The following is a 233,339-nucleotide window of genomic DNA, read 5'->3' on the forward strand; positions in this document are numbered from 1 at the left end:
CAAGGCAGCGGGCATGTTGCTTTGGAGTAATGGTGGAACCGCACACGGAGATGGCAATGTCAGGCAAAGGTAGGTTAGTTGTGCTGCTCAGTTTATTATGATAGACTTTCAGCCATACATGGACATTATGTATTGCTAATAAGCCTGGTTCTATCATTTGTTATACTTTGCTGCCATCTACTGGCCGTTTGCTATATCACTGTAATATCTGTTATGGAATTTTCCCACAACACCTTTCTGTCTTTAGCTCCTCCTATCTTTTTCCTTCTCTTCCTGTTTTTGTACTCCGTGCCATCTTGGATCCCACATGTGCTGCAGAGCTGGAGAAAGGATTCTCTTGTTACCTCTAACCTGAAGCTTCTATTATCTCTATCTGGTGATTCTGTAACAGCTCTAACCTACAGTCCTCACTCTCACCAAGGTACTGTAAATAAACCTGTTGAATGTATCACTGCATCATCCTTCCGGATCACCACGCACAGCTGATAAGGACTAGGAGCACAGTTAGTGAGTAACGCTACCTGCCATTGTTTATATAGCGATTTGTGATCACATCCCTCAGACACATCTCATCCACGTATATCGGTGGCAGAATAGTAACAAGAGACCTAAGTCTACAGTGTCTGTGTGCATATGCATTGTCTGCTAGCAAGTCTTAACCGTCCGCCATCTTATCTAAAACATGTCCACAAAGGGCACCATGGACCCATCTGCAAGTGAAGCACATCATGTTCCCGACACCATAGATGCTGCAGGAGCAGAACCCACACTTACTGCAGAGCAGGACGTACGACCCAAACGTGTAACCAAGCCGACACAAAAGGCCAGAGAGAACTTTGAGACTACTAGAGACGAGTTCCATGATAACCTAGAACATTTATGGGGCAGAGTTGATCACTATTTAGCAGCTCTTCCACACTATCACAGTGACGCTGCAGGTTTAACCGCCACATTGAAGAGTTTATCTGCCGCCTATGATCGCTACCAGAGACTGTCTGCAAAGTACATCACATTCCTGAGTAACTGTGACATGGAAGATGCCCCAGCAGAAGTAACTGAAAGGGAAACTCTTCTCCAAGAAAAGACCTCATTAGTGCGAGATGCCCAGGATAAAGCAGAACTCCGCATTGCTCACCTCCAAGAGGTTAGGTCACATCGCACAACATCGACCAAAATCACAGCTCGGTCTTCCAGATCATCTCACTCCAGGAAATCAACATTGTCCGACAAGCTACTGGAGATCCGTGCAGCTGCAGAGGAAGCTAGAGTAAAAAGCTCCTTTGCTAAGAAGGAGGCTGAAGTCGAAGTAGAAGCCCAAATGGAAGCTCAAAGAAATGAGATGGAAGCTCAAAGAAACAAAATGGAAGCTCAAAGGAAATTAAAAATACTCCAAGCAGAAAAGGAAGAAGCAACAGCCCTTGCTAAACTGAAGGTCCTTGAACAAGCACTGGGACAAGATGATAATCCGGACTGTCTTATTCCAGAAGAAATGGAAGACGCAGCTGATCGAACTTCAGACTACGTGTTAAGACATGCAACATCTGCACCAGCACCACCTCCAGTTTCTAACACGGATGCGCCCGCAAGTCAAGAAATGTCGCCACCTACTGCGGACAAGGTAACTTCCAGCACTAACTTACAATTTAGGCCACAGCCAGCAGAACCTATAGAGACTAAACCGCAGTTTAACCCTTATGCCGCATCATTTCGTCCTGATTTGTCGCAGTCATATAAGCCAGAGAACTTACATTCCCTACGGATACCACAAGTTCATCCTGCAACAATGACCGAGAGATCGGACATGTCTGACTTCGCCAGATACATGATTCGCCGGGAGTTAATAAACATTAGTCTCTCAAAGTTTGATGATCATGCTGAGAATTATAGAGCCTGGAAATCCACCTTTCAAGCAGTGATCCAAGACCTTAATATCACCGGCAAGGAACAACTGGATTTGCTTGTTAAGAGCGCATAAAGACAATAAGGGCAGTTCATGTGGACTATTCAGATGCAGGTCTTATTGCAGCCTGGGAGAGACTGGAACAAACCTATGGCAGCTCAGAAGCTATAGAATGTGCCTTATTTAAAAGACTGCAAACCTTCCCAAAGATAACTAACAAGGACAATAGAAAACTTCAAGATCTGAGCGACCTGCTAAAGGAAATAGAATTGGCAAAATTAGACCCACGTCTCTCTGGACTGAGCTACCTAGATACTGCTCATGGCGTTATTCCAACAGTGTCCAAGTTGCCACACGGCATGCAGGATAAATGGGCAGACCACGGCTCACGGTATAAAAGGCAGTATAATGTGTCCTTTCCCCCCTTTTCATATTTTTCCAGGTTCATCAGTGACCAAGCTCGGAAGAAGAATGATCCCAGCTTCGACTTCACTGAGCCTACTCCACCAGCATCATCATCATCTACAAGGTATGATAACATTGCCAAACGTAGAGATTCAAGAAACACAGTATCTGTGAGAAAGACTGACGTTCCACTTACTACACCTGCCTTCACTAAGACAAATAATGTTGCTCCTAAAGTCATGGACAGTAACCGTATGTGCCCTATCCACAAAAGGCCTCACCCACTTAAAGAATGCCGTGGATTCAGAGCAAGGACTTTGCAGGAGCGTAAAGATACCCTCAAGGAGCTTGGGATATGTTATAAGTGTTGCACCTCCTCAGACCACCTCGCTAAGGAGTGTAAGGCCGCCATTAAGTGCACTGAATGCAGCAGTGATAAACACGTCACAGCCATGCATCCCACGCCAGCTCCATACAACTCACAACCTTCTGCAGCATCTAACCCTGCTCAAAAGCATGGCGGGGAGCCACAGGTCCCTGACCCAACTGCAACCGCTGTTTCCTCCTCATGTACTGAGGTATGTGGAGAAGGGACTGATCCTAAATGCTGTGCCAAGGTATGTCTGATTAAGGTCTATCCAGAAGGACAACCCGACAAGGCCTCCAAAATGTATGCCATAATAGATGAGCAAAGTAACCGATCTCTAGCAAGGCCCAAATTCTTTGAGATCTTCAACATAAAGGGACAAACGACTCCATACACCCTCAACACCTGCTCTGGTCGTATTGAGACTTCTGGCAGGAGAGCCTCTGGGTACATAGTCTCTTCAATCAAGGGAAACGTGCATATACCTTTGCCAACCCTAATTGAATGTGACCAGATACCTGATAACAGGGAGGAGATTCCCACTCCGGAAGCCGCACTTTATCATCGCCACTTGAGGCACCTGACTAATGAAATTCCTCCTCTGGACATGAATGCTGATATTCTAATCCTACTCGGAAGGGACATTCTGAAGGTCCACAAGGTACGCCAGCAATGCAATGGCCCAGATGATGCTCCATACGCCCAAAGACTCGACCTAGGCTGGGTAATCGTGGGCGATGTATGTCTGGATAGGAGTCACAAGGCATCCGAAGTCAACGCCTGTAAAACGTATCTGCTCCAAAATGGTCGCGCAACTCACTTTAAGCCATGCCTTCATCACTACGAAGTGAAAGAGAGGTTCTCTGATTCCATCCAGGAGCCTGACATCATTCCCACTCCCTACGGTGATGACTTAGGGAGAACAGTGTTTCACACAACAAAAGATGACAACAAAGTTGCCTTATCCATAGAAGACAAGGAGTTTCTTAAAATCATGGACAGTGGATTCTTCAAAAATGAATCTGACCGCTGGGTTGCTCCCTTACCCTTCAAGGCTTCAAGGACCAGGCTTCCTAACAACAGAGAACAGGCCTTATCTAGATTCATCTCACTGCAGAGAACATTAAGGAACAAGCCTGAAATGAAGGAACATTTCATAGCTTTTATGGACAAGATATTTCGCAATGATCACGCAGAGCCAGCTCCACCATTGCAAGCTGATGAAGAATGCTGGTATCTACCTTCCTTTGGAGTGTATCATCCAAGAAAGCCGAAACAAATCAGGGTGGTGTTCGATTCAAGCGCCAAACATGACGGCGTATCTCTGAATGACCTTCTCCTCACTGGTCCGAACCTGACTAATAACCTGGTGGGAGTGCTCATGAGATTCAGAAAGGAACCGGTCGCCATTACCGCCGACATCGAACAAATGTTCCATTGTTTCATCGTGCAACAAGATCACAGAAATTATCTCCGTTTTCTATGGCACCGAGACAACGACACCAACAAGGAAATGATCGAATACCGCATGAAGGTGCACGTTTTCGGAAACAGTCCTTCTCCTGCAGTCGCCACCTACGGCCTACGTAGGACCGCCTCCGATGGTGCAGCAGAGTTCGGGAAGGATGCTCAACAGTTCGTTGAAAAGGACTTCTACGTGGACGACGGTCTTAAATCCCTGCCCACGGCGGAAGAAGCCACAGATCTGCTCAAACGGACACAAGGTATGCTTTCTAAAGCTCATTTAAGATTGCATAAAATTGCCTCCAATAGTGCTGTTGTCATGAAGGCCTTTCACCCTAATGATCATGCCGCAGAATTTAGGGACTTGAACCTAGGCTCAGACAATCCACCAGTACAGAGAAGTCTAGGCCTGAGGTGGAACTTGCTAAATGACTCCTTCAGCTTTCAGGTTAGTGGTGCAGAAAAATCATTTACTAAGCGTGGGGTTCTGTCAGTGGTGAACAGTCTATATGATCCACTTGGGTTTGTCGCACCCCTGACTATACAAGGCAAGCTCCTGCTGAGACAACTCTCAGAGTACATTAAGGACTGGGATATACCACTCCCTGCAGACAAACAACTAAAGTGGAAGTCATGGAGAGAATCTCTTTGCGCCTTGGATAAGATCCACATACCACGTTGTTACACTCCAGCATCCCTAACTACAAGTCAAAGGAAGGAGATTCATGTATTCGCTGATGCCTCCACTGAAGCTATTGCCGCTGTCGCTTACTTGAAGGTTGTAGACTCTAACAATTAAGCCCATGTTGGATTTCTGTTTGGAAAGGCTAAACTGGCTCCTAAACCCGAGCACACCATACCCAGACTCGAGCTCTGTGGGGCTGTACTAGCCATAGAGATTGCAGACTTCATACAGAGCGAACTAGCTATTCACGTGGATGACACAAGATTCTACACAGACAGTAAGGTAGTTCTGGGCTACATATACAACCAGACGAAACGCTTCTACGTCTATGTCAGTAACCGAGTGGAAAGGATCAGGAAATCCTCCAAACCCCAGCAATGGCAGCACGTCCCATCCCATCTTAACCCTGCGGACCTTGCTACTAGACCAGTGTCTATTGGTGCCTTCGCAAGCTCTTCTTGGTTGACAGGACCGGAGTTCCTTCACGAACAGTGCAAAGAGACTGCCGTTGAAGACAGCTTCAGCCTTGAGGATCCAGATGTCGACCCAGAGATCCGTCCTGATGTCAGCACCTTCATCACCAAACTCAAGGAGGAGGTTGGCTTGGACTGTCGGCGTTTTGATCGCTTCTCAAGATGGACGAGGCTGGTTCGTGCCATTGCAAGGTTAGTACACATTGTAAAATGCTATCGCAATAAGGACAGTAACACTGATTGTCATGGTTGGCATATCTGCCATAAGCCTCTCTCTGCAGAAGACATTGCTCTGAGTGAACTCATTGTGATACGCAATGTGCAGCAGAATGTTTTTCACAAGGAACTGGAATGTATACGTAAAAAACAAGACGTTCCTAAAAACAGCCCCATTGTCAACTTAAACCCAGTAATAGACGAAAGGTGTTTATTGAGAGTTGGTGGTCGTTTAAACAAAGCTAAATTGGATGAGGCGGAAAAGAATCCTCTAATTATTCCTGGTCATCACCATATCACCACTCTACTTATACGACATTACCATGAAAAAAATCAAACATCAAGGCAGACACTTCACTGAAGGTGCCTTAAGAGCTGCAGGCCTCTGGATTGTGGGAGCAAAGAGACCGATTTCCCATTTAATTCATGATTGTGTTCAGTGTCGTAAGACAAGAGGAAAACTGCAACAACAACAACAGATGTCTGATTTGCCTGCTGATAGGACAAGCACAGAGCCCCCATTTACCTATGTTGGCTTGGACGTTTTTGGCCCATGGGCAGTCGCTGCATGTCGGACCAGAGGCGGGCATGCGGAAAGTAAACGTTGGGCAGTGTTGTTCACGTGCATGAGTGTACGAGCAATACACATAGAAGTGATAGAGTCCATGGATTCTTCCAGTTTCATTAATGCCCTAAGACGATTCTTCTCCATCAGAGGACCAGTAAAACAACTAAGATCTGATTGTGGAACAAACTTTGTAGGTGCCTGTCGAGAACTACAACTGAATTCAACACCAGTCCAGAACTTCTTGACAACCAATGACTGTTCCTGGGTCTTCAATCCTCCTCATGCTTCCCATATGGGCGGATCATGGGAAAGAATGATAGGCATTACTCGTCAGATACTGGAATCTATGCTGATGGACTCAAATCTTTCAAGGCTCACTCACGAGACCTTGACCACTTTCTTAGCAGAAGTCTCTGCTATAGTAAACTCAAGACCTCTTGTACCCATATCTACGGATCCAGAATCTCCTACAATTCTCACTCCGGCAACTCTCCTCACCCAGAAACTTGGAACTGTTCCTAACCCGCCTGAAGACTCTGTGTCCGGTAACAAATATCAGAGACGGTGGAAATATGTGCAACATCTGGCTAATTGTTTCTGGAATAGATGGAAGAAGGAGTACCTGACACTTCTCCAAAAACGAAGAAAATGGCAACACGTTAAGCCAAATTTACAAGTAGGAGATATTATCCTCATGAAAGACCAGAAGGAGGAAAGAAGCACATGGCCTATGGGACTTATCTCTAAAACCTTTCCAAGTGACGATGGCAAGGTACGCAAGGTAGAAGTGACAGTTACTAAGCAAGGTGACCCCAAAACTTTCATTAGGCCTATATCAGAGATTATTTTACTCATACCGGTTGAGGATTGATTATCCATCCAATCAGTAGGAACTCTTCCAAGGAACTTCAACCTTTGGATTACAAATGGGTTGGAGACAGTTTGGCCTAGCGCGGCTTCTCCAATCCGAAGATGGGTTATCCTTTGGATTACTTCAAGAAATCGTTCTAGACTTGTTATTCAATATGTTATTGTTGCATTGCATGCGTTGTTTTTATCTTACAGGTTGAGGTATCCCTCCATGCACTTCTGGTGAACACTCCCAATTCGAGACTTATGGTATAGTGAAATCCAAGGATTTCAGACGGGGAGTGTGCTGCTCAGTTTATTATTATAGACTTTCAGCCATACATGGACCTTTATGTAGTGCTAATAAGCCTGGTTCTATCATTTGTTATACTTTGCTGCCATCTACTGGCCGTTTGCTATATCACTGTAATATTTGTTATGGAATTTTCCCACAACACCTTTCTGTTTTTAGCTCCTCCTATCTTTTTCCTTCTCTTCCTGTTTTTGTACTCCGTGCCATCTTGGATCCCACATGTGCTGCAGAGCTGGAGAAAGGATTCTCTTGTTACCTCTAACCTGAAGCTTCTATTATCTCTATCTGGTGATTCTGTAACAGCTCTAACCTACAGTCCTCACTCTCACCAAGGTACTGTAAATAAACCTGTTCAATGTATCACTGCATCATCCTTCCGGATCACCACGCGCGGCTGATAGAGACTGGTGGCACAGTTAGTGAGTAACGCTACCTGTCATTGTTTATATAGCGATTTGTGATCACATCCCTCAGACACATCTCATCCACGTATATAGGTGGCAGAATATTAGTAGAGGGAGAGAACACGAGGAGTTCAGTTTTTGACAGGTTTAGTTTCAGATAGAGGGAGGACATGATGTTAGAGACAGCGGTAAGACAATCACTGGTGTTTTCTAAAATGGTCGGCGTGACAACAGGAGAAGAGGTGTATAATTGGGTGTCGTCAGCATAGAGATGGTACTGGAAACCAAATCTACTGATTGTTTGTCCAATAGGGGCAGTATACAACGAGAAGAGGAGGGGGCCTAGGACTGATCCTTGAGGAACCCCAACAGTAAGGTGAAGGTGAGAGGAGGAGGAACCAGCAAAACATACAGTGAAGGATCGGTCAGAGAGATAGGAGGAGAACCAGGAGAGTCCTTGAGGCCGATGGAGCGGAGCATAGTGAGGAGGAGCTGATGATCCACAGTATCGAATGCTGCAGAGAGATCCAAGAGAATTGGCATGGAGTAGTGACCATTAGATTTAGCTGTTAGTAGGTCATTAGAGACTTTAGTGAGGGCAGTTTCAGTAGAGTGTAAAGAGCGGAAGCCAGATTGAAGATGGTCGAGAAGAGAGTTAACTGAGAGATAGCGGGTAAGATGGGAGTGGACCAGGCGTTCGAGGAGTTTAGAGATGAAGGGAAGATTAGAGACAGGTCTATAATTAGCGGCACAGTTTTGATCGAGGGATGGTTTTTTAAGTAATGGATGTATGATGGCATGCTTAAATGAGGAGGGAAAAATACCAGAAGTGAGGGAAAGGTTGAATATTTTTGTTAGGTGAGAGGTGACAGCCGGGGAAAGGGACTGGAGGAGATGTGACGGAATGGGGTCACTGGTGCAAGTGGTCGGGCGAGAAGATGCAAGGAGCCTGATTACTTCTTCTTCTGTAACTGCTTCAAAGTCAGAGAGTGAACTAGATGCAGTGGGGGAGGGAGGATAGTGCATGGTATGAAGAGATTGAGATGATTTCCATTGTATTACCTATACACTGACACTATATACAGAGCTCCTGTGTATAATGTCACTGGTGATCACTGTATTACCTGTACACTAACACTGCATACAGAGCTCCTGTGTATAATATCACTGGTGATCCCTGTATTACCTGTACACTAACACTACTTACAGAGCTCCTGTGTATAATGTCACTGGTGATCACTGTATTACCTGTACACTGTATAATGTCACTAGCGATCACTGTATTACCTATACACTGACACTATGTACAGAGCTCCTGTGTATAATGTCACTGGTGATCACTTTATTACCTGTACACTAACACTACATACAGTGCTCCTGTGTATAATGTCACTGGTGATCACTGTATTAGCTAAAGTAGGAATTAAAACATAACCTTTAATGTGTGTAGGGTAAAAAATATATAAACAACAACAAGAAAATAGTGTCACCCCAAAAAAATATAATGGTACTAAATGATGTGGCCTATATGGAAAAACACCATTTATGGGTGGTACAAATAAAATATTAGTATGGACAACCATTGCACATACAAAGTGTGCTGTCCCACACTCCCAAGATACCTCTAGTTTATAACTTTAGCTATGTTCTTCTAATATTGGTGGGATTTGTTGGATATTTCCAATTAGATTTATTCGGATTTGCTTTTTTCATGATCACTGCATTACCTTTACACTGACACTATATACAGAGCTCCTGTGTATAATGTCACTGGTGATCACTGTATTACCTGTGCACTGACACTATGTACAGAGCTCCTGTGTATAATGTCACTGGTGATCACTGTATTACCTGTACACTATACACTATATACAGAGCTCCTGTGTATAATGTCACTGGTGGTCACTGTATTACCTGTGCACTGACACTATGCACAGAGAAGCACCACCAACAGCACTGGCACCTGCCGTCCCAGAAGGCATTTGTTGCCTTTGGCAAGTGTATTAGTTGGGAGGAAGTGGAGGGCTTTATGGAACATATATCAAATCACATGTGTCTCCAACAGCAGGATAAAATTACCTCTGACAGCAACACCATCATTTGGGGTCACATAAAATAATCATAAAATGTCAGCGTCACACTGCAGCACTGCAGGTAAATGCAAACACCACTAGATGCCAGCTGAGTGGAGAGACGGCTGAAATCCTGCTCAGAGCAGACCAGCAGAACTGCAGCCAGGCTACCACCAGGTGGCAGCAGAATAGTCAAACAAGCTGGGTCAATACCACAGAGTAGCATAGTGCTAAGGGGAAATCCAAACACAGAGTCAGAGGAGTGCCAAAAGGTCAGTACCGGTCTGTAGCAGAAGTACCAAAAGGAAGAGATAGAGTCAGGTCAGAGCCAAAGCAGAGTCGAGTATCGGGGAATCCAACACACAGAGACACACAGAGATGGGGCTGGGAGAGAGGAATGCACACACGGGCAAAAACAGCTAAATGCAGCAGGACAAATCAGCCAGCTACACACGCTGAAGGCAGGAAATATAACTGGCACTGCCTGCAGGACGCAGCGCAGAGAAATAGCAGAGCCGAAACCGGAATGAGGCAGAGAAAGTTAACCCCTGACATGACCAAACCAGGAAAGGAGAGACAAGACCCAAAACCCGGTCTGGATCATGACAGTCATCAGCGCAATGTGTTATTATAATCTGTTGGTCATCACCACATTTCCAGACCACCTTCACATTACTAAGGCTGTGTTTATGTTAAGGGGTTTGAAACGGGTTTGATTGAGTCCCAGGAGACCAGAGAATGCTACACATGGCTACTTTGAAAAAAGTTGACAAACTCTACCAGTGACTGAATTATATAGCTAACGGAATAATAACGCTATACAATGACTAGAAAAAAGTAATTCAATCCTGGTCCTCAAAGGTAATGTCTTGTCTGATCCGGATTTGTCTGTTTTGGCCTCCATGACAGCTTCCTCTGCCCACGATTTCTCAGGGTGCTTTCACATTGCGTTTCTGCACCCATTCAGTGGCCCCGTCTGGGTTTATGTCAGAGCCCCCTGCAAAACGGGATTTGGACATATGGGCCGACAAGGCCATAGATTATAATGGTACCGGGAGAGCGAGCGTGCACTTGGACGTGCATCATTTTCGTGAGTGTACACCTACAGGAGATGGACACCCAGATGCAGTCTAGTAGGTCCGAGTACCCACCTCCAGTAAATGGTGCATGTCAGAGAGCACGCTCCCTCTCCCGGCACCATTATAGTCTATGGCCCCATCTGTCACGTATGCCTTAATCCCATTTTGCGGGGGGTTCAGACGTAAACCTTGACGGAGCCAGTGAATGGGAGCAGAAACGCAATGTGAAAGCATCCTAAAAAAAAACTGTGCATGGGCTATCTTCTAAAACGTCAGGGTCACATGAAAAAATACCCCAATAATTATAGCACCGAGACGCGTTCCCAAAAATCAAAGTGCGAAAAATGAGTGTGGCGCAAAGTCCTAACAACAATAGTGCACTGAATAATAGTGACCTAAACCAGCACATATGAAGCTGAAGTCCTGTCGCCTGCAGGCGAGCGGCGGGGTCAAGGCCGGGGAAGGTGCCGCTATGGCCGCACGGCGGCTTTTATGATAATTGCAGCACTTGTAGCCTCTGTTTTGTGTTTGCCTTTCTGCTCCGCTCGTCCTGTCCGGTGGGATGCCATCATGTGTCTCCTCCGGGACCATCATCTTACCTGATAGAAGTATCATGGCCACATGGAACGGTGCTGCACCCAGCTAGGAACTGAGGGGGCCCCAAAGTCACATATGACCCCAACATGAAAACCAAATGTCTACGGGACCCTAGAGAAGTCACTGACATCCCCCAAATCGCCAATCGGGGGCTTCTGAAGCCGCTTAGACACTAGATTCTGACAGATGTCAATCATCATAAAAGGATGACGAGACGCTGATGGCGGGTCGCGACCTCCCAGTGAGACGCTGCCCGCGGGGGCCGGTCACTGCTATTAGCTGTAAACACTTCACTATAAGGGCAGATATGGGGGGACGGGAGCGTAATAAGGTATAAATGTCCAACTCTGAGGCCGCGCCGCTCACACAGACTGCAGCATCACGTGAGTACTTAGAAGGTCTCCATCATTCATGGTCACAGGAGCTTCATCTCTATCTAGTATATGGGCACTGGCGAGCTATTATCCTCTGTTATCAGTCACTCTAGACCGGGGACATGATAACATTAGACCAGATGGATGCAGACTATTGCTCCCTGTTATCAGCCGGAGGGGCTAACTGTAAGATGGGGTCACAGGCCGAGCACATTGGAGGGTTCAGACTTTTCTCTCATTAGTTTCTTGCTGTTTTCAGTCCATAAATCTGATGTAACAGATGAAATCTCCGTACAGGGGCGGACACTGAGAGCTTGGGGCCCCTGTGATCAGTGCGCTCCCCCAGGGGCGGACACTGACAGCTTGGGGCCCCTGTGATCAGGGCGCTCCCCCAGGGGTGGACACTGACAGCTTGGGGCCCCTGTGATCAGTGCGCTCCCCCAGGGGCGGACACTGAGAGCTTGGGGCCCCTGTGATCAGTGCGCTCCCCCAGGGGCGGACACTGACAGCTTGGGGCCCCTGTGATCAGTGCGCTCCCCCAGGGGCGGACACTGAGAGCTTGGGGCCCCTGTGATCAGTGCGCTCCCCCAGGGGTGGACACTGAGAGCTTGGGGCCCCTGTGATCAGTGCGCTCCCCCAGGGGCGGACACTGACAGCTGGGGCCCCTGTGATCAGTGCGCTCCCCCAGGGGCGGACACTGAGAGCTTGGGGCCCCTGTGATCAGTGCGCTCCCCCAGGGGTGGACACTGAGAGCTTGGGGCCCCTGTGATCAGTGCGCTCCCCCAGGGGCGGACACTGACAGCTGGGGCCCCTGTGATCAGTGCGCTCCCCCAGGGGCGGACACTGAGAGCTTGGGGCCCCTGTGATCAGTGCGCTCCCCCAGGGGTGGACACTGACAGCTTGGGGCCTCTGTGATCAGTGCGCTCCCCCAGGGGCGGACACTGAGAGCTTGGGGCCTCTGTGATCAGTGCGCTCCCCCAGGGGCGGACACTGACAGCTTGGGGCCCCTGTGATCAGTGCGCTCCCCCAGGGGCGGACACTGAGAGCTTGGGGCCCCTGTGATCAGTGCGCTCCCCCAGGGACAGACACTGACAGCTTGGGGCCCCTGTGATCAGTGCGCTCCCCCAGGGGTGGACACTGACAGCTTGGGGCCCCTGTGATCAGTGCGCTCCCCCAGGGGCAGACACTGACAGCTTGGGGCCCCTGTGATCAGTGCGCTCCCCCAGGGGCGGACACTGACAGCTTGGGGCCCCTGTGATCAGTGCGCTCCCCCAGGGGCGGACACTGAGAGCTTGGGGCCTCTGTGATCAGTGCGCTCCCCCAGGGGCGGACACTGACAGCTTGGGGCCTCTGTGATCAGTGCGCTCCCCCAGGGGCGGACACTGACAGCTTGGGGCCCCTGTGATCAGTGCGCTCCCCCAGGGGCGGACACTGACAGCTTGGGGCCCCTGTGATCAGTGCGCTCCCCCAGGGGCGGACACTGACAGCTTGGGGCCCCTGTGATCAGTGCGCTCCCCCAGGGGCGGACACTGAGAGCTTGGGGCCCCTGTGATCAGTGCGCTCCCCCAGGGGTGGACACTGAGAGCTTGGGGCCCCTGTGATCAGTGCGCTCCCCCAGGGGCGGACACTGACAGCTGGGGCCCCTGTGATCAGTGCGCTCCCCCAGGGGCGGACACTGAGAGCTTGGGGCCCCTGTGATCAGTGCGCTCCCCCAGGGGTGGACACTGACAGCTTGGGGCCTCTGTGATCAGTGCGCTCCCCCAGGGGCGGACACTGAGAGCTTGGGGCCTCTGTGATCAGTGCGCTCCCCCAGGGGCGGACACTGACAGCTTGGGGCCCCTGTGATCAGTGCGCTCCCCCAGGGGCGGACACTGAGAGCTTGGGGCCCCTGTGATCAGTGCGCTCCCCCAGGGACAGACACTGACAGCTTGGGGCCCCTGTGATCAGTGCACAGCTTGGGGCCCCTGTGATCAGTGCGCTCCCCCAGGGGCAGACACTGACAGCTTGGGGCCCCTGTGATCAGTGCGCTCCCCCAGGGGCGGACACTGACAGCTTGGGGCCCCTGTGATCAGTGCGCTCCCCCAGGGGCAGACACTGACAGCTTGGGGCCCCTGTGATCAGTGCGCTCCCCCAGGGGTGGACACTGAGAGCTTGGGGCCTCTGTGATCAGTGCGCTCCCCCAGGGGCGGACACTGACAGCTTGGGGCCCCTGTGATCAGTGCGCTCCCCCAGGGGCGGACACTGACAGCTTGGGGCCCCTGTGATCAGTGCGCTCCCCCAGGGGCGGACACTGACAGCTTGGGGCCCCTGTGATCAGTGCGCTCCCTCCAGTATGACGCTGAGTAACAAGGAGACTTTTCAACTTGCCTATTACTAGAGCAGAGATAATAAGGGACAGCAGAGATAATAGAGGACAGCAGACATATTTGGGGACAGCAGAGATAATAAGGGACAGCAGAGATAATAGAGGACAGCAGAGATAATAGAGGACAGCAGACATATTTGGGGACAGCAGAGATAATAAGGGACAGCAGAGATAATAAGGGACAGCAGAGATAATAGAGGACAGCAGACATATTTGGGGACAGCAGAGATAATAAGGGACAGCAGAGATAATAGAGGACAGCAGAGATAATAGAGGACAGCAGAGATAATAGAGGACAGCAGAGATAATAGAGGACAGCAGACATATTTGGGGACAGCAGAGATAATAAGGGACAGCAGAGATAATAAGGGACAGCAGAGATAATAGAGGACAGCAGAGATAATAAGGGACAGCAGAGATTATAGAGGACAGCAGAGATAACATGGGACAGCAGAGATAATAAGTGACAGCAGAGATTATAGAGGACAGCAGAGATAATAGGGGACAGCAGAGATAATAGAGGACAGCAGACACATTTGGGGACAGCAGAGAAAATAGGGGACAGCAGAGATAATAGAGGACAGCAGAGATAATAGAGGACAGCAGACATATTTGGGGACAGCAGAGATAATAAGGGACAGCAGAGATAATAGGGGACAGCAGAGATAATAGGGGACAGCAGAGATAATAGAGGACAGCAGAGATAATAGAGGACAGCAGACATATTTGGGAACAGCAGAGATAATAAGGGACAGCAGAGATAATAGAGGACAGCAGAGATAATAGAGGACAGCAGAGATAATAGGGGACAGCAGAGATAATAAAGGACAGCAGACATATTTGGGGACAGCAGAGATAATAAGGGACAGCAGAGATAATAGAGGACAGCAGAGATAATAGAGGACAGCAGAGATAATAAAGGACAGCAGACATATTTGGGAACAGCAGAGATAATAAGGGACAGCAGAGATAATAGAGGACAGCAGAGATAATAGAGGACAGCAGAGATAATAGGGGACAGCAGAGATAATAAAGGACAGCAGACATATTTGGGGACAGCAGAGATAATAAGGGACAGCAGAGATAATAGAGGACAGCAGAGATAATAGGGGACAGCAGAGATAATAGAGGACAGCAGACATATTTGGGGACAGCAGAGATAATAGGGGACAGCAGAGATAATAGAGGACAGCAGAAATAATAGGGGACAGCAGAGATAATAGGAGACAGCAGGGATAAGAGGGGACAGGAGAGATAATAGGGGACAGCAGAGATAATAGGGGACAGCAGAGATAATAGGGCACAGCAGAAATAATAGAGGACAGCAGACATTTGGGGACAGCAGAGATAATAGGGGACAGCAGAGATAATAGAGGACAGCAGAGATAATAGGGGACAGCAGAGATAATAAAGGACAGCAGACATATTTGGGGACAGCAGAGATAATAAGGGACAGCAGAGATAATAGAGGACAGCAGAGATAATAGGGGACAGCAGAGATAATAGAGGACAGCAGACATATTTGGGGACAGCAGAGATAATAGGGGACAGCAGAGATAATAGAGGACAGCAGAAATAATAGGGGACAGCAGAGATAATAGGAGACAGCAGAGATAAGAGGGGACAGGAGAGATAATAGGGGACAGCAGAGATAATAGGGGACAGCAGAGATAATAGGGCACAGCAGGGATAATAGAGGACAGCAGACATATTTGGGGACAGCAGAGATAATAGGGGACAGCAGAGATAATAGGGGACAGCAGAGATAATAAAGGACAGCAGACATATTTGGGGACAGCAGAGATAATAAGGGACAGCAGAGATAATAGAGGACAGCAGAGATAATAGAGGACAGCAGAAATAATAAGGGACAGCAGAGATAATAGAGGACAGCAGAGATAATAGAGGACAGCAGAGATAATAGAGGACAGCAGCGATAATAAAGGACAGCAGACATATTTGGGGACAGCAGAGATAATAAGGGACAGCAGAGATAATAGAGGACAGCAGAGATAATAGGGGACAGCAGAGATAATAGAGGACAGCAGACATATTTGGGGACAGCAGAGATAATAGGGGACAGCAGAGATAATAGAGGACAGCAGAAATAATAGGGGACAGCAGAGATAATAGGAGACAGCAGAGATAAGAGGGGACAGGAGAGATAATAGGGGACAGCAGAGATAATAGGGGACAGCAGAGATAATAGGGGACAGCAGAGATAATAGGGCACAGCAGAGATAATAGGGCACAGCAGAGATAATAGAGGACAGCAGACATATTTGGGGACAGCAGAGATAATAGGGGACAGCAGAGATAATAGGGGACAGCAGAGATAGTAGAGGATAGCAGAGATAATAGAGGACAGCAGACATATTTGGGGACATCAGAGATAATAGAGGACAGCAGAGATAATAGGGCACAGTAGAGATAATAGGGGACAGCAGAGATAATAGAGGACAGCAGAGATAATAGGGCACAGTAGAGATAATAGGGGACAGCAGAGATAATAGGGGACAGGAGAGATAATAGGGGATCGCAGAGATAATAGAGGACAGCAGAGATAATAGAGGACAACAGAGATAATAGAGAACGGCAGAGATAAGAGAGGACAACAAAGATAAGCGTGGACAACAGAGATTTGAGGGGATCACAGAGATAAGAGAGGACAGTAAAGATAATGGAAAACAGCAAAGCAGGGGCATGAACTGACAGCTTGGGGTCCCTGTGCAAGAAATGTGTCTGGGGCCTTTCCCTTTTATTATATTATATTATATTATTATTATATTATATAGCAAAGATTCATAGTATACATTATTTCATTCCCTGTGTGGATTGGATTGGTTGTTGTTGTTTCAGACATTTGCAGAGAATTTCATGTCAATAGCAGCTTTACAAATAGATTAGAAAACTGGTGTTGAATACTTATTTCACCCGCTGCATGTACTGTCTGTGTTTATATACGGTTTATTATACCTTCCATAGTCTACTGTCAATATGTATATTACCGACCCTTCTTACTTACTGCCCTCATTTGTCATGTACAGTACTGTCCCTTACATATCGGATTCTCTTGTTATCTCTGTTATTTATAGCGCCCTTTTCTTTATTTTATAGCATCCTCTCTTGTTAGATATAAAATGAAATAACTGTAAAACATAATGCTATATATAACAACAAAGGATGTATATAATAAAGAATAGCCTTATACATAACTAGAAAGGATTCTACATAATAAGGGAAGGTGTTATAAATAATAAGTGGAAACTATGTAATAAAGAACAGTGCTATATATAACAAGAAAGTACACTATATACTAAGGGACAGTGCTATAAATAACAAGATAGTATACTATATACTGAGGGACATAAAAATATATATAACAAGGAATTATACTATATACTAAGGGACAGCACTATATATATCAAGGAAGTATGCTATATGCTAAGGGACAGCTCTATAAGTAACAAGAAAGTACACTATAAACAAAGGGACAGCGCTATATATAGCAAGAAAGTACACTATATACAGTTGAAACCAGAAGTTTCCATACACATCTTTATGTTTTTCTCAATATCTGACATGAAATCAGAATAAACCTTTCCCGTTTAGGACAATTAGGATTACCATAATTATTAATATTTGCCAAATGCCAGAATAATGAGAGAGAGAAAATGTTTTAAGACATTTTTATTACTTACGGCAAAGTCAAAAGTTTCCATCCATTTCATTAGTATTTGGAGCCATTGCCCTCACACTGAATGACTTGCGTCAGACATTTGGGATTTCCTTCCACAAGCTTCTCACAATAGTTGGTCAGAATCCTATATAGCATTCCTTCTAGCACAGTTTAATGGACAAGGGGAGGAGGGTTTGCTGAGGAATATTATCCCTGTGACACAATTTATTAAGAGTACTTATCTTCCTGCTCCTGATAGACTTTCTCGACTAGCTGTCCAGGGGTTAGCCCAGCTCCACTCTGTAATGGAATCCTGTGTCCCTATTGTTCACTTGCCTGAACTTCTGTGAGAGAGATCACAGAAACACACCACTCATTCCTTTGGCTGCTGCCAGAATCCTAAACAAGTTTCCCACAATCCCCCTGGGGCTCTGTTAACCACTCCCTGTTTCCCGTGACTGTGTTAACCTCTCTAGTTGCTGGATGCCTTTTAAAGCAACAACAGTTAGCACTATTTCTGCATGTCACACTCTTCCCTGCTTTTTGAATGTCGTCCTCGATATTTGGCTCAATTGATCGATCTGACCAATTCTAGGACAGTGGGAGTGATGTTATTTGATATATATATTGGCATAACATTTATAGACATTAATAACAACCTATTATTGTGACCTTTTACTTGTAGGACATCTGTAAGAAATAAAAAATTAAAACAAGCAGCATCTTTTCAGCTGGAGCTTTTCATACATAGTAACATAGTAACATAGTTAGTAAGGCCGAAAAAAGACATTTGTCCATCCAGTTCAGCCTAACATAGTAACATAGTAACATAGTTAGTAAGGCCGAAAAAAGACATTTGTCCATCCAGTTCAGCCTATATTCCATCATAATAAATACCCAGATCTACGTCCTTCTACAGAACCTAATAATTGTATGATACAATATTGTTCTGCTCCAGGAAGACATCCAGGCCTCTCTTGAACCCCTCGACTGAGTTCGCCATCACCACCTCCTCAGGCAAGCAATTCCAGATTCTCACTGCCCTAACAGTAAAGAATCCTCTTCTATGTTGGTGGAAAAACCTTCTCTTCTCCAGACGCAAAGAATGCCCCCTTGTGCCCGTCACCTTCCTTGGTATAAACAGATCCTCAGCGAGATATTTGTATTGTCCCCTTATATACTTATACATGGTTATTAGATCACCCCTCAGTCGTCTTTTTTCTAGACTAAATAATCCTAATTTCGCTAATCTATCTGGGTATTGTAGTTCTCCCATCCCCTTTATTAATTTTGTTGCCCTCCTTTGTACTCTCTCTAGTTCCATTATATCCTTCCTGAGCACCGGTGCCCAATACTGGACACAGTACTCCATGTGCGGTCTAACTAGGGATTTGTACAGAGGCAGTATAATGCTCTCATCATGTGTATCCAGACCTCTTTTAATGCACCCCATGATCCTGTTTGCCTTGGCAGCTGCTGCCTGGCACTGGCTGCTCCAGGTAAGTTTATCATTAACTAGGATCCCCAAGTCCTTCTCCCTGTCAGATTTACCCAGTGGTTTCCCGTTCAGTGTGTAATGGTGATATTGATTCCCTCTTCCCATGTGTATAACCTTACATTTATCATTGTTAAACCTCATCTGCCACCTTTCAGCCCAAGTTTCCAACTTATCCAGATCCATCTGTAGCAGAATACTATCTTCTCTTGTATTAACTGCTTTACATAGTTTTGTATCATCTGCAAATATCGATATTTTACTGTGTAAACCTTCTACCAGATCATTAATGAATATGTTGAAGAGAACAGGTCCCAATACTGACCCCTGCGGTACCCCACTGGTCACAGCGACCCAGTTAGAGACTATACCATTTATAACCACCCTCTGCTTTCTATCACTAAGCCAGTTACTAACCCATTTACACACATTTTCCCCCAGACCAAGCATTCTCATTTTGTGTACCAACCTCTTGTGCGGCACGGTATCAAACGCTTTGGAAAAATCGAGATATACCACGTCCAATGACTCACCGTGGTCCAGCCTATAGCTTACCTCTTCATAAAAACTGATTAGATTGGTTTGACAGGAGCGATTTCTCATAAACCCATGCTGATATGGAGTTAAACAGTTATTCTCATTGAGATAATCCAGAATAACATCCCTCAGAAACCCTTCAAATATTTTACCAACAATAGAGGTTAGACTTACTGGCCTATAATTTCCAGGTTCACTTTTAGAGCCCTTTTTGAATATTGGCACCACATTTGCTATGCGCCAGTCCTGCGGAACAGACCCCGTCGCTATAGAGTCCCTAAAAATAAGAAATAATGGTTTATCTATTACATTACTTAGTTCTCTTAGTACTCGTGGGTGTATGCCATCCGGACCCGGAGATTTATCTATTTTAATCTTATTTAGCCGGTTTCGCACCTCTTCTTGGGTTATATTGGTGACCCTTAATATAGGGTTTTCATTGTTTCTTGGGATTTCACCTAGCATTTCATTTTCCACCGTGAATACCGTGGAGAAGACGGTGTTTAATATGTTAGCTTTTTCCTCGTCATCTACAACCATTCTTTCCTCACTATTTTTTAAGGGGCCTACATTTTCAGTTTTTATTCTTTTACTATTGATATAGTTGAAGAACAGTTTGGGATTAGTTTTACTCTCCTTAGCAATGTGCTTCTCTGTTTCCTTTTTGGCAGCTTTAATTAGTTTTTTAGATAAAGTATTTTTCTCCCTATAGTTTTTTAGAGCTTCAATGGTGCCATCCTGCTTTAGTAGTGCAAATGCTTTCTTTTTACTGTTAATTGCCTGTCTTACTTCTTTGTTTAGCCACATTGGGTTTTTCCTATTTCTAGTCCTTTTATTCCCACAAGGTATAAACCGCTTACACTGCCTATTTAGGATGTTCTTAAACATTTCCCATTTATTATCTGTATTCTTATTTCTGAGGATATTGTCCCAGTCTACCAGATTAAGGGCATCTCTAAACTGGTCAAACTTTGCCTTCCTAAAGTTCAGTGTTTTTGTGACTCCCTGACAAGTACCCCTAGTGAAAGACAGGTGAAACTGTACAATATTGTGGTCGCTATTTCCTAGATGCCCGACCACCTGCAGATTTGTTATTCTGTCAGGTCTATTAGATAGTATTAGGTCTAAAAGTGCTGCTCCTCTGGTTGGATTCTGCACCAATTGTGAAAGATAATTTTTCTTGGTTATTAGCAGAAACCTGTTGCCTTTATGGGTTTCACAGGTTTCTGTTTCCCAGTTAATATCCGGGTAATTAAAGTCCCCCATAACCAGGACCTCATTATGGGTTGCAGCTTCATCTATCTGCTTTAGAAGTAGACTTTCCATGGTTTCTGTTATATTTGGGGGTTTGTAACAGACCTCAATGAGAATTTTGTTACCATTTCTCCCTCCATGAATTTCGACCCATATGGACTCGACATCTTCATTCCCTTCGCTAATATCCTCCCTTAAAGTGGACTTTAGACAAGACTTTACATAGAGACAAACCCCTCCTCCTCTCCGATTTTTACGATCCTTTCTAAACAGACTGTAACCCTGTAAGTTAACTGCCCAGTCATAGCTTTCATCTAACCATGTCTCGGTTATTCCCACTATGTCAAAGTTACTTGTAGATATTTCTGCTTCTAGTTCTTCCATCTTGTTTGTCAGGCTTCTGGCGCTTGCGAGCATGCAGTTTAGAGGATTTTGTTTTGTTCCATACGTCTTCAACTAGCTCTCCCTTTCACTAGGGTTTAAACAGTTCTTTGTTTCTACAAAATCTTTTAAGGAAAATCACAGCGTGAAAGCAAGTCTTTCCAACAGGTAACATCTTCCATACTGCCTCTCGTTGGTGAATACCACTCAAGTGGGCTTACCTGGTCTGTAGGTAGGGATACCTGTTTCCAATCGACAATCCTTGGCACTTGACTAGGTTCACCAAGTGTCTCACACATCAGCATCACGGGCCTCCTCACTTCTCGAGTTGACAGCCTCCTGATGGGTTGTTCCTCAGATACCCCGGGTTCTTCAGTTGCAGGAGTCTCTTCCGCCGCACTCATTTCTCGTACTTCCTCATATGCTCTTGGAAATGCCTGTAAGTTCCTGTACTTCTGAATCATCTGGTTCTGCACAGTCTGGTAATACCACTCCTCCTGAGTGTCGATTGGTTGCTGAAGTGATCAGTGTTCGATCATCAGAAGTGAATTGGACTTCATCTGTACTCCTTGGTACAAACTCTAGAGCATCTGGACTAAGTTCACTCTCCTGAGGATAGTACATCCCTCTCCTTACCAGTCCAAGAGGTACAACAATCTGCTCGTCTTCATCGGAACTTTCAAGGTCACTATCCACCTCCGGAGCTTCAGTCTCTGGTATTCCCCTAGACGATTTCGATCGATGTTGGTCTACTTCTGGGGAGACTTGTTGTGGTGGGAGATAATCACAGAGTAGTAGTTAATTCAGATGGACTATTCTGGTTTTCTTGTCCCCCGTTTCCAATTGATTTCATACACTGGACTGTCATCGGCTTTCCTCCTTGCGACCACATACACCTTGTCTTCCCAGTATGAACAAAGTTTTCCTGGGCCACCTTTTTCATGTACGTTCTTGACTAGCACCCGACTTCCCGGTGTTAATTCTGCTCCATAACATTTTTGATGATAGTACAACTTAATCTTGCTCAGCCCTTGGGAAGCCACTTTGGAGACTATGATGTATGCCTCTCATCCGTTCCTTCCATTTCCGAACATACTCCGGATATGTTTCGTAAGTCTCTGACACCGGAGTGTCGAACGTGATGTCAATTGGCAGTCTTGGCGATCGTCTATTCAACAGAAAGAAAGGTGAGTAACCCGTTGCCTTGGTAGTTATATGCATGTACCTCTTTTGACAGAGAACTCTTCCAATCTTTCTTCTCATCAGCTGTTAAAGTGTGCAGCATTGACAATAATGTCCGGTTAAAACGTTCCACTTGTCCATTACCCTCTGGGTGATAGGGTGTTGTATGGGATCTCTGAATTCTACAGTACTTTCCTAATTTGGCAAAGAGCTGGTTCTCAAATTCTCTTCCTTGTTCCTTGTGTAACCTCATAGGGAACCCAAACTTCAAAGCAAAATCATTGAAGATCTTCTCTGCCGCTGTTCGACCAGATTTATTAGTGGTGGCATATGTTTGAGCAAATCAAGTAAAATGGTCCATCACCACCAAGATGTATTCGTAATCTCCCTTGCATGCCTCGAGATATAAAAAGTCTAATGAGACCATCTCAAACGGATACATATGGAGCCCCCCCAGACGCAGGGCCACGGGGTACTCGGTACCGGGCCTCTCAGTCTCGGTCCTGGGGTTGTCATGGTGGCTAGACCCGGTCCGTGACCCTGCTAAGGGGCGTCCAATGAAAGGTGATGAAAGTTTGTCAAGTGTTTGTGTCGCCACCTGTGGTATTCGGTCAGGGTGACCGACGCTGCTTGGGGGTCCACTGGGGTGATGGGATGGCAGCTAGATGGAATACCTTCCCACAGGTGAAGTGTTTCCCCAGGGCTTCCCGGTAATGTAGATGGTGATGATGTGAGGCATGGTTAATAACGAGGACACAAAGGGTGCAGTCTCTTTACCTTTTTACTGAAGACTTCGGGATCCGCAATCCAGAGCACTGCTAACAGGGATGGCTGAGACCGGCCGGTCCGAAGGCACATCCAGAGTTCCCTTTGCAGGTGGAAATCAGTGCCTACCAACTAGCGCCTGTGTGTCCTTCCCTGCTGAGCACCACGAGATAGTCCTCACAACTGTCGTATCTGTTCTCTCTCTTCTCCGTCCCCCAGTTTATCTGGCTAGGACGCACCCGTTTGACGGGAAGGCCTGGAGTTATTCTGGGACCCTAGAGACGCCCCTCTCCCACAATTGCCCCCTATGTCTGCTTAGGTGATGTAAGGTAGACAGCCAACCTATAATCAACTGTCCTGCCGCTGTTTGAAGTAATGCTTGAAGTCTGTTACTTCCTCGGCGTTCCGGCCACCGGCTACGCTCCTCAGTAGGATGTTGCCGATCTCGGGGCACGACTCCTACTGGTCTATCTCCTTGTGCTGTGATCTCGTTTCTCACTTCTCCACAATATACTTCGCTTCGTGTCCTTCCTTAAGATGCCGCCGCAAGGTAGTGCAGGCGCGGCTCCGTAACGATCTGTCCTTTTTGCTAGGTCCCTGCCAGGATCCCACCCCTGACAGGTCCTCCCTGGAACTCTCCCAGGCTGCTTTCTAACTCACTTCCTGTCCAACCCCCAGTTTTACCCAAGTGTGAGGAGTGGCCTAATACATAGAGCCTTTTGCTCCCCCTGGTGGCCAGAGTGTGAAGTGTAGTGTGTGACTATGATACCTGGTCAGGTGAACTCCTTTAGTGCAATCAGATGTAACATCACTCCCCTTAGTGGCAGAGCGACATCACTGCAATGACCAGGACTCTGGGGCGCTGCACATAGTCTGCATGTTGCCCATAGGTGCACGGGTTGATGTGTTGGGATGGTTATCTTTCAGACACCCACACTCCCTGGTCACGTATGCATCGCCCCCAAGGGCTGTGGGGTACTCGGAGCCGGGTCCCTCGGTTCGGGGAATGGGATGTCACGGTGGCCTGACCCGATCTGTGGCCCTAGGGGAACGTCCGTTATATAATTGGGGAAAGATCTTTAAAGGGATAATGTTCGTGACACCACATGTGGTATTCAGTCAGGGTGACCGACGCTGCTTAGGGGTCCGCTGGGGTGATGTTATGGCAGCTAGATGGTATACCTTCCCACAGGTGAAGTATGTCCCCAGGGCTTCCCAGAGTGTAGATGATGGATGATGTGAGTCGCAGTGAATAACGAGGACACAGGGTTGCAGTCTCTTTACCTTTTACTGAAGGTTCAGCATCCACAGTCCAGAGTAGGGACCACACGGTAGGCAGAGTCCAGCCGGTCTGAAGGCAAATCAAGAGTCCCCTTGTCCAGGAGGAATTCAATAGCCTTCCCCTTGCGCACAGTAACGTAGTAGGTCCCTACTTGCATAACCTACCATAAGGTCCTCACTGTTGTTACTTCTCTCTCTGTCCCCCAGATGGTACGGATAGGACAAAACCCGTATGACTGATGGCCTGAGGCTTGTTTATAGGGACACTAGAGACGCCCTGATCCCCACAAGTTGCCACTGTGTCTTCTTAGGTATAAAGGTCGGACAGCCAACTTGGAATCAACTGCCCTGCCAGTCTCTGAAGTAACGGCATAGAGCTCTTTACTCCCTCTGTATTCTGGCCACCGGATCTGCGCTTCAGATGGAGGCAGCCTGCTTCTAGCTGGTCTCCCACTGATGTTTCACTCCTGTTGCTATGACTTCTTTTCTCACTCACTACAGCACAATTCCTTTCTTGTCCTTTCTTAGGATGCTGCTGCATGGGTTGCAGGCGCAGCTCCGTGTCCTTCTTTCCTTCCTCCTCAGACTTCAGTCTGGATCTGGCCAGGGATTACCCCAGCCAGCTCGACCGGGAGACCTTTCCTCGTTGGTCCCCAGCCAGGAACGCTCCTCTCCTCCTTCCGATACTGACTAACTTCCTAACCAACCCTCCAGTTTTACCCTTTGTGAGGAGTGGCCTAATAGATAGAACCCTTAGCTCCCCCTGGTGGACTGATGGGTGAAGTGTGTGTGTGGCTGTGATACCTGGACAGCAGATCTCCTTCATTGCCTTCAGACGTAACATCACTCCCCCTGGTGGAAGAACAACATTACTGCAACGAACCAGGACTCTGGGGCGCTGCACATACATCTCAATATCTCTCTGCATGTCCGGCAAGAAAAAACGTTCACGGATCAAGTTTGTTGTTCTTTCCACTCCCAGGTGTCCCATGTTTTCATGGAGTTCTTTGAAGACCAACCTACGGACACTCTGGGTAGCACCTACTGCTGTTTTTGCCCTCCTTTACGATACAGGATACCGTCTTCACTTAGGTGGAGCTTCATCCATTCTTTAACTAAAACCGATATTGCTGGTGACTTATTATCTCTCTCTCGTTTATTTGAAAAACTATTTTGGTCCACATAAGGAAGTATTCTGCCAATTATCTGATCTTCCTGTTGTGCTCCACGGTTTTTTCTTTTTGGTAGTTGTTGAATGGACAGGGGGGATCTTGTTTCGCTTTTACGGTGGTTTCCACCGTCAACAGACACCACAATGGTGTATCCTCCTGTTGATGAGCTTGTACTGCGTGGGTAGTGTTCTCAATGGCTTCCAGACTGACTTCCTCTGAACATTCTTGCATTAACTCCTCAGGCTCTAGTGGCATTCTCGACAGTCCGTCAGCATCCACATTGCATTTCCCTGGCCTGTACTTAATGCTGAAATTAAAGTCAGCTAGTTCGGCTGTCCATCTCTGACCTGTTGCATTCAGTTTGGCTGTAGTGAGAACATAGGTCAAGGGGTTGTTGTCCGTGTAAACCTCAAACTCTTTGTTGTAATAGAGATAATCTCTAAATCGTTCACAGATAGTCCATTTCAATGCCAGGAACTCAAGTTCATATAAGACAGTTTCTCTTTCTGCTCACACTCTCCAATCTGTCCCAGGTTCTTGAGCTCTTTCCTTGTGGTGATTTGTGGTGTTGGAGAGCACTGTTTTAAAGGTTCTGTCAGAGTCTGCCTCACGTTCAGAGGGTTGGGGAGATTTCTTCAGGGCTCTTGTTAAGGCTTTCAATTGTTCTTGCAATTCCTGTAGTTCTGTCTGCGGACGGAGTTTCCCGCTCTTGGTAATTGGTTCCGCTCCTCCATCTTCCAACTTCAACTCAGTTGTAAATTGTGTTAGCTCCTGGAGGAATGTCCTCATGACATATTTACTGCTGGTCTTCTCGCTCCTTTTCTACATGAGATATCCGCATTTATCTACCCGATCCTTGCTTTAATAATGACTTTGTATTGATATATGTTTCTGTCTCTATATATGGAGTTTTTACTCCATGTTTATTATATTTGCTCTAGCAATTAAGTTATCGTATATACTCGAGTATAAGTCGAGATTTTCAGCCCATTTTTTTAGGGTGAAAGTCCCCCTCTCGGCTTATACTCGAGTCATTGTCGGCGGGGGGGGGGGGGGAGGTCGGAGGAGGAGCGGCGGCTGTCACATACTCACCTGCTCCCGGCGCAGTCCCTGAATGTCCGATGGTCTCCGGGCAGCTCTTTCTGTGTTCAGCGGTCACGTGGTACCGCTCATTAATGAATATGGACGCATATTCATTACTTTAATGAGTGGTACATGACCGCTGAACATATGAAGATGCCACCGGCTCTGACAGTGAGACGCTGCTAGGGACCGCGCCAGGAGCAGGTGAGTATAACGGGGGAGGGTGAGCATTGCGCGATATTCACCTGACCCCGTTCCATCGCCAGGCGCCGCTCCGTCTTCCACGACCTTTGCCTGTGACTGTCCAGGTCAGAGGGTGCGATGACGTGTTTAGTGTGTGCCGCCATCTGCCTGAACAATCAGAGCTGGAAGACAGAGCAGCGCACAGCGGTGGAACGGGACAGGTGAATATCGCAAGGGCAGGGGGCCTGAGCGACGAGAGATGAGTATGTGATTTTTTTATTTTAAACCCTTCATGACCCAGCCTATTTTGACCTTAAAGACCTTGCCGTTTTTTGCAATTCTGACCAGTGTCCCTTTATGAGGTAATAACTCAGGAACGCTTCAACGGATCCTAGCGGTTCTGAGATTGTTTTTTCGTGACATATTGGGCTTCATGTTAGTGGTAAATTTAGGTCAATAAATTCTGCGTTTATTTGTGATAAAAACGGAAATTTGGCGAAAATTTTGAAAATTTCGCAATTTTCACATTTTGAATTTTTATTCTGTTAAACCAGAGAGATATGTGACACAAAATAGTTAATAAATAACATTTCCCACATGTTTACTTTACATCAGCACAATTTTGGAAACAAAATTTTTTTTTGTTAGGAAGTTATAAGGGTTAAAATTTGACCAGCGATTTGTCATTTTTACAACGAAATTTACAAAACCATTTTTTTTAGGGACCACCTCACATTTGAAGTCAGTTTGAGGGGTCTATATGGCTGAAAATACCCAAAAGTGACACCATTCTAAAAACTGCACCCCTCAAGGTACTCAAAACCACATTCAAGAAGTTTATTAACCCTTCAGTTGCTTCACAGCAGCAGAAGCAACATGGAAGGAAAAAATGAACATTTAACTTTTTAGTCACAAAAATTATCTTTTAGCAACAATTTTTTTATTTTCCCAATGGTAAAAGGAGAAACTGAACCACGAAAGTTGTTGTCCAATTTGTCCTGAGTACGCTGATACCTCATATGTGGGGGTAAACCACTGTTTGGGCGCACGGCAGGGCTTGGAAGGGAAGGAGCGCCATTTGACTTTTTGAATCAAAAATTGGCTTCACTCTTTAGCGGACACCATGTCACGTTTGGAGAGCCCCCGTGTGCCTAAAAATTGGAGCTCCCCCACAAGTGACCCCATTTTGGAAACTAGACGCCCCAAGAAACTTATCTAGATGCATAGTGAGCACTTTGAACCCCCAGGTGCTTCACAAATTGATCCGTAAAAATGAAAAAGTACTTTTTTTTCACAAAAAAATTCTTTTAGCCTCAATTTTTTCATTTTCACATGGGTAACAGGATAAAATGGATCCTAAAATGTGTTGGGCAATTTCTCCTGAGTACACCGATACCTCACATGTGGGGGTAAACCACTGTTTGGGCACATGGTAAGGCTCGGAAGGGAAGGAGCGCCATTTGACTTTTTGAATGAAAAATTATTTCCATCGTTAGCGGACACCATGTCGCGTTTGGAGAGCTCCTGTGTGCCTAAACATTGGCGCTCCCCCACAAGTGACCCCATTTTGGAAACTAGACCCCCCAAGGAACTTATTTAGATGCCTAGTGAGCACTTTAAACCCTCAGGTGCTTCACAAATTGATCTGTAAAAATGAAAAAGTACTTTTTTTTCACAAAAAAATTCTTTTCGCCTCAATTTTTTCATTTTCACATGGGCAGTAGGATAAAATGGATCATAAAATTTGTTGGGCAATTTCTCCCGAGTACGCCGATACCTCATATGTGGGGGTAAACCACTGTTTGGGCACACGGCAGGGCTCGGAAGGGAAGGCGCGCCATTTGACTTTTTGAATGGAAAATTAGCTCCAATTGTTAGCGGACACCATGTCGCGTTTGGAGAGCCCCTGTGTGCCTATGCATTGGAGCTCCCCCACAAGTGACCCCATTTTGGAAACTAGACCCCCCAAGGAACTTATCTAGATGCATATTGAGCACTTTAAACCCCCAGGTGCTTCACAGAAGTTTATAACGCAGAGCCATGAAAATAAAAAATAATTTTTCTTTCCTCAAAAATGATTTTTTAGCCTGGAATTTCCTATTTTGCCAAGGATAATAGGAGAAATTGGACCCCAAATATTGTTGTCCAGTTTGTCCTGAGTACGCTGATACCCCATATGTGGGGGTAAACCACTGTTTGGGCGCACGGCAGGGCTCGGAAGGGATGGCACGCCATTTGGCTTTTTAAATGGAAAATTAGCTCCAATCATTAGCGGACACCATGTCACGTTTGGAGAGCTCCTGTGTGCCTAAACATTGGAGATCCCCCAGAAATGACCCCATTTTGGAAACTAGACCCCCAAAGGAACTAATCTAGATGTGTGGTGAGGACTTTGAACCCCCAAGTGCTTCACAGAAGTTTATAACGCAGAGCCATGAAAATAAAAAAAAAAAAATATTTTCTCAAAAATGATCTTTTAGCCTGCAATTTTTTATTTTACAAAGGGTAACAGGAGAAATTTGACCCCAAAAGTTGTTGTCCAGTTTCTCCTGAGTACGCTGATACCCCATATTTGGGGGTAAACCACTGTTTGGGCACATGCCGGGGCTCGGAAGTGAAGTAGTGACATTTTGAAATGCAGACTTTGATGGAATGCTCTGTGGGGGTCACGTTGCGTTTGCAGAGCCCCTGATGTGGCTTAACAGTAGAAACCCCCCACAAGTGACCCCATTTTGGAAACTAGACCCCGAAAGGAACTTATCTAGATGTGTGGTGAGCACTTTGAACCCCCAAGTGCTTCATAGAAGTTTATAATGCAGAGCCGTGAAAATAATAAATCATTTTTCTTTCCTCAAAAATGATGTTTTAGCAAGCATTTCTTTATTTTCACAAGGGTAACAGGAGAAATTAGACCCCAGTAATTGTTGCGCAGTTTGTCCTGAGTATGCTGGTACCCCATATGTGGGGGTAAACCACTGTTTGGGTGCACGTCGGGGCTCGGAAGTGAGGGAGCACCATTTGACTTTTTGAATACAAGATTGGCTGGAATCAATGGTGGCGCCATGTTGCGTTTGGAGACCCCCTGATGTGCCTAAACAGTGGAAACCCCTCAATTCTAACTCCAACACTAACCCCAACACACCCCTAACCCTTATCCCAACTGTAGCCGTAACCCTAATCACAACCCTAACCCCAACACACCCGTAACCCCAACACACCCCTAACCCTAACCACAACCCTAATTCCAACCCAACCCTAGCCCTAAGGCTATGTGCCAACGTTGCGGATTCGTATGAGATTTTTCAGCATCATTTTTGAAAAATCCGCGGGTAAAAGGCACTGCGTTTTACCTGCGGATTTACCGCGGATTGCCAGTGTTTTTTGTCCGGATTTCACCTGCGGATTCCTATTGAGGAACAGGTGTAAAACGCTGCGGAATCCGCACAAAGAATTGACATGCTGCGGAAAATACAACGCAGCGTTCCCGTGCGGTATTTTCCGCACCATGAGCACAGCGGATTTGGCTTTCCATATGTTTACATGGTACTGTAAACCTGATGGAACACTGCTGCGGATCCGCAGCCAAATCCGCACCGTGTGCACATAGCCTAATTCTAAAGGTATGTGCACACGCTGCGGAAAACGCTGCGGATCCGCAGCAGTTTCCCATGAGTTTACAGTTCAATGCAAACCTATGTAAAACAAAAATCGCTGTACACATGCTGCAGAAAAACTGCACGGAAACGCAGCGGTTTACATTCCGCAGCATGTCACTTCTTTCTGCGGATTCCGCAGCGGTTTTACAACTGCTCAAATAGAAAATCGCTGTTGTAAAACCGCATTGAAATGCGCAGAAAAAACATGGTAAATCTGCGATAAATCCGCAGCGGTTTAGCACTGCGGATTTATCAAATCCGCAGCGGAAAAATCCGCAGAGGACCAGAATATGTGTGCACATTCCTAACCCTACCCCTAACCCTACCCCTAACCCTAACCCTAACCCTAACCCTACCCATAACCCTAACCCTAACCCTACCCCTAACCCTAACCCTAGTTCTTACCCCAACCTTAGTGGAAAAAAAAAAATATATATTTTTTTTATTGTCCCTACCTATGGGGGTGACAAAGGGGGGGGGGGGTCATTTACTTTTTTTTTTTATTTTGATCACTGAGATAAGTTATATCTCAGTGATCAAAATTCACTCTGGAACGAATCTGCCGGCCGGCAGATTCGGCGGGCGCACTACACATGCGCCCGCCATTTTGGAAGATGGCGGCGCCCAGGAAAGAAGACGGATGGTCCCCGGGAGGCCAGATAAGTATAAGGGGGGGGAGATCAGGGCACGGGGGGGGGGCGTCGGAGCACCGGGGGGGTGGATCGGAACACGGGGGGGTGGATTGGAGCACGGAGTGGGGGATCGCTGTGCGGGCGGGTGGATCGGAGCACGGGGGGGGATCGCTGTGCGGGGGGGGATCGCTTTGCGGGGGGTGGGATCGGAGTGCGGGGGGGTTTGTTTGGAGCACGGGGGGTGTGATTGGAGCACGGGGGGAGCGGGCAGGAGGACGGGGGAGCGGAGCACAGGACCGAGGGGAGCGGACCACAGTTCGGGGGGCTGGGGGGGCAATCGGAGGGGTGGGGTGGGTGCACATTAGTGTGTCCAGCCATGGCCGATGATATTGCAGCATCGGCCATGGCTGGATTGTAATATTTCACCATTTTTTTAGGTGAAATATTACAAATCGCTCTGATTGGCAGTTTCACTTTCAACAGCCAATCAGAGCGATCGTAGCCACGAGGGGGTGAAGCCACCCCCCCTGGGCTAAACTACCACTCCCCCTGTCCCTGCAGGCCGGGTGAAATGGGAGTTAACCCTTTCACCCGGCCTGCAGGGACGCGATCTTTCCATGACGCATATGCTGCGTCATGGGTCGGAATGGCACCGACTTTCATGACGCAGCGTATGCGTCAAAGGTCGGGAAGGGGTTAATCACAGCATATGGGGCATAATCTATGGAGCATTTTATGGGACCCATCATAAACTTTATGGAGCATTGTATTGGGCATATTTTATTATGGAGCATCTTATGGGGCCCATTATAAACTTTATGGAGCATTATATGGGGTGTATTTTGTATGGAGCATTATATGGGGCTCCTGATTCAATATGGATATTCAAAATCACTTAACCTACCGATGTCTCAATTAATTTTACTTTTATTGGTATCTATTTTTATCTATTTTTATTTTTGAAATTTACCCGTAGCTGCTGCATTTCACACCCTAGGCTTATACTCGAGTCAGTTTTTTGTGGCTAAATTAGGGGTCTCGGCTTATACTCGGGTCGGCTTATACTCGAGTATATACGGTATATCATGCGCAGTGTTTGGCGTAACTAACTACTGTCATTGCAGAACGGACAGTGAGGCTATGTGCACATGTATTCTAGGTCCACTGCGGATTTTAGCAGATTTGATAAATCTGCAGTGGAAAACCGCTGCGGATTTATCGCGGATATACCGCGGATTTATCGCGGTTTTTCTGCGGTTTTCACTGCGGTTTTCCAACTGCGGTTTTCCATAAGGGCAGTTGTAAAACCGCTGCGGAATCCGCAGAAAGAAGTGGCATGCTGCGGAATGTAAACCGCTGCGTTTCCGCGCGTTTTTTTCCGCAGCATGTGCACAGCGTTTTTGGTTTCCCATAGGTTTACATTGAACTGTAAATGCATGGGAAACTGCTGCGGATCTGCAGCTGCGGAAACACTGTGGATCCGCAGCAAAATCCGCATCGTGTGCACATAGCCTTATATAGCGTAGCAATGCTCCTGCTCTGGCTCCGGCTCCGGCTCCGGCATTATAACTGCAATCAGGCTGTAGAAAGTGAAACTCCCATAGCGGGACTAAGTAAAAAGGTGTAAAAAAAAAAGTTAAAAAGAAGTTGTAAAAATATATTTTGTTAAATCACAAAATAATAAAGACAAAAATTTAAATATATTGTAGCCATAAATAGAAATTTTTTAAAGCAAAAAAAATACTTCCATTTAGTATCACTGCGTCCGGAACGACCCACCCTATAAAAGCATCACACTAGTTAACCCCTTCAGAGTCATTACAGTGGTAACATATTCCAAGAATCACTTATCAGCCAAGTGAATGCTGCCCAGGTTGTGATCAAGATCAGCAAAATAAATGATTTACAAAGCTTCTCTTCTATGGATATTTTGTAATTTTTTTTTCCATCTCTGTTCCTCTTGTTTCCTCAGGATGAATCTTCTGTCGTCTCTGATTCTGCTGGGATCTGTGGTTCTGACTCTGGGATGTGATCCTGCACCTAGAGGTGAGATCCTGTCCACACCGCGGACTGCAGGGCGGTCATATATCTGTACCATAGAGCAGTAATATACACAGGGTGGTTATATCATGGGCAGAGAGGTCAGAGGTTCTGGAGCCGCTGCTACTGAGATCTCCATCACATGCACCAACTATGGATAAACTTTGTAATAAAATGGTAATTCTACATCCTTAGTATTTGGTAGCTTTGAACTAGTTGTCTCCTGTATGATACTGTTATGCTGATACAATATCGTTTACTCCTTTGGTTTTTGGTAGAGCAGCAGAAGGCACCTTGTCGTCCTGGATCCAACACCTCCACCTATATCATCCACTTCTCGGTCTATATTCCTTGTTGTGACGCTGTGGGCTAGTCCAACCCCCCTCTCTTCGCTTCTGCTGCTGTGTGTGTGTGTGAATTCCAAACCTCTCATTCCCTCCCACCAAAAGAATGTTTACTGCCCCTGTAGACAATTCTCCCATCTAGTACCAGCTAAAACTGGTATAGTCTCTCTCAAAAGACATGAGGTTCTTTGTTCTATTATAGTAAAATATTGGGCCACCGATTTGGGCTAGAAAAATAAGGAGTACATATTGCGAATTTCCATCAGTAGATCTGTCAACCACTGTAAGTGCTAGCAGCTAAACGCAGCGAGTACAAAGTGCGGATTTCTCCTGAACTGTGTTGAACAACTAGTACGAATAGGTATCATTAGAAAGCTAATTTCAAAATAAGATGAGTGAGGTGGTGTGTGCGTTATTCTGCTAGATTCACAAGCCAAGTTATGAGAATTATAAGTATTGCTGGTAAAATCTGTAACTTTGAGGAGAGGGGAGGATGCAAGTAAACCAATTGGAAAAAAAGCTGTGCTAATGGTGCGGAAAAATCCGCATGAAAACCGCTGCAGAACAAATGAAGTAGCATGCTATTCCTTTGCACGGAACTGCAGCGTTTCTGACCCCTTCCATAATAGAAATCCGTAGGGGTAAAAAATGCAGAAAATCTGCACAAAATCTGCATCAATTCCACATCAAAACCGCACAAAATCCGCGGCAAATCCGCACCTGCGGTTTCTGCCAGGAGATGCGGATTTTGTGTGGAAAATTCTGCACCCCAATCCGCAACATGTGCACATAGCCTAAGGCACGGCACTCAACCCAACCTTCATTCTTGCCTGGGACTTCACACTATCAAGACTCCCTGATGAACTGGGATATTTGGCTCCGCCCACCAGCATGGTTAGCTGAAATGATCTGAGCACATGTGAGTGTTACTTTCTGTTTTAATTCCTGTTTTTTTATAATTGCTGTACATACTTTAAATTGTCTCACATTGTAAAATCTTGATATACCTTTTATAAACACTGCCTAATCTTTTTATGGAGTAAAAGTTATAATATTTTCTAGCTTTGTTCCCTTGCTCTAAAACGTACCCTAAGTCTCCTGAAGTTAATTACGCTACTAATTTGGGTTGGCTCTGAACCTCTCTGTGGAGAAATGTGAGCTGGTGGCAGCGAAGTGTGTTCTCGGCTAGGCAGGTGAGCTGTCAGCGACAAGATGGGGTTATCTAAGCTATTGTCTGGCTGCGGCCTGAGCATTTATAATTCCCTCGCTGCAGCGCGCCTGCTAGCCAGTCCATAGTGAAGTGGCCCATCCGGCGACCAATTATCCTAGATGTAGTTCCCTGGCTGAACTGAGGGTAAGGGGGGCGCCAGAGAGCTGCAAGTTCCGAAGCAGAACTGGAAAGCGGGATATACATAAATCCTTGCAGTTTGTGTTATGTTGTAGCAGCAGTGGGATAACTAAAATAAGCCCCTGCGGTAAATTGGTAGGTCAATAGCCTTGTTTGTGTTTTCATCACATTGTAGCAGTGGTGGGATAACTAAGATAAGCCCCCTGCACATGTGATAGCTGTGTGCTGGCCAAAGGTCACCCTCCGATTTGTGACATATTGGTGGAAGCACGGTGGGATTCGTGACACTTGTCCTTCTGACTTTTCTGGGTTTGAATAAGTGGTGGGACTATGGACTATGGACTCACATAAAAGTTCCATATAATGAAACAATTTTCTGGTCTTATTTCCTCAGGCCCCAATATAGCAAGAAATGGAATAGCCTCTCAAGTGTCTGTTCAACAACCTCGGAAAATGGGAAATGCCAAGAATGCCATCGATGGTATCAAAGATGTCAATTACGACAACGGCTCCTGCATCCTCACCACGAATAAAAAAAATCCCTGGTGGAAGCTGGACCTGATACAGAGCTACAAGATATGGAATGTTGTCCTGACAAATAGGATGGACTGTTGTCCGGAGCGACTGATGGGGGCCGAGGTCCGAATCGGGAAATCCCCCAACAACAACAACCCGGTGTAAGTTCGTATCTGCTGCCAATAATTTACTGTCTCCTGACTTTGCCATCAAACATCCACAATTGCCATCTTGCCTTTCCCCATTTTGTTTCTCCTTAAACCTCATCTTGTATTTTTATATAAAGTTCTTTCTCGTCTTCCTCTAGATTGGACTTCTCATGTATCTCCAGAACATTTCTAGAATGTTTGTGCACACTCTTCCCTCTTGGTTCCTCTACATTGTCCTTTCTTTGTTGCAGTTTCTTGTCTGTTTTTTATATATAGATCTTGATTATTTTACATGAGAATTAATAGGCAAAGATTGGTGTTTCTAAGTGATCTTGAGTTCGCATGACGGATCAACCTGCACTTCACAGAGTGCACCATGAACAGACAATGGTCAAGCAGGACATCATGCAGCGGCAATGTGAGAGTCTCAGGGGTGAATTTACAGGAGGTCAGATTCATGACAACTTCATAGGAAATATATGTAAGAGATGAGCAGAGAACCTCGGCCGAAGATATTGCAAGTGTCTGGGTAAGAAACCAACTGAAAGGTTTATCAGTTAGCCCAGTGCAGTGGAGGAACAGTAAGGGTCAGAGATGATATTATCTACAGCATTACAGAATGCATTACAGAATGCTGGAGATAAGCCCCTGATGACGGTGAGCTTACCTCACCATCGATTTTGGGAGTGACAGGTTCCCTTTAAGGACAATTGATGAGTTGAACATTAGCCATGCCACTAAGGAGGGAGCCCAGGAGCTCAGTATGTCTGGTATGGAGGCCAGTAGAGCTTTATAGATCAGGCTATGAACTGAAGTTTTTCGGTTGGTGGAAAAATGTTGATACTCAGAAACTTGATAGAATCAAAGTGCCGCGGAAGGAGAAGTTTCTTTCTCTGTGTTTTAAGTCGCGATAAAAGGGTAATATTGAGCGCCTGAGACTTAGTTTGGTTCATTTCTAAATGATCTCTCTGAATGCAAATAATGTATGGAAGATTGCAAATAACGCTGTTCCTCTGAGATGGAGGCATCTGGCTGGGGATGAGGTATTCAACCATTGAGGCCTGTCACTATTGCAGAGAACGCTGTTCCTCTGAGATGGAGGCATCTAGCGGGGGATGAGGTATTCCGTCATCAGTAGCTCGGAGTCGATCATGCTTTTATTCTCTATGGTGCTGTCCTAGTTTGGACGTTGCCTGACTCTCTGGCTGTTTTGATAATGAGCTCCTTCTAGTAGCGGAATTAGGAACTTGCCGTCACCATCTGTGGGTGTCATATGGTTTCATAATCAATAATTAGCGGGTCCAAATATCCGGAGTCCGGCTCATTATTCTGCTTTCCACGGTTACTTTGGTCTTGGATGCAGTCATAGAAGTGAATTAGGTGTTGTTGGTCGCTCTGTAAATGATCTGTGGCGGCATTACGGAAGGTTCGCAGCTCTCCATGAGTCATTGGGGCCTTCATTGTTGCCAATTTAGTGGACATTTCTTTTTATCTTTGCCAGGTCTACTATGACGAGGTGAAGGACCCTGTAAGACATATTATCTGGAGATTGGAAGGTTGTTCGTAAGCCCCCAAAACACATTTATTCATTATGCTTACTTACAGAGCGCCATCATATCCTGCAGCGCTTTAGTTATTGTCATCACTGTCCCCATTGGAGCTCAAAATCTATATTCCCTATCAGTATATCTTTGCAATGTAGGAGGAAACCCACGGAAACACGAGGAGAACATACAAACTCCTTGCAGATGTTTCCTTAGAAGGATTTGAACCCAGGACCCCCGTGCTGCAAAGCAACAATGCTAACCACTGAGCCACAATACAGTACTAACCACTGAGCCACAATACAGTGCTAACCACTGAGCCACAATACAGTGCTAACCACTGAGCCACAATACAGTGCTAACCACTGAGCCACAATACAGTGCTAACCACTGAGCCACAATACAGTGCTAACCACTGAGCCACAATACAGTGCTATCCACTGAGCCACTATACAGTGCTAACCACTGAGCCACAATACAGTGCTAACCACTGAGCCGCTATACAGTGCTAACTGTTGTGGATTCTGTTTTTGGGCTCCCTCTGGTGGTTACAGATGGTACTGGGTGACTTGTGTTTTCTGCGGTCTCTGGTGTCCACCTGTTCTATCAGGATATGGGAGTTTCCTATTTAACCTGGCTTTCTTGTCATTTCCTCGCCGGCTATCAATGTAATCAGTGTGTCTTGTTACCTCTGCTTCCCGCTTCTGTAATCTTCAGGACAAGCTAAGTTTTTTATTTTCCTGTTCCACGTTTTGCTTAATTTTTGTCTTAGTCCAGCTTGCAGATATGTGATTCCTTTTTGCTGGTTGCTCTAGTGGGCTGATATTACTCCTCATGTTCCATGAGTTGGCACATGAGTTCAAGTAATTTCAGGATGGTTTTTTTTGTAGGGTTTTTCGCTGACCGCGCAGTTCACTTTTGTATCCTCTGCTATCTAGCTTTAGCGGGCCTCATTTTGCTGAATCTGTTTTCATAACTACGTATGTGCTTTCCTCTCATTTCACCGTCATTACATGTGGGGGGCTGCTATTTCTGTGGGGTGTTTCTCTGGAGGCAAGAGAGGTCTGTGTTTCTTCTAATAGGGGAAGTTAGTCCTTCGGCTGGCGCGAGACGTCTAGGAACCATCGTAGGCACGTTCCCCGGCTACAGCTAGTTGTGTGTTAGGTTCAGGATCGCGGTCAGCTCAGTTTCCATCACCCTAGAGCTTGTTTTGTTTTTTGTGCTTGTCCTTTTGTGATCCCCTGCCATTGGGATCATGACAGCTAACCACTGAGCCACAATACAGTGCTAGACACTGAGCCACAATACAGTGCTAACCACTGAGCCACCATACACTGCTAACCACTGAGCCACAATACAGTGCTAACCACTGAGCCACAATACAGTGCTAACCACTGAGCCACAATACAGTGCTAACCACTGAGCCACAATACAGTGCTAACCACTGAGCCACAATACAGTGCTAACCACTGAGCCACCATACAGTGCTAACCACTGAGCCACAATACAGTGCTAACCACTGAGCCACAATACAGTGCTATCCACTGAGCCACCATACAGTGCTAACCAGTGAGCCACAATACAGTGCTAACCACTGAGCCACCATACAGTGCTAACCACTGAGCCACAATACAGTGCTAACCACTGAGCCACCATACAGTGCTAACCACTGAGCCACAATACAGTGCTAACCACTGAGCCACAATACAGTGCTAACCACTGAGCCACAATACAGTGCTAACCACTGAGCCACAAAACAGTGCTAACCTCTGAGCCACAATACAGTGCTAACCACTGAGCCACAATACAGTGCTAACCACTGAGCCACAATACAGTGCTAACCACTTAGCCACAATACAGTGCTAACCACTGAGCCACCATACAGTGCTAACCACTGAGCCACAATACAGTGCTAACCACTGAGCCACCATACAGTGCTAACCACTGAGCCACAATACAGTGCTAACCACAGAGCCACCATACAGTGCTAACCACTGAGCCACAATACAGTGCTAACCACTGAGCCACAATACAGTGCTACCACTGAGCCACAATACAGTGCTAACCACTGAGCCACCATACAGTGCTAACCACTGAGCCACAATACAGTGCTAACCTCTGAGCCACAATACAGTGCTAACCACTGAGCCACAATACAGTGCTAACCACTGAGCCACAATACAGTGCTAACCACTGAGCCACAATACAGTGCTAACCACTGAGCCACCATACAGTGCTAACCACTGAGCCACCATACAGTGCTAACCACTGAGCCACAATACAGTGCTAACCACTGAGCCACCATACAGTGCTAACCACTGAGCCACAATACAGTGCTAACCACTGAGCCACAATACAGTGCTACCACTGAGCCACAATACAGTGCTAACCACTGAGCCACCATACAGTGCTAACCACTGAGCCACAATACAGTGCTAACCTCTGAGCCACAATACAGTGCTAACCACTGAGCCACAATACAGTGCTAACCACTGAGCCACAATACAGTGCTAACCACTGAGCCACAATACAGTGCTAACCACTGAGCCACCATACAGTGCTAACCACTGAGCCACCATACAGTGCTAACCACTGAGCCACAATACAGTGCTAACCACTGAGCCACAATACAGTGCTAACCACTGAGCCACAATACAGTGCTAACCACTGAGCCACCATACAGTGCCAACCACTGAGCCACCATACAGTGCTAACCACTGAGCCACAATACAGTGCTAACCACTGAGCCACCATACAGTGCCAACCACTGAGCCACCATACAGTGCTAACCACTGAGCCACAATACAGTGCTAACCACTGAGCCACCATACAGTGCTAACCACTGAGCCACAATACAGTGCTAACCACTGAGCCACCATACAGTGCTAGCCACTGAGCCACCATACAGTGCTAACCACTGAGCCACAATACAGTGCTAACCACTGAGCCACTGTGCTGCCCAAGACATATTACAGAGCTAACAACTGAGCCACGAGTTGCCCAATACATAGTACTGTGCTAATTACTTAGCCACCATGCTTCCCATAACACATTACAGTAATGTCTTTGATGATAACCCTGGACAATTTATTGTTGGGGAATTATCAGTCTGGCAGGTCTGGTTTATTGCCTTCCACAGATAAGCTATCAAGAGACTTGATACAACGGCTTTCTCATAGAGAACTCAGTAGTGCTTAGCCAGCTCCTGTATATGTGAGAGCTGGCCAAGATGGCTGCTGGTTGAATGACCGGTTGACTAAAGGTACCGTCACACTAAGCGACGCTGCAGCGATACCGACAACGATCCGGATCGCTGCAGCATCGCTGTTTGGTCGCTGGAGAGCTGTCACACAGACCGCTCTCCAGCGACCAACGATCCCGAGGTCCCCGGTAACCAGGGTAAACATCGGGTAACTAAGCGCAGGGCCGCGCTTAGTAACCCGATGTTTACCTTGGTTACCATCGTAAAAGTAAAAAAAACAACCACTACATACTTACCTACCGCTGTCTGTCCCCGGCGCTGTGCTTCTCTGGTCTGGCTGTGAGCGCCGGTCAGCCGGAAAGCAGAGCGGTGACGTCACTGCTCTGCTTTCCGGCCGCTGTGCTCACAGCAAGAGCAGAGAAGCAGAGCGCCGAGCACAGACAGCGGTAGGTAAGTATGTAGTGGTTGTTTTTTTACTTTAACGATGGTAACCAGGGTAAACATCGGGTTACTATGTAACCGGCCCTGCGCTTAGTTCCCCGATGTTTACCCTGGTTACCAGCGAAGACATCGCTGAATCGGTGTCACACACGCCGATTCAGCGATGTCAGCGGGAGATCCAGCGACGAAATAAAGTTCTGGACTTTCTTCCCCGACCAGCGACAGCACAGCAGGGGCCTGATCGCTGCTGCCTGTCACACTGGACGATATCGCTATCCAGGATGCTGCAACGTCACGGATCGCTAGCGATATCGTCTAGTGTGACGGTACCTTAACAATCATCTAGTGTCTTTGATCGGCTTTTGATGTGATTTCTTATTTGATTTCCATATCAGCTTCGATGGAACAAAGGTAATAATGTTGTTTTTTGATGTGAAGGTGCAAAGAAAGAAGTTGGAAGACACTTTTTTAAGAATTTATTTCGGCCACCTTCAGAGAGAGAAGGTTTTGAGACTCTGGCGTGATCCTGGCTGAGTTTATGTTGGGCTGCCGTTCCCGTGACCATCGCGTTGTACTCATTTTGGCCAACACTAATTACTGGTTGGTCATCCTTCTAGGCCCAAGCTTCACAGAGAACTTTCCATAGGTCTAATAAAATGTTGCAGTACCAGAAATTCCCATCTGACAACGTTGGTGGCAGAAGTCACGGATCCTTGGACAACCAAGGTGTGAAGATAAGAAAGACAGACACCAGATGCTGAGGCAGGAGAACCCTCTCAAAGGTCTGGGACAGTTTTCTCAGACCCTCCCAGTGCTTACGTTCTGTTGCAAGAGGTACTTTGACAAGGAAGGAAAAGTTTTGGAAGATGCTGAAGGAGTACCTACCCAACAGTACCAGCATCCTGCCAGACACGTGGCATGAACTGTCTTTCTATGCCTTGGAGGTCCTGGCCTGCCCTACAGTTAGCGTTTTGTCAGAGCGGATTTTTAGTGCCGCTGAGGGTATTATAACTGATAGGCGCATCGTTCTGTCAACTGAAAATGCTGACTGGCTGACTCATATCAAAATGAACAAGGCCTGGATTGGGCCACACTTCTCAACCCCACCAGATGACAGCAGCAGAACAAAAACTCAAATCCTGTGCTTTTTTTCTGGTCTATTCTCATGCACCCCTTACCACCAAACTATAGGTATACGTTTCAAGATTTCATCTTTTTTGTGTCGTCCTTCTCCTCCTCCTCCACAAATAGGTTGATCACGCGACGTTAATTTTTACGGGTGTTTATGATGCCCACATTAACAATTTTTAGAGGCCTTCCTCTAGCATTCTTTTATATATATATACTCCAAGGGTAAATGTTTTTCAGCCCATGCACTTAGTGTATGGGCATTACCAGTTTAGGATACCCACTACTTATTAATGGGAAAAAAATGTTTTCTGAGGCCCTCAACTACGTCTCTTCAAAGGGGTATTGCCGTGACTCCTTCTAATTTTTGGCATCCCTTGCTCTTAGTGAATATGCTTTACCAGTGTAGTAGACCCATTACTTAGTAATGGGAAAAATGCTTTTTGGAGTATCCACCTTCTAGTTGAGAGAACATTTTTGGAAACCAAAAGAGCCGGTGGGTTCTATTAGTATATGACCCAGTGCCTTGTTGTGGGCTGTCAGGTGGTCATCACATAGGGAGTTCCACACTGCATACAGGATTTCACATCGGAGACAGCAAAGTTAGTACAGTAAGTACAGAAGACCCTGGTATCCTCCATATCAGGCTGATAAGATGCAAAACACTCCACTATATTCCCCAACAGGGCTAATGAAACAACAGTCCTTGATGCTGCTACATTAAACTAATCATATTTTTCAGGGCAATTCAAATAGATTCTATTCTCTAATAATACCGCTCTTATCTGCAATTCATGTAGGGTGAGCTGTCACAGGAGGAATAGCGTATTATAGGCATCTATTCAGGGATAATTGCCTTATAATTCCTGCTGCTGCAACCTAAAAAAATATAAAGTTAACATCTATTCTATTCCCTATTAATACCGCTGTTAGCTGCAACTAGTCAGGCATTGTTGCCTTCTAAATTATAATTCTTGCTGCAGCTTTTTTACATACACTAATTGAAGATTCATGTTTTTTTATGGTGATCTATACTCAGAAATTCATCGAAGCTGGCAGTGTGGCTTGAGTTCCTCCTGAGTTTGTTGCTGCCACGTACAAGAAAATATCTTTTCAGGGCCAGTTCAAGTCCCTTTTATATTCTACAATAATACCTCCCTTATCTGCAATTAATCTAGTGTGAGATGTGCCAGTAGAGATAACGTATTACAATCATGTAGCCAGGGATTATTGCCTTATAAATTATAATCCTATAAATTCAGCAAAGCAGGAAAAATTAACTATTTTAATGTGTCCGTTTGCAGGTTCTCTGTAGCATCTGTATGTAAGAGGTAGTGGTGGGAAACTTTATGCTACTAGAGCTGAAATTACCACTTGTGAACACTCTCTCCTGTGCTTTATTCCCATCCATTTCAGGGTGCTTCTTAATTAAAGTATGTTTGGAGTCATTGTCCAGCTGTAACACCCATGAGCTAGGATGAAAAGCCAGCTTTCTGACCCTGGACACTACAATGCGATCCCAAAATCCTTCTTGAATCTTCACATTTCATGACACCTTGCATATAGTCAAGGCACCCAGGGCCAAAGGCAGCAAAACAACCTAAACATATATTTGAACCTCCACCATATTTGACTTTAACAACTGTGTTCTTTTATTTGTAGACCAAAAAGCTCTGTATCGGTGTCATCTGTCCACATGAGGCCTGCTGGCCCTCTATAAATTGCGAGGGCTCCCTACTGGCCCTCCAAGTTTCAAACTTTACAGTATTAATACGAAAAATAAACTTTGCTCACCTCAGATGGAAAAATTATATTGCAGTAGCAATGCTGGCCGTGCAAAAATGCTTAGTGAGGGCCGGCTGCTGGCCCTCTAAAATTAGAGTGAGGGCCAGCTGCTGGCCCTCTAAAATTAGAGTGAGGGTCGGCTGCTGAGCTATGAAAAAGTCACTATTTACCAGTAATTCCCTGAGCATGCTGTTGGCATGTGTCATAAAGGCGATATATAAAAAAACAAAAAAAAAGATATTGGTTAAATAAATAGCGTATCTTTATCTTTAGCAGTTGTGCAACTTCTGCAAAGCAATAAGCAAACATCACAATTTACCAGTGCCAATAATTTTCCTTATTCTGGTGTTGCCGTGTGTCATAAAGGCGATATAAAAGAAATACAAATTTTCTATTTGTTAAATAAATAGTGTATCTTTATCTAGCAGTTGTGCGACTGGCACAAAGCCTGCTGAGATACACAAACGTGAAAAAAATAGCCACACATTGCTAGATTTAGGGAATTTGTACTTAACACGTCTGTGAGGGTACCTGTGAAAAATAAACCCAGGAAATTTTTTTTCATAAGGTATTCAATATGGGAAAGGTTGAAGTTAAGGAACGTGGACATGGATGTGGTGGTGCCCGCCAAGGCCGTGTGACTGATTAGAAAGTGACTGTGTCTCGTTTTAGCTTCCTATCAAAATTCAGTCAGTGCTCTACACCATTGTCGAACCTAGACAACTGTGAGGATGTTGTGGGTTGGATGGCAGACAAAGACTCCAGTGTGTTGACAAGTAGCACTACCAAGTCTTCCACATGGTCCAGTCTCAGTGGAGGCTGGGCCTCACAATCCTCAACCTGGTCCTTCTTCCTCCCCCCACCTAGAGTCCCTGGAGACATACAGTGGGGCAAAAAAGTATTTAGTCAGTCAGCAATAGTGCAAGTTCCACCACTTAAAAAGATGAGAGGCGTCTGTAATTTACATCATAGGTAGACCTCAACTATGGGAGACAAACTGAGAAAAAAAAATCCAGAAAATCACATTGTCTGGTTATTTTATCATTTTATTTGCATATTATGGTGGAAAATAAGTATTTGGTCAGAAACAAAATTTCATCTCAATACTTTGTAATATATCCTTTGCTGGCAATGACAGAGGTCAAACGTTTTCTGTAAGTCTTCACAAGGTTGCCACACACTGTTGTTGGTATGTTGGCCCATTCCTCCATGCAGATCTCCTCTAGAGCAGTGATGTTTTTGGCTTTTCGCTTGGCAACACGGACTTTCAACTCCCTCCAAAGGTTTTCTATAGGGTTGAGATCTGGAGACTGGCTAGGCCACTCCAGGACCTTGAAATGCTTCTTATGAAGCCACTCCTTCGTTGCCCTGGCGGTGTGCTTTGGATCATTGTCATGTTGAAAGACCCAGCCACGTTTCATCTTCAATGCCCTTGCTGATGGAAGGAGGTTTGCACTCAAAATCTCACGATACATGGCCCCATTCATTCTTTCATGTACCCGGATCAGTCGTCCTGGCCCCTTTGCAGAGAAACAGCCCCAAAGCATGATGTTTCCACCACCATGCTTTACAGTAGGTATGGTGTTTGATGGATGCAACTCAGTATTCTTTTTCCTCCAAACACAACAAGTTGTGTTTCTACCAAACAGTTCCAGTTTGGTTTCATCAGACCATAGGACATTCTCCCAAAACTCCTCTGGATCATCCAAATGCTCTCTAGCAAACTTCAGACGGGCCCGGACATGTACTGGCTTAAGCAGTGGGACACGTCTGGCACTGCAGGATCTGAGTCCATGGTGGCGTAGTGTGTTACTTATGGTAGGCCTTGTTACATTGGTCCCAGCTCTCTGCAGTTCATTCAATAGGTCCCCCCGCGTGGTTCTGGGATTTTTGCTCACCGTTCTTGTGATCATTCTGACCCCACGGGGTGGGATTTTGTGTGGAGCCCCAGATCGAGGGAGATTATCAGTGGTCTTGTATGTCTTCCATTTTCTAATTATTGCTCCCACTGTTGATTTCTTCACTCCAAGCTGGTTGGCTATTGCAGATTCAGTCTTCCCAGCCTGGTGCAGGGCTACAATTTTGTTTCTGGTGTCCTTTGACAGCTCTTTGGTCTTCACCATAGTGGAGTTTGGAGTCAGACTGTTTGAGGGTGTGCACAGGTGTCTTTTTATACTGATAACAAGTTTAAACAGGTGCCATTACTACAGGTAATGAGTGGAGGAAAGAGGAGACTCTTAAAGAAGAAGTTACAGGTCTGTGAGAGCCAGAAATCTTGATTGTTTGTTTCTGACCAAATACTTATTTTCCACCATAATATGCAAATAAATTGTTAAAAAAACAGACAATGTGATTTTCTGGATTTTTTTTTCTCAGTTTGTCTCCCATAGTTGAGGTCTACCTATGATGTAAATTACAGACGCCTCTCATCTTTTTAAGTGGTGGAACTTGCACTATTGCTGACTGACTAAATACTTTTTTGCCCCACTGTATACCAAAGCTGGCCACACTGAGGAACTGTAATTCTTCAGGCCTGACAACGTGCACCATTAAAGAGGGGCTTGAGGAGGTGGAGTGCAGTGACGCCAAAACATCTGAGTACCCACGGCTAAGAGAAAGCCACGTTGGGGAAGGTCTATCCATGCCTGAAGAGGTGGAAGATAATCATGAGGCACAGTTGCCATCAGGTCAGCCTAAAATCGCAACTCAGGAGGATCAGATTGATGAATTGGAAGATGTCTTGGTTTATGATAAGGCCACTGATCCAACCTGGCACGGTGGCAAGCATAACGAGAACAGATTTACAGAGAAGGGTGGATCTGTAGCATGAAAACAGGCAAGAAGAGGTAGTGGTTTGACCAGAAGGAGAATTAGTCAACTGTTCCACTGAGCCCCCCACTCGGCTAGATAACAGGCCAAGTGTGCGTTGTTCCCCTGCATGGCAGTTTTTTCTGAAATTCTTTCAAACAAATCAACTATGATTTGTAGAATCTGCCATACCAAGCTGAGAAGAGGCAAGAACACTGCCAACCTGATCACCACTAGCATGCAGAAGCACATGGCAGCCAAGCACCCCAGTAGGTGAGCAGAATGCCTTGGTACAATATCTTTGTCTGAAGGTGAAACCACTGCCCCTTCCCCTGCGCTACCGACTTTCCAATCTGCTGTCCAGGAAGCAGGCGCTGATGCCTCCTGCCCACAACCTGCGGTTGCACAGACACAACAGTCAGCAATCACATCCAGTTCGTTGTCCCACTGCAACGTTCAAATGTCCCTTCCCCAGACGTTTCACAGGAAGCAGAACTATCCACCCACCCACAGGCCTAAACGCAAAACACCCACATTGCCAGATTGCTAGCACTGGAAATTTTGTCATTTCGACTTGTGGGAACGGAGTCTTTCTGAAAACTTTTGACGGTGGCAGCCCCACAGTACCCGATTCCCAGCCGTCACTATTTTTCCTGATGTGCCGTCCCCCCGCTTTACAGAAGCACGTGTAAGACAACATAAGCCAGGCTTTGGCCTATACCATTTCGCCCCAGTTCTAAGGACTGCAGCCCAGGCAAAGATCTGCCACATCTCGTGTGTAGTGACCGTGCTGACCTGTCTTCTTGCTCCATAGGGACAGATTTCCTTCAGCTGCATCTGCAGCACTTCTGTTCTCTTTTCCTCCTAGAGAAATTCTTTCTTTGTAACCGTTCTATGCTGGGCCCCTTCTTAAACATTGCGGGGCACAGCAACTTCTGGCTGGGCAGCCCAGTGAGCTGCATGGGTGCTCAGGCCCTGACTCCAACTAACCAAGACTACGTACACATTAGCGTTGCGTCGGGCGCAGCCGCGGCGACGCATGCGTCATGCGCCCCTATATTTAACATGGGGGCGCATGGACATGCGTTGTCTTGCGTTTTGTGATGCATGCGTCATTTTTGGCGCAAGTGTCCGGGCGCATAGGACGCAGCAAGTTGCATTTTTTTTTGCGTCCAAAAGCAAGCCAAATATGGACGCATGCGTCACAAAACTATGCATTTTGCATGCGTTTTGCATGCGTTGTGCATTGTGTCGCCGACGCAACACACAACAACGCAAATGTGAACGTAGCCTAAAAGATGGAATCTCTCACTAACTTTTGCACTGTTCCCCTCCAACTCTAAATACATACTACAGTGCACACCTCTAGGGGCCATTTAGGAACACTACACTCCTGACACTAAACTGGGCCCGGGGACAAACTTTCCCTAACAACTGTGTAGATATGGCATACACATTATGCATGGAGTAATACACAGGAGGTGTAGCAATACTCTGGTACACGGTGATAATACACTTTTTGTGCAGCAGTAACACAGTGTACGAACACAATAGTCATATTTACATTCTTAAAAGGGTTGGGGAGAAAAGGGAACATCATGCATTTCACATCCCTGCCTTGGAGGTGCTGCCATGCCCTGCCGCAAGTGTGTTGTCTGAGCGGGTTTTTAGTTCGGCAGGTGAAATCATAATGGATAGGAGCACACGCCTGTCAGTGGCTGACTCTTCTACAATTGAACAAGGGTTGGATTTCCTCTGACTTTGTTAGCCCTACGGATGACAGCAACGTAATGTAAGTGCAGCCTAAATGTTCTTTTTTGTAATTTGTCTTAACGTCCGTCCTTCACCATCCAAAACCATTTTGTTTAGGAAATCATCTCCTCCTCCTCCTCCTCCTGCTTCTGCAACAAGTACTTAGTGGTCACCTGTGTATACCCCACGTGGGTAATGTCTTTGTTTTTGGAAACCTTTGTACATAGTGCAATGATGAACCTTGTACTCTCTATCTCTACCTATTCTAATAACTGTAAAATGTATTGTGAGGTCCCCGTCATGGTCTCTTTCAGCGTGCATGATACAGATACCTTGGGTAATTTTTGGAAACCTTTGCACATTGTGCTCTCTCTATATTTTTCTTTAATGTGTTGCCCTTCTCACGGTCTCTTTCAGCTTGTATCTGGGAGACTGATGTTGATTTTTGGGTCTGCACTTGGACATTGTGGAACATCAATACATTAAAATGCTCCACACAATTATTCAGGTTTCAGCCTTACACAGAATAATAATACAAGCCCTGGCAAAAATGATGGAATCACCGGCCTTGGAGGATGTTCATTCTTTTGTTTAATTTTGTAGAAAAAAAGCCGATCACAGACATGGCACAAAACTAAAGTCATTTCAAAATGGCAACTTTCTGGCTTTACGAAACACTAAAAGAAATCAAGAACAAACAATGTGGTAGTCAGTAATGGTTACTTTTTTTTAACCACGCAAAGGGGAAAAAATATGGAATCATGAAAAACAAACAAATCCTCCAACACATCACTAGTATTTTGTTGCACCACCTCTGGCTTTTCTAACAGCTTGCCGTCTCTGAGGCCTGGACTTAATGATTGTCACACAGGACTCTTCATCAATCTGCCTCCAACTTTCCCTGATTGCTGTCCCCAGATCAGCTTTGCAGGTTGGATTCTTGTCATCGACCATTTTCTTCAACTTCCACCAAAGATTCTCAATTGGATTGAGATCCGGACTATTTGCAGCCCATGACATTGACCTTATGTGTCTTTTTTCCAGGAATGTTTGCACAGTGTTTGCTCTATGGCAGGATGCATTATCATCTTGAGAAATGATTTCATCATCCCCAAACATCCTTTCAATTGATGGGATAAGAAAAGTGTCCAAAATATCAACATAAACTTGTGCATTTATTGAAGATGTAATGACAGCCGTCTCCCCAGTGCCTTTACCTGACATGCAGCCCCATATCATCAATGACTGTGGAAATTTGCATGTTCTCTTCAGGCAGTCATCTTTATAAATCTCATTGGAACGGCACCAAACAGAAGTTCCATCATCATCACCTTGCCCAATGCAGATTCGTGATTCATCACTGAATATGACTTTCATCCACAGTCCACGATTGCTTTTCCTTAGCCCATTGTAACCTTGTTTTTTTCTGTTTAGGTGTTAATGATGGCTTTCGTTTAGCTTTTCTGTATGTAAATCCCATTTCCTTTAGGCGGTTTCTTACAGTTCGGTCACAGACGTTGACTCCAGTTTCCACCCACTCTTTCCTCATTTGTTTTGTTGTGAATTTCCTGTTTTGGAGACATATTGCTTTAAGTTTCCAGTCTTGACGCTTTGATGTCTTCCTTGGTCTACCAGTATGTTTGCCTTTAACAACCTTCCCATGTTGTTTGTATTTGGTCCAGATTTTAGACACAGCTGACTGTGAACAACCAACATCTTTTGCAACATTGCGTGATGATTTACCCTCTTTTAAGAGTTTGATAATCCTCTCCTTTGTTTCAATTGACATCTCTCCTGTTGGAGCCATGATTCATGTCCGTCCACTTGGTGCAGCAGCTCTCCAAGGTGTGATCACTCGTTTTTAGATGCAGACTAACGAGCAGATCTAATTTGATGCAGGTGTTATTTTTGAGTATGAAAATTTACAGGGTGATTCCATAATTTTTTCCTCAGAATTGAGTGATTCCATAAATTTTTCCCTATGCTTGGTTAAAAAAAAAAGTAACCATTACTGACTACCACATATTTTGTTCCGGATTTCTTTTAGTGTTTCTTAAAGCCAGAAAGTTGCCATTTGAAATGACTTTAGTTTTGTGTCATGTCTGTGATCGGCTTTTCTTCTACAAAATTAAACAACTGAATGAACATCGTCCAATGCCGGTGATTCCATAATTTTTGCCAGGGGTTGTATGAGTAATGAAACATGCTCTCTATACAGTATATGCTGCTAGTTGTAAAATCTGACCCACACATCCCTTTATAAAGGGAAATTGGTTTAATACCTCTGTTAGCATACGCCTTATAATGCTCATATACGCAGCACCCCAGTAAGTGGGCTGAACGTCTGGGTACAGAATCCGTGTCTGACGGTGAAACCACTGGCAATTCCCGTGTGTTGCATCATTCCCAATCTGCTGTCCAGGAAGGAGATGCTGAGGCCGCCTGCCCACAACCTGCAGATGCACAGACACAACAGTCAGCAACCACGTCCAGTTCATTGTCCCAGCGCAGCGTTCAGTTGTCCCTTGTCAGCATACATGTCTGCTCACAAATTGTTAGATAGGGCATACATATTCGTTAGTAATTTACAATTTCCGGTGCTGGACAAAGACCGATGCTGACTTTTCCAGGCTCCTAAATGAGACTTCTATCTCATATCAAACTGGCGCTTCCCTTACATTTTCTAAATTTGGGTCCTTATAAAAAATGGTGGTGGGGTATTGGCCAGTGTCTGTACATTTTAGGCACATCTAAGAGTCTCGGTTAATACGCTCCACAGACCTATTCAGGCCGCCACCCATATTGGAACATGGTCATTGCCGCACTAAGGCCTTTACCTGAGCTCTGTAGCACTGCCTGTCACCTGAGTAATGGTGTAAGGAGGTGATGGGGACCCTTGGCTGCTCCCTCTCTCCTTCCCTGATGTGGTCCCCCATGCGGTACTCTGGCAGGTGGGTATGACTTTGTGTATTGCTGTTATGTATGTGCTGTGTTTGTCGTTGTCTTAATGTTTCATTACTCTACTAGGTTATGTATGTATAAGTTAGAGGTTAAGAAAAAGAGGCTGGGTCAGCAGCCTCAAAGCAGACAGGAAGTCCCTGTCTTCAGCTCAGTGCCCAGGCAGGCTGGCCTGTGGCAGGTTGTGCTCCCCTGTTGGGAGCGTACCATACCCCTGCAGGGGACAAAAGTTGCCAATGAACAGGCACAGGGACTGGATATGTGCCCCACTAAAGACTTTTGGCTCCATAGAGCCTACTGGGATTTATTGCCTGGTCTGCTACAGTCGTTGCTGGACATAGGGACAGCTTAGGAATTGTACCTCTTTCTCTTACATAGTAACATAGTTAGTAAGGCCGAAAAAAGACATTTGTCCATCCAGTTCAGCCTATATTCCATCATAATAAATCCCCAGATCTACGTCCTTCTACAGAACCTAATAATTGTATGATACAATATTGTTCTGCTCCAGGAAGACATCCAGGCCTCTCTTGAACCCCTCGACTGAGTTCGCCATCACCACCTCCTCAGGCAAGCAATTCCAGATTCTCACTGCCCTAACAGTAAAGAATCCTCTTCTATGTTGGTGGAAAAACCTTCTCTCCTCCAGACGCAAAGAATGCCCCCTTGTGCCCGTCACCTTCCTTGGTATAAACAGATCCTCAGCGAGATATTTGTATTGTCCCCTTATATACTTATACATGGTTATTAGATCGCCCCTCAGTCGTCTTTTTTCTAGACTAAATAATCCTAATTTCGCTAATCTATCTGGGTATTGTAGTTCTCCCATCCCCTTTATTAATTTTGTTGCCCTCCTTTGTACTCTCTCTAGTTCCATTATATCCTTCCTGAGCACCGGTGCCCAAAACTGGACACAGTACTCCATGTGCGGTCTAACTAGGGATTTGTACAGAGGCAGTATAATGCTCTCATCATGTGTATCCAGACCTCTTTTAATGCACCCCATGATCCTGTTTGCCTTGGCAGCTGCTGCCTGGCACTGGCTGCTCCAGGTAAGTTTATCATTAACTAGGATCCCCAAGTCCTTCTCCCTGTCAGATTTACCCAGTGGTTTCCCGTTCAGTGTGTAATGGTGATATTGATTCCCTCTTCCCATGTGTATAACCTTACATTTATCATTGTTAAACCTCATCTGCCACCTTTCAGCCCAAGTTTCCAACTTATCCAGATCCATCTGTAGCAGAATACTATCTTCTCTTGTATTAACTGCTTTACATAGTTTTGTATCATCTGCAAATATCGATATTTTACTGTGTAAACCTTCTACCAGATCATTAATGAATATGTTGAAGAGAACAGGTCCCAATACTGACCCCTGCGGTACCCCACTGGTCACAGCGACCCAGTTAGAGACTATACCATTTATAACCACCCTCTGCTTTCTATCACTAAGCCAGTTACTAACCCATTTACACACATTTTCCCCCAGACCAAGCATTCTCATTTTGTGTACCAACCTCTTGTGCGGCATGGTATCAAACGCTTTGGAAAAATCGAGATATACCACGTCCAATGACTCACCGTGGTCCAGTCTATAGCTTACCTCTTCATCACCTTTATTAAGTATAAGTTGCCACTGTTGGGCCCTAAACGTGTGACGTGTGGTGCATCCTTTCCAGCATGGAGAGGAGTCAGATGTCTGAGGTAGCCCACTGTGACCTGGGACTGGGACTAGAACTGTCTTTTCATGTGCAGGGGGCCAGGGCGCTCACTGACTGTGACATAGTGGACTCGGCTATGACTACCACCCCGTGCCACGCTGTTACAATACACTCCACGGACCTCGACACTCTCTGGGACATATCCTGGAATTACTTCATTGTTGCTCAAAACCATGAAAGATCCATTCTGCCTGGTTGGGTCGTTTCCAGAAGAAGTGCTCGGTCTTGTGCAGATTGGTCAATGGCGCTCCTGTCTCTTTCCCATGAAGAGGCTGCTTCCAAATAAAATGAGGCTTGTACGTGTTCCTGACATGGGTTTCCGGCCTGACAGACTGGGCACAATACCGGCCCTCGCTTGTTACACTGGATTCAGAATGTAATTCTAATGCGTTTGGTGTCGGGTAGAATCCATTTCTCTCCCCAACTCCTGGATTATATTCACCGTACAGCGGCTTCACCCGCTATGACAGCGGCTCCACTGGGATCTGGTGGCAAAAATGAACCGTGGACCTTACAAATCTCAGGTTTCACAGAACCTACTGGCCGTCTGAAAATGTGAAGCGAGCGCCACATAATGATATGGCGGTGGACGACGTGGTGGTGGCGGGTGAAGCCCAAATTTCAAATGGGCATGTTTATCTGGCATTGTAAAGGGATGGGGAATATGTATTCCACTATTTGGATGTTTGTCATGAGGGAGGGACCTCCCGAATATAGGAGTGTGAGCCATCACTATGGAAACGCTAAAGCCAAAATGCTACGTGTGAACATACGCTAAATGGGAGGTATCATTTTTTTTTTATTATTTTTATTTTGCGTTACATACATGTAATTATGAAGGAAATAATGTTTCTTAACATTCCTCTCCTTAAAATTTTTTTGGGGGGTTTGGTTTAGTAGGCCTTTTTAAAAATCCGTAAAACCAGCGTAATAATCTGACAATAGTCTCTTTCCCATCCATTTCAGCCTTTTTCTCCGGCCCTCAGACCTGTGTGTTGGGTCCAGCAGAAAAATATTCGGCTTTCCCATTGACTTGCATTGGATTCGTTATCCGGTACGAATACACGGATATTAGAAATTATTTGTGCCGATTTTCCCGAATCCGAATATTTCACTATTCACTCATCACTAATTGATAGTTATCTTGTGTTTCTTCCATTTTCTAATAATTGTGCCAACAGTTGTTGTCTTCTCTTTATTTGGTTAAAGCTTTCCAACACATATATGCAACAGAAGGGGAACTAGAGTTAGCGGTATTAAAGTTAGATGAAGTGACGCCTCCTTATGAAAAATTAACAAAACGTGCGTTGGGGCGGTGGGAACGCTGCAGGCAGCTGGTGACAGTCTTGTGTAAATTTAATACCGTTATTCTAGTTCCCCTTCTGTTGCATATATGTGTTGGAAAGCTTTAACTAAATAATCACAGTTTACATGGGGGAACTATGCTATACTGCTAGATTTTACCACGCACTGGCAGCGTGAGCAGAACCTAGTTTGTTTCAAAAGACCAGAACAAAAACCGTTTGGCGTGGCTGAAGAAAGGTCTGGATGTTTACGCCTTGCAGCCCACCCAACGCCTACGATGAGGGTTTAGATCGGGTCCTCCGCTTCATTACAGTTTGTGAACAAGGACACCCTGGTATAAGATGCTAAAATGTTCGTACTTTTGTAAATAATGTTTTGTAATTTTCAAGGAAAGAAACCTCTGATAAAGAGATGAAAAAGTTTATTTAGCCTGTTGCAATGCATTTCAAAAAAGTTTGCACTTCCTAACCTGTTATTGTTTGTGTTTTCCCAGTCTGGGAGTACTGGATTTAACGGGGGGGATGTAGCACTGCAGGAGTTCGGGTATAACAGTGGTATTGCCTTCCTCTCGGGGAGGGTGATGCCATGCCTGGAAGCGAGGAAGATCCCTTTGACAGGTAGCACATACATGCAACATGTTCTGACTCCAGCCAAGAAGGAGGAGCTCTAGACCCGATTTCAGGGGAAATTCCTTATATATGTTCTGGCTTGGAGGAGGTAGTTTAGTCTGTAGAGAGTGTGAAGGAGGAAGGAGCACAGGAAAAGTGAGGAGCTGGAGGGGAGCTGCGACTGGGCTCCCTCCACGCTGAAGCGCAGGAACCAGACACTAGGAGTCTGAGGCTGTGTGGGACTGTATGCCCCACAGCAGAAAATGAAGGACAGGAGATTAAAAGTAGCTTGTCTACAATTACACCCGAAAGGCACAGCAGCATATAGAGCCCAGACTGTCCTAGGACAGAGAGAGAGAGAGCGAGGACCTTGTGAGAATCCTCAAGCAGCAAGGGACGCACACTACAGCACAGCAAGGAAGGCTCCCAATCCCACCTGGCTAATTGGATTCCTAATAGTTTCCATGCTGTCAGGAACTCACCATCACCTGTGATCTGTACCCAGGGCTGGTTTTAGACAAAGTGGGGCCCTAGGCAAAAATTTAAAGTGGGGGCCCTGTTATGAACTGGTGGTTTAGGAGCAACATGGGACGAGCTCTGAAGGAGGTGGTACCTGTACTGACCGCAGTCCCTAAGCGCAACACAACACTAGAAGTAGCCGTGGGATGCTCCTGTCACTCCCTAGGCACCTCGTCACAGCCTGAGAACTAACTACCCCTAAAGATAGAAACAGGAAAACTATCTTGCCTCAGAGAAAATCCCCAAAGGATAGATAGCCCCCCACAAGTAATGACTGTGAGGGGAGAGGGAAAAGACATACACAGAATGAAACCAGGATGTAGCACAGGAGGCCAGTCTAGCTAGATAGAAAGGACAGGATAGAATACTGTGCGGTCAGTATTAAAAACTACAAAAATCCACACAGAGTTTACAAAAGTCTCCACACCTGACTAAAGGTGTGGAGGGTAAATCTGCTTCCCAGAGCTTCCAGCTTAACTGAAAAAATCCATACTGACAAGCTGGACAAAACATAGAATGCACAGAACGAATAAGTCCACAACATGTGGACAGAAAAGAGCAAAGCAAGGACTTATCTTTGCAGAACTGGTCAGGATATCAGGGAAATCCAAGAGAGATGTGAATCCAACCAGGAACCATTGACAAGTGGCACTGGCTGAAGAAAGAGCCAGGCATAAATAGCCGAGCAGAAAGACAATCAGTGGAAGCAGCTGCAGACAGCTAAATCCAAGGAGCAGCCATTCCACTTAAAACCACCGGAGGGAACCCAAGAGCAGAACACACACAAGTGCCACTTACAACCACCGGAGGGAGCCCAAGAGCGGAATTCACAACAGGGCCCCAAATGATAACATTGCACTGTGGCCCCCATACTTAGGGGCCTTATATCGGCCAACGGGTCTGCCACAATTAGCTGTACGCAGGGGTGTTGCTAGGGTCAGAAAAGATTGGGGGCCCAAGAAAAAGTTGCCCCCAACACCGTCTTAATTTTTTTTAACTCTTCAGCTAAAACAGTGATAACTCTCTGAGAACAGATAATGTAGTAGATGTCACCTGCAGTCCTATGTAACACAACAGATAGACATAGCGTTTCAGACTAAGACTATGTTCACATGCAGCATTTTTTTCAGTAGCCAAAACCTTTACTATTAGCAGTAAAAATGTTGACCTGTTTTTCAGCTTGTTTTGTGGTGTTCTTCACACTTTTTTCAGCTTTTTTTTGGAGTGAGGATGTTTGTTTTGTCTACAGTATGTTGAAGGCCACGTTCACATGTTGAGTGTTTGGTCAGTATTTCACATCAGCATATGTAAGCCAAAACCAGGAGGGTGAGAACTACAGAAGTGGTGACGTGTTTCTCAGGCTATGTGAACACGTTGCGGATTTAGCTGTGGATCTGCAGCAGTTTTCCATGCGTTGTACAGCACCATGTAAACGTATGGAAAACAAAATCCGCAGTACACATTCCATGCGGAAACGCTGCGTTGTATTTTCTGCAGCATGTCAATTCTTTGTGCGTTTTACACCTGCTCCATAATAGGAATCCGCAGGTGTAAAAATGCTGTTGAAAACCGCACAAAAACCGCGGTAATTCCACGATAAATCCGCGGTAAATCGCCCTGCGTTTTACCTGCAGATTTTTAGGAATTTGCATGGAAAAATCCGCAGCAGATTCCGCAAGGTGTGCACATAGCCTCATTCCACTGCTGTTTCTGCATTACAAATACTGATGTGAACGAGACCTAATAGTTTAATTCACCAAAACCACTTAAAAAATTGCAGTGAAAAATGCCGTTGCAATAGCTGCAGCTTTTTCATTCTTTCATTGCTTTCGGAAATCTCCTATGTTTCGCTGGCACTTTATAAAGCAGCTTTTCGCCATGTTCATATGCAGAATTTTTGCATCTCTTTCTTCTGCAAATAAGAAGTTTACCGCATTTTACAGCACAAGCAAAAACTGAGGTTTTCAGAAATCTCCTGCGCACCCTTTTATTTTCTCCCGACTGAATTTCACAACTAAAGCGTTTTTTAAATCTGCAGCGTGTCACTTCTTTCAGCAATTTTTTTCACCCATAGAAAGCAATGAAAAAGCTTAAAAAATCCTGCAAATGTTGCAATGTTGTTTTTCGCTGTGTTTTTTTGTGAATAACACTAACTTTATTAAACATGTACTGTAGACAAAATGCATAGTGTAAAAAACAGACAGCAAAAGCTCTAAGGGTGTGTGCCCATAATCGGTAAACGCTGCGGGTCGGCTGCTGTGTACTTGTATAGCATCCAACCCGCAGCGGCCACATGTTACAGTATAGTGCATGGGACTCCAAGAAATTCCATCTCTACTATGAGTGCACTGACACCGGCTCCTCACCCGCAGAGACGGACATGCGGCGCGTCTCTCCAGACCTCAGCATGCCAATTTATATGGCGTAGACGCGAATCTCCGCAAGAGAAATCTCACCCCTGCAATGTATAGGACGCAGGGATTCCGCACAGATCAATGAACACACGCGGAATCACCTGTGTTCAAAAGATGGCGGCACTTTGGATGGAGCACATGTCCGCTGCGTCCAAAGGGCTGCCATTTCCGGATCCTCTGCACATACCCTAAAAAATGGGTGTTTTGAAAGCAGTGTTTTTACTGCCAAGAGAGCAGGCTTTGGCTGCAAAAAAAAAATGCACCAAACATGCTGATTCCTATGCACACTTGTACTATATATGTGTATGGTTTATCCTTATTGTTTCACGTGGGAATTCATTTATCTCTATATAATAAATATCCTGATTCAGCAGACAATATTCCTGCCTTGTATCACCCAGACATTAGTGACAGCAGGTCGCCCTGTCAGATTAAAGCAGTGATTTAGTGACTGTGGTCAGAGCCCATGCTGATCCCTGCTGTATGTGACTGTGAAACCTGATCCTACAGCAAACAGCACAGAGCTCCGGACCACATGAGTAAATCACAGCACTGAGGGGGTCTCAAGGGGGGTTTGGGAGAGACATTCCGGAACAACAAAGCAATGCACAGCATTATTCACTGCTGTAGACCCTCTGGGCACTTCATACAGGGGCTTCACAGGCAGGGGGCCCCCTTTCTAGGTGGGGGCCCCAAGGCGTCTGCCTGGTCTGCCTGTGCCAAATGCCAGCCCTGTCTGTACCCTGGACTGTGGCTGTATACCACCAGTGAAAGGTAAAGAGACTGCAAGACTTTACACGTGCTGCGCCGATTCTTTGGAATGCACTACCTAGGTTAATACGATTAATCCCCAATCCCCACAGTTTTAAGCGTACCCTAAAAACTCATTTGTTCAGACTGGCCTACCGCCTCAATGCATTAACCTAACGATCCCTGTGTGGCCTATTTATATAAAAAAAAAAAACAATCAGGTTCCTCGCATCATGTTCTCATACACTTTATGCAGTTAATAGCCCTCTGTGTCTGTACTGCTACATACTTAGGCAGTTAACTGGTTCATGCAGCTTTACATGAACACCCGAGCCTTACACTATGGCCGGTCCGAATAACTAAAGCAATTGTCACCATCCACCTCTCGTGTCTCCCCTTCTCCCCATAGTTTGTAAGCTTGCGAGCAGGGCCCTCATTCCTCCTGGTATCTGTTTTGAACTGTATTTCTGTTATGCTGTAATGTCTATTGTCTGTACAAGTCCCCTCTATAATTTGTAAAGCGCTGCGGAAGATGTTGGCGCTATATAAATAAAAATTATTATTATTATTATTATTAACCTTGTGTCCTCTAATTCTTTCTGGCACTACACCGTCTGTCATCTTTATCCACTACACCCTGGGAATCAAGCTTCACCTGTGGGAAGCCATACCATCCCTGCTGCAGTGCCAACATTCCCAGTGGACCCCTTTAAGCAGCATTGGTCACCCCTGATCGCATACCACAGGTGGCAACATGAACATTCTTTTCAAAACAACCCCTTTAAAGACTTTCCCTTTAACTTGGACGCCCAGAGCCATGGACTGGGTCACTGCCACCGTGACTACCCCTTTAACAACCACCGGACACGGTACCGAGCCTTGGGGATTCCAAGACATGTGGAGCAGCCACTTCCACACCTGCCTCCACAGCTACCAGAGTCACCCAGTGCAGTCACCGAGATGTAATGCCCCTGTCCATGTTGCTCCTCCTGGTGTCAGTGATAAAATGCACCCTGGTAGACATAGATTTTTTCAAGGAACTGGTGATGTTGTCTGTGACATGCTAGTGTCACACATTCACAGCTTTCTTAGAGAACTAATGGCGATTGGGCAGCTAGTACTCGGGGACTGCAACTGCCATCAGCTTTTGGAAAGCATCTGTATACATCAGGCGGAAATGCAGCATTTCCTTGGACAACAGATTGGAGTTGGTGAAATGCAAGCTCTTAGCTTTGACATATGTAGGAGGAAACAATCTTTTATGTGACCACAACTGCGAAACTGAGGTCTGGCTGCTGTGCTGGAAGAGAGTAAAGTAGGGTGAACACGACAAACTGCTGGAGTGTGAATGAGGTGCAGGCGGAGATGTTATCGTGGATTGAGAAATATGTGATATGCTTGGTGTATGAGATCATTAGAAAACAGGAGGCACGTCCACTTCCGCAACTGCTGGTGGGCTCTCACTAACCCCAACTGTAGTGGCTAAGCAAGTGGAGGCTCTGTGGCCGGAGACATGTTGATGGAGGAGGAAGAAGCAGCAGATGCGGTTGATGGGGCAGCTGGTAGTTGGTGAGGCCCACTAGGCCGCATTTTAGCGCAGTAAGATTCATAGACTTATGCATGTTGATCGCACATGTGCTTGTTAACGCATATAGTAGTCAAATTATTGGAATTTTTGCCTCCTACAGAGTCTTATTTTTCAAAATTGGCAGATAACCTGAGTTGAGTCATCCTTTGCGGTCTCAAAAAGGCACAAACTAGGCAACTCTTGCCGCCCCTGCGAACTGCAGACCCACGACTGCTACTTGCCACAGCTAGAGTTGGGGCTGAGGATGCAGTGTGTGTCATGGTTGCATCACTCCGTGTCTGAACAGAAAGCCACAACATAACCTTCTTGTCTTCTCCACCTCCTCTGTTGAGCTACTCAGCTGCATGCCTCTGGGTTCACAACAAGTGGGATCTACAACATCATCATCAGTCTCTATGTTCTCCCACTTCTCACCCCAAGAGTCATCCTCCGCTTTCTGCCCTGAAAGTACAGTACAGTCCTCCTGCGCTTCAGTTATCTGAGTCTTATCAGGATCACCTCCCCCTGAAGGTTAATGTCTGGTGACAAGGGTCTGGATTCTGCTCGGACTCTACTTCATCCAGCTCCTAATCCAACTGAAAAAAATTTTGGCCATCAATGCAGATGCTTTTCTCCTCTTGAGTCTGTGAATCTTTGGGGCAAACCTCAGATGCCCATGGAATAGATGGTGTGAACAGCTCTGCAGAATGGCCCATCTGTGGTTCCCCACAGTCAGTCAGGTAGTTGGAGAGTTGTGACACAGGGGTGTAGGGGGTGGTGCCGTTATGGACAGTAAGGAACATGCTGCCAATTTAAGAGACAGTACCCCCTTGTCTGCTGTGATGGAATGTTCTGCTCCCCCCTGCAATAGACTGTGTGAATGAACTGGACTGTGCTAAGAGGAGGGGTTGAGCCTGGACAGAGTGTGTGTGAGCTGAAACTGCTGCAGAGCCAGAGAACTTTGTGCTGATAGCTGCAAAAGAGGACCCACAGCCTGGGACAGAGAGGACTCGTGAAATTGTACAGACTTCGGATGCAGCAAGGGTGGCTGTCCTGTGCTAGTTCGAGAAGCCACGAAGATACAGAGAAAGGAATTTATAGTTTCCAGGAGCACCTCCTGGATCCAAAAGCAAGGAGAAGACCATGTTTCACGGAGCTGGCAGAGAGCCATACGCACCACCGTACTGGACTGTTGGGGGCCCCCCGGGACTGGATCTGAGTCCCCAACATCACCGTGAGTTTGTTCCTGTTTTATGCACATGTCAGGACCCAGTGTAGGCTTCAACAGACAGAACACAGCAGCCGTGAGGCCTGCTTAGTAATGGCCAGGGAGGTTATACATAGAGTAGCATCATTCTTTGCTTATTGTTTGCATTTGCTTGTGTGACGCATATTGATTCTGTAATAGTTGGAGCACTGTGCTATTTGACGGCCCAGCTAAACAATGCAACTCTTGTAAATGATCTTTTGCCATTGCATACCCCTGTTTGCACCTTCCTCATCTACTTCATTCTTTGCCTTCCAATAAATTTACCCTTTGCTGTTTGCACCTCATCTTGTGTATGATAGTCTCCCTGCACACTGGTAGTTCCCCGGCCTTCACTTCATGGGGAGTCAAGGGTAATTGGGATGCCATCTCTGAGGACTGTACTGTGTGTGATGTGAAGGAAGAGGAGGAGAGGCACGGTGGAGGAAAAGAGGCCACTTGATGCAGCGCTTGCCATCCACTGGAGCACTTGCTCTTTCTGGCCCTCATCTACAATGCGTAGATGAGGGTGTCCTGCAAACTCACTGGACTCATTCTCATTTCTCATTCAAAACATATATCCATGCCCTTTCCACTTCCTGCCATCTACAACTCAAAAATGTTGCCTAGATCCGTACATTCTTTAGTTAAGAATATGCTAAACCTCTAGATCATGCCCTCATCATCTCCCGCCTCTACTACTGCAACATCCTGTTTGTGGCCTCCCTTCTAACAGTCTCGCACTCTACAAGCTATCCTAAAGTCTGCTGCCCGACTAATCCACCTTTCCTCCCGCTGTTACCCAGTCTTTACTCTCTGTCAATCCCTGCACTGGCTCCCCATTACCCAGAGACTCCAGTTCAAAACCATAACCATGACATACAAAGCCATCCACAACCTGTCTCCTCCATACATCTGTGACCTCGTCTTCCGCTACGTACAATTTCCCATCCTCACAAGATCTCCTTCTATACACCTCTCTTATCTCTGATGGTAACATAGGCCTACATATCGGTTTTTCGTAGGTAGCCACCTGAGCTGCATCGCGCTGTTATGTGAAACAGCTGGTTCGTGCCTCCAGGTTGTGATGAGTAATTTTTGTTAACCCTGACAAATGTGATATCATTTACTTCACCATGATCTAATGAGTTGGTGTGAGCTGCTGTAGTAGGTGCTCACCACTTTTGTTTGTGGAATTTGCCATTTTTCTGGTTTTATTTAACTACTTGAACTAAGCGTGATAAATGTGATGGAAAGTACAGTTAATTATCACAATCTTTTGCTGGTTTTCTCCTCCAGGTGCGGCAGAGTCACAAATATTACCTCTGCCACCTTGTCCTTCTGCTGTAATGGGATGGAAGGCTGGTTCGTCAGTGTGGTGATCCCCGGACGCTCAGAGAACCTGTCGGTGTGTGAGGTTGAGGTTTATGGAGATCTGGTCTCTACTCCAACAGGTCTGAATTTTGTATTAAAACAGTAACTAATAATACTGTTATTATTTACCTTCCTTTGGCTTGCTCTCGAGCCACAGCATCTTGATGGCTGAACAATCTGTAGGAAGATCGATCTTGTGCAAGCCTAGATTAGTCCACCAGGGCCATCTCCGAAGTTATCTTGAGTGTATTAAGCCATTCGGTTGGTCTTCCTCTTCGCCTCATATTTATGCCTCACTCAACTGAAAGCTCTTCTGGTTTTATTTCTTCAGGCTCCAATATAGTAAAATATGGAGAAGCCTCTCAGGTGTCTGTTTATCCGCATAAGATAAAGGGATACGCCATGAAGGCCATAGATGGTGGTAAAACCACAAATTTCTACAACGGCTCCTGTACTCACACCAACCTGGCAAAAGATCCTTGGTGGAAGCTGGACCTCAAGCAGACCTACAAGATATCAAATGTCATCCTGACGAACAGGATGGACTGTTGTGAGAGACGTCTGCTTGGAGCCGAGGTCCGAATTGGGAATTCTCCCGACAACAACAACCCGGTGTAAGTTGTGTTTAGGTGCAAATAATTCACTTTTCCACTGTCATACATAAAACAACCACACAGTCTCATTGTGTGTATTTCCAAGGTGTCCTCTGCATTCTTTTTTTGTGTTTCTCCAGAAAGTCATCACTTGTTTCCCTACAATTTCTCATCTTACATTTCTCCAGAATCTGCCATGTTCTGTTTCTCCACAATGTCTCATCTTGTGTTTCTGCGGGACACCTCCAGGACATGTGTACACATTCCTGAGTGTGTATTCTTGTAATATGTCCACTATGTTGGGGCATTGGGTGTTTTACATTTGTTAATGTAATTGGCATTTTTAGGGGGTTAATATTAAAATTTGACCTAATGGAACCTTGGAACCTGCAGTTGATCATCACAAGGCTTTGCTGGTTTTCTCTTCCAGGTGCGGCACAGTCACGAATGTTACCTCTGCCACCTTGTCCTTCTGCTGTAACGGGATGGAGGGTCAGTATATCAGCGTGGTGATCCCAGGACGCTACGAGTACCTGACACTGTGCGAGGTCGAGGTTTATGGAGACCTGGTCTGCACCCCAACAGGTCTGAATTTTGTATTAAAATAGTAAATATTATTACTATTATTATTTAACGGCCTCTGTTGTGAATTCTGTGGTCAAGCTCCCTCCTGTGGTCATGAGTGGTACTTAGGCTGGTTCTGTCTATGAGCTTCCTCTGGTGGATGTGAGTGGGGCTGCGGCTTCTGAGTTTCCTTCCTCAGGTGACGAGGTTAAGTCGTTAGGTGCTGCTCTATTTAACTCCACCTAGTTCTTTGTTCCTGGCCTCCAGTCAATGTTCCAGTATTGGTCTTGCTTCCTCCTGGATCATTCTTGTGGCCTGACTGCCCTGCATAAGCTAAGTTCTGCTTGTGTTACTTTTGTTTGCTATTTTTTCTGTCCAGCTTGCTATATTGGTCTTTCTTGCTTGCTAGAAGCTCTGAGACGCAGAGGGAGCACCTCCGTACCGTTAGTCGGTGCGGAGGGTCTTTTTGCCCCCTCTGCGTGGTTGTTTGTAGGTTTTTGTGCTGACCGCAAAGCTATCTTTCCTATCCTCGGTCTATTCAGTAAGTCGGGCCTCACTTTGCTAAAATCTATTTCATCCCTGTGTTTGTATTTTCATCTTAACTCACAGTCATTATATGTGGGGGGCTGCCTTTTCCTTTGGGGAATTTCTCTGAGGCAAGGTAGGCTTATTTTTCTATCTTCAGGGCTAGCTAGTTTCTCAGGCTGTGCCCGAGGCATCTAGGTCTGGTCAGGAACGCTCCATGGCTACCTTTAGTGTGGTATGATAGGATTAGGAATTGCGGTCAGCAGAGTTCCCACGTCTCAGAGCTCGTCCTATGTGATTAGCAACTATCAGGTCATTTTCTGTGCTCGTAACCACCAGGTCCATTGTGGTTCTGAATCACCTGTTCATAACAGGCCTCCAGCTTGCTATCGAGTCATAGCATCTTGATGGCTGAACAATTTGTAGGAAGATCCATCTTGTGCAAGCATAGGTAGGTCCACCAGGGCCTTCTCTGGCAATATCTTGATTCTCTCAAGTCATCGGGTTGCTGGTCTTCCTCTTCTCCTTGTTCCTTCTATTCTTCCAACCATGATGTCCTTCTCTAGTGATTGATCTCTTCGCATGATGTGTCCACACAAGGCAAGTCTTAGCTTGGTAAGCCTTGCTTCCAGTGACATATCTGGCGTGATTTGTTCTTCTTGTCATTATTATTATTATTATACATTTATATAGCACCATTTATTCCATGGCGCTTTACACGTGAAAGGGGCAAATATAGACAATCACAATAAACATGAGCAATACAAGGCAAACACAAGTACAGAAGGAGAGAGGACCTTGCCCGCGAGGGCTCATTGTCTACAGGGGATGGGTGAGGATACAGGAGGAGAGAGGACCCTGCCCGCGAGGGCTCATTGTCTACAGGGGATGGGTGAGGATACAGGAGGAGAGAGGACCCTGCCCGCGAGGGCTCATTGTCTACAGGGGATGGGTGAGGATACTCTAGGAGAGGGTAGAGCTGGTCATGTGACGGTTCAGCAGACTAAGGATCACTGCAGGTTGTAGGCTTGTCGGAAAAGGTGGGTCTTCAGGTTCTTTTTGAAGGTTTCGATGGTAGGCGAGAGTCTGATGTGTTGGGGTAGAGAGTTCCAGAGTATGGGGTAAGCACGGGAGAAGTCTTGGATGCAGCTGTGGGAAGAAGAGATAAGAGGGGAGTAGAGAAGGAGATCTTGTGAGGATCGGAGGTTGCGTGCAGGAAAGTACCGGGAGACCAGGTCACAGATGTATGGAGGAGACAGGTTGTGGATGGCTTTGCATGTCATAGTTAGAGTTTTGAACTGGAGCCTCTGGACAATAGGAAGCCAGTGAAGGCCTTGGCAGAGAGGAGAGGCTGGGGAATGACGTGGAGACAGGTGGATTAGAGGGGCAGCGGAGTGTAGGATGGTTCGGAGTGGTGCCAGAGTTCTAGAGGAGAGGCCAGAGAGTAGGAGGTTGCAGTAATCGCGGCAGGAGATGATAAGGGCATGCACTAGCGTTTTTTGTGGTTTCGTTGTTGAGGAATGCGCGGATCCGGGAAATATTTTTGAGTTTGAGTCGGCAGGAAGAGGCAGGGGCGTGGATATGGAGCTTGAAAGAGAGGGCAGTGTCGATGATCACCCCGAGGCACCGAGCGTGCGGGACTTGGGAAAGTGAACAGCCATTGACATTGATGGATAGGTCTCGTGGAGGGGTAGAGTGAGATGGGGGAAAGATGACGAATTCTGTTTTGTCCATGTTCAGTTTTAGAAAGTGTGCAGAAAAGAAAGCTGAAATAACAGACAGTGTGGGATTTTGGTCAGTAAGGACGTGAGGTTGGGTCCACATAGGTAGATCTGCGTGTCATCGGCGTAGAGATGATACTGCAAACCGTGGGATTCTGTGAGCTGTCCCAGGCTGTGGGTGTAGATGGAGAAGAGCAGGGACCCTAGAACAGAGCCTTGAGGAACACCGACAGACAAGGGGCGAGGTGAGGAGGTGGTGTGGGAGAGGGAGACACTGAATGTTCTGTCTGTTAGATATGACAACATCCAGGATAGGGCCAAGTCTGTGATGCCAAGAGATGAGAGAATCTGTAGTAGGAGGTAATGGTCGACAGTGTCGAAGGCAGAAGACAGGTCCAGGAGGACGACAGAGTAGTGTTGCTTGCTCTTGGCAGTTAGTAGGTCATTGGTTACTTTAGTTAGGGCAGTTTCAGTTGAGTGATGCGGTCGGAAGCCAGATTGTAACCGGTCAAAGAGGGAGCAGGAGGAGAGGTAGGAGGACAGTTCAAGATGGACATGCTGTTCCAGTAGTTTTGAGGCATAAAAAAGAAGAGATATTGGGTGATAGCTGGACACAGAGAATGGGTTGAGGGAGGGCTTTTAGAGGATGGTTGTGATCTTGGCATGCTTGAAGGATGAGGGGAAGACACCAGTTGTGAGTGAGAGGTTGAAGAGGTGTGTTAGGGTTGGGATGAAGACTGTGTCGAGGTTAGGGATGAGGTGGGATGGGAGCCGGTCAAGAGTGCAAGTGGTGAGATGTGATTTTGACAGAAGGGTGGAGAGCTGATCTTCTGTCAAGGTGGAGAAGCTGGTTTTGGAGGAACAGGGTTGAGCAGCTATGAGGGGCATTGTGGGCTGGGGGCCAAAGCTTTCACAGATCGTATCAATCTTCAGCTTAAAGAAAGTGGCAAAGTCTTCAGGAGAAATTAGAGGAGAGAGGGGAGGTGCTGGAGGACGGAACAGAGAATTGAAAGTGTTGAAAAGCTAATTGGGGTTGTGAGCAGGGAGGATATGTGAGATAGGAGGTAAGTTTATTTTGCGGCAGTGAGTGTGGACTTGAAGCTGGCGAGGGACTGCTTGTATGCGATGAAGTAGAGTGGGATCGCTTCCATCTGAAAGGGAATATGTTTTATGTTAAAACTACTGCAGCATTTTACATCAATGTCTCAGCTCATTTGCCTTCTCAAAATATTTTGGATTTAAAAGAAAAATTGGAAAATAAGGGACGTCAGGATATTCATGCCTCACTCAACTGAAAGCTCTTCTGGTTTTATTTCCTCAGGCCCCAATATAGTAAAATATGGAGAAGCCTCTCAGGTGTCTGTTTATCCGCATAAGATAAAGGGATACGCCATGAAGGCCATAGATGGTGGTAAAGCCACAAGTTTCTACAGCGGCACCTGTACTCACACCAACCTGGCGAAAGATCCTTGGTGGAAACTGGACCTCAAGCAGAAATACAAGATATCAAATGTCATCCTGACAAACAGGATGGACTGTTGTGAGAGACGTCTGCTTGGAGCCGAGGTCCGAATCGGAAACTCCCCGGACAACAACAACCCGGTGTAAGTTGTGTTAAGGTGCAAATAATTCACTTTCCACTCTCATATATAAAACAACCACACAGTCTCATTGTGCGTATTTCCAAGGTGTCCTCTACATTCTTGATTTGTGTTTCTCCAGAAAGTCCTCACTCATTTCCCTACAATTTCTCATCTTACATTTCTTCAGAATCTGCCATCTTCTGTTTTTCCACAATGTCTCATCTTGTTTTTCTGCTGGACACCTCCAGGACATATGTCCACAGTCCTGAGTGTGTATTCTTGCAATATGTGCACTATGTCGGGGCGTTGGGTGTTTATTTTCGTTAATGTACTTGCCATTTTTACAGAGGTTTATATTAAAATTTGACTTAATGGAACCTGCAGTTGATCATCAGAAGGCTTTGCTGGTTTTCTCCTCCAGGTGCGGCACAGTCATGAATGTTACCTCTGCCACCTTGTCCTTCTGCTGTAACGGGATGGAGGGTCGGTACGTCAGCGTGGTGATCCCCGGTCGCTACGAGTACCTGACACTGTGCGAGGTCGAGGTTTATGGACTCCCATTAATGATAATGACTGATACAGTCTCTGGGTAGCTGCCAAGTTCTAACAATTTCAAAAGTCTCAGATCTTTCCTTTATTATTGTCCGGTTCTCCTGCATTTTCTGCTCTTTATTTTATCGGGGCTTTCCACTGTGTAAAAATGAACACTGTACTTTAGAAAAAAACTCAAAAATAAACACATTTCACATATCCTTTATGTCTGAATTTTCTAATCGGCAACCAAAGAGAAGAGTAAAATCTGCCTAAACGTCTGTCTCAACTAGGTCAATATATCTCTAAAGTGTAACAGATCAGTCACAAGGTGCTCACACTAAAGTCGTCACATATATGTAACGTGTGTTGGTGGCACTTTATCTACACAAACTGCACCTAAAAGTCGCCATTGTGACATTGTAGGACCTGAGCTGCTAGCGATCAGAAGCCTATCTGTGCAGCAGTGGGAAAGTGAGATCCCGGTACTCTACTGACCTCTAGTGCCCTATATTGTGTACACTATATACAGTTAAGTCCATATATATTTGGACAGAGACAACATTTTTCTAATTTTGGTTATAGACATTACCACAATGAATTTTAAACAAAACAATTCAGATGCAGTTGAAGTTCAGACTTTCAGCTTTCATTTGAGGGGATCCACATTAAAATTGGATGAAGGGTTTAGGAGTTTCAGCTCCTTAACATGTGCCACCCTGTTTTTAAAGGGACCAAAAGTAATTGGACAATTGACTCCAAGGCTATTTCATGGACAGGTGTGGGCAATCCCTTCGTTATGTCATTCTCAATTAAGCAGATAAAAGGCCTGGAGTTGATTTGAGGTGCGGTGCTGCATTTGGAAGGTTTTGCTGTGAAGTAAACATGTGGTCAAAGGAGCTCTCCATACAGGTGAAACAAGCCATCCTTAAGCTGCGAAAACAGAAAAAAAACATCTGAGAAATTGCTACAATATTAGGAGTGGCAAAATCTACAGTTTGGTACATCCTGAGAAAGAAAGAAAGTAAGAAAGCACTGGTGAACTCATCACTGCAAAAAGACCTGGGCGCCCACGGAAGATAACAGTGGTGGATGATCGCAGAATAATCTCCATGGTGAAGAGAAACCCCTTCACAACAGCCGACCAAGTGACCAACACTCTCCAGGAGGTCGGCGTATCAATATCCAAATCTACCATAAAGAGAAGACTGCATGAAAGTAACTACAGAGGGTTCACTGCACGGTGCAGCCACTCATAAGCATCAAGAAGAAAAAGGCTAAAAAACATCTAAAAAAGCCGCACAGTTCTGGAAGAACATTCTATGGAGAGATGAAACCAAGATCAACCTCTACCAGAATGATGGAAAGAGAAAAGTATGGTGAAGGCGAGGTCCAGCTCATGATCCAAAGCATACCACATCATCTGTAACACCCGGCGGAGGCAGTGTGATGGTGCGGGCATGCATAAACCCGGCGGAGGCAGTGTGATGGCGCGGGCATGCATGGCTGCCGGTGGCACTGGGTCACTAGTGTTTATTGATGATGTGACACAGGACAGGAGCAGCCGAATTAATTCTGAGGTCTTCAGAGCCGCCATACTGTGTGCTCAGATCCAGCCAAATGCAGCAAAACTGATTGGTCGTCGTTTCATACTACAGATGGACAATGACCCAAAACATAAAGCCAAAGCAACCTAGGAGTTTATTAAAGCAAAGAAGTGGAATATTCTGGAATGGCCAAGTCAGTCACCTGATCTCAACCCAATTGAGCAGCATTTCACTTGTTAAAGACTAAACTTCAGACAGAAAGGCCCACAAACAAACAGTAACTGAAAACTACCACAGTGTAGGCCTGGCCGAGCATCAAAAAGGAGGAAACACAGCGTCTGGTGATGTCCATGAGTTCAAGACTTCAGGCAGTCATTGCCAACAAAGGGTTTTCAACCAAGTACTAAAAAGAACATTTTATTTAAAATTATTGAATCTGTCCAATTACTTTCGATCCCTTTAAAAACAGGGTGGCACATGTTAAGGAGCTGAAACTCCTAAACCCTTCATCCAATTTTAATGTGGATACCCTCAAATGAAAGCTGAAAGTCTGAACTTCAACTACATCTGACTTGTTTTGTTTAAAATTCATTGTGGTAATGTCTATAACCAAAATTAGAAAAATGTTGTCTCTGTCCAAATATATATGGACCTAACTGTACATCAGGACATTGATATTCATCTACATCTGTTGAAGGTCGTCTAAAACCTAACAAGACAGTGTCAGGGCACACATAAGTAGAACACATTTTGACTGTAAAGGTAATTTTTCACACTTTTGAAATGCCAGATATTTAAATCTAAAAATGAAAGAATTCATCATTTCCCCCCATGTTCATATGTTTCATTATAGTAGAGTCCAGAATCTGAAAATAAGCCACCTTCATGCAATTGTGCAATGTGACATTTCAGCCTACAATCCAACACTCAGACGCACCGGACCTACCCTGGACCCAGGGGTCCTTTTTGCGAGCAGAATATCCTTTATTCCTTTCGGTGAACCGGCCAACAGCGACTATATGAATAAGACTCTACGAGGGCCGAAGCATTTTGTTCTTGTCGCCGCACCATTTTCTCTATCCCTGCACCAATGCCTTATTCATGAATTGTGTTATTGCTACATCTATATCTGTGCAATAAAATCCTCTCAAGCATCTATCAAGAGTGTGCGGTGATTGAACATTACCCTCATTATCATTATAATGCAGGAATTTCTGGATGGTCTGAAAACGCGCCCGGGCCATGACCATTCGGGACACTGTAGTGTTGTATAAAACATCAACACTCCAATATTGCTGAAGTTCTGGCTTCTTAACTAACCCCGTATGAAGGACCAGGCCCCAAAATTTCATTATTTCAACTGTCTCTATAGGAGACCAGTTAGAAAATGATAAATCTGCGTTTTGTGCCAAAAATTGCTGAGCGTACAAATTAGTTTGGCCCACCATGAGGTTAACAAAATCCTCAGAGAAAAAGACTTTGAAAAAGTCTAGTTCTGCGATGGTGTCAAACTAAATTATTGACTGCGCCACAAAATCAGGAATCAATGGCTCATAATTTTCGGGGGTCGAGGTCCGTACGGGGTCAGTAATGAGGGGTGCTGGTTCATCTTTTGTAATGGGGGCATTGGTTCACCTTCTGTCCCGGGACATCTTTGTGGCGGTCCAGCAGCAACTGAGGAGGAAGAGGAGGAGGATGATGAGTCAGAGTCTGAAAAATAAAGAAAGTTGGGATCCTCTCCCTCTCTCTTTGTGTTAGAGGTAAGGAAAGCGTATGTCTCCTCCATTGAATAGTGCTTGGTGTAAACTTATTTTTTTCAAAATAAAAGAAGAAAAATTAGCAACTTGGAAGAAAAAAATGTTGGTGAAAAAAAAAGTAAAACAGCGAGCATGAGTGCTGATCAGTGAACTGTGTCACTAATCAACGCTCCACGGCTGCTGGATGTGCGCACGAAGGTGGTGGAGGGTGCATGTGGCAGGAGGGGATTGGAGTTGATGAGGAGAGATCAGGCAGGGATAAAAACACAGTTGTCTTCTCTCTTCTTTCTTCTCTCTTCCTTCTTCTGTGTTCTTCCGGATCAGCGATGGTGGTGTCACAGGCTTCTGTGGCAACACGACGCCCAGCACGGTCCACGATTGGATAGCGTGACTGCAGAACAGGGAATGATGACACTGTCTACCCTTAGATAGGATGGTGTCGGAACTTTAATGTGATCACCACAACTTCGGTCACAGTGTTGCATTAAAAAAATGGCATAATAATCCGTCCCGCGTCAATAAGGCCCAGGGTGCAGGGATGTATTATTACGTATTATGTGAGAAAGTCGTTAAAGCAGAAAATGTAAAAAAGTAAAACTTTAAGAATCTCACAAATTACGCATGTAACATACGCTTCAAAGAAGACAACCTCTTATACCAGCACTCTTCCTGTGCTGGTGACAGCCAGGTCCACCGTCATGCAACTTTAAGTCAAACAGAAATGTAAAGAAAACAAATTAGCACCTAAAGCGGTTGTACAGGACTTTCATATTCCCTACTCATCCACTATAGAATGCAATATAAACTTATCAAACGCACCAACAAAGCTCTCCCCAGTGCCTTCCATCTCCTTCTCATCTCAGTCTACCTCTCTACTCACTGGCTTTGCAGAGGAAGGGAGGTACGTGTCATTGCCGTACGTGTCAAAAATATTTCACAAATCCGTACATTCCTAAACCAAGAATCTGCAAAAACCCTAGTTCATGCCCTCATCATCTCCCGTCTCGACTACTGCAACCTCCTGCTCTGTGTCCTCCCCTCGAACACTCTCGCACCCCTCCAATCTATTCTAAACTCTGCTGCCCGACTAATCCACCTGTCCCCCCGCTATTTCCCGGCCTCTCCCCTCTGTCAATCGCTTCACTGGCTCCCCATTACCCAGAGACTCCAGTACAAAACCCTAACCATGACATACAAAGCCATCCACAACCTGTCTCCTCCATACATCTGTGACCTAGTCTCCCGGCACTTACCTACACGCAACCTCCGATCCTCACAAGATCTCCTTCTCTACTCCCCTCTTATCTCCTCTTCCCACAATCGTATACAAGATTTCTCTCGGACATCACCCCTACTCTGGAACCCTCTACCACAACACATCAGACTCTCGCCTACCATCGAAACCTTCAAAAAGAACCTGAAGACCCACCTCTTCCGACAAGCCTGCAACCTGCAGTAACCACCGATCGACCAAACAGCTGCATGACCAGCTCTACCCTCACCTACTGTATCCTCACCCATCCCTTGTAGATTGTGAGCCCTCGCGGGCAGGGTCCTCTCTCCTCCTGTATCCTCACCCATCCCTTGTAGATTGTGAGCCCTCGCAGGCAGGGTCCTCTCTCCTCCTGTATTCTCACCCATCCCTTGTAGATTGTGAGCCTTCGCGGGCAGGGTCCTCTCTCCTCCTGTACCAGTTATGACTTGTATTGCTTAAGATTACTGTACTTATTTTTATTATGTATACCCCTCCTCACATGTACAGCGCCATGGAATAAATGGCGCTATAATAATAAATAATAATAATAATAATTGCGCATGTGCAGCGCCCCAGAGACCTGGTCGTTGCAGTAACGTCGCTCTGCCACTAAGGGGAGTGATGGTACGTCTGATGGCACTAAAGGAGTTCACCTGACCAGGTATCACAGTCACACACTACACTTCACACTCCGGCCACTAGAGGGAGCAAAAGGTTCTATTTATTAGGCCACTCCTCACACTTTGGTAAAACTGGGGGTTGGATAGGAAGTTAGTCAGAAGCTGGCTGGGTTTTGTCCAGGCAACATCACGTGGCAGGGGGTGTTGCGGTGAAGATTCAGAGGGGTCCTTGTCGGGCGTGGGAACCTGGCAGTGACTTAGCGACAAGGACAGATTGTTACAGAGCCGCGCCTGCACTACCTTGCGGCGGTATCTAAAGAAAGGACACGAAGCAAAGTATATTGTGGAGAAGTGAGAAACGAGATCAAAGCACAAAGGAGAACCATTAGGAGTCGTGCCCCGTGATCGGCAACATCTGACTGAGGCGCGTAGCCAGTGGCCAGAACGCCGAGGAAGTAACTGACTTCAAGCATTACTTCAAACAGAGGCAGGACAGTTGATTATAGGTTCCCTGTCTAACATACATCACCTAAGAAGACATATGGGGCAAGCGTGGAGAGGGGCGTCTCTAGGGTCCCAGAATAGCTCCGAGCCTTCCCGTCAAACAGGTGCGTCCTAACCATTGTCACGCCCTACAGACGTGTCTATAATAATAATAATCTTTATTTTTTTTTTATATAGCGCTAACATATTCCGCAGCGCTTTACAGTTTGCACACATTATTATCGCTGTCCCAGATGGGGCTCACAATCTAAATTTCCTATCAGTATGTCTTTGGAATGTGGGAGGAAACCGGAGTGCCCGGAGGAAACCCATGCATACACGGAGAGAACATACAAACTCTTTGCAGATGTTGTCCTTAGTGGGGCTTGAACCCAGGACTCCAGCGCTGCAAGGCTGCAGTGCTAACCACTGCGCCACCGTGCCGCCCGTCTATCAGGTGGACCCACTGGACCGCAAATACAGCGGTTACTGATACCAGGAAGGGAGAACCAGACCAGGAAAGCAGGTTCAAACGCTTTATTGTACAGTAATACAAACACTAGGGGAGACACCCCAAAGGAAGGCCACAGGGCCACAACACCAGAAAGCCTCTAAGGAGACCAAGGCTTGGAGTGACCCCTATACAGGGATTTCCCCTAGACCACCAATAGAGGGTCCGATGAGGCAGACACCTGTGTTAAACCAACCTAGGAGGTAGGAAGAAATTAATAAACAAAATAGGGCTGAATGTGGAACTTGGAAGCAGGAAGAAGACTGCAGGGAACCACACAGGATACTGGACTCCGGATGCTGTGGAGACCAGACTCGATCCTAGGGAAAAAAGGAACACAGAGTAAGACAGGCAAATTGGACTGATAAGCCTAGCAGGATAAGACCTGGAGCAGCAACTTCAGGATAATAGAAGTTGCCCAGGCGGCGTCCAGGAGTGACTGAGATCCTTATATACCTCCAGCCTCCAGGTGATAGGCCGGGAGGAAGGGCAGTGAGTAGGAGGGGCTGACCCTTTAAGAAGCCAGAGAGCTCGCCTGCCCGCCCCCTATGCACTCCCTAGGAGAGGGAGAGAAAGGAGGAAGTGCAGCAGACATGGGAGCAAGGACCCGGGCAGCATGTCTGCAGGGACGGACCCCGGAGCGCTGGCGGACGACCGGAGCGTGACCCTGCTGACTAAGGACAGGACCAGAAGAGGTAAGAGCAGGCGGGAAAGAGAAAGAAGGCGCCCCGGACTGCGAGGTGGTGACAGCCATATTATCTGGGGGACGAAGCAGAACATCAGAATAGAAACGACAGTTCTGAGGACTATCCCGAATGCTCAGCAGGGAAGGACTGCAACACACAGGCGCTAGTTGGTAGGCAACGATTTCCACCTGTAAAGGGAACTCTGGATGTGCCCATCGGACCGGCCGGTCTCAGAAAGCTCTGTTAACAGTGCTCTGGATTGAGGATCACCAGTAAAGAGGTAAAGAGACTGCAACCCTGTGTCCTCGTTATTAACTGCGCCTCACACCATCGCAACCTACACTACTGGGAAGCCCTGGGGACATACTTCACCTGTGGGAAGGTATACCATCTAGCTGCCATCACATCACCCCAGCGGACCCCAAGCAGCGTCGGTCACCCTGACCGAATACCACAGGTGGCATCACGAACCCTTGACAAACTACCATCAACTCTTTCATTGGACGCCCCTTAGCAGGGTCACGGACCGGGTCCCGCCACCGTGACAACTCCAGAACTGAGACAGAGAGGACCGGTACCGAGTAACCTGTGGCCCTGTGTCTGGGGGCGCTCCACATGCAGCGGTCAGTGATGTGAAACCGGAGGGTTTTTGTGTTTCCAGCACACTACACTGTGTTCCAAATTATTATGCAAATTATATTTTTCTCGGATTTTCCTAAATGGTCAGTGCAAATGACAGTCGGTCTAATAAAAGTCATCACCCGTTAGATTATAAATCGAATTTTATTGAAGAAACCTCCCAATGATAACAGTATAATCTCCAAAATAAATAAAACCCCACAATGCACTGTTTCAAATTATTAGGCCCAGTAGAATTTCTATACATTTGATCTGTTTTAAAGAACTGAAAAGTCTCATTTGTGGAATTTGCAGCATTAGGAGTCACATTCCCTGAACAAAAAAGCTATTTAACCCCAAAACCTCCTACCAGCCAAGTTACATGTAACATCGGAGCCTTCTTTGATATCACCTTCACAATTCTTGCCTCCATTGAACTTGTGAGTTTTCGGAGAGTTTCTTCTTGTATTTCTTCCCTCCCAGAGCCGCTGTTTTGATGTGAACGGCCTCCCACCCTCATAGATCTTTGGCTTGATGATCCTCCAAAGGTTCCCCGTACAGTTGAGGTCAGGGGAAGATGGTGGCCGCACCATGAGTTTATCTCCTTTTATGCCCATAGCAACCAATGACTCACTATTCTTTGCAACATGAGATGGGGCATTGTCAGCATGAAGATGATTTTGCTCCTGAAGGCACGTTTCTGCTTTTTATACCTTGGAAGAAAGTTGTCAGTCAGAAACGCTATATACTTTGCAGGGGTCATTTTCCCACCTTCAGGAACCTTAAAGCATCCTACCAGCTGTTTCCCATTGATTCTGGCCAAAAACATGACTCCTCCACCTCCTTGCTGATGTCGCAGCCTTGTTGGGACATGGTGGCCATCCACCATCCATCCGGACCATCCAGGGTTGCTCAACACTCATCAGTAAACAAGACTATTTGGAAATTAGTATTCATGTATGTCTGGGCCCACTGCAACCATTTCTGCTTGTGAACACTGTTTAGGGGTGGCTGAATATTAGGTTTATGCACCACAGCAAGCCTTTGAAGGATCCTACACCTTGAGGTTCGAGGGACTCCAGAGGCACCAGAAGCTTCAAATAACTGTTTGCTGCTTTGTAATGGTATTTTGGCAGCTGCTCTCTTAATCCCATGAATTTGTCTGGCAGAAACCTTCCTCATTATGCCTTTATCTGCATGAACTCTGTCTGTGCTCTGTTTCAGTCCCAAATCTCTTCACAGTATGATGACCACTCTTAAGTTTTCGTGGAATATCTAATGTTTTCATACCTTGTCCAAGGCATTGCACTATTTAATGCTTTTCAGCAGCAGAGAGATCCTTTTTAGTTCTCATATTACTTGAAACCTGTGGCTGCTTAATAATGTGGAACATAATTTGTAAGCAGTTTTCCTTTAATTAGAATCACCTGGAAAACTAATTATCACATGTGTTTAAGATTGATTTCAGTGATCCATTGAGCCCTGAGATACAATACCATCCACGAGTTTATCTGAAAAACAAAACAATGAAATCTTTATGACACTTAAATCCAATTTGCATAATAATTTGGAACACAGTGTAGGTGCTGAGAGGCCATGTACAGAGAATAATGGGTTGGTGTCATGTGAACACCTGCAGTGTGGTTGGCAGGGTGCTCACCGTACCCCTTTCCCTGCAGGATCTACATCTCCTCATCTCTGTCTATCCCCCTACCTGTCCTCTCCACAGTGCTGCACCATCCTACATCTCCTCCTTATCTCTATCTACCACCTACTTGTCCTCATCACAGTGCTGCACCGCCCTACATCTCCTCATCTCTGTCTATCCCCCTACCTGTCCTCTCCACAGTGCCGCACCATCCTACATCTCCTCCTTATCTCTGTCTACCACCTACCTGTCCTCTCCACAGTGCTACACCACCCTACATCTCCTCATCTGTCTATCTGCCCACCTGTCCTCTCCACAGTGCTGCTCCGCCCTACTTCTCCTCCTCATCTCTGACTACCACCTACCCGTCCTCTCCACAGTGCTACACCATCCTACATCTCCTCCTTATCTCTGTCTACCACCAATCTGTCCTCTCCTCAGTGCTGCACTGCCCTATATCTCCTCCTTATCTCTGCCTACTGGCACGGATGTTTCAGAGGCTGCAGACCATTGCACTGCATCTGTCTGCAGAAGGTCTCAGCAGTTTGCTTTGCAGAGTTCTGCCTGGTCCTTCTGACTCTAGGACCCGGAGGCCACCTCCCCCAACCCTAATTGTGTCACCTGGATCTGGATGTTTATAACTCCCAACTTCCTGTTGGGAGTTGCGGGTGATATTTTTCTACGTAGTATATAACAGCTATGTAGTATATAGTACTGCCCATGTAGTATATAGCAGCCATGTAGTATATAATACTGTCCACGTAGTATATACAGTAGCAGCCAAGTAGTATATAGTACTGCCCACCTTGTATATAGCAGCCATGTAGTATATAGTACTGCCCACGTAGTATACAGCAGCCATGTAGTATATAGTACTGCCCACGTAGTATATAGCAGCCATGTAGTATATAGTACTGTCCACGTAGTATATAGCAGCCATGTAGTATATAGTACTGCCCACGTAGTATATAGCAGCCATGTAGTATATAGTACTGCCCACGTAGTATACAGCAGCCATGTAGTATATAGTAGTGCCCACGTAGTATATAGCAGCCATGTAGTATATAGAAGACACAAAAGAGAATGGTAAAACCAAAAACACTCAGTTTGAAAAAATGTTTGCAGTAATCCGCAAGTGCTAGTAAAAGATGTAAATAACAGGGTATTTAGTTGATACGTTTTTTTGCAAAAAATGTATACTAAGCTGCTCTACCAATCTTCACGGTATACCCATATCAGAGCAGTCCTAACTAATGTATGCAATCCCTATCTGATGTATTTAAAAACCTGATCATCTGTACATTACCTGTGTGAACAGGGTTCAGAGAGGAAAAATCCATGTGTGCATACAGGGTAGAACCGCTTTTGTGCAGCTAGCCCAAGAGGAGTGGTGGAACTCCCCAGTCTTGTAGACACAAGAGAACAATTATGGAAACAGGAACACATGGGCTACCTGCACAGAGAACAAGTCTGTAAGAACATGTTCACACACCACCAAGAAACCTGAAGACACAAAAGAGAATGGTAAAACCAAAAACACTCAGTTTGAAAAAATGTTTGCAGTAATCCGCAAGTGCTAGTAAAAGATGTAAATAACAGGGTATTTAGTTGATACGTTTTTTTGCAAAAAATGTATACTAAGCTGCTCTACCAATCTTCACGGTATACCCATATCAGAGCAGTCCTAACTAATGTATGCAATCCCTATCTGATGTATTTAAAAACCTGATCATCTGTACATTACCTGTGTGAACAGGGTTCAGAGAGGAAAAATCCATGTGTGCATACAGGGTAGAACCGCTTTTGTGCAGCTAGCCCAAGAGGAGTGGTGGAACTCCCCAGTCTTGTAGACACAAGAGAACAATTATGGAAACAGGAACACATGGGCTACCTGCACAGAGAACAAGTCTGTAAGAACATGTTCACACACCACCAAGAAACCTGAAGACACAAAAGAGAATGGTAAAACCAAAAACACTCAGTTTGAAAAAATGTTTGCAGTAATCCGCAAGTGCTAGTAAAAGATGTAAATAACAGGGTATTTAGTTGATACGTTTTTTTGCAAAAAATGTATACTAAGCTGCTCTACCAATCTTCACGGTATACCCATATCAGAGCAGTCCTAACTAATGTATGCAATCCCTATCTGATGTATTTAAAAACCTGATCATCTGTACATTACCTGTGTGAACAGGGTTCAGAGAGGAAAAATCCATGTGTGCATACAGGGTAGAACCGCTTTTGTGCAGCTAGCCCAAGAGGAGTGGTGGAACTCCCCAGTCTTGTAGACACAAGAGAACAATTATGGAAACAGGAACACATGGGCTACCTGCACAGAGAACAAGTCTGTAAGAACATGTTCACACACCACCAAGAAACCTGAAGACACAAAAGAGAATGGTAAAACCAAAAACACTCAGTTTGAAAAAATGTTTGCAGTAATCCGCAAGTGCTAGTAAAAGATGTAAATAACAGGGTATTTAGTTGATACGTTTTTTTGCAAAAAATGTATACTAAGCTGCTCTACCAATCTTCACGGTATACCCATATCAGAGCAGTCCTAACTAATGTATGCAATCCCTATCTGATGTATTTAAAAACCTGATCATCTGTACATTACCTGTGTGAACAGGGTTCAGAGAGGAAAAATCCATGTGTGCATACAGGGTAGAACCGCTTTTGTGCAGCTAGCCCAAGAGGAGTGGTGGAACTCCCCAGTCTTGTAGACACAAGAGAACAATTATGGAAACAGGAACACATGGGCTACCTGCACAGAGAACAAGTCTGTAAGAACATGTTCACACACCACCAAGAAACCTGAAGACACAAAAGAGAATGGTAAAACCAAAAACACTCAGTTTGAAAAAATGTTTGCAGTAATCCGCAAGTGCTAGTAAAAGATGTAAATAACAGGGTATTTAGTTGATACGTTTTTTTGCAAAAAATGTATACTAAGCTGCTCTACCAATCTTCACGGTATACCCATATCAGAGCAGTCCTAACTAATGTATGCAATCCCTATCTGATGTATTTAAAAACCTGATCATCTGTACATTACCTGTGTGAACAGGGTTCAGAGAGGAAAAATCCATGTGTGCATACAGGGTAGAACCGCTTTTGTGCAGCTAGCCCAAGAGGAGTGGTGGAACTCCCCAGTCTTGTAGACACAAGAGAACAATTATGGAAACAGGAACACATGGGCTACCTGCACAGAGAACAAGTCTGTAAGAACATGTTCACACACCACCAAGAAACCTGAAGTATATATGTAGTATATAGTACTGCCCACGTAGTATACAGCAGCCATGTAGTATATAGTAGTGCCCACGTAGTATATAGCAGCCATGTAGTATATAGTACTGTCCACGTAGTATATAGCAGCCATGTAGTATATAGTACTGCCCACGTAGTATATAGCAGCCATGTAGTATATAGTACTGCCTACGTAGTATATAGCAGCCATGTAGTATAGAGTACTGCCCACGTAGTATATAGCAGCCATGTAGTATATAGTACTGCCCACGTAGTATATAGCAGCCATGTAGTATATAGTACTGCCCACGTAGTATATAGCAGCCATGTAGTATATAGTACTGCCTACGTAGCATATAGCAGCCATGTAGTATATAGTACTGCCCATGTAGTATATAGCAGCCATGTAGTATATAGTACTGCCTACGTAGTATATAGCAGCCATGTAGTATAGAGTACTGCCCACGTAGTATATAGCAGCCATGTAATAATAATAATAATAATTTTTATTTATATAGCGCCAACATATTCCGCAGCGCTTTACAAATTATAGAGGGGACTTGTACATACAATAGACATTACAGCATAACAGAAATACAGTTCAAAACAGATACCAAGAGGAGTGAGGGCCCTGCTCGTAAGCTTACAAACTATGAGGAAAAGGGGAGACACGAGAGGTGGATGGTAACAATTGCTATAGTTATTCGGACCAGCCATAGTGTAAGGCTTGGGTGTTCATGTAAAGCTGCATGAACCAGTTAATTAATTTTTTTTTTTTTTTTTTTTTTTTTTTTTTAATATAGGCCACACAGGGATCGTTAGGTTAATGCATTGAGGCGGTAGGCCAGTCTGAACAAATGAGTTTTTAGGGCACGCTTAAAACTGTGGGGATTGGGGATTAATCGTATTATCCTAGGTAGTGCATTCCAAAGAATCGGCGCAGCACGTGTAAAGTCTTGGAGACGGGAGTGGGAGGTTCTGATTATTGAGGATGCTAACCTGAGGTCATCAGCGGAGCGGAGGGCACGGGTAGGGTGGTAGACTGAGACCAGAGATGTAGTATATAGTACTGCCCACGTAGTATATAGCAGCCATGTAGTATATAGTACTGCCTACGTAGTATATAGCAGCCGTGTAGCCCACGCAGTATTTAGTAGTGTGGTCACCATATCCCTGTTAAAAAAAATTAAAATAAAAAATTGTTACATACTCACCCCTGGGATCCAACGGCGCTGTGGCGATGGGCGTGCGGCGGCCGCCATCTTCCGTTCCCAGGATGCATTGCGAAATTACCCAGAAGACTTAGCCGTCTTCCAGGCGCGGGCGGCTCGGCGGACTACGGAGGGTGAGTATAGCAGGTTTTTTGTTTTTTTTATTATTTTTAACATTACATTTTTTTACTATTGATGCCGCATAGGCAGCATCAATAGTAAAAAGTTGGGGACACACAGGGTTAATAGCAGCGGTAACGGAGTGCGTTACCCGTGTCATAACACGGTCCGTTACCGCCAACATTAACCCTGTGTGAGCGGTGACTGGAGGGGAGTATGCGGGCGCCAGGCACTGACTTCGGGGAGTAAGGAGCGGCCATTTTCTTCCGGACTGTACATGTCGCTGATTGCTCGTGGCTGTTTTGCCGCGACCAATCAGGGACTTGGATTCCATGACAGACAGAGGCCGTGACCAATGAATATCCATGACAGACAGACAGACAGAAGGACAGAAAGACAGAAGTGACCCTTAGACAATTATATAGATTTCCCCTGACCAAATTTTTATTTATCACAGGACATGTGTAATGATATAGGTCCAGGGCCGGCGTCAGCACCCGGCGTACCGGGGCAAATGCCGGGGCCCTGAACAAATGGGGGGGGCCCACTCTTGGCCGGGATACTAGGGGACCCGGGCCGCTCCCCCAGCAGCTTCGCCACTACTTGAGCTCAGCCGTCACTTAAATAAACATGGCCGCGCACAGTGCACTCTGCAGGGATGTCTCTGCTTCTGCTAGTAATGACGCGGCCGGGCGGACACACAAGCAAAGTTAAAGGCACAGTGTCTGCCTGACCGCATCATTAGTAACAGACACAGCTGCAGCGTGCACTGTGGGTGGCCATGTCTGTTTAAGTGACTGCCATCGATCAAGCAGCGCTCCCTCCATATCCACATGCCAGAGGAGCCTGATGGGTGACAAGCCTGGGGGAGGTGAGTGAGGCTTGTGTGTTGTGTCTGTCTGTATGTCTGTGTATGCCTGTATTGTGTGTGTGTGTGTGCGCACACATGTTTGCGTATTGTGTGTGTGCATGTCTGAGTGCTGCATGTGTGTGTGCATGTCTGAGTACTGTATGTGTGTGTGTGCAGCATGTCTGCGTACTGTATGTGTATGTCTGCGTATTGTGTGTGTGTGTGCATGTCTGCGTATTGTGTGTGTGTGTATGTCTGCGTATTGTGTGAGTGTGTGTATGTCTGCGTATTGTGTGAGTGTGTGTATGTCTGCGTATTGTGTGTGTGTGTGCATGTCTGCATATTTGTGTGTGTGCATGTCTGCGTATTGTGTGTGTGTGAGTGCGCATGTCTGCGTACTGTAGATGTGTGTGTATGTCTGCGTATTGTGTGTGTGCATATCTGCCTATGTGAAGGATGAGGGGGAAGGCTAGGCCCTATGTAGTATATCTTTATTTCTCCTCCGTATCTGTGCATCATGAATCGTGGTATGTGGGCCCACTGAGACTCTTTTGCCCGGGGCCCACAAAATCCTGGAGCCGGCCCTGTATACATCTCTATAGGTTATGTGCCAATTTGCAACTCAGAACTGATAACGGTCTTGATTTTACAGGTGCTGAAGTGATGTGAGGTTTGATAATGGCCCCAGTGGATACAAAGCCGTCATCAAGTTCCTTTACTTGAAAGGTCGCACAACAAAGGAGACCTTCAATAAGATGAAAGAGGTTTATGGTGATGGTTCCCCATCATATGATTTAGTCAAGAACTGGCATCGTCAATTTAACTATCGTTGGACTTCGGAACAAACAGCTCCAATTCCAGAGCAACCCCACTCTGATATTGATGAACACACCATCCAGCAAGTGGAGGTCGCCATTTAGGAAAATCACCACGTAACCATTCACCATTCGCCACCTAGCCCAACATGTCAAGACTAGTGTGGGGTCCATGCATAAAATCATCCAAGACGATCTTCACATGCTTAATGTATATGCTTGTGGGGTTCCCCGACTACAAACACCTTTCTAGGAGAAGGAACAAGTTGAATGCTCTCAGGCTCTATTGAGGATGAGCCATGGAAACCAAGAGGACTTTTTCTACAGAATGATCACACAGGATGAAAGCTGGGTCTATCACTATGATCCTGAGACTAAAGTGCAGTCGATGCAATGTAAGCATCATGACTCACCACCTACAAAGAAGACCATGCACCAACTCACAACTCACATGTTGGCCAAATGGAAGCATGCTCCTGTGGCTTTGAAATTCTACCACATCCCCTTTATTCACCCGACCTCACACCATCGAACTTCCACCTCTTTTCAACAATGAAGTTATTTTTGAAGGGCAGGCATTTTACAGATGATGAGACTCTGATTTCCGATGTCACAACGTGGCTTTTGGAGCAACCTGTAGGCTACTACAAGCAAGGTGTTTACAGTTGCTTAAAGAGATGGGAGAAGTGTGTGTCCCTAGGTGGCACCTATGCAGAGAAGGACTAATGACTGTGCCAAGTTTCATTGCTCTCAGTCCACAGGAAGTGGGTCAGGGGAAATCTTTAATGAACACCCCTCTTAGGTTTCCTAGTGTCAGCAGCAGGTTTCTGCATGGATCCTGATAAGGTTCATGAGGTTCTTCAATGGGACCTCTCAGAAAATCTAAATTTGGGGTTTGTGGACTATTATCGAAAGTTTATCCGAAACTTCTCACCTATAGTCAAAGCCCTCACTGATGTGACTAGGAAAAGTGCGGATTTCTCGAGGTGGTCCAACTGCACTTGTTAGGCATTTTCTTCTCTGAAGAAATGTTTTTCTACTGCACCAGTACTCATCCAACCCGATGCTCCTCAACCATTTGTCGAGGTTGATGCTTCTGAGGTGGGGTCGGGTCTGTGTTGTCTCAAGGTCATCCCCTAGAAAGTGGCATCTACTGTATGTGCCTCCTTCTCCAAAAAGTTGTCAATCGACCAAAAGAAACTATGATGTAAGCAATAAGGAACTTTTGGCCACTACGTTGGCATTTGAGGAGTGCAGTCATTTTTTGTAGGGGGCAGTTCACCCAGTCACAGTCATTACTGATCACAAAAACTTGATGTACGTAGAATTAGCTAAACATCTTAAACCCAGGCAAGCTAGATGGTCTTTATTTTTCACCAGGTATAAATTTGTGGTCACTTACCATCCTGGGATTAAGAACTGTAACAACTCTGCTGGCATCACGTCATGGCCTCTCATCTCTCGTACTATCTTACCCACTGCTCCAGGTCATGTTGTGGTTTCTGTTTCTTGCCAGCTCCACATTCTGTGCATCTGCTCTCTGCATGCTTCCTTGCTGTGTGCATAGGGGGGCGGCGCTTGAACTCTCTGGTTCTTATAGGAATCAGATGCACCTGTCTAGTCTGTTCCTGACCAATTACCAAGAGGCCTCCTGTATTTAGAGCAGCTCCACCCAGTGGACTGGGCCTGTGCAATGTGTTAACTCAGTTAGTGTTTTGTTTCTGAGCTGCCAGGCCTTTCTCCTTCTCTGTAGGCTCTACTCCTTAGCTTTGTATTGTTCTTCTTGGTCTGCCCTCCAGGAGGCTGTATATCCTGGTCTCAGTGTCTGTGTCCTTGCTTGCCTTGTTTTGGTCTGTCAGCCCTCCAGGAGGCAGAATATCCTGGTCCTTATGTCTTTGTTCTTGTACCTTGCCTTGTTCCATTACCTTGTCTGAACTTTGTCCTATCTCTGTCTCCTTGTCTGTGGTTTCTTTCCTTGCAGTGCCTCTCTGCTCTGCTCTCGGGTCCACTCTCTGTGAACTTGCTTTGCTCTTGGCTCTGCACTCTGTGCCTTCATTCTTCTCTTGGCTCTGCACTCTGCGCCTTTGCTTTGCTCTTGGCTCTGCTCTGCACTCTGTGCCTTCACTCTGCTCATGGCTCTTGGCTCTGCACTCTGTGCCTTCACTCTGCTCTTGGCTCTGCACTTTGTGGTTCTACCCTTGTCTCTCTGCGACTTTGTCTCTGCTCCGCACTCCTGTGGTTCTGCTCCGTTCCGCTCTGCTTAGCTTCTGCTGCTGCAGTAATCTCTTGCTGCAGCTCCTCTCCGCATTCCTGGCGGTTCCGCTCTGCTTAGCTTTTGTTGCTGCACTATGTCTTGCTGCTCTACCGCTCCTATTCGCAGCCTTGCGGTTCTCTTTCTGTGTGAACAGGTCACAACCTGTTCCTTCATTCTCCTTTCCTTATGGCTTGTTTCCGTACCTCCTGTGTGAACAGGACCCTACCTGTTCCATCATACACCACACCAAATACCTGCCTTGTGTCTCTGCCATACCTGCCGGCCCTGTGTCTCTGCCGTACCTGCCAGCCCTGTGTCTCTGCCGTACCTGCCAGCCCTGTCTCTGCCGTATCTGCCAGCTGTGTCTCTGCCGTACCTGCCAGCCCTGTGTCTCTGCCAGCCCTGTGTCTCAGTCGTGCCAGTCTACTCGTCTGAGTTTCAGCCATGCTCTTCTGCCAGTCCTGCCTGATGCCCGCACCTGTCATAGTGTTCCTGTCTCCCAAGTGGGATCAGCAGCCACAGCCAGACACCAACCTCTCATGAAAAATTACTCAGATCCCTCCATCCAAAAATATATAGGCACCAACAGAGAAATATGAAGAGACTGGATCTCAAATGTGTTTTCAATAAAACCAATTATTTTATTACAAAAATATATTAAAACCAATCTTCAACATACAATAACATGGTGAGATTCAATCTGTAAATAGTACGGGGTCGTAACAGAGCCAGAGACTGACGTGACTCCCCACCTAGTCAATATATATGGAACAAAAATGTGTAACCACATATTTATATATATGCATTATAGTACATAAATCATGCCGGTGATAAGGCTGTCCTAAAGGATTTACTTGAGATATATGGCAGTGTACACCTTGCTGTATAAAAGAAATGGTATAACCTTAAGTTGCCATGTGGCTAGCAAGGCTGTAACAAGTGATCATATGTAATAATTATTTACCTGAGGTCATCTTTAGGACTAAGGAGGAGGGTCACCCAGTCAAGGCACACCTTGAGGCGCGTTTCGCCGTATCCACAGCTTCGTCAGGAGGTCAGCCAGATACCACAGTGGAGTAGCACCTGGCAGCTGCCTGCCGCACAAGCCTGACCTCACCATCAGAGGCTCCAGTGAAAACCCAGGCAGCTGTCATAGTCATGCCCCTTCCAGGGTAGTCTGGTTTGTGGCACAGTGGGGCCACAAACCCCCGGAGCTCACGCCCACCAGTCAGGGCGTGAGCATGACAAGAACGTCAAAGCGGATGTTTTGTCTCAGAGTTTGCCTGGAGGTGGAAGTTCTGATAATACTGTCCATATTTTACAAGAAGTGGTGGTCATCTCCGCAGTGTGTTCTGAGCTTGAGGATGAGGTATTGAAGGCTCAGGGGGATGCCCCTGCTGGTCCTTCAGGGAAATTGTTTGTACCTGTACAGCTATATCTCAAAACTATAGGGGTACATCATAACTCTGCTCTTGCTCATCATCCAGGTGAACCTGGACCTCCTTTCTCATCATTTTTGGTGGCCCAGATTGCGTAAGAATGGAGTTGACTTTGTGTCTTCGTGTTGTGTCTGTGCACGTTCCCAGACCCCACATACTCGTCTATCTGGGGCTCTTTTCACATTAACCATTCCTGACCCACCATGGACTCATTTATCCACGGATTTCATTACAGATCTTTCTTAGTCCTCTGGTAGAATGGTTATCTTAGTTGTGGTGGAAAGGATAGCGGAAAAGCGCACTTTATTGCTTTACTTTTTAATCCCTAATGCCAAGACATCGGCTCAAGTGTTTGTCACTGAGATCGTGAAGCTTCATTGGGTTCCCTCCACTATTATGTCATATCGGGGGACCCAGTTTGTATCTAAATTTTGAAGGGCATTTTGTTCCCATTTAGGGATGCGTTTGTCCTTTACCTCAACGTTCCATCCTCAAACTAACGGCCAGACTGAATGCCTAAACCAAAGTTTTGAGACATACCTTAGATGTTTTGTGTCCAATAACCAGGAGGATTGATCTTTTCTGCCACTGGCTGAGTTTGCTTTAAACAATCGTCTTAGTGAGTCCACTGCTAAGTCGTCATTTTTTGTCGCATATTGCTTTCATCCACAATTCTGTACCTTCAGTAAAGATGAGTCTTCAGGGGTTTCTAGGGAGGAATCATTTTCTTCTTGGCCCTCATCGGTATAAGAAGGAGTTCAGAATAATTTAATTTTAATTTTCCCGAAGTCAGTCATACTGGAACTAACTCCGGGAAAATGGCCGCCGGAATCTCGAGAGATGAGATCTCAGTGCTGAGATCTCATCTCTCGAGATTCCGGCGGCCATTTTCCCAAAGTCAGTCATACAGGAACGCATGGACGAACTGCCTGGGGGCTCTGGTCTTTCACAAACAAAATGTCACCAGAGCCCCCCGCAGCACCGCAGTTTCCAGGATCTCCCAGGACAGCAGCGGGCAGCAGCGGACAACCGCGGCAGCGGTGGCGGGCGATAGCGGTGGCGGGCGGCGGGCGGCAGCAGCGGACACCCCCTCATCCAAGCCTGTAACGGTAAGCGGTATATCCGCTTTGTAAGACGCACCCCCATTTCCCCCCCCCCAAATTTGGGGGAAATAAAGTGCGTCTTACAAAGCGGAAAATACGGTATATGTACTGTATATATATATATATATATATATACAGTACATATACCGTATTTTCCGCTTTGAGATGAGATAAAGCTGAATATGTGTATGTATGTGTGTATGTCCGGGATTGGTATCTGCACCGTCGCAGCTACAGCCACAAAATTTTGCACAGTCACATGTCTGGACCCCGAGAGCGTCATAGGCTATGTTGTGAGGTGAAATTTTAACCCCGCGGGTTCCAATTCACCAAATAATTTTGCCCCTATCTACATAATGGGGAAAAAGTGAAAGCAAAAGTGTTGGAGGCAAATTGACAGCTGCCAGATGTGAAGAAGGGGGACTTAAAGAGTGAGAGCGATGGCGCCAAAGAGTATATACCGTACAGTTACTAAGGTGGGGCCCCGACATGGGATACTCACCACATTACCATGTGCTTGAACACATATATCACCCTCAGCACACATTTCACCACACATACATCAACCTCGCCACATAAAAGTCAAAACACAAAAGTCGCCGCTCAAAACTCGCCACGCGCAAAACTAGGCTCACGCAAAACTCGCCACACATGCAAAACTCACCTCATGGAAAACTCGCCACACGCAAAACTTGCACACGCGGAAAAATTGCCACATGCACAAAAGTTGCAACACATGCAAAAGTTGCCTCACACAAAACTTGCACATACTCAAAACGCACCACACATAAAACTCGCCACTTGCAAAACTCGCCATGCGCAAAACTTGCTGCACACAACTTGCTACACTAACCTGTCACATGCAACTGGACACACAAAAAGTTGCTACACGCATGTCGCCACACAAAACTCATCTAACAAAAGTTGCTACATGCATGTCACCACATGCAACTCTACACACAACTTGACACATGAAACTCGCCCTAAAACACACAAGTCTGGTATTATCCTTCAAAAATAAAAATCTGATTAATAAGCAGACAAACTACAAGAGCAACAAATGTACCATATAAGAAATACGGCAGCTGTCAGTCACATGACCTGTCTATTATGTGTATGTGTGAGCTAATATATACTGCCAGGGGGGAGGGCTTCCTGTTGGCTGGGGATTTATCAGGCTGCCAATTCAGCTTACAAATACTGAGGTAAAAATACTGACCAAATAACGTGTGAACGCGGTCTAATACAGGAGGAGATGACACACAGATATACACTATATACAGGAGATGACATACAGGTATATACTATATACAGGGGAGATGACACACATATATACTATATACAGGGGAGATGGCACACAGGTATATACTATACACAGGAGGAGATGACACACTGGTATATTGTTATGATCTGGTGGTTTAGGAGAAACATGGGACGAGCTCTAAAGTAAGTGGTACCTGTACTGACCGCAGTCCCTAAGCTCAACACAACACTAGAAGTAGCCGTGGGATGCTCCTGACACTCCCTAGGCACCTCGTCACAGCCTAAGATCTAACTACCCCTAAAGATAGAAACAGGAAAACTATCTTGCCTCAGAGAAAATCCCCAAAGGATAGACAGCCCCCCACAAGTAATGACTGTGAGTGGAGAGGGAAAAGACATACACAGAATGAAACCAGGATGAGCACAGGAGGCCAGTCTAGCTAGATAGATAGGACAGGATGGAATACTGTGCGGTCAGTATAAAACACTACAAAAAATCCACACAGAGTTTACAAAAATCTCCACACCTGACTAAAGGTGTGGAGGGTAAATCTGCTTCCCAGAGCTTCAGCTACACTGAATTAATTCATACTGACAAGCTGGACAAACATAGAAAGCACAGAATGGATTAGTCCACAACCTGTGGACAGAAAAGAGCAAGCAAGGACTTAACTTTGCTGAACTGGTCAGGAAAACAGGGAAATCCAAAGAGATGTGAATCCAACCAGGAACCATTGACAAGTGGCACAAGTTGAAGGAAAGAGCCAGGCTAAATAGCCGAGCAGAATAGACAATCAGTGGAAGCAGCTGCTGACTGCTAAATCCAAGGAGCAGCCATTCCACTTAAAACCACCGGAGGGAGCCTAAGAGCAGAACTCACAAAAGTGCCACTTACAACCACCGGAGGGAGCCCAAGAGCGGAATTCACAACAGTACCCCCCCTTGAGGAGGGGTCACCGAACCCTCACCAGAGCCCCCAGGCCGATCAGGACGAGCCAAGTGAAAAGCACGAACCAAATCGGCGGCATGGACATCGGAGGCAACAACCCAAGAATTATCCTCCTGGCCATAACCCTTCCACTTGACAAGATACTGAAGCCTCCGCCTCGAAAAATGAGAATCCAAAATTTTCTCAACCTCATATTCCAACTGTCCCTCAACCAACACCGGGGCAGGAGGATCAACCGAGGGAACAACGGGCACCACATATCTCCGCAACAAAGATCTATGGAAAACATTATGAATGGCAAAAGAGGCTGGAAGAGCCAAACGAAAAGACACCGGATTGATAATTTCAGAAATCTTATAAACCAATAAACCGAGGCTTAAACTTAGGGGAAGAAACCTTCATAGGAACATGACGAGAAGACAACCAAACCAAATCCCCCACACGAAGCCGGGGACCAACACACTGACGGCGGTTAGCAAAACGTTGAGCCCTTTCCTGAGACAACGTCAAATTGTCCACCACATGAGTCCAAATCTGCTGCAGCCTGTCCACCACAGAATCCACACCAGGACAATCAGAAGGCTCAACCTGCCCAGAAGAATAACGAGGATGAAAACCAAAATTACAAAAGAAAGGTGAAACCAAAGTAGCCGAACTAGCCCGATTATTAAGGGCAAACTCGGCCAACGGCAAGAAAGCCACCCAATCATCCTGATCAGCAGACACAAAGCATCTCAAATAGGTCTCCAAGGTCTGATTAGTTCGCTCAGTTTGGCCATTAGTCTGAGGATGAAACGCCGAAGAAAAAGACAAATCAATGCCCATCCTAGCACAAAAGGCCCGCCAAAACCTAGAGACAAACTGAGAACCTCTGTCAGACACAATATTTTCCGGAATGCCATGCAAACGAACCACATGCTGAAAAAACAATGGAAACAAATCTGAGGAGGAAGGCAACTTAGGCAAAGGTACCAGATGGACCATTTTAGAGAACCGGTCACAAACAACCCAGATAACAGACATCTTCTGGGAAACAGGAAGATCCGAAATAAAATCCATGGAAATATGCGTCCAGGGCCTCTCAGGGACCGGCAAAGGCAAAAGCAACCCACTAGCGCGGGAACAGCAAGGCTTGGCCCGGGCGCAAGTCCCACAGGACTGCACAAAAGCACGCACATCGCGCGACAAGGAAGGCCACCAAAAGGACCTAGCAACCAAATCTCTGGTACCAAAAATCCCAGGATGACCAGCCAACACAGAACAATGAACCTCAGAAATCACCTTACTTGTCCATCCATCAGGAACAAACAGCTTCCCCACTGGACAGCGGTCAGGCCTATCAGCCTGAAATTCCTGAAGCACCCGCCGCAAATCAGGGGAGATGGCAGAAAGAATCACCCCTTCCTTAAGAATGCCAACTGGCTCAAGGACTCCAGGAGAATCAGGCGAAAAACTCCTAGAGAGGGCATCAGCCTTAACATTCTTAGATCCCGGAAGATACGAGACCACAAAATCAAAACGGGAGAAAAACAGGGACCATCGAGCCTGTCTAGGATTCAGCCGCTTGGCCGACTCGAGGTAAATCAGATTCTTATGATCAGTCAAAACCACAACGCGGTGCTTAGCTCCCTCAAGCCAATGTCTCCACTCCTCAAACGCCCACTTCATAGCCAACAACTCCCGATTGCCGACATCATAATTGCGTTCCGCAGACGAAAACTTTCTGGGAAAAAAAGCACACGGTTTCATCAAAGAACCATCAGAATCCCTCTGAGACAAAACGGCCCCTGCCCCAATCTCAGAAGCGTCAACCTCAACCTGAAAAGGAAGAGAAACATCCGGCTGACGCAACACAGGGGCAGAAGTAAATCGGCGTTTAAGCTCCCGAAAGGCCTCAACAGCCGCAGAGGACCAATTTGTCACATCAGCGCCTTTCTTCGTCAAATCAGTAAGGGGCTTAACCACACTGGAAAAGTTCGCAATGAAACGGCGATAGAAATTAGCAAAGCCCAAACATTTTTGAAGGCCCTTCACAGATGTGGGTTGGATCCAGTCATGAATAGCTTGGACCTTAACAGGATCCATTTCTATAGACGAGGGAGAAAAAATAAAACCCAAAAAAGAGACCTTCTGAACTCCGATTAGGCACTTAGACCCCTTCACAAATAAAGCATTATCACGAAGGATCTGGAATACCATCCTGACCTGCTTCACATGAGACTCCCAATCATTGGAAAAAAATCAAAATATCATCCAAATATACAACCATGAATTTATCAAGATAATTGCGGAAAATATCATGCATGAAAGGCTGGAACACAGATGGAGCATTAGAGAGCCCAAATGGCATCACAAGGTATTCAAAATGGCCTTCGGGCGTATTAAATGCAGTTTTCCATTCGTCACCCTGTTTAATACGAACAAGATTATATGCCCCTCGGAGGTCAATCTTAGTAAACCAACTAGCCCCCTTAATCTGAGCAAACAAATCAGAAAGCAAAGGCAAGGAGTATTGGAATTTGACCGTGATCTTATTAAGAAGACGATAATCTATACAGGGTCTCAAGGAGCCATCCTTCTTAGCAACAAAAAAGAAACCCGCTCCCAACGGTGACGAAGAGGGCCGAATATGCCCCTTCTCTAAAGACTCCTTAACATAGCTCCGCATGGCGGCATGCTCTGGCACAGACAGATTGAAAAGTCGGCCCTTAGGGAACTTACAACCAGGAATCAAGTTAATAGCACAATCACAGTCCCTGTGTGGAGGAAGGGAACTGGACTTGGGCTCATCAAATACATCCTGGAAATCCGACAAAAACTCAGGGACCTCAGAAGAGGGGGAAGAGGAAATTGACATCAAAGGAACGCCACTATGTACTCCTCGACAACCCCAACTAGTCACAGACATAGTTTTCCAATCCAGCACCGGATTATGTTCCTGTAACCATGGAAAACCCAGTACAACAACATCATGCAGCTTGTGCAACACCAGAAAACGGTAATTTTCCTGATGTGCTGGAGCCATGTACATGGTCATCTGTGTCCAGTATTGAGGTTTATCCTTGGCCAATGGTGTAGCATCAATGCCCCTCAAAGGAATAGGGCTCTGCAAAGGCTGCAAGGAAAAACCACAGCGCCTGGCGAATTCAAAGTCCATTAAGTTCAGGGCAGCGCCTGAATCCACAAATGCCATGACAGAAAAGGACGGCAATGAGCAAATCAGGGTCACAGATAAAATAAATTTAGGCTGTATTGTACTAATGGTAACAGACCTAGCGACCCTCCTAGTACGTTTAGGGCAATCAGAAATAACATGAGCAGAATCACCACAGTAAAAACACAGCCTGTTCTGACGTCTGAATTCCTGCCGTTCTCTTCTAGTCAAAATCCTATCACATTGCATAGGTTCAGGACTATGCTCAGAGGACACTGCCATATGGTGCATAGCTTTGCGCTCGCGCAGACGCCGATAAATCTGAATGGCTAGAGACATAGATTCGCTCAAACCAGTAGGCGTAGGGAAGCCCACCATAACATCTTTAAGGGCGTCAGAAAGACCTTTTCTGAAAATAGCAGCCAGAGCATCCTCATTCCATTTAGTGAGCACAGACCATTTCCTAAATTTCTGGCAGTATAATTTTGCCGCTTCCTGACCTTGACACAGGGCCAACAGGGTTTTTTCTGCATGATCCACAGAATTAGGTTCGTCATACAATAATCCGAGCTCTTGAAAAAATGCGTCTACATTCAGCAATGCCGGATCCCCTGATTCAAGGGAGAATGCCCAGTCCTGAGGGTCACCACGCAGCAAGGATATGATGATTTTAACTTGCTGAATGGGATCACCAGAAGAACGGGGTTTCAAAGCTAAAAACAATTTGCAGTTATTTTTAAAGTTCAAAAACTTGGATCTGTCCCCAAAAAACAAATCAGGAGTAGGAATTCTAGGCTCCAAAGCCGGAGTCTGGACAACATAATCTTGGATACTCTGTACTCTTGCAGCAAGTTGATCCACACGAGAAAACAAACCCTGAACATCCATGCCAGAGCATAAATCCTGAACCACCCAGAGATCAAGAGGAAAACAAAAAGACAAAATAGAGCACAGAAAAAAAAATGGCTCAGAATTTTTTCCTTCTTTTGAGATGCATTTAATTCATTTTTGGCCACTTGTACTCTTATGATCTGGTGGTTTAGGAGCAACATGGGACGAGCTCTAAAGGAAGTGGTACCTGTACTGACCGCAGTCCCTAAGCGCAACACAACACTAGAAGTAGCCGTGGAATGCTCCTGACAATCCCTAGGCACCTCGTCACAGCCTAAGATCTAACTACCCCTAAAGATAGAAACAGGAAAACTATCTTGCCTCAGAGAAAATCGCCAAAGGATAGATAGCCCCCCACAAGTAATGACTGTGAGTGGAGAGGGAAAAGACATACACAGAATGAAACCAGGATGAGCACAGGAGGCCAGTCTAGCTAGATAGATAGGACAGGATGGAATATTGTGCGGTCAGTATAAAACACTACAAAAAATCCACACAGAGTTTACAAAAATCTCCACACCTGACTAAAGGTGTGGAGGGTAAATCTGCTTCCCAGAGCTTCAGCTACACAATTAATTCATACTGACAAGCTGGACAAACATAGAAAGCACAGAACGGATTAGTCCACAACCTGTGGACAGAAAAGAGCAAGCAAGGACTTAACTTTCCTGAACTGGTCAGGAAAACAGGGAAATCTAAAGAGATGTGAATCCAACCAGGAACCATTGACAAGTGGCACAAGCTGAAGGAAAGAGCTAGGCTAAATAGCCGAGCAGAATAGACAATCAGTGGAAGCAGCTGCTGACTGCTAAATCCAAGGAGCAGCCATTCCACTTAAAACCACCGGAGGGAGCCCAAGAGCAGAACTCACAAAAGTGCCACTTACAACCACCGGAGGGAGCCCAAGAGCGGAATTCACAACAGTATATACTATATACAGGGGAGATGACAGACAGGTATATACTATATACAGGAGGAGATGACACACACATATATACTATATACAGGGGAGATGACATACAGGTATATACTATATACAGGGGAGATGACATGCAGGTATATACTATATACAGGAGAGATGACACACAGGTATATACTATATACAGTGTTATGAACTGGTGATTTAGAACCACAATGGACCTGGTGGTTAAGAGCACACAAAATGACCTGAAAGTTACTAATAACATGAATAGACTGAGGATAGGAAAGATAGCTTTGCGGTCAGCACAAAAACCTACAAACAACCACGCAGAGGGCGCAAAAAGACCCTCCGCACCGACTAACGGTACGGAGGTGCTCCCTCTGCGTCCCAGAGCTTCCAGCAAGCAAGACAAACCAATATAGCAAGCTGGACAGAAAAAATAGCAAACAAAAGTAACACAAGCAGAACTTAGCTTATGCAGGGAAGACAGGTCACAAGAACGATCCAGGAGAGAGCAAGACCAATACTGGAACATTGACTGGAGGCAAGGAACAAAGAACTAGGTAGAGTTAAATAGAGCAGCACCTAACGACTTAACCTCGTCACCTGAGGAAGGAAACTCAGAAGCCGCAGCCCCACTCACATCCACCAGAGGAAGACCATGGACAGAACCAGCCGAAGTACCACTCATGACCACAGGAGGGAGCCCGACCACAGAATTCACAACAATACAGGAGGAGATGACACACAGGTATATACTATATACAGGAGAAGATGACACACAGGTATATACTATATACAGGAGGAGATGACATACAGGTACATACTATATACAGGAGGAGATGACACACAGGTATATACTATATACAGGGGAGATGACAAACAGGTATATACTATATATAGGGGAGATGACACACAGGTATATACTATATACAGGACGAGATGACACACAGGTATATACTATATACAGGACGAGATGACACACAGGTATATACTATATACAGGAGAGATGACACAGGCATATATTATATACAGTAGAGATGACCCACAGGTATATACTATATACAGGAGGAGATGACTTACAGGTACATACTATATACAGATGACACACAGATATATACTATATACAGGAGGAGATTACACACAGGTATATACTATATACAGGAGGAGATGACACACAGGTATATACTATATACAGGGGAGATGACACACGTACTGTATATACTATATACAGGAGGAGATGACACACAGATATATACCATATACAGGAGCAGATGACACACATGTATATACTATATACAGGAGGAGATGACACATAGGTATATACTATATACAGGAGGAGATGACATACATGTACATACTATATACATGAGGAGATGACACACAGGTATATACTATATACAGGAGGAGATGACATACAGCAGGTATATACTATTTGCAGGGGAGATGACATACAGGTATATACTATATACAGGATATGACATACAGGTGTATACTATATATAAGGGAGATGACAAATATGTGTATATTGAGGGGAAAATTACAGGTGTGAGGTGAAAATGAAAAGGTGTGAGTGAAAAATGAGAGGAGTGAGGGAAAATAGTGGAGTGATTGGAAAATGACAGATGTGAGATCGAAATGACAAGTGTTAGGGGGGAATGAGAGTAGTGAGGTGGAAAATAAGAGGAGTGAGGGGGAAAATGAGAGGTTTAAGGGAGAAAATGAGAGATGTGAGGGGGAAAATGAGAGGCGTGATGGTGAAATAAGAGAAACCAGGGATTCAAGCTTCAGGAGGCTAATTTGCATATTCCAGGTGCCTTCTGGGAGAAGCGAAGTCTCCCTAAGCTAGAAGATCGTTGGGTACAGCCGGGACCAGCTGCTTCGAAAGCTTCACCAAACCAGGGATTCAAGCTTCAGGAGGCTAATTTGCATATTCCAGGTGCCTTCTGGGAGAAGCGAAGTCTCCCTAAGATAGAAGATCGTTGGGTACAGCCGGGACCAGCTGCTTCGAAAGCATCACCAAACCAGGGATTCAAGCTTCAGGAGGCTAATTTGCATATTCCAGGTGCCTTCTGGGAGAAGCGAAGTCTCCCTAAGCTAGAAGATCGTTGGGTACAGCCGGGACCAGCTGCTTCGAAAGCATCACCAAACCAGGGATTCAAGCTTCAGGAGGCTAATTTGCATATTCCAGGTGCCTTCTGGGAGAAGCGAAGTCTCCCTAAGCTAGAAGATCGTTGGGTACAGCCGGGACCAGCTGCTTCGAAAGCTTCACCAAACCAGGGATTCAAGCTTCAGGAGGCTAATTTGCATATTCCAGGTGCCTTCTGGGAGAAGCGAAGTCTCCCTAAGCTAGAAGATCGTTGGGTACAGCCGGGACCAGCTGCTTCAAAAGCTTCACCAAATCAGGGATTCAAGCTTCAGGAGGCTAATTTGCATATTCCAGGTGCCTTCTGGGAGAAGCGAAGTCTCCCTAAGCTAGAAGATCGTTGGGTACAGCCGGGACCAGCTGCTTCGAAAGCATCACCAAACCGCGCGCCGTAAATTTGCCTGTAGGACATTATTGCAAGAGAGCTTGGCTGAGTAGATTACACAAGAAGGAAAACACACAGCAAGTCAGCAGGATCTAGGAGCAACATGGCAGATGTGACAACCTACATGGTGAGCTGCAGCATGTGCTACATGTTCACAGATCGACCAGAAGAAGAATCCAATTTCACCTGTCAGAAGTGTAGACTAGTGGCCCTTTTAGAAGAAAAGGTGCGGGGTCTGGAAGAAAGAATAGCAACTTTGAAACTCATCAAAGAGAATGAAGACTTTCTAGACAGAACAGAAGCATCTCTACTGGTCACAGAAGGTGCAAAAAGTGTCAGAGAACCTCCAAAAGCAGATGAGTGGAAGCATGTGACCAAAAGAAGCAAGAAGACCATGGAGAAATCACCAACCACACAACTGAAGAACCGATATCAAATCTTTGTAGAGGATGAAGATGGCACACCTAAGGATGAAGCAATACCAGCAAGCAAAAAAGAAAAGGGCACACAGCAACAAGTGACAGCAAAAAGTACAGCCAAGAAGCAACGAAGAGTGGTGGTGGTGGGAGACTCACTACTGAGAGGCACCGAAGCAGCCATCTGCAGACCGGACATAACTGCAAGAGAAGTATGCTGCCTTCCAGGTGCGATGATCAAGGATGTGACCGATAGGATACCAAAGCTCTTCAGCTCCAAGGACGTCCACCCATTTCTTCTGATACATGTTGGCACCAATGACACGGCAAGGAAGGACCTACCGACAATCTGCAAGGACTTTGAAGAGTTGGGGAAGAAAGTAAAGGAACTGGATGCACAGGTAGTTTTTTCTTCTATCCTTCCAGTAGACGGGCATGGCACCAGGAGATGGAACAGGATCCTTGATGCAAACAACTGGCTAAGACGATGGTGCAGACAACAAGGATTTGGATTCCTGGACCACGGTGTGAATTACTGGTATGATGGACTCCTCGCCAGAGACGGACTACACCTCAACAAACCTGGGAAACACACATTCGCCAGAAGACTCGCTACACTCATCAGGAGGGCGTTAAACTAGAAGAAGAGGGGACGGGAAGAAAAACATTAGACTCGAACAAAGACGACCCAGGAAAACATACTCAGAAGGGAGGTAAGAACATTTCTAAAACAATCCACAGTGAGGAGATTGGAACAAAACAAAATCCTCTAAACTGCATGCTCGCAAACGCCAGAAGCCTGACAAACAAGATGGAAGAACTAGAAGCAGAAATATCTACAGGTAACTTTGACATAGTGGGAATAACCGAGACATGGTTAGATGAAAGCTATGACTGGGCAGTTAACTTACAGGGTTACAGTCTGTTTAGAAAGGATCGTAAAAATCGGAGAGGAGGAGGGGTTTGTCTCTATGTAAAGTCTTGTCTAAAGTCCACTTTAAGGGAGGATATTAGCGAAGGGAATGAGGATGTCGAGTCCATATGGGTTGAAATTCATGGAGGGAAAAATGGTAACAAAATTCTCATTGGGGTCTGTTACAAACCCCCAAATATAACAGAAACCATGGAAAGTCTACTTCTAAAGCAGATAGATGAAGCTGCAACCCATAATGAGGTCCTGGTTATGGGGGACTTTAACTACCCGGATATTAACTGGGAAACAGAAACCTGTGAAACCCATAAAGGCAACAGGTTTCTGCTAATAACCAAGAAAAATTATCTTTCACAATTGGTGCAGAATCCAACCAGAGGAGCAGCACTTTTAGACCTAATACTATCTAATAGACCTGACAGAATAACAAATCTGCAGGTGGTTGGGCATTTAGGAAATAGCGACCACAATATTGTGCAGTTTCACCTGTCTTTCACTAGGGGGACTTGTCAGGGAGTCACAAAAACATTGAACTTTAGGAAGGCAAAGTTTGAACAGCTTAGAGATGCCCTTAATCTGGTAGACTGGGACAATATCCTCAGAAATGAGAATACAGATAATAAATGGGAAATGTTTAAGAACATCCTAAGTAGGCAGTGTAAGCGGTTTATACCTTGTGGGAATAAAAGGACTAGAAATAGGAAAAACCCAATGTGGCTAAACAAAGAAGTAAGACAGGCAATTAACAGTAAAAAGAAAGCATTTGCACTACTAAAGCAGGATGGCACCATTGAAGCTCTAAAAAACTATAGGGAGAAAAATACTTTATCTAAAAAACTAATTAAAGCTGCCAAAAAGGAAACAGAGAAGCACATTGCTAAGGAGAGTAAAACTAATCCCAAACTGTTCTTCAACTATATCAATAGTAAAAGAATAAAAACTGAAAATGTAGGCCCCTTAAAAAATAGTGAGGAAAGAATGGTTGTAGATGACGAGGAAAAAGCTAACATATTAAACACCTTCTTCTCCACGGTATTCACGGTGGAAAATGAAATGCTAGGTGAAATCCCAAGAAACAATGAAAACCCTATATTAACCCCTTCCCGACCTTTGACGCATACGCTGCGTCATGAAAGTCGGTGCCATTCCGACCCATGACGCAGCATATGCGTCATGGAAAGATCGCGTCCCTGCAGGCCGGGTGAAAGGGTTAACTCCCATTTCACCCGATCTGCAGGGACAGGGGGAGTGGTAGTTTAGCCCAGGGGGGGTGGCTTCACCCCCTCGTGGCTACGATCGCTCTGATTGGCTGTTGAAAGTGAAACTGCCAATCAGAGCGATTTGTAATATTTCACCTAAAAAACTGGTGAAATATTACAATCCAGCCATGGCCGATGCTGCAATATCATCGGCCATGGCTGGAAACACTTATGTGCACCCACCCCACCCCTCCGATCGCCCCCCCAGCCCCCCGATCTGTGGTCCGCTCCCCTCCGTCCTGTGCTCCGCTCCCCCGTCCTCCTGTCCGCTTCCCCGTGCACCAATCACACCCCCCGCGCTCCAATCAAACCCCCCCGCACTCCGATCCCCCCCCCCCGCACACAGCGACCCCCCCGTGCTCCGATCCACCCCCCCCGCACAGCGATCCCTCACCCCGTGCTCCAATCCTTCCCCGTGCTCCAATCCTCCCTCCCGTGTTCCGATCCACCCCCCCCATGATCCGATCCACCCCCCCGTGCTCCGACGCCCCCCCCCCGTGCCCTGATCTCCCCCCCTTATACTTACCTGGCCGCCCGAGGTCCGTCCGTCTTCTTTCCTGGGCGCCGCCATCTTCCAAAATGGCGGGCGCATGTGCAGTGCGCCCGCCGAATCTGCCGGCCGGCAGATTCGTTCCAGAGTGAATTTTGATCACTGAGATATAACCTATCTCAGTGATCAAAATAAAAAAAATAGTAAATGACCCCCCCCCCTTTGTCACCCCCATAGATAGGGACAATAAAAAAAATAAAGAATTTTTTTTTTTTCACTAAGGTTGGGGTAAGAACTAGGGTTAGGGTTAGGGGTAGGGTTAGGGTTAGGGGTAGGGTTAGGGTTAGGGGTAGGGTTAGGGTTAGGGTTAGGGGTAGGGTTAGGGGTAGGGTTAGGGTTAGGGCTAGAGTTAGGGTTAGGGGTAGGGTTAGGGGTAGGGGTAGGGTTAGGGTTTCGGTATGTGCACACGTATTCTGGTCCTATGCGGATTTTTCCGCAGCGGATTTGAAAAATCCACAGTGCTAAACCGCTGCCGATTTATCGTGGATTTACCGCGGTTTTTCTGCGCATTTCACTGCGGTTTTACAACTGCGATTTTCTATTGGAGCAGTTGTAAAACCGCTGCGGAATCCGCAGAAAGAAGTGACATGCTGCGGAATGTAAACCGCTGCGTTTCCGTGCAGTTTTTCCGCAGCATGTGTACAGCGATTTTTGGTTCCCATAGGTTCACATTGAACTGTAAACTCATGGGAAACTGCTGCGGATCCGCAGCGTTTTCCGCAGCGTGTGCACATACCTTTAGAATTAGGCTATGTGCACACGGTGCGGATTGGCCGCTGCGGATCCGCAGCAGTGTTCCATCAGGTTTACAGTACCATGTAAACATATGGAAAACCAAATCCGCTGTGCCCATGGTGCAGAAAATACCGCGCGGGAACGCTGCGTTGTATTTTCCGCAGCATGCCAATTCTTTGTGCGGATTCCGCAGCGTTTTACACCTGTTCCTCAATAGGAATCCACAGGTGAAATCCGCACAAAAAACACTGGAAATCCACGGTAAATCCACAGGTAAAACGCAGTGCCTTTTACCCGCGGATTTTTCAAAAATGATGCTGAAAAATCTCATACGAATCCGCAACGTTGGCACATAGCCTTAGAGTTGGGTTGGAATTAGGGTTGTGGTTAGGGTTAGGGGTGTTTTGGGGTTAGGGTTGTGGTTAGGGGTGTGTTGGGGTTAGGGTTGTGATTAGGGTTACGGCTACAGTTGGGATAAGGGTTAGGGGTGTGTTGGAGGTAGAATTGAGGGGTTTCCACTGTTTAGGCACTTCAGGGGGTCTCCAAACGCAACATGGCGCCACCATTGATTCCAGCCAATCTTGTATTCAAAAATTCAAATGGTGCTCCCTCACTTCCGAACCCCGACGTGTGCCCAAACAGTGGTTTACCCCCACATATGGGGTACCAGCATACTCAGGACAAACTGCGCAACAATTACTGGGGTCCAATTTCTCCTGTTACCCTTGAGAAAATAAAAAATTGCTTGCTAAAACATCATTTTTGAGGAAAGAAAAATGATTTTTTATTTTCACGGCTCTGCGTTGTAAACGTCTGTGAAGCACTTGGGGGTTCAAAGTGCTCACCACATATCTAGATAAGTTCCTTGGGGGGTCTAGTTTCCAAAATGGGGTCACTTGTGGGGGGTTTCTACTGTTTAGGCACACCAGGGGCTCTGCAAACGCAACGTGACGCCCGCAGACCATTCCATCAAAGTCTGCATTTCAAAAGTCACTACTTCCCTTCTGAGCCCCCACGTGTGCCCAAACAGTGGTTTACCCCCACACATGGGGCATCAGCGTACTCAGGAGAAACTGGACAACAACTTTTGTGGTCCAATTTCTCCTGTAACCCTTGGGAAAATAAAAAATTCTGGGCTAAAAAATTATTTTTGAGGAAAGAAAACGTATTTATTATTTTCACGGCTCTGCGTTATAAACTTCTGTAAAGCACTTGGGGGTTGAAAGTGCTCACCACACATCTAGATAAGTTCCTTTGGGGGTCTAGTTTCCAAAATTGGGTCACTTGTGGGGGGTTTCTACTGTTTAGGCACACCAGGGGCTCTGCAAACGCAATGTGACGCCCGCAGACCATTCCATCAAGGTCTGCATTTCAAAAGTCACTACTTCCCTTCTGAGCCCCCACGTGTGCCCAAACAGTGGTTTACCCCCACACATGGGGTATCAGCGTACTCAGGAGAAACTGGACAACAACTTTTGTGGTCCAATTTCTCCTGTAACCCTTGGGAAAATAAAAAATTCTGGGCTAAAAAATTATTTTTGAGGAAAGAAAACGTATTTATTATTTTCACTGCTCTGTGTTATGAACTTCTGTGAAGCACTTGGGGGTTCAAAGTGCTCACCTCACATCTAGATAAGTTCCTTTCGGGGTCTAGTTTCCAAAATGGGGTCACTTGTGGGGGTTTCTACTGTTTAGCCACATCAGGGGCTCTGCAAACGCAACGTGACGCCCACAGAGCATTACATCAAAGTCTGCATTTCAAAACGTCACTACTTCACTTCCGAGCCCCAGCATGTGCCTAAACAGTGGTTTACCCCCACATATGGGGTATCAGCATACTCAGGAGAAACTGGACAACAACTTTTGGGGTCAAATTTCTCCTGTTACCCTTGGGAAAATAAAAAATTGCGGGCTAAAATTCATTTTTGAGAAAATATTTTTTTTTTTTTATTTTCATGGCTCTGCGTTATAAACTTCTGTGAAGCACTTGAGGGTTCAAAGTGCTCACTACACATCTAGATTAGTTCCTTTGGGGGTCTAGTTTCCAAAATGGGGTAATTTGTGGGGGATCTCCAATGTTTAGGCACACAGGGGCTCTCCAAACGCGACATGGTGTCCGCTAATGATTGGAGATAATTTTCCATTTAAAAAGCCAAATGGCGTGCCTTCCCTTCTGAGCCCTGCCGTGCGCCCAAACAGTGGTTTACCCCCACATATGGGGTATCTGCATACTCAGGACAAACTGGACAACAACATTTGTGGTCCAATTTCTCCTATTACCATTGGAAAAATAGGAAATTCCAGGCTAAAAAATCATTTTTGAGAAAAGAAAAATTATTTTTTATTTTCATGGCTCTGCATTATAAACTTCTGTGAAGCACCTGGGGGTTTAAAGTGCTCAGTATGCATCTAGATAAGTTCCTTGTGGGGTCTAGTTTCCAAAATGGGGTCACTTGTGGGGGAGCTCCATTGCATAGGCACACAGGGGCTCTCCAAATGCGACATGGTGTCCGCTAACAATTGGAGCTAATTTTCCATTCAAAAAGTTAAAAGGCGCGCCTTCCCTTCCGAGCCCTGCCGTGTGCCCAAACAGTGGTTTACCCCCACATATGAGGTATCGGCGTACTCGGGAGAAATTGCTCAACAAATTTTAGGATCCATTTTATCCTATTGCCCATGTGAAAATGAAAAAATTGAGGCGAAAATAAATTTTTTGTGAAAAAAAAGTACTTTTTCATTTTTACGGATCAATTTGTGAAGCACCTGAGGGTTTAAAGTGCTCACTAGGCATCTAGATAAGTTCCTTGGGGGGTCCAGTTTCCAAAATGGGGTCACTTGTGGGGGAGCTCCAATGTTTAAGCACACAGGGTCTCTCCAAACGCGACATGGTGTCCGCTAACGATGGAGATAATTTTTCATTCAAAAAGTCAAATGGCGCTCCTTCCCTTCCGAGCCTTACCATGTGCCCAAACAGTGGTTTACCCCCACATGTGAAGTATCGGTGTACTCAGGAGAAATTGCCAAACAAATTTTAGGATCCATTTTATCCTGTTGTCCATGTGAAAATGAAAAAATTGAGGCTAAAAGAATTTTTTTGTGAAAAAAAAGTACTTTTTCATTTTTACGGATCAATTTGTGAAGCACCTGGGGGTTTAAAGGGCTCACTATGCATCTAGATAAGTTCCTTGGGGCATCTAGTTTCCAAAATGGGGTCACTTGTGGGGGAGCTCCAATTTTTAGGCACACGGGGGCTCTCCAAATGTGACATGGTGTCCGCTAAAGAGTGCAGCCAATTTTTCATTCAAAAAGTCAAATGGCGCTCCTTCCCTTCCAAGCCCTGCCGTGCGCCCAAACAGTGGTTTACCCCCACATATGAGGTATCAGCGTACTCAGGACAAATTGGACAACAACGTACGTGGTTCAGTTTCTCCTTTTACCATTGGGAAAATAAAAAAATTGTTGCTGAAAAATCATTTTTGTGACTAAAAAGTTAAATGTTCATTTTTTCCTTCCATGTTGCTTCTGCTGCTGTGAAGCACCTGAAGGGTTAATAAACTTCTTGAATGTGGTTTTGTGCACCTTGAGGGGTGCAGTTTTTAGAATGGTGTCACTTTTGGGTATTTTCAGCCATATAGACCCCTCAAACTGACTTCAAATGTGAGGTGGTCCCTAAAAAAAATGGTTTTGTAAATTTCGTTGTAAAAATGAGAAATCGCTGGTCAAATTTTAACCCTTATAACTTCCTAGCAAAAAAAAAATTTGTTTCCAAAATTGTGCTGATGTAAAGTAGACGTGTGGGAAATGTTATTTATTAACTATTTTGTGTCACATAACTCTCTGGTTTAACAGGATAAAAATTCAAAATGTGAAAATTGCGAAATTTTCAAAATTTTCGCCAAATTTCCGTTTTTATCACAAATAAACACAGAATTTATTGACCTAAATTTACCACTAACATGAAGCCCAATATGTCACGAAAAAACAATCTCAGAACCGCTAGGATCCATTGAAGCGTTCCTGAGTTATTACCTCATGAAGGGACACTGGTCAGAATTGCAAAAAACGGCAAGGTCTTTAAGGTCAAAATAGGCTGGGTCATGAAGGGGTTAAGGGTCACCAATCTAACCCAAGAAGAGGTGCGAAACCGGCTAAATAAGATTAAAATAGATAAATCTCCGGGTCCGGATGGCATACACCCACGAGTACTAAGAGAACTAAGTAATGTAATAGATAAACCATTATTTCTTATTTTTAGTGACTCTATAGCGACAGGGTCTGTTCCGCAGGACTGGCGCATAGCAAATGTGGTGCCAATATTCAAAAAGGGCTCTAAAAGTGAACCTGGAAATTATAGGCCAGTAAGTCTAACCTCTATTGTTGGTAAAATATTTGAAGGGTTTCTGAGGGATGTTATTCTGGATTATCTCAATGAGAATAACTGTTTAACTCCATATCAGCATGGGTTTATGAGAAATCGCTCCTGTCAAACCAATCTAATCAGTTTTTATGAAGAGGTAAGCTACAGGCTGGACCACGGTGAGTCATTGGATGTGGTATATCTCGATTTTTCCAAAGCGTTTGATACCGTGCCGCACAAGAGGTTGGTACACAAAATGAGAATGCTTGGTCTGGGGGAAAATGTGTGTAAATGGGTTAGTAACTGGCTTAGTGATAGAAAGCAGAGGGTGGTTATAAATGGTATAGTCTCTAACTGGGTCGCTGTGACCAGTGGGGTACCGCAGGGGTCAGTATTGGGACCTGTTCTCTTCAACATATTCATTAATGATCTGGTAGAAGGTTTACACAGTAAAATATCGATATTTGCAGATGATACAAAACTATGTAAAGCAGTTAATACAAGAGAAGATAGTATTCTGCTACAGATGGATCTGGATAAGTTGGAAACTTGGGCTGAAAGGTGGCAGATGAGGTTTAACAATGATAAATGTAAGGTTATACACATGGGAAGAAGGAATCAATATCACCATTACACACTGAACGGGAAACCACTGGGTAAATCTGACAGGGAGAAGGACTTGGGGATCCTAGTTAATGATAAACTTACCTGGAGCAGCCAGTGCCAGGCAGCAGCTGCCAAGGCAAACAGGATCATGGGGTGCATTAAAAGAGGTCTGGATACACATGATGAGAGCATTATACTGCCTCTGTACAAATCCCTAGTTAGACCGCACATGGAGTACTGTGTCCAGTTTTGGGCACCGGTGCTCAGGAAGGATATAATGGAACTAGAGAGAGTACAAAGGAGGGCAACAAAATTAATAAAGGGGATGGGAGAACTACAATACCCAGATAGATTAGCGAAATTAGGATTATTTAGTCTAGAAAAAAGACAACTGAGGGGCGATCTAATAACCATGTATAAGTATATAAGGGGACAATACAAATATCTCGCTGAGGATCTGTTTATACCAAGGAAGGTGACGGGCACAAGGGGGCATTCTTTGCGTCTGGAGGAGAGAAGGTTTTTCCACCAACATAGAAGAGGATTCTTTACTGTTAGGGCAGTGAGAATCTGGAATTGCTTGCCTGAGGAGGTGGTGATGGCGAACTCAGTCGAGGTGTTCAAGAGAGGCCTGGATGTCTTCCTGGAGCAGAACAATATTGTATCATACAATTATTAGGTTCTGTAGAAGGACGTAGATCTGGGGATTTATTATGATGGAATATAGGCTGAACTGGATGGACAAATGTCTTTTTTCGGCCTTACTAACTATGTTACTATGTTACTATGTTAAGTGAGGTGCTATAACTAACAACAGATATTTACTATGCCCAGGCAACGCCGGGCTCTTCAGCTAGTATATATACAGTATATATATATATATATAGATATATATTTATATATTGTGAGGCAGTGACCGGTGTCATATGCGAGGGTCGCTATGTGTCCCCCAGGATGTGCTTAGAAGCATATTAGATCCGCTGGAGTGCCCTGTGCTCACAGCAGGTTGCCTGTGAGACACAGGGAAGAATAAAAGTAAGTGTGAACTGGGTCAAGTTATTTGTCCCAGAATTTATTCAGGAAAACCTGGTATGGGCTTTTATTTTGAAATGGACTGCAGGATGGTAGTGGGGCCGGTCCGTTTCCTCCAGCCCAGATCTTATAGTGGCCCATGGCCATAGAATCTGGAGGATAGAAAAAAAACCCCAGCAAGAGAGTTTGGGTGTGTCAGTCTGGTCTGGGAGTCAGACCTAGCAGGAGGCTTATGCAGAGCTCCTTCCGTGTGGAGAAACACGGGCCAGGCAGAGCCCGAAAAGCCAGACACCCCAGCGTACACGGGGGTGTAATACGCTCACGGCAGCGGACTATGGACTGTTGTTATTTTTTCCCGGCTGCATACCGAAGGACTTATTTGCTTTCTTTCCCTGTTTGTGAGTATGCTATGAAATAAACAAGACTTTGTTTGAACTTTATATGGGTCACTGCCTATTCACTGCACAGCAAGGACATCGCTACATCACATTTGGTTGGAGAATGCGGAGCAGTGTGAATTAAGGCATACCCCAACGCCATTTGCATGTCTGTTATTAAGCCTGCTACATTGCAACTCAGGCCTACAGACAAAATGGAGGAGATCCTGAGGCAGCTAGTCCTCACACAGCAACAACAGCAACAAACTAATAATCTGTTGCTGCAGCAAATTACAGCCCTGCGAGAGGCACCTCCAGCACCGACCCCGGAACGTCGCGATGCCCGTGACAAGGTCCGCTCCGCTTTGAGGAAATTGAGTCCGGAAGATGACGTGACAGCCTTCCTCACCGTCTACGAGCGCACGGCAGAACGGGAGAATCTGCCAGCAGCACTGTGGGCTGAAGTTGTGGCTCCGTTCTTGAGGGGTGATGCGCTAAAGGCCTACTTTGACCTCAGTCGGGAGGATGCCCAGGACTATTCCAAGTTAAAAGGTGAGATCCTTGCCCGACTGGGGGTTAATACTTATGTGAGAGCTCAACGGGTGTTTTCTTGGACTTTTGTGGAAGCCCAGCCTGCCCGGTCTCAGATTTTTGACTTATTGCAGCTTGTGAAACGGTGGCTCCAACCTGAGACTTTATCCACAAGTCAGATAGTGGAGAGGGTGGTGGTCGACCGACTGGTGAGGGCTCTGCCAGCGGCCATTCAGCGTTGGGTGGGTCCAGGGGACCCGGGTACCCTAGACCAGGTTGTAGGCCTGATAGAGCGATATAAGGCCACCCAGGACTTTATACGGGACACTGCTCCGCTTCGGCTGTCACGTAAGGCTCCGCCAGCTCAGGAGTCTGAGAAAAGTCCACGGCCCTCCACTGGGACAAGACCGGACCGAGTCCGTGCTGAGGGGTTGTCTCGGAAAGAGAGTGACCACAGACCTGTGTCCCCTAAACTGGCTCCAAGGTTACCTCGTGCCACAGTCGTTACGTGTTGGCGGTGCCAAGAACTTGGACATGTGGTTGCTAATTGTCCCCTAACAACAGAACCCATGGACTGCGAGTATACCCGCCGCGTGTCTATGTATGCCCAGCCAGTCTGCATTGCCACTACAGACCCTGCTGGTACCGAACCTCAGCTGTGCAGAGTGCTCGTTAACGGGTACCAGACAGATGCTCTCTTGGACTCGGGGAGCCTGGTGACCCTGGTACACGGGTCCCTGGTTGCTGGGGACAGTCCTAATGGACGAAAGGTGGGGTAGTGTGCATACATGGGGACCTCCGAGAGTACCCGACTGCGGAGGTCACGTTCTCCACCCCATGTGGAGAGATAAAACATGTGGTGGGAGTGGTAAAAACTCTTCCATATGGGACTGTGATGGGTAGAGACTTACCATTGTTCTGGTCCCTCTGGGAGACCAGAGTTAACCCTCTCAGGGTAAAAAGCATTTCGGGTGCAGAACCCGAAGATCCCGAGTCAGGGACACCTGCCGTAGGGGTCGCCACGATAGGGACAGTGTGTAATCCCGATAGGTTTCCCCTAGAGGTATTGGCAGGGGAAGTGGAAGAGAATCCACCAATTCATGAGCTGGAGGTGTCACCTGGTAAGTTTGGGACTGCCCAGCTCCAGGATCCCACTCTGACCCGGGCAAGGGAAAGAGTAATCGAGGTAAATGGGGTGGCACAACAACCTGGTGCAGAAAAGGAATTTCCACGGATGGCGGTCATCCAGGAGTTACTGTACAGGGTTGATAAAATCCGGGATGAGGTGGTGGAACAACTGGTAGTGCCCCAACCCTATCGTCGGGCGGTGCTCAACATGGCTCACACTCACATGTTGGGGGGGCACTTGGGGGCCAAAAAGACGTTAGAGCGCATATTACAGAGGTTCTTTTGGCCTGGTGTCTACGTTGAGGTTACAAAGTACTGTGACACATGTCCTGAGTGTCAACTAACCTCACCCACCATGAACTACCGGAGTCCGTTAGTACCTCTGCCCATCATAGAAGTACCCTTTGAGCGGATAGCGATGGATCTGGTGGGACCAATAGTAAAATCCGCCCGGGGCCATCAGCACATATTAGTAATTGTAGACTACGCCACCAGGTATCCAGAGGCGATACCGCTCCGGCACACTTCGGCTAAACTAATAGCCCGTGAACTGTTTGCCATGTTTTGTCGTCTTGGGCTCCCCAAGGAGATCCTTACAGATCAGGGAACCCCTTTTATGTCTAAAGTGACTAGGGAGCTATGTAAATTGCTCCAAATTAAACAGTTGCGTACGTCAGTGTACCATCCACAAACCGATGGGTTGGTCGAGAGGTTTAATAAGACCCTCAAGGCCATGCTCAAAAAGGTGGTCGCCAAGGATGGGAACCATTGGGATATGTTGTTGCCATATTTAATGTTCGCCATACGCGAGGTACCGCAGGCGTCCACGGGGTTCTCCCCATTTGAGCTATTGTATGGCAGGCACCCGAGGGGGCTGCTGGATGTAGCCAAAGAGACATGGGAACAGGAGCCCACTCCACATAAGAGTGTTATCGAGTATGTGGCAAGTATGCAGGATCGGATTGCAGTCGTGCAACCCATCGTAAAGGAGTATCTGTTGGATGCCCAGGCCGCTCAGAGCCGTACCTATAATAAAAGGGCCACGGTCAGGTCCTTTAAAGAAGGAGACCGGGTGTTGGTACTAGTGCCCACCCCAGAGAGTAAACTCATGGCCAAGTGGCAAGGGCCGTATGAGATACGGGGAAAGGTGGGGGAAGTGAATTACAAAGTGTACCAACCCGGGAGAAGAAAACCCGAGCAGTTGTACCATGTAAACCTGCTAAAGGCCTGGAAGGACCGAGAATGTTTGGTCACAGATGCAACTACGGTCATACAATCGGAGGTCCCTCTGGCCCTGGCCAAGGACACAGCCAGGTGTGAGGTAAAGGTCAATGATGCCCTCACAAAACAGCAGCGGCGGGAGGCTCGAGCTTTGGTACAGCAGAATATGGATGTATTCTCAGAGCTGCCGGGGCGAACCTCAGTGATTCAGCATGACATTGTCACTGAGCCCCGAGTAAAGGTGCGGATGAAACCGTACCGAGTGCCAGAGGCCCGAAGGCAAGCCATCGCGGCGGAGGTAAAGCAAATGCTTCAGTTGGGAGTCATTGAGGAGTCCCGAAGTGAGTGGGCTAGCCCCATTGTACTTATACCAAAACCTGATGGGTCATTACGCTTCTGTAATGACTTTAGGAAGTTAAATGAAGTGTCAAAATTTGACCTGTATCCCATGCCACGGGTGGACGAGCTAATTGAGAGACTGGGGAAGGCCCAGTACTTCACCACGCTGGATCTCACGAAAGGTTACTGGCAGGTTCCCTTAACAGAGTCAGCGAAGGAAAAGACTGCTTTTATAACCCCAGAGGGTCTCTTTCAATACATTGTCTTACCTTTTGGGTTACATGGGGCTCCGGCCACATTCCAGAGGCTGATGGACATTGTGTTAGCACCACATAGAGATTACGCATCGGCCTATTTGGATGACATAGTCATCTTTAGTACCGACTGGGATACCCATCTGTCCCAGGTACAAGCAGTGCTAGAGTCTCTTAGAGCCGCAGGGTTAACAGCAAACCCAAAGAAATGTGCGATAGGTCTCACGGAAGCCCGGTACTTGGGATACGTGATCGGCCGGGGGGTTATCAAACCTCAAGTGAACAAAATTGAGGCCATTCAAAACTGACCCAAGCCCTTAAGTTCCAAACAAGTGAGGGCATTCCTTGGCATCATTGGGTATTACCGTCGGTTTATACCCAATTTTGCTGGTAAATCGGCTTCCCTAACGGACCTGTTAAAAGGGAAGAAAACGGTGATGGTCAAGTGGAATCCTCAAGCAGAGGAAGCGTTCCAGTCCCTGAAGTCGGCGTTGTGTGGACAGCCAGTCCTCATCAGCCCCGACTTCAAGAAAACCTTTATTGTGCAAACCGATGCCTCAGAGGTAGGCTTAGGAGCGGTGCTGTCGCAAGAGGTGAACGGGGATGAGCATCCAGTCACCTATTTAAGCAGGAAACTGACCCCGGCAGAGAAAAATTATAGCATAGTGGAGAAGGAGTGCTTGGCGATCAAATGGGCCTTGGAGTCCCTACGCTACTATTTGCTCGGGCGTCAGTTTCGGTTGGTAACGGACCATTCACCCCTTGTCTGGATGAGAAATGCAAAGGAAAGGAATGCCCGAGTCACCAGATGGTTCTTGTCCCTACAAAATTTCAGCTTCTCTGTGGAACATCGGGCTGGGAAATCACAGGGAAATGCAGATGCCCTGTCACGGGCACCATGTATGCTGACAAATGTTCAACCCCACAAGTCTGAACAGAGGGGGGGTATGTGAGGCAGTGACCGGTGTCATATGCGAGGGTCGCTATGTGTCCCCCAGGATGTGCTTAGAAGCATATTAGATCCGCTGGAGTGCCCTGTGCTCACAGCAGATTGCCTGTGAGACACAGGGAAGAATAAAAGTAAGTGTGAACTGGGTCAAGTTATTTGTCCCAGAATTTATTCAGGAAAACCTGGTATGGGCTTTTATTTTGAAACGGACTGCAGGATGGTAGTGGGGCCGGTCCGTTTCCTCCAGCCCAGATCTTATAGTGGCCCATGGCCATAGAATCTGGAGGATAGAAAAAAAAACCCAGCAAGAGAGTTTGGGTGTGTCAGTCTGGTCTGGGAGTCAGACCTAGCAGGAGGCTTATGCAGAGCTCCTTCCGTGTGGAGAAACACGGGCCAGGCAGAGCCTGAAAAGCCAGACACCCCAGCGTACACGGGGGTGTAATCAGTGGCGTAGGAAGGGGGATGCGGGGGGGCGGTCCGCCCCGGGCGGCACAATGCGGGGGGCGGCCGGCGCTGCAGGAGAAGAAGAAAAAAAAAAAAAAAGACGCCCCTTTAAATCTTCGGGCGGCGCCGTCCGCCGCCACGACCAGGGCCAGCTCCCACCACCACCGGGCCCCGCCCCCGCCCCCGCCCCCCGCTCTAATACTCACCTCTCCTGGTTCCTGCGGCTTCAGCGTCCTCTGACTCTGCGACGTCTCAGGGCAGAGGGCGCGATGACGTCACTACTGTGCGCGCCGCTCTGCCTCTCTGTCCTGTGCGTCGCAGAGCCGGAGAGACGCTGACTGGCTGCACCGGACCTGCGCTGGGAACGGGAGAGGTGAGGATTTTACTTTTTTTTTTTTTTTCTTTATGTCTGACTGTCTGGGGCTGGGGCAATGCTGGACACACTGGGGCAATACTGGAGACCATGGGGCAGATTGCTGGACACACTGGGGCAGTACTGGAGACCATGGGGCAGAATGCTGGACACACTGGGGCAGTACAGGAGACTATGGGGCAGATTGCTGGACACACTGGGGCAATACTGGAGACCATGGGGCAGAATGCTGGACACACTGGGGCAATACAGGAGACCATGTGGCAGAATGCTGGACACACTGGGGCAATACTGGAGACCATGGGGCAGAATGCTGGACACACTGGGGCAATACAGGAGACCATGTGGCAGAATGTTGGACACACTGGGGCAATACTGGAGACCATGGGGCAGAATGCTGGACACACTGGGGCAATACAGGAGACCATGGGGCAGAATGCTGGACACACTGGGGCAATACTGGAGACCATGGGGCAGAATGCTGTACACACTGGGGCAATACAGGAGACCATGTGGCAGAATGCTGGACACACTGGGGCAATACAGGAGACTATGGGGCAGATTGCTGGACACACTGGGGCAATACAGGAGAACATGGGGCAGATTGCTGGACACACTGGGGCAATACAGGAGACCATGGGGCAGATTGCTGGACACACTGGGGTAATACTGGAGACCATGGGGCAGAATGCTGGACACACTGGGGCAATACTGGAGACCATGGGGCAGAATGCTGGACACACTGGGGCAATACAGGAGACCATGGGGCAGATTGCTGGACACACTGGGGCAATACAGGAGACCATGGGGCAGATTGCTGGACACACTGGGGTAATACTGGAGACCATGGGGCAGAATGCTGGACACACTGGGGCAATACTGGAGACCATGGGGCAGAATGCTGGACACACTGGGGCAGTACAGGAGACCATGGGGCAGAATGCTGGACACACTGGGGCAATACAGGAGACCATGGGGCAGAATGCTGGACACACTGGGGCAGTACTGGAGACCATGGGGCAGATTGCTGGACACACTGGGGCAATACAGGAGACCATGGGGCAGATTGCTGGACACACTGGGGCAATACAGGAGACTATGGGGCAGATTGCTGGACACACTGGGGCAATACTGGAGACCATGGGGCAGAATGCTGGACACACTGGGGCAATACTGAAGACCATGGGGCAGAATGCTGGACACACTGGGGCAGTACAGGAGACTATGGGGCAGATTGCTGGACACATTGAGGCAGTGCTGGAGACCCTGGGGCAGACTTCTGGACATACTGGGGCAATACTGGAGACCATGGGGCAGATTGCTGGACACACTGGGGCAATACTGGAGACCATGGGGCAGAATGCTGGACACACTGGGGCAATACTGGAGACCATGGGGCAGAATGCTGGACACACTGGGGCAATACAGGAGACTATGGGGCAGATTGCTGGACACACTGAATACTGGAGACCATGGGGCAGATTTCAGGACACATTGAGGCAATGCTGGAGACCCTGGGGCAGACTTCTGGACATACTGGAGACCATGGGGCAGATTGCTGGACACACCGGGGCAATACTGGAGACCATGGGGCAGATTGCTGGACACACCGGGGCAATACTGGAGACCATGGGGCAGAATGCTGGACACACTGGGGCAATACAGGAGACCATGGGGCAGATTGCTGGACACACCGGGGCAATACTGGAGACCATGGGGCAGAATGCTGGACACACTGGGGCAATACAGGAGACCATGGGGCAGATTGCTGGACACACTGGGGCAATACTGGAGACCCTGGGGCAGATTTCTGGACACATTGAGGCAATGCTGGAGACCCTGGGGCAGACTTCTGGACACACTGGGGCAATGCTGGACACTGGGGCAGATTGCTGGACACACTGGGGGTAATACGCTGGACACACTGGGGCAATGCTGGACACTGGGGGTAATATGCTGGACACACTGGGGCAGACTGCTGGACACACTGGGGCAATGCTGGACACTGGGGCAGATTGCTGGACAAACTGGGGGTAATATGCTGGACACACTGGGGCAATGCTGGACACTGGGGGTAATATGCTGGACACACTGGGGCAGACTGCTGGACACACTGTGGCAATGCTGGACACTGGGGCAGATTGCTGGACACACTGGGGGCAGTGCTGGACATACTGGGGCAGATTGCTGGACAACATGGGGGTAATATGCTGGACACACTGGGGCAGATTGCTGGACAACATGGGGGTAATATGCTGGACACACTGGGGGCAGGACTTGAGGCATGGGCAGAATGTAGATACGGGGCATGATTGGAGACACGGGGCAGGATTGGATCATGGGGCAGGACGGATACGATGGAGGCTGGTGGGGCAGGATGGGGAGATCATATGGGGTAGAATGGATACTCATGAGGGCAGGATGCGAGAACATATGGCTGGAGCCAGGAATGAGATAAACGGGGCCAGGGTGGGGAATAGTGTTACCATAGGGGATAATTAAGGGATATTATTACTGCAGTGATGTATTTATTTTATTTTTTGAGTATACTGTTTTAAATGGGGGGCAGGCCTGTTACTGTGCAGAGTGACACTATATCACCTTTTTTTCTTCATGTGATGTAATGTAGAAGTTGTGAAAAATTAAGTAATGTGTTCTGCAAGCGGAGCTCGAGATAACTGTGTTATTTCCTGCAGAAACGAGTCCTGGCTGGAAGGGATGATGGCGGTCTGTGCTGGATGAAAGATGAAGGACTTCACCTAGAGACGTCACTGGTGAGTCAGTGTTACCTATACACTGACACTATACACCGTATACTATATAGAGGTCCTGTGTACAATGTCACCAGTAATCTCTGTATTACCTCTACACAGACACTGCATACTAAGTACAGATCTCCTGTGAATACTAGCACTTATGGTGATAGTATTGTGTTTTTTTTTTTTATTACTGATCAGTATTGTAGTATTCAGTCACTATGTGGTGGTAATATGTGGTCTGGAAATGGTGCGGTGGTATTTGTCCCTTGTATGTAGTATTATTCGGTCACTATGTGGCCTGGTCATGGTGTGGTGGTATTAAGTCACAGGTGTGGCATGTGGGGGTGACACCATTAGGCCCAGTTTAAGTTCTACAAAACAGGAAAACCATTTTTGGTAACCTTTGTGTGTATTGAGCCAGGGGGGGGGCGCCAAACTCGGGAACAGCCCCGGGCGGCAAAAGCTCTAGCTACGCCTCTGGGTGTAATACGCTCACGGCAGCGGACTGTGGACTGTTGTTATTTTTTCCCGGCTGCATACCGAAGGACTTATTTGCTTTCTTTCCCTGTTTGTGAGTATGCTATGAAATAAACAAGACTTTGTTTGAACTTTATATGGGTCACTGCCTATTCACTGCACAGCAAGGACATCGCTACATCACTATATATATATATATATATATATATATATATATACATATATATATATATATATATATATATATATATATGTATGTATCAGAAATTTCCTATATATATAAATCAATTTTGGTTTACTTAAATTATGTTTTCTTTTCATTCTTTTTAAATGTTGCCTCACATACAAGTCATTATAGACGAAAAAATGTTTAACTTTTTTTCTTGTAAAATGCAATTTCTCGTGGGTTTGGAATGTTTTATTGTCAGTCCTTAAAGTGGAGTAAAAGTGTGACCCCATTGTTCTCAGCAGCGATCTGGGGGCAGAGATGCTTCCAGGGGTCTTCCCTATGCTGTTCTCCTTCCATTCAGCACTTTTCCCAACCATTTCAACATTTCCATTGCCCCCCCAGACCTCTTTACAGGGTCTGCAGGAAAAATGCTCTGATTGCCCAATGACTCCCATAATACTAGTTTCTCAAAACGAGCCCCCGAGTATTAGGAATTGCTCGGTTCGAGCAACAAGCCCTGATCATTTTAGTGCTGGCTCATCTCTAGTCCCGATATATCCTGTTGAGTGACTCTACAGCTACAGCACCTCCCTATGTATCACACAGTAACTATACAGCTACAGAACTTCCCTGTATATCACAATGAGTGACTTTACAGGTTCAGTATTTCCTAACATATCAAATCAGTGACTATAACACCACAGCAGATCCTACAGTGGGGAAAATAAGTATATGATACACTGTCAATTTTGCAATTTTTTCCACCTGCACAGATTGGAGAGGTCTGTAATTGTTATCGTAGGTGCACTTCACCTGTGAGAGACAGAATCTTGAAAAAAAATCCAGAAAATCACGTGGCAGGATTGTTACATAACTAATTTGCATGTTATTGCATGAAATAAGTATTTGATACAATATAAAAATAGAACCTGATATTTGATGCAGAAACCTTTGTTTCCAGTTACAGAGGTCAGATGTTTCCTGTGGTTCCTGACCAGTTTGCACACACTGCAGCAGGGATTTTGGCCCCCTCCCCCATACTGATCTTCTCCAGATCTTTCAGGTTTTGGAGATGTCCCTGGGCAACATTGAGTTTCAACTCCTCCAAAGATTTCCTGTTGGGCTCAGGTCTGGAGACTGGCTAGGCCACTCCAGGACCTTGAAATGCTTCTTACGGAGCCACTCCTTAGTTGCCCTGGCTGTGCGTTTCGGGTCATTGTTATGCTGGAAGACCCAGAATAACTGGGATTGCAAAATCAGCAATGTATCAAATACTTATTTTCCCACTGTATATATCCCATTGAGAGACTTATTCATTTCCCTATCACACTGAGTGACTACAGAACTGCAGCACTTCCCTATCTATCACAGAGACTATACAACCCTAGTATTTTCCAATATTTCACATTCAGACACCATACAACTGCAGCATTCCCCTAGCTATCACACTGACTATAGAGCTACAACACTCCCCTATATATCACACTGAGTGACTATAACATTGTGGCACTTCCCTATACAGCACCCTAAGTGACTGTTCAGCTGTAGCACTTCCCTATACAGCACCCTAAGTGACTATTCAGCTGTAGCACTTCCCTATACAGCACCCTAAGTGACTGTTCAGCTGTAGCACTTCCCTATACAGCACCCTAAGTGACTATTCAGCTGCAGCACTTCCCTATCTATCACACTGAGAGACTATACAGCTACAGAACTTCCTTATATTTCACACTGAGTGATTATACAGCTACATAACCTCCTTATATATCACACTGAGTGATTATACAGCTACAGAACTTCCCGATATTTCCCACTGAGTGATTATACAGCCACAAAACCTCCTTTTATTTCACAGAGTGATTATACAGCTAAAGAACTTCCTTATATTTCACACTGAGTGATTATACAGCTACAGAACCTCCTTATATTTCACACTGAGTGATTATACAGCTACAGAACCTCCTTGTATTTCACACTGAGTGATTATACAGCTACATAACCTCCTTAAATATCACACTGAGTGATTATACAGCTACAGAACCTCCTTATATTTCACACTGAGTGATTATATAGCTACAGAACTTCCCTATACATCACAATGAGTGATTATACAGCTACAGAACCTCCTTATATTTCACACTGAGTGATTAAACAGCTACAGAACTTCCCTATACATCACACTGAGTGACTATACAGCCACAGAATTACCTATCTATCACACTGAGTGATTATACAGCTACAGAACCTCCTTATATTTCACACTGAGTGATTATACAGCTACAGAACTTCCCTATACATCACAATGAGTGATTATACAGCTACAGAACCTCCTTATATTTCACACTGAGTGATTAAACAGCTACAGAACTTCCCTATACATCACACTGAGTGACTATACAGCTACAGAATTACCTATCTATCACACTGAGTGATTATACAGCTACAGAACCTCCTTATATTTCACACTGAGTGATTAAACAGCTACAGAACTTCCCTATACATCACACTGAGTGACTATACAGCCACAGAATTACCTATCTATCACACTGAGTGATTATACAGCTACAGAACCTCCTTATATTTCACACTGAGTGATTAAACAGCTACAGAACTTCCCTATACATCACACTGAGTGACTATACAGCCACAGAATTACCTATCTATCATGCTGAGTGACTACACAGCTCCAGCGCCTTCCTATGTATCACTTGAATCTGCTTTACCACTACTGCTGTAATGCAGCACAATCTGATTAGAGCCATTTCTATTATCCCAAGGTGGACTGAGCTGTGCGTTCTAACCTCCTAACCGTATACAATGAAAGCCCCAAATAGCGCTACTTTGCCATTCCTCATTTTTATACTGGCTGTAATATTCCCCCCCCCCCCCCCTAACTGACTAACCTAGACCATGTGACGTGAAAGCTTCTGGGAATTATGGGGAAGACTGAGCAGCTTTACGTCGTTGGCCGCTTTCTGAGTCTTCAGCAGGGTGTGAAATGATGGGATTTTTTTTTCAGAATCCTTACAAATTGAATCACAGAGGTGTTAGAGTGCTGCGCCCACAGCGTGTGATGGCATCTCCAGATGATGATGGATATCGTGTGGTGCCTGGTAGAATTAGGCCACAGTAAGGTCACAGATCTCGTCTGTATGGCCATTGTGTCATCATACAAGTCTCATTACAGGTCAGACGGGTTTGTAGCCTCAGGGACCACCCCATGAGGAGACTTCTGCCATACTTGATCTGCGAGTCCAGTTTTAATGGTCGTCATCAAATTACAGAGTGAATATCTTGACATTATGGCATTAAATCCAAGTGACTGGATACCAGCATCCTGGAATCAGAGACAAACCAATTCAGGACTTGGCCATTTTCCCTCAATCCTCATCAGGCACATTTCCAGGTCTTAGGACAGATCTTCTGCGTATGAGGCTTGTGCAGATCCTTCTGTATCTTCATGTGATCATAACCCCCAGGACTCCTTGCTCTTCTTTCATTGTCTGGCTGAAGAATAAATCTGGAGCCAATCAGACACACCCTGATGGTATTACATGATGGGGAATTCTTAGCATTGAGGAAACCAAAAAATATCGCAACATTGAGGACCATAGATGCAGTGGTCGGCCAAGGAAACAGTGCAGCAAATAACAGACCCATCATGAAGGTGTCCATCATTGCCATCATCTCAAAACTGGCAGCAACCAGTGTGTCCAGCTACACTATCTAATATACGACGAAGCCTAGCCAGAAGTCTTTTCATGTAAGAATTGTGGCGAAAAAAAGCGCTGCCGATGTTTTTAAATTTTCTTCTTTTGTGCGCTTTGCAATTCTGGTAACGTAATTAGAGATGTGTTTGTTAAGTGCATGGTTCTTGTCTCACACCGTTTTTTCTTGTGTTTTTTTGGATGATTTTTTATGGGGTCTGTGAGGAACTGAGGTTCTGGGTTGTATTACTCACCTAGGAAGGTTAACAATGTAACTATTTTCATTCCTTACGTCCATAGTCTTACAGCATCTCTGGGAAGATAGCCACAGTGAAGTGCCCCCAGTCCACAAGGTCTACTACTGTCATCTGCGCTGGGGCGGGTTTGGGTACTGCTACATGCACACACAGACATTTGCTTACCACTACCCGTTCCATCTCCGAGGTCTGTTCTCTTACTGTGGACAGCATCCGCCTCAACTCAGTCGGTCGATCCTCCACCATCTGGATGACAGCCCTGGGCTTGGGTTCCTCCATAGAGGTGTCCTCCTCCACATCTGAACTGACCTCATTGTCCCACTCAGCCAAGCGTTGTATTAGGGTCGCCCGTTTGTCCTCCATCGACCACTCAAGCTCTCTCCCAGAAAGGGCTCTCAGCTCCTCCCTGTAGAGCCTCTTGTAGATGGAGTCTGCCATCTCTTCTGCCAAGTAACCGCTCAGATAGGTGAACCCACCGCTGCCACCACTTATGAGGATCAGAGGTTGAGGGTTATAATAATCACCTAGGTTAACAATGTAACTATTTTTATTCCTTACGTCCATGGTCTTACAGCAACTTTAGGAAGATGGCCACAATGCAATGCCCCCAGTCCACAAAATCCAAACCTGGGGTCAGTAATTCCACTTCCCCAGTATCAGGTGATAGCCACTGTCTCCCAACTTTTGGTTTGCCCACAACTTTGGTATCTCCTGCCGCTATAGTCTGCAGTCACAGCCCATGCTCCTGCAGATGACGGATACCATGACTGTAGCACGCATATCCAACTCAAGCGGCAACAAAAGATAGTACAGTCCCAATCAGGGTTCTCCAAACGTCTTTGTGAGTTCAGTGATGGGCAGTGGTGCAGATCTGTATTCCACCTGCTGGAACCGTGCCTCTTTGGGGTGTGATTCTGTAGAATCTCTCTGGAGATAGATAACAAATCCTTTTTATTTAAAAAATTAAATTGCAGGTAAACAAATGCTCAGGTTAGGCACACAAAGCAAGCTGTGAATGCGGCTAAACGTTTCGACCCGGTCCCAGGTCTTGTTGACAAAGTTGCTCTTGGTGTGCTGTGAGTCCCTGGAGGAGTAAAGTAGAAGGGTTTCTCCTTGGTTATGCGGCACGCACACCAGAGGCACCGGTGGGCAAAGCAAGACACCCAAATGAAGGGGAAACCTCTCTACTTTACCCCTCCAGGTACTTACAGCACCTCAGCACCTTTGGACAAGCTCAGCACACCAACAGTGACTTTGTGAATAAGACCCGTGACAGGATCGAAACGATTGGTTGAATTCACAACTTGCTTTGTATGCCTAATCTGAGGTGATGTTTACCTGCACTTTAATTTTTGAAATGAATAGGATTAGCCTTCGATACAAGAGTATGAGATGAATTTACCTCAGTAGATGTCCCAGGGGCTCACTATCCCCTTCAATTGGCACCACTGCTTGCATGCCAATCCTCCTCCACTCTCTGGAGACAGAGGCAGCCCTCTTGTTATTCTCCACATTCAGGACATTCTCCCATAAGAATGGGGAAAGGTGGAGGGAGGCAATCCCTCATTGATTGTTCAATTAACCTGCATATTTGTCCTCCAAGGTGAGTAAATTATTTAACATGTAGTAGTCGGATTTATTCTGTGGAATGCCTGCTGATTACATAAGTCAATGTACAGGCTCATATGAAACAATTGCTCAAGCCCAATGACCTACTGAAAAAAGGAACAACACGTCTAGCATAATTAAGAATAATTCACCCCCACAACAAGCCAGGGTGACGCTGTGTCGTCAGTGACGTCCACTGGCTCTGTGACGACTCGTCACAGAGCCAGTGGCACCTTTGAAATTAAGTGACAGGAGTTGGCATAGAGTGCCTCCATAAGAAGAAAAATTACGGCAAACAGTTACCCCGACAGCAATAAGGGCACAGACGTAATGTCTCCATTACTCACCTAACCACAAATTCATGTTATATAGACTTTAACCATCTTATAAAGCTAAAAGTGGCCTGTGAACTACAAGGTAGAGATGAGAATTATCAGGGAATGTGCCCCCGATACTCAGGACAGCACGGCTACATGAATGATAATCGAATCACTTCTATTTTCTGTAGAATGCAGAGGTGTTTTTGAAGTCAAAAGTCTTGTTTTAAGGAACACTGTGTTATATGTCCTCAGGTCGGACCATAAAGTCATCATCTTACATGCTAGAAATATCTTGCTCCGCGTCACTCGCAGTAAAGGGAGCTACACTTCTCACAGTTGCTCCTGCAATCACCTATTGCAATAGGAAAAAAAGTGATCTAAGTACAACCAGAACACAGTTCACATATGCAGAAAATTACAACATATTATTTGTTAGCTCTGCAAAATGCCTAAACTTAATATCACATGACTATACACACATACGTAGTTTTGTAGCACCTAACAAACACAATTCTAGCACTCTGGCATGCACAGAGTCAAACAGCCAGGATATACAGTAGGCTTCCTTCTTTGTGGTTGTGTGTACTTTAAGAGCAGAATAAAAAACATATTAAAGAAAGAGGGTAGGAAAGGTCCAATGGCCAGATGTTCTAAAGGATAGAAATGTCAAAGAAGGATGGGAGATTTGGCTAGATAAAAATCTCACTGTGCAATCTGTGAAAAATCCTGGAGAACAGGAGAAGTCCCAGAAGATTGGAGAAGGGCAAATGTCCCTATCTTCAAAAAAGGAAAGAAAATGGAGCAAGGAAATTACAGGCCAGTGAGCCTAACTTCTATACCAGGAAATTACAGGCAAGTGAGCTTTACTTCTATACCAGGAAATTACAGGCCAGTGAGCCTTACTTCTATACCAGGAAATTACAGGCCAGTGAGCCTTACTTCTATACCAGGAAATTACAGGCCAGTGAGCCTTACTTCTATACCAGGAAATTACAGGCCAGTGAGCCTTATTTCTATACCAGGAAAGATCTGTGAACAAATTAATAAACAGGGTTAGTGATGAGTGAGTCAGTACTCGTTTTTCGCTCCAGCATCAGTGTGCTTGAGATGTTTGTTACTTTACGGGCATTTTTGAATGATCGCGCGCAAGCTCAAGTCCCTGCCCTTCATGTTTGATGCTGTTTAGATAACCAATAAACATGTGGGGATTGCCTGCCAGTCACTATAATGCAGAAGCCATCTTGGTTGTGTCATTACTGTGATTGCTTGGCTGTATAGCATCATGAAGAACCATGACGACATGCTCGCCACAGTGTACACCTACAGATATGATACATACCCAATATACTTAAAAATATATATAGTTTATTGTTAACAAAATAGTTACAATATTAATAAAACACAGAAAGGAAAAGCCACCAGGTGGCAAGAAGGTGCAATGATGGCGCAATGATGTTTTCCTATGCACTGGCACGTTTGTGGCCTAGTGGTCAGGCTACTTAATATAGCCACTAGTTGGAATCCTTTACTACTATTGATTCTTTATTTATTTCCTTGAGAGGATTTATATTTGCACAGTGTTCACTTTGTTATCCAGCATGGAATTTTATTTAAATATATGTCATTTTTTATTATAGAACTTTGTGATGTGAGTGGGTTTTTATTGTAGCCTATACATGAAGTAATTATTTGTATATTAACTTATATGCACAGAAAAAGTATATATATATATATATATATATATATATATATATATATATATATATATGTATAGATATATATATATATGTAATTTTATGCAAAGTCATTCTATTTATAGTGTGTTGCTGAATTGATATATGAAGTAACTAATAACTATGCTTGGACGGTATAATAAATAGTATACATTATTATCTTATTTATTTCTAATATTTAACTTATTTATGATTAATTAAATTGTATTTCTATACGTGCTGGTCCAGCCTGGTTTTTGGTATAAGTATTTATTATTCCTACCCATGTATGGTACCTTGCACCTTCTTGCCACCTGGTGGCTTTTCCATTCTGTGTTTTATTAATGTTGTAACTATTTTGTTAACAATAAACGATATATCTTCTTAAATATATTGGGTGTGTATCATATCTGTAGGCGCTCGGCACCCTGTACCCCGGACACAGGCAGTGTAGGGAGAGGTGCTGCACTGCGGAGCTCGAGACAGAGGTGTAGCGGTATACAGGCAGGGATTAGACACATGTAATCTTTCTTTATACTGTGATAACCGCCCTTCTTATAGCTAATTATAAACAATATTCATAATTCTGAAAGCAGCACTTAGGGAGAGATTGTGCTGACGGGATAGTGTAGGACAGTATAGGGTTAATTGCACGCTCTTTCTGCTGCAAGTTCTCAGGGTGAATAATGTTCTTTTTGCTCTTAATCCTGCAAATGTTTTTCAGCAGAGAGATATTATACATTATTTATACTGCGCCGGTTGAGCATCAAAAGCATACAGCCAGATTTCATTGGTTGGTAAGCAATATATTGCTCCTGCAGTGTATCAAGTCCATCTGAGGTGGGCACATTTCCTGCAATACTAATCTGCAAAGTTTCCTCAACAGGGACATACCATTCATAATTTAAAATGAGCAAGGCGCCTGACGAAAAACAGGGAAGTGACCGTGATGCTGATGATGAGCTGCGGGCAAGGTCAAACTGTGCCTGCTGCGGGAGAACAACACACATCATGTCCACCTAGCTGCCTGTCACACTTTGTTGGGGGCACAGGGCACCACTCTAGAGGCCAGACCAGTGTGAAAAGGTTGTTAGGTGGATAGCAGATAACACTTCCAGTCACTTTGCCAGCACCACCCTGTCTTTCACACGGTCCAGTCTCAGTAGCAGTGATTCCGGACCACATAATCCACGCCCTGATTCTCTTTCCTCCCACCATGTCGAGTGCCTGGAGTCAAGTGATCCCAGACTTGGAAACGCCTAAGAGCTGCTCACGTTTCCATAGATTCTGGCCTCTCACCCTTTCACTAAGCAATGCCCAAATATTTGAGCAGCCACGGTCACAAGAAGGCGACAGTGGGAAAATGCCATTACTGTCGCAAGAGGTGGATGATGATGATGAGTGACAATTGCCAACAAGCGATGTTATTACGTCATCAAGTCAAGACAAGCACCAGGGTTTGGAAGTGGAAGACGTCGAGGAGTTGATGAAAGGTCTAACAGACAAGACTGATCTGTGGCTCTCGCCCTTGAACCTACAGCCAGGCATGGTCATGTGTGAAAATTGCTGTAACCTGATGGCAGCTCTGAAGCTTGGCAATACCTACCATGTCTGGCCCATGTGCTCAACTTAGTACTTCAATGGTTTCTCAAAACCTACCCAAATCTGCCTGAGATACTTTTGAAAACACGCCTCCAGTGGTAAGGAGAGGAAATGCAGCACAATTATCAAGGTGCAAAATAGCAGCCACCAGTGGTCAATCTGCAGAGGGGCAGCAGATTCCTAACACAGAATCACAATCAATAAATATTCACAGCACCAGACCCATCACCAGCACGTGAATAAAGCACCAAAACTACCATCAGCAAATTAATAGAATACCAGAACCATCATTTCTACATGAATACAGCACCACATCCATCATAAGTCCATGACTATAGCACCAAAATCACTATTAGCACAGGAAAAAGGCATCAGAAACATCATCAGTACATGAACACAGCACCTGTATCATCATCAGTATATGAAAACAGAAATATCATCAGTACATAGATATAGCACCTGAACATTCATCTATCTATATAAGTCCACTTTCGTCTGTTTGTCTGTCTGCCGGTCTGTTTCTCTGTAACGGAAATCCCGCATCGCTGATTGGTCGCGGCTGGCAGGCTGCAACCAATCAGCGACAGGCTTAGTCCGGCCGCAATTGGCCCCTCCCTACTCTCCTCCAGTCAGTGCCCCCTCCCTACTCCCCTCCAGTCAGCGCCAGTGTGTCGCCCCATCCCGGACCAACTTTTTACTATTGATGCTGGCTATGCAGCATCAATAGTAAAAAAAATGTTAAAAATACTTTAAAAAATAAAAAATCGTGCTATTCTCACCTTCCATCGCTTCCGCAGCTTTCCCGCTCCTCGCGATGCTGTCGACAGCTTCCGTTCCCAGTGATGCATTGCGAAATTACCCAGATGACTTAGCGGTCTCGCGAGACAGCTACATCATCACGGGTTATGGCGCGGGATTTAAACACCGCTGCGCTGATTGGTCGCGCCCGGCCACAACCAATCAGCGACATTGGCGCGGGATTTAAACACCGCTTTGCTGATTGGTCGCGCGCGGCCGGCCGCGACCAATCAGCGACCATCGCGGACCAACTTTTTACTATTGATGCTACCTATGCAGCATCAATAGTAAACAGATATGTTAAAAATAATTTAAAAAAAAAACAAAAAACATTATATTCTCACCTTCCGAAGTCCGCCGCAGCCTTTCCCGCTGCTCGTGATCTGGTCCCAAGAATGCATTGCGGCAATGATCACGGGTTATTGCCGCTAGACATTACTGGTAACGGAGCATCTCGAGGAGCATCGGTAAAGGCCTCGGCTGGATACAGGGGCTGACGGAAGGTGAGTATATAACTATTTTTTATTTTAATTGTTTTTTTAACAGGGATATGGTGGCCACATTGCTATATACTTCGTGGGCTGTGTTATATACTACGTGGGCTGTGTTATATACTGCAAGGGCTGTTATATACTGCGTGGCCTGTGTTATATACTGCGTTGGCTGTGTTATATACTACGTCGCTGTGCTATATACTACGTGGCTGTGTTATATACTACGTGGCTGTTATATACTGTGTGGGCTGTGTTATATACTGGGCAGCACGGTGACGCAGTGGTTATCACAGCAACCTTGCAGCGCTGGAGTCCTGGGTTCAAACCCCACCAAGGACAACATCTGCAAAGAGTTTGCATGTTCTCCCCGTGTTTGCGTGGGTTTCCTCTGGGTTCTCCAGTTTCCTTCCACATTCCAAAGACCTACTGATAGGGAATTTAGATTGTGAGCCCCAACAGGGACAGTGATGATAATGTGTGCAAAACTGTACAGCGCTGTGGAATATGTTAGCGCTATATAAAAATAAAGATTATTATTATATATTATGTGGGCTGTGCTATATAATATGTGGCTGTGCTATATACTTCGTGACTGTGCAATATACTACGTGGCTGTGTTATATACTGCGTGGGCTGTGCTATATACTATATGGGCTGTGCAATATACTACATGGCTGTTATATACTGCGTGAGCTGTGTTATATGCTACAAAGCCTGTTATATACTGCATGGGCTTTGCTATATACTATGTGGCCTGTGTTATATACTGCGTGGGCTGTGATATATACTACGTGGCCTGTTATATACTGCATGGCCTGTGCAATATACAATGTGGCTGTGTTATATATTGCGTGGGCTGTGCTATATACTACATAGGCTGTGCAATATACTGCTTGGGCTGTGTACAATACTGCGTGGGCTGTTATATACTACGTGGTTGTGCAATATACTACGTGGCTATGCTACATACTACGTGGCTATGCTATATACTATGTGGGATGTGCTATATACTACTTGGGCTGTGCTATATACTATGTGGGCTGTGCTATATACTGCATGGGCTGTGTTATATACTGCATGGGCTGTGTTATATACTATGTGGCTATGCTATATACTATGTGGGCTGTGTTATATACTACGTGGCTGAGATATATATATACTACATGGACTGTGTTATATACTATGTGGCTGTGCATTCCAGAATACCCGATGAGTTAGAATCGGGCCACCATCTAGTAAGTACATAAATACATAACCTGAACAATCAATATATGGAATATATCCCAGAGCCACCACCAGTGCATGAATATATCCCCAGAACCATTAGTACAAGAAAAAAGGACCAGAACCATCATCAATAAATGAATATAGCAGCAGAATTATCATCAGTGCATGAATATATCACCAGAACTTCATCGTTCAATGAATACAGTACTAGAACCATGATCAGCATATGAATACATCACCCAAACCATCAGTACAGAAATACAACCCTCGAACCTACTTCAGTAGAGGAATACAGCCCCAGAACTATCATCAGTATATGAATACAGCAGCAGGATCATCATGAGTACATGAATACTGCACCAAAACTATCAATAATACTTGAATACATCACCAGAACCATCATCAGTACATGAATACAGAACCATTACCAATTCCTGAAAAGACTTTAAAAGTGTGCTTAGGAGACATGCACCACAGACAGACTATGATTTTCCATTTCATTTGTACTCCGCTTGTTTCATATAGTCTTTGGCGGTTAATTAAGTACCAGTATCCTCCAGTGTACATGCACCCGTAGATCCAAGTACCTTATTCTCTGACTGAAGTTGCTCATATAACCTTTTCTTCGTCATCTAGTCCTGACGCAAGGATGACTTTTCACATCCACAGCTCATCTTAGCAGACTTCCCTCTTCTCCCAGTAAAGTGTCCTTAAACATAGCAGTGTCATTATTATGCCCCTGTATAAAACTATTCCCGGCAGGGGCAGAGTGCTTGTGCTGATACTAGAGGAGGTCTGGACTCTGCAGTTATGGGGTCAGCGGAGAATACCTGGCAGGAAGTCTTACTGAATGTCATTAATCAGAAGCTAAAAACCAGCACAGGCCTGACACTTCTGCTCAGTGAGATGAGCGGCCTGGACTCTGCATTATTGCAAACTGTTAGGACTTCTGGAGATGTCTGTAGCTGATGTGTCATGTTGGCGGTCAGTGGATGGCTCGGTATACAGGCACCTATATGGCGGCACTATTATTGTGTCATATCACACAGAGCTAAGAGCCCATGGTGTGATGACATCTCCAGATGATGATGGATCTCGTGTGGCACCTGGTAGATTTATGGCTGCAGGAAGGTCACAGATCTCGTCTGTACGGCCATTGTGTCATCATACATATCTCACTTCTGGTCAGACGGGTTTGTGGCCTCATCACGGTGACTCGACCCCTGACCCCCCAGAGGAGACATCTGTAAAACTGTCCAGTCATCACCATCAGAATACTGGGCGATTATCTGCACTCCACAGGGCTGAATCCGAGTCACCAGATATCGACTAAGACGAGGGGCAAAAATAAAGTGCACAAGCCTGCCATATAGTGCCCTGCAGGGGTATGGAGGGTTAATGGCGCATACGCTCCTCGGGTGAGGATACAACCAACATATGACCGCAGATTCGCGTGTGACAGTTCCGGTGAACGGCACAGAGGGACTCACCGGATTTACAAAACATCTTGCGGGATCGTGCGACACGACAAGCGGATATTTCTGGAACGCAGCGGATTATATAAGGCAGGAAGATGCTTCATGATGTGAGCTTCTCCTAACAGCGTAACCTGAGAATTAATGTCGCCCTAAACAGTAACTAAATAATGCTGCCATAATGTCAGAATAACATTGGCATAGGCTAAATATTCTGACCACAGAGAGACTAAATAATACCTCTATGAAATGAATGAATGATACTGCCATATGGCGTCCAAACGGTACATCCATATAGTGACTTCGCAATGTCATACAGATGATAGCTTACAATGTTCACACAATACTACACAGAGGAGCTGAATATCACCACACCCAGGGCCGCCGCTATCATGAAGCAAGTTGAGCCCTTTGCTTCAGGCGGCAGTCCTCACTGAAAGACAGGGGGCGGCAGAGCGGCAGTCCGAACACGTGGTGCCAACTCTCCATAATCCCTGACATTTACTGAGCGTCACTAATGCGGTGCGCACGCCCCTGCTCACAACCTAACCGTTAAGTTAGTCACAACCCACGGTGTGCAATATCAGCCAGTCATCCCTGCACCCGCAGAGCAGCACACCACATATTGGCTGCTCTGTGCGCACAGGACCTGTGATGCGGTCACAGGAGGGGAGGAGTCAGGCGTCACATAATCGGGACCTCCATGGATTGCAGGAATCTGCTGTGCTGGTTGCCATGGTAAGCTGCCTTATGTGTGGGGTCAGGAGGGGTTTACAGTGTGGATGTAGCAGAACCGTGTGTGTATGAGGTGTATGGAGCGGAGCCGTGTGTGTATGAGGTGTATGGAGCGGAGCCATGAGTGTACGAGGAGTATGGAGTAGAGCCTGGTGTGTACGAGGTGAACGGAGCGGAGCCGTGTGTGCAAGGTGTACAGAGCAGAGCTGCGTGTGTACGAGGTTTACGGAGCGGAGCCGCATGTATGAGGATTACAGAGCAGAGCCGGGTGTGTACGAGGTGTACGGAGCGGAGCTATGTGTGTAAGGTGTATGGAGCTGAGCTGCGTGTGTATGAGGTGTATGGAGCGGAGCTGCGTGTGTACAAGGTGTACGGAGCAGAGCCGGGTTTGTATGAGGTGAGCCGGGTGTGTACGAGGTGTACGGAGCGGAGCAATGTGTGTAAGGTGTATGGAGATGAGCTGCGTGTGTGCAAGGTGTACGGAGAGCAGCCGCGTGTGTAGGAGTAACTATGTGTGGCCATTATACGGTACGAAGTATCATGTGTGGCCATTATACAATATGGAGCATCATGTGGGGCCATTATACAGTATGGAGCATCATGTGTGGCCATTATACCGTATGGAGCATCATGTGTGGCCATTATACAGTATGGAGCATCATGTGCGGCCATTATACCGCATGGAGCATCATGTGTGGTCATTATACAGTATGGAGCATCGTGTGCAGTCATTATACAGTATGGAGTATCATGTGGGGCCATTATACAGTATGGAGCATCATGTGGAGCCATTATACAGTATGGAGCATCATGTGCGGCCATTATACAGTATGGAGCATCACGTGCGGCCATTATACAGTATGGAGCATCACGTGCGGTCATTATACAGTATGGAGCATCATGTGTGGCCATTATACAGTATGGAGCATCATGTGGAGCCATTATACAGTATGGAGCATTATGTGCGGCCATTATACAGTATGGAGCATCATGTGTGGCCATTATACAGTATGGAGCATCATGTGTGGCCATTATACAGTATGGAGCATCATGTGAGGCCATTATACAGTATGGAGCATCATGTGTGGCCATTATACAGTATGGAGCATCATGTGTGACCATTATACAGTATGGAGCATCATGTATGGCCATTATACAGTATGGAGCACTGTGTGGCCATTATACAGTATGGAGCATCATGTGTGGCCATTATACAGTATGGAGCATCATGTGCGGTCATTATACAGTATGGAGCATCATGCGCGGTCATTATACAGTATGGAGCATCATGTGCGGCCATTATACAGTATGGAGCATCATGTGCGGCCATTATACAGTATGGAGCATCATGTGTGGCCATTATACAGTATGGAGCATCATGTGTGGCCATTATACAGTATGGAGCATCATGTGCGGTCATTATACAGTATGGAGCATCATGTGCGGTCATTATACAGTATGGAGCATCATGTGCGATCATTATACAGTATGGAGCATCATGTGCGGTCATTATACAGTATGGAGCATCATGTGTGGCCATTATACAGTATGGAGCATCATGTGGAGCCATTATACAGTATGGAGCATTATGTGCGGCCATTATACAGTATGGAGCATCATGTGTGGCCATTATACAGTATGGAGCATCATGCGCGGTCATTATACAGTATGGAGCATCATGTGTGGCCATTATACAGTATGGAGCATCATGTGTGGCCATTATACAGTATGGAGCATCATGTAAGGCCATTATAAAGTATGGAGCACTCTGTGGCCATTATACAGTATGGAGCATCATGTGTGGCCATTATACAGTATGGAGCATCATGTGCGGTCATTATACAGTATGGAGCATCATGTGCGGTCATTATACAGTATGGAGCATCATGTGGAGCCATTATACAGCATGGAGCATCATGTGCGGCCATTATACAGTATGGAGCATCATGTGTGGCCATTATACAGTATGGAGCATCATGTGTGGCCATTATACAGTATGGAGCATCATGTGCGGTCATTATACAGTATGGAGCATCATGCGGAGCCATTATACAGTATGGAGCATCATGTGCGGCCATTATACAGTATGGAGCATTATGTGTGGCCATTATACAGTATGGAGCATCATGTGTGGCCATTATACAGTATGGAGCATCATGTGTGGCCATTATACAGTATGGAGCATCATGTGTGGCCATTATACAGTATGGAGTGTCATGTGTGGCCATTATACAGTATGGAGCATCATGTATGGCCATTATACAGTATGGAGCACTGTGTGGCCATTGTACAGTATGGAGCATCATGTATGGCCATTATACAGTATGGAGCACTGTGTGGCCATTATACAGTATGGAGCATCATGTGTGGCCATTATACAGTATGGAGCACTGTGTGGCCATTACACAGTATGGAGCATCATGTGTGGCCATTATACAGTATGGAGCATCATGTGTGGCCATTATACAGTATGGAGCGTCATGTGTGGCCATTATACAGTATGGAGCATCATGTGTGGCCATTATACAGTATGGAGCATCATGTGGGGCCATTATACAGTATGGAGCAATATATGGGGCATCTTATTTTGTATGGAGCGCTGTGCGGTACCCACACTACTGTATGGAGGACTATACTGTCTGATTTATGAGCTATTGTAGAATGTACAATAGTTATCACCCATGTAATGTATGGGGGGACTCTATATGAGATGGGAGCCCTATAGGGGGGCTGTACTGTATATGTGTTGGGGGGCGCGGTTTTGAAGTTCACCCCAGGCAGCAGTGTGGCTAGGTTCACCCTTGACCACACCATGAATAAATAACACCACCGCATCATGAATAAATAATACCACCGCACCGTGAATAAATAATACCACCACACCACGAATAAATAACACCACCGCATCATGAATAAATAATACCACCGCACCGTGAATAAATAATACCATCACACCATGAATAAATAATACCATCACACCGTGAAAAAAATAATACTCCACACCGTGAATAAATAACACCACCGCACAGAGAATAAATAATACCATCACACCATGAAAAAATAACACCACCGCACCATGAATAAATAATACCATCGCACCATGAATAAAAACACCACAGCACCATGAATAAATAATACCATCACACCGTGAAAAAATACCACCACACCGTGAATAAATAACACCACCGCACCATGAATAAATAATACCACCGCACCGTGAATAAATAATACGATTGAACCATCAATAAATAATACCATCACACCATGAAAAAATACCACCACACCATGAATAAATACCACCGCACCGTGAATAAATACCATCACACCGTGAAGAAATAATACCACCATACCATGAAGAAATAACACCACTGCAGCGTGCATACATAATACCACCGCACCGTGAATAAATAATACCACCACACCATGAATAAATAATACCACTGCACCGTGAATAAATAATACCATCACATTGTGAATAAATAATACCATCACACCGTGAATAAATAATACCATCACACCATGAAAAAATAATACCAAAACACCAAGAATAATACCACCACACCGTGAATAAATAATACCATCACACCATTATTAAATAATACCACCACACCAAGAATAAATAATAACACCGCACTGTGAATAAATAATACCATCACACCGTGAAAAAAATAACACCACCACACCATGATAAATAATACCACCGCACCACGAAAGAATAATACCACCACACCTTGAATAATAAATACCATCACACTGTGAATAAATAACACACCGCACCATGAATAAATAATACCACCGCACCACAAAAAAATAATACCACAGCACCGTGAATAAATAACACCACTGTGCAAGGATTTACTAATTATTCCATTAAGTGATTGAATGATCACAATACAGTGACGTATTAATACCGGCACACAGTAATTACTACCGACATACAGTGACTGAATATTACTACCAAATACCGTCTCAATGTTATCGGCATATGGTATAATACTATATAATACTGTGCACAAATCAGCTTTATGCCAAAACCAAAAATATACAAAACCACAAAACAAGACAACTGTCCCTATTCTCTACCCCAACGGCAGCAAGTGTAGTAAGCAGAGCAAATACACTGCATGTATGAATATTTACACATAACTACTGAGGATATAAAAGTCTACACGCCCCTGGTAAAATCCCAGGTTTTTGTTATGCAAATAATCCAACTAAGGGCTCATACTCACATGAGAGAAACTCAGATGAATCTCGCACATCAATACCCGGCACTCAGGAGCAGAGCGTGCGGTAACTTGTATTGCTCTGCGGCCACACGCTCCAATCTGAGTGCCGGGTATTGAGGCGAGAGACTCCAGCGAGCTTCATTGCACTCACAAGTGTGACCGCGGCCTAAGGAGAATCATCTCACGACTATTTCCACTTTTAATATTTCTCACAATCTGCACAAATATATTGAGAAACAAAGAGCGCCCAGTGGTTTTGGGTCAGGGTCGATCTTTGCCAGCTCCTCCTGTCAGCAGCTCCACATCTGTCAGATTACGGGGTCATCTCCTGTGTACAGCACCCTCTTCAGGTCACCACAGATTGCGGGGACATCTCCTGTGTACAGCGCCCTCTTCAGGTCACCACAGATTGCGGGGACATCTCCTGTGTACAGCGTCCTCTTCAGGTCACCACAGATTGCGGGGACATCTCCTGTGTACAGCGCCCTCTTCAGGTCACCACAGATTGCGGGGACATCTCCTGTGTACAGCGTCCTCTTCAGGTCACCACAGATTGCGGGGGCATCTCCTGTGTACAGCGTCCTCTTCAGGTCACCACAGATTGCGGGGACATCTCCTGTGTACAGCGTCCTCTTCAGGTCACCACAGATTGCGGGGACATCTCCTGTGTACAGCGTCCTCTTCAGGTCACCACAGATTGCGGGGACATCTCCTGTGTACAGCGCCCTCTTCAGGACACCACAGATTGTGGGGACATCTCCTGTGTACAGCGCCCTCTTCAGGTCACCACAGATTGCGGGGGCATCTCCTGTGTACAGCGCCCTCTTCAGGTCACCACAGATTGCGGGGACATCTCCTGTGTACAGCGTCCTCTTCAGGTCACCACAGATTGCGGGGCATCTCTTATGTACAGCGCCCTCTTCAGGACACCACAGATTGTGGAGTCATCTCCTGTGTACAGCGCCCTCTTCAGGTCACCACAGATTGCGGGGACATCTCCTGTGTACAGCGTCCTCTTCAGGACACCACAGATTGTGGAGTCATCTCCTGTGTACAGCGCCCTCTTCAGGTCACCACAGATTGCGGGGACATCTCCTGTGTACGGCGTCCTCTTCAGGTCACCACAGATTGCGGGGACATCTCCTGTGTACAGCGTCCTCTTCAGGTCACCACAGATTGCGGGGACATCTCCTGTGTACAGCGCCCTCTTCAGGTCACCACAGATTGCGGGGGCATCTCCTGTGTACGGCGCCCTCTTCAGGTCACCATAGATTGCAGGGGCATCTCCTGTGTACAGCGCCCTCTTCAGGTCACCACAGATTGCGGGGACATCTCCTGTGTACAGCGTCCTCTTCAGGTCACCACAGATTGCAGGGACATCTCCTGTGTACAGCGTCCTCTTCAGGTCACCACAGATTGCGGGGGCATCTCCTGTGTACAGCGTCCTCTTCAGGTCACCACAGATTGCGGGGGCATCTCCTGTGTACAGCGCCCTCTTCAGGTCACCACAGATTGCGGGGACATCTCCTGTGTACAGCGTCCTCTTCAGGTCACCATAGATTGCAGGGGCATCTCCTGTGTACAGCGCCCTCTTCAGGTCACCACAGATTGCGGGGACATCTCCTGTGTACAGCGTCCTCTTCAGGTCACCACAGATTGTGGGGGCATCTCCTGTGTACAGCGTCCTCTTCAGGTCACCACAGATTGCGGGGACATCTCCTGTGTACAGCGCCCTCTTCAGGTCACCACAGATTGCGGGGGCATCTCCTGTGTACAGCTCACTCTTCAGGTCACCACAGATTGCGGGGACATCTTCTGTGTACAGCGTCCTCTTCAGGTCACCACAGATTGCGGGGGCATCTCCAGTGTACAGCGTCTTCTTCAGGTCACCACAGATTGCGGGGGCATCTCCAGTGTGCAGCGTCTTCTTCAGGTCACCACAGATTGCGGGGACATCTCCTGTATACAGCGTCCTCTTCAGGTCACCACAGATTGTGGGGACATCTCCTGTGTACAGCGTGCTCTTCAGGACACCACAGATTGCGGGGACATCTCCTGTGTACAGCGCCCTCTTCAGGTCACCACAGATAGCGGGACATCTCCTGTGTACGGCGTCCTCTTCAGGTCACCACAGATTGCGGGGGCATCTCCTGTGTACGGCGTCCTCTTCAGGTCACCACAGATTGCGGGGGCATCTCCAGTGTACAGCGTCTTCTTCAGGTCACCACAGATTGCGGGGACATCTCCTGTATACAGCGTCCTCTTCAGGTCACCACAGATTGTGGGGACATCTCCTGTGTACAGCGTCCTCTTCAGGACACCACAGATTGCGGGGACATCTCCTGTGTACAGCGCCCTCTTCAGGTCACCACAGATTGCGGGGACATCTCCTGTGTACAGCGCCCTCTTCAGGTCACCACAGATTGTGGGGACATCTCTTGTGTACAGCGTCCTCTTCAGGACACCACAGATTGCGGGGACATCTCCTGTGTACAGCGCCCTCTTCAGGTCACCACAGATTGCGGGGACATCTCCTGTGTACAGCGCCCTCTTCAGGTCACCACAGATTGTGGGGACATCTCCTGTGTACAGCGCCCTCTTCAGGACACCACAGATTGCGGGGACATCTCCTGTGTACAGCGTCCTCTTCAGGTCACCACAGATTGCGGGGGCATCTCCTGTGTACAGCGCCCTCTTCAGGACACCCCTGATTGCGGGGACATCTCCTGTGTACAGCGCCCTCTTCAGGTCACCACAGATAGCGGGACATCTCCTGTGTACGGCGTCCTCTTCAGGTCACCACAGATTGCGGGGGCATCTCCTGTGTACGGCGTCCTCTTCAGGTCACCACAGATTGCGGGGGCATCTCCAGTGTACAGCGTCTTCTTCAGGTCACCACAGATTGCGGGGGCATCTCCAGTGTACAGCGTCTTCTTCAGGTCACCACAGATTGCGGGGGCATCTCCTGTTTACAGCGCCCTCTTCAGGTCACCACAGATTGCAGGGACATCTCCTGTGTACAGCGGCCTCTTCAGGTCACCACAGATTGCGGGGGCATCTCCTGTGTACAGCGTCCTCTTCAGGTCACCACAGATTGCGGGGGCATCTCCAGTGTACAGCGTCTATTTCAGGTCACCACAGATTGCGGGGACATCTCCTGTGTACAGCGCCCTCTTCAGGTCATCACAGATTGCAGGGACATCTCCTGTGTACAGCGGCCTCTTCAGGTCACCACAGATTGCGGGGGCATCTCCTGTGCACAGCGTCCTCTTCAGGTCACCACAGATTGCGGGGGCATCTCCTGTGTACAGCGTCCTCTTCAGGTCACCACAGATTGCGGGACATCTCCTGTGTACAGCGCCCTCTTCAGGTCATCACAGATTGCAGAGACATCTCCTGTGTACAGCGCCCTCTTCAGGTCACCATAGATTGCAGGGGCATCTCCTGTGTACAGCGCCCTCTTCAGGTCACCACAGATTGCGGGGACATCTCCTGTGTACAGCGTCCTCTTCAGGTCACCACAGATTGTGGGGGCATCTCCTGTGTACAGCGTCCTCTTCAGGTCACCACAGATTGCGGGGACATCTCCTGTGTACAGCGCCCTCTTCAGGTCACCACAGATTGCGGGGGCATCTCCTGTGTACAGCTCACTCTTCAGGTCACCACAGATTGCGGGGACATCTTCTGTGTACAGCGTCCTCTTCAGGTCACCACAGATTGCGGGGGCATCTCCAGTGTACAGCGTCTTCTTCAGGTCACCACAGATTGCGGGGGCATCTCCAGTGTGCAGCGTCTTCTTCAGGTCACCACAGATTGCGGGGACATCTCCTGTATACAGCGTCCTCTTCAGGTCACCACAGATTGTGGGGACATCTCCTGTGTACAGCGTGCTCTTCAGGACACCACAGATTGCGGGGACATCTCCTGTGTACAGCGCCCTCTTCAGGTCACCACAGATAGCGGGACATCTCCTGTGTACGGCGTCCTCTTCAGGTCACCACAGATTGCGGGGGCATCTCCTGTGTACGGCGTCCTCTTCAGGTCACCACAGATTGCGGGGGCATCTCCAGTGTACAGCGTCTTCTTCAGGTCACCACAGATTGCGGGGACATCTCCTGTATACAGCGTCCTCTTCAGGTCACCACAGATTGTGGGGACATCTCCTGTGTACAGCGTCCTCTTCAGGACACCACAGATTGCGGGGACATCTCCTGTGTACAGCGCCCTCTTCAGGTCACCACAGATTGCGGGGACATCTCCTGTGTACAGCGCCCTCTTCAGGTCACCACAGATTGTGGGGACATCTCTTGTGTACAGCGTCCTCTTCAGGACACCACAGATTGCGGGGACATCTCCTGTGTACAGCGCCCTCTTCAGGTCACCACAGATTGCGGGGACATCTCCTGTGTACAGCGCCCTCTTCAGGTCACCACAGATTGTGGGGACATCTCCTGTGTACAGCGCCCTCTTCAGGACACCACAGATTGCGGGGACATCTCCTGTGTACAGCGTCCTCTTCAGGTCACCACAGATTGCGGGGGCATCTCCTGTGTACAGCGCCCTCTTCAGGACACCCCTGATTGCGGGGACATCTCCTGTGTACAGCGCCCTCTTCAGGTCACCACAGATAGCGGGACATCTCCTGTGTACGGCGTCCTCTTCAGGTCACCACAGATTGCGGGGGCATCTCCTGTGTACGGCGTCCTCTTCAGGTCACCACAGATTGCGGGGGCATCTCCAGTGTACAGCGTCTTCTTCAGGTCACCACAGATTGCGGGGGCATCTCCAGTGTACAGCGTCTTCTTCAGGTCACCACAGATTGCGGGGGCATCTCCTGTTTACAGCGCCCTCTTCAGGTCACCACAGATTGCAGGGACATCTCCTGTGTACAGCGGCCTCTTCAGGTCACCACAGATTGCGGGGGCATCTCCTGTGTACAGCGTCCTCTTCAGGTCACCACAGATTGCGGGGGCATCTCCAGTGTACAGCGTCTATTTCAGGTCACCACAGATTGCGGGGACATCTCCTGTGTACAGCGCCCTCTTCAGGTCATCACAGATTGCAGGGACATCTCCTGTGTACAGCGGCCTCTTCAGGTCACCACAGATTGCGGGGGCATCTCCTGTGCACAGCGTCCTCTTCAGGTCACCACAGATTGCGGGGGCATCTCCTGTGTACAGCGTCCTCTTCAGGTCACCACAGATTGCGGGACATCTCCTGTGTACAGCGCCCTCTTCAGGTCATCACAGATTGCAGAGACATCTCCTGTGTACAGCGCCCTCTTCAGGTCACCACAGATTGCGGGGGCATCTCCTGTGTACAGCGCCCTCTTCAGGTCACCACAGATTGAAGGGCCATCTCCTGTATACAGCGTCCTTTTCAGGTCATAATTAGTGTTGAGCATTCCGATACCGCAAGTATCGGGTATCGGCCGATATTTGCGGTATCGGAATTCCGATACCGAATTCCGATACTTCCCGCGTATCGGATACCGGAATCGGAAGTTCCCAGAATTCAAACTGAACGCAGCAGCCAATGAGGAATGATTGGAAGTGTGGGCACATCCTGTTTAGCATGGTGGGCATGTAAGTACTGGCAAGGCTGTGATTGGCTGCTGAAATGATGTCACTCTGCACTATAAAAAACGCTGCCGCCATTTTGCGCTCACTCTGCTGTGATTTCAGTTAGGGACAGGACGCTGTATTCTAACTGAGGGCCAGTTGAGCTAGCTAATTGCTTTATTTTCCTTTCCAAAGGCTAATTTAGCAAAACGCTGTGTGTTCTTCACTGTTCACCTTGCTCTTGCCTTGCAGCGCTGTTTTAACAGCGTTCTGCAAGGTCTCTGTGTGTGTGTGTGTGCAGCTCACTCTGTAGTCTGTGTGCAGCCATATACCCGGTTGTATTCAGCTCAGGGGGGGTTCACACTGCCTCACACAGTTGTCCTTTTTTGCTCATAGTGCAGCCTGCTGCACATTTTTTCTCAAATTTCCTATTAGTGTTTTTCCACCCGTCTCCAGCTAAATTGTGGAAAAACACTACATAGGATAACCTAGAGGGGGGTTTTTGGGCCTTGCAGCGCCGTTTACGGCTGTCTGCACGGTCTCCGTGTGAGCCCAGCTCGCCCTGTAGTCTGTGTGCAGCCATAGGCGGTTGGATTCAGCTCAGGGTTTGTTACTGCCTCATACCTTGAGAAAAAATTTCCTTTCTTTCAAATAGTGCAGCCTGTTTAAAAATTTTAAAAAAAATTCCCTATTAGTGTTTTTCCACCCGTCTCCAGCTAAATAGTGGAAAAACACTATATAGGATAACCTAGAGGAGGGTTTGTTGGCCTTGCAGCGCCGTTTACGGCTGTCTGCACGGTCTCTGTGTGAGCGCAGCTCGCCCTGTAGTCTGTGTGCAGCCATAGCTGGTTGGATTCAGCTCAGGGTTTGTTACTGCCTCATACCTTGAAAAACAATTTCCTTTCTTTCAAATAGTGCAGCCTGTTTAAAAATTTAAAAAAAAATTCCCTATTAGTGTTTTTCCACCCGTCTCCAGCTAAATAGTGGAAAAACACTACATAGGATAACCTAGAGGAGGGTTTTTTGGCCTTGCAGCGCCGTTTACGGCTGTCTGCACGGTCTCCGTGTGATTTAAACTAGCTCTGTAGCCCGATCTGCACAAAAAAAAAAGTAAAGTTCACCAAACACAACTTAACACTTGTGTAGGCCACATTTGAAAAATAATAAAGTTTAGTCCACAATTTACAACATTAGTGTTTCTTACACCTGTTAGGAGGAGCATTACAGGAATAAGCACACTAAGGCCTTAGTACTTTTCTGCTTATCTTTATCTGTCAACCAAGATGAAGAGGGCAGGGAGTAAGGCACGTGGGCGTGGGCGCGGAGCAGGGAGAGGAGCAGGGAGAGGATGTGGTGATTCTGTGCCTGCTGCGGGCGCCGGTGACTCGTCGTCACTCAGTTTCAGCAGGGAACAGTCCTTCATGCGCAGCTTTGTCGGAGAGCGCCGTGCACCGCTGCTGCGTGAAGACCAAATTGAAGCCGTTGTCGGGTGGATGGCAGCTAACGCCCCGGCATCGACTTCAGTTAGTGCCACATCCTCTCAGCACTGGAGAGCAGCCATCTGTCTCTTCACCACCTGCCAAATTGGCCAGGCAGTCAGAGAGCCCAGGACAGGAGCCGTCTCTACTTCTGTTCTCTGAATCTCTTGGCTTGGAAACAGGGGGCCAGCCAAGCAGCATTGGAGAAATGGAAGAAGAGGCAGTGTGCAGTGATGCCCAAAAGCTTTATCTCTCTGACTCTGAAGAGGCAGGTGGGCCAGTGCCTGCGGTGACCACAGCGCAGTACGCATCTGATGATGAAACTCAGGTGCCGCTTTCTGGTGCGTACTGTGCTGCCGAGACTACCCAGGAGGAGCAGTTGGTGGCATAGGGTAGTGGAGATGATGAGGTCCTTGACCCATCGTGGCGTGAGGAACAGGAAGGTGGTGGGAGCAGCTCTGAGGAAGAGCTTCCCCTTACGGGCCAAAGAGGGAGAGGGAGGGGGAAGACTGCGGAGCCTGTAGCCTCCACTTTGGCACCCGTTAGGAGCCTGTCTCTTTCCAAAGCCAAAAAGGGTGCTCCCAAGACTTGCAGTGCCTGGTCCGTTTTTGACACAGTTGCAGATGACATTTGTTTTGTCAAATGCAAGCTGTGTCATCAGAAAGTAAAAAGAGGGAAAAATGTCAGCAACCTCAATACCACAAATATGTGGAAACATGTGCGGACCAGGCACGCGGTGGAGTTACAGAAACAGACTGAAGATGTAGGCCAACCAACAGCGGCAGCTACCACCTCTTCAGCTCGTGTTGCCTCTTCCTCCAGCTCACGCACAGCTGGTTTGGCTTCCTCCCAGGATCGCCATGGAAGAACCTCTGGCACTGTTGTCCAGAGACCTTGTGTAATTCCACCCACAGCACCACCTTCCCAGTCATCCTCACACTCCCAGTCTACTCTACAGCCATCGGTAGTACAGGCATGGGAGAAAAGGCGGGCATTCTCGGCCAACCACCCCCGAGCACAGGCTCTGAATGCAGGCATTGCCAAACTGTTGTTGCCAAACAGGATCCTTGATGCAAACAACTGGCTAAGACGATGGTGCAGACAACAAGGATTCGGATTCCTGGACCACGGTGTGAATTACTGGTACGATGGACTCCTCGCCAGAGATGGACTACACCTCAACAAACCTGGGAAACACACATTCGCCAGAAGACTCGCTACACTCATCAGGAGGGCGTTAAACTAGAAAAAGAGGGGACGGGAAGAAAAACATTAGACTTGAACAAAGAAGACCCAGGAAAACATACTCAGATGGGAGGTAAGAACATTTCTAAAGCAATCCACAGCGAGGAGATTGGAACAAAACAAAATCCTCTAAACTGCATGCTCGCAAACGCCAGAAGCCTGACAAACAAGATGGAAGAACTAGAAGCAGAAATATCTACAGGTAACTTTGACATAGTGGGAATAACCGAGACATGGTTAGATGAAAGCTATGACTGGGCAGTTAACTTACAGGGTTACAGTCTGTTTAGAAAGGATCGTAAAAATCGGAGAGGAGGAGCGGTTTGTCTCTATGTAAAGTCTTGTCTAAAGTCCACTTTAAGGGAGGATATTAGCGAAGGAAATGAGGATGTCGAGTCCATATGGGTCGAAATTCATGGAGGGAAAAATGGTAACAAAATTCTCATTGGGGTCTGTTACAAACCCCCAAATATAACAGAAACCATGGAAAGTCTACTTCTAAAGCAGATAGATGAAGCTGCAACCCATAATGAGGTCCTGGTTATGGGGGACTTTAACTACCCGGATATTAACTGGGAAAGTGAAACCTGTGAAACCCATAAAGGCAACAGGTTTCTGCTAATAACCAAGAAAAATTATCTTTCACAATTGGTGCAGAATCCAACCAGAGGAGCAGCACTTTTAGACCTAATACTATCTAATAGACCTGACAGAATAACAAATCTGCAGGTGGTCGGGCATCTAGGAAATAGCGACCACAATATTGTGCAGTTTCACCTGTCTTTCACTAGGGGGACTTGTCAGGGAGTCACAAAAACACTGAACTTTAGGAAGGCAAAGTTTGACCAGCTTAGAGATGCCCTTAATCTGGTAGACTGGGACAATATCCTCAGAAATGAGAATACAGATAATAAATGGGAAATGTTTAAGAACATCCTAAATAGGCAGTGTAAGCGGTTTATACCTTGTGGGAATAAAAGGACTAGAAATAGGAAAAACCCAATGTGGCTAAACAAAGAAGTAAGACAGGCAATTAACAGTAAAAAGAAAGCATTTGCACTACTAAAGCAGGATGGCACCATTGAAGCTCTAAAAAACTATAGGGAGAAAAATACTTTATCTAAAAAACTAATTAAAGCTGCCAAAAAGGAAACAGAGAAGCACATTGCTAAGGAGAGTAAAACTAATCCCAAACTGTTCTTCAACTATATCAATAGTAAAAGAATAAAAACTGAAAATGTAGGCCCCTTAAAAAATAGTGAGGAAAGAATGGTTGTAGATGACGAGGAAAAAGCTAACATATTAAACACCTTCTTCTCCACGGTATTCACGGTGGAAAATGAAATGCTAGGTGAAATCCCAAGAAACAATGAAAACCCTATATTAAGGGTCACCAATCTAACCCAAGAAGAGGTGCGAAATCGGCTAAATAAGATTAAAATAGATAAATCTCCGGGTCCGGATGGCATACACCCACGAGTACTAAGAGAACTAAGTAATGTAATAGATAAACCATTATTTCTTATTTTTAGGGACTCTATAGCGACAGGGTCTGTTCCGCAGGATTGGCGCATAGCAAATGTGGTGCCAATATTCAAAAAGGGCTCTAAAAGTGAACCTGGAAATTATAGGCCAGTAAGTCTAACCTCTATTGTTGGTAAAATATTTGAAGGGTTTCTGAGGGATGTTATTCTGGATTATCTCAATGAGAATAACTGTTTAACTCCATATCAGCATGGGTTTATGAGAAATCGCTCCTGTCAAACCAATCTAATCAGTTTTTATGAAGAGGTAAGCTATAGGCTGGACCACGGTGAGTCATTGGACGTGGTATATCTCGATTTTTCCAAAGCGTTTGATACCGTGCCGCACAAGAGGTTGGTACACAAAATGAGAATGCTTGGTCTGGGGGAAAATGTGTGTAAATGGGTTAGTAACCGGCTTAGTGATAGAAAGCAGAGGGTGGTTATAAATGGTATAGTCTCTAACTGGGTCGCTGTGACCAGTGGGGACCGCAGGGGTCAGTATTGGGACCTGTTCTCTTCAACATATTCATTAATGATCTGGTAGAAGGTTTACACAGTAAAATATCGATATTTGCAGATGATACAAAACTATGTAAAGCAGTTAATACAAGAGAAGATAGTATTCTGCTACAGATGGATCTGGATAAGTTGGAAACTTGGGCTGAAAGGTGGCAGATGAGGTTTAACAATGATAAATGTAAGGTTATACACATGGGAAGAAGGAATCAATATCACCATTACACACTGAATGGGAAACCACTGGGTAAATCTGACAGGGAGAAGGACTTGGGGATCCTAGTTAATGATAAACTTACCTGGAGCAGCCAGTGCCAGGCAGCAGCTGCCAAGGCAAACAGGATCATGGGGTGCATTAAAAGAGGTCTGGATACACATGATGAGAGCATTATACTGCCTCTGTACAAATCCCTAGTTAGACCGCACATGGAGTACTGTGTCCAGTTTTGGGCACCGGTGCTCATGAAGGATATAATGGAACTAGAGAGAGTACAAAGGAGGGCAACAAAATTAATAAAGGGGATGGGAGAACTACAATACCCAGATAGATTAGCGAAATTAGGATTATTTAGTCTAGAAAAAAGACGACTGAGGGGCGATCTAATAACCATGTATAAGTATATAAGGGGACAATACAAATATCTCGCTGAGGATCTGTTTATATCAAGGAAGGTGACGGGCACAAGGGGGCATTCTTTGCGTCTGGAGGAGAGAAGGTTTTTCCACCAACATAGAAGAGGATTCTTTACTGTTAGGGCAGTGAGAATCTGGAATTGCTTGCCTGAGGAGGTGGTGATGGCGAACTCAGTCGAGGGGTTCAAGAGAGGCCTGGATGTCTTCCTGGAGCAGAACAATATTGTATCATACAATTATTAGGTTCTGTAGAAGGACGTAGATCTGGGGATTTATTATGATGGAATATAGGCTGAACTGGATGGACAAATGTATTTTTTCGGCCTTACTAACTATGTTACTATGTTACTATGTTACTATGTCCCTGGAAATGCTCTCGTTCAGGCTGGTGGAGACTGACAGCTTCCGTGACTTGATGGCATTGGCAGTCCCACAGTACAAGGTGCCCAGCCGCTTTTACTTCAGCAGGCAAGCTGTCCCTGCCCTGCACAGGCATGTTGAGGCAAACATAAAACATGCGCTACTGAACGCCTTCAGTAGCAAGGTCCACCTCACCACCGATGCGTGGACCAGTCAGCATGGACAGGGGCGATATGTTTCCCTCACTGCCCATTGGGTTAATGTTGTTGAGCCAGGTACAGATCGTGCGAGTGGCGCAGGACGTGTCCTGCCCACTCCAAGGATTGCAGGAATCCAGTCTGTACGCATCGACTCCTCCTCTTACACCAGTTCCTCTGATTCCTCTCTGCAGGATCCATCACAGTCCACCTCCACATGGACCCGTGAACGTTTACCTATGACCGACATGAGCACAGCCGTGGCCACACGTCAGCAGGCCGTCTTGAAACTAGTTTCATTGGGGCATCGAAGCCACACAGCGCAGGAGCTCTGGAATGCCATCAAGCAGGAGAGCGACGTGTGGTTACTGCCAGCGAATCTCCAGCCAGGCATGGTAGTGTGTGACAATGGCAGAAATCTGGTGGCAGCTTTGGCCCTTGGCAACCTCACTCACATCCCATGTCTGGCACATGTGCTCAATTTGGTTGTGCAGAGTTTTCTGAGGGACTATCCGGATCTTGATGCCCTGCTGCACAAGGTCCGCCTAGAGTGTGCTCACTTGCGGCGTTCCAGCTTGGCCAGATCCCGCATTGCTGCTCTGCAGCGCCGATTCCGCCTTCCGGAACACCGCATCATATGTGACCTACCTACCCGGTGGAATTCCACGTTACATATGTTGGAGCGGTTGTGTGAGCAGCAGCAAGCAGTTATGGAGTACCAGCTGCATCAGGCGCAAAGAAGTCGCAGTCAGCGCCGATCAGACTTCACAACCACAGAGTGGGCCACTATGAAGGACGTCTGCCAGGTTTTGCGTCCTTTTGATTATTCCACACGGATGGCAAGTGCAGATGATGCACTAGTCAGCATGACTGTCCCCCTTATCTGCCTGCTTCAGCAAACTTTGCAAGGGTTAAGGGATGATGTTGTGGAAGAGGTGGAGGATGAGGAGTCACCTTTTCCATCAGCTTCTGGACAGTCAGCACCACGTGGTTCCTCACAAAGGGGTACGCAGGGGCCAATTTGTGAGGAGGATGAGGAGGAGTCAATGGAGGAGGAAGAGCTCCGTCCAGAGGAGGGAGCGACACAATTGTCCAGTGGTCAGTGTGTACAGCGAGGGTGGGGTGATGACGAGCGGGCAGAGATCATGTCTCAAGCAGGGGACAGCGTTTCTGGGCCAGTTGGCACTCTGCAGCACATGGTGGATTTCATGCTGCAGTGCCTGAGAAACGACCGCCGCATCGACCACATTCTCAACATGCCTGATTATTGGGTGTTCACCCTCCTCGATCCTCGCTACCAGGACAACGTCCAAAACCTCATCCCTGCGTTGACCCGGGAGCGTAAATTGCGGGAGTACCACGACACAATGGTGAATTCCATCATCTTCTCCTGTCCAACTGAGAGGAGTGCTGCTAGTGCTTTACAAAGCAGCTCAGTGCGTCGAGGCAGTGGGGGAGGCTCTGCCCAAAGAGGGAGCAGAAGCAGTGCCTCTGCCCAAGGCAAGCCCAGTATGGCACAACTCTGGCACACTTTTGTGTGCCCGCCCCAAATGTCTACACCATCACCGGCGGCTCCAGTCAGCAGGAGGCAACGGTTCCGTCAGATGGTGACAGACTACATGGCTTGCCCTCTTACTGTACTCCCAGACGGCTCTTCCCCGTTCAAGTTTTGGGTCTCTAAGCTGGATACATGGCCAGAGCTAAGCCAGTATGCATTGGAGGTGCTGGCTTGCCCTGCGGCTAGTGTCTTATCGGAACGTGTCTTTAGTGCCGCAGGTGGTGTACTAACAGACCGTCGCATGCGACTATCCTCCGATAACGTTGACCGGCTTACTTTCCTGAAAATGAACCAGGCCTGGATCTCGCAGGAATTTGCCACTCCTCTGCCTGATTAAGTAATTGGGTGTCATCCAGGTCTCCTGCTGTGTTCATCTTTCTACCACCTGAACTGCTATTCCTGGGCTCCAACACCGCCACTTGCGGCTCAGAAGTGCAGGCTGCACAGTAAAAACATACGACCCAGTGTTATTGGGTTTCAGTAACGTCAGCTGATCCCCAGCTGTGTAGCCGGCAATGTGTCCTGCGACCGCCACGCTGGCACAACAACCTAAATGTAAAGGAACCTGTCCCCCCCCCCCCCCGTCGTTTGTTACTGAAAGAGCCATCTTGTGCAGCAGTAATGCTGCACAAGGAAAAGGTAGCTCTTTTTTTTTAGCTCCTTGCACACGCAGAACTTAACACTTATAAAATGTGTTCACTGATACCGTTATACTGTCCCGGAGCTGGGACTTTCCTTCGTAATGTGACGCAGCACTGCCGTCATTCCTACCCCCTTGGTGCCATGCGCTGCCTCCTCAGCGTTGTTTTAAGCTGTCACGGAGCCTGCGCTGTTCTGTTATCCCTTGGGCATGCCCTATTTGCGCTGCCTGTCTTCTGACATAATTTGGTGTCAGGCTGGCTGCGCCTGTGCGGCCGCGCTGCCCGAGATCCCGCCTCGCAGTGTCTTCTGATTGAGTCACATTGCGGGCCTGGGATCCATGGGCATGCGCAGTGCATATCTTCCCCTCGGGCTCTCGCTCATTTCCCTCCGCCTTCTTTAGACTGTGCGCCGTCAGCTGATCCCTAATAGCATGCCACGGCCGTGACACCGCACAGTCTGAAGAAGAGGGAAGGAGGGGAGTGAGAGTCGAGGATATGCACTGTGCGGCATGCACAACATGGTTCCAAGGCCCGCAGTGGGATTACGTTAGACGAGACTGCGAGGTGGGATCTGGAGCAGCGTGGACGCACAGGCACTGACAGCCTGACACCAAATTATGTCAGAAGACAGGCAGCGCTAATTGGGCATGGCTAAGGGCTAACAGAACAGCGCAGGCTCCGTGACAGCTTAAAACAACGCTGAGGAGGCAGCGCACGGCACCAAGGGGATAGGAATGACAGCTGTGCTGTGTCCCATTACGAAGGAAATTCGCACCTCCGGGACGGTTTAACGGTATAAGGGGACACATTCTTAGTGTTTACTTCGGTGTTTGCAAGGAGCATAATTAAAAGAACCACCTTTTCCTTTTGCATCCTTAGTGCTGCACAAGATGGCTCTTTCAGCTACAAACGTCTTGGGGGGGGGGTTAAAGGTTCCCTTTCAACTTGCTCCAATCAGGCTTCGGCCTACACTCTGTTCCTCTGCTCCTCCTGCTGTCCCTGGGCTCTAACACCGCCAGTTGGTGCCTGGAAGTGCTGTCTGCACAGTCAACAGTCGCTCCTCTGTTATTGGGGTTCAGTAACGTCAGCTGATCCCCAGCTGTGTATCCGGCAACGTGTCATGCGACCGCCACGCTGGCACAACTAAAATGTAAGGGGACCTGTCCCCCCCCCCCCCTAGGCGTTTGTTACTGAAAGAGCCACCATGTGCAGCACTAATACTGCACAAGGGAAAGGTCGCTCTTGAAATTATGCTCCTTGCAAACGCTGAACTACACACTCATGTAATGTGTCCCCTCACACCGTCCAACCGTCCCGGAGGTGGGACTTTCCTTTGTAATGTGACGCAGCACAGCCGTCATTGCTACCCCCTTGGCACCGTGCGCTGCCTCCTTAGCGTTGTTTGATTCCGTCATGGACCCTTCGCTGTTATGTTATCCCTTGGCCATGCACAGTTTGCGCTGCCCGTCCTCTGACATCATTTGTTGTCGTCCTGGCTGCGCCTGTGCGTCCACGCTGCCCGAAATCACACCTCGCAGTGTCGTCTAATGTGATCCCACAGTGGGCCTGGTATCCATGGCCATGCGCAGTGCATATACTAGCCTCTCACTCCCCTTCTTCACGCTTCTTCAGACTAGGCAGCGTCAGCTGATCCCTAATAGCATGCCACGGCCGTGACGCCGCACAGTCTGAAGAAGCAGGAAGGAGGTGAGTGAGAGGCGATGATATGCACTGCGCATGCCCATGGATCCCTGGCCCGCAGTGGGACTACATTAGATTACACTGCAAGGTTGGATCTCGGGCAGCTTGGACGCACAGGCACTGCCAGCCTGACACCTACATGATGTCAGAAGACGGGCACCGCTAACTGTGCATGGCCAAGGGATAACATTACAGCGCGGGCTCCGTGACAGAACCAAACAACGTTGAGGAGGTGGCGCCCGGCACCAAGGGGGTTGGAATGACGGCTGTGCTGTGTCACATTACAAAGGAAAGTCCCACTTCCGGGATGGTTTGACGGTGTGAGGGGACACATTATATGAGTGTGTACTTCAGCGTTTGCAAGGAGCATAATTTTCGGAGCCACCATCTTCCATGTGCAGTATTACTGCTGTACAAGATGGCTCTTTCAGCAACAAATGCCTGGGGGGGGGGGGGGGGTAAAGGTTCCCTTTCAACTTGCTCCACTGCAGGCTTCGGACTACACTCTGCTCCTCTTTGATTCCCTGGGTTTCAACACTGTCAGTTGCCACCTGGAAGTGTTGTCTACACAGAAAAAAACACTAGGTGATGTGTCAGTGGGGTTCAGCACCGCCAGCTGTTCCCCTGCTGTGTAGTCGGCAACGTGTCCAGCACAAGCCACGCTGGCACAACAGAACAAAAGCTGCCACCAGTGCAGGCTTCGGCCTACACTCTGCTCCTCTCCTCCTCCTGCTGACCCTGGGCTCAAACACCGCTAGTTTTTGCCCGGAAGTGCTAGCTGCACAGAGAAAAACACCAGCCAATGTGTTAGTGGGGTTCAGCAACGCCAGCTGTTCCCCTGCTGTGTAGCCGGCAATGTGTCCAGCACAAGCCACACTGGCACAACAGAACAAAAGCTGCCACCAGTGCAGGCTTCGGCCTACACATTGCTCCTCTCCTCCTCCTGCTGACCCTGGGCTCAAACACCACTAGTTTTTGCCCGGAAGTGCTAGCTACACAGAGAAAAACACCAGCCAATGTGTTAGTGGGGTTCAGCAACGCCAGCTGTTCCCCTGCTGTGTAGCCGGCAACGTGACCTGCAAACGCCACGCAGGCACATGAACTGAAATTAAAGGGAACCTGGCCCCACCCCCCCAGGTGTTTCTATGTATAACAGCCACCTAGTACAGCAGTACTGCTGCATTTGTACAAGGTGGCTGACTTTTTATCCTTGCCCACGTGGAACTCAACACGTACAAAATGTGTCTCATTGAGACCATTCCACTGTCCCTGAGGTGTGACTTTCCTTTCTAATGATACGCAGCACCCCCCTTGGTAGCGTTTCCCGTCTTTTGACATCATTGGTTAGCTGGCTGCGCCTGTGCGTCTGCCCTGCTCGAAACAACGCCCCTCGGTGTCTTATTTTTTTGGACAGCGAGGGTGTGATTGATGGGCATGTGCAGTGCATATGTTTGCCTGTGTTCACTCATCTCCTTCCGCCTTCTTCAGACTGGGTGTCCTCATGGCCGCGGCAGGCGATAAGGGATCAGATGAGGCCGCCCAGTCTGAAGCAGGTGTAAGGACATGTGTGAGCGTCAAACATATTTACTGCACAAGGCCACGAATCCCAGCCACGCAGTGTGATTTTTTGAAAACACACTGTGGGTCTGGGATTCATGTCCATCGCTAAACGCAACGGCCGACATGAAATGAGGTCAGAAGACAGGAAGCGCTCACAGCGCATGGCCAAGGGATCACAATAGCGCAGACTCCTGTACAGCAAATAACAACGCTCAGGAAGCTGCGCCCAGCACCTAGGTGTAAATTTTGACACCTGTGCTGCATCTCCTTCAAAAGACAAGTCACGCCTCCACTTCTGTTTGACAGTATAATGGGCTAAATAGTGTACGTGTTTTATTCAGCGTGTGCAAGGAGCAAATTAAATAGAGCAACCTTTTACTTGTGCAGCATTAATGCTGCACAAGGTGTGGCTCTTGTACCTTGCAACACCTGAGGGGGGTTAAAGGTTACCTTTGAAATTGGTTCAACTAGGCTTCGGCCTACACTCTGCTCCTCTCCTCCTCCTGCTGACCCTGGGCTCTAACAACGCTAGTTTTTGCCCGGAAATGCGATCTGCACAGAGAAAAACACCAGTCAATGTGTCAGTGGGGTTCAGCAACGCCAGCTGTTCCCCTGCTGTGTAGCTTGCATCGTGTCCAGCACAAGCCACGCTGGCACAACCGACCAAAAGCTGCCACCAGTGCAGGCTTCGGCCTACACTTTGCTCCTCTCCTCCTCCTGCTGACCCTGGGCTCTAACACCGCCAGTTTTTGCCCAGACATGCGAGCTGCACAGAGAAAAACACCAGTCAATGTGTCAGTGGGGTTCAGCAACGCCAGCTGTTCCCCTGCTGTGTAGCTTGCATCGTGTCCAGCACAAGCCACGCTGGCACAACCGACCAAAAGCTGCCACCAGTGCAGGCTTCGGCCTACACTTTGCTCCTCTCCTCCTCCTGCTGACCCTGGGCTCTAACACTGCCAGTTTTTGCCCGGACATGCGATCTGCACAGAGAAAAACACCAGTCAATGTGTCAGTGGGGTTCAGCAACGCCAGCTGTTCCCCTGCTGTGTAGCTTGCATCGTGACCTGCAAACGCCACGCAGGCACATGAACTTAAATTGAAGGGAGCCTGCCCCCCACCCCCAGGTGTTTCTATGTATAACAGCCACCTTGTCCAGCAGTACTGCTGCATTTGTACAAGGTGGATGACTTTTTCTCCTTGCCCACGTTTAATTAAACACGTACTAAATGTGTCTCATTGAGACCATTCCACTGTCCCTGAGGTGTGACTTTCCTTTCTAATGATACGCAGCACCACCCTTGTTAGCGCTGCCCGTCTTTTGACATCATTGGTTAGCTGGCTGCGCCTGTGCGTCTGCCCTGCTCGAAACAACGCCCCTCGTTGTCTTATTTTTTTGGACAGCGAGGGTGTGATTGATGGGCATGTGCAGTGCATATGTTTGCCTGTGTTCACTCATCTCCTTCCGCCTTCTTCAGACTGGGTGTCCTCATGGCCGCGTCAGGCGATAAGGGATCAGATGAGGCCGCCCAGTCTGAAGCAGGTGTAAGGACATGTGTGAGCGTCAAACATATTTACTGCACAAGGCCACGAATCCCAGCCACGCAGTGTGATTTTTTGAAAACACACTGTGGGTCTGGGATTCATGTCCATCCCTAACCGCAACGGCCGACATGAAATGAGGTCAGAAGACAGGAAGCGCTCACAGCGCATGGCCAAGGGATCACAATAGCGCAGACTCCTGTACAGCAAATAACAACGCTCAGGAAGCTGCGCCCAGCACCTAGGTGTAAATTTTGACACCTGTGCTGCATCTCCTTCAAAAGACAAGTCACGCCTCCACTACTGTTTGACAGTATAATGGGCTAAATAGTGTACGTGTTTTATTCAGCGTGTGCAAGGAGCAAATTAAATAGAGCAACCGTTTACTTGTGCAGCATTAATGCTGCACAAGGTGTGGCTCTTGTACCTTGCAACACCTGAGGGGGGTTAAAGGTTACCTTTGAAATTGGTTCAACTAGGCTTCGGCCTACACTCTGCTCCTCTCCTCCTCCTGCTGACCCTGGGCTCTAACAACGCTAGTTTTTGCCCGGAAATGCGATCTGCACAGAGAAAAACACCAGTCAATGTGTCAGTGGGGTTCAGCAACGCCAGCTGTTCCCCTGCTGTGTAGCTTGCATCATGTCCAGCACAAGCCACGCTGGCACAACCGACCAAAAGCTGCCACCAGTGCAGGCTTCGGCCTACACTCTGCTCCTCTCCTCCTCCTGCTGACCCTGGGCTCTAACACCGCCAGTTTTTGCCCGGACATGCGAGCTGCACAGAGAAAAACACCAGTCAATGTGTCAGTGGGGTTCAGCAACGCCAGCTGTTCCCCTGCTGTGTAGCTTGCAACGTGACCTGCAAACGCCACGCAGGCACATGAACTGAAATTTAAGGGAGCCTGCCCCCCACCCCCAGGTGTTTCTATGTATAACAGCCACCTTGTACAGCAGTACTGCTGCATTTGTACAAGGTGGATGACTTTTTCTCCTTGCCCACGTGGAACTCAACACGTAAAAAATGTGTCTCATTAGAGACCATTACAATGTCCCGGAGGTGTGACTTTCCTTTTTAATGACACGCAGCACCCCCATTGTTAGCGCTGCCCGTCTTCTGACATCATTGGTTGGCTGCCTGTGCCTGTGCGTCCGCCCTGCCCGACACAACGCCCCTCGTTGTCTCATATATTTTGGCTGCGAGGGTGTTATTGATGGGCATGTGCAGTGCATATGTTCGCCTGTTTTAAGTCATCTCCTTCCACCTTCTTCAGACTGTGCGGCCTCATGGCCGCGGCATGCGATAAGGGATCAGATGATGCCGCCCAGTCTGAATCAGGTGTAAGGACATGTGTGAGCGGCAAACATATTAACTGCACAAGGGCACGAATCCCAACACCGCAGTGTGATTTTTTCAAAACACACTGTGGGTCTGGGATTCATGTCCACCGCTAACCGCAACGGCAAACATGAAATGAGGTCAGAAGACAGGAAGCGCTCACAGCGCATGGCCAAGGGATAACAAGAGCGCAGACTCCTGTACAAAGGTAACCTTTGAAATTGGTTCAACTAGGCTTCGGCCTACACTCTGCTCCTCTCCTCCTCCTGCTGACCCTGGGCTCTAACACCGCCAGTTTTTGCCCGGACATGTGAGCTGCACAGAGAAAAACACCAGTCAATGTGTCAGTGGGGTTCAGCAACGCCAGTTGTTCCCCTGCTGTGTAGCCGCCATCGTGTCCAGCACAAGCCACGCTGGCACAAATGACCAAAAGCTGCCACCAGTGCAGGCCTCGGCCTACACTCTGCTCATCTCCTCCTCCTGCTGACCCTGGGCTCTAACACCGCTAGTTTTTGCCCGGAAGTGCTAGCTGCACAGAGAAAAACACCAGCCAATGTGTTAGTGGGGTTCATCAACGCCAGCTGTTCCCCTGCTGTGTAGCCGGCAACGTGACCTGCAAACGCCACGCAGGCACATGAACTGAAATTAAAGGGACCCTGCCACCCACCCCAAGGTGTTTCTATGTATAACAGCCACCTTGTACAGCAGTACTGCTGCATTTGTACAAGGTGGCTGACTTTGTCTACTTGCCCACGTTTAATTAAACACGTACAAAATGTGTCTCATTACAGACCATTACAATGTCCCTGAGGTGTGACTTTCCTTTTTAATGACACGCAGCACCCCCCTTGTTAGCGCTGCCCGTCTTCTGACATCTTTGCTTGGCTGGCTGGCTGCGGCTGTGCGTCCGCCCTGCCTGAAACCACGCTCCTCGTTGTCTTACTTATTTTGACTGCGAGGGTGTGATTGATGGCCACGACCAGTGGATATATTCGCCTGTCTTTACTCATCTCCTTCCGCCTTCTTCAGAATGTGCGGCCTCATGGCCGCGGCATGCGAGAAGGGATCAGATGAGGCCGCCCAGTCTGATGCGGGTGTAAGGACATGAGGGACAGGCGACAAAATTTACTGCGCAAGGTCACGAATCCCAGCTCAGCAGTGTGACTTTATTAAAAGACACTGCGGGTCTGGGTTTCATGTCCATCGCTAACCGCACCGGCCAACATGAAATGAGGTGAGAAGACAGGCATCGCTCACAGCGCATGGCCAAGGGATAACAAGAGCGCAGACTCCTGTACAGCAAATAACATCGCTCAGGAAGCTGAGCCCATGCACCAAGGTGTTATTTTCGACACCAGTGCTGCTTTTCTTTAAAAAGACAAGTAACGCCTCCACTACTGTTTTACAGTATAATGGGCTAAATAGTGTACGCGTTTTATTCAGCGTGTGCAAGGAACAAAATTAAGAGAGCAACCTTTTACTTGTGCAGCATTAATGCTGCACGAGGTGTGGCTCTTGTACCTTGCAAGACCTGAGGGGGGTTAAAGGTTACCTTTGAAATTGGTTCAACTAGGCTTCGGCCTACACTCTGCTCCTCTCCTCCTCCTGCTGACCCTGGGCTCTAACAACGCTAGTTTTTGCCCGGAAATGCGAGAGCACAGAGAAAAACACCAGTCAATGTGTCAGTGGGGTTCAGCAACGCCAGCTGTTCCCCTGCTGTGTAGCTTGCATCGTGTCCAGCACAAGCCACGCTGGCACAACCGACCAAAAGCTGCCACCAGTGCAGGCTTCGGCCTACACTCTGCTCCTCTCCTCCTCCTGCTGACCCTGGGCTCTAACAACGCTAGTTTTTGCCCGGACATGCGAGCTGCACAGAGAAAAACACCAGTCAATGTGTCAGTGGGGTTCAGCAACGCCAGCTGTTCCCCTGCTGTGTAGCTTGCAACGTGACCTGCAAACGCCATGCAGGCACATGAACTGAAATTGAAGGGAGCCTGCCCCCCACCCCCAGGTGTTTCTATGTATAATAGCCACCTTGTACAGCAGTACTGCTGCATTTGTACAAGGTGGCTGACTTTTTCTACTTGCCCACGTGGAACTCAACACGTACAAAATGTGTCTCATTGAGACCATTCCACTGTCCCTGAGGTGTGACTTTCCTTTCTAATGATACGCAGCACCCCCCTTGGTAGCGTTTCCCGTCTTTTGACATCATGGTTAGCTGGCTGCGCCTGTGCATCCGCCCTGCTAGAAACAACGCCCCTCGTTGTCATATATTTTGTCAGCGAGGGTGTGGTTTATGGGCACGAGCAGTGCATATGTTCGCCTGTCGTCACTCATCTCCTTCCGCCTTCTTCAGACTGTGCGGCCTCATGGCCGCGGCATGCGAAAAGGGATCAGATGAGGCCGCCCAGTCTGAAGCAGGTGTAAGGACTTGTGTGAGCGGCAAAAATATTTACTGCTCAAGGCCACGAATCCCAGCACCGCAGTGTGACTTTATGAAAAGGCACTGTGGGTCTGGGATTTATGGCCATCGTTAACCGCAGCGGCCAACATAAAATGAGGTCATAAGACGGGCATCGCTAACAGGGCATTGCCAAGGGATAACACAAGAGCGCAGACTCCTGTACAGCAAAAAACAACGCTCAGGAAGCTGCGCCAAGCACCAAGGCGTTATTTGGGACACCTGTGCTGCGTCTCCTTAAAAATACAAGTCACGCCTCAACTACAGTTTGACTGTAGAATGGGCTAAATTGTGTACGTGTTGCATTCAGCGTGTGCAAGTAGACAAATTAATAGAGCAACCTTTTACTTGTGCAGCATTAATGCTGCACAAGGTGTGGCTCTTGTACCTTGCAACACCTGAGGGGGGTTAAAGGTTACCTTTGAAATTGGTTCAACTAGGCTTCGGCCTACACTCTGCTCCTCTCCTCCTCCTGCTGACCCTGGGCTCTAACAACGCTAGTTTTTGCCCGGAAGTGCTAGCTGCACAGAGAAAAACACCAGCCAATGTTTTAGTGGGGTTCAGCACCGCCTGCTGTTCCCCCACTGTGTAGCTGGCAAAGTTTCCTGCAAACGCAATGCAGACACAAAGCTGACTCCAGTGCAGGCTTCGGCCTACACTCTGCTCCCCCTGCTTACCCTTTGCTCCAACATCGCTAGTTGGGGCTGTAGGAAGCCAATCTTTGATAGGCAACGCATCTGGGTTCCAGCTCCGCCAGCTGGTTCTCGGCAGTGTTCTTGTCACAGGTACTCCCTCGTGCCAAGCCTGGTTTCAGCACCGTCAGCTGTTTCCGGGTTGTGTCAAGCTCACTGAGACGCCTATGCTTGCCCCGTCGTGGTGCAGTCGGGTTAGCCAACTCCAGGGTGCCTCCAGTTTAGGAGCTTCCTATGTGGGCTGCGTGAACTGGTAGTCAAGGCTGGTTCTGTAGTGCCAGTAGGCCCAGCTCCCCCTGTAGGACTGTTGGGGTTCGGTAACTGCGGCTGCCTCGCGGCCTAGCTGTTCTCTCCTCTCCTGTGGGCCTTCGGGTCCACCTCCTGGTTCCAGCACCGTTAGCTGGTTCCAGGCCGAGCCTTTGGCTTAGGTGCCTCCTCCTGGGTATCCGAGTTCCGCCAACGACAGGCGGTCCTTGGTAGTGCTTTTAAGCGCGGGCACCTACAGCTTAGTAACCGGGTTCCAGCACCGCCAGCTGGTCCTCGGTGCCATTGGCTCTTGCACACTGGGGCAACGCATCTGGGTTCCAGCACCGCCAGCTGGTTCTCGGCAGTGTTCTTGTCACAGGTACTCCCTCGTGCCAAGCCTGGTTTCAGCACTGTCAGCTGTTTCCGGGTTGTGTCAAGTTCACTGAGACGCCTATGCTTGCCCCATCGTGGTGCGGTCGGGTTAGCCAACTCCAGGGTGCCTCCTGTTTAGGAGCTTCCTATGTGGGCTGCGTGAACTGGTAGTCAAGGCTGGTTCTGTAGTGCCAGTAGGCCCAGCTCCCCCTGTAGGACTGTTGGGTTCGGTAACTGCGGCTGCCTCGCGGCCTAGCTGTTCTCTCCTCTCCTGTGGGCCTTCGGGTCCACCTCCTGGATCCAGCACCGTCAGCTGGTTCCAGGCCGAGCCTTTGGCTTAGGTGCCTCCTCCTGGGTATCCGAGTTCCGCCAACGTCAGGCGGTCCTTGGTAGTGCTTTTAAGCGCGGGCACCTACAGCTTAGTAACCGGGTTCCAGCACCGTCAGCTGGTCCTCGGTGCCATTGGCTCTTGCACACTGGGGCAACGCATCCGGGTTCCAGCACCGCCAGCTGGTTCTCGGCAGTGTTCTTGTCACAGGCACTCCCTCGTGCCAAGCCTGGTTTCAGCACCGTCAGCTGTTTCCGGGTTGTGTCAAGCTCACTGAGACGCCTATGCTTGCCCCGTCGTGGTGCGGTCGGGTTAGCCAACTCCAGGGTGCCTCCAGTTTAGGAGCTTCCTATGTGGGCTGCGTGAACTGGTAGTCAAGGCTGGTTCTGTAGTGCCAGTAGGCCCAGCTCCCCCTGTAGGACTGTTGGGGTTCGGTAACTGCGGCTGCCTCGCGGCCTAGCTGTTCTCTCCTCTCCTGTGGGCCTTCGGGTCCGCCTCCTGGTTCCAGCACCGTGAGCTGGTTCCAGGCCGAGCCTTTGGCTTAGGTGCCTCCTCCTGGGTATCCGAGTTCCGCCAACGCCAGGCGGTCCTTGGTAGTGCTTTTAAGCGCGGGCACCTACAGCTTAGTAACCGGGTTCCAGCACCACCAGCTGGTCCTCGGTGCCATTGGCTCTTGCACACTGGGGCAACGCATCTGGGTTCCAGCACCGAAAGCTGGTTCTCGGCAGTGTTCTTGTCACAGGTACTCCCTCGTGCCAAGCCTGGTTTCAGCACCGTCAGCTGTTTCCGGGTTGTGTCAAGTTCACTGAGACGCCTATGCTTGCCCCGTCGTGGTGCGGTCGGGTTAGCCAACTCCAGGGTGCCTCCAGTTTAGGAGCTTCCTATGTGGGCTGCGTGAACTGGTAGTCAAGGCTGGTTCTGTAGTGCCAGTAGGCCCAGCTCCCCCTGTAGGACTGTTGGGGTTCGGTAACTGCGGCTGCCTCGCGGCCTAGCTGTTCTCTCCTCTCCTGTGGGCCTTGGGGTCCACCACCTGGTTCCAGCACCGTCAGCTGGTTCCGGGCCGAGCCTTTGGCTTAGGTGCCTCCTCCTGGGTATCCGAGTTCCGCCAACGTCAGGCGGTCCTTGGTAGTGCTTTTAAGCGCGGGCACCTACAGCTTAGTAACCGGGTTCCAGCACCGTCAGCTGGTCCTCGGTGCCATTGGCTCTTGCACACTGGGGCAACGCATCCGGGTTCCAGCACCGCCAGCTGGTTCTCGGCAGTGTTCTTGTCACAGGTACTCCCTCGTGCCAAGCCTGGTTTCAGCACCGTCAGCTGTTTCCGGGTTGTGTCAAGCTCACTGAGACGCCTATGCTTGCCCCGTCGTGGTGCGGTCGGGTTAGCCAACTCCAGGGTGCCTCCAGTTTACGAGCTTCCTATGTGGGCTGCGTGAACTGGTAGTCAAGGCTGGTTCTGTAGTGCCAGTAGGCCCAGCTCCCCCTGTAGGACTGTTGGGGTTCGGTAACTGCGGCTGCCTCGCGGCCTAGCTGTTCTCTCCTCTCCTGTGGGCCTTCGGGTCCACCTCCTGGTTCCAGCACCGTCAGCTGGTTCCAGGCCGAGCCTTTGGCTTAGGTGCCTCCTCCTGGCTATCCGAGTTCCGCCAACGCCAGGCGGTCCTTGGTAGTGCTTTTAAGCGCGGGCACCTACAGCTTAGTAACCGGGTTCCAGCACCGCCAGCTGGTCCTCGGTGCCATTGGCTCTTGCACACTGGGGCAACGCATCTGGGTTCCAGCACCGCCAGCTGGTTCTCGGCAGTGTTCTTGTCACAGGTACTCCCTCGTGCCAAGCCTGGTTTCAGCACCGTCAGCTGTTTCCGGGTTGTGTCAAGTTCACTGAGACGCCTATGCTTGCCCCGTCGTGGTGCGGTCGGGTTAGCCAACTCCAGGGTGCCTCCAGTTTAGGAGCTTCCTATGTGGGCTGCGTGAACTGGTAGTCAAGGCTGGTTCTGTAGTGCCAGTAGGCCCAGCTCCCCCTGTAGGACTGTTGGGGTTCGGTAACTGCGGCTGCCTCGCGGCCTAGCTGTTCTCTCCTCTCCTGTGGACCTTCGGGTCCACCACCTGGTTCCAGCACTGTCAGCTGGTTCCGGGCCGAGCCTTTGGCTTAGGTGCCTCCTCCTGGGTATCCGAGTTCCGCCAACGCCAGGCGGTCCTTGGTAGTGCTTTTAAGCGCGGACACCTACAGCTTAGTAACCGGGTTCCAGCACCGTCAGCTGGTCCTCGGTGCCATTGGCTCTTGCACACTGGGGCAACGCATCTGGGTTCCAGCACCGCCAGCTGGTTCTCGGCAGTGTTCTTGTCACAGGTACTCCCTCGTGCCAAGCCTGGTTTCAGCACCGTCAGCTGTTTCCGGGTTGTGTCAAGTTCACTGAGACGCCTATGCTTGCCCCGTCGTGGTGCGGTCGGGTTAGCCAACTCCAGGGTGCCTCCAGTTTAGGAGCTTCCTATGTGGGCTGCGTGAACTGGTAGTCAAGGCTGGTTCTGTAGTGCCAGTAGGCCCAGCTCCCCCTGTAGGACTGTTGGGTTCGGTAACTGCAGCTGCCTCGCGGCCTAGCTGTTCTCTCCTCTCCTGTGGGCCTTCGGGTCCACCTCCTGGTTCCAGCACCGTCAGCTGGTTCCAGGCCGACCCTTTGGCTTAGGTACCTCCTCCTGGGTATCCGAGTTCCGCCAACGTCAGGCGGTCCTTGGTAGTGCTTTTAAGCGCGGGCACCTACAGCTTAGTAACCGGGTTCCAGCACCGTCAGCTGGTCCTCGGTCGTGCCATTGGCTCTTGCACACTGGGGCAACGCATCCGGGTTCCAGCACCGCCAGCTGGTTCTCGGCAGTGTTCTTGTCACAGGTACTCCCTCGTGCCAAGCCTGGTTTCAGCACCGTCAGCTGTTTCCGGGTTGTGTCAAGCTCACTGAGACGCCTATGCTTGCCCCGTCGTGGTGCGGTCGGGTTAGCCAACTCCAGGGTGCCTCCAGTTTAGGAGCTTCCTATGTGGGCTGCGTGAACTGGTAGTCAAGGCTGGTTCTGTAGTGCCAGTAGGCCCAGCTCCCCCTGTAGGACTGTTGGGGTTCGGTAACTGCGGCTGCCTCGCGGCCTAGCTGTTCTCTCCTCTCCTGTGGGCCTTCAGGTCCACCACCTGGTTCCAGCACCGTCAGCTGGTTCTCGGCAGTGTCTTTTGCTCTTGTACCTTCTGCTCCCCATCCTGGTTCCAGTACCGTCAGCTGGTTCCGGGCAGAGCCTTTGGCTTAGGTGCCTCCTTCTGGGTATCCAAGTTCCACCAACGTCAGGTGGTCCTTGGTAGTGCTTTCAGGCACGGGTACCTCCTGCTTAGTAACCGGGTTCCAGTAACGTCAGCTGGTCCTCGGTAGTTCCATTGGCTCTTGGACCTTCGGCTACCCATCCGGGTTCCAGTACCGTCAGCTGGTTCTCGGCAGTCTCTTTTGCTCTTGTACCTTCTGCTCCCCATCCTGGTTCCAGTACCGTCAGCTGGTTCCGGGCAGAGCCTTTGGCTTAGGTGCCTCCTTCTGGGTATCCGAGTTCCGCCAACGTCAGGCGGTCCTTGGTAGTGCTTTTTAGCACGGGTACCTCCTGCTTAGTAACCGGGTTCCAGTAACGTCAGCTGGTCCTCGGTAGTTCCATAGGCTCTTGAACCTTCGGGTAGCCATCCGAGTTCCAGTTCCATCAGCTGGTTCTTGGCATTTTCTCAGCCTTCTTGTACCTTCTGCTACATTTCCAAGTTGAAGACCCTAAAGTCGACGACCCGGAAGACCACCCCGATGATGATGACGACGACCCGGAAGACCACCCCGATGACGACGACGACGACGGCGGAGACGACGACGGCGGAGATGACGACACGAAGTCTCCCTAAGCTAGAAGATCGTTGGGTACAGCCGGGACCAGCTGCTTCGAAAGCATCACCAAACCAGGGATTCAAGCTTCAGGAGGCTAATTTGCATATTCCAGGTGCCTTCTGGGAGAAGCGAAGTCTCCCTAAGCTAGAAGATCGTTGGGTACAGCCGGGACCAGCTGCTTCGAAAGCATCACCAAACCAGGGATTCAAGCTTCAGGAGGCTAATTTGCATATTCCAGGTGCCTTCTGGGAGAAGCGAAGTCTCCCTAAGCTAGAAGATCGTTGGGTACAGCCGGGACCAGCTGCTTCGAAAGCATCACCAAACCAGGGATTCAAGCTTCAGGAGGCTAATTTGCATATTCCAGGTGCCTTCTGGGAGAAGCGAAGTCTCCCTTAGCTAGAAGATCGTTGGGTACAGCCGGGACCAGCTGCTTCGAAAGCATCACCAAACCAGGGATTCAAGCTTCAGGAGGCTAATTTGCATATTCCAGGTGCCTTCTGGGAGAAGCGAAGTCTCCCTAAGCTAGAAGATCGTTGGGTACAGCCGGGACCAGCTGCTTCGAAAGCATCACCAAACCAGGGATTCAAGCTTCAGGAGGCTAATTTGCATATTCCAGGTGCCTTCTGGGAGAAGCGAAGTCTCCCTAAGCTAGAAGATCGTTGGGTACAGCCGGGACCAGCTGCTTCGAAAGCATCACCAAACCAGGGATTCAAGCTTCAGGAGGCTAATTTGCATATTCCAGGTGCCTTCTGGGAGAAGCGAAGTCTCCCTAAGCTAGAAGATCGTTGGGTACAGCCGGGACCAGCTGCTTCGAAAGCATCACCAAACCAGGGATTCAAGCTTCAGGAGGCTAATTTGCATATTCCAGGTGCCTTCTGGGAGAAGCGAAGTCTCCCTAAGCTAGAAGATCGTTGGGTACAGCCGGGACCAGCTGCTTCGAAAGCATCACCAAACCAGGGATTCAAGCTTCAGGAGGCTAATTTGCATATTCCAGGTGCCTTCTGGGAGAAGCGAAGTCTCCCTAAGCTAGAAGATCGTTGGGTACAGCCGGGACCAGCTGCTTCGAAAGCATCACCAAACCAGGGATTCAAGCTTCAGGAGGCTAATTTGCATATTCCAGGTGCCTTCTGGGAGAAGCGAAGTCTCCCTAAGCTAGAAGATCGTTGGGTACAGCCGGGACCAGCTGCTTCGAAAGCATCACCAAACCAGGGATTCAAGCTTCAGGAGGCTAATTTGCATATTCCAGGTGCCTTCTGGGAGAAGCGAAGTCTCCCTAAGCTAGAAGATCGTTGGGTACAGCCGGGACCAGCTGCTTCGAAAGCATCACCAAACCAGGGATTCAAGCTTCAGGAGGCTAATTTGCATATTCCAGGTGCCTTCTGGGAGAAGCGAAGTCTCCCTAAGCTAGAAGATCGTTGGGTACAGCCGGGACCAGCTGCTTCGAAAGCATCACCAAACCAGGGATTCAAGCTTCAGGAGGCTAATTTGCATATTCCAGGTGCCTTCTGGGAGAAGCGAAGTCTCCCTAAGCTAGAAGATCGTTGGGTACAGCCGGGACCAGCTGCTTCGAAAGCATCACCAAACCAGGGATTCAAGCTTCAGAAGGCTAATTTGCATATTCCAGGTGCCTTCTGGGAGAAGCGAAGTCTCCCTAAGCTAGAAGATCGTTGGGTACAGCCGGGACCAGCTGCTTCGAAAGCATCACCAAACCAGGGATTCAAGCTTCAGGAGGCTAATTTGCATATTCCAGGTGCCTTCTGGGAGAAGCGAAGTCTCCCTAAGCTAGAAGATCGTTGGGTACAGCCGGGACCAGCTGCTTCGAAAGCATCACCAAACCAGGGATTCAAGCTTCAGGAGGCTAATTTGCATATTCCAGGTGCCTTCTGGGAGAAGCGAAGTCTCCCTAAGCTAGAAGATCGTTGGGTACAGCCGGGACCAGCTGCTTCGAAAGCATCACCAAACCAGGGATTCAAGCTTCAGGAGGCTAATTTGCATATTCCAGGTGCCTTCTGGGAGAAGCGAAGTCTCCCTAAGCTAGAAGATCGTTGGGTACAGCCGGGACCAGCTGCTTCGAAAGCATCACCAAACCAGGGATTCAAGCTTCAGGAGGCTAATTTGCATATTCCAGGTGCCTTCTGGGAGAAGCGAAGTCTCCCTAAGCTAGAAGATCGTTGGGTACAGCCGGGACCAGCTGCTTCGAAAGCATCACCAAACCAGGGATTCAAGCTTCAGGAGGCTAATTTGCATATTCCAGGTGCCTTCTGGGAGAAGCGAAGTCTCCCTAAGCTAGAAGATCGTTGCCTGTAGGACATTATTGCAAGAGAGCTTGGCTGAGTAGATTACACAAGAAGGAAAACACACAGCAAGTCAGCAGGATCTAGGAGCAACATGGCAGATGTGACAACCTACATGGTGAGCTGCAGCATGTGCTACATGTTCACAGATCGACCAGAAGAAGAATCCAATTTCACCTGTCAGAAGTGTAGACTAGTGGCCCTTTTAGAAGAAAAGGTGCGGGGTCTGGAAGAAAGAATAGCAACTTTGAAACTCATCAAAGAGAATGAAGACTTTCTAGACAGAACAGAAGCATCTCTACTGGTCACAGAAGGTGCAAAAAGTGTCAGAGAACCTCCAAAAGCAGATGAGTGGAAGCATGTGACCAAAAGAAGCAAGAAGACCATGGAGAAATCACCAACCACACAACTGAAGAACCGATATCAAATCTTTGTAGAGGATGAAGATGGCACACCTAAGAATGAAGCAATACCAGCAAGCAAAAAAGAAAAGGGCACACAGCAACAAGTGACAGCAAAAAGTACAGCCAAGAAGCAACGAAGAGTGGTGGTGGGAGACTCACTACTGAGAGGCACCGAAGCAGCCATCTGCAGACCGGACATAACTGCAAGAGAAGTATGCTGCCTTCCAGGTGCGATAATCAAGGATGTGACCGATAGGATAAAAAAAGCTCTTCAGCTCCAAGGACGTCCACCCATTTCTTCTGATACATGTTGGCACCAATGACACGGCAAGGAAGGACCTACCGACAATCTGCAAGGACTTTGAAGAGTTGGGGAAGAAAGTAAAGGAACTGGATGCACAGGTAGTTTTTTCTTCTATCCTTCCAGTAGACGGGCATGGCACCAGGAGATGGAACAGGATCCTTGATGCAAACAACTGGCTAAGACGATGGTGCAGACAACAAGGATTTGGATTCCTGGACCACGGTGTGAATTACTGGTATGATGGACTCCTCGCCAGAGACGGACTACACCTCAACAAACCTGGGAAACACACATTCGCCAGAAGACTCGCTACACTCATCAGGAGGGCGTTAAACTAGAAGAAGAGGGGACGGGAAGAAAAACATTAGACTCGAACAAAGACGACCCAGGAAAACATACTCAGAAGGGAGGTAAGAACATTTCTAAAACAATCCACAGTAAGGAGATTGGAACAAAACAAAATCCTCTAAACTGCATGCTCGCAAACGCCAGAAGCCTGACAAACAAGATGGAAGAACTAGAAGCAGAAATATCTACAGGTAACTTTGACATAGTGGGAATAACCGAGACATGGTTAGATGAAAGCTATGACTGGGCAGTTAACTTACAGGGTTACAGTCTGTTTAGAAAGGATCGTAAAAATCGGAGAGGAGGAGGGGTTTGTCTCTATGTAAAGTCTTGTCTAAAGTCCACTTTAAGGGAGGATATTAGCGAAGGGAATGAGGATGTCGAGTCCATATGGGTTGAAATTCATGGAGGGAAAAATGGTAACAAAATTCTCATTGGGGTCTGTTACAAACCCCCAAATATAACAGAAAGCATGGAAAGTCTACTTCTAAAGCAGATAGATGAAGCTGCAACCCATAATGAGGTCCTGGTTATGGGGGACTTTAACTACCCGGATATTAACTGGGAAACAGAAACCTGTGAAACCCATAAAGGCAACAGGTTTCTGCTAATAACCAAGAAAAATTATCTTTCACAATTGGTGCAGAATCCAACCAGAGGAGCAGCACTTTTAGACCTAATACTATCTAATAGACCTGACAGAATAACAAATCTGCAGGTGGTTGGGCATTTAGGAAATAGCGACCACAATATTGTGCAGTTTCACCTGTCTTTCACTAGGGGGACTTGTCAGGGAGTCACAAAAACATTGAACTTTAGGAAGGCAAAGTTTGAACAGCTTAGAGATGCCCTTAATCTGGTAGACTGGGACAATATCCTCAGAAATGAGAATACAGATAATAAATGGGAAATGTTTAAAACATCCTAAATAGGCAGTGTAAGCGGTTTATACCTTGTGGGAATAAAAGGACTAGAAATAGGAAAAACCCAATGTGGCTAAACAAAGAAGTAAGACAGGCAATTAACAGTAAAAAGAAAGCATTTGCACTACTAAAGCAGGATGGCACCATTGAAGCTCTAAAAAACTATAGGGAGAAAAATACTTTATCTAAAAAACTAATTAAAGCTGCCAAAAAGGAAACAGAGAAGCACATTGCTAAGGAGAGTAAAACTAATCCCAAACTGTTCTTCAACTATATCAATAGTAAAAGAATAAAAACTGAAAATGTAGGCCCCTTAAAAAATAGTGAGGAAAGAATGGTTGTAGATGACGAGGAAAAAGCTAACATATTAAACACCTTCTTCTCCACGGTATTCACGGTGGAAAATGAAATGCTAGGTGAAATCCCAAGAAACAATGAAAACCCTATATTAAGGGTCACCAATCTAACCCAAGAAGAGGTGCGAAATCGGCTAAATAAGATTAAAATAGATAAATCTCCGGGTCCGGATGGCATACACCCACGAGTACTAAGAGAACTAAGTAATGTAATAGATAAACCATTATTTCTTATTTTTAGTGACTCTATAGCGACAGGGTCTGTTCCGCAGGACTGGCGCATAGCAAATGTGGTGCCAATATTCAAAAAGGGCTCTAAAAGTGAACCTGGAAATTATAGGCCAGTAAGTCTAACCTCTATTGTTGGTAAAATATTTGAAGGGTTTCTGAGGGATGTTATTCTGGATTATCTCAATGAGAATAACTGTTTAACTCCATATCAGCATGGGTTTATGAGAAATCGCTCCTGTCAAACCAATCTAATCAGTTTTTATGAAGAGGTAAGCTATAGACTGGACCACGGTGAGTCATTGGACGTGGTATATCTCGATTTTTCCAAAGCGTTTGATACCGTGCCGCACAAGAGGTTGGTACACAAAATGAGAATGCTTGGTCTGGGGGAAAATGTGTGTAAATGGGTTAGTAACTGGCTTAGTGATAGAAAGCAGAGGGTGGTTATAAATGGTATAGTCTCTAACTGGGTCGCTGTGACCAGTGGGGTACCGCAGGGGTCAGTATTGGGACCTGTTCTCTTCAACATATTCATTAATGATCTGGTAGAAGGTTTACACAGTAAAATATCGATATTTGCAGATGATACAAAACTATGTAAAGCAGTTAATACAAGAGAAGATAGTATTCTGCTACAGATGGATCTGGATAAGTTGGAAACTTGGGCTGAAAGGTGGCAGATGAGGTTTAACAATGATAAATGTAAGGTTATACACATGGGAAGAAGGAATCAATGTCACCATTACACACTGAACGGGAAACCACTGGGTAAATCTGACAGGGAGAAGGACTTGGGGATCCTAGTTAATGATAAACTTACCTGGAGCAGCCAGTGCCAGGCAGCAGCTGCCAAGGCAAACAGGATCATGGGGTGCATTAAAAGAGGTCTGGATACACATGATGAGAGCATTATACAGCCTCTGTACAAATCCCTAGTTAGACCGCACATGGAGTACTGTGTCCAGTTTTGGGCACCGGTGCTCAGGAAGGATATAATGGAACTAGAGAGAGTACAAAGGAGGGCAACAAAATTAATAAAGGGGATGGGAGAACTACAATACCCAGATAGATTAGCGAAATTAGGATTATTTAGTCTAGAAAAAAGACGACTGAGGGGCGATCTAATAACCATGTATAAGTATATAAGGGGACAATACAAATATCTCGCTGAGGATCTGTTTATACCAAGGAAGGTGACGGGCACAAGGGGGCATTCTTTGCGTCTGGAGGAGAGAAGGTTTTTCCACCAACATAGAAGAGGATTCTTTACTGTTAGGGCAGTGAGAATCTGGAATTGCTTGCCTGAGGAGGTGGTGATGGCGAACTCAGTCGAGGGGTTCAAGAGAGGCCTGGATGTCTTCCTGGAGCAGAACAATATTGTATCATACAATTATTAGGTTCTGTAGAAGGACGTAGATCTGGGTATTTATTATGATGGAATATAGGCTGAACTGGATGGACAAATGTCTTTTTTCGGCCTTACTAACTATGTTACTATGTTACTATGTGACACTGGAGACGACGACCCTGGAGACGACGACATGGAAGACCGAGAAGCAGAAGAACAAGAGGCTGCAGAACAAAGAGCAGAAGAACATTAAGCATAAGACTTAATATCAGAGCAAAAGATATTATCTAAATTATATGCAGAAGAAGACTAAGCAGTGTATGGGGGTGAGTCCGTTCCTCCTCGTGGTGCCCCTGGATAAAGCCTGATGCTGCAGGCCAAACTGAACGCGGACAAATGTAACTTTTGTGACTGGCAGAACGGAAGATGTAATCTTCCAACTTTTATAGATAACAACTACGGGAATGCCTGTCACAAATGAGAATATGATGAAGAAGTAGAATAGGAAGAATAATAACAGTGGAATAAAAAGAATATGTAGAATAGGAAGAATAATAATAGTTGAATAAAATGAATATGAAGAATGTAATAAAAAAAAAAAAAAAAAAGGTAAAGGATGAAGAAGAAGATGAATAAGGTGAAGAAGAAGTTGATGTCAAAGATGCTGATGATGATGAAGATGAAAGTGTGGGAAAAGAAAAAAAAAAAAGAAAAAAAAGAAGGGGAAGGGCGTGGAATAGTGAAACATCAATATCTGACAAAATAAAAAAAAAAATTTACATAGTCAATATCTTTGTCACTCCGAACGTCTTAAAAAAAAAACAAAAAACATGCTATTCTATTTGATTGGGATAAACCTCTATGACTTTAATGTCTCCGCCACCTCCCCAAATACATCCGGCATTATTCTTAGTTGTTTTCCTTCATGTAGAATGAACCTACAAGGCAAGAAAGGGTTTATTTTAATTCCGATATTTTGGTCCCATTGACTTGCATTGGGATCGGGTATCGGTATCGGCGATATCCGATATTTTTTGAATATTGGCCGATCCTATCCGATACCGATACTTTCCGATATCGGAAGGTATCGCTCAACACTAGTCATAATAGATTGCCTCTTCGTTCAGGACTGGATTTGGGCATTCTAGAACTTCAATCTTCTACTGGTGAAGCCGTTGCTTTGGTGATTTGGAGGTCTCTTAGGCTGAAGGTTCTGATATTTGTGCTGTCCATAATTCCCTCCCCCTTGGCTAAAGCCCCAGAGCACAATGCTGCCCCTACAATGCCTCACTGTGGGTATGGGGGTCTTCTGGTGGTGACCGATGTCGGTTCTACACCTTCTGGGATTATGGCCAAAGAACATCGCCGGCTTGGAGGTTTATATGTAAGAAAAGGCTCTGTCTCCCTCCGACCCCACAGGCCGGAGATGTGAGGAATACTGGAGATTGTGGTCACCTGTAGGACACGACCAGAAATCCCTGCAGCTCCTCTAATGCTCCTGTCGGCCTCCAGGGACAATGTCCTTCTTCTTTTTTCCCCAATTTCTGAGGGACGTCCACTTCCCGGTAATGTCGCTGTGGTGCCAAATTTCAGCCCCTTCTTGTGCGTCTTCACAGTTCCCATTGTACATCTAATGCTCGAAAGACAGCAAGCAAAGGCAGTGTCTTCTACCATCTGTCATGGTTCACTGTAATTTATATGTGTTTTCTATGTCACCTCCTCATGTACAGAGCAGGGAATCAATGTGCTCTTAAAATAAATAACAATATTACCTGGGAAATGTTTCTGTCCCTTCTCCTGACAACTTTCCACACTGAGATCCTTTGCTGTGTTGTCAGCTGTGTACAGGAAAATCCTCCAAGAGTAGCAACACTTTCTCTGGGGTCAATGAGAATTGATGGAAATTACGGCGGCCGAGCGCTGACTACTATGTAACAGGGGGGAAACGTGATCAGCTGATTCTGAGCACAACCTCAGGCCGATTATGAGAGGTTGTGCACACTTATGCAACCACATTATCGTTGCTTTTGTTACGTACACGCTGCTAGGTTCAGATAGATGAGGGACAGTTCTCATTAATTCTTTGGAACTCTGGGGGAACTCAGGGCGACCATGTACTGCTGCTTCCTCAGGCACAACATGGATCCACTTGCTCACACAAATAGAATTGATAGAGTCCTCATGAATATCTGAACAGTGTAGTTTAATGTCACAGCACGTCCAGTACAATTCAAGTCTCTTAAGCACAGGCTTCATAAACAGGACAGCTGATTCTTAAAGGCACATTGACTAACAGTCTCTTTGATAGCACAGTTCAGCACAGATCAAGACTTTTTACAAAGGCACAGTAGTCCACAGCATTCCTTCTAGCACAGTTAGATAGAGGAGGGGGGTTTACTGACGGAGATGATCCCTGTGACACAATTACTTCCAGTCCTTATCTTCCTGCTCCTGATAGACTTCATGTACTGGCAGTACAGGGGTTAGGCCAGCTTCACTCTTTAATGGAATCCTGTGTCCCTATGGTTGACTTGCTTGAACTTTTGTGAGAGACAGATCACACTCCCTTTCTCTTTCCCTGTGACTACTGAGAGGCACAGAAGCAGCCATCTGCAGACCGGACATAACCGCAAGAGAAGTATGCTGCCTTCCAGGTGCGATGATCAAGGATGTGACCGATAGGATACCAAAGCTCTTCAGCTCCAAGGACGTCCACCCATTTCTTCTGATACATGTTGGCACCAATGATACGGCAAGGAAGGACCTACCGACAATCTGCAAGGACTTTGAAGAGTTGGGGAAGAAAGTAAAGGAACTGGATGCACAGGTAGTTTTTTCTTCTATCCTTCCAGTAGACGGGCATGGCACCAGGAGATGGAACAGGATCCTTGATGCAAACAACTGGCTAAGACGATGGTGCAGACAACAAGGATTTGGATTCCTGGACCACGGTGTGAATTACTTGTACTATGGACTCCTCGCCAGAGACGGACTACACCTCAACAAACCTGGGAAACACACATTCGCCAGAAGACTCGCTACACTCATCAGGAGGGCGTTAAACTAGAAGAAGAGGGGACGGGAAGAAAAACATTAGACTCGAACAAAGAAGACCCAAGAAAACATACTCAGAAGGGAGGTAAGAACATTTCTAAAACAATCCACAGCGAGGAGATTGGAACAAAACAAAATCCTCTAAACTGCATGCTCGCAAACGCCAGAAGCCTGACAAACAAGATGGAAGAACTAGAAGCAGAAATATCTACAGGTAACTTTGACATAGTGGGAATAACCGAGACACGGTTAGATGAAAGCTATGACTGGGCAGTTAACTTACAGGGTTACAGTCTGTTTAGAAAGGATCGTAAAAAACTGGAGAGGAGGAGGGGTTTGTCTCTATGTAAAGTCTTGTCTAAAGTCCACTTTAAGGGAGGATATTAGCGAAGGAAATGAGGATGTCGAGTCCATATGGGTCGAAATTCATGGAGGGAAAAATGGTAACAAAATTCTCATTGGGGTCTGTTACAAACCCCCAAATATAACAGAAACCATGGAAAGTCTACTTCTAAAGCAGATAGATGAAGCTGCAACCCATAATGAGGTCCTGGTTATGGGGGACTTTAACTACCCGGATATTAACTGGGAAACAGAAACCTGTGAAACCCATAAAGGCAACAGGTTTCTGCTAATAACCAAGAAAAATTATCTTTCACAATTGGTGCAGAATCCAACCAGAGGAGCAGCACTTTTAGACCTAATACTATCTAATAGACCTGACAGAATAACAAATCTGCAGGTGGTTGGGCATCTAGGAAATAGCGACCACAATATTGTGCAGTTTCACCTGTCTTTCACTAGGGGGACTTGTCAGGGAGTCACAAAAACACTGAACTTTAGGAAGGCAAAGTTTGACCAGCTTAGAGATGCCCTTAATCTGGTAGACTGGGACAATATCCTCAGAAATAAGAATACAGATAATAAATGGGAAATGTTTAAGAACATCCTAAATAGGCAGTGTAAGCGGTTTATACCTTGTGGGAATAAAAGGACTAGAAATAGGAAAAACCCAATGTGGCTAAACAAAGAAGTAAGACAGGCAATTAACAGTAAAAAGAAAGCATTTGCACTACTAAAGCAGGATGGCACCATTGAAGCTCTAAAAAACTATAGGGAGAAAAATACTTTATCTAAAAAACTAATTAAAGCTGCCAAAAAGGAAACAGAGAAACACATTGCTAAGGAGAGTAAAACTAATCCCAAACTGTTCTTCAACTATATCAATAGTAAAAGAATAAAAACTGAAAATGTAGGCCCCTTAAAAAATAGTGAGTAAAGAATGGTTGTAGATGACGAGGAAAAAGCTAACATATTAAACACCTTCTTCTCCACGGTATTCACGGTGGAAAATGAAATGCTAGGTGAAATCCCAAGAAACAATGAAAACCCTATATTAAGGGTCACCAATCTAACCCAAGAAGAGGTGCGAAACCGGCTAAATAAGATTAAAATAGATAAATCTCCGGGTCCGGATGGCATACACCCACGAGTACTAAGAGAACTAAGTAATGTAATAGATAAACCATTATTTCTTATTTTTAGGGACTCTATAGCGACGGGCGCATGAAGAGAAGGACAGCACCACAGCAATTGTGAAAAAACAGCTCCCGTATTTATTCTGCCATCTGCAACGTTTCGGTCCGTGGACCTTTTTCAAGCACCACTGGGATGGATCCCCTGGTGAGGACGTGCACTCTGCTGTCCATAGAGACATTGCCATTATAGGGTGCGGCTTTACTATTAACCCCTTCCCGACCTGTGACACAGCGTATGCGTCATGAAAGTCGGTGCCAATCCGACCTGTGACGCATATGCTGTGTCACAGAAAGATCGCGTCCCTGCAGATCGGGTGAAAGGGTTAACTCCCATTTCACCCGATCTGCAGGGACAGGGGGAGTGGTAGTTTAGCCCAGGGGGCTTCACCCCCCCGTGGCTACGATCGCTCTGATTGGCTGTTGAAAGTGAAACTGCCAATCAGAGCAATTTGTAATATTTCACCTAAAAAACTGGTGAAATATTACAATCCAGCCATGGCCGATGCTGCAATATCATCGGCCATGGCTGGAAATACTAATGTGCCCCCACCCCACCCCACCGATCGCCCCCCCAGCCCCCCGATCTGTGCAGCGCTCCCCTCCGTCCTGTGCTCCGCACCCCCGTCCTCCTGTCCGCTCCCCCCGTGCTCCAGTCAACCCCCCCCGCACTCCGATCACCCCCCCGCACAGCGATCCACCCCCATGCTCCGATCACCCCCCCCCTGCACAGCGATCCCCCACCCCGTGCTCCAATCCACCCGCACTCACACCGATCCTCATCCGTGCTCCGACGCCCCCCACCCCGTGCTCCGACGCCTCCCCCCGTGCTCCGACGCCCCCCCCCCGTGCTCCGACGCCCCCCCGTGCCCTGATCTCCCCCCCCCTTATACTTACCGAGCCTGCCGGTGTCCGTCTTCTTTCCTGGGCGCCGCCATCTTCCAAAATGGCGGGCGCATGTGCAGTGCGCCCGCCGAATCTGCCGGCCGGCAGATTCGTTCCAGAGTGAATTTTGATCACTGAGATATAACCTATCTCAGTGATCAAAATAAAAAATAGTAAATGACCCCCCCACCTTTGTCACCCCCATAGGTAGGGACAATAAAAAAAATAAAGAATTTTTTTTTTTTTCACTAAGGTTGGAGTTAGAACTAGGGGTAGGGTTAGGGGTAGGGTTAGGGGTAAGGTTAGGGTTAGGGGTAGGGGTAGGGTTAGGGCTAGGGTTAGGGGTAGGGTTAGTGGTAGGGTTAGGGCTAGGGTTAGGGGTAGGGTTAGGGGTAGGGTTAGGGTTCGGGATATGCACACGTATTCTGGTCCTCTGCGGATTTTTCCGCAGAGGATTTGATAAATCCGCAGTGCTAAACCGCTGTGGATTTACCGCGGTTTTTCTGCGCATTTCACTGCGGTTTTACAACTGCGATTTTCTATTGGAGCAGTTGTAAAACCGCTGCGGAATCCGCACAAAGAAGTGACATGCTGCAGAATGTAAACCGCTGCGTTTCCGTGCTGTTTTTCCGCAGCATGTGTACAGCGATTTTTGTTTCCCATAGGTTTACATTGAACTGTAAACTTATGGGAAACTGCTGCGGATCCGCAGGGTTTTCCGCAGCGTGTGCACATACCTTTAGAATTAGGCTATGTGCACACGGTGCGGATTTGGCTGCGGATCCGCAGCAGTGTTCCATCAGGTTTACAGTACCATGTAAACATATGGAAAACCAAATCCGCTGTGCCCATGGTGCGGAAAATACCGCGCGGAAACGCTGTGTTGTATTTTCCGCAGCATGTCAATTCTTTGTGCGGATTCCGCAGCGTTTTACACCTGTTCCTCAATAGGAATCCACAGGTGAAATCCGCACAAAAAACACTGGCAATCCGCGGTAAATCCGCAGGTAAAACGCAGTGCCTTTTACCCGCGCATTTTTCAAAAATGGTGCTGAAAAATCTCATACGAATCCGCAACGTTGGCACATAGCCTTAGGGTTGGGTTGGAATTAGGGTTGTGGTTAGGGGTGTGTTGGGGTAAGGGTTGTGATTAGGGTTACGGCTACAGTTGGGATAAGATTTAGGGGTGTGTTGGAGTTAGAATTGAGGGGTTTCCACTGTTTAGGCACATCAGGGGGTCTCCAAACGCAACATGGCGCCACCATTGATTCCAGCCAATCTTGTATTCAAAAAGTCAAATGGTGCTCCCTCACTTCCGAGCCCCGACGTGTGCCCAAACAGTGGTTTACCCCCACATATGGGGTACCAGCATACTCAGGACAAACTGCGCAACAATTACTGGGGTCCAATTTCTCCTGTTACCCTTGAGAAAATAAAAAATTGCTTGCTAAAACATAATTTTTGAGGAAAGAAAAATGATTTTTTATTTTCACGGCTCTGCGTTGTAAACGTCTGTGAAGCACTTGGGGGTTGAAAGTGCTCACCACATATCCAGATAAGTTCCTTTGGGGGTCTAGTTTCCAAAATGGGGTCACTTGTGGGGGGTTTCTACTGTTTAGGCACACCAGGGGCTCTGCAAACGCAACGTGACGCCCGCAGACCATTCCATCAAAGTCTGCATTTCAAAAGTCACTACTTCCCTTCTGAGCCCCGACGTGTGCCCAAACAGTGGTTTACCCCCACACAAGGGGTATCGGCGTACTCAGGAGAAACTGGACAACAACTTTTGTGGTCCAATTTCTCCTGTAACCCTTGGGAAAATAAAAAATTCTGGGCTAAAAAATTATTTTTGAGGAGAGAAAACGTATTTATTATTTTCACGGCTCTGTGTTATGAACTTCTGTGAAGCACTTGGGGGTTGAAAGTGCTCACCACATATCTAGATAATTTCATTTCGGGGTCTAGTTTCCGAAATGGGGTGACTTGTGGGGGGTTTCTACTGTTTAGTCACATCAGGGGCTCTGCAAACGCAACGTGACGCCCGTAGAGCATTCCATCAAAGTCTGTATTTCAAAACGTCACTACTTCACTTCCGAGCCCCGGCAAGTGCCCAAATAGTAGTTTACCCCCACATGTGGGGTATCAGCATACTCAGGAGAAACTGGACAACAAATATTGGGGTCAAATTTCTCCTGTTACCCTTGGGAAAATTAAAAAATTCTGGGCTAAAAAATTATTTTTGAGGAAAGAAAACGTATTTATTATTTTCACTGCTCTGTGTTATGAACTTCTGTGAAGCACTTGGGGGTTCAAAGTGCTCACCTCACATCTAGATAAGTTCCTTTCGGGGTCTAGTTTCCAAAATGGGGTCACTTGTGGGGGGTTTCTACTGTTTAGCCACATCAGGGGCTCTGCAAACGCAACGTGACGCCCGCAGAGCATTCCATCAAAGTCTGCATTTCAAAACGTCACTACTTCACTTCCGAGCCCCAGCATGTGCCCAAACAGTGGTTTACCCCCACATATGGGATATCAGCGTACTCAGGAGAAACTGGACAACACCTTTTGGGGTCAAATTTCTCCTGTTACCCTTGGGAAAATAAAAAATTGCGGGCTAAAAAATCATTTTTGAGAAAATAAATTTTTTATTTTATTTTCATGGCTCTGCGTTATAAACTTCTGTGAAGCACTTGAGGGTTCAAAGTGCTCACCACACATCTAGATTAGTTCCTTTGGGGGTCTAGTATCCAAAATGGGTTCATTTGTGGGGGATCTCCAATGTTTAGGCACACAGGGGCTCTCCAAACGCGACATGGTGTCCGCTAATGATTGGAGCTAAATTTCCATTTAAAAAGCCAAATGGCGTGCCTTCCCTTCTGAGCCCTGCCGTGCGCCCAAACAGTGGTTTACCCCCACATATGGGGTATCTGCGTACTCAAGGACAAACTGGACAACAACATTTGTGGTCCAATTTCTCCTATTACCATTGGCAAAATAGGAAATTCCAGGCTAAAAAATCATTTTTGAGAAAAGAAAAATTATTTTTTATTTTCATGGCTCTGCACTATAAACTTCTGTGAAGCACCTGGGGGTTCAAAGTGCTCAGTATGCATCTAGATAAGTTCCTTGGGGGGTCTAGTTTCCAAAATGGGGTCACTTGTGGGGGAGCTTCAATGCATAGGCACACAGGGGCTCTCCAAATGCGACATGGTGTCCGCTAACAATTGGAGCTAATTTTCCATTCAAAAAGTCAAAAGGCGCGCCTTCCCTTCCGAGCCCTGCCGTGTGCCCAAACAGTGGTTTACCCCCACATATGAGGTATCGGCGTACTCGGGAGAAATTGCTCAACAAATTTTAGGATCCATTTTATCCTATTGCCCATGTGAAAATGAAAAAATTGAGGCGAAAAGAAATTTTTTGTGAAAAAAAAGTACTTTTTTATTTTTACGGATCAATTTGTGAAGCACCTGAGGGTTTAAAGTGCTCACTAGGCATCTAGATAAGTTCCTTGGGGGGTCCAGTTTCCAAAATGGGGTCACTTGTGGAGGAGCTCCAATGTTTAGGCACACAGGGTCTCTCCAAACGCGACATGGTGTCCGCTAACGATGGAGATAATTTTTCATTCAAAAAGTCAAATGGCGCTCCTTCCCCTCCGAGCCTTACCATGTGCCCAAACAGTGGTTTACCCCCACATGTGAGGTATAGTTGTACTCAGGAGAAATTGCCCAACAAATTTTAGGATCCATTTTATCCTGTTGTCCATCTGAAAATGAAAAAATTGAGGCGAAAATAATTTTTTTGTGAAAAAAAAGTACTTTTTCATTTTTACAGATCAATTTGTGAAGCACCTGGGGGTTTAAAGGGCTCATTATGCATCTAGATAAGTTCCTTGGGGCGTCTAGTTTCCAAAATGGGGTCACTTGTGGGGGAGCTCCAATTTTTAGGCACACAGGGGCTCTCCAAACGTGACATGGTGTCCGCTAAAGAGTGCAGCCAATTTTTCATTCAAAAAGTCAAATGGCGCTCCTTCCCTTCCAAGCCCTGCCGTGCGCCCAAACAGTGGTTTACCCCCACATATGAGGTATCAGCGTACTCAGGACAAATTGGACAACAACTTTCGTTGTTCAGTTTCTCCTTTTACCATTGGGAAAATAAAAAAATTGTTGCTGAAAAATCATTTTTGTGACTAAAAAGTTAAATGTTCATTTTTTCCTTCCATGTTGCTTCTGCTGCTGTGAAGCACCTGAAGGGTTAATAAACTTCTTGAATGTGGTTTTGTGCACCTTGAGGGGTGCAGTTTTTAGAATGGTGTCACTTTTGGGTATTTTCAGCCATATAGACCCCTCAAACTGACTTCAAATGTGAGGTGGTCCCTAAAAAAAATGGTTTTGTAAATTTCGTTGTAAAAATGAGAAATCGCTGGTCAAATTTTAACCCTTATTACTTCCTAGCAAAAAAAAATTTTGTTTCCAAAATTGTGCTGATGTAAAGTAGACGTGTGGGAAATGTTATTTATTAACTATTTTGTGTCACATAACTCTCTGGTTTAACAGAATAAAATTTCAAAATGTGAAAATTGCGAAATTTTCAAAATTTTCGCCAAATTTCCGTTTTTATCACAATTAAACACAGAATTTATTGACCTAAATTTACCACTAACATGAAGCCCAATATGTCACGAAAAAACAATCTCAGAACCGCTAGGATCCATTGAAGCGTTCCTGAGTTATTACCTCATAAAGGGACACTGGTCAGAATTGCAAAAAACGGCCAGGTCATTAAGGTCAAAATAGGCTGGGTCATGAAGGGGTTAATATTCTATAGCGACGGGGTCTGTTCCGCAGGATTGGCGCATAGCAAATGTGGTGCCAATATTCAAAAAGGGCTCTAAAAGTGAACCTGGAAATTATAGGCCAGTAAGTCTAACCTCTATTGTTGGTAAAATATTTGAAGGGTTTCTGAGGGATGTTATTCTGGATTATCTCAATGAGAATAACTGTTTAACTCCATATCAGCATGGGTTTATGAGAAATCGCTCCTGTCAAACCAATCTAATCAGTTTTTATGAAGAGGTAAGCTATAGACTGGACCACGGTGAGTCATTGGACGTGGTATATCTCGATTTTTCCAAAGCGTTTGATACCGTGCCACACAAGAGGTTGGTACACAAAATGAGAATGCTTGGTCTGGGGGAAAATGTGTGTAAATGGGTTAGTAACTGGCTTAGTGATAGAAAGCAGAGGGTGGTTATAAATGGTATAGTCTCTAACTGGGTCGCTGTGACCAGTGGGGTACCGCAGGGGTCAGTATTGGGACCTGTTCTCTTCAACATATTCATTAATGATCTGGTAGAAGGTTTACACAGTAAAATATCGATATTTGCAGATGATACAAAACTATGTAAAGCAGGTAATACAAGAGAAGATAGTATTCTGCTACAGATGGATCTGGATAGGTTGGAAACTTGGGCTGAAAGGTGGCAGATGAGGTTTAACAATGATAAATGTAAGGTTATACACATGGGAAGAAGGAATCAATATCACCATTACACACTGAACGGGAAACCACTGGGTAAATCTGACAGGGAGAAGGACTTGGGGATCCTAGTTAATGATAAACTTACCTGGAGCAGCCAGTGCCAGGCAGCAGCTGCCAAGGCAAACAGGATCATGGGGTGCATTAAAAGAGGTCTGGATACACATGATGAGAGCATTATACTGCCTCTGTACAAATCCCTAGTTAGACCGCACATGGAGTACTGTGTCCAGTTTTGGGCACCGGTGCTCAGGAAGGATATAATGGAACTAGAGAGAGTACAAAGGAGGGCAACAAAATTAATAAAGGGGATGGGAGAACTACAATACCCAGATAAATTAGCAAAATTAGGATTATTTAGTCTAGAAAAAAGACGACTGAGGGGCGATCTAATAACCATGTATAAGTATATAAGAGGACAATACAAATATCTCGCTGAGGATCTGTTTATACCAAGGAAGGTGACGGGCACAAGGGGGCATTCTTTGCATCTGGAGGAGAGAAGGTTTTTCCACCAACATAGAAGAGGATTCTTTACTGTTAGGGCAGTGAGAATCTGGAATTGCTTGCCTGAGGAGGTGGTGATGGCGAACTCAGTCAAGGGGTTCAAGAGAGGCCTGGATGTCTTCCTGGAGCAGAACAATATTGTATCATACAATTATTAGGTTCTGTAGAAGGACGTAGATCTGGGGATTTATTATGATGGAATATAGGCTGAACTGGATGGACAAATGTCTTTTTTCGGCCTTACTAACTATGTTTCTATGTATGTTACTATGTTAACCCTTATAGTTGCTGGATGCTTTTGAGGTAACAGCACTCAGCACTACTTCTGCATGTCACATTTTATTTTTATTTCTTCCTCAAAATTATTTGAATTTGTTTCTCTGGATGTGTGCAGTTTATGTGCGACATTGTCTGGGTTCACATCACATCTGCCTCTACGTTCAGGGCCTCCATCAGGACTTACATCCAAACCCCTGAAAAACAGATTTTAGGAATATACTCTTGTCAGGGCCATTGACTATAATATTAATGCAGACGGAGTTAATGTGTTTTGTCGTGTATCATTTTCGGACATATACACCGAGTTGAGGTGGGCAGCAGGACGCAGTGGAACACATCTTGCTAGTCCCTCCGATAATAGTTTAAGCCTGAGCATGACGTATGCATGCCTTCTCCTTTAGAGCATGTAGTGCTGTCCGGTATGCGGTGCTGGAGGGTGCGCATAGTACAGCACCAGAAGTAATCCATACTTAAAGTTCCTCTATACCATGGGCGCTGTAATGTGGGGGTGCTGTATCCACGTGGGAGCCCCAATACTAACACCACAAACCCATGGCTACTGTTGTACTGATGATCTTTGGATAACAATCCCCCAACAAAGGCAGACAGTAAAGTCCCCAGGGCGTTCTTTACCCAGAGATGATATTCCTTGACTTTCCGCACCCCAGGTGATGCCAACATTCTGCACATAATCGGGTTTCTGTGGACTGGATTCATGGTGTCTTGTTCCCCCTTAGGATTCTATTGAATTATTTTTAATTATTTCTCTTTTTAGCAGTATTGTCGTCTGGAACTTTCCCTGTAACTTATTGTCTGAGGTTTTTTTTGTCTTTGCCCCGTTTACTAGAAGAGCAGACATTAGGGTAGGGCGAGTGCGCGCTTCTTGGATAACTTCTTTCGTGCTCCTGTACGTGGCTCTTTTCTTGTTTGTTTTTGGATGATTTTTGATGGGGTCGGAGGCTCCTGAGAATGAAGTGACAGCATCTGAATTAGAGATGAATCCATAATGATATAACAAAGCGTGCCCCCGGCAGTAACAACGACATGTCGTGCCTCCATTACTCATCGAACTGCACATTCAGGTTCTGTAGGCTACAACCTTCTCATGACGTGGTCTTATGATCCAGGAATGTGCCCTGGATGCTCAGGCCACACGGCCGCATTTGGGATAATTGAGGCCGTTCTGGCGTCTGCTTTGTGTGAGTCATTAGAAGTCTTCAGTCCTGTCTCAGGAATGCTGCTATAGGTCTCCTCAGCTTGGACCATAAATTCATCATCTTACATGGTGGAAAAATCCTGCTCCAAAAATGGCTCCACTGAAGCCAGCAGAGAACTGAGGGGTCCCCCAACCAAACGCACAAGAGGCCGCACGCACTACACCAATGAGAATGACTGACCGATATCTGTGGGGCTCCAGCCACTCCCAACATTAAAGAAACCAGTAGGGTCAGCACCCTCCCGCTCTCGCCTGATGATGATCACAGGGTTATGACCTCCCAATAACACGATTCCTACAGCAGGTGGACGAGTCTGGTTGGTTTTACAAGTGGTCAACATTTGCCTTGTCTGTCAATTCACTGGAAAATCCACATTTTAAGGTCAAATTGGGAGTAGGAGGTGGGACTGGAGCATAATAAGGTATAAATGTCCATCTCTGAGGGGGCTCCGGTCAGGGAACCCAAAGGACCTGCTCACGTGAGTACTGTACTGTATATGAATCCTAGAATGTTAGAGTTGGAAGGGACCTCCAGGCTCATTAGGACCTCCAGGGTCCTAGCGTCCGACCCCCTGCTCAATGCAGGAGTCATTAACCCATCTCAGACAAATGTCTGTCCAGCCTGTTTCAAGACCTCTATGGAAGGAGAACTCACCACCTCTTATGGCCGCTATTCCACTCATTCATCACCCTAACTGTCAAAACGTTTTTCTTTTCTGTATCTTCTCCCTTTCTGTTTCATCCCATTGCTTCTTGTGTTTCCATGTGTAGATGAGAATAATGATCCCTCTACACTGTGACAGTGCTTTAGATATTTGTAGACGGTTATTAAGTCTCCTCGTAGCCTTCTTTTTTGCAGCTAAATATTCCCAGATCCATTAATCATTCCTAGTAGGACATACTTTGCAGTCCGCTCACCATCCTGGTAGCTCTTCTCTGAACTTGCTCCAGTTTTTCAATGTCTTTTTTGTAATGTGTTCCCCAGAACTGGACCCAGTATTCCAGATGAGGCCTGACCAAGGAGGAGTAGAGGGGGAGAATTGCTTCACGTGATCTAAACTCTATGCTTCTCTTATACATTCTAGTACTGTGTTTGCCTTTTTTGCTGCTGCATCACACTGTTGACTCATGTGCAGTCTGTGATCTATTAGTATACCCAAGTCTTTTTCACACGTGCTGTTGCTTAGTTCTACTCCTCCCATTCTATAGATGTAATTTTCGTTTTTCCCAGATGTTGAATCTTGCATTTCTCTCTGATAAATATCATTCCATTAGTCACTGTCCATTGTTCAAGCGTCTCTAGATCCTTCTGAATCCTTTCTCTGCCTTCTCTAGTGTTCGCTATCCCTCCTAGCTTTACATTATCCGTAAATTTGATTAGTTTACCTTCAGTTCCCTTGAAGAAACAGTGCAGGAATTAGTCACTGACTATTTAAAAGGTCTCCATCCATCATGGTCATAAGAACTCCCCCTACAGTTTATCTCTATCTAATATATTGGCACAGGCGAGCTATTATCCTCTGTTATCAGTCACTCTAGACTGAGGACATGATAACATTAGACCAGATGGATGCAGACTATTGCTCCCTGTTATCAGCCGGAGGGGCTGACTGTAAGATGGGGTCACAGGCCGAGCACATTGTAGGGTTCAGACTTTTCTCTCATTAGTTTCTTGCTGTTTTTGGTCCATAAATCTGATGTAACAGCAACAAAGATGAAATCTCAGTGTATGACACTAAGTAACAAGGAGAAACCGTCACCTTACCTATTACTAGAGCAGAGATAAGAGAGGACAGCAGAGATAAGAGGGAACAGCAGAGATAATAGGGGGAAAGCAGAGATAATAGGGGACAGCAGAGATAAGAGGAGGAAAGCAGAGATAATAGGGGACAGCAGAGATAATAGGGGGAAAGCAGAGATAATAGGGGACAGCAGAGATAATAGGGGACAGCAGAGATAATAGGGGACAGCAGAGATTAGAGGAGGAAAGCAGAGATAATAGGGGACAGCAGAGATAATAGGGGGAAAGCAGAGATAATAGGGGACAGCAGAGATAAGAGGAGGAAAGCAGAGATAATAGGGGACAGCAGAGATAATAGGGGACAGCAGAGATAAGAGGAGGAAAGCAGAGATAATAGGGGACAGCAGAGATAATAGGGGGAAAGCAGAGATAATAGGGGACAGCAGAGATAAGAGGAGGAAAGCAGAGATAATAGGGGACAGCAGAGATAATAGGGGGAAAGCAGAGATAATAGGGGACAGCAGAGATAAGAGGAGGAAAGCAGAGATAATAAGGGACAGCAGAGATAATAGGGGACAGCAGAGATAATAGGGGACAGCAGAGATTATAGAGGACAGCAGAGATAGGAGGAGCAGCAGAGTTAAGAGGGAACAGCAGAGATAATACAGGACAGCAGAGATAATAGGGGACATCAGAGATAATAGGGGGCAGCAGAGATAATAGAGAACAGCAGAGATAATAGGGGACAGCAGAGATAATAGAGGACAGCAGAGATAATAGAGGACAGCAGATATAAGAGGGAACAGCAGAGATAAGAGGACAGCAGAGATAAGAGGAGGAATGCAGAGATAATAGGGGACAGCAGAGATAAGAGGGGACAGCAGAGTTTATAGAGGACAGCAGAGATAAGAGGGGGCAACAGAGATAAGAGGGAACAGCAGAGATAATAGAGGACAGAAGAGATAGGGGACAGCAGAGATAATAGAGGACAACAGAGATAATAGGGGACAGCAGATATAAGAGGGAACAGCAGATATAAGAGGACAGCAGAGATAAGAGGAGGAAAGCAGAGATAATAGGGGACAGCAGAGAAAAGGGGACAGCAGAGATTATAGAGGACATCAGAGATAAGAGGGGACAGCAGAGATAAGAGGGGACAGCAGAGATAATAGGGGACAGCAGAGATAATAGGGGACAGCAGAGATAAGAGGGGGCAGCAGAGATAAGAGGGGGCAGCAGAGATAATGGAGGACAGCAGAGATAAGAGGGGGCAGCAGAGATAAGAGGGGACATCAAAGATAATAGGGGACATCGGAGATAATGGAGGACATCAGAGATAATAGGGACAGCAGAGATAATAGGGGACATCCGAGATAATAGAGGTCAGCAGAGATAAGAGGGGACAGCAGAGATAAGAGGGGGCAGCAGAGATAAGAGGGGACATCAAAGATAATAGGGGACATCGGAGATAATAGAGGACAGCAGAGATAAGAGGGGACAGCAGAGATAATAGAGGACAGCAGAGATAAGAGGAGACAGCAGAGATATTAGGGGACATCAGAGATAATAGGGACAGCAGAGATAATAGGGGACATCCGAGATAATAGGGGACAGCAGAGGTAAGATGGGACAGCAGAGATAATAGAGAACAGCAGAGATAATAGAGAACAGCAGAGCTAAGAGGGCACAGCACAGATAAGAGGGGACAGCAGAGATAATGGAGGACAGCAGAGATAAGAGTGGGAAAGCAGAGCTAAAGGTACCTTCACACATAACGATATCGTTAACGATATCGTTGCTTTTTGTGACATAGCAACGATATCGTTAAGGAAATCGTTATGTGTGACAGCGACCAACCATCAGGCCCCTGCTGGGAGATCGTTGGTCGCTGAACAAAGTCCAGAACTTTATTTCGTCGCTGGATCTCCCGTGGACATCGCTGGATCGGCGTGTGTGACACGGATCCAGCGATGTCTTCACTGGTAACCAGGGTAAACATCGAGTTACTAAGCGCAGGGCTACGCTTAGTAACCCGATGTTTACCCTGGTTACCAGCGTAAAAGTAAAAAAAAAAAAACACTTCATACTTACCTACCGCTGTCTGTCCCCGGCACTCTGCTTCTCTGCTCTGGCTGTGAGCGTCGGTCAGCCGGAAAGCAGAGCGGTGACGTCACCGCTCTGCTTTCCGGCCGCTGTGCTCACAGTGAGTGCAGGAAAGCAGAGTGCCGGGGACAGACAGCGGTAGGTAAGTATGAAGTGTTTTTTTTTTTTTACTTTTACGCTGGTAACCAGGGTAAACATCGGGTTACTAAGCGCGGCCCTGCGCTTAGTAACCCGATGTTTACCCTGGTTACCCGGGGACTTCGGGATCGTTGGTCGCTGGAGAGCGGTCTGTGTGACAGCTCTCCAGCGACCAAACAGCGACGCTGCAGCGATCCGGATCGTTGTCGGTATTGCTGCAGCGTCGCTTAATGTGAAGGGGCCTTAAGTTGAGAAAGCAGAGATAACATGGGACAGCAGAGATAATAGAGGACAGCAGAGATAATAGGGGACAGCAGAGATTATAGAGGACAGCAGAGATAATAGGGGACAGCAGAGATAATAGGGGACAGCAGAGATTATAGAGGACAGCAGAGATAATAGGGGACAGCAGAGATAATAGAGGACAGCAGAGATAATAGGGGACAGCAGAGATTATAGAGGACAGCAGAGATAATAGGGGACAGCAGAGATAACATGGGACAGCAGAGATAATAGAGGACAGCAGAGATAATAGGGGACAGCAGAGATTATAGAGGACAGCAGAGATAATAGGGGACAGCAGAGATAAGAGGGGACAGCAGAGATAATAGAGGACAGCAGAGATAATAGGGGACAGCAGAGATTATAGAGGACAGCAGAGATAATAGGGGACAGCAGAGATAAGAGGGGACAGCAGAGATAATAGAGGACAGCAGAGATAATAGGGGACAGCAGAGATTATAGAGGACAGCAGAGATAATAGGGGACAGCAGAGATAACATGGGACAGCAGAGATAATAGAGGACAGCAGAGATAAGAGGGGACAGCAGAGATAATAGGGGACAGCAGAGATAATAGAGGACAGCAGAGATAATAGGGGACAGCAGAGATAATAGAGGACAGCAGAGATAACATGGGACAGCAGAGATAATAGGGGACAGCAGAGATAAGAGGGGACAGCAGAGATAATAGGGGACAGCAGAGATAACATGGGACAGCAGAGATAATAGGGGACAGCAGAGATAAGAGGGGACAGCAGAGATAATAGAGGACAGCAGAGATAACATGGGACAGCAGAGATAATAGGGGACAGCAGAGATAAGAGGGGACAGCAGAGATAATAGGGGACAGCAGAGATAACATGGGACAGCAGAGATAATAGGGGACAGCAGAGATAACATGGGACAGCAGAGATAATAGGGGACAGCAGAGATAATAGGGGACAGCAGAGATAATAGAGGACAGCAGAGATAAGAGGGGACAGCAGAGATAATAGGGGACAGCAGAGATAACATGGGACAGCAGAGATAATAGGGGACAGCAGAGATAATAGGGGACAGCAGAGATAAGAGGGGACAGCAGAGATAATAGGGGACAGCAGAGATAACATGGGACAGCAGAGATAATAGGGGACAGCAGAGATAAGAGGGGACAGCAGAGATAATAGGGGACAGCAGAGATAACATGGGACAGCAGAGATAATAGGGGACAGCAGAGATAAGAGGGGACAGCAGAGATAATAGGGGACAGCAGAGATAAGAGGGGACAGCAGAGATAAGAGGGGACAGCAGAGATAATAGGGGATAGCAGAACTAATAGAGGACAGCAGAGATAATAGGGGACAGCAGAGATAACATGGGACAGCAGAGATAATAGGGGACAGCAGAGATAAGAGGGGACAGCAGAGATAATAGGGGACAGCAGAGATAACATGGGACAGCAGAGATAAGAGGGGACAGCAGAGATAATAGGGGACAGCAGAGATAACATGGGACAGCAGAGATAATAGGGGACAGCAGAGATAAGAGGGGACAGCAGAGATAATAGGGGATAGCAGAACTAATAGAGCTGCATCTGTTATTACATTGGTAACATTTTTTGAAGCAATTCCTGGGAAAGAAAATGCTGCTCTGGTTGTGACTGGAGTACACAATATAAATCAAGATCAGAAAAAGAATAGATTTACAAAATTTGTCTTGTCCGGACATTAGATGACCTTTTCCACGTCTGTCCCTCTTCTTACCTCAGGATGAATCTTCTGTTGCCTCTGATTCTGCTGGGATCTGTGGTTCTGACTCTGGGATGTGATCCTGCACCCGGAGATGAGACCCTGTCCACACCACAGACTACAGGTTGGTCATATATCTGGGCTGAGGGGTTGGATGCCCTGGAGACACCACAACGCTGGGTCACCACCACAACGCTGGGTCACCACCACAACGCTGGGTCACCACCACCCTACATCCACCAAGGGGAAACACTGAAGGGCAATACTAATTCTGTACCGTTACTATCTGAATCCTCATAGCTGTGAATTGTGCACGCGATGTTCCCAGGATGACACTTATGTAGACACAATATAGTGAATTCTTTAAGTTTGGGGAGGTATGAAGGACACAGCAGTAGGCACATTTTCATCTTGGATGCAACACCTCCACCTCTTATATCCATTTCTCAGTCCACATTATTTCTCTTTGTGACTTCTTTTGAGTGTAGAAGGCCAGGAGCACAAGAAGGGACGGCAGGACTCACATATCAGCTCCAGATGATTGAAAGATCTTCTGTTCTTATTTCCTCAGGCTTCAATATAGCAAAAAGGGGAGAAGCCTCTCAGGAGTCTGACTTACAACACGAGATAATGGGATACGCCAAAAATGCCATAGATGGTAGCAAAGAAACCAGTTACTACATGGGCTCCTGCACTCACACCAATAAAGTGAACAATCCTTGGTGGAAGCTGGACCTAAAACAGGCCTACAAGATATCATATGTCATTCTAACTAACAGGATGGACTGTTGTACAGAGAGGCTAATGGGGGCTGAGGTCCGAATCGGGAACTCCTCAGACAACAACAACCCAGTGTAAGTTTGTTTTAGAGGTCAATAACTCATTTTCCACAAAGAAAAAACAATGTCCCAATCTTGTGCTTCTCCATAATGTCCCACCTCGTGTTTCATCACAATGTCCCATCTTATGTTCCTCCATAATGTCCCACCTTGTGCTTCTCCACAATATCCGATCTTGTGCTCCTTTACAATGTCCCATGTTATTTTTCTCCACAATGTCCTATATCATGTTTTTCTACAATGTTTCATCTTAGGTTCTTTCACAATCTCCCATCTTATATTCCTCCAGTCTCCTATCTTGGATTCATCCAAAATGTTCCCTCTTGTATTCCTCCATAATGTCCCATCTTGTGATTCTCCATAATGTCCCATCTTGTGATTCTCCACAATGTCCCATCTTGTCATTCTCCACAACATCCCATCTCTTGTTTCTCCACAATATTTTATCTTGTATTTCTCAGCAATGTCCCACCTTGGGTTCATCCAAAATGTTCCCTCTTGCATTCCTCCATAATGTCCCATCTTGTGATTCTCCATAATGTCCCACCTTGTGCTTCTCCACAACATCCGATCTTGTGCTCCTTTACAATGTCCCATGTTATTTTTCTCCACAATGTCCTATATCATGTTTTTCTACAATGTTTCATCTTAGGTTCTTTCACAATCTCCCATCTTATATTCCTCCAGTCTCCCATCTTGGATTCATCCAAAATGTTCCCTCTTGTATTCCTCCATAATGTCCCATCTTGTGATTCTCCATAATGTCCCATCTTGTGATTCTCCATAATGTCCCATCTTGTGATTCTCCAAAATGTCCCATCTTGTCATTCCCCACAACAACCCCTCTCTTGTTTCTCCACAATATTTTATCTTGTATTTCTCAGCAATGTACCACCTTGGGTTCATCCAAAATGTTCCCTCTTGCATTCCTCCATAATGTCCCATCTTGTGATTCTCCATAATGTCCCATCTTGTGATTCTCCATAATGTCCCATCTCTTGTTTCTCCAGAGCTTCCCATCTCTTGTTTCTCCATAATATTTTATCTTGTATTTCTCAACAATGTTCCATCTTGGGTTCATCCATAATGGTCCTTCTTGTATTCCGCCATAATTTCCCATCTTGTGATTCTCCATAATGTCCCATCTTGTGATTTTCCATAATGTCCCATCTTATGATTCTCCACAACATCCCATCTCTTGTTTATCCACAACGTCCCGACTCGTGTTTCTCCACAATATTTTATCTTGTATTTCTCAACAATGTCCCATCTTGGGTTCATCCAAAATGTTCCCTCTTGTATTCCTCCATGATATCCCATCTTTTGATTCTCCATAATGTCCCATCTTGTGATTCTCCATAATGTCCCATCTTGTGATTCTCCATAATGTCCCATCTTGTGATTCTCCATAATGTCCCATCTTGTGATTCTCCATAATGTCCCATCTTTCGATTCTCCATAATGCCCCATCTTGTGATTCTCCATAATGTCCCATCTTGTGATTCTCCATAATGTCCCATCTTGTGATTCTCCATAATGTCCCATCTTTCGATTCTCCATAATGCCCCATCTTGTGATTCTCCATAATGTCCCATCTTGTGATTCTCCACAATGTCCCATCTCGTGATTCTCCACAATGTCCCATCTCTTGTTTCTCCACAACGTCCCGACTCGTGTTTCTCCACAATATTTTATCCTGTATTTCTCAACAATGTCCCATCTTGGGTTCATCCAAAATGTTCCCTCTTGTATTCCTCCATAATGTCCCATCTTGTGTTCTTCCATAATTCCCTATCTTATAAATCTCCACAATGTCCCATCTCTTGTTTCTCCACAATATTCCATCTTTTCTCCCCAATATCCTATTTTGTGTTTGTCAAGAACATCTAGACACATTGTTCAAAACCCACTGTTGAGTGTCTTTCCATAGTGTCCTTTCCATATTTCACATGTTTACATTCATTTTTATTACTGTCATTTGACATTTTACTCGTTTTCCTAAGCATGATAATTGTGGTGAAATGTGCAACTGATCATCACAAGGCTTTGCTGGTTTTCTCCTCCAGATGCGGTAAGGTCAGAAATGTTACCTCTGCCACCATATCCTTCTGCTGTAACGGGATGGTCGGTCGATACGTCAGCGTCGTGATCCCCGGACGCTCCGAGTCCCTGACACTGTGCGAGGTTGAGGTTTATTCTGACATAGACTGCACCCCAAAAGGTCTGAACCTTGTAATAAAATCGTTCTTGTATGTCTTTATTCCTGGAGACTATGCTGCTGTTACTTTGTCTCTATGTGTTTTCTGGACGGCACTGTTATGTTGGCATGATAGATGGTAAGCATTTTCTTTTTGGTGGAATGAAGGACACAACAAATGGCATCATGTGTTACTGGATCTGATACTAAGCATTAAAAACCACCTTCACCTCATACATCCACTTTCCAGGCCGTATTCCTTCTCCTTGTGACTTCTTTTGGGTGTAGATTGATAATAGCACAACAATGGATGGCAGAACTCCAATATCAGCTCCGTATGATTAATTAAACCTATTCTGGACTTATTTTTGTAGGTTCCAATATAGCAAAAAGCGGAGAAGCCTCGCAGGAGTCTGTCTTACAACATTTGGTAATGGGATACGCCAAAAATGCCATAGATGGCGGCAATGACACCACTTACCTCAAGGGCTCTTGCACTCACACCAATCAGGTCAAAAATCCCTGGTGGAAGCTGGACCTGAAGCAGATCTACAAGATCTCAAATGTCGTCCTAACAAACAGGATGGACTGTTGTCCAGAGCGGCTGCTGGGGGCCGAGGTGCGAATCGGGAACTCCCCCAACAACGTCAACCCGGTGTAAGTTTGTGTTAGGTGCCAATAATTCACTCTACACAATGAAGCAACCGCTATGTTTAGGTTTGTGTTAGTGTCTCGAGATTGGCCTGGCCTTTATTTTTTCACTATGTCCTGTCTTCCATTTCTAATTAATGGCCGGTCTAATTTCTATAGAATATATTCGGAATGTTCTAAGCGGTGACTGACGTCCTGTGCATCTTTCCTTGTGGATGAGCTCTATAGAGTGGGTCAGCGTTCCTATATTTTCAATGCGCATGCTTGTGTATATCATCGATGCTCCTCACGAGCGGGGGCCATTTTACAAGAGTGTCATTTAGAGAGGCAATTATTCTTGGGCCGATAATGACATCCCCTTAAGTATTTCCTTTGCACCGGCATCAAACACAAGTCTGCTGGTTTATTATCTTGCCGTGTATAAAGCTATAATCCTCATCGCTGTGTTTACCCCTGATGAAGCTGCACTGTTTCGCTGTGCCAGTCGCGTTTCTTTTTCACAGCACCGGGTTCCCCTTCTCATTATATTTTACTCCTATACACCATGCGCAATTGTTTTTGTAGCAATCGTTTCTTGAGACTGTCATCTTTACTCCATAATTTATTATGTATAACTGCACTTTGTCTAACAACACTTTTCTTTATTTTGGGTGTGCGCAGATTATGCTTATTGTGTTTCTGTTTTTTTTAATAAGTGTTGTTCCACACTGTTATTTCCTTGTAATTGTTTTGACTATTTTTACGTCAATTTATGTTTCTGCGAATTTTTCTAGCATCATGTTTGTGCGTGACCAAAGCATGATAAATGTGGAGGAACGTGAAGGTGATCATCACAGGGTTTGCTGGTTTTCTCCTCCAGGTGCGGCACAGTCACGAATGTTACATCCGCCACCTTGTCCTTCTGCTGTAACGGGATGGAGGGTCAGTACGTCAGCGTGGTGATCCCCGGACGCGCGGAGTACCTGACACTGTGCGAGGTCGAGGTTTATGGACAACCCATCTGCACCCCAACAGGTCTGGACTTTGTATTGAAATAGTAACTATATATAGTTTTTATTGCACTTTGCTCACTTTATTGTAGCCGGGCTTTCTAGTAATCTGGTGGTTTTTGTTACCAGCCAGCTCCATTTCTTCTTAGGTCTTTGAGAACCACTGCAGCTTTTTACGCTAATTTCTCAGCAACTTTGCCTTCACTTCTGAAATATTTTAGGCTAATAAGAAAAATGGACGACAACAATGGACGTCAGGACTCATATTTACGCCTCTCGCAACTGAAGGCTCTTCTGGTTTTATTTCCTTAGGCCCCAATATAGCAAAATATGGAGAAGCCTCCCAGGTGTCTGTTCTGCAACATGCGATAATGGGCTACGCCATAAAGGCCATAGATGGTGGTAAAGCCACAAGTTTCTACAACGGCTCCTGCACTCACACCAATGAGGAGAAAAATCCCTGGTGGAAGCTGGACCTCAAGCAGACCTACAAGATATGGAACGTCGTCCTGACAAACAGGATGGACTGTTGTGAGAGACGCCTGCTTGGAGCTGAGATCCGAATCGGGAATTCCACCAACAACAACAACCCGGTGTAAGTTGTGTTTAGGAGCCAATAATTCATGTTATGCTCTTGTGTATGACACAACCACAGTCTCATTGTGTGTATTTCCAACGTGTCCTCTGCTTTCTTGTCTTGTGTTTCTCCAGAAAGTTGTCACTTGTTTCCCTACAACTTCCCATCTTAGATTTCTCCAGAATCTGCCATCTTCTGTTTCTCCAGAAAGTCCTTTCTTTCTGTTTATGTACAATGTCTTCTGTTTCTCCACAATGTCCCATCTTGTGTTTCTAAGGGACATCTCCAGGCTGGGGGAGTGGATGAGAGAAGCCACTGACCCTCATTCTACATAAAGAGTCATCTCCATGACTTGTGTCCACAGTCCTGGGTCTGTGTGCTTCCACCATGTCTATTCTTTGTGTATGTCTTTCTGGTGTCTTTTACATTCGCTAATGTAATTGAGATTTTAAAGGGGGTTTATATTAAAAATTGACCTGGTGGAATCTGCAGTTGATCATTACAAGGTTTTGTTGGTTTTCTCCTCCACGTGTGGTAAGGTCTGTGCTTCCACTATGTCTATTCTTTGTGTATGTCTTCTTTGCGTCTTTTACACTCGTTAATGCAATTGCCATTTTTAGGGGGGGGGGGGTTATATTAAAACTTGACCGCGTGGAATCTGCAGTTGATCATTACAAGGTTTTGTTGGTTTTCTCCTCCACGTGTGGTAAGGTCTGTGCTTCCACTATGTCTATTCTTTGTGTATGTCTTTTTTATGTCTTTTACATTCGTTAATGCAATTGCCATTTTTAGGGGGGGTATACTAAAACTTGACCGGGTGGAATCTGCAGTTGATCATTACAAAGTTTTGTTGGTTTTCTCCTCCAGGTGTGGTAAGGTCTGTGCTTCCACTATGTCTATTCTTTGTGTATGTCTTTTTTATGTCTTTTACATTCGTTAATGCAATTGCCATTTTTAGGGGGGGTATACTAAAACTTGACCGGGTGGAATCTGCAGTTGATCATTACAAGGTTTTGTTGGTTTTCTCCTCCAGGTGTGGTAAGGTCTGTGCTTCCACTATGTCTATTCTTTGTGTATGTCTTTTTTGTTTCTTTTACATTCGTTAATGCAATCACCATTTTTAGGGTTGTTTATATTAAAACTTGACCTGGTGGAATCTGCAGTTGATCATCACAAGGTTTTGTTGGTTTTCTTCTCCAGGTGTGGTAAGGTCATAAATGTGACATCTGACACCTTGTCCTTCTGCTGTAACGGGATGGAGGGTCGGTACGTCAGCGTGGTGATCCCCGGACGCTCCGAGTCCCTGACACTGTGTGAGGTCGAGGTTTATGGAGACCCGGTCAGTGACAGTGAGAAGTATGAAGTCTGCTGGTAGCTGCCGAGTTCCAAGAACTTCAGAACGGTCCGATTTTTTCTTTATCAGTATCGAGGTCTACAGAATTTACTGATCTTATTATTTGGGGCATTTCCTGTTGTGCAAACACTTTTTCCTTCCAATCCCCAAACGTGTTACTCAGCGAGGCTTCTACTGTTGGTGCAATTGCAAATGAAAATAAACACATTTTCTTTCACATATCCTCAATGTCTGTAATTTGTAGTCTGCAACCAAAGAGAAGGATAAAATCCAGCAGCACTGCCTGAACGTCTATGTCACAAGTAGTTCTACTATAAGGTATCTAAACTGTGTAACAGATCAGTCACAAGGTGCTCACACTAAAGTCGTCACATATATGTAACGTGTGTTGGTGGCACTTTATCTACACAAACTGCACATAAAAGTCGCCATTGTGGCATTGTAGGACCTGAGCTGCTAGCGATCAGAAGCCTATCTGTGCAGCAGTGGTAAAGTGAGATCCCGGTACTCTACTGACCTCTAGTGGCCAATGTGAAAACAGCACTGCCGTATATTGTGTACACTAGATGTACAGTATAAGGACATCGATATTCATCTACTTTCTTTGCAGGTTGTATTAACTGTAACAAGACAGTGTGCATTAAGAGGCTCCAGGTCTGGGAATATAACAACTTTGCCTATATGTAAAGGCATGCATTTTGCTAAGAGCTCAGCTCTCGTAACCAAGAAAAAAACCAAGCTGTGCGCATGAGATTTCTGAAATGTGATAGACACAGCTGGTACTGGAAAAAAACAGCTGGAAATTAGCATAAAAAAGTACAGCAAAAGCACCCAGTGTGAACTTGGCCTATAAATGAAGCAATTCATAATATTCCCTCAATGCCAATATATTTCCTTATAGTCAGTTGCGTACATAGAAATCATGGGGCCCCATAGCAAAAGTCCTAATTGGGCCCTTCCAGACAAAAAAAATATATTCATAAGGGTCACAGGAGAGCAGTTCTCACTACTTTGCAGCCCTTACAAAAAATGAGTCCCCCCATGGACTAAGATACTGTACGGAGGCCATGAAAGTGACCCCCAAATACAATATGATGCCCCCACAGTGATATCCTTCATAGTACCCTCCACATGCACAGTATGATCGTACAGTAGGCCCCCCACAAGATATCATACCCCACAGTGACCCCAACACAGTATGATGACCCCAGCACAACTCTCCTCATGGACCTCATATAGCCCTGCACACAGTATAGCAGCAGTTCACCTCCATGGGAAAGAGACATTGAACATGGATGTTAATATCAGCCCTCAGCTGTCTGCTTAGTAAAAAGGGTGGTCCCCCCAAACAAATGACTTGGGGTCACTTCTATTTTTACCAACCGGCAAAGCTGACAACTGAGGGCTGATATTAATAGCCTAGGAAGGGGCCATGGATATTAAGTCTAATAACACAAGCTCTCAACCACCCCAAAAATGGGGCATCCATTAGATGCGCCAATTCTGGCACCTAGCCTCTACTCTTCCCAATTGCCCTGGTTCATTGACAAGCGGGGTAATGGTTTTGGGGTTAATATCAGCTGTATAAGGTCTTCTGACATTAAGCCCAGGGGATGGCAATGGAAAGGCATCTATACACCTGCATTACTAACCCCATAGTCAAAAGTAATAAACACTTGCAGTTCTTTGTTTGCATAAAACACTCCCTGACCCTCTATTACCCATTTATTACCTTTAAAAACAAAATAATCCAAAGGAGTCCACCGTAAATCCATCCCACGTCCCACGACAATCCCCAACTCTGCTACATCCAGTTGGGGTGTTGAACATTGACATAAGTAATGTAAACTGACAGTAGCGTGTGATTACGTCTGCTGCAACAAGCGCTGATGTCAGTAAGGTTATCGCAGTTCACAGCTGATGAACTGCGGTAACCTTACTGACGTCACCGCTTGCGGTGTGAGCTGCGATAACCTGACTGATGCCAGCAGCCGGATTTACCCAATGCCATCAGTGCGTGCCAGATGCCGTGGTGTGCGATCACTTTACTGATGTCACCACTCACTACAGCATCTGGATGTAGCAGAGTTGAGGATCGTTGTGGGATAACCTTTGCTGGCAATTAAAAATAGGGGGGACCAAACCTCATTTTGGAGGGATCCCCCCATTTTAATAACTGGTAAAGAGTCAAGACTACTCAGACAGCTGTGAGCGGATATTAATAGCCTGGGAAGCTTTAAGGATATTGGCATCTTCCCAGAATAATAACATCATCCCCCAGTTGTCTGCTTTCCCTCAGCTGGGTACCCCACATATTTTTTTCCATTTATTAGTAATAATTAAATAAATGAAAAAATGCTGTGCCCCCCCTATTTTTGATAACCAGCTAAGGTAAAGCAGACAGCTGCAGGCAGATATCAGTAGGCAGAAAACAATGGTGGATATTGGCCCCTACCCAGCCTAATAAGACCAGCCCACAGCCATACTAAAATTGGCGTATCCGTTAGATACGCCAACACTGGCATTTATTGTTGGCTCTTCCTGCTTGCACTGGTGTTTTGGCAAGCGGGATAATATCTTGGGGTTGATGTCAGCTGTGTAATCAAGCCCAGAGTTTAGTAATGGGGCGATGTCTACATGACACCCACATTACTAATCCATTAAGTCAGCGTGAGTGCCTGACTAATGAGCAAATTCGAGTCAGGCACTTGGCACTCTGGCAGTCATCAGTCCAGAACTCACGCTGACCTCATGAGATCCAGTTGCTGTGAACTGAGATAACCTTACTGAGGTCACCTCAGTTCACAGCAGCCGGGTTCTCATGGAACACAAGCTCTGGCACCGGCACTATAGAGCGGAGCGTGCAGCCGCATAGCAATACATGGAGCTGCACGCTCCGCTCCGGAGTGCCGGTGCCCGAGCTTGTTTTTAACCTGCGAGACTCGGCCGTATCTCGCTGTAGTGTGACTCCGGCCTTATCGGTATTATTGCACCTGTGTATCTGCCATCTTAACTTGGGTCCGCTGCACCTTGGCTAGTGCAATTGTTTGGAGGCCTTGGACAGGTAAGCATCTCTGCCTGTGTACTGGTGATTTTTTGGGAGAAATGTTGCCAGCAGTGAAGGGCAGCAGAGTGAGAGCAGGTGGTAGGAGAATGGTCAGCTTGTTTTATGTTTTAGTAGGAGAGATGTGATGGGAGGAGGTCTGTGGAGGAGGTCAGGTGGGGAGGCAAGAGGGAATGAGAGATTATTATTTGGTTAGAGGGTGCTGGGGTTTGCGGATAGCGAAGGAGAGTGAGGAGTAATGGAACCACGATGAGAGTAAGGAGGGGAAGAGAAAGAAACTTAGTACATTTAATAACAGTGGTTAGTCGTACATTCACTTCAGGTTCATTTCTGGCATATTTCTGCTGCATACTTAAGTAGCTATACTTATGGATCCAGACCGCCTACATCATCCTCTAGTATGTCTCCTGACAAACCCTGCTCTGTTATATCCCTGGGCTCTACTACAATACACAGGGCCCGGCCTCTACATCCTTTGCCTGTCATACACAGGGCCCAGCCTCAACATCCTCCGCCTGTCATACACAGGGCCCTGGCCTCTACATCCTCTGCCTGTCATACACAGAGCCCCGGCCTCTAAATCCTCTGCCTGTCATACACAGGGCCCCGGCCTCTACATCCTCTGCCTGTCATACACAGGGCCCCGGCCTCTACATCCTCTGCCTGTCATACACAGGGCCCTGGCCTCTAAATCCTCTGCCTGTCATCACAAAGGGCCCCAGCCTCTACATCCTCTGCCTGTCATACACAGGGCCCCGGCCTTTACATCCTCTGCCTGTTATACACAGGGTCTCGGCCTCCACATCCTCTGCCTGTCATACACAGGGCCCCGGCCTCTACATCCTCTGCCTGTCATACACAGGGCCCCGGCCTCTACATCCTCTGCCTATCATACACAGGGCCCCGGCCTCTACATCCTCTGCCTGTCATACACAGGGCCCGGCCTCTAAATCCTCTGCCTGTCATACACAGGGCCCCGGCCTCTACATCCTCTGCCTGTCATACACAGGGCCCCGGCCTCTACATCCTCTGCCTGTCATACACAGGGCCCCGGCCTTTACATCCTCTGCCTGTTATACACAGGGTCTCGGCCTCCACATCCTCTGCCTGTCATACACAGGGCCCCGGCCTCTACATCCTCTGCCTGTCATACACAGAGCCCCGGCCTCTACATCCTCTGCCTGTCATACACAGGGCCCCGGCCTCTACATCCTCTGCCTGTCATACACAGGGCCCCGGCCTCTACATCCTCTGCCTGTTATACACAAGGCTCTGGCCTCTACATCCTCTGCATGTCATACACAGGGCCCCGGCCTGCACATCCTCTGCCTGTCATACACAAGGCCCCGGCCTCTACATCCTCTGCCTGTCATACACAGGGCCCCGGCCTCTACATCCTCTGCCTGTCATACACAGGGCCCCGGCCTCTACATCCTCTGCCTGTTAAACACAGGGTCTCGGCCTCCACATCCTCTGCCTGTCATACACAGGGCCCCGGCCTCTACATCCTCTGCCTGTCATACACAGGGCCCCGGCCTCTACATCCTCTGCCTGTCATACACAGGGCCCCGGCCTCTACATCCTCTGCCTGTCATACAGAGCCCCAGCCTCTACATCCTCTGCCTGTCATACACAGGGCCCCGGCCTCTACATCCTCTGCCTGTCATACACAGAGCCCCGGCCTCTACATCCTCTGCCTGTCATACACAGGGCCCCGGCCTCTACATCCTCTGCCTGTCATACACAGGGTCTCGGCCTCTACATCCTCTGCCTGTCATACACAGGGCCCTGGCCTCTACATCCTCTGCCTGTCATACACAGGGCCCTGGCCTCTAAATCCTCTGCCTGTCATACACAGTGCCCCGGCCTCTACATCCTCTGCCTGTCATACAGAGCCCCAGCCTCTACATCCTCTGCCTGTCATACACAGGGCCCCGGCCTCTACATCCTCTGCCTGTCATACACAGAGCCCCGGCCTCTACATCCTCTGCCTGTCATACACAGGGCCCCGGCCTCTACATCCTCTGCCTGTCATACACAGGGTCTCGGCCTCTACATCCTCTGCCTGTCATACACAGGGCCCTGGCCTCTACATCCTCTGCCTGTCATACACAGGGCCCTGGCCTCTAAATCCTCTGCCTGTCATACACAGGGCCCCGGCCTGCACATCCTCTGCCTGTCATACACAGGGCCCCGGCCTCTACATCCTCTGCCTGTCATACACAGGGCCCCGGCCTCTACATCCTCTGCCTGTCATACACAGGGCCCCGGCCTCTACATCCTCTGCCTGTCATACAGAGCCCCAGCCTCTACATCCTCTGCCTGTCATACACAGGGCCCCGGCCTCTACATCCTCTGCCTGTCATACACAGAGCCCCGGCCTCTACATCCTCTGCCTGTCATACACAGGGCCCCGGCCTCTACATCCTCTGCCTGTCATACACAGGGTCTCGGCCTCTACATCCTCTGCCTGTCATACACAGGGCCCTGGCCTCTACATCCTCTGCCTGTCATACACAGCGCCTCGGCCTCTACATCCTCTGCCTGTCATACACAGGGCCCCGGCCTCTACATCCTCTGCCTGTCATACACAGGGCCCCGGCCTCTACATCCTCTGCCTGTCATACACAAGTCCCCGGCCTCTACATCCTCTGCCTGTCATACACAGGGCTCCGGCCTCTACATCCTCTGCCTGTCATACACAGGGCCCCGGCCTCTACATCCTCTGCCTGTCATACACAGGGCCCCGGCCTCTACATCCTCTGCCTGTCATACACAAGTCCCCGGCCTCTACATCCTCTGCCTGTCATACACAGGGCCCCGGCCTCTACATCCTCTGCCTGTCATACACAGGGCCCCGGCCTCTACGTCCTCTGCCAGTCATACACAGGGCCCCGGCCTCTACATCCTCTGCCAGTCATACACAGGGCCCCAGCCTCTACATCCTCTGCCTGTCATACACAAGGCTCTGGCCTCTACATCCTCTGCCTGTCATACACAGAGCCCCGGCCTCTACATCCTCTGCCTGTCATACAGAGCCCCAGCCTCTACATCCTCTGCCTGTCATACACAGGGCCCCGGCCTCTACATCCTCTGCCTGTCATACAGAGCCCCAGCCTCTACATCCTCTGCCTGTCATACACAGGGCCCCGGCCTCTACATCCTCTGCCTGTCATACAGAGCCCCAGCCTCTACATCCTCTGCCTGTCATACACAGGGCCCCAGCCTCTACATCCTCTGCCTGTCATACACAGGGCCCCGGCCTCTACATCCTCTGCCTGTCATACAGAGCCCCAGCCTCTACATCCTCTGCCTGTCATACACAGGGCCCCAGCCTCTACATCCTCTGCCTGTCATACACAGGGCCCCGGCCTCTACATCCTCTGCCTGTCATACACAGGGCCCCGGCCTCTACGTCCTCTGCCAGTCATACACAGGGCCCCGGCCTCTACATCCTCTGCATGTCATACACAGAGCCCCGGCCTCTACATCCTCTGCCTGTCATACAAAGGGCCACGGCCTCTACATCCTCTGCCTGTCATACACAGGGCCCCGGCCTCTACATCCTCTGCCTGTCATACACAGGGCCCCCGGCCTCTACATCCTCTGCCTGTCATACACAGGGCCCTGGCCTCTACCTCCTCTGCCTGTCATACACAGAGCCCCGGCCTCTACATCCTCTGCCTGTCATACACAGAGCCCCGGCCTCTACATCCTCTGCCTGTCATACAGAGCCCCAGCCTCTACATCCTCTGCCTGTCATACACAGGGCCCCGGCCTCTACATCCTCTGCCTGTCATACACAGGGCCCCCGGCCTCTACATCCTCTGCCTGTCATACACAGGGCCCCAGCCTCTACATCCTCTGCCTGTCATACACAGGGCCCCGGCCTCTACATCCTCTGCCTGTCATACACAAGGCCCCGGCCTCTACATCCTCTGCCTGTCATACACAAGGCCCCGGCCTCTACATCCTCTGCCTGTCATACACAAGGCTATGGCCTCTACATCCTCTGCCTGTCATACACAGAGCCCCGGCCTCTACATCCTCTGCCTGTCATACACAGGGCCCCGGCCTCTACATCCTCTGCCTGTCATACACAGGGCCCCGGCCTCTACATCCTCTGCCTGTCATACACAGGGCCCCGGCCTCTACATCCTCTGCCTGTCATACACAGGGCCCCGGCCTCTACATCCTCTGCCTGTCATACACAGGGCCCCGGCCTCTACATCCTCTGCCTGTCATACACAGGGCCCCAGCCTCTACATCCTCTGCCTGTCATACACAGGGCCCCGGCCTCTACATCCTCTGCCTGTCATACACAGGGCCCCGGCCTCTACATCCTCTGCCTGTCATACACAGGGCCCCGGCCTCTACATCCTCTGCCTGTCATACACAAGGCCCCGGCCTCTACATCCTCTGCCTGTCATGCATTAACCTAACGATCCCTGTGTGGCCTATATTAAAAAAAAAAAAAAATTAATTAACTGGTTCATGCAGCTTTACATGAACACCCGAGCCTTACACTATGGCCGGTCCGAATAACTAAAGCAATTGTTACCATCCACCTCTCGTGTCTCCCCTTTTCCCCATAGTTTGTAGCTTGCGAGCAGGGCCCTCACTCCTCCTGGTATCTGTTTTGAACTGTATTTCTGTTATGCTGTAATGTCTATTGTCTGTACAAGTCCCCTCTATAATTTGTAAAGCGCTGCGGAATATGTTGGCGCTATATAAATAAAAAATTATTATTATTATTATTATACAAAGGGCCCCGGCCTCTACGTCCTTTGCCTGTCATACACAAGGCTATGGCCTCTACATCCTCTGCCTGTCATACACAAGGCTCTGGCCTCTACATCCTCTGCCTGTCATACACAGGGCCCCAGCCTCTACATCCTCTGCCTGTCATACACAGGGCCCCGGCCTCCACATCCTCTGCCTGTCATACACAGGGCCCCGGCCTCTACTTCCTCTGCCTGTCATACACAAGGCTCTGGCCTCTACATCCTCTGCCTGTCATACACAGAGCCCCGGCCTCTACATCCTCTGCCTGTCATACACAGGGCCCCGGCCTCTACATCCTCTGCCTGTCATACACAAGGCTATGGCCTCTACATCCTCTGCCTGTCATACACAGGGCCCCGGCCTCCACATCCTCTGCCTGTCATACACAGGGCCCCGGCCTCTACTTCCTCTGCCTGTCATACACAAGGCTCTGGCCTCTACATCCTCTGCCTGTCATACACAGGGCCCCGGCCTCTACATCCTCTGCCTGTCATACAAAGGGCCACGGCCTCTACATCCTCTGCCTGTCATACACAAGTCCCCGGCCTCTACATCCTCTGCCTGTCATACACAAGGCCCTGGCCTCTACATCCTCTGCCTGTCATACACAGGGCCCCGGCCTCTACATCCTCTGCCTGTCATACACAAGTCCCCGGCCTCTACATCCTCTGCCTGTCATACACAGGGCCCCGGCCTCTACATCCTCTGCCTGTCATACACAGGGCCCCGGCCTCTACATCCTCTGCCTGTCATACACAGGGCCCCGGCCTCCACATCCTCTACCTGTCATACACAAGGCTCTGGCCTCTACATCCTCTGCCTGTCATACAAAGGGCCACGGCCTCTACATCCTCTGCCTGTCATACACAGGGCCCCGGCCTCTACATCCTCTGCCTGTCATACACAGGGCCCCGGCCTCTACATCCTCTGCCTGTCATACACAAGTCCCAGGTCTCTACCTCCTCTGCCTGTCATACACAGAGCCCCGGCCTCTACATCCTCTGCCTGTCATACACAGGGCCCCGGCCTCTACATCCTCTGCCTGTCATACACAGGGCCCCGGCCTCTACATCCTCTGCCTGTCATACACAGGGCCCCGGCCTCTACATCCTCTGCCTGTCATACACAGGGCCCCGGCCTCTGCATCCTCTGCCTGTCATACACAGGGCCCCGGCCTCTACATCCTCTGCCTGTCATACACAGAGCCCCGGCCTCTACATCCTCTGCCTATCATAGACAGGGCCTCGGCCTCTACATCCTCTGCCTGTCATCACAAAGGGCCCCAGCCTCTACATCCTCTGCCTGTCATACACAGGCCCCCGGCCTCTACATCCTCTGCCTGTCATACACAGGGCCCCGGCCTCTACATCCTCTGCCTATCATAGACAGGGCCCCGGCCTCTACATCCTCTGCCTATCATAGACAGGGCCCCGGCCTCTACATCCTCTGCCTGTCATGCACAGGGCCCCGGCCTCTGCATCCTCTGCCTGTCAAACACAGGGCCCCGGCCTCTACATCCTCTGCCTGTCATACACAAGGCCCCGGCCTCTACATCCTCTGCCTGTCATACAGAGCCCCGGCCTCTACATCCTCTGCCTGTCATACACAGGGCCCCGGCCTCTACATCCTCTGCCTGTCATACACAGGGCCCCGGCCTCTACATCCTCTGCCTGTCATACACAGCGCCCCGGCCTCTTCCTCCTCTGCCTGTCATACACAGGGCCCCGGCCTCTTCCTCCTCTGCCTGTCATACACAGGGCCCCGGCCTCTACATCCTCTGCCTGTCATACACAGGGCCCCGGCCTCTACATCCTCTGCCTGTCATACACAGGGCCCCGGCCTCTACATCCTCTGCCTGTCATACACAGGGCCCCGGCCTCTACATCCTCTGCCTGTCATACACAGGGCCCCGGCCTCTACATCCTCTGCCTATCATACACAGGGCCCCGGCCTCTACATCCTCTGCCTCTCATACACAGAGCCCCGGCCTCTACATCCTCTGCCTGTCATACACAGAGCCCCGGCCTCTACATCCTCTGCCTGTCATACACAGGGCCCCGGCCTCTACATCCTCTGCCTGTCATACACAGGGCCCCGGCCTCTACTTCCTCTGCCTGTCATACACAGGGCCCCGGCCTCTACATCCTCTGCCTGTCATACAGAGCCCCAGCCTCTACATCCTCTGCCTGTCATACACAGGGCCCCGGCCTCTACATCCTCTGCCTGTCATACACAGGGCCCCGGCCTCCACATCCTCTGCCTGTCATACACAGGGCCCCGGCCTCTACATCCTCTGCCTGTCATACAAAGGGCCACGGCCTCTACATCCTCTGCCTGTCATACACAAGTCCCCGGCCTCTACATCCTCTGCCTGTCATACACAGGGCCCCGGCCTCTACATCCTCTGCCTGTCATATACAAGGCTCTGGCCTCTACATCCTCTGCCTGTCATACACAGGGCCCCGGCCTCTACATCCTCTGCCTGTCATACACAGGGCCCCGGCCTCTACATCCTCTGCCTGTCATACACAGGGCCCCGGCCTCCACATCCTCTGCCTGTCATACACAAGGCTCTGGCCTCTACATCCTCTGCCTGTCATACACAGCGCCCCGGCCTCTACATCCTCTGCCTGTCATACACAGGGCCCCGGCCTCTACTTCCTCTGCCTGTCATACACAGAGCCCCGGCCTCTACATCCTCTGCCTGTCATACACAGGGCCCCGGCCTCTACATCCTCTGCCTGTCATACACAGAGCCCTGGCCTCTACATCCTCTGCCTGTCATACACAGGGCCACGGCCTCTACATCCTCTGCCTGTCATACACAGAGCCCCGGCCTCTACATCCTCTGCCTGTCATACACAGGGCCCCGGCCTCTACATCCTCTGCCTGTCATAAACAGAGCCCCGGCCTCTACATCCTCTGCCTGTCATACACAGGGTCTCGGCCTCCACATCCTCTGCCTGTCATACACAGGGCCCCGGCCTCTACATCCTCTGCCTGTCATACACAGGGCCCGGCCTCTACATCCTCTGCCTGTCATACACAAGGCTCTGGCCTCTACATCCTCTGCCTGTCATACACAGGGCCCTGGCCTCTACCTCCTCTGCCTGTCATACAGAGCCCCAGCCTCTACATCCTCTGCCTGTCATACACAGGGCCCCGGCCTCTACATCCTCTGCCTGTCATACACAGAGCCCCGGCCTCTACATCCTCTGCCTGTCATACACAGAGCCCCGGCCTCTACATCCTCTGCCTGTCATACACAGGGCCCCGGCCTCTACATCCTCTGCCTGTCATACACAGGGCCCCGGCCTCTACATCCTCTGCCTGTCATACACAGAGCCCCGGCCTCTACATCCTCTGCCAGTCATACACAGGGCCCTGGCCTCTACCTCCTCTGCCTGTCATACAAAGGGCCACGGCCTCTACATCCTCTGCCTGTCATACACAGGGCCCCGGCCTCTACATCCTCTGCCTGTCATACACAGAGCCCCGGCCTCTACATCCTCTGCCTGTCATACACAGGGCCCCGGCCTCTACATCCTCTGCCTGTCATACACAGGGCCCCGGCCTCTACATCCTCTGCCTGTCATACACAAGTCCCCGGCCTCTACATCCTCTGCCTGTCATACACAGGGCTCTGGCCTCTACATCCTCTGCCTGTCATACACAGGGCTCTGGCCTCTACATCCTCTGCCTGTCATACACAGGGCTCTGGCCTCTACATCCTCTGCCTGTCATACACAGGGCCCTGGCCTCTACATCCTCTGCCTATCATACACAAGGCCCCGGCCTCTACATCCTCTGCCTGTCATACACAGAGCCCCGGCCTCTACTTCCTCTGCCTGTCATACACAGGGCCTCGGCCTCTACATCCTCTGCCTGTCATACACAGGGCCCCGGCCTCTACATCCTCTGCCTGTCATACACAGGGCCCTGGCCTCTACATCCTCTGCCTGTCATACACAGGGCTCTGGCCTCTACATCCTCTGCCTGTCGTACACAGGGCCCCCGGCCTCTACATCCTCTGCCTATCATACACAAGGCCCCGGCCTCTACATCCTCTGCCTGTCATACACAGAGCCCCGGCCTCTACTTCCTCTGCCTGTCATACACAGGGCCTCGGCCTCTACATCCTCTGCCTGTCATACACAGGGCCCCGGCCTCTACATCCTCTGCCTGTCATACACAGGGCCCTGGCCTCTACATCCTCTGCCTGTCATACACAGGGCCCTGGCCTCTACATCCTCTGCCTGTCATACACAAGGCCCCGGCCTCTACTTCCTCTGCCTGTCATACACAGGGCCTCGGCCTCTACATCCTCTGCCTGTCATACACAGGGCCCCGGCCTCTACATCCTCTGCCTGTCATACACAGGGCCCCGGCCTCTACATCCTCTGCCTGTCATACACAGGGCCCCGGCCTCTACATCCTCTGCCTGTCATACACAGGGCCCCGGCCTCTACATCCTCTGCCTGACATACACAGGGCCCCGGCCTCTACATCCTCTGCCTGTCATACACAGGGCCCCGGCCTCTACATCCTCTGCCTGTCATACACAGGGCCCCCGGCCTCTACATCCTCTGCCTGTCATACACAGGGCCCCGGCCTCTACATCCTCTGCCTGTCATACACAGAGCCCCGGCCTCTACATCCTCTGCCTGTCATACACAAGGTTCTGGCCTCTACATCCTCTGCCAGTCATACACAGGGCCCCGGCCTCTACATCCTCTGCCTGTCATACACAGAGCCCCGGCCTCTACATCCTCTGCCTGTCAAACACAGGGTCTCGGCCTCCACATCCTCTGCCTGTCATACACAGAGCCCCGGCCTCTACATCCTCTGCCTGTCATACACAGGGTCTCGGCCTCCACATCCTCTGCCAGTCATACACAGGGCCCCGGCCTCTACATCCTCTGCCTGTCATACACAGAGCCCCGGCCTCTACATCCTCTGCCTGTCATACACAGGGTCTCGGCCTCCACATCCTCTGCCTGTCATACACAGGGCCCCGGCCTCTACATCCTCTGCCTGTCATACACAAGGCCCCGGCCTCTACATCCTCTGCCTGTCATACACAGCGCCCCGGCCTCTACATCCTCTGCCTGTCATACACAGGGCCCCGGCCTCTACATCCTCTGCCTGTCATACACAGGGCCCCGGCCTCTACATCCTCTGCCTGTCATACACAGGGCCCTGGCCTCTAAATCCTCTGCCTGTCATACACAGGGTCTCGGCCTCTACATCCTCTGCCAGTCATACACAGGGCCCCGGCCTCTACATCCTCTGCCTGTCATACACAGGGCCCCGGCCTCTACATCCTCTGCCTGTCATACACAGGGCCCCGGCCTCTACATCCTCTGCCTGTCATACACAGGGCCCCGGCCTCTACATCCTCTGCCTGTCATACACAGGGCCCCGGCCTCTACATCCTCTGCCTGTCATACACAGGGCCCCGGCCTCTACATCCTCTGCCTGTCATACACAGGGCCCCGGCCTCTACATCCTCTGCCTGTCATACACAGGGCCCCGGCCTCTACATCCTCTGCCTGTCATACACAGGGCCCCGGCCTCTACATCCTCTGCCTGTCATACACAGAGCCCCGGCCTCTACATCCTCTGCCTGTCATACACAAGGTTCTGGCCTCTACATCCTCTGCCAGTCATACACAGGGCCCCGGCCTCTACATCCTCTGCCTGTCATACACAGAGCCCCGGCCTCTACATCCTCTGCCTGTCATACACAGGGCCCCGGCCTCTACATCCTCTGCCTGTCATACACAGGGCCCCGGCCTCTACATCCTCTGCCTGTCATACACAGGGCCCCGGCCTCTACATCCTCTGCCTGTCATACACAAGGCCCCGGCCTCTACATCCTCTGCCTGTCATACACAGGGCCCCGGCCTCTACATCCTCTGCCTGTCATACACAGGGCCCCGGCCTCTACATCCTCTGCCTGTCATACACAGGGCCCCGGCCTCTACATCCTCTGCCTGTCATACACAGGGCCCCGGCCTCTACATCCTCTGCCTGTCATACACAGGGCCCTGGCCTCTAAATCCTCTGCCTGTCATACACAGGGTCTCGGCCTCCACATCCTCTGCCTGTCATACACAAGGTTCTGGCCTCTACATCCTCTGCCAGTCATACACAGGGCCCCGGCCTCCACATCCTCTGCCTGTCATACACAAAGTTCTGGCCTCTACATCCTCTGCCAGTCATACACAGGGCCCCAGCCTCTACATCCTCTGCCTGTCATACACAGGGCCCCGGCCTCTACATCCTCTGCCTGTCATACACAGGGCCCCGGCCTCTACATCCTCTGCCTGTCATACACAGGGCCCCGGCCTCTACATCCTCTGCCTGTCATACACAGGGCCCCCGGCCTCTACATCCTCTGCCTGTCATACACAGGGCCCCGGCCTCTACATCCTCTGCCTGTCATACACAGAGCCCCGGCCTCTACATCCTCTGCCTGTCATACACAAGGCTCTGGCCTCTACATCCTCTGCCAGTCATACACAGGGCCCCGGCCTCTACATCCTCTGCCTGTCATACACAGAGCCCCGGCCTCTACATCCTCTGCCTGTCATACACAGGGCCCCGGCCTCTACATCCTCTGCCTGTCATACACAGGGCCCCGGCCTCTACATCCTCTGCCTGTCATACACAGGGCCCTGGCCTCTAAATCCTCTGCCTGTCATACACAGGGTCTCGGCCTCCACATCCTCTGCCTGTCATACACAAGGTTCTGGCCTCTACATCCTCTGCCAGTCATACACAGGGCCCCGGCCTCTACATCCTCTGCCTGTCATACACAGGGCCCCGGCCTCTACATCCTCTGCCTGTCATACACAGGGCCCCGGCCTCTACATCCTCTGCCTGTCATACACAGGGCCCCCGGCCTCTACATCCTCTGCCTGTCATACACAGGGCCCCGGCCTCTACATCCTCTGCCTGTCATACACAGAGCCCCGGCCTCTACATCCTCTGCCTGTCATACACAAGGCTCTGGCCTCTACATCCTCTGCCAGTCATACACAGGGCCCCGGCCTCTACATCCTCTGCCTGTCATACACAGGGCCCCGGCCTCTACATCCTCTGCCTGTCATACACAGGGCCCCGGCCTCTACATCCTCTGCCTGTCATACACAGGGCCCTGGCCTCCACATCCTCTGCCTGTCATACACAAAGTTCTGGCCTCTACATCCTCTGCCAGTCATACACAGGGCCCCGGCCTCTACATCCTCTGCCTGTCATACACAGGGCCCCGGCCTCTACATCCTCTGCCTGTCATACACAGGGCCCTGGCCTCTACATCCTCTGCCTGTCATACACAGGGCCCTGGCCTCTAAATCCTCTGCCTGTCATACACAGGGTCTCGGCCTCCACATCCTCTGCCTGTCATACACAAAGTTCTGGCCTCTACATCCTCTGCCTGTCATACACAGGGCCCCGGCCTCTACATCCTCTGCCTGTCGTACACAGGGCCCCCGGCCTCTACATCCTCTGCCTGTCATCACAAAGGGCCCCAGCCTCTACATCCTCTGCCTGTCATACACAGGGCCCCGGCCTCTACATCCTCTGCCTGTCATACACAAGGCCCCGGCCTCTACATCCTCTGCCTGTCATACACAGGGCCCTGGCCTCTAAATCCTCTGCCTGTCATACACAGAGCCCGGCCTCTACATCCTCTGCCTGTCATACACAAGGTTCTGGCCTCTACATCCTCTGCCAGTGATACACAGGGCCCCGGCCTCTACATCCTCTGCCTGTCATACACAGGGCCCCGGCCTCTACATCCTCTGCCTGTCATACACAGGGCTCTGGCCTCTACATCCTCTGCCTGTCATACAAAGGGCCCCGGCCTCTACATCCTCTGCCTGTCATACACAGGGCTCTGGCCTCTACATCCTCTGCTTGTCATACACAAGGCCCCGGCCTCTACATCCTCTGCTTGTCATACACAAGGCCCCGGCCTCTACATCCTCTGCCTGTCATACACAAGGCCCCGGCCTTTACATCCTCTGCTTGTCATACACAAGGCCCCGGCCTCTACATCCTCTGCCTGTCATACACAAGGCCCCGGCCTTTACATCCTCTGCCTGTCATACACAGGGCCCCGGCCTCTACATCCTCTGCCTGTCATACACAGGGCCCCGGCCTCTTCCTCCTCTGCCTGTCATACACAGCGCCCCGGCCTCTACATCCTCTGCCTGTCATACACAGCGCCCCGGCCTCTACATCCTCTGCCTGTCATACACAGCGCCCCGGCCTCTACATCCTCTGCCTGTCATACACAGCGCCCCGGCCTCTACATCCTCTGCCTGTCATACACAGGGCCCCAGCCTCTACATCCTCTGCCTATCATACACAGGGCCCCGGCCTCTACATCCTCTGCCTGTCATACACAGGGCCCCGGTCTCTACATCCTCTGCCTGTCATACACAGGGCCCCGGCCTCTACATCCTCTGCCTGTCATACACAGGGCCCCGGCCTCTACATCCTCTGCCTGTCATACACAGGGCCCCGGCCTCTACATCCTCTGCCTATCATACACAGGGCCCCGGCCTCTACATCCTCTGCCTGTCATACACAGGGCCCCGGCCTCTACATCCTCTGCCTGTCATACACAGGGCCCTGGCCTCTACATCCTCTGCCTGTCATACACAGGGCCCTGGCCTCTACATCCTCTGCCTGTCATACACAGGGCCCCGGCCTCCACATCCTCTGCCTGTCATACACAGGGCCCCAGCCTCTACATCCTCTGCCTGTCATACACAGGGCCCTGGCCTCTACATCCTCTGCCTGTCATACACAGGGCCCCGGCCTCCACATCCTCTGCCTGTCATACACAGGGCCCCGGCCTCTACATCCTCTGCCTGTCATACACAGGGCCCCGGCCTCTACATCCTCTGCCTATCATACACAGGGCCCCGGCCTTTACATCCTCTGCCTGTCATACACAGGGCCCCGGCCTCTACATCCTCTGCCTGTCATACACAGAGCCCCGGCCTCTACATCCTCTGCCTGTCATACACAGAGCCCCGGCCTCTACATCCTCTGCCTGTCATACACAGAGCCCCGGCCTCTACATCCTCTGCCTATCATAGACAGGGCCCCGGCCTCTACATCCTCTGCCTGTCATACACAGGGCCCCGGCCTCTACATCCTCTGCCTGTCATACACAGGGCCCCGGCTTTTACATCCTCTGCCTGTCATACACAGGGCCCCGGCCTCTACATCCTCTGCCTGTCATACACAGAGCCCCGGCCTCTACATCCTCTGCCTGTCATACACAGGGCCCCGGCCTCTACATCCTCTGCCTGTCATACACAGGGCCCCGGCCTCTACATCCTCTGCCTGTCATACACAGAGCCCCGGCCTCTACATCCTCTGCCTGTCATACACAGGGCCCCGGCCTCTACATTCTCTGCCTGTCATACAGAGCCCCGGCCTCTACATCCTCTGCCTGTCATACACAGGGCCCCGGCCTCTACATCCTCTGCCTGTCATACACAAGGCTCTGGCCTTTACATCCTCTGCCTGTCATACACAGGGCCCCAGCCTCTACATCCTCTGCCTGTCATACACAGGGCCCCGGCCTCTACATCCTCTGCCTGTCATATACAGGGCCCCGGCCTCTACATCCTCTGCCTGTCATACACAGGGCCCCGGCCTCTACATCCTCTGCCTGTCATACACAGGGCCACGGCCTCTACATCCTCTGCCTGTCATACACAGAGCCCCGGCCTCTACATCCTCTGCCTGTCATACACAGGGCCCCGGCCTCTACATTCTCTGCCTGTCATACAGAGCCCCGGCCTCTACATCCTCTGCCTGTCATACACAGGGCCCCGGCCTCTACATCCTCTGCCTGTCATACACAGGGCCCTGGCCTCTACATCCTCTGCCTGTCATACACAGGGCCCCAGCCTCTACATCCTCTGCCTGTCATACACAGGGCCCCGGCCTCTACATCCTCTGCCTGTCATATACAGGGCCCCGGCCTCTACATCCTCTGCCTGTCATACACAGGGCCCCGGCCTCTACATCCTCTGCCTGTCATACACAGGGCCACGGCCTCTACATCCTCTGCCTGTCATACAGAGCGCCCCGGCCTCTACATCCTCTGCCTGTCATACACAGGGCCCCGGCCTCTACATCCTCTGCCTGTCATACACAGGGCCCCGGTCTCTACATCCTCTGCCTGTCATACACAGAGCCCCGGCCTCTACATCCTCTGCCTGTCATACACAGAGCCCCGGCCTCCACATCCTCTGCCTGTCATACACAGGGCCCCGGCCTCTACATCCTCTGCCTGTCATACACAGGGCCCCGGCCTCTACATCCTCTGCCTGTCATACACAGGGCCCCGGTCTCTACATCCTCTGCCTGTCATACACAGAGCCCCGGCCTCTACATCCTCTGCCTGTCATACACAGAGCCCCGGCCTCCACATCCTCTGCCTGTCATACACAGGGCTCTGGCCTCTACATCCTCTGCCTGTCATACACAAGGCCCCAGCCTCTACATCCTCTGCCTGTCATACAGAGCGCCCCGGCCTCTACATCCTCTGCCTGTCATACACAGGGCCCCGGCCTCCACATCCTCTGCCTGTCATACACAGAGCCCCGGCCTCTACATCCTCTGCCTGTCATACACAGGGCCCCGGCCTCCACATCCTCTGCCTGTCATACACAGGGCCCCGGCCTCTACATCCTCTGCCTGTCATACACAAGGCCCCGGCCTCTACATCCTCTGCCTGTCATACACAGGGCTCTGGCCTCTACATCCTCTGCCTGTCATACACAGGGCCCCGGCCTCTACATCCTCTGCCTGTCATACAGAGCCCCGGCCTCTACATCCTCTGCCTGTCATACACAGGGCCCCGGCCTCTACATCCTCTGCCTGTCATACAGAGCCCCGGCCTCTACATCCTCTGCCAGTCATGCACAAGTCCCAGGCCTCTACATCCTCTGCCTGTCATACACAGGGCCCCCGGCCTCTTCCTCCTCTGCCTGTCATACACAGGGCCCCGGCCTCTACATCCTCTGCCTGTCGTACACAGGGCCCCGGCCTCTACATCCTCTGCCTGTCATACACAAGTCCCGGCCTCTACATCCTATGCCTATCATACACAGGGCCCCGGCCTCTACATCCTCTGCCTGTCATACACAGGGCCCCGGCCTCTACATCCTCTGCCTGTCATACACAAGGCCCCGGTCTCTACATCCTCTGCCTGTCATACACAAGTCCCAGGCCTCTACATCCTCTGCCTGTCGTACACAGGGCCCCGGCCTCTACATCCTCTGCCTGTCATACACAAGTCCCGGCCTCTACATCCTATGCCTATCATACACAGGGCCCCGGCCTCTACATCCTCTGCCTGTCATACACAGGGCCCCGGCCTCTACATCCTCTGCCTGTCATACACAGGGCCCCGGCCTCTACATCCTCTGCCTGTCATACACAGGGCCCCGGCCTCTACATCCTCTGCCTGTCATACACAAGGCCCCGGCCTCTACATCCTCTGCCTGTCATACAGAGCCCCGGCCTCTACATCCTCTGCCAGTCATGCACAAGTCCCAGGCCTCTACATCCTCTGCCTGTCATACAGAGCCCCGGCCTCTACATCCTCTGCCAGTCATGCACAAGGCCCCGGTCTCTACATCCTCTGCCTGTCATACACAAGGCCCCGGTCTCTACATCCTCTGCCTGTCATACACAGGGCCCCCGGCCTCTTCCTCCTCTGCCTGTCATACACAGGGCCCCGGCCTCTACATCCTCTGCCTGTCATACACAGGGCCCCGGCCTCTAAATCCTCTGCCTGTCATCACAAAGGGCCCCAGCCTCTACATCCTCTGCCTGTCACACACAAGGCCCCGGCCTCTACATCCTCTGCCTGTCATACAGAGCCCCGGCCTCTACATCCTCTGCCTGTCATACACAGGGCCCTGGCCTCTAAATCCTCTGCCTGTCATCACAAAGGGCCCCAGCCTCTACATCCTCTGCCTGTCATACACAGGGCCCCGGCCTTTACATCCTCTGCCTGTCATACACAGGGCCCCGGCCTCTACATCCTCTGCCTGTCATACACAGGGCCCCGGCCTCTACATCCTCTGCCTGTCATACACAGGGCCCCGGCCTCTACATCCTCTGCCTGTCATACACAGGGCCCCGGCCTCTACATCCTATGCCTATCATACACAGGGCCCCGGCCTCTACATCCTATGCCTGTCGTACACAGGGCCCCGGCCTCTACATCCTCTGCCAGTCATACAGAGCCCCGGCCTCTACATCCTCTGCCTGTCATACACAGGGCCCGGCCTCTACATCCTCTGCCAGTCATGCACAAGTCCCGGGTCTCTACATCCTCTGCCAGTCATACACAGGGCCCAGGCCTGTACATTGTCATGCCTGTCATACGGGCGTCATTGGTCACCAGTTACAGATGCTGAAGGTCAACAGATACTGATGATGAAGATGAAGGGTGGTCACCAGATATTGATTATTATGGAGACAGGCGGTCACCATACACTGATGATTGAGGCAAAAGGCGGTCACCAGGTACTGATGATGGAGGTGATTCTGGAATATTTCCAGGATCTGTGCTTTCCTCAACCCTCAATCTACTAAAATGCTTGTGCAGGCCCTTATCATCTCCCACCTTGACTACTGCAACTTCCTTTTCTGTGGCCTCCCTGCTAACACCCTTGCACCTCTCCAGTCCGTCCTTAACTCTGCTGCTCGACTAATTCACCTCTCTCCTCCTCCACTTCTCCCCTCTGCAAATCTCTTCACTGGCTCCCATTCCCTCAGCGTATCCAGTTCAAATTACTAACACTGACCTACAAAGCCATCCACAACCTGTCCCCTCCATATATCTCTGAACTAATCTCCCGATATCTTCCCTCACATGATCTCCGGTCCTCCCAAGACCTCCTCCACCACTTATTCGCTTCTCACCCAATCGCCTCCAAGACTTCTCCCGAATATCCAACTATCAACCACAATCGGATCCTTCAGACAGAACCTGAAAACCCATCTCTTCAGGAAAGCCTACAGCCTGCACTGACCCCAGTGCTTCCTCACCACTACCGGAGATACCGCCTCACCAACACCGGAGCTCCTGCAACCCTCAACCTATTGTCACCATCCCCACCATGCTGTAGAATGTAAGCTCGCAAGGGCAGGGTCCTCGCCCCTCTGTACCAGTCTGTCATTGTTAGTCTGTTTACTGTAATTTGTATGTAACCTCTTCTCATGTACAGCACCATGGAATCAATGGTGCTATAGAAATAAACAATAATGATAATAATGGGCGATCACCAGATACTGATGATGGAGGCGATGGGTGGTCACCAGATACTGATAGAGGTGACAAGCATTTTTATCACACATTTCACCAATTTCTATATCTTGGGCCTGTGTGATGATGAAAAATGACATTTGTTACAATAATAAGTTGATTTAAATGAAAATGTTCCATCTTTACCATCACTAAAAAGAGAAAAATGATGGGGAATTATTACACTATTGCTCCCGAGTTCTATACCATCTATGGGGGAACACGGCCGGGATCAGTGGGTAAGCAGCACCATTTGGGCTCAGAGTTGAACTATCGAAACAAACAAGAGAAAAGCACTACTGTGAGGCATGCACACTGCACCAAAAAGGATCAATAAAAGTAATAATAATCTTTATTGGCATACAATCGCAAAAAGTGACATAAAACATTAGTGCAAACATATAGGAACAACCACTCAAAACCCCCTGCAAAAGATGAAATTCAACAGGGTGCAAAACGACCCTATAGAAATAAAGCAATATGGCTCATAATGAATATTGTCCAATGCACCCTGGAATCTATAGAACTTATAAATCCAATAAAAAATAAGTTAGGACAAGTCCCTAATATGACCCATGAGACCAAATTAAGGGTCTAAACCAGTGTTTCCCAAACTCCAGTCCTCACGGCCCCCCACAGGTCATGTTCTCAGGATTTCCTTAGTATTGCACAGGTGATGGGAATTATCTTGAAGGCCTCTGGAATTCTCTCTCCTGTGCAACACCATGGAAATCCTGAAAACATGACCTGTGGAGGGTCGTGAGGACTGGAGTTCGGGAAACACTGGTCTAAACACTCAATGCTGCAAATCCAGCAAGAGGAGCCCCTGCTGTCAGGGTGCCATGTGAGGACCCTAACCTGAGCTGTGATGAGGAACGCTGTGAGCAACGGATAAAGCATGGGCTAGTAAAAGGTAACCAATAGCCACCCAGACCATGAGAAAGAAAAGTCACCAGATGAAGCTGTACTGGTTACGGCGATAAGCGTGGGGTCACTTTTGGGTCCTCCACTCATGTCCCCATCTGCTTGGAAGTTCCTGCCTGCATGATCCAACCCCGGTGGTATTGATGAGTGCCTTATTGGTACACTTGGCTATCTTGCTGGTGACTTTTCTTTCTCACCGTCTGGGTGGCTAATGGTTACCTTTTACTAGCCCGTGCTTTATCTATCCGTTGCTCACAGTGTTCCTCATCACAGCTCAGGTTAGGGTCATCTCATGGCACCCTGACAGAATCATAGAATGATAGAGTTGGAAGGGACCTCCTGGGTCATCTTGTCCAACCCCCTGCTCAAAGGATTCACGAAATCATCCCAGACAGATGTCTGTCCAGCCTGTTTGAAGACTTCCATTGAAGGAGAACTCACTACCTCTCGTGGCCGCCTGTTCCACTTATTGGCTTGCAGACCGGTCACCATTCTGGTCGCTCTTCTCTGAACTTGCTCCAGTTTGTTGATGTCTTTTTTAAAATGTGGTGCCCAAAACTGGACACAGTATTCCAGATGAGGTCTGACCAAAGAAGAGTAGAGGGCAATAATGACTTCATGTGATCTAGACTGAATGCTTCTGTTAATACATCCCAGAATTGCATTTGCCTTTTTTGCTGCTGCATCACACTGTTGACTCATGTTCTGTCTATGATCTATTAGTATACCCAAGTCTTTTTCACATGTGCTGTTGCTTAGCCCTATTCCTCCCATTCTATAAATGCTTTTTTTCATTTTTATTACCCAAATGTAGTACTTTGCATTTTTCCCTGTTAAAAACCATTCTGTTAGTTGCTGCCCACTGCTCCAGTTTATTTATATATTTTTGAATCCTCTCTCTCGTCTCTAGTATTAGCTATCCCTCCTAGCTTTGTGTCAGCAAATTTAATCAGTTTACCCTCAATTTCTTCATCTAAATCATTCATAAAGATGTTGAACAATACAGGGCCCAGGACAGAGCCCTGTGGTACCCCAATTGAGACATTCTTCCAACTGGATGTGCAGCCATTTACGACCACTCTTTGGGTCCGATCACTAAGCCAGTTATGAATCCACCTAACAGTTGCCTTGTCCATTCCATACTTGGTCATTTTTTCTATAAGGATGGTGTGAGATACTTTGTCAAATGCTTTGTTGAAGTCAAGATATACTATATCTATAGCATTTCACTGATCCACCCAGTCAGTGATTCTGTCATAGAAGGAAATTAAGTTAGTCTGACATGACCTATTGGTTACAAACCCATGCTGACTCTGTTTAATCACTTCATTCTTATCCAGGTATTTACATACATGTTGTTTAATAATTTGTGCAAAGATATTTCCTGGTATGGAAGTCAGATTCACCGGCTTATAGTTCCCTGGAGTCACCTTCTTCCCCTTTTTGAAGATAGGAACGACATTTGCTCTTCTCCAGTCTTCTGGGACTTCTCCTGTTCTCCAAGAATTTTCAAAGATTATGGAGAGTGGTTCAAAAAAATTTTCTATCTCCGTCAGTAGTGGTGGTGTAGTGTGCATGCCTTTAGACCCGGATACCTCCTTTCAGTGGATTCTATCCTCCTCAGCAATGACACGTGGACGTCACCTGTGGTTTGGGCTGCAGGCTCAGGAGGGGTCACTTGGCTCTGGAAGCGTGATCCAAGAGGGGTCACTTGGCTCTGGAAGCGTGATCCAGGAGGGGGTCACTGGTCTCTGGGACCGTGGTTCAGGAGGAGGTCACTTGGCTCTGGAAGCGTGATCTAAGAGGGGTTATTTGGCTCTGGGAACGTGGTCCAGGAGGGGTCGCTTGGCTCTGGGAGCGTGGTCCAGGATGGGTTGCTTGGCTCTGGGAGCGTGGTGCAGGAGGGGTCACTTGGCTCTGATAGCGTGGTCCAGGAGAGGTCACCTGGCTCTGGGAGCGTGGTCCAGGAGGGGTCACTTGTCTCTGGGAGTGTGATCCAGGAGGGGTCACCTGGCTCTGGGAGCGTGGTCCAGGAGGGGTCACTTGTCTCTGGGAGTGTGGTCCAGGAGGGGCTCTAGGAGCATGGTCCAGGAGGGGTCGATTAGCTCTGGGAAAGTGGTCCAGGAGGGGTCGCTTGGCTCTGGGAGTGTGGTCCAGGAGGAGGTCACTTGGCTCTGGGAGCGTGGTCCAGGAGGTCACTTGGCTCTAGGGGCATGGTCAAAGAGGGGATTACTTGGCTCTGGGAGCGTGGTCCAGGAGGGTCACTTGGCTCTGGGAGCGTGGTCCTGGAGGTCACTTGGCTCTGAGAGCGTGGTCCAGGAGGGGTTACTTAGCTCTAGGAGCGTGGTCCAGGAGGAGGTCACTTGGCTCTGGGAGTGTGGTCTTACTGGACTAGTTTTCCAGGCCCTTTCAGCTGAGTGGGGGCTTGTTTTTTGCTGATATTATTGGTGGCATTTGGAGGGGGGGGGACATTTTAAATTATTTTTTATTCCATAGTTTGGGAAAGAGAATAAACAAACAAGACAGAAAATCTGGAACTGTCTTTACCTTGTGTTTTTTGGCGCTCAGCGTGGGGCTCATTTTCTTCATTTCGGCGTGATCACCTAGACCATAAAGTATTTTCAAATTTTGGCATTTTTGCCCACTAAAACCATTGATATACAATAATGTATTTGCTGCAGCATCGCCATAACCCCAGCCCTTCTATTCCTCTCCCGAGCTTGGTGGGGGAGGACTTGTTTATGAGGGATGAGCAGTTTTTATTGATGCCATTTTGAACTGGTCAGTGTGATCACAACGACACCACATTTATTCGGGGTTGTGATGTTCTTTACAAGCAATGTTTTGCTTTTCCCTGGGGACACTCAGAGCTGTCAGTTGTGCAGACGGAACCGCATCACTGCTTGTGTTTTACAGCATGAGAGAACATTTTTATGAGCAACTTTTCAATCCTTTTTTGTTCCATTTTTTAAGTGTTCGGTTATGATGAAAAAACAACATTTTTGGTGTTTATTCTTTCTTATGGCGTTCACCGTGCGGGATAAATAATTAGACAGTTTTATAGATTTCAAAGAAGTATCGTTTCTCCTTGCGGAGACTGACATGCTAAGCATGCCGAGATGAGGAGACTTAAAGCCGCAATGCTCCTCTGGGAAATATGCTAATTATGCAAATTGTCTCTTCAGAGAGGAAGAGAACTAGAACTGACTTGTAGTTTTATAGATTGGATCATTCCAGACGCAGTGATACCAGTTTTGTGTTCCTGTTTTGTTTAGTCAAATACGTTTTTAGCAGCTGAACATTTTTTTCTGTTATTTTTTTGCACTTTTTACATTTTTTTGTTATATTCTTATAAAACTTTATTGGACTTTTTTTTATTTTTTTCGTTTTAACTTAGTCCCAATACAGGCCTTGTCTTTTCATTTGTGTAATCAATAGTCTAATACCCTGCAATAGTACAGGGTATCACACGGATAGGAGGCCCGCTAGTCCCACTGATGGCAGAACCTAACAGGCCACCATAGCTGCCTAACCATCAGACCCTTACTTGCACTGGGTTTATCAGGGCCTCCAAAAACACCTCATGATCGCAGGAGCCCTCCCTCCCTTAAAAAAAAACCCCTGTATATGCTGTGGTCACTACTGTCAAGAACATCTAGGGGGTTAAGCCCTTGTAATATACAGCTGAGACCGACAGCAGATAATGTCAGTTCCGCATGTGATCATCGCACCATACATACATACATACATCGCACCATACATACATACATACATACACACCATACATTTCCTGCGTTGCCCCGATATACAGCAGGAAAGGTTTTGTATGTAACATAATAAACGGACAACCAAAAAACTGATATGAAGGCTTCACCAAGTCCTAGCATCAACTGACTCAGGTGACCGTACCTAGAAAGTCAGCAGAGTTTAGAGAAGATTCCCGCCCTTCTTAGGCCTATGATCTCCCAATAAGACGCGTCGTAAAACAGTGGTTTTGGTTCCGAGAACCCAGCTTGTACCCCTCCACTGAAAGACATCACAATGAATGAAAACTACAAAAAGTGTTGACAACTTTAATCTTATTTAATGGTGTCCCTCCCCGACCATTAAGTGACTGCAGGGCGATCCTACGAACCCTACTAGACCATCACTGGGGCCAGGACTGGAAGAGACAAAATGAGCATGGATGGACATGTGTGAAGGATGGGAGCCATTGGGAGTTTTTCAATGATTCCTCAATGAGAGCCACCATAGACACTAGTGATGATCGGATACTGGTGAACACATGATTAAAGTTACACATCGCACTCTTCTGTTCGCTACCTTACACCACTCACACGTAATGGATGCACAGGCTTTGCCAATGCTTTGTGTATCTAAATTGCTTGATGTCGTCGTGCATGGCTGGGAGGGTGTTGGAGATGGGAACCTGCGTCCCTGCCGAGACGCACATGGACTCCACCCATGATGTTGTGCCAGAGACCCGATATGCTCCAGGCTGGTCAGCACATCCAAACGCACGTGCGCCTTCAATACGTAGGGGCGATACAGGAAGATTTGCCCCATCTCACGTGACCCCCCCCCCCCCCCCCCGAAGAATCTATCCATTACAGTAAATGGCTGCCCATTCTCCCCAGTCCCACAAGCTCGCTGCCTTGGGGTAATCCTTGACGCTGATCTCTCCTTCAAACCACATATCCAAGCCCTTTCCACTTCCTGCCGACTTCAACTCAAAAATATTTCATGAATCCGTTCATTCCTCAACCAAGAATCTGCACAAACCCTAGTCCATGCCCTCATCATCTCCCGCCTCGACTATTGTAACCTCCTGCTCTGTGGCCTCCCCTCTAACACTCTCGCACCCCTACAATCTATTCTAAACTCTGCTGCCCGACTAATCCACCTGTCCCCCCTCTGTCAATCCCTTCACTGGCTCCCCATTGCCCAGAGACTCCAGTACAAAAGCCTAACCATGACGTACAAAGCCAACCACAACCTGTCTCCTCCATACATCTGTGGCCTCGTCTCCCGGTACTTTCCTGCACGCAACCTCTGATCCTCACAAGATCTCCTTCTCTACTCCCCTATTATCTCCTCTTCCCACAATCGCATACAAGATTTCTCTCGCGCATCCCCCTACTCTGGAACCCTCTACCCCAACATATCAGACTCTCACCTACCATCGAAACCTTCAAAAAGAACCTGAAGACCCACCTCTTCCGGCAAGCCTACAACCTGCAGTAACCACCGATCGACCAAACCGCTGCATGACCAGCTCTACCCTCACCTACTGTATTCTCACCCATCCCTTGTAGATTGTGAGTCTTCGTGGGCAGGGTCTCCTCTCCTCCTGTATCCTCACCCATCCCTTGTAGATTGTGAGCCCTCGCGGGCAGGGTCCTCACCTACTGTATCCTCACCCATCCCTTGTAGATTGTGAGCCTTCGTGGGCAGGGTCTCCTCTCCTCCTGTATCCTCACCCATCCCTTGTAGATTGTGAGCCCTCGCGGGCAGGGTCCTCACCTACTGTATCCTCACCCATCCCTTGTAGATTGTGAGCCCTCGCGGGCAGGGTCCTCTCTCCTCCTGTACCAGTTATGACTTGTATTGTTTAAGATTATTGTACTTGTTTTTATTATGCATACCCCTCCTCACATGTAAAACGCCATTGAATAAATGGCGATATAATGCATAATAATATAGCGGCACTTTCCGATGCGTTCCAGCCTGGGGTGCATGCCTGCCCTCATTTGCCCATTGTGCATGTGCCTTATTAACAAAATACTTGTAGTGTTTTCTGCAGACGCCTGCACACTGCTTTTCGGCAGACAGAGGAGCCCAGTAAGTAAATCTGGCTGATTACATTATGGGCATACTACTCTATTCACTCCTGATATTGGACAGATACTTAAAGCCCATACACTTGATTAACTGGTATCACAGTGATCTCTGCTTCCTGCATCATATATCATCCATCCAAAAGGCCTCCAGATAAGCGGAATGGACGGGAAAATGCGATGAGGCGCTATACTTTCACAATAAGTTCCTTTTTGCCAACTATGACCCCCTTGTGATTTTTGGGGGGCTATTATGCCCATATTCAATGTATAGTTGGGGGTCTACCGACCTGCATTTAGCAGTTGGCTTTGCTTGGTCTGCCGATTTCACCTATTCTCCCATCTACTATTAATGACTTCAACAAGTCTAGTAGGGAAAGGCAGAGAGAGCTGCCGACGAGTGGGGGCGCCACTTCTCGTAATCTAGGGTGCCCACCGCTACAGTTAGGTAAAAGCAGTCTAGAATATTAGTAAGGAACTCTGCAGGTATTTACAGGCTGTTATCATATATGGATATCATTATAGTAGTAACTTTATTATGTGGAATTATCCATGGTCTGATTTCAGATCTCTGTAACTGATTAGATTAATTATTGCCAAGTGTTTGTTACACTGGGTTATTGGCGTTTTTTTTGTTTGTTTGTTTTTTTTTTAGAAATAAGAAGATTATTTTACGGGACTATATGTTCACACATGTCAATTTATTCCCTTGTTGTATAAATCTATTTCCAAAATGATGAGAGAAGGCATTATTCGAGCATGCTCGGGTGTCTTAGGCGTGCTTGACAAGTATGTACGAATCCTCGCAGTTGCATGTCTCGCGGCTATCTCACAATCCCTGCATGTGTCGCAGCTTTCTAACAACACATGCAGCCGCGGGGACTCAAGCATATTTTTCGAGCACGGCGAAGACACTCGGTTAGCATACGTGCATGCTCGGATAACACCTTATCTGAGCAGGTTCGCTCATCATTGAGAAGAAAATCTGAACAGTTGAGCTACTAGGGAGAGTGTCTACGTGCATCAATAACATCACACGAGACTTTTCATTTCTCGATTTTCTGAACCTGCTCAACCTACAAATCAAAAAAAGTTGTGTTGTATCCTGCGAGATCAACCTAATGTCTACAGTCAGGGCTTCTTCTAGACTCCATGGAGAGTTCCTCGGTCTCTCTCCACACAAGGAAAAGTCACATCTAACTTATCTCTCCTCAACCACAAACCAGTATACGGTCACTCGAGTTCACATTTCACAACCTCTTTGGTAAATGATTGGAAGCCTAAAGGTGAAAGGTGAGTGTCTCATCCCCATCATCGTTGCATCTTTTACACAAGTCCACACCCCTATACTTTCCATTACAAGAGGCCAAAGACAGCACATGTGCTTCACCTTAAAAAAGAAAAGTCACGGGTTGTCCTCAACACTTGGGGAACCTGATCAGGCAACTACTGGATTTTTAAGAATGAACAAATCAAAAAAACAGAAACCGGTAAGAAAAAAAACTGAACAGAGTTTTTAAAAAGCATAAAATTTACCAAGGCTTTTTTGATTTTGGAGTAGGAATGAGTATGTACTCGAAAGTTAATTAAAGTCTAATGGAGGTCTCTTTCACGTGACACAATGGTGCCCCTAATGACTAGTCAGATGAGGAGAGTCCCATGACGAGTTCCTGAGATGTAGGACTAAACGTGGGTGGGCAGGTGGTTCGGCTCAGAGCAGCCATGTGTCTGTGTGCTGGATGCAGTAACAACACTGCAGGAGGACCTCGCTCAGCTCCAGGTAAGTCTTTGTCTGCCAGTTTGGAAGCAACGTGTGCGAGTTGAACACTTCGAGCTTTGGCGTGCCCGCCTTGATTAAGTCGTATAAACATGTCCATCGGGTTTGAAGGGCAACCCGAGTTCTACGATTTAAGATGATGCCCCTGATGGTTTTCTTTATCTTAAGTTCTTTTAAGGATGGCAAATCAAGGTAACTGAATACCAGTCCACGACTTTGAGACACATCCAAAAACTCCAGAGATTTAGACTCCATAGGGTACGAGACGCCCAAGTCCTTTACAGGAACGAGAACCTGAAGGATCAAAGTCTTCAGCTTGGGAAGGGATCTTGTAAGCTGTTGCATTATTTCTGGCCGGACGCTCTTAAAAACCCAGAAATAGTTCAGCTCTAATGTGCTGAGATTTTGGAAATTTGTGAGAAGCGATACCGAATGCTCTGACCAATCAAAGGGAAGCTTTATGCTGCTCAGCTTGGGAGATGTACGGGTGAGGCGCTCAAAAAGAGTCTGAAAGCTGTTGAACTGGTCGGTCTTGGCCAAACATATTTGTGCAATGCTACCTGGTGGATAAATGTAGAGAGGCTCCAGATGCGTCAACGTCCAATTCAACTCTAGCTCCTGAAGATCTCCGCAGTGAACGCCATCAAGAAACTGAAGGAGGAAGTCGGCCCACTTGGTTCTTTGATCTCCCAAATCAAAACTAGCCCGAAGGACAGACAAGCATGCTCCGCGGGACGTCAGATGGTACGCATACTGGTGCACCCATTCCTTCCACCTCTCAAACTCCCTCACTGACACCAGCACCCCATCCATACCCGAGAGGACAGCTCCAAGCCTCATAAAGTCGGCCACTCTCCATAGTCGCGGCGTACGCATTAGTTTACTCCAGTCTGAGCAGACCAAAGCCGCCGTGCACTTCTCGATTTCAGACAGGAATGAAAACACATGGAGCTGACAGTCAACAGGCAAGAAGCTGAAGGGAAAATGACCCCGGTTCCTAATCCGGGGACCTCTTAGTGCTGCTTTAGCAGAAGTGGAGGAACCTTCTTGCGAGGACGTGCTGCTGGAGTCTGAGAAACCTTCTGGATCCGGAGACGGGTCCTGACGAAGAAGCTTTCTGTCTCGAGACATGTTTGAAAGTCATTACATAACGGTAGAAAAGGGACCCAAAATCCTGCACAGTCACTCCTGAAATGAAACAAACATTTCTGAGATCATTTACAAGAAAATTCTGATCCTACTCAGAGGGTCTGATCTGTGAGAAACAACGATGGCACATGGATACATCTGTACTGCATGGACGAAAAGACAAATGGTCCTATACGACCTGCTGAGGTATATACTGGATTACACTTCTTATGTATATATGCCCTGACCATGCTCCATATATATATATATATCTACACAGATACACACACACAGAGAAACTGTAACACCTGAAAACGACGAGGTGGAATTGTGAAAATTACCCGGTGGAGACCATACTGATTTGTACATGATGGAAAATGGAAACAAAATGTTCTAAACCTCCGAATGTCTTCAGTTCGGAGTCGGCCTCGAGCAGAAATCCTGGCACCTGCATTCTCAGCTGCTGTCACGGAGGTTATTATTCGTCCGAGAAAGGTTCTGCCGCTAATTGTACAAATCCTCAGTATCCGTTGCTGGCAGCTCCTGTGTAATCACCGACCAATGACGTCCCCTATGTTCTCGATGGAAATAAGTCTGGAGACACTGCGACCACAGGAGCAGGTTGAGGCCACGCAGGCGCTCACAGTAGTGCGAGAAACATGCGGCCTGGGGGCGTGCAGAAATTACCTCTGGCCCTACCACTAAATAAATTTAACGCTGTGTTGTTAGTGCATCTACAATGAGGAATAGAGATGCCTGGCCGCCATACATGCTGCTACTCCAGACCATAATCCTAGGAGTAGGACCAGTGTGATGTTCTCTCATGAAGCCTCGTGGTGCTGACCATGTGGTCTCATAAGATTTGAGGAATGGAGCGTAGGGATGCGATCTGTGCTGCAAGTGAAATTGGACGTCACATACGGAGAGTGCGCCGTCACCAGGATCTGCACAACGGGGCCGTCCGGCAGCCAGACCCTCTATTCCTCACAGATGCACAGCTCAGCGTTACATTGCTCCAGTGGTGAATCCAGAGATGCGGCTATTTCTGCACACCGCCAGGCCGCATGTCCTTCGCACTACTGTGATAGCCTGCATGGCCGCAACCTGCTCCTGTGGCTGCAGAGTCTCCAGACTTGTCCCCATCCAGCACATCGGAGACGTGATTGGCGTTGGATCCTGAGGATTTCCTTCCTCAGACGACCATTTATAACCTCAGAGGCAGGAGGTGCCGGGATTTCTGCACGAGGCTGACTCCGGAGGTTGTGATCATGTTATGTCCATCATGTACAGGTCGGTAATGTCTCCGTTATTTCCATCGTTCATCACTTCTTCTTCCTGGTGTCACACGTGCCTCCTCTCATACACTATATATATATATATACACACACACACAGGGGCTTCTCACAAGATCAGAAGGTCAGCAAAAATGTATTTCAGTTCTTCAATACAAAAAGTGAAATTCATTCTGTAGAGTCATTACACACAGTGATCTATTCCACGTGTTCATTTCTGTTAATGTCGATGATTATGGCTTACAGCCAATGAAAACCCAAAAGTCATTATCTCAGTAATTAGAATACTTTATAACACCAGCTGGAAAAATGATTGTAAAATCCAAAATGTTCCCTCCTGAAATGTATATTAACTGTTTGATGATACTCTATGTTTGTGAGACGCACGTGTGTGTGTGTGTGTGTATGTATGTATATGTGTATATATATATATATATATATATATATATATATATATATATATATATATATATATATATATATATATATATATATATATACACAGTACAGACCAAAAGTTTGGACACACCTTCTCATTTAAGGATTTTTCTGTATTTGCATGACTATGAATATTGTACATTCACACATTCACACTGAAGGCATCAAAACTATGAATTATCACATGTGGAATTATATACTTAACAAAAAAGTGTGAAACAACTGAAATTATGTCTTATATTCTAGGTTCTTCAAAGTAGCCACCTTTTGCTTTGATGACTGCTTTGCAAACTCTTGGCATTCTCTTGATGAGCTTCCAGAGGTAGTCACCGGGAATGGTCTTCAATTCACAGGTGTGCCCTGTCAGGTTTAAAGGGAACCTCTCACCTGAATTTGGCGGGACTGGTTTTCGGTCATATGGGCGGAGTTTTGATTGCCTTGCGCAGGCGTGTACTACGGAGGACGGAGAATGAACTTCAATCCAATATTGCAGCCAGCATGCAGCCAGCGGGTAAGGAAAGGGTGAATCAAACACCCAAAAACTCCGCCCATATGACCGAAAACCGCTCCCGCCAAATTCAAGTGACAGGTTCCCTTTAAACCTGATTATATATATAATATATATATATATATATATATATATATATATATATATATATATATATATACACTCCTTCCTGTGACTGACCTCTCCTCGCGTGTATGTATATATCTATACAGGTCCTTCTCAAAAAATTAGCATATAGTGTTAAATTTCATTATTTCCCATAATGTAATGATTACAATTAAACTTTCATATATTATAGATTCATTATCCACCAACTGAAATTTGTCAGGTCTTTTATTGTTTTAATACTGATGATTTTGGCATACAGCTCCTGATAACCCAAAAAACCTGTCTCAATAAATTAGCATATTTCACCCATCCAATCAAATAAAAGTGTTTTTTAATAACAAACAAAAAAACCATCAAATAATAATGTTCAGTTATGCACTCAATACTTGGTCGGGAATCCTTTGGCAGAAATGACTGCTTCAATGCGGCGTGGCATGGAGGCAATCAGCCTGTGACACTGCTGAGAGGTTATGGAGGCCCAGGATGCTTCAATAGCGGCCTTAAGCTCATCCAGAGTGTTGGGTCTTGCGTCTCTCAACTTTCTCTTCACAATATCCCACAGATTCTCTATGGGGTTCAGGTCAGGAGAGTTGGCAGGCCAATTGAGCACAGTAATACCTTGGTCAGTAAACCATTTACCAGTGGTTTTGGCACTGTGAGCAGGTGCCAGGTCGTGCTGAAAAATGAAATCTTCATCTCCATAAAGCATTTCAGCCGATGGAAGCATGAAGTGCTCCAAAATCTCCTGATAGCTAGCTGCATTGACCCTGCCCTTGATGAAACACAGTGGACCAACACCAGCAGCTGACATGGCACCCCACACCATCACTGACTGTGGGTACTTGACACTGGACTTCTGGCATTTTGGCATTTCCTTCTCCCCAGTCTTCCTCCAGACTCTGGCACCTTGATTTCCGAATGACATGCAAAATTTGCTTTCATCAGAAAAAAGTACTTGGGACCACTTAGCAACAGTCCAGTGCTGCTTCTCTGTAGCCCAGGTCAAGCGCCTCTGCCGCTGTTTATGGTTCAAAAGTGGCTTTACCTGGGGAATGCGGCACCTGTAGCCCATTTCCTGCACACGCCTGTGCACGGTGGCTCTGGATGTTTCCACACCAGACTCAGTCCACTGCTTCCTCAGGTTCCCCAAGGTCTGGAATCGGTCCTTCTCCACAATCTTCCTCAGGGTCCGGTCTCCTCTTCTCGTTGTACAGCGTTTTCTGCCACATTGTTTCCTTCCAACAGACTTACCATTGAGGTGCCTTGATACAGCACTCTGGGAACAGCCTATTTGTTGAGAAATTTCTTTCTGGGTCTTACCCTCTTGCTTGAGGGTGTCAATGATGGCCTTCTTGACATCTGTCAGGTCGCTAGTCTTACCCATGATGGGGGTTTTGAGTAATGAACCAGGCAGGGAGTTTATAAAAGCCTCAGGTATCTTTTGCATGTGTTTAGAGTTAATTAGTTGATTCAGAAGATTAGGGTAATAGGTCGTTTAGAGAACCTTTTCTTAATTTATTGAGACAGGTTTTTTGGGTTATCAGGAGTTGTATGCCAAAATCATCAGTATTAAAACAACAAAAGACCTGACAAATTTCAGTTGGTGGATAATGAATCTATAATATATGAAAGTTTAATTGTAATCATTACATTATGGTAAATAATGAAATTTTACACTATATGCTAATTTTTTGAGAAGGACCTGTATATATAATTGTCTAAGGGTTTTTCCGTCTGTCTGTCTTTCTGTCTGTCTGTCTGTCCTGGACATCCCGCCTCTCTGATTGGTCGAGGCAGCCAGGCCTCGACCAATCAGCGATGGGCACAGCGACGTTGATGTCATAAAGGTCGTAGACATCCCGCGTCTCTGATTGGTCGAGGCCGCCAGGCCTCGACCAATCAGCGACTGGCACAGCGACGATGATGTCATAATGGTTGCCATGGCGACGATGATGTCATAAAGGTTGCCTCGACAAATCAGCGACGGGCACAGTCTGCGGCAAATTATGGAATCATCATTGTACATATACTACGGGGACATGCATATTCTAGAATACCCGATGCGTAAGAATCGAGCCACAATCTAGTCTATATATATAATTGTCTAAGGGTCACTTCTGTCTGTCTGTCTTTCTGTCACGGTTATTCATTCGCTGATTGGTCTCGGCAGCTGCCTGTCATGGCTGCCGTGACCAATCAGCGACGGGCACAGTCCGATTAGTCCCTCCCCTACTCCCCTGCACTCACTGCCCGGCGCCGGCTCCGTAATCCCCTCCACTCACAGCTCACACAGGGTTAATGACAGCGGTAACGGCCCGCGGTGTAACGCACTCTGTTACCGCTGCGATTAGTCCCTCCCCTACTCCCCTGCACTCACTGCCCGGCGCCGGCTCCGTAATCCCCTCCACTCACAGCTCACACAGGGTTAATGACAGCGGTAACGGCCCGCGGTGTAACGCACTCTGTTACCGCTGCTATTAACCCTGTGTGTTCCCAACTATTTACTATTGATGCTGCCTATGCAGCATCAATAGTAAAAATAGGTCATGTTAAAAATAATTTAAAAAAAACAAAAAACTGCTATACTCACCATCCGCCGCCTTTCCCACTCCCGGGATCGCTCCATTGCAAGAGGCAGCTTCCGGTCCCTGGGCTGGTGTGGACCTGCCGTGACGTCACGGTCATGTGACCGCAATGTCATCATAGGTCCTGCTCACACCAGCCCTGGGACCGGAAGCTGCAGCTTGCAATGGAGCGGTCCTGGGAGCGCGGGGAGGAGCGGGAAAGGCGGTGGAGGGTGAGTATAGCAGGACTTCAACGGGCCTTCAGAAGGTGAGTATATGTTTTTTGTTTTTTTTAAGTCTCTAAACTACGTGGCTCTGTGCTGGGCAATATACTACGTGGCTGGGCAATATACTACGTGGCTGGGCAATATACTACGTGGCTGGGCAATATACTACGTGGCTGGGCAATATACTACCTGGCTGGGCAATATACTACCTGGCTGGGCAATATACTACCTGGCTGGGCAATATACTACGTGGCTGGGCAATATACTACCTGGCTGGGCAATATACTACCTGGCTGGGCAATATACTACCTGGCTGGGCAATATACTACCTGGCTGGGCAATATACTACCTGGCTGGGCAATATACTACCTGGCTGGGCAATATACTACCTGGCTGGGCAATATACTACCTGGCTGGGCAATATACTACGTGGCTGGGCAATATACTACGTGGCTGGGCAATATACTACGGTGACTGGGCAATATACTACGTGACTGGGCAATATACTACCTGGCTGGGCAATATACTACCTGGCTGGGCAATATACTACCTGGCTGGGCAATATACTACCTGGCTGGGCAATATACTACCTGGCTGGGCAATATACTACCTGGCTGGGCAATATACTACCTGGCTGGGCAATATACTACGTGGCTGGGCAATATACTACGTGGCTGGGCAATATACTACGTGGCTGGGCAATATACTACGGTGACTGGGCAATATACTACGTGACTGGGCAATATACTACGTGGCTGGGCAATATACTACGTGGCTGGGCAATATACTACGGTGACATGCATATTCTAGAATACCTGATGCGTTAGAATTGGGCAACCATCTAGTGTATATATACTCCTTCCTGTGACTGCCCTCTCCTCCCGTGTATATATATATATATATACCCCCGGCCCACACACTTCCCCTGCACACAGCGCCGCCTGCCCTCTCCTCCCGTGTATATATATATCTATAATATAACGCTGGGAGCGTCACTCTGTCCGAAGCCTCTATAGACTGCGCAAGCGCCGGCGCAGTCTGGGCCTCACAGAGCGACGCTCCCGGGAGATCGCGGTATGCGTAAGCACTGAACGCATACCGCGATCTCCACCGGAGAGTCAGGGACCGCCAGGAGGGAGGGTAAGTATACTCACCTTTCCCGGTTCCAGCGCTGCTTGCGGCTCCGTCTCCCGGCTCCTCTGCTCCCGGCTCCGGAGGGCGCGGACTGCGCAGGCGCCGATTCCTGCTGCCGGAATCGGCGCCTGCGCAGTCCGCGCTTTCCGGCGCCATTTTCTTGAAGACACACTCCGGCTCCACTGCAGGTGTGTCTTCAAGAAAATGGCGCCGGAAAGCGCGGACTGCGCAGGCGCCGATTCCTGCTGCCGGAATCGGCGCCTGCGCAGTCCCCGCTTTCCGGCGCCATTTTCTTGAAGACATACCTGCAGTGGAGCCGGACGATAGGTGAGTATGGTATTTTTTTTTTTTTTTATATGGCAGCAGCATTCGGGGGCATACACACTGGAGCGGGCGGCATATAATACAATGGTGGCGCAGGATGGGAGCAGCACATGACAGAATGGGCTCAGGATGGCCGCAGCACATGACAGAACGGGCGCAGGATGGCCGCAGCACATGACAGAACGGGCGCAGGATGGCCGCAGCACATGACAGAACGGGCGCAGGATGGCCGCAGCACATGACAGAACGGGCGCAGGATGGGAGCAGCACATGACAGAACGGGCGCAGGATGGCAGCAGCACATGACAGAACGGGCGCAGGATGGCCGCAGCACATGACAGAACGGCCGCAGGATGGCCGCAGCACATGACAGAACGGGCGCAGGATGGGAGCAGCACATGACAGAACGGGCGCAGGATAGCAAGGATGGCAGCAGCACATGACAGAACGGGCTCAGGATGGCCGCAGCACATGACAGAACGGCCGCAGGATGGCCGCAGCACATGACAGAACGGCCGCAGGATGGCCGCAGCACATGACAGAACGGGCGCAGGATGGCCGCAGCACATGACAGAACGGGCGCAGGATGGCAGCAGCACATGACAGAACGGGCTCAGGATGGCCGCAGCACATGACAGAACGGGCGCAGGATGGCCGCAGCACATGACAGAACGGGCGCAGGATGGCAGCAGCACATGACAGAACGGGCGCAGGATGGCCGCAGCACATGACAGAACGGGCGCAGGATGGCAGCAGCACATGACAGAACGGGCGCAGGATGGCCGCAGCACATGACAGAACGGGCGCAGGAT

General features: G+C 47.6%; 2 protein-coding genes across 2 annotated transcripts in view; one reads left to right on the top strand and one right to left on the bottom strand.

Annotated features, from left to right (window-relative positions):
- Positions 1-33,404: 33,404 nt before the first annotated feature.
- LOC138643511 (uncharacterized) lies at positions 33,405-195,185 on the top strand. The gene is made up of 15 exons (XM_069732410.1): positions 33,405-33,477; positions 35,558-35,840; positions 62,876-63,030; positions 63,282-63,564; positions 63,974-64,128; positions 67,675-67,957; positions 68,358-68,481; positions 131,556-131,574; positions 163,270-163,275; positions 189,028-189,310; positions 191,362-191,516; positions 191,867-192,149; positions 193,003-193,157; positions 193,445-193,727; positions 194,910-195,185. The coding sequence occupies exons 1-15, from the start codon at positions 33,405-33,407 to the stop codon at positions 195,082-195,084; spliced, it is 2,715 nt and encodes a 904-aa protein (XP_069588511.1). The 3' UTR covers positions 195,085-195,185.
- Positions 195,186-221,252: 26,067 nt separating this feature from the next.
- Positions 221,253-233,339, bottom strand: part of LOC138643215 (uncharacterized) — a 15,407-nt gene continuing 3,320 nt past the window's right edge. Inside the window, exon 2 of the mRNA XM_069732067.1 lies at positions 221,253-225,992. Coding sequence (XP_069588168.1) covers positions 224,739-225,935 — 1,197 coding nt within the window. The 5' untranslated portion in view covers positions 225,936-225,992 and the 3' untranslated portion in view covers positions 221,253-224,738. The remainder of the gene's footprint in view (positions 225,993-233,339) is intronic.

The sequence above is a fragment of the Ranitomeya imitator genome, chromosome 6 (assembly GCF_032444005.1).
Source record: "Ranitomeya imitator isolate aRanImi1 chromosome 6, aRanImi1.pri, whole genome shotgun sequence".
NCBI classification, from domain to species: Eukaryota; Metazoa; Chordata; class Amphibia; order Anura; family Dendrobatidae; genus Ranitomeya; species Ranitomeya imitator.

What these genes read in the sequence shown, in the direction of transcription:
- LOC138643511 (XM_069732410.1), top strand. Translation starts at nt 33,405, where the DNA reads ATGAATCTTCTGTCGTCTCTGATTCTGCTGGGATCTGTGGTTCTGACT. An exon ending in CCTGGTCTGCACCCCAACAG is followed by an intron (nt 64,129 to 67,674) that starts GTCTGAATTTTG and finishes TTATTTCCTCAG; the next exon opens with GCCCCAATATAGTAAAATAT. An exon ending in ACCAACAACAACAACCCGGT is followed by an intron (nt 193,728 to 194,909) that starts GTAAGTTGTGTT and finishes TTTCTTCTCCAG; the next exon opens with GTGTGGTAAGGTCATAAATG.